The sequence below is a fragment of the Neovison vison genome, chromosome 11 (assembly GCF_020171115.1).
Source record: "Neovison vison isolate M4711 chromosome 11, ASM_NN_V1, whole genome shotgun sequence".
NCBI lineage: Eukaryota > Metazoa > Chordata > Mammalia > Carnivora > Mustelidae > Neogale > Neogale vison.
Window position 1 is genome coordinate 161,479,747 of NC_058101.1, and position 288,358 is coordinate 161,768,104.

The 288,358-nt window shown below is 42.5% G+C and overlaps 2 protein-coding genes across 2 annotated transcripts; one reads left to right on the plus strand and one right to left on the minus strand.

Moving 5' to 3' along the window:
• Positions 1–2,659: 2,659 nt before the first annotated feature.
• Positions 2,660–7,225, plus strand: GNRH1 (gonadotropin releasing hormone 1). The gene is made up of 3 exons (XM_044225123.1): positions 2,660–2,915; positions 5,551–5,646; positions 7,184–7,225. Exons 1-3 carry the CDS (start codon positions 2,763–2,765, stop codon positions 7,223–7,225), a joined length of 291 nt encoding a protein of 96 aa, XP_044081058.1. The 5' UTR covers positions 2,660–2,762.
• A 3,031-nt stretch (positions 7,226–10,256) lies between these two features.
• Positions 10,257–217,122, minus strand: DOCK5 (dedicator of cytokinesis 5). The gene is made up of 52 exons (XM_044225113.1): positions 216,912–217,122; positions 161,193–161,276; positions 141,709–141,749; positions 136,235–136,290; positions 134,297–134,393; positions 124,580–124,728; positions 121,832–121,967; positions 120,300–120,457; positions 119,040–119,121; positions 116,619–116,748; positions 113,661–113,733; positions 109,987–110,129; positions 106,705–106,830; positions 101,981–102,105; positions 99,660–99,758; positions 98,063–98,135; positions 95,844–95,947; positions 94,689–94,872; positions 88,245–88,342; positions 87,921–88,010; positions 86,100–86,200; positions 84,183–84,317; positions 79,124–79,235; positions 78,342–78,412; positions 77,690–77,796; positions 75,500–75,636; positions 70,804–70,899; positions 66,210–66,308; positions 63,092–63,186; positions 61,523–61,601; positions 59,693–59,793; positions 57,414–57,472; positions 56,947–57,101; positions 56,220–56,305; positions 53,678–53,837; positions 52,889–52,929; positions 52,161–52,251; positions 49,092–49,211; positions 44,521–44,610; positions 42,465–42,569; positions 37,303–37,444; positions 35,235–35,316; positions 33,747–33,831; positions 33,257–33,343; positions 31,000–31,176; positions 27,064–27,147; positions 26,307–26,444; positions 24,302–24,468; positions 16,900–17,068; positions 16,042–16,180; positions 14,920–15,023; positions 10,257–14,339 (listed from the first exon to the last, which is right to left on the minus strand). The coding sequence occupies exons 1-52, from the start codon at positions 216,952–216,954 to the stop codon at positions 14,235–14,237; spliced, it is 5,610 nt and encodes a 1,869-aa protein (XP_044081048.1). The 5' UTR covers positions 216,955–217,122; the 3' UTR covers positions 10,257–14,234.
• Positions 217,123–288,358: the final 71,236 nt, after the last annotated feature.

Below are 288,358 nucleotides of genomic sequence, written 5' to 3' on the forward strand. Positions count from 1 at the left end.
ACCGATAGAAATAAGCTACAAGAAATCCACTGATGCATAACCAAAGAGAAGTGCTTAACATGAAATAAGGGTCAGATGTCTTACTTCCTATTTCCCTTAGTCCTGACCAGTGACCACTTCGGCTTACACAACACTGTTAGAAGCATACCTCTTTCAGCAAATGGGAAATCTGTTGGAGAATTTGAACACTATGCAAACATAATGAACTCCTGTTGAAAAAGAGCCTCTCATTACCTTTGTATTACAGTGAGATAACTTTCATGTCAAAATGGCTCTTAAAATTATTCAGTGTCTAAGGAAATAAAATAATTTAAATGAAATTAATCACTTTATTTTTTTTCTTTAAATTCCCCTCTGTCTGCAATTATACTTGAAAGCTTATCCCCTTCTCTACCCTATCATGAGACTCTGACAGCCTCCACAGAAATGGCTGACGAAAGCACAGAGTTAAGTTGCCCTCCACTTTGCTCTTTATGCTGACATCTTGCAAATGTAGTTGATCCAGAAGACACTGGGCAATGACTGATTGGTTTAGATCTTACCGGAGAAGAAACTGCCAACCCTAGCTCTAAAATGAATATTCTAGTCATTTTTAACCATTTTACAACTTAGCTAATGTAACAGGCCTCACACACAATTGTACAGGAAGATTTAATTCTGTGTCTGATAAAACATATCTTTGATGCAGAAATAGAGGAAGCCTAATCTGGTTTAAAGGTCCTTACTTTTTATTCATTCATTCATTCATTCTAACTTAAACTTACTGAATGCTGACTAAATGCTAGGGATTTAACAGGCTTTTAAATAAGATGGGCTCCTTGAGTCTCCTGAGTCACAACCCAGGGGTAAATTAGGGGAAGACAATCATGTGTTCAAATAAATGTAACAAGGAGTAATGGCTCTCTCTCTCTTTTGTAAATGTTTATACTGTGTAAATGTTATACTGTATAAAATATCCCAAGGGTTCACCACTGGGTTGGCACATCTATCTCTGAAATTTGGATAACAATATCCACTTGGCAAGCCTGTTGTAATGAGTGAGGTTGGTCTTATTCAGAAGCCAGTTAACTACTATTTCTCACCTTGCTGTTCCCACCACCTTTAGCACAGTGATTTGCATATTTTAACTCAGTAAGTATTCTACTGAAATGAGCCAACTGTCCACCCACCAGGTGGTCTCGGGCTTGGTGTACTTGAACTACAATGTTTCTCCCTAACATTGTGATGCTACAGAAGGCTTTCCAGATAAGTCAAGGAAGGAACCTGGTGGGAGGAGATGGGGGAATTTTCAGACTCACATGATCTACTTTAGTGTCCTATATGGATGCAGGTATAGTGCCAATAATCACTTCTTAGTATTTATAAATCAACTCTGCTTACAAATGAAGAATTGAAGAGCTGAGACCAGTTCCCAGGCATCCTGACTCAACTTCTTTCTATAATTATTACATGGCCTCCTTTGTGAAAGCTTTACGGTTTGCATTTAACATCACTTAATTGAACGACAGCCATTTTCCCTCAACTCTGGATAGGTCTCTCAGTTTCCTCAAGAGAATCTAAACTAGCTAGATTTTAATCTCTGAATTGTGTTCTCAGCTATAAAAGTCTTAGCTGAGGTTTTAATGGCCAAGATTTAAGTAAATTTTATAGAGACACCAGTAGGTGTTCCAATTACATACACCATTAAAGGGCTTTATTTGAATAGGATTAAAAAAAATTACAATTAAAAAAACCCCCATAGTCCATGTGCAGTATAATTTACCAGCAGGAAAGATTTCAGTACTGAAAAAGTCTCATATAAAAAGGAAGCTAAGAAAATGAAAAATCACAGAACTCTACAAACTCAAAAAGCAGCTCGGGATTCTTTTGCCTTTTTGTCCGCAAACAGGTAAAACCGCTTTTCTATTTCTAGCACTGGTTTGAGACCACATGCTTTTGCCTGTCTGTAGGGCATTTTTCACCCGAAGGGCTAAATCCAAGAAACCTTGACCTTCATGGTCCTTGTCACGGCGGGGGGCCACAGAGATCCAGCCTTTCGGGAATAATTACCACAGCTCATCGACTAGTATTTGATTTTTGTCTTTAGCCTCTTTCCCATCAGATGAAATGTAACTTGAAGACTTTGTGAGAATTCCTCCTGTAAGCAGCTAATTCAAGGCTACCTTGGCCACAGAGACATCTGGTCTGGGGGTTGGTGCTTTGAGAGGTGTTGAGTTCTCTCTCATGCTCACAGATGGTCCGGCCAGCACTAATGACAGGAAAGACACTCAGCAAAATGTAATTAGTGCCACAGTGTATGCATTTAATGTCCTACAACTTTATATTAGCCAGAGATTCCTAGCAGGATCTACCTTTCCAAGCCAATGGTCCAATTCTCTTTAACTCAGGAAATGGTAAACAGTTGGAAACTAATCTGGGGTGTGGGGGAGTGCCGGGCGGGGGTGGATGTTAAGGCAAAAAGGTGAACTTGGTAAGTGAAGGAATCAGGGAGTTTGGAAAACCAAATAAATACTAAAAATAAAAGCAGACTCACTTGGTACGAAAACGTATTGAGCATGCAAGTTCCAAGTACTGCCTTTATCTCCTGTGGCTAGGACACCAGAGGCAAACGCATGGGGATGTGTGTTTCACATCTATGTGTGAAAGCAGGCAGCTGCCACTTCCACCTCCTATAGACTTAACATAGAAACATTGGGCTTATCACCAAAAAGGTCTTGACTTTTTGCTCAACCCAGTCCAGGTCTGTTCTCACTGTTGCACTGATGTTCCTTAGAATGGGACCGATTCCAAAACTTGTCGCTGGTCTTCTCCTGCTGACGTTATGTGTGGTGGGCTGCTCTGGCCAACACTGGTCCTATGGACTGCGTCCTGGGGGAAAGAGAAATGCTGAAAATTTGATTGATTCTTTCCAAGAGGTAAGGCTCTTTCATCATCAAAGTAAGATGTGGCTTATGTGGTTTAGTCTACAGTAACATTCTGTGTGTGCCCCAGAGCATGCTTTGCCGGGCTCCATGGACTCTTGGTATTCTGGGGGACATGAGACAAGTGCAAAGGCAAGTCCCATCCCTGCTTTCTATTCAGACAGGAACAGTTCCAAGAGAATATGGCAACAGGTGCGAAGGAGCAGGTTGTACTCTGAATATCTAGAATTGCCAAAGGAGTTCAAAACGGTGGGACAGACCCAAGGTCTCCAGAGGAAGATGATTCCTTGGGATTCAGAAAGAAAATCTTAGAACTTCAGCTTAGTGTTTTCTCCTTATTTTGTCTTTTAAAAGTACCTATGAGGGGCACCTGGGTGGCTCAGTGGGTTGAGCCGCTGCCTTCGGCTCGGGTCGTGATCTCGGGGTCCTGGGATCGAGTCCCGCATCGGGTTCTCTGCTCAGCAGGGAGCCTGCTTCCCTCTCTCTCTCTCTGCCTGCCTCTCCATCTACTTGTGATTTCTCTCTGTCAAATAAATAAATAAATAAATCTAAAAAAAAAAAAAAGTACCTATGATGCTAGGCTGGTTTACATTTCATAGCTCATAAATAAGTATTCTTATCAAGGATGCATCATGCCTTATCATTTCTTTTTACTGAAATGGGCATTTAGGCAAAGAACTTGGAGGCTGCTAGTGGGGAGGGGCTAGTAAGCTCGAGGACACAAAATATATACTGGGAAGTATCCTGAATTTGATTTCATATAAGTTTACCTCAGTACGTGTACCAGGACTAACATAGGGTACTTGGTTTTTTAATCTATAATATGAGACTTCTTGGGGTCATATAAGGATCGCATGAAAGAGGTCTTAGATATTAGCTGGCTAATCCCCAAAATGATAGTGGATTAATAAAGATACAGTTGTTATTGTTCTTAAATTAATGGGAAACAAACAGAACCTAAAGGATGAGTGATTTGGGGCTGGGACACTCAACATAGTGCTGACAAAAGGAAACTAGAGAAACTTAAAATCATTTCTCTTTCTTTTTGGAGACATAAGAAAGATAACTTAGTATGAAACAAAGATGGCCTGGAATCTGAAGTCTCCTCTCCACGGATTATATGTGAAGTAACTCTTATTTAACTATGACATATTTAGCAAAAATTGAAAATAAAAGTCATCCCTATTCGTAACTAGAAGCTCCTAGACTTTTTGTAGACCATCCCTTCATGAGGTTCAAAGTACTTCATTCTCATCATCTCTTTTTTTTTTTTTTCCAATTTATTTATTTTCAGAAAAACAGTATTCATTATTTTTTCACCACACCCAGTGCTCCATGCAAGCTGTGCCCTCTATAATACCCACCACCTGGTACCCCAACCTCCCACCCCCCCGCCACTTCAAACCCCTCAGACTGTTTTTCAGAGTCCATAGTCTCTCATGGTTCATCTCCCCTTCCAATTTACCCAAAAGCACATACCCTCCCCAATGTCCATAACCTTCCCCCCTTCTCCCAACCCCCCTCCCCCCAGCAACCCACAGTTTGTTTCGTGAGATTAAGAGTCACTTATGGTTTGTCTCCCTCCCTATCCCATCTTGTTTCATGGATTCTTCTCCTACCCACTTAAGCCCCCATGTTGCATCACCACTCCCTCATATCAGGGAGATCATATGATAGTTGTCTTTCTCCGCTTGACTTATTTCGCTAAGCATGATACGCTCTAGTTCCATCCATGTTGTCGCAAATGGCAAGATTTCATTTCTTTTGATGGCTGCATAGTATTCCATTGTGTATATATACCACATCTTCTTGATCCATTCATCTGTTGATGGACATCTAGGTTCTTTCCATAGTTTGGCTATTGTGGACATTGCTTCTATAAACATTCGGGTGCACGTGCCCCTTTGGATCACTACGTTTGTATCTTTAGGGTAAATTCCCAGTAGTGCAATTGCTGGGTCATAGGGCAGTTCTATTTTCAACATTTTGAGGAATCTCCATGCTGTTTTCCAGAGTGGTTGCACCAGCTTGCATTCCCACCAACAGTGTAGGAGGGTTCCCCTTTCTCCGCATCCTCGCCAGCATCTGTCATTTCCTGACTTGTTGATTTTAGCCATTCTGATGTCTATGCTACCTAAAGCAATCTACACATTTAATGCAATTCCTATCAAAGTACCATCCATCTTTTTCAAAGAAATGGAACAAATAATTTTTTTTTAAAGATTTTATTTATTTATTTGATAGAGAGAGATCACAAGTAGGCAGAGAGGCAGGCAGAGAGAGAGAGGAGGAAGCAGGCTCCCCGCTGAGCAGAGAGCCCCATGCGGGACTCGATCCCAGGACCCTGAGATCATGACCTGAGCCGAAGGCAGCGGCTTAACCCACTGAGCCACCCAGGCGCCCAGCCATTCTCATCATCTCTAGGGAGAAAATACACTCTCCTTACTACCAGTACCCCCAGAACACCCCACCCCTCTGTATAAATGCCTCAAGGGTGCATCTATGTTCATAAAGTCCCCGTCCCACAATTCCCTTGACCTCACTCTCCACGCATAGTTCTTGGTGGAAGTGGAAAATACCGTTCCATTCCATTATCTCCATCAGCAAGAATCATGTTCTTTTTTCTCAGCTAGTGGAAGAGCTTGATCAACCAGCAAAACCTCAGCGCTTGGAATGCACAGTCCACCAGCCCCGACGTCCCCTCAGGGACCTGAAAGGAGCTCTGGTGAGTCACAGCAGTAATGACATGGAGCTTTAGAGATGGAAAGGTCCTTGGTGCCACCTCTCAGGCTGTCCACGTGGGACAACCACCTCTCAGCCTCTGTGGGGCTTACCTTTCTGACTGCCCGAATTCCTCCTCACTATTCTGTGACACCCTCTCTCAGCGGGTAGACAGTACTAACAGTTAGAACATTTTTTCCGTTAGGTTGAAATCTCTCTGTAACCTTTATCCCCCTAATCTTGGTTCTAGCCTTTGGGATGACTGTTACATTTCTTCCCACTGTTACATGTCAGTTCTTCACATGTATTCATCTACCACGGTCTCCCCCGCCCTCCTTCCTCCGACTCATCTAATCTAGGCTAATCCTCACCTCTCCACGGGATTCCGTAACTCTTCACTAATGTTCTTGGTATGAAATGGCTTTTGTCTGGAAAATTGTAGAAATAAAAAATTGTGCTCTAGTTTATTTTTCCCTTTTGGAATAAAAAATTCCAAACTAGTAAATTCATAATTCAGAGCCACATATTTGATTTCCAGTTTTCTGACTGGATTCTAACCATCTCCAAATTCCCACCCAAAATGGGAATCTGCTAACCTCATGCGGGTTTTTGATAATAAGAAAGCAAGTATGCAGAGCACTGAATATAATTTGAATTGAGCTCACCGTTGTGTTCTTTGAGTTCCCGTGGTCCATTTGTTTGCAGCAGTTCAGGCCGCTATAGTTGATTAGCTGCTCTGCCAGGAGCAGGGAAAGCCTGAATAACTCATATACAAACACAAGCTATAGCTTTCATTTTGTCCACTGACCTTGACTTCCACACCTCCAGTGCAACGAAAAAAAGCAGACAGACATCTTTATTGGCTTTCTGTGTCTACTCCTACTTACCACATAATAAAAATAATAGCAAGCAGTGACATTTCCCAAACATACCTTAGAAGGTATTGAGGCAAAAGTGGTTAAAAACAAACTGAGATCAAGGGTTTCTGTGTCGCTTAGTCAGTTGAAGGTATCCACCTTTCCGTTTCAGCTCAGATCGTGATCTCGGTCGTGCAATCAAGCCCCACATTGGGCTCCACACTCTGCATGGAGTCCGCTTGTCCCTCTCCCTCTGCTCCTCCCCCTCCACCCCACTCACACGCGTGTTCTCTCTCTCCCTCTCAAATAAAATCTTAAAGACAAAACAAAACAAAACAAAAACTTAGATCAGACCTTTTTTTCACCCCCTTCACATCTTATCCTTAAACTATTAATGTGGATCTTATGTTTATTAAACAAGTTAGAAATACATGATCTGTTACATCTCTCTAGCCCTATCGCAGCTAAGGGGATGGGGTGGGTGGGCTTCCGGAGAGATAGGGGTGGAGGTGGGTGGCCTGGGGGGGGCACCCTCTGTGCTGGTTCTTAGCCCTATCTAGTGCACAAAAATAAACAGATTTATTCTTTCTGTATCAATATTTTGGAAACTAAAAGTTCAAAAGCATAGTGAAATTCAGCTAGTAAAATCAACCTTGACATATTTTTTGCTCATGTATTTCTTAGGAAAGTCTGATTGAAGAGGAAACTGGGCAGAAGAGGATTTAAATCCGCTGAACCAGAGGGACTGACAACACAAGTGTAATTCTGATATTGAAACTTGTGACTCATTTGACATCTTTAAATTGTGCGAATTCCAGATATGCTTATGTTAAACTCACATATTTATGACGAAGTACAGTGTTGTGAATAAAGTGGCACAAATGTTAATTTTTTCTCTAAGGCTGAACTCTGGTGAGGAAGGGGCCCTATCCCTGCCCCAAGTACAGTCACCTACTGGGCCGGGCCCCAAAATCTGATGCAGCAACAGTTTTCTATTGGGGTTGTAGCTTGATTTTTGACTATACTCCGTAGAAGTGAGATCACAGCCAAGACTTCCCCCAGTTTGGAGAGCAGTTCCCTTCCCAGACTGCTTTGCCTCTCTTTGGAAGTCAACTGGAACCTGAGAGGTTCTCTCCTCCGGAGAGAGTAGGCTGCGCTGGGCCCTTGGTCCAGTGTTCCTGCTGCTGCACATAGTGTCCCTGCATTCACCACATCCAGTGGTGCACACGGAGGCTTGGGACCCAGGCCTGAAGGTAACAGCGTTCATCTTGGGAAAGGCTCTGGAGTATAGAATCTGCTGAAGACAGGATTCAGGTATTCCCGTACACCCTGGTCAAATACTGTGGCCACCATTCCAACTCTCCACAGAGACCAGTGTCAGGCTTTGTGTGGGGACAGATGCATAAACATTTTCATTAACCCTCACAGTGACCTTGGAAATTAGCTATTCTTGTCTTCCCTTAAAAAGGAGACCGGGGTTTAAAGGACCTGTTCAGTTCCATCAGGGTACGTGGGCAGGGTTCCCATTTTGCACTAGAAGAGCAGCAGATAGTATTAGACTCGAAAGTCAGTATGTATTTTAACTGGTTCTAGTTTGTTAGCTGGAGCTGAAAGGGGATCCTGGGGGCTCATGTGTCGACTTCATTTACTGGTGACCATTTCGCTGTGGGGTCCCAGACACTATGAGACCAGTTCTCAAATATCCTCCCAACTTCCAAATGACTATGAGACCATTTGAAAAACACTGATTTCAGGTAAATTGTTTGATGTCACAGTAACAAACTGAGCCCATGTTCACATGGCAATGATCGAGTCCCTTTCCCTGTTTCACTCAGACAGACAGAACCTTCCTCCTCCTCTCCCTGCCCCTCCATCTCAAAAAAGGGCCCATGTAAAGGAATTAGAGCTGGGGTTGGAAACAGTCCACGGGAGAGAAAACCTTCCTTTTTAAATACAGATCATCATAGTGCAAATATCTCCATTTGAAGAATCACTAAAGCTCAAAGAACTCTCTTGCTCCCACTTCAATAAAATTAGGGAGATGTAGTTCACAACCTCCTCTGTGGAACAAAAAGCAAAACTGCATATTTTCCTTAATCAACACATACAAGGCGGGATGAGAGGCTTCCACCAGCCAATCGCTCAGTAACTTTTTTTGTTCCAAAAAAACCACCTTTTACAATCTTTACATCAGTTAATGCATTAAAAGAAGAGGACAACACACTTATTCTTTTTTGAGATTTCATTTATTTATTTGAGATACAGAGAAAGAGTGAGAGGGGAGCTCAACACGGGCCTTGATCCCAGGACCCAAAACTCATGACCCGAGCCTAAGGCAGATGCTTCATCGACTGCGCCACGCAGGTGCCCCCTCACAGTTACTTATATTTTACGTTCTGTTGGAGTCCCAGTTTTCCAGAAGCTGTGGGCTTCCCCGGATGGTCTACAAAGATGCTCACTCAGCTGCCTGATGCGGACAGCATCCGGTGGTTTGCAACTTACGTGAACACGTTTGGTACCTGATTCGCGAATGGCCTACTGCCTAAGGAGGAGAGTGAAAATGACCCCTTTCTTAACATTTTACACTTTTTCCTGAACTTGAACTCTCTACCTCATCAAGGCAGCTTCAACAAAAAGCCTGTATGTAGCCTTTTGAAAGAAAAGGGTGGGGAAACATACCAAGAGCTCCCTTTCATAAGTTCTCAAGTATATGTTCTCAAGTATATAAGTCTCAGGTATATGTTAAATGATCAAGAGTCAAAAGAGTGGCTTTGAAGACGGACCATTTTAGCAAAGGGTTTAGAAGCTGCATAATCCTGGAGAGGATTGGGAAAAAGCTGAGGATCGCTGTAAAAAATAACAGCACTTACACATTTGGACAGCGAACAGTGCTTTAAAGTAGCATTTCTCAGTAGGGACTGTGGATCCAAAAAGACTCCCCAGGCTTACTGATTCAGTCTTGGGGCCCCAAACCATTTGCATCTTTAACATGCCAGGGATTCTTAGGTACACAGTGGGGGCATTATTGCCCTAAAAAGCGATAGATGGCAAATGTTTAAAAGCACTGGGACAGTTTTCTTTAAAGAAAAAAAAAAAAAAAATCTTAGGCATAAGCCCAGGACTTCAAACAGTGTGGCTATTCTAACTGAAATGTGGCCGTCCCCACAGTATGACACACCACCAGCAGGGAGTTTAAGAAATGAACATCCATTTTGAACACCGATTTTCTCAAGGTATTATTTCCTCTATTTTCAGCCTTGGCCAAAGGTTGGAATAACACTGGAGAGGTGTAAAAAGAATATGGTGCCTGAGTCATGCTCCCCTCTCTTGGAAATTGATCTGATTGGTCTGGGGTGTGGCCTCTTTCCAGGTTATACTAATGTTCAGCCTCGTTTGAGAATCAGTTTCTATCCTTCCCAGGTAAGTTAGTAGCTACTCCTCTTTCATTTCCCTTTGCAGTGAACGAGTGAAGAAACAGCCCATTGTTTAAATGAACGGTTGTCAGAAGCCATCAGCTCTGATGCCCGATGGATGGATGGAGGTGGACGGAAGTGAGGGAAGAGCACCAGTTCTTCCTGCTCCCGGCAACAATGATTCCATGACCCCACAGCATGAGTCTACACTGACAGGACCTATAATGACAGGAGGCCAGAGGGACTGGGTGTGACGTGTTGCAAAGGAGGTGTCGATAAAGGGAAGTCCAGGAAGGACTTACTTTCGTTCACATAAGGGTAATAACAGACTAAACACGATAAACTTCAAAATACATTTTCATTTTTAATTTAAAAAATAAATAACAGCAGATCTGAACAAAATTTTTCTACCTCGATGCACATCTTCCTAAAGGTCCATGTTTGAAACCCAACTAGTTTACAAAATCCTGGCAACAGAGCCTTGACAAAGTCTGGATGAACAACTTACAAAATTTGACAAAAAGACGAGTTTTTGGGCAGCGTTTGTGGGAGACCAGCACTGGCTGGATTATAAGAATCAGCCTGATATCATCACCTTAAAAGGAAAACTACCTTTTTCCTTTTGTAGGTTAGAACTGGAGGCTCCACGCTCCACCCACCCGAAGAGGAACTTACCTTCGCCAACTAATTTTAAAATCCCAGTCGGCCAACAGCATGTGCACCTAAAATCCACTGTATGGAAGCTTCGTTGCCTTCAGACTCCCTTTCTCATTCACTTAGAATCAAAGAAAGCGAGGGCCGCAAGGATTCTAAAAATCACATAGCCTTGGATATAGATGTTTTACATGAGAAAAATGAGACCCAGGGACGGACTATAAATTGACTTGCCAAAAGGTCCATGGTCTTGACTGTCCCGTTTTGTGTTGATGGTGGGGTTTTCCCCCTTTTCTCATTATACCCCACCAGCAAGAGGAAGGAAATTACAGTTATGAATAACCTTCTAAATGCCTGTTGCAGAAGGACAGCATGGACATGAGGGATACTTCCGGGGCTCTGGAGGCAGTCTAGATTTGGATCTGAGGGTGTGACACGGTGTATGACTCGGTCAAGTTTCATCCATCTATACCCCCAGGATTTGTGCACTTGACCATATGTATGTTAAGACACGCCTCAATTTTAAAGGGAGAAATCACCCCCTGATCTGGGGGTCAGTAGAGGGGAAGGCCTCCCACAGCATGGAAAAAGTTAACAAAGGTGATTGTTATCAAATTCCTCTTTATTTCTCGTTAGCCTCAGGGATCTGCAGGGTGACTGCATTTTTCATGGGTCTCGCTGACTGCAATTCTGGAATCCAGATGGGAGGTGGAAAAGGGGAGGCCCCCATGGCCCAGCAGCCTTACTGAGGGTTTCGCTTTTCCTTAATCCCACTCTCTTGCTAACCACACAGCACAACACAGTGTCTGCATACCAGGCTGTTCCCACTGGACACAGTGAATTGCCATATCCTGAGGGTCTTGTATGGTGTCTGAATTTCAATAAAAGCTTAATAAATGTTGAATAAAGTGATTCTTAGGGGAAAAAAAAATCTCAAAGGAAGACAAGTCACCAGAACAGAGAGAGAGAGAAAATAAGGGACTCAAAAAAAAAAATTCCATAAACTAATAATAACCATGCAGTTGTGACAGTTTGAGGACTACTTTCAATGCCTTTCAATATACTCCAGAGTTCTTAACAAGGAAAATAAAGACCAGTTCTTTCCTCATTTATTCCCGGCCCCTTATCTCTCCCATATGTAAGGTAATCATAAGGCATTTCTTTGCAGTCTTCCTCTTTGACTTCAGGACATGATTTATCACCTTTTATCAAACATGCCTCTGACCCAGTGGCTTCCCCTATGTTCCCTGTAATGTGGAATCCACACCATTACCTAGAATCCTTTCTATTCGGGCAGGAGAGACCCAGTCTTTCCATTAAGGTGGAAGGGGAATCAGATGGAAAAATATGTTCTGTTAAAAAAGGGTAGGTATTCGGGCACTGGCACATCCGACTTCCCCAGCCCCTGATCAAAGCCCACACCGCAGAACTCACTTGCAGTGCTCTGAAGGGACATGCCTGTGGTTTGGCATTTTTGCGAACAGCTTACATCTTTCTATTTTCGAGGCTGGACTGAAAAATAGGGTCAGGGAGGCCTACAGATCCTCACTAGCCAGTGGGTGAGGCAACTTCTCAGAAGCTGCCCTGGGCTCCACAGAAGGCCCGTCTAACCTTTCCATTCCTTCTCATCGTTGCGTTCTCTCCACGAAAATCCTTTTTGGTTCTTATTAACATTTCTCCTTTAGTCATAAATAATTATGTAGGAGACTCCAAAAGATATCATCTTTTTAAAACGGACTGTATGTGCTCAGTTAACTTGCACTCACTTTCCAAATGACCTCGGGGTGGGGGAGAAGATCAATAATGCTCTTAAGAGAATTCCATATCTTACTCAGGCCGAGCAGAGGAAAGGAAAGACCATTTCGTACCTACTACTTCACACAGTCAACCTCATTGAACCTTATCTGTGCGGCAGGTCCTCGTCCCCATTTCGGAAGGCAAGGAGTTGAGGGAGTTTGCAAAGTTAACAGCTGACCCAGTTGGGATGGTTGGAGACCAAATGGTTTACTTCAAAACCCAGCTTCTCTCTATTTTACCCCCTTGAAGGTTGCCCTGAATGGAAGTGGGGAGCCGCCCTTCCCTCACCACTTCTAAATCCACACTCTAACTGCTTGCGGGACGCTGGCCACGCCTCTGAGGTCTGTTATGTCCCTGACTCTGTGAAGCATGAGTATGTCTCTTCTAAGAGGGGTGGTGTTGAAATACCTATACCAAGAAGCAGGCCAGCATATCCGGGTCTTTGGAGGTGAAATCTCTCTTTTCTCTACCTCAGGGCAGGGTGGGTGGGGAAGAGGACCGGGCCCAGTTACGGAAGGGACCCCAGTGAGCTTCCCCACATGCTGACCTAGGGGACCCACAAAAAGCTTTCTACTTTGCCATCTATGTCAAAGTAGTATAGAAACATCTGGGACATTTCCACCGTCGTCCCAACTAGGGGTAGGAATTCATCACGGAGTTCGTCAGGGTTGTCTTCTCGATCTAAGTGTTACCTGCGGATAGAGCCTCAATTAGCAAGCTGGGTTGTTAGTAAGAATCTGTAGGCAGATTTTCTGTGTTTAGCTTCAGTTTCCTTGTCTACAGAACGAGGGGGTTGTTTGTATGACCTTTAGTTAGGGCCCTTCTAGCTCAAAATATCTCTTTGTGTGGTTCATGTAGGTGTATGTAATATCCCATCATCTGAATCAGCCCATTTCTTCTTCCGAAAGGACTACGGACTTAGTACCATGAACATGTAATCAAATTAATTCCACAATCACGAGGAATAAATAATCAAAGGGAGATATTGCACTATATTCTCCAGGGAAAAATCAGGTGGCAGAGATGGGCCGCTGAGCCAACCAAATGGGATCTGGAAGAGAAGCTGTTGAACCCCGGCTTCGAAGTCCCTTCTGTCCAGTGATGTGAGCTCAGAAGAGGTAAAAGAAAGAGCTTCAAGGGAGTCTGTAGCAGGAAGGAGTGACATGGTGTGGTGAGGGCTGGTTAGTTGAGAGTGTGAGGGACTCCCGGGAGGGTTCCTGTGCCACATGTAGCCGGTCTGGGGTGGGGGCGGGGGGGGGTGGCAGGAGCTCAGACCCCACAATCGAGTCCATGGTTTTTCACCAATGATAGCTATTCATACGTGAAAGTTACCAATCTTCATTACAAAGATGTTCTTTTCCTTAAAGAAGACATAAGCAGACATCAGAAAGGTAGGATTATTTCAACTACTGAAGTACTTGAGGCACGTCTTTTCCAATGTTATTCGGGACATGGTGTGTCCACATGAGAAAATCAAGTCTCAAGCAGAGCTTTTCACAAGCAAAGCAAGAAATCCTTCCAAGGTACAGGTTCCTGGGGTTGCTCTATGACCTCCACAGAAGAACGTAGCCCGGAGTCTGTAGGCTGCAGCAGCTCTGGGCTGGAGGCTGAATTTAATAACGGTGAGGGAGATCTCTCCTTTGAGAAAGACAGAGGACATGCCCAATTCTGGAATTCATGCGGACTGGAGTGGGGGCAGTGCTTAGGCTTCCTTCACAGTAGCCTTTCAAAGAACCGCCAGTTTGGAGGCAGCACAGCTGACCCCAGATCAGGAAGGGGGTCAGCAAGGAGCCCCGGGGAGCGAGGACAGGGCCTCCTCTTAGGCGTCAGCTATTCAAGGTGTTCAGAGTTCCGGAGACCTGGCAAGACCCTTAGTGGGATCCGGGCTCAGAAGCAAGGAAGCCAGATTTGCGGGCTTTGGGAGGAGGTGGAGGTGGGCATTTGGCTTCTCTGCGGACCGGCAGCGGAGGGGCAATCTGAGGGAGTAGACACAATGAGAGTCAAATGAGTCCCATCTTTCCTCCTGACTTGGTTCTCCTCCACATTTCTGACACAGTGCTTTAGCTTCTAACTGATCTATCTATGCAGCCTTGGCCAGGAGAGAAGGGAAACAACACTCATTTAACTTCCCTTGTTCTCCTTGGGTTAATCCGAGATACCCCGAAATGTTATCTCCCCAACACCTGGGTTCTTGGCGTATCTACAGAAGGCACTGAGTATTTGTTGAAGAATGCAGGACGAGGCCATTCCAGAATGACTGTCACTCATCCAGAAGGAGTACAGTCTTCACATGTGAACCAGAACTCACTGATTTCACTCACCTGTACCGAGGGTGAGGTACAGAGAAGAGCTCTACCTTTGATCTGACAAAAAGGTCTGCTTGCATTTCGTTACTTCCCATTAGAAACTCCCTTATATGTTTTATGGTTTCAGGCATGAGTCAAGAAGTGATTTTAGCGACAAATCTATGGGAAATGTCCCTAGCAAAAAGCTTGGAAAACCAACACTGTGCTCCCGGGAGCGGGGCGCTCTGACCCCAGTGCGGTTGTTCCCTACCTCTGCGGAGTTCCTCTGGCCGCTGTCGTAGGGCTTGCTTTTGGGAGGAGGGGGAGGCGGGACAGTAGTAGTCATCAGCCCATCTGTCTGCAAAGACGGGGAGCCTAGAAACGATACAAAGTAGATGAAGGCAGAGAGAAGAATTCATCAAGGAATCTAATAGAAACTCTGCCTGGCATTTTAACACCTAAACCAACCTGGCCAATCAAATGGCTAAGGCGATATTCTATCGTTTCCACGGGCAGAATGGAAACAACCTCTCGGCCCTCAGGACAAATGCAGCACTGTTTACTCACCAGAAGGTTTCATAAAAAGTTCTGAGGTAAAAATCCCCTTTTTTTTTTTGCTTAGGATTTTTACTATTAAGCTGGAGATGAAGACACTTTCTAGAACTTAAGGTACGACTCTATCTTCTGATCTACCCCAAGTACTTTGAAAAAATGTCTGTCACAAAGTAAGCAGTCAATAAAGACTGGTTAAATTTAACTGAGCTGTCTCAGTTTGATCATTTAAAGAATGCGATATCCACTTCCTTCAGGAAAACTTACTTCATTATCTCTAGCTCTTGGTTGACTCCCATGGCCCATGGGCATGATGACTTACCCCTCTATTCTTTGTACCAAGGGTACCTTGGAATTCTTCTCAGGCCTTGTGTCTTGCTGATTCCTCAGGCCTGACTATAAGCAGTATGTGGAACAGGCCTATTTCTTGTCCTTTTTGGGGACCCTTTCCAATACCAAGTACAGGGCTACCTACCCAGTAGTTTTTAAGTTACTTGCTTCCTGTCTGGTCCCCATCTGGCTCTACTTCATTATACCTTCATAAATGGAAAAGGAGTTGTGAGACCCTCTGGGTCACTCTACAGAGAAGGGTAATGAGTCCTAGCAACTCAAAGACTCCTGGTCGGACTCTAATTTTGCTATACCCACCACCATGGAATGAGCCAGCTTTATAATAGCCTCATATACTGTGTGGCTGTTCCAGCTAAATATTGCCCAGATCCATATACATACTCTGTTCCCTACTAAAGCGAAAGAAAGTGTATGTCTGTATCTTTCTAAATCTCTCTCTCTCTTTGTGTATGTGTGTGTGTGTCTGTGTTTACATACATATAGAACTTACTGAGGGTCCTGGTAGCTTTAGGAGTGAGTGGAGGTGGGCTCAGGGGCGTCGACTGAGGAGGTGAAGAACCATGAAATGGCGTCAGCCGATTGTCCGACAACTGGAGACTCTTTGGTCTTTGTGCTTTTCGGGCTGGGCTCTGGTGGGGGGTGGGGCACAGCAAAACAGACTCACGTGAGAAAGGCTGAGCTCGTCAATGCTCCCAACACTTTGCCTGCTGAGCACCGACTTGTCAGAGAGACCCACTCCAGGGGCCACTGTTGAGTTTCCCGCCCTGCCAGGTGGTGAGCCCGCGAAGGCCCTGACAGGGTGTCACTGAAGCAGACAGAACTTTCCTGGCTGGCCATGAGCCTGAGTTTGACCACAGTCAGACTGTGTTGTCTGGGTTGGAAAGGAGCCACCCCTGATTCTCAGGGAAGGCTGGTCTTGCCGCACTTAACAACATGATGTGGCTCATGGAAGAAGAAAAAGCACTTTTCTTTTTAAGTTAAAAGAAGAGAAATGACAATGCACTGACTCATGGAACGTGGTGGTGAGAACCACAGCTCTGAGCATCAGCCCACGTGTTTACATTGTGAGTACAAGATCTTGCACCACTACTAGTTCAGAGACTCAAATTTGCCCTTTGTGCTTTTTTTTTTTTTTTTAGCACAGTGTAAGATCAAATGCTGTCACAGGCTGCCAGGTCCTGAGGAAGCACAGCCGGACTTCCACCTGGTGAGTCACGGCTCTGCGGCGAGTGGCAAGTGGCTGCAAGGACAACACTCGTGAACCTCTGGCCCTTGTTTGCTTGCCACACCCGCCCCCCTCAACCCTGACCCCTGTTGCTGGTTTTTTTTGTTTGTTTTTTGTTTTTACCATCAGATCAGGTTCTGGCGCTTTCTCTGCAATGACCTGGGACTTGCTGAGGCTCCAGTCCTTTCGCTTGAACTTGCTGATCCGGTTCTCACTGTCCTCTTTGAGGGGCAGATCTTCAACTCTGGCACCTGATGAAGCCCTGCGCTCCAGAAGTGGCTCCAGGATTGACCTACCAGCCAAGAACAAGGACAGGATCACAGAACACTGACCACTGGGCAGTCAGAATGTACTCCCACAAGACAGGGGTTAGGACTTCTCAACCCCATCTTGACCTGTGACTCCCCTCTCAGGTTCTAAATCTGAATTTCTAACTGCCAATTAGACATCCTGAGGTATCCATGAAACGAGACCATCCAAGTACGAAAGGAAAATCTCTGAATGTGTATCTCCTCGCAGGAAGAGAAAGGCTTACTACATCTACAGGCAAAGATAGAATTCATACAGTAAAAGATGAATAAGCAGCTTCAGACACTGGGGAACAGCACATGACCCAGAGACAGCCTGTGTTCAGATCCTACCTCTACTACTTCATGGGTGATCTCGGGCAGAAAATCTTTTCATACCTCAACTTTCTTATTGTGAAATGGGGACAATAAGTAAAATCTTTCTTTTTAAAAAGATTTTATTTATTTGACAGACAGAGATCACACGCAGGCAGACAGGCAGGCATAGAGAGAGAGAAGAGGAAGCAGGCTCTCCACAGAGCAGAGAGCCTGACGTGGGACTCGATCCCAGGACCCTGAGATCATGACCTGAGCCGAAGGCTCACCCACTGAGCCAGCCAGGCACCCAATAAAGAAATAAAATCTTAAAAAAAAAGAAAAAGACACAACATGACACAAAAGTCTATAACTTGACTCCTAAGCACAAGGACATGTAAGACAAACCCAAAGGGAAATTCTACAAACCAACTGCCTGTAATCTTCAAAAACGTCAATACAATGAAAGACAAACTAAGGAAAGACCAAACTACTTAGATTAGAGAATAAAGGGGTGTGGCCCAAAGCAGCACGTGACCCCAACAGGTTCTGTACGAGAAATTGCTCTGTAGGAGATACATAGTGGGACAACTGACGAAACTGGTATCCGGGGTAGAGTCTGCAGTGTTGCATCAACACCAAATCTCCGAACGGACAGGCTGCAGGCAGGATGCAGGGATGTAAGACAAGGCGTTTGCCCTTACAGCATGAAGCACACAGCCTCCTCTCAAATCGTGGAGCAGGGCTGCTGGAGGACAGGCAGAGAGGGAGTGACTGCAGCAAAATGTAACCTAGGAGGATTAAAAAAGATACGAGACCTTTACGGTGGGTATTGCTTAGAGCTTCTGAATGGGTCTTCAGTGAGCCCTGGTTTGATTAAAAATTTAGAGTTTTGCTCCATAAAAACAGAAAGGTTAGAGAGATGAATCGGCAGAGGACAGAGGATTATCAGGGCAGTGAGATTATTCTGGATGATACTGCAATGGTGAATACTTGTCACCATACATCTGTTCAAACCCACAGAACGTACATCAGCAAGAGGGGACTCTATCGTCAACTACGAGCTCCGGGCAACGGTCATGTGCTAACGTGAGTCCATCAGTGGTAATGAAGATACCGCTCTGCTGTACGTTCTTAATCTTGCTGTGAATTCAAAACTGCTCTAAAAAAGATAAAGTCCACACAGCAAACACATGCACGTACACACACAAAAGCTGTGGCATGAAGTAAGACAACATAAAAACACAGATGGGTTCTTAGTATTTTAAATAAATAAATAAATACATGCTTCTGGATGCCTGGGTGGCTCAGTCAGTTAAGCATCTGCCTTCGGTTCAGGTCATGATCCCAGGTCCTGGGACAGAGTACTGCATGGGGCTCCCTGCTTGGCGGGGAGCCTGCTTCTTACCTCTCCCACTCCCCCTGCTTGTGCTCTCTTTCTGATACTCTCTCACACTGTCTCTCCAATAAGTAAGTAAAATCTTAAAAAATAATAATAAAAAAGATAAAACAGAAGAGTCTATTTGGCAGAAAGCATCCTTAGTAAGCTAAAACTATCTGCTGGACATATGTTAGATGGCAAATATCTTTGATATATAAGAAACTTTTACAAATAAACAAAAGAATGAGTAGTTCAATTTTTTAAAATCGTCAAAGGATAAATAGGCATTTCATGAAATGGAAATCCAGGTAAGTTTAAAAAGTTCATGTCAAAAGTTATTAAATATTCAAATATTAAGATATTTGGAGGGGGCAAAGATTTTTTTACATTTTATTATGGAAAATTTCAAACGTGTAAAAAAGTGAAGAGAATGCCCATGTGTGTACCACTCAGTGTCAATAATGGTAACTCACGGCCAGTCTGCTTCCTTATGTACACCTAAGTCACATTCCTCGCCCCTCACTGGATCACTTGGCAGCCATCAGATGTTATATCATCTCATTCATGAATATTTCAGTGTTTACCTCAGTGAGGCAAGGACTCACTTCAAAACATAACTACGCTCCCATCATAAGTCCTATAAAAAGAAATAACTCCTTCATTTCACTGAACATCCAGTGCTTACATTTCCTGATGTCTTATAAATCGTTTGGAAGTGGCTTGTTTGAGTAAAGATCTGAACTGGATTCATTCACTGTTTGGTTGATATGCTTCTTAAACCATTTTGAGCTTTTAATGTGCATGGTCCCCCTTTCTGCAAAGCGTGGGTGCCTTGCTCCGTGAAGGTGAGGGGAAAAAGTCCCAGGGAAGTCTGACTGATGCTGAGCCCATGCAGTCACACTGGGAAATGCCTGTAGATAGTGTTTTTTTGTTTTTCATTTCAAATTATTCTCTCCTTTTCTATTGCTTTTTAAAAGACTGCATGTATGGGCTTTTAGTTTTTTTATATTTATCTTTCTTTCTTTTTGTTTAGAGAGAGAGAGCATGTGAAGGGCAGGGAGGGATAGAGGAGAGTGAGTGAAAGACACCTTTTTCCCTAATATTTTACTTATTTATTTGAGAGAGAGAGAGAGAGTGCAAGCGGGGCTAAGGGGGGGAGAGGGAGACACAGACTCCCTGCTGAGCAGGAGCCTGATTGGGTACTCAGTCCCAGGATGTGGGGATCATGACCTGAGCTGAAGGAAGATGCTTCACCGACTGAGCTACCCAGGCACCCAAGGGAGAGAGAGAATCTTAAGCAAGATTCCTTGCTTAGCATAGAGCCCAACACAGGGCTTGATCTCACGACACAGGGATCATGACCTGAGCCGAAATCAAGAAGATTGGATGCTTAACTCACTGAGCCACCCAGATGCCCCTCTGGTATTTTTCAATTATTAATATATTTATGGGGAAGGCACTCGCTATTATTTATCTTAAATCTGTACTGGTTAAAGAAACATCATAGAACCAAATTCCAAGAAAGACTAATTATTCTTAATTTTTTAAAAAAGATTTTATTTTTTGGGCGCCTGGGTGGCTCAGTGGGTTAAGCCGCTGCCTTCGGCTCAGGTCATGATCTCAGGGTCCTGGGATCGAGTCCCGCATCAGGCTCCCTGCTCAGCGGGGAGCCTGCTTCTTCCTCCTCTCTCTCTCTGCCTGCCTCTCTGCCTACTTGTGATCTGTCTCTGTCAAATAAATAAATAAATAAATCTTTAAAAAAAAAAAAAGATTTTATTTTTTAAAGTAATCTCTACACCCAACATGGGGCTCAAACTCACAGCCCTGAGATCAAGAATTGCACACTCCTCTGCCTGAGCCAGCCGGGTACCCCAAGACTCTAATTATTCTTAAAACCAAATAAGCCAAATCAGACAAACAAACAAGATCACCTCAAACAGTAATTGGTCAGGGAGAAAGAAAACAACCACCCCAGATTCTATGGAATCAATTATGACTTTGCCTCAGAGACTACAAATGAAGGCTGTGGGTCACCAGGTTGCCTGTCAAAGATGTGAGTTTCACTAGGGCCTAATTAGGAATCAAACTAAACTCTAGTGACTACAATGTGGTTCCCCCAGGGTCGTGTCATTTTTTTCTTATAATGATTACTTCAGTGATTTGTTTTTTTCTAAACAAAGATTAGTTTTTTTCTAAACAATTTTGTTCTGGGGCCCCAACTTTGCTGGTGTTCTACTTAGTTGGCCTTCTGGTTTCTCTTAACACAAAGAGCTGTGTTTCAAAAAGTAATTCTCTTTCTGTGCCTTGGTCTACCATTTGCCAGATAGGATGGATATGTTCCGCTTTCCTCTGATAAAGAACTGGCCCTTAACCGATGGCACCCCCAACAATCATCATGAAAGTATTCATGAATATTGTGACATGACACTGGGAATGGGAGGCTCGGGGTCATTAGTTGGTAATCAGTTTCAGATGCCTTAAAGAAACATCTGAAATAACGTTAGGAAATAGTATCAGTGGCTTCTTACTCACTGAGGAAATTTGGGCAAGGTCAATAAGCCACCTTGCCAGGGTCGCGGCATGAAGAGGGTCCCGCTCACCGGTTCTCTGCTTACTGCCCCGTCAGCAATCATGGTGCCCTAATGCTCAACAGCTGTGTCAAACCTTTTCTTTTTTTGAATGAGTCTTACTGAAGAGTCTTACTGAACAGAACTTTTATGTTTTCCATAGAGTAGGTAGGATCTCTTAATAAGAAATAAAAAATATAAAGAGAAAAATAAGTGAACTAAGGACTATCTAATATTTATTATGCTAAGGATTAAAAATAGTGCAAATACTCCTCTTGCCACGTGCCTCCTATTGCACGTGGCACTGCATATTGTGGACTGTTTGACATCAGAACTGTAATGAATTTTGTCCTCTGACTACGGAATGTATGCTTCTAGAAAATGTATCCTATACCTGGTCTTAACCAAAAGAGCTCAAGAAAGGATATGAGAATGTATCCCAAGTAACTGGAAAGCTATCTGTACACATACGCTCAGTACAATTCTTAACAATAAAACTGCATTTTATATTGAGAGAGGCTAAATGATTTCATATGAAATTCATAATGAACTTTGATGATTATCTGTCCAGAAATAATGACACAGCTTAAATATTCGATACTAAGAGAAGGCTTAATTATGGCACATTCGTAGGATGCGATGGTATAGATAGCCATCAAAAATGGTAATTAGGGCACCTGGGTGGCTCAGTCGGTTAAGTGTCAACATTTCAGCTCAGGTCATGATCGCAGGGGATGTGAGACAGAGACCCGCACAGGGCTCTGCACTTGGTGGGAAGTCTGCTTGAGGATTCTCTCTTTCCCTCTGTCCCTCCCCTGCTCACACACGCCCTCTCTCTAAAGAAAAAAAAATATTCATCGTGTATATTAAATTAAACAGCAGGTCATAAAATGGTACCTATGACGCTTTTCCAATTCTATAAAATGTATATATGCTTTTCTTATTCTATAACTAAACCTTAACAGTGGTTACTTCTGAGTGATAAGTATCTTTCTTTTAAGTTTCTAGTACTTTGAAAAATTTCTACGTGTACACAGATTAAGTATATATTAGCAAAATACTGTTTTCAAACAGTATTTTTAAACAGAAAGAACACAACTACAAATTCAGTCCTTCAAAATATCTTAAATTTGAACACATGAGAAGGCAGCCCATGTTTTTGGCAAAAAAGTTTCGACATAAAAAAGCCATCAGTCCTCCCAAAGTTAGTCCAGAAGTTTCACATGATCCCAGTAAAAATAGCAGTAAGATTCCAGACAAGTGAATCCACAAGTAAGCAATGAGTAAAAGTAGCCAGATAAATTCTGAAAAGGATAACTAAGAAAGAAAAGCCTTTCAAATCTACAGTAGTTAAAAACCACAGAGCACTAGTGCATGAACACCCAGGGAGATCAAAGAAATGGTGGGGCGCGGGGAGTCTGCAAATAGATTATATACATACAGGAACTTGATTTTGTAATGAGGCTGACATTTCAAATCAGTAGAGAAAAGATGGTTTGCTCACTAAATGTTACAGGGAAAACTGAGTAGTTATGTGGCTAAAAAAAAAAAAATTGACTTTATACCTCACATTTTATACTCATAAATTTCAAAGAATCAGATATAGTGGTGAAGAGTGAAACTCTAAAATTAGTTATTTGCAGCCTTAGAGTGGGGAAGGCCTTTAATCATAATATAAAATCCAGAAGTCATGAAATACAGCATTAATTTATTGGACTGTATTAAAAAAAATCAGCAGAACTAAATAAAAAATGAGAAGCAAAGTCAAAAGACAGAGGAGAAACTGGAGGATGTATTTCAACTAATATTACAGACAGAGCAAACGCAGCAGAAACATGTACCCAAAATACTTCACCATAGTTTGCAGAACATAAAATACAAACAGCTACTAAAGAATGCAAAGAAGCTCAGATTCACACAAGAGAAATAAAACCAAACCAAAATGAAACCCTATACCACAAAAATACTCTCCACCTATCAGATTGGCGAAAATTAAAAAGGCTGATAATGCACAATTTGGGGTGTGCGGGTGACGAGGAACCCTTCTATGTTGCTGACAGGACTCTAAATTGGTATAATGTCTACAGAAGTCAGTCTAGGAATAATTTCGAAAACTGCAACTATAAATGTTCGACAAAGCAATTTCACTTCTGGAATTTTCCTCATATGGATATACTTGTATATTTACAGAACACGTTGCTTTTAAGCTTCTGTCCCGCCACCCTGCTGTGACAGCCAAAGGCTGACGTCAACTAAACATCCACCAACTGGCACCCGTGGAACGTGTCAGGGTCAGGGCACGGCCATATCACAAGATGTCTGCGGCTCAAAGGAAAGAGGAGGCTCTTGACATTCTGAAGTAGAATGATTTTCAAGACATAGTAAGTAAAAAAAGCAAGCTAAAGAAATTATTACGTTTCCATTCATACAAAAAAGAAAGTGTGAGGAAGAATATATATTTAGGTATTGCTTGCATATGTATGAAGAGCTGTTGGAAAGGCACCAAGAACCTGAAGGCTAACATCGTTTGCCTCCATAGAGGGGTGCTGGTAAGGTAGGAGTCAAGGACCAATAATGGGTCATTTTTCATGAGTGATCTCTTTTGTATCTCGGAATTTTGTATCATGTAATTATATTACCTATTTATAGAATAAGTATAAATTTTAAAATTACTTTTGAAAATCAATTCAGATTAAAAAAATCAGATGTGAGAGGGTGGGTGACAGGATGTGACAGGAAGATGGGGGATTATGATCCCATCTGTCATAACTATTATTATTATGTAAATCATGATCTTCCTCATGAGGAAGACAATGAGAATGATCCAGAGAATAAGCACCACATATTCTGAATCACTGCCCTTATGAGGGTGATGCGTCCACATGAATCATGCTCCTTTGGTGACACAAGGCAAAGGGTAGTAAGGAGACAACCTGCCCTCCCCTCTTCCCAGCAATTAAAAATTGAACCCTTACCCATCAGATCCTGGTCTGGAAGGAGCATTATCGGATGAGTTAGAAGAGGTGGAAATGACCGAGGAAGTCACTGAGGTGATGGACAATCTCCGCAGCGTGGATGACATGATGTAGGGTAGTACGATAGACCCCGTGCGGCTCTGCTTCCTCTCAGTCAAGGTGGGCGGCTGAGGGACACACGGTATCTCACGGTGAGCTGGCCTGGGACTTGGCCCATACACTGGCTCACGCCCCCTCCGCTTGTGGCCGGTGCTGTTTGTACTGGCGGGTACCCACTGTTGCCTCACTTGTTAAATACTGCAACTCCTACTATTCTTAATTATGAACACAGCTAGATTAAGCCTACCTTGTTAAGACTAGAGAAAAATTCCCCCTCATTCGCAGCCAGTCACATAAGAGAGGAAAAGCAAGCTGTTCTTCACCCCCAGTAGAACCGCAAAACCCTCAGTCTGCTTCTTTACTTTAGCTTCTTTCAGCCACTAAAAAAACCAGAATGCTGGCTGAATAGAAAGCTTTAGATTCAAACTATAGACCTGATGCTTACGAAGTGAATGGTAAATCTTAAGAAGTAAAGGAACAGCGATCTACTTTCATTAGAAATGTCTCCACAAGACTGACTGCCCCAGTAGGCCACTGTACCAAGTCTACATGGAAACACTGGCCTGGATCTCATAAAAACCAGTCATTAGGTGAACGTCACAGTCTTTCCATCAGGAACTGTGTAGAGACAAATGTTCCTTGGAAAAAGCTCTTAACTGGCAGTAGGTCAGGAGGTTAGACATGCCTGAGGACCTGGTTAGAAGCAATGATCACAAAGATACTCCGGAGGAAAAGGGAATGAAGATGGAGGTGTGGGATGGGGGGGCAGGAGGACATGAAAGGAAATTCAGGGCTTTGGTCCAAAGAAAGAATTTGAAAATCAGGGGTTCAAGAGTGAGATAGCTAGAAAGCCAGGTGAACTCCTATTAAAAAGAGCAGAAATGGGGCACCTGCAGGGGTGCAGTCAGTTCAGCATCTGACCCTTGGTTTTGGCTCAGGTCACGCCCTTAGGGTCATGGACCCCAGCCCTGTCTCAGGCTTTGCACTCGGTAGGGAGTCTGCTTCTCTTGCTCTCTCCCTCTCCCTCTGCCTCTCCCCATGCGTGCACACATGTGTGTGTGCTCTCTCTCAAATAAATAAGTCTAAAAAAAAAAAAAAAGGAAAAATGAAAAATGAAGCTGGATCCAAACATTCAATCCACTGTTGGAAAGAAAGGGTTACTTTTTATTAACATGGGCATATTTTATGCCCAATGTGGCTTGAACTCACGACCCCAAAATCAAGAGTTGCATGCTCTTGCAACTGAGCCAGCCAGGCGCCCAGAGAGAAAAGGTCATGGAGTGCACGCACCAACCCATCCAACCTCTCAGGAAAGAGACAACCGTCCCTGGGAGAAATGTGTTGGAACTCTTAGAAAAAATGATGAAATCAGCTATGCGTGCATTGTGAAACACACATCACCGCCATTCTTTCTCCCCTTCAAAGGTGTCAATGGTGGAAACTTTTTATCAAAATGAAAAACAAAGACTAGGAAAAACACAGAACTGGGCCAGACAGGACAGGAATAAGCAGGTCTGGGAGCAGGAATGCCCCAGCTGCTAGTAGAGGAGCACGTAGGCACTGAGAGCCCAGAGCAGCGGCCTCAGCACATCCCCGCCCTGGCTCCCCGGAGCATGTAAGAAAGGCCAACCCTCAGGCCACCAGAGTTCCTATCAGCAACTCTGGAGCTGGGGCCCAGCAATCCGTGTTTTCACAAACCTTCCAGATGGTTTGGATAGTCACTCAAGTCCAAGATCCCCTGTGCAGCATGTCAGCGTCAGAAGGTCACCGAAAGCGCGCCACATCCTCTCCTCCCTGCCCCCAGCATTTCCATGCCCTGCCTCTGTTATTCTGACTCATGAAAAACTCCTCAATATAAAAAAAAGTCAAAGAGACCGAAAAAGCCAACCGGCCACTTAGAGCCTACCAGGGTTATAACACCATAGAGCTTTTCCACTTTCTCCTTGAGTTCCCGGAAACACGAAGACAAGCGGTCATGCAGCGGCTTTAGCTGCTCTGTGAGCTTCTCCCCGTGGATGCGGATCCCCTCCGTCAACAGAGGCATCTGGAGAAAAGGGTGTGGCAGGAAGGAAATACGGTTTAGGAAGAGGGATCCTTCAGATGTGGAGGCTGGGGAAGGATGGGTGGGGGAGACAGGTAAACTGGCAGACACAGCACATACCACGTGAGAATGCTACTTCTCCATGGGGGGCGGGGGCACTGGACGCCCTTGGGTCAAGGATGCAGAGAAATACACAGGAGGCAAGCAGGCCCTAAACTGGGGAAGCGCTGCCAGCCAAGACCTGAGCCCGGGGGCTTCTCTGTGGCTGAGCAGTTGCTAGTTTTAAAGCTGAGGCTGAATTGGACGGCTGCCTTTTGTCCCACTGTTCACTGAAGTAGCAAGAGAGAGAGAGAGAGAGACGGAGGCCAACATGTCTCGGCTGAATCTGATTTGGGGACTCAAGTCTCTTCTCTAGGAAGGTCCCTCTTGGCACGTAGAGTCTAACAGAATGCTATTCCCAGGGTCACTCGGCCAAACCATGAGACAGACTGTGATTCCAAAGGTCACAAAACAGAACAAAACAAAACACCCTAAAAGTGGACTTGCGGATTTAAGCCCTAGAGAATATGCTGGCGTTGGGCCGCGGAAGCCTGTCCGGCCGCACCCCTCCCAGGACGCCCACCTGCAGCGCTATCAGTCGCTTCAGCAGCTCAATCTTCTCCTGGTCTTCAGGATGCTCCTGCAAGTACTTTTCTGTAAAAAAAGCCTAAAAGGGGAGCACATGCGAGTGTTAATTAGAACACGTTCCTATCTGTGTATTGACCCTCGAGGGAGGAGTGGGGGCCTGAAAGGGTGAAAGGTGTATTCTGTTCCCTCTGCTAAACCTGGAACGACTAAGTGAATACTCACCCCTTTCCTGGACAGCCCTTAAGCCACTGTGAACAATTGTAAAGGTCTGTGCTATTTTGTGGTCTTTCTGGAACCGTGCAATGCCTAATCACAGTACCTTCTCCACAACCACCACACACACACACACACACACACACACACACACACCCCTCAAACCAATTAACTCATGACATTCAGTGAAGTAACTTTCTCAAAGGACTAAGGCCAATGACAGTATCTAAAGGTTATTTATTAGATTAAGTGTACAGATATTATAATAAGGAAAAAGCAAAAAATTAGCAAGCTGTATGTGGACAAGTTTTCCTGTTCTATCATCTGTTATAGGCTGTATCACATTTTTTTCCTGTATTAAGTAAAGATAGCTTTCTTATTACTCATTTATCCAAAAGGCTGTTTTGAGGACAACATGAGATATTGATGTGAAAATGTTTTATAATGTATTTTTTAAAGATTTATCTATTCATTTCAAAGCCAGGGAGTGAGCGTGAGTGGGGGGCGGGGCAGAGGGAGAGGGAGAAGCAGGCTCAGCAGGGAGCCCAACATAGGGCTCAGGGCTCAGTCCCAGGACCCTGGGATCACAACCTGAGCCAAAGGCAGATGTTTAACCTACTGAGCCACCCAGGTGTCCGATTCAGTGTATCTGAAGTCCTTATAGAAAGGGGAAGTTCAGACACAGGGAGAACACACTGTGAAGAGACACAAGGAGAACATGGTCTATAAGTCTAGGAATATGCGCCAAAGGTTGCAGCAACCCCTTGGAAATTGGGAGAGAGGCAGGACCAGATCCTTCCTCACAGCCCGCTGAGGAAATCGACCCTGCTGACACCTGGATTTTAGGCGCCTGGGCTCCGGGACTGTGAGGCAATCTATTTCCACTGTTTTCAGCTACCCTGTGTGTGTCTTTGTTCTGGAAGCCCCAGTGAACGAACAAAGGAGGGATACGAATACATGCGGGCCTGAGGGCTGAGTTTCATAAACAGGAAGCAGGACAGCACATCCGGACAGTACTTCCTCCGGCCAGATTGAGGGTTAGAGAGAAATGAGGGGAAAAGTCCTATGAGTAAATCTCCATCTGCCTGTACCTTCCAAATATAAGCAGTTTAAATCTTCAAAAGTTAAAAAATGTTTTTGATGTAAAATAAAATGCACTGAAATTCCCAAAACATTGGTTTAGTCAAGAAACAGAGGAGCCAATAGCTCTGAAATTCAATTTTTTTAGGAGGGTCCTGCCTTGTAATGGAAAGAGGCTGATGAATTACAGCAACCAGTTCTTGGGTTCCTGTCACTCGGGCCATGATTTTTAATTTTTTAATTTTTTTTAAAGATTTTACTTATTTATTTGACAGATAGAGATCACAAGTAGGCAGAGAGGCTGGCAGAGAGAGAGCGGGGGAAGCAGGCTCCCTGCTGAGCAGAGAGTCCGATGCAGGACTCCATTCTAACACCCTGGGATCATGACTTGAGCCCAAGGCAGAGGTTTTAACCAACTGAGCCACCCGGCTGGGCCATGATTTAAAGACAGGTCACCGATATAGGTAGGTGATGATGAATTCCCCAATTAATTGCACTGGGGAACATTGGTGATCAATGGGTTTACCTTTCTCTTATGTTTAGAAATACACAAACTCATACATGTTAATTAAAAGTAAAAACTGGGGCACCTGAGTGGCTCAGTGGCTAAAAGCCTCTGCCTTCGGCTCAAAAGTAAAAACTACTGGGGTACCTGGGTGGCTCAGTGGGTTAAAGCCTCTGACTTCGGCTTAGGCATGATCTCAGAGTCCTGGGATTGAGCCCCGCATGGCATCGGGCTCTCTGCTTAGCAGGGAGCCTGCTTCCTCCTCTCTCTGCCTGTCTCTCTGCCTACTTATGATCTCTGTCAAATAAATAAATAAAACCTTAAAAAAAAAAGTAAAAACTACAATTTTAAGCTAAAGGTCTTGAAATTTATTAGTTTACATACCTTACTTCCCCTTTTCAAAAAATTTCAGTTAGAAGAAAATGACATTGGGAAACCTTCATATGAAATTACATACTATTCACAGATATTGACATATCTGAGTTTGAGTTAAGGGGTATTCTGTAAAAAAAAAAAAAAAGAAAGAAAGAAAGAAAAAGAGAAAGAAAAAATACACTTGGAAAAACACACAAAAACTAGTAGATAGCTTAGCTTATATGAAAAAACACACACCAAAATTATTACAATGTAAAAAAGTATTATATTCTGGAGCCTAGTTTTGCACTGAATTTTGTAATGACACTGGAGATTATTACTGACACTTGGCATAGGCATACTAGATGTGGCCTCCAGTGGACTCCTTGCCCAGGCGCTGAAGGTCATAAGCCTGAAGAAGGTACAATGGTTGTTGGAAAAATGGTTACAGCAGCAGTCACAGAGCACTGGGTGCCCTGCTCAGTTGTGTTTGGCTCCAAGAGAACAGGAGGGAGAAGAAAACCCACCCTCAGCAAGGCTCAGCTAAATGGCAAGCTTTCCGTGATGGCCCCTCCACAAATAATGCCTTCCTCAGCTACCAGCCACCACTGTGTGCTAGGTACTTTCCTCACTTTTTTCAGGTATGAAGCCTGGCGCTCAGAGAGGTGAAGCATCTCACCCAAGGGCACACAGCGGCCAGTGGGAAGCCAGGAATGGGTCGCTGGCGTGGCTGATTCTAGAGCCCCTGGTCTTCTTGGGCCTTGGTGTACAAATGGAAATAAGATAATCGGCCCATTGAATGTCCACTCACCCTTCCTGCCCACCTCCTTCACTTTCACTCTCTCCAGGCTACCCTACAGGGGTGTGGTAGCCAAATGTTGATTTAGATTCAGCAAGAAGACTCCAACATTACTTAGCCACTGAAAACAGCTGAACAATTAAAACTCCTGCCTCAATTAACTGCACTTAACTGAATTTTACCTACTGTATACATTACTTCCATTTTATTTTTATTTTTTTAAAGGTTTTATTTTTCTAAAACCTTTAAATAAACCTTATTTATTTGAGAGAGAGAGAAAGAGAAGGAGGGAGATCACAGAGGAAGAGTGAATGAGAGGGAAAAGCTCACTCGCTGCTCAGCAGGGAACCCAATCGATCCCAGGGCACGGGGATCACGGCCTGAGCTGAAGGCAGACACTTAACTGGCTGAGCCACCCAGGTGCCCCCTGCCATTACCTCCATTTTAAATGATGCTACATCCAAACCCTAAGCAATGGATTCGTACCTGGTGAGCACTCTTTTCCTGTTTTTCCAGAAGAAAAGATACGACACTTCGTTGAACTAATGTCACTGTGCAGCCAGGGCCAGTGTTTGTCCAAACAACCTACAGCGCCCCAAGTAGGGGTGGGCGTTTCTAGAAGCTCATTTTAACTAGAGTGCAGCTCGGCCTCTCCCAGACGCTTCTTCACCTCTGGAGCACCCTCAGTTCTGGGCCCACCTGTACGCTCTCCACCTCTCAGGGGAGAGAGGGAGTGGGAGAGGGAACAGCGGGTAAACCAACCAGATGAGGTATACGAGACTGATCTCTCAGTGATTCCTTACCGGGCTGTGACCTGACCCTGTCTGGGCTGCTGAGGGTCTCTAGGAGGTGTGAGGTCAAGGACACGCTTTTCATTAACTTCATTTGCCCATTTGTAAAGGGGGAAGAGTGAAAAAATGTCTCAGAGAAGCTATAAGAAATGAATTCACTGGCGAGGCATGGAGACACACGGGATTCACCTTTTCATAGTTGGAGTAGCCCCCCATGACAGCCGGGTCTACGATGCCACTGAGCAGCATGGAGAGGGGATGCACAGAGAGGGCTCGGTCCCAGGCATGCTGCTGAACACAGTTGCTGATCTTCTCATTGGTGAGCTCCATGGTTTCTATGGCATTCTCCAGGGGACTGATTTCCTCCTGCGACAGAGGACAAGGAAGAGGAAGGGCATTTTGTGAGCTCACAGGAAAGACGGAAAGAAAATTATAAGCATTCTCTTTTAAAAGGTATAAAATTCTCACCAAGCTATAAAAGAGTGAAGTTTTGCTTGTCAAGGTTATATTTATTTGGATACCATACTTACTGAAAATTGTTTTGCTAAGTTGCAAAATAAGCGACTTGAAATCTCCTTTCGAAGTACAAGGGTGACCCCAAAATTACACTTCTCACGGTGATTCTTTCTTAGTACCAAGGGTCCATAGAAATTTTGGAAAAAAAAAAAAAATGGAGCTGTTGTAATGATGATTTTTAGGCAGAGCTTCCTCGGAGATTTTTTAGAAGCTCAATGACAAGAGAGTAACAGGTTATCTGATCCCAGATAGTTCTGCAGCACCCAGAATGTTTCTTGGCAAGAGGCCTGATGCTTCCTCCATGAGAAAAGGGAAATGGTTTTGGAAGACATACATTCAGACCATACATAAGTCACCTTAGTATGGGTTCTGTGGTTCAAAGAAGTCAGAAATAAGAGGATGTACTAGAATATTCAAGTTGAATTTTGGATGAAAATAAAAGAAGATTCAATACAGATTCAGAAAGAGGGACTCCTGGGGTGCCTGGGTGGCTCAGTGGGTTAGAGCTTCTGCCTTCGGCTCAGGTCATGATCCCAGGGTCCTGGGATCCAGCCCCGCATCGGGCTCTCTGCTGAGCGGGGAGCCTGCTTCCTCCCCTCTCTCTCTCTGCTTACCTGTGATCTCTATCTGTTAAAAAAAATGAAAAAAAAAAAAAGAAAGAAAGAAAGAGGGACTCCTGTGGAAACGTCTTCAAAGCCAGGTTTCAAGAAAAATCGCCTTCTTCATTTTACCCATTGCCAGCCAGCATGACTGCCTACTGCAGCCCTGATGCCAGAAGTCTCTGTCCAAGAAAATCAGACTCGTACTTGAAAAGTAACAACTTATTACTAGTGGTATGGAACACATCAGATTTCAGTTCAGATCTGTTCAAGACCTATTTCTTGAAAGTGTGTTACCTGCCAAGTACTGTGCTATGCTCCACAGTCACAAAAGTGACTAGGATATAATTCGTGGTTGGGAGGAGCCTACGGTTTTATAGTGGGGTCTCAAGACACATAAGCACGGGAGCAACTTGTTAGAAATAAGCCCAGGTTGCAGTGAGGCACAGGGCAAGGTCATCTAACTCTCCTTGGGAGCTTCAGACATGGCTTCCAGGTGAAGCTGTTACTAAAATGAATTTTGATGGGAGGTAGTTAGGTTGAGAAGTAGCATTTCGGGCAAAAAAAAAAAAAATGCCCCACTGTCACGGAGGGTTGAAATAACATGGAATGAGTTTAGTTCTAGAAGATTCCATAGGAAATGGGGTGGCAGAGCTGAGTCACAAGGATCTTGTATGAACCTGCTAAGGAACAAGGGCTTTATGCTCTGGGTACTGGGAAGCCACGGCAAGGTTCTAAGCATAAGAAGATGGTCATTTTTCCACTGTGAAACTTTCTGTGGAATGTGAGGAAAACAGGCTCGTGAAGGCCAAGGCAGGAGGCCAATGAAGGGACTTTTTCTGTGGCATCCACCAGAGATGAATGAGGTACTAAAATGGGGTGTAGTAATAAGAGATCTGGAAATAAAGAAAAAAAAGGTAAAAGGGGCAGCTTTGGGGAAGGACGGAGAAGGAATTATCTGGGATGACCGGTGATGTGATTAGCCACGAATGAAAGAAGAGGAAACATTCTGGGAGGGAATGTGACTGACAGCACACTCAAAGGAGACATTCCGAAAATGGTTTGGTGTACTGGCAGGATCATGAGAAGATGAGATTCATTTGCTCATAAAAGAGTCATTGACTGTGAGTAACCTTTAGGGCTGGTGTTGTAACATCAGTTACACAAAGGAGTTCTATTAGACAAGCATGGCTTTTATTTCTCTTTTGGAAAACAAAATTGGCCAGAGGAGGCTGGCCAAGCTAGTGAGAACTGGAGGAGGGCTTAACAAAGGCTCTTATTATATCTGGAGACACAAAGAATTTTCTGAGTTCCCATTTCAAATGACTCACCGTTGAAATTTGTTTGACTTCAAACCACTTGAGAATCCCAGGAAATGTGTACGCAGTTGTATACGTGGTTCTTTCGATCCACATGGTCTGGTGGAAGGAAGGAAAATTGGAAATGTCAGTTCCCAGGCAACACCGCAATGCTCCCTGGTTGAGATCAGGGAGATTCTATTTCCAAATGCTTCCTTGGTAAATGGACTATTATTTTGAGGATGCTGGAGGTTTAAAACTGCAAGGGATCATCTGGTTGGGCCTTCACCCCCTAGAGGGGACACGTGAAGCCCAGCAGCAACCCTGGAGCGAAGAGTAGAGCCCAGTCTTGGGGGGAGGGGCTCCAGTCTCGAGTTCTCCACTGAGACGGGCCGCTCTCCGGTGGGAAGTGCGTAGCACCTCTGTCCTGTGTCCCTATGGCTGCCATTGTTTCTGTGATCTGCACTGATTAGTTGGAAAGCTTACTTTACCTTGTTTTAGAGGGCAAAGGGGGTGGACTCACAGCAAATTCATTGTCTGGATCCTTCTCTCCTTTCCGGAATGGCCTGGAATATCTGAACTGCTGCACTTCATTGGCTCTGTAGTAGCTGGAGAAAGACATGGCCACCGTGCTGTAGCTGGTCTCTTAGAATGGGCAGTCCTCGGTCAGATTTCAATAGAACCCTGGGCCACCTCTTACACAGCCTGAGTCTTAGCCACTAAGCGGCCCCCGAACTGTCTCCACAGAGAAGGCTGGAGGCGGTGCACAATTTGATTTTATTGCTCATTTTTCTTATTTATAAATCCATTCCACAGCTCACCACCTAAAAAGGTCTATGTATTTATAATCCATGTTTGTGATTTCATTTGTGTTTTTTTAATCCCAATTGTAGCAATCCTACTAGCATTTTAGCTGCTCAGGAAAAAAGAAATGAGGCCTTCGATCACTGGGGACCCCACCCCACCAGGCAAGGTGAAGTCAGCCACTCCACAGGGAGTGCTTCTGAGCAGAAGGAAGATGGAGGAGCTCTCACAGTGAAATTCCTGATTTCCCTGTCTGCCTAAAAGACTCACAAAGCTCCCAAATTCCTTCTGAGTCACAAAGCTCTTACTTTACACTGAAAATACAATAAAGGGCTATTGTGGTCTGAATGCCAATGTGGAAATCCTGTCCCCCAGTGTGATGGGATCAGGAAGTCGTGTCTGTGGCAGGTGCAGAGGTCACAAAGGTGGGGCCCTCATGAATGGGATGAGTGCCTTTATAAAAGAGACTCGAGAGAGCTCTGTCACCCTTTCTGCGTGTGAGGACACAGTGAGAAGTGTCTGTGAATCAGGAGCCAGGTCCTCACCAGACACCAGACCTGCTGCCACCTGACCTTGGACTTCCCTGGCCTCCAGAACTGTGAGAAATGAATGTGTTGTTTCTAAGCCAACTAGTCTGTGGGATCCTGCTATAGCAACCCCAAAGGGCTGAAACAACAGAAGGTCTTCCACATGAGTTTAAGGCTTTGGTTTTAAAGATTTTATTCATTCATTCATTCATTCATTTATTCATTTAGAGTGCGGACATGAGCTGGGGAGTGAGGAAGGGGAATCAGGTGAATTCTGCTAGTGGGGCTCGATCTCATGACCCTGAGATCATGATCTGAGCTGAAATCCAGAGTTGGATGCTTCACTGACTGAGCCACCCTAGAGCACCAAAGCTTGGATTCTGATATACTTCTAGATAAAGTACGTTAGAGAGAAAATGTTTTTTAAAGATTTTTATTTATTTGTCTCAGAGAGAGAGAGAGAGAGAGAGACTGAGCGAGCATGTACAAGCAGGCAGAGTGGCAGGGAGAGGCAGAGAGAGAAGCAGGCTCCCTGCTGAGCAAGGAGCCTGACGCAGGACTCGATCCCAGGACCCCAGGATCATGACCTGAGCCGAAGGCAGCGGCTTAACCCACTAAGCCACCAAGGCGCCCCAAGAAAATGTTTTTTAAAAGAGGCAACTCCCCCCAACCCCACTTACTTTAAGATCTGCTCCGGAACTGGTTTGTCCTTGTAGCTGGGTGGCAGGCTCATCACTGGCTTCACAGTGAAACACTGCATGTCTGGGAAACTCGTTAAGGAAGGACAAGGGGCAGGGCCATGAAGGCGTCCCAGGCAGAAAGCACCACCCACTCCTCCTGCTTTGAGGATGGAAACGATACCTGCCTGAATCACTCCTTTTCTCCGAATGCCAGCACCGCACTGAAAACAGCATTCCCTGATGGATTATGAAAATGCCTGATTAAGTTACAATCCTAGGACATTTTTTGGTCAGATCCCTGGCAAGCAACCCTGCCACAAGGAAACTACCAGGGGAAGAGGGATTCGAAACAATTTTAAGTCCTTTCTTTCGGACAAGGACGCCTGTGAAACAGCTCGACTGCGGGGCCCGTGCAATAGGAAGGTCTGGTGTCTGTGGCCGTCGCTTGTCCATAGAGGGCCACGGCTGGGCACGGAATAAGGTTCTTAACGTGTTCCCACCAGTAATGAACACAACAACCAACAGGCGGATGTTACGACTCTCCTTCTACAGAAGAAGACTCTGAGGTTCTGAGAAAACCCAGAGCACACAACTGTCCATGGTGAAGTCAGGCTTCTAATCCAGCTCAGGGGAAGAACTGTCTCGATAATTTTAAGAATGACTTTTTTTTGTCCTTGCCAGTGCATATATACTGTTTCAAAATCTAGAGCATTTCAAGTTGAGGTGAAGGCCCTCGGTGAGGACAAAAGAGTGACTGCCAGCATCTCAGGGTGGTGCGCAGTCCCGGGCACCAGAACCACATGGACGCTCGCAGGACGCACGATAAGAACTCCCAACGGCTGAATGAGAATCTCTCCGTGGTGAGTCTCACCTGTAACAAAATCTGAGGATCACCGGGCTGTGTGTTACCTGGTCTAGCTGACAGAGCGTTTTCACAGAAATGACCTCCTTCCGCCTTTGAGCCTCCCAGAAGCGCTACTGGGGATTTGGGGAAAGGAGACTCACATCTCATGGATGAGAAACCAAGGGCCTGGAGGAGGGAAGCCATTTGGGAAAGGCCAAGAGGGCAGGCAGAAAGGACTGAGGGCCCAGCGACAGGAAATCCTAAATCTAGTTCTTGAAGACCTCATCATTCCCGCATCACGAAGGCACCTCCACTGTCTTCTGAACCCACATAACCCAAACAAGGATTTATCCTGGAAGACCATTCCTTCCCAAGCATCTGCTATGTATTAACAGGCTGCTCTTCTCTTAAAGGTGTGCCTGTCTATAGGTCTGTTATTATTATTGTCAATCTTTCTATAGTTACTTACCAACCTATACGTATAATGATGGCCAATACATATTGAATTTTTATTATGTACCAGGCACTGTTCCTAATATTTGACAAATGTTTATTCAATCTTTACCAGAACTTTGTGAGAAGGATGATCATCATCCCCATTTTACAGATGGGAAAACTGAGGCACAGAGAAATTAAGGAACTTGCTCAAAGGGACAAAGTAAGTGACAGAGCTGAGACTCGAACCCACGCACCTTGGCTCCAGAGCCTGCTCTCTTATCTACCCTGTCACACCAGCTCTGGCTTATCTACATCTCTTTAAATAGTGTTCAGTGTTGGAGTATCTTTATTTTAGCACAAAACACATGAAAAAAGCTTTAAAGATAATTTTGTTATAGAGCTCTTAGTGTTTGTTCTTTTTTTCTAAGAAAGCATGTAATTTTTCAGTTAAGTCATTCAATGTTATTCAGTAAGTCACTGAACGTTACAAAAGAAAAGCTATACATCTTTCTCCAGAATCCAGAATCCTGAACAGTCCTTCTCAAGCTCCCCATACGGCTATAAAACATATCCTTTCATATTCAAGATTTGCTTATCATCTCTCTCCTTTACTTCATAACCATAAGCTAAGGACATCAGTGTCCCAAAGCTTTTACACAGAATGGGAAACTGAGTCAGAAGGTTACGTGAGTGGTCAGAGGGCAGGGCATATCCGTTTGCAGAGACAGGACTGAACCCTGAGCTTCTGTGGCTGGGCTGGGCCACGTCTCTCCAAGGTGAGGATACACTGCTTTGGGGACGACTTGATGTCCTCTCCCGGGGGCGTGGTGCTGGTCATCTTCTCGGCATTGGGGAACTGGGTCAGCAACCTCAGGCTGAAGTCTTCTCGCCTCTCATACTCCTTCCCCCGGTAGATGAAGATTTTGTTCTGCAGGTCAGAGACAGCAAGGGGACTGATGACATATTAAGAGTGAAGGGGCAACTGGGGGTCCTGTAGTTGAGGAAGCTACAGCCCTCCCTGGCCAAAGGGCATTCTGCCAGAAATTCTCACTGAACACCTACTATGCGCCCAGCAGCAACCACTGTACCTGGCAAGAGCTCATGGTTTCTTGGGGGAGATAAGTCATTGGCATAAGGCTGCCACTGTAGTGCTTCTCAGAGCGTGGCCCCATGAGAACCACTGGTCTGTAATTGGTCTGCACCGACCCACAGGGAGATGAGCTTGTGCCCTAATGTAGACCCACGATGTCACCAAGCACAATGCTGAATTTAGTTGATTTTTTTCATAGCAAGACAAGACCTTGTCTTATCATGATCTGGTTGTGGACCAGCACTCGGACTGGGGCTGACTTGGAGAACAGGAAAGTTAGGAAGAGACTCCACACAACAACTCTCCATTAACAGGGAGCAGGAATAATTTAGAGCAGTTCCTCGGCAATCCTGAAAATCCCTGTAGACAGCAATGTTAAAGGCTCACAGAACACAACTGCTCCGAATTCTATTCTCTCCCTTCTAATCTACATTCCTTTTCTGTTTACTAAAATTAATGAAATTGGATTTTTTTTTTTTAGAAAGAAATTTCCTAGGCTCCAGGCATGGGAGTACTTTGACTCAGAGTGCTGCTGCCCCCGCAGATTCAAATGCAGCCATGCGTCAGAGGCTCCTGCCATCCGATGATCGCTCAGATGAGTACTCAGCATTGGCAGCCCATACAGGATCCACTTTTTAACCTTGGGTCCATATTGTCCTGGAAAATGCTTTTTTTTAAAATCACCTGTCCATTCCTCTAGCAAATACGTATTGGACAAACTGGAGATAATGCTAAGACACTAGGGATGTAACGATGAACCTACTCTCACAAAACTCACCTTCTGGTGGGCAGAAACAGAAAACAAGAAAGTACGATAGTTTATGTAAGTAACAGGAAGGCAATAGACCTTGTAGGATAAACACCGATGGCAGGAAAAACTGCCAGGTCTTCTGGAATAGATGATGAGATTTTTCCAAGGTGTGAAAGATGAATATCTTTATGCATTTCCATCATTAGGGCAAAGCTGTGGCCGGTAAGGAAGCAGAGGGTAAGGCAGCACTAATCGTAGGATGTGGACAACAATGGGAACGGAAGCAGACTAGCACAAGGTAAGCACAGGCTAGCACAGACTGAAAGAGGGACTTCCAGGAAAACGTGGCATTGACTGTGCCCAGGTGAATGGACACGGTAAGGAGAGGAAAAGAGAAGGGGAGGGCAACCAGCAGGAAGAGTGAAAGGAAGGACAGGGCCACAGGGCAGAAAGTATCTGACTGAAGTAGAAGATAAGCTAAGATGAGCCCGAACACTGAAAGGCAGGCACCAGTTCCCAAAGCCCGGGGAATCCACTGGAGGTTCTGGAAGGGGGGAGTGACATGACAGAACCACGAGTGTAGACAACCTCAGCGCAAAGTGGGGTATGTGTCCAACCATAGGAATCTCAAGCAGGATTGAACAGGAGGAGGAGAACCTTCTGGTGTCTGACCCTGGTGTCTGACGGAGGGCAAAGAAGATGGGGAGAATCACCAAGGATTCTGAGCTTGCTGGCCCAGAGCAGGAGGAGCAGCGGTGCCACTGATGGAAATGGGGAGGGAGGGAGGCCTGGCTGGGGCAGGGAAGGAAGAGGACGACACGAGTCTGGATATTCTGAGTCTGGGGAAATGGCCCATAACACAGAAGGGCACGGAGGTTACACCATGCAGAGGATTTTATATTTTCCTGCACACAGTGACAATACCTAACATCCACACACCACTTTACAGTTTACAGAGCGCTCCTCCATGCTATTTATTTAATTCCGAAGCAGCTCTGCGATGTGGGCGGTACTTCTCTAACTCACACATCAGACAACTTGGAGGCTACGTAATTCGGTCAAAATACTATAGCTGGGGGCGCCTGGGTGGCTGAGTGGGTTAAAGCCTCTGCCTTCGGCTCAGGTCATGATCCCAGGGTTCTGGGATCAAGCCCCATATTGGGCTTTCTGCTTAGCAGGGAGCCTGCTTCCCCCTCTCTCTCTCTGCCTGCCTCTCTGCCTACTTGTGATCTCTGTCAAATAAATAAAATCTTAAAAAAAAAAAAAATCCTATAGCTGATGATGGAGACCCCCCCCTTTTCAAGTTGAAAGTCTAACCTTTGCTCAAACCAGTGCCGTCTCCAGCTCACATCCCCTATTTCGCGGGACACCACAGTCACCCACACATGCCCAGCAGCCACCACTGCCCTATGAGGACTAGAGCACCGACACTGACCACCAGTCTCAGTCTAGAAGCTACTGCAAGGCTCCTTCCCAGACCCTCTCCCCCTGGTGCTCCACCCTCTCTCCCTGCGCTCTCTCCTCCGCACGCGAACAACCCACCAGTTTTACATCCAGTCTGGAACGTTCCTTTGAGTTCTGGGTCTGTGCGTCAAATTGCTGACTCCCATCTGCTGGATGTCCCACATTACCTCACGTGGAGTGTGGTCCCAACCAGACTTTCACGAAGAACATATAAAGATCTGAAAGGCCATCTGCGATCCGGGACCCCAAGCCACCTGCCCCCCCTTCTCGACTTGTCTTCTTCTTCACGCTCTTCCAGCCTCATCATGCTTTCGAACCTGCTGTCCTCACTGCCTAGACCCCATCTCATCTCTTGACTGCTACCTCACTTCTTTCAGGTTTTTGCTTAAATGGCATTTTCTCACTGATGTTTTTCCTATTCACTCCATCTAAATTTATAACTCCATCCCCATTACCTGCCTCTCTTCACCCGCCCCGACATTTTCTCCATGAAAATGGAGTGTCTACAAGGGGTGAGGCATTGTTCTAGGCCATCGGACACACTAAATGTTTCACTTACTTTTTGTATGTCTCTAAACTAGAATATAAGCTCCATAATTTCAAGGATTTGGCTTGATTTGGACTGTGCTCCCATGCCTATAATACAGCAAGACAGAAAGCAGGAGTTCAATAAATATTTATTCAATGAATGGATTGAATCTCTCTACCATGACTCTATTTTCCAGTATTGCTGTCTTACTGGATGGCTCCATGGTCCTTCCAGTTAGGCAGCCAGAAATCTAGAAACCATTCTTGCCACTTCCATTCTTCCTCGCCCACGTGTCCCAAGAAAAATCATCAAATACTGTTACCTTATTATCTGAAATCTTTCCATTTTTCTCTAAAGCCACTTGCCTCGGATGTCCGGCCCTCCCTTCCCTCAACATCTGTAATAGTCTCTAAGTGGCTTATCTGTACATGTCCAGCCTTGTCCGTACCAGCCAGATGATGACTTTGCTAACACACACAATCTGCAATGGCTCCGTGCTGCTCTTGGGTGCCAACAACACAGCCACAGCAACCTCGCAGCCTGTCTTGCATGTTGTCCCCACACTTCATGCCTCAGCTCCCTACTAGCCCCACGTCCTCTGCTCCCGCTGGACTGGACTTCCATTCCCAGGCATTGCCATGAGCTTGCCCACCACTTCCTCTGCCTGCAATGCCTTTTTCCTACCACCTTTATCTCTGAGACTCCAAGCTCGCCTTTCATATTGCAGCTGAAGCAGAAATTTCCTAGGAAGTCTTTCCCAACTCTTAAAAAAAAAACAACAACAAAACGTAATTTACATATAGTAAAATCTACTATCTTTAAATTTACTATCTTTAGGGTAAATTCTCTGAATTCTGACAAACATCACCATGATCACAATCAAGATACACAACAGTTTCACCACCAGCCGAAATTTCTCTGTGCCTCTGAAGCCCAACCCTCCCCCGCTGCTACGGGACGACCACTCATCCGCTTTCCACCCCTGCCGTTCAGTGTCGGCCTGGCCAGATCCATATAAATAAAACCAAAGAGGACGTGGACTTCCTGGTCTAAGATCCTTTACTTGGCACAGTGCATCCGAGACTCATCCACGTGTTTGTGTGGATTATGACCGAGTTGTACGCCATCGCACAGCTATCCCACAGGTTATTTATCTCTTCACCAGTGGAGGGACATGTGAGCTGAATCCGGTCTTTGGTGGTTATAAATACTAAACAATCATGTGCAATTTTTTTTCCCCGTGAACATAAGTTTTTATGTTAGTTGGTAACTACTCCCTGGTTAACCAACTCTTAGAGCACAGACTACCCGTCTTGGTCAGTTTCAACCTCCATTCGTTGGCATGGTTATTTAATTACCGTTACACCGGTGAGGCTGTGAATCCCGAGAGTAAGGACCTTATCTGACTGGAATCTGCCTCATGTGTGCCTGGCACACAGCAAGCACTTGCTACCTAGTTACTGAATGGATGAGTTACCTCCTCCTGGGGCACAATGAGGAATGTAAAGTACTTCTTTCCTCACTTTTTCTTAAATCAGGGGAAGGAAAATGGATAATATGTTTAAACACAGCCAGCTCTACGGAGACTTCCTTTTTTGTGTGTGTGGGGAAAAAAAATCAGATTTTATTTGTTTTGTATATTTTAAAATCGGTATCATGTTATAGAAAAATTTGAGAAGGAAGAATAACATGGTCCTTCTCAATATTACAACACCTGTTTTTATTTTTGTAAAACTTCTGTACTCTTTTCCTCGGGATATTTGCTTTCCAACCAGCTCAGGCTGGAAATAAAACAAACAACTAAACACATCAATCCACACTTTTCTCCAGCCTGACCCACAGCAGCAGACCCATGGAGGCGACGGTTCTCTTTCCCTTTTTCATTCCACCTGGGAAAAGCCATTTTACAAAGGAGTTGCCAGAATACCGGAGGCTGGGATGCGGGGTGAAGAGGCCTGCCACGCAGGAAGTGGCTCCCCTCCCCGACCTCCCACAGTGAGGACGCGGGCCTCCAGCTGCTAACACATGAGGCCCATCTGGAGAAGAAATGAAGACTGTCCCTCCTTCAGACTGCACGGCTTAATGGCTCGGAGGACCACCCTGAGGTTTCTTACCCGGAGGAAAGAAGGAAAGCCCTGTCCGTAGTATCCGACAGCAAAGTATTCAGGCTGAGGCCTCATTGCTTTAATGATGTTCTCATAAAACGAGGCTCTTTTTTTCTGGAAAACAAAACAAGACATTCCACAGGGAAGTTACAAGGGCACCATTGAAGGGTGGGGAAGACCAGACTATTTATTTGCTTTGTTGTTTCCCATGAGCCAACAGGCAAATGAATAGTCTTTGGAAAATATCCTGTGGGCCAAGAAGCTATCCCTTTCTTGGATGGAAGGGTTTGGACCTGGGTCTGTGAATGAGCCTTGGACGGTCTGGCAATCTCCGGAATTGCCTGCGGGAAGACACACGCGGTGTGCGTTCCTCTGCAAAGGGAGGCAGTGTTTAGCTCTCACCAGTTTTCTGAAGAGGGTTCAGGACCCCTAAAAGGTTAAAAAGCCCCTTCTGAGATTCGCGGAGATCTGAGATTCTGCACTTAAACAGAGATATAGGAGAAAAGAAGATAAAGAACTTTCGAGTTCACACAGGTGGTTTCGATTAAAGTCCTTGGTTCAGCTACGAGTGCCCAGAAGGTGGTGGTGATGTTCAGCTTTTCAGTGTCTGGTCTCAGCGCTATCATTAATCCTTCCCTTGGGAACAGGTCTCCTGGCCGGGGCTGAGAGTAAGCCTTAAAGAGAGCAAAACAGGTAGCCAGACCCTTCGGGGCACGTCCCTAGGCCCCTCCCTAGGCCCCTCTCACAATGGTCCTGTGACCACTTACTTACTTTAGTATTTACTTACTTTATTTAGGTGAAGGTTTCTAGCACGCTTTCTTAGCAGGGTTAACGCGGTGTATCACACTAATCGCTCCACTTAGTTAAGGAAATTAAGAAGCGATTTTCTGCGTGTGATGATAGCAGGAGCTGGTACAACATACGGGCAAGCTGTTTTCAAAGGGATCGTGACGACTATCCCCTCAAAGAAGCTACACTTGACCCTTGAACAACACGTGTTTAAAATGGATGAATCCACTTACATGCAGATATTTTTGGTAAATACAGTATAGTATGGGAATTCTCTTCCTTTAAATTTCTTAACATTTTTCTCCAGCTTGCTTTATTGTAAGAACAGTATATAATACATATACAAAATATGTGTTGATCAACTGTTTATGTTATCAGTAAGGCTTCTAGTCAGCAACAGTCAACAATAGGCTATTAGTAGTTAAGTTTTGGGGGAGTCAAAAGTTATATGCAGATTTTCAACTGTGTTGGGGGTTGGCTCCCCTAAACTCCCCTCCTTGCATTGTGCAAAGGTCAACTGTATTATATGTAACAACAGGTAACTTGACCTTTTGTGATTCCACTACTAAAAATGATCAAATGTAATGTGTGTTGGCCTACCACTGGACATTCAGAGTGTTATTTTTGTTTTGCTGTTTTGTTTTTAAATAGTTGGTCTGTGCCAGTGGCCAGGCATGGCACAGAAGTTCATGGAACTTAAGGTGTGTAAGCACCACAGTGACATTTTGGGAGAAGAAGGGAGGCAAAATTTGAGACTCAAGATCCAGCAGAAGCATTTAACAACATACCAAGATTTGTATAACAAAACACACACACACATACAAAAAACAAAAAACAAAAAGAAGGCTCGTAGATTGGCAGTTCATTCATTCGGCAGGACCCTGAGGATGGGGACCACAGAATGAGTGATTCTGACAGAAGATGTCAGAAGATATTTGAACTATGGACAGTGTTCACAGAAGGCAGAGTAACCAAGAGGGTGAAGAGGAGATGGGTCAGGAATACGGAGGGTCTCTGCTCTAGGGAAACAAAATGACAGGGAAGAGAGAGAGGTCTGGAGGCAAGGATCCTGGGCCCTTTATCAGGGATAATTTAGAGGAATAATGATAACACCTCTAGGACCTCGCCTTTTTTTCATTTTCCTTTCAAGCAAGGTTTGCTTTCCTACTATAAAGGACATGGTTTATCTGGACTATCTCAAAAGTAGAAAAACATTTTCACGAACACAAATTTGGCACCCCTGTAGGACCCTTGCCCTATGCTGACCCAGACTCACCAGCAGGTTGCCGAGGCCCTCGTAGTCAAATACTTTGCTCTCATAGGTCTCAGCCAGCTCTTTGCTCAGTTTGATGGCCTTCTCCCACATCTTGGAAAAAACAAAAGTAGGGTTACAAGCGGAGAACAAAGCAGTCACTGATCTGTCTGCAAAAGCCAGGGGAGTGGCTGACAATGACCAAAGAGTCAGGTGGTTGAGTTTCTGCAAATATTTCCACCACGCCTCACCTCTTGGACCAACTAAACCTTTTCTTCTAACATGATAATGCTACGCTATCTTGGCTGCTTTGCCAGGAGGCATGTTCTAGAATTCTGTCTGTGAGAACATGAAGAACACCATGTGTCCCAAAGAAAGCGATACTGCACTGAAAGGGCAAAGCACTAAGACCATTGAGAGCTGAGAGGGACCCGCTCCAAGGCCTGGGTTTTGAGAGCTTGTGAATCTCGTTGGAAGAGAAAGGAAGTTAGTGTGGGCCTTAGTTCTGGTTCTGGAGTGTGTGTGTGTGTGTGTGTGTGTGCGCGCGTGCACGCACGCTTTGAATTAGGTAGTTTGGGAGAAAGACTAACCACGCTGTTGTGTGGAATTTGGGAAACTGTTTCTCCAGTTTTGAGCACTGATTCCCTATCTCTGACCAGACCATCTGCTTAGTCAAAGAGTTTTAAGAAAAATGCCTTTTTGCTAGACACTTGATGCCCTAAGAAACATTGATGTTTCTTGTATTGATGACATTTTAAGTTCACTAATGACCATGTAAGACACAGCTTACTGGAGATATATAGTATCTAAGGCTAGCATCCCACTCTGAGCCCTCTGTTCCTTTTGATATTTCATAAAATGTTTCTTAGGTGGATGCTCGTAACACAGCATAAGGTAATTTCCTACTTGATTCTTATTAACAGGTACTATGCCCCACTGTTTCTGGCTGCTGAAGGAATGTGGGCGCAGTTCACGTAGTTGTAAAAAAGATTTAAAAATTAAGTCTTTAAAACTCATCATTTGCCAAATTTACCCCCTTTGAAATTTCAGGGCTGTGATCCCTGGAAAAGGCTCTGAAATGTGCCACATGGAAACCGTTCCAGATCAGCTGGGACCTGGAGCAGGAAGCCCATCAACAGTATCCAAGAAGTCAAGCTCGCTCCTCATTTACCAAATACTAAGTTATGTCAGAAATAAGGAGACAGCCTGGCACAGAGCTTCTCAAAGTGTGTGGTCCCTGGTCTCTGGGAGTCCCCAAGATCCTCTCACAGAGTCCCTATGGTCACAATTACCTTCTTAGTAATAATAATACTATTTGTCTTTCTCAGTCCTCATTCCCTCATGCAGGGGGTTTCCCACAACTACCAAATGGGTAATACCACAGGAGACGGAATGCAGAAAGCAGATAAGAGGATTCTGCTGCTTCCTACCAAGCCAGATGCTGGAGAAATTGTCAAACATGTCAAACAATGCCACTCATAGCACTAATTTTTTGGAAAATATAGTAATTTTCAATAAATGTGATTTATATTCATAGTAAAAAGTTCCTTCAGAGAACAAGTAAATAAATATTTTAAGATTTTCTGTTTTAATTTCTAAGGATACTTGTATCAGTAGATACAATCCATGTGGGAAAAAAAGCTCTTTGGGATCCTCAGTGATTTTTTGAGCAGGTCAAGGGGCACAGAGACCAAAGACCTTGAGCAATATATACTTGGTCTCTGGGCCTCAAGTTTTTCCATCTGTAAAAAAGATATAATACCTACCCAATAGGGTTTTAGGGAGAATTAAGTTAGAAAAAAAGCCTGGAAATCACTCAAAACAGTAACTAGCACTAAACAGATGGTAGCTACTTTATCATGATGAGTATCTGCGTGATTTTATTTTATATATATACACACACATATAAAATATGTGTGTGTATATATATATTTTAAAGATTTTATTTATTTGACAGAGAGAGAGAGACCACAAGTAGGCTGAGAGGCAGGCAGAGAGAGAGGAGGAAGCAGACTCCTTGCTGAGCAGAAAGCTGGATGTGGGGCCCCATCCCAGGACCCTGAGATCATGACCTGAGCTGAAGGCAGAGGCTTACCCCACTGAGCCACCCAGATGCCCCACTGCCTTATTTTTTCCTATATTATTTTTTTTGTTTCATCTTTAAAAAAAATTCCAGTTAGTTAACATATAGCGTAGTATTAGTTTCAGGAGTAGAATTCAGCAATTTGTTACTTACATAAAACACCCAGTGCTCATCAGAACAAGTGCCCTCCATAATGACCATCACCCTTCTAGCTCATCCCTCCCCCCATCACCCCTCCAGTAACCCTCAGTTTGTTCTCTATAGTAAAGAGTCTGTTTGATGATTTGTCTCTTTCTTTTTTTCTTCTCCCATGTTCCTCTATTTTGTTTCTTAAATTCCACATATGAGTGAAAGTATATAGTATTTATCTTTCTCTGACTTATTTCACTTGGCATCTACCCTCTAGCTCCACCCATGTCATTGCAAATGGCAAGATTTCATTCTTTTTGAAGGCTAAGTAATATTCCATGGTATACGTGCGTGTGTGTGTGTGTGTGTGTGTGTCTACACACACAAACCCACCCCATATCTTCTTTATCCATTCAACAGTGGTTGGACATTTGGGCTCTTCCCATAACTTGGCTATTGTTGATAATGCTGCTGTAAACATTATGGTGCATGTGTCCCTTCAAATCAGTACTTTTGTATTCTTTGGGTAAATACCTAGTAGGAAATTGCTGGGTCATAGTACAGTTCTATTTTTAACATTTTGAGGAACCTCCATACTGTTCTCCAGAGTGGCTACACCAGTTTGCATTCCCAGCAACAGGGCACGAGGGTTCCCCTTTCTCTGCATCCTCCCCAACATCTGTTGTTTCCTATGTTGTTAATCTTAGCCATTCTGACAGGTGTGAGGTGATACCTCACTGTGGTTTTGATTTTTATTTCCCTGACGATGAGTGACATTGAGCATCTTTTCATGTGCCTGTTAGCCATCTGGATGTCTTCTTTGGAAAAATATCTATTCATTTCTTCTGCTCATTTCTTAACTAGATTATTTGTTTTTTTGGGTGTTGAGCTTCACAAGTTCTTCACATATTTTGGATACTAACCCTGCATTGGCTATGTTGTTTGCAAACATTCTTTCCCATTCCAAAGGTTGTTTGGGCTTATTTACTTATTTCACAAACAGGTTCACTGCTAAATCAGGAATAGTGGCTGGAAGTGGCAGTCCATAAGAACTCTCCAGACTTTTGAAACGAGTCAAATCTAGGATCTGTTTTGTTTGGATAGTGCATGTTTTTTTTTTTTTCTTCTTCCCCTGACGCCTTCCATATTTTTTTCCTATTTTAAAAGCCTTTCAGTTAGCCATGCTGACCAGCTGACTAGAGACTCCACAACTTCCTGCCTAGTTCACATGTTTGCCTTTTTTCAGAGCCTCTGGGGCAATTAATTAGGCCCCCTATTACCTATGGTGTTAGGCAAGTGGTGGCCTGGGTGTGGGGTATGCACCAGGGGCTGGCCCACAGTCTCTAGAGAATGCACTGAAAATCATGGTGCTAGCTCCTGGCACTCAGCAGTATTCAAAAAGTAAAATTATGGTTATGGAGAATCGGGCTCTGGGCTGCCCATTACATCCTCCATTGGGTTAAGTGTCCTGAATAACTGATCTTTATTGACTTTGTTAGCCTAATTTATCTATTCATTTGCTCTCCCACTAAAAATACCAAAATTCAAAGAAACACATGGGAATAATAAAGAGTAAGTCATGAGTCATTGTTTTAAAATAAAGGATTTGTGTGGTCTTTGCCCTGAGTCCCTGTGAGGGAGCTTCTAAGTCCCTGGAATTTCTCCAGGGACGGGAGTGTCTTTGTTGTTTCTGGTGGGCCCCTCAGACCACACCTGAATTTATACTAGTGAAAACACAGTAGGCCTTGAGATGGTCTCAGAATGGGGCTGGCCTTGCCAGACTGCAGCCCACGGGATCAGAAGATCAGGGCCCTGATCTACATGGAATCAGCCAGACCTCCAGGGAGGAGAGGGCTGCTGGAGACAGAGTTCACTCACATGGCCAAAGGGTCAACCAATGAAGGCTTCAAATGAAACCCCAACAAAAATTACGCATAGAGGCCCAGGTGAAATTCTCAACATCTATTTGCTAGGAAGCCAATGTGCCCCGAATCCACTCACGGGAGAAGACACAGGAGCTCTGCATATGCAATGCTCCTAGACCTTGCCCTATGTTCTTCTTCAATTGGCAGGTCCTGATTTGCATCCTTTAAGACAAAACTGTAATTGTAAGCACAGGACTTTACCAAGTTTTGTTAGCTGCTCCAGCGTATTATCAGATCTGAGGGGTTCACAGGACACCCTCCCCGAATTTACTGTCAGTTGCTGATCCATGTGGGTAGCCCAGAAACCCCCGAACTGTGGCTGTTGTCTCAAGTGAGGGCTGTCTGACTGGGGGCTATTTCCTGAACCTGAGGGAACTGGGCTAACTGTGGGTAGTTAGCATCAGAACTGCCCTGCAACAGCCAATTTCTTCTTTTCCCTAATACAGCCCAATACTCACTTTGCCTTTGTCAAAGTATGATATGATTTCTTGATACAGCTTCTCTTTAAGTTCTTGCTGGGTATAGACATAGTAACTGTCCCTCTGAAGCAAATGGGGTACACAGGGCTTATCCGACCACTGAAAAACAAACAAAAGGAACAAAAGAGATGAACGTAACACATCAGTTAAGTAAATCAATTAACCAAAGGAGATCTATGTAACAAATATTCAGCCGACAAAAGTCACAGACATATTTGTATATATTTTTGATTCAGCCGTATGTTTAGATTATTTATTAAACACAAAAATTGCCCCACCCCCAAAATAAGACGTATGTCAGTTTCAAAACAAGTAACGCCAAATGAGCCACCACATGAGGCACTGCTGTGAACAGTAGTGAAGGGGGCGGAGGGCTGAACACACCTGCTGGGCACTGAACGAACCACACGGACAACGGGATGAAAGAAAAAAAATTAGAAGTATGAAAATGGGAAGGAAGGGGTAAAACTATGACCGTGTGCAAAGACTGTATTCTCCATAATCCATTTCTTCACATAGCATGCCAGCTGAACAACTATCACAGATAATGAGAGAATTAAGTAGCGGCATAAAAATTAACAAATTAAGCAATAATTTAGAGGTGGGTTCCCAGGAATAGATAACCATGTTGAAGAGGTAAGACCAGGACTAGAATAAACCCCAAATGAGAAGATATCTAGGTGGCACCTGGGTGGCTCAGTGGGTTAAAGCCTCTGCCTTCGGCTCAGATCATGATCTCAGGGTCCTGGGATCAAGCCCCGCATTGGGCTCTCTGCTCAGCAGGGAGCCTGCTTCCTCCTCTCTCTCTCTCTCTCTGCCTGCCTCTCTGCCTACTTGTGATCTCTATCAAATAAATAAATAACACTTAAAAAAAAAAAAGAAGATATCCAGGTACAACGGGAATGTACTTTAGGCTACTGAACTGTTCACTTAAAAAACGGTTCAAACAGTCAATGTTAAGTTCTGTGTATTTTACCATAATTACATTAAAAAAGAAAAGATACCTACGAATCAACATAACAAGGAATATGCAAGACTTCTACACAAGAAAGCTTAATACATCATCGAAGGGCAGGAAAGCAGACTTGAACAAATGGAAGTCCTAACATGTTTTTGGATAAGAAAATGCTACTCCATAAACATGGAAATTCTTCCTATATCAGTGTTTTAATTTCATGATTCCAAAGTCCACATGGAAAAATAAATACAAAGGAATAGGGCAGAAACCTCTGAAAAAAGAGCAGCAATGAAGAGTAACTACCAGGTAGTGAAACGTACCACAAACCAGTGTGGTCCTGGTGCGTGAACGTACAGAGTTCATTCAGACCATGCAAAAGTGTATGCAATCTGGTAAGAGACTTGCCTTGTGTACATGATAAAGATGGAATATTATCCCAATGAAGAAAATATGGACAATACTTAATAAAGAGCACCCCTAAATTCAGTAGCTAGCTGTGGGGGAAAGCTGCATCCATACCTCAAACTTTATGCCAAGCTAGAGTTTAACTCTCTGAGACAAAAGGACCTACAGTCACTGACATACCAGAGTCTCTCTGTGATCAGTCCCCGGTCAGCAAGCTCTCCTACCATCCCAAATGCAATAAGCTTATTAGTGCCCTGAACCTGAACATGAATTGTGAATGGCTGCCCTGGGAAGTGGTGAGGCAGGGGCCTCCTGTTCTTAATGACAAAGCTAAGAACAATGCACATGCCTTATTTTAGTAAAAAAAATTAAATTATACCAGAAAATTAATTGCTAGGGGCAAGAATGGCGACAGGGAGATGTAATAGGGGGCTACCGTCATGCTCCAAGGGAGAGACAATGAGGATCCCTAAAAGATGTCTGCACTCCCGTGTTCACTCAGCATTGTTCACAGCAGTCAAGACACGGAAACAGCCTAAGCGTCCAACAATGGATAAAGAAGGTGTGGGATATATATGCAACAGAATTCCAGTCAGTCATGAGAATGAAGGAAATCCTGCCATTCTGGGAAACGTGGACGGACTTTGGGGTGTTACAAGTGAAACAAGCCAGACAGAGAAAGACAAAGATTACCTGGTAGCTCTTACATGTGGGCTCTAGAAAAAGCCAAACACATGAAAACAGAGGGCACAGTGGTGGTTACGAGGAGCTTCAGGGTGGCAGGGGCACTGGGGACATGTTATTTGAAGGGGGCAAGTACAACCAGAGCATAAATAAATCCCAGACACCTAACACACAGTGATTACAGACAACAATACCGTACCACAAACTTCACATTTTCTGGGAGACTAGATCTTAATTGTTCCCATGCTGAAAAATAAAAAAGGCAAGCATGTGCCTTGTGAGAGGAGTTCACAATCGCTACTGGTCTGTGATTCTAGCTCGGCCTCGATGTGGGAGGGTGAATACAAGATCACAACAGGTATTTGCCTGAGCACCCGGGTGAAGGTGCTTTCCCTTTAGGAAAATGGGAAGAAAGAAGAGGGTAGGAAAGGTTCCGAGAGCACCATGGGGGAATGGCAGCTTCTGTCACTGCCGGGAGAAGTGTGAGCTATTAGCCGCTCGAAGACTATGATGTGGAAGGAACAGTTCATACACAAATGCAAAGTTAGTGGACTGGTCAGAGCTAGAAATCCTGACTCGGGATCCATGACACGTAGGTGTATTTATATCCCTGGCACACAAGTCGGACTCTGTAAGAGTAGAAGTAGGGGAGTGCTACTAAATTCATTCACAGCTCATCTCTTGGCAGTTCTACGGTGATTTTTCACATACATTAATCCATGTGTAATTTGTTTCTTCAATGAGACTGTCAGTTACTGGAGGCCTGTAAGCTGCGCTCTGCTTGCAAAGGATTTTTAAACAAATGATAACTGACATTTTCCCCACCCCGGCAGAAAATAAGCGGTGCCTCTTTAGAAGGCACACGAGTGCTCTTGGATAGAAGGATCTCCCTGGAAGATGGCTCCTTCCCATCCAAAGTCATGAAGCTGCAGGATTTGGTCCCAAAGGGCTTGGACAGGGGACTTCCACGCAGTGGAAGAAGACACGCCTGACCCACTTACCTGCAGAAGCTCGGCATGGAGGAGGAGGGTGTAGGCAGCTTCTGTGTAGTTTTCAGAGTCTCGGTGCAAATCTCGCAGCTTGTACAAGTACCTGGGCAGAAGGGGAAGAAGGGGGCACTCTGCCGTTCCAGTTCAGCTCATTCTGCAACCGCACTGCAGCCTGCTTCCCTTCCCTACTTTTTCACAGACTAAGCATCACCTCCTGTCTTCCCTTCCCTCTACCCCTCTTTGCTGCTCCTTGTCTGCGTGTCTTTCCCACTCCAATGGCTTCCATTTTGTACTCTTCCTTTAATGCAGTGGTGCTCAATTTTTTTTTTTTTTTAAATGTCATGGACTCCTTTGGGAAACCTCTCCCCGAGAAAATGCATTTGGTTAAAGTCCGAGTTTGTTCTACGCTCAGGGCTTTCAGCATCCCAGGCTGACGGTCCCTGACACAAGGTACCTGTCCATCCATGCCTCTGACCTATACAGCCTTTCCTGACTGCTCTGGCCAGTCTTCCATCCTTCCCCGGAATGCTAACAACATCCTCCCCATGCACTCCCTAAGGCTGGACTTACGCATCTGTCTAAAGAGTTTACCTTTTCCGGGGGGAGGGGGCAGCTCTCCTACTTTTTTAGTGTCTCTCAAAGCAGCAAGCATGGTGTTGGGACTTAGCATTTGTTTACTGAAGAAATAAATAATAAAGCCAGGACATAAATGGCAAAAGCAAAAATCTCCTCCAGCTTACCTTATGTATATGTCCTCTCTCTTCTTCTCTTTATAAAAATTCTACCAAAAAAGGGGGGGGCAGAAATACCAATATAAGTCAAATGTTATGGACAAGCTGGCCACAGAAATGACCAAACTACTATGTTTACAGTGTCACTTTTCCAGAGGCTATTGTTTTCCTTTAACTGCCACAAAAAAAGGTAGCCATCATTTATAAAGTTAAGTTGAAAAATTTTTTAGGACTCATGCCTCTAAAATACACGAGGGAAACCCTCTAAGTGAACAGATAGCCAACTGGTACTTCAGTTAATGGGTGGTCTTTTTTTTTTCTCTCTCAAGGGGTCAGTGGAGTCAGACTCTTCCTTTCTATTAAGCAGAGGAATGCAAAGCAGCCTAAACTTCTGACATCTGTGGACCCGGCTACACATATCTAGGGAAAGGCAAGACCACAGAGCTCTACCACCATAAGGACTCCACAGACTCTCTCTTCGTGATACAGTGTTTCTGATGCAACATTTCCAACAACAAAGCAACCACATATAAACAAGACAGAGGAAAAGGTGAAGGATGGTCTTCAAGCAAGAGTGGAGCCAAGGGCTTGGGTTTCACTTTCTATCCCCATGTCTGTGGGAGCTGACTTCTGAGTCCAAAGCTGAGTCAGCAGTTCCAGCTGAACTCGGTAGGATACAGACTCCATACAGGTGGCCCCTGGGTAGCTTTGGGCCTGGGAGATCTACTCAGAGCTGAGCTACGTCTGCAGGGGTGGCCCAGTGGTGCCCTCTCGCCAACCCGGGGGCCCAGCACCTACCAGCACGTTCACAGTACAGCTCATGCGGTTCTCCTTGCTCTCGTCATGCATGATAATGGTTCTGTAGTCCAGCAGGTGCTCTAACAGGCTGCTGACCAGGAATGCAAACACTTCTCCAGAGGTGGCGAGGTACTTATGTTTCCGGCAATGTTCTAGGAGGCTGGAAGGGTGGACACAGAAACAAATGCTGCATTTGCATACTATCTGTCCTTCCAGCAACATTAGTGAGCACTGTCCAAGGTTCCGGCAGCAGGTGGCGCCAGACCAGGAGACACACACCTGTGCTAGACTATCCCATCCAGGGCTCCACTTATGCTGTCCCTCCAGGTGATTCAAGTCCTAAATTGTCTTCAGGGCTTTGATTCAAGTCCCACTGTCATTTAAAATAGCAGCCCACAATGCCCATCTTTGAACTTCTATCTGTACTTGCTTTTTGCTTTTGTATCTGTCAATACCACAGAAACGAGAACCTCTGCCCAGAAGGTTTATGTATGCTATCTGATCAGTCTACTGAAACTGAAAGGGACCATCTTTTTATGTTTTCATTCTCCCTGAAGCCTACCACTTCCCCCCTAGCATCCTGTGGGCATTCTGGAAAGGCCTGGATCAGTGCCCAATCTAGAGGACACAAGGAATCTAGTGCACATCCACACACGTGCCTCTTCAGATGAAAGTGTTATCTAGCAACGGCAACAACAGAAATGCAAAGTTGTAAATAAATAAGCTGAGGATAAATTTTTGATCTAAACTTTCTCATGCTGGACCCAAATATAGCAAATCTACTCTACAGGGCTTCTTGGATTTGATAACTACAAAAAAACTCAGAGAACAAGATAAAAAAAGAGAAAGAAATAGACTCAAAGAATTAGCCCAGACTTTAGAATTATTCTTGAACACTGGAGATTTGTATAGTCATATTTTTATGAGTTAGTGATTCAGGAAGAATGGAGGAAAAAACAAGAATTTACAGTGAAAAATCAGCTTGGGACTAAAAAAAATAAAAAGGTAGTTTATCATTTGTAAATTGTGTGTGTATGTATATCTGTACAGGTATGTAATTTCTCCATTTAATTCTTTTTTTTTTTTTAAGATTTTATTTTATTTATTTGAGAGAGGGAGACAGTGAGAGAGAGCATGAGCGAGGAGAAGGTCAGAGGGAGAAGCAGACTCCCCATGGAGCTGGGAGCCTGATGTGGGACTCGATCCCGGGACTCCAGGATCACGCCCTGAGTCGGAGGCAGTCGTTTAACCAACTGCGCCACCCAGGCGTCCCTCTCCATTTAATTCTTGTATGAGATCCAAATTACAAGAGTGATAATGTGGGGTTTGAAACTCAAACAGGTAAACTTAATGGAAACAGGATAAAAAGATCAACGAACGGGTCTTGTCATCCACTAAAAGCAAACTAAGGAAGAGTTCTCGTTCTTGAAAACATAGCTGAGTCATCAATTCAGTTCCATTTCTGAGCACCCAGTGTGCTCTGGCTCCTTAAATCTTAAAAAACAAAAAAGAAAACAGAGTTGGGAGTCCCTGTGCCCAAGCACAGCCTAGTGTGCATCACTTCCACGAAAGAGATGGACAACAAAATGACAGAGACATACGCCCAATCAACAGGTGACCAGCTGGTCGGTATCCCAGAGGCTAGAGAATCCAAGAAATGGGTTGTCACAGGTAGTGGGCACCATGGACAATGGTGGACTGAAGATGGTGGCGCCCCGTCGGTTTGGGCTCAGTAACAGACGCCATGCTAAGGTGTCACCTCATTGAGTTCTCAATCAATAACAAAGCCTGTGGGCCATCCGTGTGGATGAAAAAATGAAAGCCATCAGAGAGGTCAGAATACTGGTCCAAGGTCACACTCCTGGGTTATGGCGAAAATGAGATTTGAGGGTTTCTCTAATTCCAACCTGCAAGTGTTTTCAACTGCCTTTTTATGTTATGATCCCATACATGCAAAGGAGAATTCAGAGGGCAGGAGGGGTGTGCGGGGTATGTGTGTGGGGGCAGGAAGTGGAGGTGACAGTGGGAACGTAGGCGGGAATGGAAACGTCAGATGCGAGGGAGGTGAGTAGGGCGGTGCAAAGACCAGCCTGGCTAGAGATATGACAGGTGTTCTTAGAGCCCGTCTAGAGGACAGAAGGTACTTTTAAAGGTAAAGCAGACTTTGAAATGTTTTTATTTTCCCTTCCTCCTTTAAAAAGGGGCTTTGGAGCCATAATTAGAGGTACTAGCACTTGTGGTGAAGTTCAGCGATTCAAACACTGGGCAAAATGCCATTGCTTGGTACATCTCCCCTTCTCCTCCATCTGCTCTGTTCTCGAGGGGCCGGGCTGGCCAGGAAAACACGGACATTTGACTCACTCAGACAAACAAATGTCAGCAGTGGATGGTGGAAACTCCATTAACCCCACTGAGGACCATTTGTGGTGGTGACCCCTGTGCTTCTGGGACTTCTCGACTCATCTGGAAGGGCAGCAGAAGCCTGCTTCTCTCCACCACTAAATGATGTATCAGTTTGAGACTTTGTTTCTGAAATACTCACAGTTTCTCCAGAAGGACCTTGTATTGTTCGTCTCCTCTGCCCCCTTCCACCTCTTGGTCCAGCTTAGTGATCAACTCGTTCTCAAACTGAAATCAGGGTCAGAATGTCACAGGAGAATACCAGGTATTCTTAGAAGAGGGCACATAAGCCACACAGCCAACATTTCTAGATTCGACCCAACCCTTTTACTGAACTGCGAACACTTGCCAACATATTATAGGGAAAGATCATACTTCATGTCTTCCATTAATCAAGTGCCAGGGCCCGATTGAAACGCTCTATACTAAACTCATGTTACTTTGTCCTTTGCTTTACATTCTAGGAAATACAACAGCCTTTCTTCCTTTGAAGGAGACGTCAAAACATGAGACCACTTTCTTTGAGGGAGACCTCAAAATAAGAGACCACCGCATGAGTTTCTCAATCCCCAGCACTATTTTCCCAGCTATACTGCAGCAGGTAGAACTAAGATGCGTGATGTCAAATTTTAATTACCAAGAGATGCAATGCTGTTTGAGGAAATACATGGAGCAAAAAATCCGTTTCTAGGACATGGGATAGAACATCCATTCTGTCTCTAAGTGTTTTACAAAATGTAAAATGTAAACAGTTTTTAGACCAACTTGGATTTGTATTACTCAGGCTACGGCTCCCCTCTAGAGAAAGAAAGTAAGCAAGAGCTGACTATATATCTACGCATTTGGAAGACTCCAGTTCTGCCACTTACCATATGGAAATTACCGTTCCCGCTGAAGTTGAACTCACACTGCATCATGTCAAAGAAAATGGGGATGGTGGCTTTCCGGAGCTCAACCTCAGGGGTCAGCGTGACCTCAAGAATGGGACCCACCATGGAAGGGATAAATTTAATTTTGTGGGGACCTGAAATGAAAGTAAGTGAGGATATTAAAAAGTGATTTCACTGGAAGTCAAGCATCACAATGTTCCTCCAAAGGGCCAGAAGAAAAGAAAAAGGTCATGGGGTAAAATCAACTCAGTTCAGAGGTGAATGACTAAATGTTACATTCTGATAACATGTGGATGTCACAATGCAAGACCTACAAGTCAACTTTCACTTGTAGACACACAGACCAAGAAATCTCAGGGTTACTGGGAATTAGATCAGAAGAACCCATCACAGGGAGCTTATTACATAGGACTTGTGCATGGGCCAGTTCAAGGTCATACACTCACCCAGGTTATACCACATGTCCCGGATTCTGAAGCCGATCTCCTTTCTCATGTCCCCATACCTAGGAAGATCATCAACAAGAAAAAGATCTGCAGTGGAAATCAGTCCATATATTAAAATGATGAGGTGAGTAGGAATGGCCTGTTGCCCGTCTCGGTCATGTTTATGACAGGTCTGAGGCAAGGTCACTTTATGAGATACAGTCAACACTGAAAAGAACTCCCAAAAAGAACTGGGCTACATGGAGAGGGGGGCTTTACTAGCAGGAGGGGGCCACATGTGAACACTGAAAAATAACTTAGAAATGAAATTGTCAAACTTACTGAAGGGAGAAGAGGGGGGACTACTCTGGCCACTGTTAAGCAAAGAGACAAAACAAAACATACCAAGCGCTAATGAAAAGGCAGATGAATGAGGTATGATGTAAATAGTCAAGTGACTGATGTCGGACAAACATGCTGACTTTACGTATTTTTTATTTGAGTAACCTATCCACACTTCAGTACGTTCTTCAAAGTACTCACACTGAGAGAAGCTCTAGATACACCTTCTCAGCACTCAGGGGTGCTGTCCCCAGAGGGGTGAAAGTTGGTCCTTAGGGCACAGCAGGCTTACTGTTCTTATGTGTGAAGTACAAATCACATAGTACTCTATATGACATGCAGCAGATCCGTGGTATTAGTATTTTGGGGGAATGTGATTAGGAAACCAATTTCTGAAAAGGTTCTTTATAGGAGTCAATAATGAAAAAAGAGAGAGAAAGAGAAGCAGTCATCTAGACAGTCGTTCATGGCTGGAGAGTAATCAAAATCACCCGGATAGCTCTTGAAGAACACACCGGCCTGAGGCTACTAGAAACAGCGTGGGTCAAAAGTAGATATGGCCAACGTTCCCTGGGAACTCGAATGAGCACCTATGGCCCATCCTACAACCGCATTTCAACATTTTCTGCTCACTGCACCAAACACCGTTTTCAAATTCCTCTTTTGTAAATGCCTTCAGAAACCAGTGTAAAATTCTTATTTGAAGACTTCTCGTACAAAAACAAACTTCTCTTACTATTCCTTTTTAACAAAACATCTAATTTTATTATTTATATTAGGTAAGCATATGTACTCAATGTCAGGCACGTAATAAACAATACATGGTAACTACTTCTATTCATTAATACTGTTGTTGGTGCAACTTCTACTAAAAATAAATCTTGAAAAAAACTGATTTGTGTTTCTGTAACATTAATAAAAATGCTTTCCCAAGGTGCACCTTTGCCCATATGCATATATATTTTATATAGCCTGTCCAGAGTTGAACCTATCAAAACCAGAATCATTAAGCCTAAGGAGCCACTCTGTTCACCAGACTTGGGGTCAACTAACTTTTCCTCGTTTAACCAAATTAAATCCATCCTTAAGAGAAGTTATGTCATTTACGATAGTCTAAACAATAAGCTTAAGACGTCCATCTTAAAAATCAGTTTTGTCTCCATACCCACCCCATAGGGAAATCCCTAAAACCGGTTTTACTTTTATCTTTGAGATTTAAATCTCAATCTCTAAACCACCAATCTCAGTGTTTTAGGGAGAAAACAGGGGTAAACAAATACTGAGTAATTTGCCTAGAATCCCAGACATCCCGGCAAGGGAACAGAGCTCAAACTTCACAGCCTTTAAGTGACACATTTCTCATGTTCTATTGAACTACACAGCCTTGAGTTTCCAGGCTTTCCGTGAACTCGGAAACAGACCGGAAAGGAAAGCGATGAAAAGCTTCCCTAAATCTCTCATCGCTCTTGGTCCTACGTCCACATTGAATTCCGAGCCAGGAATCTGGAGGGATTTCTAGGGGATGTGTGAGTCCTGGCTCCTTTGCTGATGCGATGGAGAGGTGGAGCAGCACGGCAGGAGGGGGAGGTGCTGTGCCTGCCACGTGGGCGTGACACCGGCAGACAGGCCACTGTCTGGGGGAACGGGAGTACTAGCCAGCCCAGGTGCCTCCCCAAGTACGGATTCCAGTTAAAGAAAATTGCGACGGTTGGGGTGCCTGGGTGACACAGTCGGTGAAGAGTCTGCCTTCAGCTGGGGTCATGATCCCAGAGTCCTGGGATCGAGCCCCGCATCAGGCTCCCTGCTTAGCCAGAAGCCTGCTTCTCCTTCTCCCTCTGCCTGTTGCTCCGCCTGCTTATGCTCTCTCTCTCAAATAAATAAAATCTTAAAAAAAACCAAAAAAATAGGAATGGAAGAATCACCTTGTCAATCTTAAGCAAATTTAAGGGGACACTTACTTTTTGACAATTTTGTTGCGCTTGGCTTGAGAGAAGGTTTCAAGCTGAAGGGATTCGTGGGTGAGAAATGCTACTGCCAAGTGGAAGTAATTGTTCCAGAGCTGCTCAAAATTGATTGTGTGGGAGAAAAGGAATGGAAAATAACATTAATGTGGGTCAGAGTAAAACAGTACCACATGGTAGACATTTACTCACAGGGAGTAAGGAAAAAAACAAAATAAAATCCACCAGGCCCCATTTTCTATCTCATGTTTCAATTATTCAGCCCTGAAAGTTTTAACACTTACTATTAAGGCTTTTTTTTTTTTTTTAAATCCAGACTACTCTATTTGTCTTTCCTCCTGAGATAAGGGAAAACTGCTGCCAAGAAGAACACCTATTTATAGTAAGTAGTTTGGCAATATGTATCAAAAGCCCCCAAATTCTGCCAAGCTGCTGAAACGGTAAATACTTTAGGACTTTATCCTGGCAAAATAATCATGGGTATTTAAAACTATTTAAAGCAAGGAAGGCCTTCACGGTGTTATTTAAATCACAGAAGATGGAAACCATCTAAACGTTCACAAGAAGAACTCGGTTAAATAAATCATGACTGTACTCAGCCACTAAAAGTCCTGTGAAAACATTTAGTGTCATTGAAAAGATGATCGAAAAAATCATATTAATGTTGCCAAAGAACTGCACAGCTTGACTGCATTTTGGCATATATATGTAATGTCTAACCAGCAAATACAGTCACCCCACTGTAGCTCACACAGACACACACACACGTATGTATATGTAAATGCATATCTCATCTCCTCTTCTGACGACTCTCTACAGTTCACAGATACAAACAAAGCCACAGGACAGAGCAAAAGCACATCACCAACGAACTGTGTGCCCCATGGAGGCGGGGACCTTGTCTGTCTTCCCCAGGGCCTAGAAGGGTGCCCTGTGCCCATAAATACTCTAGTATTTGTCGGACGAATGCAGGAGGAGCGAGGGGCCACCTGTTTTACACAAGTGTGTCTAGGAGCCTCCCCTGAGAAACGAAACCACGTGCAGGCAGAGAACTAACTGTCTGCAGGCACACGTGTGTATGTGTATTTGTGTTTATGGCAACAGCAGAAGGTAGGGCTTTTTGTCTTTCTTCTTTTTTTTTCTTTTTCCTCAGCCATATTTTCTACTAGTCCTTTTTAAAAACAAATGAACAAACAAAAACCTGTACTACACGGCACCTGGGTGGCTCAGTGGGTTAAAGTCTCTGCCTTTGGCTCAGGTCATGATCTCAGGGTTCTGGGATCGAGCCCCACATCAGGCTCTCTGTTCAGCAGGGAGCCTTCCTCCACCCACCCCCCCGCCTACTTGTGATCTCTGTCTGTCAAATAAATAAATAAAATCTTTAAAAAAAAAACAAAAAACAAAAAAACCTATACTAGTTGGGGCGCCTGAGTGGCTCAGTCAAGCATCTGGCTTTGGCTCAGGTCATGATCCCGAGGTCCTGGGACTGAGACCCAAATCAGGCTCCTTGCTCAGCAGGAAGCCTGCTTCTCCCTTTCCCACTCCCCCTGCTTGTGTTCCCTCTCGCTCTCTCTCTCTCTGTCAAATAAATAAATAAGATCTTAACAAAACAAAACAAACTGTATTAGTTATACACACAGAAAAAAAACTCTACTTGATTGTGTCTGGAGGACGGAGCGACAGGACTGTGTGCTTTATGGAAAGGAAAAAAAATAAGAAAACTGTGCTTGAAAATGATAAAATTTGAAGTGACATTTTCCAAAATGCCACAGTTGTTTCACTGTGGCTGAGAATTCAAGGAGCCTCCTAGGTGAGCAGCACGCTTACCTGAAGTTCGAAGCTCGCCTGATCCATGAAGAACTTCGTGAGAACCTCGGTAAACTGATTTATCGCACGGAGGAAAACTCTGTGGGAGGAAAATACCAGATAAAGAAGGCAACTTTCTGCTCTTCCAAACATCTCCCACCTACGGGAAAATCCAAAGCAATCTAAACCTGGACTCGGCAACATGAGACCATCAGCTCCACCAACGTCATCAAAGACCAACACCAGCGCAGATGGCCCAGGACACTCAAGTGCAGTTTCTAGAACGGACTACAAGAGCCACTCAAGGCTGCATCACAATTTAGCCACTTGAGGGTAGAGCTGGGATGACCAACCAGGTCCCCGGAGCTTCAGGGCTCCTCAACCCTATTGCGATGCTTGTCTTTGCAAGTCTAGAGATACTAATGAGAGTTTTTCCTTAACCTGTATGTAGTTGAGAAGGGTTTTTCTAATCAGGTATGTGGAGTTAACAATTGTTAGAATGATTTACTTTATTTACTTCTTCCAAAAAATTCTGAAATCTTAATATTATATACATCATATAATAACTATGATATAATGATACATTATATATGATATGATCATATATATATTATATGTACAATTCTGAAATCATATATTTTTATATATTTATAATTTATATATATTTATAATTTATATTTATAATTTATATATATTTATAAATGTGTGTGTATGTATATACACACATACACATAAAATTCTCAAACTCTGAAAAGATATATGTATTCAGCTCATTTTACTCCCATTCACTGAGTATTTTTATACTCAGTGAGTATACAGAGTATAACAGTATACTGAGTATAACTGCAAGCACTGGCTTTTAGATTTTGCCTTGAAAGAGAGGGTTCCTGGTCTTAAGATGTTTACAACTTGGTGAGGGTTACTTGCAACCTATAAATCTAACCATGACCCAACAAAGAAGACGGAAAATTCGGCGGAGGGGCTGTCAAAGGGGTACAGGACATCAAAGGAAGAGAACGCCATGTCCAGGTCAGAAAGGCTTCCTCTGGAGATGGCATTTGAGAAGGACGCTCAATGGTGGCATGCTGACAGCCAGGGCCTGGTTACATTGGAAGGCACTGTGAGTGGAAGCAGCAGCCCAAAAGGAAGCACAGAACATGTCCAGGGAGCAGGAAGAGGCCAATTTGGTTGGAATGCAGGCTGTCTATCGAGGGAAATAGTGGAAGGTAAGGGTAGAAAAGCAGGGTGGCCCAGGCCACAGACACCTGTCCTGTCATGATGATGAAGGCCACACGGAGCCACGGAAAGGCGCTATAGGAGAGCCAGGGAGGAGGTGGACAGGAGGGCAATGAGGAGATTATACCCGAGCGAAAAGCCTGGGACAGGACAGCTGCAACAGCCCGGGGGAAGGCAAGACCGTGATCCCAGAACCAGCATCCCAGGAACAGGAGGCTCCTTACTACTCTACAGAGCATGGCATCCCACCAAGAGATTTAGCAGCACTCCCTGAAGGTCAGATAACTGGTCACCTGGTCACAAGAACCAAGTACTCAGGGTCAAAGGCCTCACACCTGGCCCAGGGTGTCATACCGGCTCTGAGTCATATTCATGACCATCCAGTCTTTGGCATAGACATTCTTTCCAATCAGATCCTTAAACATGATGAAAGTCTCCATGAGGAAGTCCTGCAGAGAACAACAGAGGAACATCTGGGGGAAAACTAGGTGACAAGAGGGAGTGCAGCTTCAGAACAAGATGTCCCTTGCCCTCGATTACAGCCTATCTTTTTAATGAGGGTTTTTAGGGATCCAACAAGAACAGAAAAGTTGTCCACATTTTATAAATGATAAAACTGAGGCTGTGAAAAGGTAAAAGAGTTGCTTAAGGCCATAGAAACTGGGCAGTTGGAGAGCGGGTAAGAGAACTTGGGGTTCTGGACCCCAAATTTAGAGCCATGGTATTTTTAGGCCTCTGCTGCCGAGTTTGTCCAAACAGATCAACTGCACTGAAACTGAATTTATCAGCAATTGTGATATTTCTTGTAACTCTGAGCCCAATTCTCCTTTATTATTATTAGAACAGAAGAAACCTGCTATAAATAAAAAGCAAAGTCATGATTCTTCCTATTCCAGGAACGTTCCCATGGTAGCCTGGGGGAAGGGGCCTGAGGGGTCCTTCCAAAGTGTCAGCAGCAGTGGGTCACAACAACAGTAATAACTAATAACAAAGGAACACGCAGCTCAGTATCTGCAGAACAGCTCTTCGACTCAGAAGGGGACTGTGAGCAAAAAGCAACTTAGAACAATTTGGACTGAAATTCAAAGCTAAAAAGTTTTAAAAGCTTTTTATTTATTAGTTAGTTAAATTTAGACATTTTCCACTTGGATTCCTGAGTTGAAAACCCAGGCCAAATCCTCTGGCACTAAATCGTACGGTTCTATCTCATGAGTTACATCATGAAGCAGAAGGAATGCAGGAGTTGGGAAGCAGGAGGCCTGGGTTCTATTTCTAAGGATGCTCCTCTGAGACAGTGGGCAAGATGGCCGACTTCCGTCACTTGGGACATCACACAGCACCGGGAATGGGAACAAACCTCGCTGTGACGTCTGTGTGACCACTGACTCTTCCTACAGTTCAATGGAGCGTCAAACTTTTCGATCCTCAAGATGGCCATATTTCATGAGTTCATGAGAAATGCACCAATTTCTCAACTATTCTATTAACTCTCTCAAGTCAGTAAGAATTTGTGGTTTGTGAAGCAAGAATTAAATTTAGAGGCTGGTAATTCACTCCTGATGCTGATTCTACATTCAACTCTTGGTAAACTAACTTAATCGCAAAGAGTGATGGTATAATAAAGGTAATTCAGAGATTGTCCCAGGCCTTACTTTATCTCCCACTTTCCAAATTCTTTCGAATGATTTACTCAGAAGGCAGCAGGAGGGAGGGAAAGGACGGTCAGTAGCTATACCCCTCAAGCTTGCCCCTGGTGACCATAGTTCCCTCAGGTGGATACTAATCCTTTTTAAATTAGATAATACAGGGGAAAGAGCTTACCATTGTCCTGGAAGACAGGAGTTAAACCTGTTTATTTTTGCTTACTCAATGGAGCCAAATTGTCAAGAGCTTGAATTTAGTATGACTTTCCTTCTTCTACGCTTTCCGAAGGAAGTTTTTAAAGAGTCGCTAGACTATTTTGGGGTTAACTTTATTTTACACGACAAGAGTAAAATTACTCCTGTAAATAGCTAGCTGCCTAGGCATTAACCTCAGGCCAAGCACAAAGCTTGGTGATTACCAGGTGTTCACCAAATTGATACCCTTTTACATTAACCTTCCAAATAGGTGGCGTCTTATAGACAAGGAACCTGAGCTTTAGAGAAGTTAAATAGCTGGCCCAAAATTTCACAGAAGGAAGCAGAATGGCCAGAATTCAAACCCAGATCCGGATGTTCGAGCCTGTGTTCTTAAACCGACTCCTCCTCCTGCCTGTGGAGGAGAAACGCTGCTACCTCAGCTTCTACCTCCCCCCTCCCCTCCTCTGTTCCTAATTCTCTTGCCCCTGGTCTCTGCAGGCACAGAGACATATCACCTCACTGCAGGTCCCGGCACCAGGCTGCCTGCTAGAGGAAGCTTAACTGCAGGCTCATGCAGGCTCATGGAGGCTCAAGGAGGCCTCCAGATTAGGCCGCCTGGTTCACTGAGTAGGAGTAGATCACTAGATCACTACTGGTAGTAGATCACTACTACCACCATTACATAGTCCTACTATGACTCCCACTACTGTTCAACAGCACTTTCTTCCTCTGCCGTGCCTTGTGTGTTTTTCCATCATGTGGACCTCACAGAAAGGAAAGTGACTGGCAGAGAAGGAGCTGGATACCCTTGGGTGCACAGGCCACATACTACCGGTACCCTATAGCTACAAAGTAGAAAATCTAGAGCATAAAGAAGACTGGAACATGCATGGATGGTGGGAGACTGTCCACAGCAAGGACTAGTGCAATAGGACATTGGACTGCTGATCCAGCTGAGTCTGGCCCACTGCTTTATAATGTAAGAGGGTATTTTCAGGGACTTGTTAACAGCCACTAACAATTCCCTAAGGGGAAGGGTCCTGGGGAAGCAACCAGAGGCCTAACTTTGTGTCTTGGGCAACCTTTGGTTGTATGTCGACTACTTATCATGAGAACAATTTTTTTGTTGAAAACCAAAGAGATCAGAATATTGTCAGCTGAAGGTGACTGATATTTGCCCTGGCAAATACCACCTTACAGATGTTACAAGGGGCAAGTATGACCTCTTCTTGTTTCCCCTTCCAGGGACAACTGAAAAGGATGACACCAACCGCATCTCCGAAGCAGTACTGTGCACAGAATCCTTGCCATGATGTAACTACTCTCCCTGAAAATGAGGCACTACTTTTCTGAGAGCAAAAAAAATCTCCCACATGGTCCCAAAGGAGGGTTCTCTCTAAATCCAAGAGACTCAGAGGATGAGTGAGGGCCTCCTGCTGCATGTTTTATAGTCTTCAAATGCTATCACAGTGAGAAAGCACGAATCAACCCTTTCCTTTTTGTCATCACTGTGGACAGCCATGCCGCTCTGGAGGTGGGTGGGAAGGGAATTCTGGAGTCAGGATGCTCACTTCTGTTTTTGTTTTGGCCAGATATAAGAGGTCTCAAAGTTACCAGAGGAGACAACTTACAATGATGTCGTGTCTGGTTTTGAAAGTGCTGATATAGTGGCTGTAGTGGCTGTCGTCCATCTGCCGCAGGATGGCAATCATGCACGCAACAAAGCTCCCCTGGAAGGACAGAAGAGACACAAAGCCAACAGCCCTGAGGCCCCCAGATGCCAAAACAAGATCTGTGCACGGGGACTTTGGCTGTCGCCACCCAATTACCAAAACGGGGACCCTGCCAACCTGGAAACACTGTGCATTCCAAAGGCTAAAAGGTACACACTTTGCTGTTTCTGCTTAAAATAACTTCCTTCCAGGTTTGAGTCAAGGAATGTGGTGAGCTTTGCTCAGCCCTTTAACAGTATGACCTGCAGAATCCTGTAGGTCAGTGGACATGGGCTCTGAGATCTCAGCTAGATCACTGGTTAGAGGACAACAACGACTTGGGGACGTGGAGTTTCTTGTTCAGAGTTGTAGTCCGTGGAGAAATGTCTGAAATAGCACAGATTTAATTTCGGAGGAATGCAAGGAGAAAAAAAGAGATCGTAAAACTGAGCACAAAGAGCAGAGAGACAGGGAAATGAGTACTCCCACCTAGAGCACTTCAACTCCATTCTTCCAATTCCAGAATCCTTCAGTCAGTTCCTGCCAGCATGTTATGCGTGTGTGATTACAGACGGGTTTTGAAGAAAGGGACTGAAGGGCTTGATGATTAGCATCGATTTCTATTTTTGAAGTCAGGCATTACATATTCAATGTGCTTTCCCCTCGTCCAATCACATTTGAACCACACATTTAATTTTCTGGCCAAAGGGCAAATATCTAGGGGGAACGCCCTCTTTATTTATATAGTTATTTAAATGAATTGGCATTGAGAAGATGAATATACAGCTATTTGGGGGATGGAAGGAATGACTTCCTAAACACAAAAACAATGAACAAATACTCTCTGGGGGCTCCTGTATGGCTCAGTCGGCTGAGCATCTGCCTTTGGCTCAGGTCATGATCTCAGGGTCCTGGGATCGAGTCCCACATCAGGCAGATGTGGGACTTCTCCCTCTCTGTCCCCCCCACCCTCTGCTTTCTCTCTCTTTCTCTCAAATAAATAAAATATTAAAATCTATGTGGCTATTCATTTATGTGTATCTTGTATTTATTTTTTTTTAAGTTTTAACTTATTTATTCATTTAACATGGGGCTGAAACTCAAGATCCTGAGATCAAGAGTCACACACTCTCCTGACTTAGCCAGGCACCCCATCTTGTATTTATTTTTACTCTCATATTTTTGTGGCTAAGTTAAATGGGTTTTTTCTTTTACGATCCCTAAACAGCTACTGTTGTTATATAGACAGACCACTGAATATTGTTTGTTTATCCTGAAACTGGACAGTTTAACAAACTGTTCATTACTTTTGTTAAAATTTTGTTAGGCCTCTTGGGCTTCTTAGAAATGGCAGTCATTTCACTAAAAATGACAATTATGAAAATTATCTTCTCCTTTCTCAATATATATAAAACATACATGTGTGCATGTGTTATCATATTGGCAGCAATTTATAGAAAAGTGCTCAACAGTGTTGGGACTTAACACCTTGATTCTCCTTTTCATGACCCATCAAGTTGCCTAGTGACTGCATGTGAACATCTCCTTCCATTAATTTAGAAAAGATGTTATATCCATCACATATATTTTGGCATCTGTGGAGACAGACATAAAGTGTTTTTCCTTTTGTTCAAATGATGTATTTCATTCACAGATCCTACTGAAAAAAATTCCTTTCTCTCTCCCTCTCTTTTTTTTAAGTAGGCTCCACGCCCAGTGCAGGGCTTGAACTCACACCCTGACTGACATCCAGACCTGAGTTTAGATCAAGAGTCAGATGCTTGGGGCGCCTGGGTGGCTCAGTGGGTTAAGCCTCTGCCTTGGGCTCAGGTCATGATCTCAGGGCCCTGGGATCAAACCCTACATTGGGCTCTCTGCTGGGCAGGGAGCCTGCTTCCCCCTCTCTCTCCGCCTGCCTTTCTGCCTACTTGTGATCTCTCTCTGTCAAATAAATAAATAAAATCTTAAAAAAAAAAAAGTGAAATGCTTAACCTACTGAGCTACCCAGACGCCTCTAACAGATCCTCTAATTCTTAACTATTCTTATGTATAAGGAGAAGCTATATTAAGACATATATCTATACTCAATCACTTACTTGCCTGTTTCTCTGTGACTGTATCTTTGTCTCGTCGGTCCTTCCCTTCTCAGGTTTATCTTACTCCTGAGTTCTTCTTCGCTTCTCTCCACCCCTCCACCCCTCCCTGTTATCTCAGGCATTAACCGCTCCCATCATCTTATTTTAACAGAAACACAAGAGGGATCCAGCTCCTTCCACATTCAACTCCCCACCCTTCTCTTCAGAAACACAGCCAACATTCTTGAGTTGGCTGAAGCTTGTAAGATAATGAACAATTTCACTACCAGAAGAAGCTTAACAGGTATATTTAAATTAAGATATGTTAAGTACTACCTGAAAACCAATCTCTCATTTCCTAAATACATTTCTCAACCTGCCCTCATGTTCTTTAAACACAGGGCAGCAATGGGTTGGCAGTAACAACGAAGGGTACATCTAGTGTCTACACCTTTAGTATGAGATCTGAATCCTTTCATGTTTTGGATCACCTTGAGTCTTAACCCAGGGGGTGATTCTCTACATTCCTGTTTGGATCAGCTCAGTCACCAGATGTGAATCTGACAAGGCACATCTTGACATTTCTGCCCTGGCCATTGCCTCTGCCAGAAAGGCCTCTCCCTATACCTCCACACTAATCCCTCTTTCTTCTCCAAGTCTTTGTCCAAATTTTCCCTTCTCATGAAAATCATTCTTAATAACCTCATTTAAATTTGTAGTTCTCCCACCCTGTCTGCCCTTTTCTGGTATCTTCTTATTTTTCATTATTGTTATTGCTAGTATATAAATTTTGCTAAGGTAGTGATTTCTGTTTTGTTCACTAATCTACCTCCAGTGTCTGGAATAGTGCCTGGCTTACAGTAGTTTCTTAACAACTCTTTGTTGAATAAATGAATGGCTTTCAATCACTGTCGCCATTTGAGGTGGTTCTTTTCCTTCTGTCCTCTAAGAGCACATCATAGCTTTTAACTATCATAAGTAATGATGCAACATGATTTCCAACAGTTACCTCTGGTTGCAAACATACTTTTTCATCTAATTTGACATCCAGGAGGTGGAGAGATAGAGGCCAGGGCAAACTGAAAAACATGCTAATCATAAGTTCTTTCAAACATTTGTGGGTTTTTTGAGCCAAAAGGGCTGGACAGTACCATAGGGCACCCATCTACAAGCACAGAAGTGGAAATCCAATGTGGGGGGAGATGGAACTGATCAGAATTCCTCTCTTGATGACTGGAGTGCATAGTTGGAAAGTATTACCTGGTAAGCTGCCTGGGGTGGGGGTGGCTGCCATGCACGGCCTAGGCAGAAAGCCGGCTGCCAGGGACCCCAACCTCAATTCACCCCCTGGTGGTCTTGCAACCTCACACAGGTTTCCTAACCTCTCTCTGCAAGTTTCCTGAGTTAAAAAATGCAGCCAAAGAAAGAACTGCCTCCTGGGATCTGTGTGAGGCTTCCATGATGTGTAAAGCCCTGGGGCCGCCTAGGTGGCTCAGCTGGTTAAGTGTCTGCCTTCGGCTCAGGTCATGATCCCAGGGTCCTGGGATCCCTGCTCAGCAGGGATCCTGCTTCTCCCCTCTCCCCTACTTGTGCTTCCACACGTGGTCTCTCTCTCTCTCTCTCTAGCACACACAGGCACTCTTTCTCAAATAAATAAAATCTATTTTTTAAAAAAGGAGGAAATATAAGTGCTTAAAATAATTTCTGGCAGATTAGAAAAAAAAAAAAAAACAACAAAACCCAAACCCAAACCAGCTACTGACTACTACTATCATCATCACTACAGCTAGGAGCTCGAATAATTTTCCCATTATCATTCTAACTGGGGTAGATCCAGACTGAGCATGCACACCACATAGTGAGAATTAGAACACAATTACTTGAGATAACAGAGGAAGGACTAAATGCAGCCATCACAACCCATCATCTTCTGCTCACAAAGACTCGTGTTGTTCTTAAATGAAATAGTCAACAAATATTAAAAGAGCATGTGGTCGAATGGGTACCAACTTAGCCTACCTGGGGGGCCCACACGTCTCAGGCTCTGCTGGAACATATTACAACAGGCTTGTCTAATCTTCAGTAGGAGAAAGGTTCCTCAAGAATGGATCTGCATATTTTGTGTATACAGGGCCCCCAATAACTCTCCTCCCTTAACCTCTCCCACCACCCTGTGGGAGCACTTCCCCTCAAGAGAAAAATCAGCGTTAGAATTAAGATCTGCAGGCGATCAGAGCCAAGGTCACTCTTCGGGGAGGGCTGGAAAGTTCTAGAGCCCGCTCAAGGCCCCTGGCAGCTATGATGCACAGAGCACAGACACCGACGGTGAACTGGGATGAGGGAGCCTGTGGGAATGGTCTAGAGGACTCCCAATGGAGTGGACAGTTGGGACACTGAGAAGCCGTGGTGGCCGCGGGGTCCCCTGTCGCAATACTCACAATGTGGGGAGACTGTCGGCTCATCCCAATCACGGTGCGGTTGATCCTTCTCAGCAGCCGCTCCATTATCAGCTGGATGTGTATCGCAGTGGGGCCCTGTGGGGGAAACATGGGAACTGACCCACTTCTTCTGATTCAGCTTCACTTTTCCTCAAAAACCCTTGGACAGGTGAATTTTCTCCTTAAGCCTCATTCAGGCTCTTCCCTGAAAAGCAATCTCTTGTCCAAAAAGGGAAAAAGAAGTTCACAGATGAACACATGCTGTTACTTGGGAATCAGTAAAAATGATTAGGGTTAGCATATAAAAACAGTGTGGGCATGTCGGGGAGAACGCCTCCCTAGTAACCCAGACCATCCGTGTTCACTGCAAGTTCACTGTGGCCACCAATTCAACAGAGTTCTGGGAGGACGCCCCTGGCATGAGAAGTCAGTCCTGACGCTGAGCACATGGGATGGCCCAGGAGAAACAGGCATGTGCACAGGAAGGAAAAGGCAAAAATTCAACGTTCTTGCCACCTTCTGTGTAGGACAAAAAAATACAAGAAATTCAAGTCAAGGAGACTGCTATTGATTGAATGTTTGTGTTCAAAGTCATAGGCTGGGGGTACCTGACTGGCTCAGTCAGCCCCACAGGGCCCCACAGCTGATGTGACTCTTGATCTCGGGGTTCTGAGTTTAAGCCCCGCATGGGGCACAGAGATTAATTTCTCAAAACCCACAAAAGTCATATGCTGGTCCTTTAACTTCTTGTGTGATGATATTTAGAGATGGATTTTGGGGAGCCAATTAGGTCATGAAGGCGGGACCCTGGTCTTATAGGGTTAGCGTCCTTATAATATAAGGAGAGACACCAGAGAGCTGGCTTTTTCCTTCTCCACACACAGACTGAGGAAAATCCATGTGAGGACAGAGAGCCAGCAACCATCTTCGGGCCAGGAAGGGGGCCCTCCCCAGGAACCCGACCACACAGGCACCCTGACTTTGGACTTGCAGCTGCCAGAACCATGGGAAGTAAATATCTGTTGTTTAAGCTGCCCAGTCTGGGGTGTTTTGTTTTGGCAGCCCAAGAAGACTAACACAGGATTTAGTATTTTGACTGTCATGTGTCACTCTGAGCAATTATTTAACTTTGTTGAGGCTCCGTTTCCATAGCTGGAAAAAAAAAAAGGTTCCATTACAGGAATTAGCTGGGTTGGTGTACACAATAAATAGGGCCTCACAAATACGTATTCTTCTTCTTTTTTTTTTTTTTTTTTAAGATTTTATTTATTTATTTGAGAGAAAGAGAGAGAGAGAACACAGAGGAGGATGGAGAGGCAGAAGCATGCTCCCCGCCAAACAGGGAGCCTGAATTGGGGCTTGGTCCCGGGACCCCGGGATCATGACCTGAGCTGAAGGCAGAGGCTTAACTGACTGAGCCAGCCAGGCACCCCACAAATACAAATTCTTTATTTCTCCTTCTCTCCTTCTTGTGATTCGATGTTATACTCATTTGGCTCCAAGCTAGCAATAGTTAACCTTGTCTTTCAAAGCTTTTATCCATTCTGGTTTCATGACAGATATTTTGAAACTCCTGGTTAATGCTTCAAATAACTAAATCACTGCTATATATAGTTTCATTATAATATCAAGTATTGTTAGCTTCCCTGTCATGCCTCCCTTCTTTCCTTCTTCGTTTTTGTTATACATTCACTTGCTTTCCATTTCTTTGAGGGAACGTGATCCATAGACCTTGCCTCTCTGTTGAGGCACTTTACCCTCATTCCATACCGAGACCACACCCCAGACCTGGCTAGGTGAGTGAGTCCCGCCCGCCGGGGTGGAGGGAGGAAACGGAATCAGATGCTCTCAGAGCCCTTCAAAGATTCACCTCAGCTGGAGAGCTGGGGCTTGAAGGTCAATGAGCAGAACCCAGGATCCTCCTAGAAGGGCAGCTCCACGACGGCAGGTGCTTCCCTCTCTTGGTCAGTGCTGCACTCAGACCTATCTCAGCGCCCGGAGCGTGGGCACTGTTCAAGACGTGTCTGTGAACTGAACCACAACTCAGGATACCGAACGAGAAGGACCTTGAGCAGGATATAAGGAGAGCACAAACGGAAGTGGCAGAGTGGGGGACTCGGGGCAGGACTGGACCAGCAGCGACCTCAGGCAGGGATTTACAGCAGCTGGACTTTGAAGAATGTGGGCAGTGTGGAGACACAGCTTTGGGAAAAGAGGAATCCTGGACTATTGAAAAAAGGCATAGGAATCCATGTCAGTAATCAGAGCCTGGAATTTTAACTGAGGAAATGGGGGGATAGGGGAAGACATACAGGGTTGGTTTATACATTTAAGAATGCTTTGGTGGGGGATAAAGCCGTATCATTACCATCACCAAAAATTTATCAAATTTACTAATTTTACAGAAGCTCCAAGATCAATAATCTTGAATGCTTCTGCTCATTACAGGGAACGTTATTAGGAAGACCAAAAAAAAAAAAAAGCTTCCTCAAGCCAATTAAATCTTTCAGCATAAAATGTAAATACGTTCAAGTCATTTCCAAAGGGTCCTTCTGCATGTATGAAGGCAGGCAAAGATATTATATTAAAATTTTTGTATTAAATATAAATCCTTAAATTTAATTAATTTAATTTTATATTTATAATATAGATTTATTTTTAATATAAATGTAAATCTATTAAAGTAAATCTATTTATATTATATAATATATAAATATATTTATGTTAAATATAAATGTTATGCTAAATTTATATTAAACAGATTTAAATATATAAATTTATATAAATGTATAACCATATACTTTATATATAATTTACATAAATTGTATATAAATTATATAAATTTATATATTTTACTTATATGTAAATATATATTTAATAACATACAATTATATATTTATAAATATAACAAACTATTGTGATTATACATTAAATTTATATAAATATAAATATATTTATAACTTAAACATATGTTATACTATATAAATTATATTATTTTAATATCAGATATAGCAATATATATCATTTAAATATAAATTGAATATTAAAAATTTATATTAAAATACATTATATTAAAAACAAAACATGGGGCACCTGGGTGGCTTGGTCAGGTAAGTGACTGCTTTTTCCTTTTCATCTGTCCCTACACCCCACTTGTGCTCTCTCTCTCAGATAAATAAATAAAGTCTTTAAAAAACAAAACAAGGTAGCATCAGAGTGGAAGAGACCTAAGAGGCCATCCAGAACAATTCCTCCATGCTATGTAAGGGGAACTAAGGCGTATACACATTTGCCTAGGGATAAAAGCTACACATGCTAATACTGGCACCAGAAAATGGCCCAATTCCCATGTTTTAGATTAACCCTGGATCATATACACACATTGGAGCCTTGACTAAACCGAAGACCCTGGTACACTGTTGCCAGCTAGAGCTTGGAGTTTCATTTTAGTACTTTGATTACGGAGTCATAGGAGTTACTTTTTAAAAATATTCTTATCATCATGAGATGACTGGTTACATTTATTTATCTGTTGTAAAATCCTTGGTTAGGAATCAAATCCCCAGTCATAAAGTTCCTTGGGGAAACTTATTATATTTTATTTGGTTTCTAGAAACACACTTAAGAAAAAAAAGAGGAAGGGGAACATGACCTTTAATTAATAAATACCCAATAAATAACACAAATTCTAAGGTGGGCTACAGGGGCTCAGGGAAAGGGTGGGGGTAGGTGGAAAAGGCAATGGCATTCTCCGGTACCTCCACAGCTGAGGTGTGAATTGGCAGAAATGCAGACGTGCCTGTGTGAAGAGGAGGCAGGCTGTGGCCAAACTGGGGTGGGCCTTGAAAGGTGAGCTAAGAATTTAGCTATTTTGGGAAAAGGGACAGAGTGTTCTTCAACTCCTTTAGCAGAACTGAGCCTAAACATATTGGTAAGAGAATGGCTTAGGCAAAGCCAAGAGTGTTTTCCTTGCTCTGTGGGAACACTGGTGGCAGGCAACCATTGTTGGGGGGGGGCAGTAGGTATGGTTTGTGCACAACTAAACACATTCTGCCAACTTTTCCAGCCTCCTGAGAGCGGCCCTGCCTAGAATATGGGCTGTAAAATCTCTAGAACAAGGTAAATCCAGGCAGATGAAGCCCCAGGGTTTTGGAGAGGATGGGAGGTAAGGGAGAAGATGCGAGATGAGAAAAGGCATCATTTCCACCAGGCTGCAAAAGGAAGGACTGGTGTCAGAAAGAGTATAAAAATGAAAGCATCTCAGAAGCTCAGGCACATCTACAACAGTCCTCTCAGCACCAGTGGTAAGAGGGCCAAGGTTTCTGCATAAAAAATCTAAACAGGCCTCTGATTCTTCAAAGCCCCCTCAGGGATCTCCACCGTGGATGAGCCAGGAAAAGCAGCCCACCGCAGGTGCTAGCAGGCCGCGGACCTCTCCTGGACCTAGATTTGCAGAGCAGGCTCTGGCAAGCAGAATCCTCTCTGATCAGCTCGAAACCAGCCCCCCCAGGACCCAGGTTCTAAACCGCTGGGGCCAAGCCCTGAGACAAGGAAGGCCCTGAAGTCATTCTTGCCCGAGGCAGAGGGACCTGTGTGCAGACCTGTGGAGAGAATGGGAGGTAAGGAAGAAGATGCGAGATGAGAAAACACATCATTTGCAGACCTGTGGTCTGCATGGGGTGACGATTCAACTCACCACATCCTTCCTGTCCAGCACTTCCAGGATGTTGCTCAGAAGCTGCGAGCTGGCCTCATGGTCGGGCTTGCTGGAGTTGTCATCTAACTGGCCACTGAGCTGGTCTATCAGCAGCGGCAGCAGCACATCTCTGCACTCTGCGGGAGAAAGTGCACCCAGCTCACCAGCTGCAGCACCCAGTCCCCCACTGGCCCCCAGGTGCCCCGCTTCTGCCTGCAACTCTCCCTCTGCCTGATACCACAGCTGACCTCTGAGCTCCACCCAGTGGGAGCACAGCAGCCTAGACATGGAACTTCAGCCCTGTTACTTGATTTTAAAAGCTCAGAAAATTACACCCATCACAGGCACATAAACAAAAATGTTTCAAGTATTCAACAATGTCTTTAACTTAAAAAAAAAAAAAAAAAAAAAAAAAAGCCAACCTGACGGCCAGAGGCAAAGTCCTACAAAAGGAATAAATTAAGCAAGTCACAGTTGTAAAAAATATTTGAAAACTTCCACCGAATGGAGAGAATGGACTCTAAAATTTGTATGAATACCGAGTGAGCCTTCCTAGGACATTGTGATGTGTTTCAAGGACATTCTGATGTTCTGGCAGGCATATGAGCTTCACAAAATAAGGGCTTATCTTTCTATGATGTCCTCCTTCTGGGATCCTCTATATTAGAAGACATTATTACGATGAGGCCAGATGTTCTGGACGCTAACGGAAATGACTGTTAACAGTGAGAATACTTCCTCTAATTGGAACACACAGTGTCTGCGAGCTTTTGTGCTCAAACAGCCCATTTTTATCATCTCCCGTATCCTTTCTGCATGCTTAGAGGCAGATATATCATAGCGTATAAAGATGTCTAGTAATAGGGGCGCCTGGGTGGCTCAGTGGGTTAAGCCGCTGCCTTCGGCTCAGGTCATGATCTCAGCGTCCTGGGATCGAGTCCCGCATCGGGCTCTCTGCTCAGCAGGGAGCCTGCTTCCCTCTCTCTCTCTGCCTGCCTCTCCATCTACTTGTGATTTCTCACTGTCAAATAAATACATAAAATCTTTAAAAAAAAAAAAGATGTCTAGTAATATTAAGTTTTCTACTTAAGACCATTCACTAGCTTTGTACATACCTCCAACAGTGTCCTTGTAACAGTTGGAATTTCTAAGCAAAAATTCAAAGGGTCAGAAAATTTCAGAGCCAAAAGAGGCGACTGATGTGATCCAGTTCAAATCTTCCCTTCCGTGGAAATGGAGGCTAAGACTTAGAAAAGGTTCCTGGTGTGTCCAAAGTTACATTACCAGTCCGGGGCAAGGCCAGGAGGCCTAGCACCAACAACCCGCTCACCTTTCCCTATTTCTGAGGAGTCTTGTTGGTGCCTGGTGACCTTCCAGGCAAGACATGCAACATGGGGTCACCCTCTGGAAGCCCCTCACCCTCTGGTAGATCCAAAACAACTTCCCAGAGCAGCCCCTCTCTGGCAAGTCTTGGGTTTATTGGGGAAAGACCAGACTATCAGACCTCTTTCCCATATCAGCTTGGGGACAAGAGCACAGTGATTTAGACATGGCTTGTCCCTAGTCACAAAACGAAGAGCACTTCATCCATGTTAGAGTTTTCTCTCCTCCACGCCCTCCGCTCCCCCATAAAGCCCCAAGGCCCCTCCAAAACCTGTGACTTAGAGCATTTGCCAATTTCTGTGGTGTAAATACGACCACTGTGGCCCATTTTCAGTGCTTCATGTGATATGACCGAGCATGGAAGTTAAGAAAAGATACACACATCTGCTATCCTGAGCGGGGGCGGGGGAGGGGCAGGGAGGACGGGAGGATAGCACAGCCCTGCACAGCTCTTCCCTGGCTTTTCAGGTTATGCAACAAATACAGGTCGAAGAAGACATATTTGTTGAAAAGAACCATCTTTCCTGTTTGCCTGCTGAGGTGTGCCATTTGGAGGACAAAGTTCTCTAATTACTGAAAGACTGGATTGTCCTCATTTAAAAAAAAAAAAAAAGTCTTGGATCCTCTTGGAAATACTAAACTGACTCTGTCTGCTCCTTAAAACCCGTTTCTCGGGAGATCCCTAAGTCCCAACCAGCTACCGGCAAGGTCATTATTGACATTTTTTTAAAAAAGCAAGCAAGTTCTGGCTGGAGAAGCCGCCAAGACTGGAATTTCGGCAAGTGGTAGTTTTTGGTGAGGACGTACCCGACTGCTGGAAAAGATTGCTCTCCACTATCTTGGTCATGCAGTTCAGTTTCTGGCGAACTAACTGGTTGTCAGGGATGCTCTGAATGAACTTGCAGAAGAGCACGCTGCAAGAGATCCCAGAGGTTAGTTATTTTCTTTCTGTCCCACTGAAGGGACCATTACGCAGCTCCCCTCGACTCCGAGATCCGGGCATGGAGAGTTTTCCCTGGAAATCTCCCCCAGGCAGCCTGAGAGTCTGCCCCTCGAGGTGAAGACTGTGCTCCATGCGTGCTGTTAGCTCTCAGCCTCAGAGCTGCCTCTGTTTGAACTCGGGCGAAGCACAGTCATGTCCATCCCCGCTCTGCGGACCCGCCTGAACGCTCCTCCCCTGCAGGAGGACCCTTTCCTGGCTAACTCCACCCTCTGTCGCTCACTGCCTCTTTGCCCGGCCCGGGGGCTTGCGTAGAGGGCTGGAAGCAGATCATTATGTATGTTCTTCTGGAGTTAATTTCCTGTCTGTGCATCCATTCTCCAGCGAAAAGGGCAAACCTAGCTCAGGGGCAGGCTTTGTGTCTCTTGGGGTTGGAAGACTAACAGAATGTGCAGCAGCCCAGGCCCCAGGCAGGGGCAGCTTCTTTGTAAAAGTCCACGAACTCGCTTTGCTGTTTACCTGAGCTCCACGGGATCAAACACAAGTTTGACGTCGTTAATGATGCTAGGAAGGTATTTCAGAGCTGCTCCCTGTCAGAAAAGCACAGAAAGGCAAATTCAGTTGCCAAGCAGGACAAACACAGAATGTGTTACTTAATCCCAGGAAAAGGCTTGCATCCATGTAGGGAACTGGACACAGACGCTCTCGCACTAGAGAGGAGAGCTCATCAGTGTTGCTAAAGGTGATGCCTAAACTGTTTTCCTGAAAGGTCAGATGGCACGGCTTTTCTTTTTCTTCATTACCAACAGGTTCTGTTTGTTTGGAATTCGTCTATCTAAGGAGGTCGTTAAGATCTTGACATCTCCCTCACCAGGTGGCCATCAAGAACAAAGAATAAGTAATGAAGTACAGATCTGAATCCCCAGAGATGGCATATTTTCCATGAAAAAATCGGTAATGATGAACATGAGGGCGACTCTGGGCTTCTGGGAAGAATGGGGGAACTTAGGATAAAAACCTGTTGCCTGTGACACTGGGATCAACTGGCTGAATTCACAGACATCACAGGATGTCTAAAAGGACAGTTTGTCTGGGGCAAATTGCCATTTGAGAATACAAAAGGACATAAAAGTTAAGACACGGGTTTCTCCCTTTGCTTTCGGTAAGTCATACTAAAATTCAGAGGCCTTCCACGAATCTGATTCACTTTGCTTCTCTCCCACCGCGTCCAGTTCTATGTTGTCACAGAACACGCTCAGAGACAGCAAGAAAAGGGACGCCCACGCTGATACCCTGCTGACCTTTATCTTGACGGCTTCCTCCAAGGGCCTGTCCATGAGCATATTGAAAGCAAGAAAGAGCTGGCGGATTGAATTATTAAACTCATCTCCGTCTTCACTTTGGCCGTAAAATCTTAACAGGAGAAAGAGAAAAAGTGGTCAGGTTTTCCACCTTAAAAAAGAAATTTCCGAAAAGATCCATCACCTGAGCAATGCTGGAGGCCCGTGCCTCCCTGGTCACCACTTGAGACCGCGTGAAGGGAAGGTCAGAGGGTGCGCCCAGGAGACGCCCAGTAGTAGGCTGGGAAGATATTACCACCTGGACAAGAGCACACAGGAACCTGTGCTACTGTCCCACCACAGGGCTCTCCACTTGGTCCGCTATGGTCAGCCAGTTGGGAAGAACTCCCTGAAAGCTGAACGAGGTTGTCCCTCCTAGCGGTGTATGGGCATTTCTGGCAAAGGGGAGCAGCAGGAAGCTGCTCTGCCTGAAGGATCAGATGTGAGCACCGTGCACATGCCCAGCCTCCTCAGCTCATTAGCAGAACACCTGATACGCAGGGGCTCCCCCAGCGCATGTTCCCAACCCACACTCTTGCCGCAGCCTATCCTCCAGTGTCATTCCTGCCCTCCTCCCCCGTTCTCCTCTTCTCTTCTTACTGGACCCACATTGTTCTGAACCCAACATGGTCTGCAAGTTCCGGAATGCCATTCTCTCCACTGAAGCGGCCCGCTGGGTGCTGACCTGCTCTACGACAGGGCCTCGCACGGCGCCTCACAGCACATGAGAACACCTTGCCTTCGCGGATTCCCGCTGGTTTTGATTAAGGTACTCTGTTTGTCTTCGGGATCTGTCCAGCCACTGAAATTTGGTTCTTTCTCATAAGTAGAAATCAGAGGTCTTGGGCACGTTTCTCAGAAACACGGAAGTCCCAAATTGTAGTCCAAGTGCATTTACACTGGGTGGCAATGGTACCACCAACTGGTCAAGAATAGGGATCTTCCGGCATCAGGATTTTTACTTGGGTAAAATCCAGACTCCTTAGGATGACCTGCCAGGTCCTACTCTCCTGTCACTCTGCTGCTGCTCCCCACTCCGCACTCCCTCACTATCATTCCCCATGCTCCCAAAGCACTGGCTTCTCCTAATTCCTCACACAGGCTCTACAGAGCCTCCACACACCCTCACTCCTCCTCCCTGACACCTACACAGGTGGCCTCCTCCTGTCTGGTCTCATTTCAGATGCCAACTCCTGGAGACGCCTCCTTCCTCCCTGACCATTATCCTCTACTCTCCCCGCTCCCTAAGGCCTTCCTGGCCAGCCCTTACTAATCTGAAATTATCTTCCCTTTCTTCCTTTGCTACTTGCCTTCCTGGCTTCAACACAACCCAGAAGCACCATCAGAGCTGGAGCCTTGTTTCCTCTGCTACTAGGTCCCCAGCACCCAGAACAGTACCAGGCACCCTCTGAGCTGGGCTTTTAAAAAGAGGGCACCAGGGGTTCCTGGGTGGCATAGTCAGTGAAGTATCCAACTTTTGATTTTGGTTCAGGTCATGCTTTCAGGATCCTGGGGTTAAGCTACACTCCTGGGGTGTCTGCTGCTTTCCCTCTAGCTCTCCCTCTGTCCCTCCCCCCACTTATGCACGCTCTCGCTCTAAAATGAATGAATGAATGAATAAATAAATATTTAAGGGAAAGGGCTGGGGGTCGGGAAGAGGGGGTAAGGTGGGGCTAATTCAAGACTGAAGCCAAGTCCTTAATGACCTACCATAGGCAGTTTACAACTTGAATTCTCCCTAGGTGTCTCCAGAATGGGGGTAAATTCCAGCCAGGAAATGAGCTCAGAAGAGGAATTTAAGCTCTGAGGAGGGCAAAGTGGTGGGGGTAGGGAGGTTGTGGGGGGAAGCTGTGTAGGGTGACATTTCATTTGCAGCTCCTGGACAGGGCCAATAAACTGACGTCCATCTGATCTAAGCAATCAGAGAATGTAGATTTCCAGGCTGGCTTTCTCAAATCAAGCTCTTGTTTAACGAGAAACGATTGGAGGGGTGGTGATAACCAGCTCAGGGACTGAGTTTGACACAGCAACTCCCTTAGTTAATTTCAGGGGCTACTTAACCACCCTAATCTTGGCTTTTCTGTTGTTCTCCTCCTATACAATACTGAAAACGATGGTTCAGATACACTGCAACATGGTGAAGGCTGACATGCTAGTGAGTCAACAACAGAATATATTTTTCAATTTCATAAATGAAGATTTCCTTTCTATGGTTTTACAAGGATCTTTATTCCTAGACATCAGGGTTCACTATGCAAACATCTAGGTAAGGGGATGTTCCCTCAGTGGGACACTACAAGCCCTAAATGAATTTGTGGAAATTCAACATAAGTGTAGAACGAGGAGCTAGCTATTCAAGAAGCCTGTCTGAAAAGAGAACAAGACTACAGAGATCGCATATAAACCCTGGACTTGGGGCGCCTGGATGGCTCACAAGGTTAAGTGCCTGCCTTTGGCTTGGGTCACGGTCCTGGGATCAGGTCCCACATCGGGCTCCCTGCCGAGCAGGGAGCCCGCATCTCCCTCTCCCTCGACTGCTCCCCCTGCTTGTGCTCCTTCTCTCTCTCTCTCTCTCTCTCTCTCTCATAAATAAATAAAATCTTTTTAAAAATTAAAAATAAAAAAATAAACCCTGCATGGTGAACACTGCTCTTGCTTCGGTAGGCAACGAGGAACAGTCACTCACCCAGCTGAACTTTTAAGTCATTAAACATTTTTAAAAACCATAAAAATGTAAAAAATCACTGTGGAAACTTCAAAAATGCTGAAAGAATAAAAACCTGCTTAAAACGCTCTTATCTACAGTTTTATTCCTAACTAAAATTTTAGTTCCCAAACCAGTATTTTCAAAATGGGGTCAGATGGCACTTATGTCTCATGCTTTAGTTTTATTAAGAACCTATCACAGTTGTCTTTCCTCATTTACATACCCTTTTCCCATTCAACTTTGTTCACACCTGCTGGATTATTTTCCAGCAGATAAATTTTTAGATGGGGTATTACCAGACAAAGATGGTATTTTCTTTTGCTTTTGGTGGATTTTGTTTTGTTTTTGCTTTTTATTCAAGGTGCCAAATTTATGCCCTTAAAAAATTTATATTCCTATCAGCATTAAAATGCAGGACCTGGGGCACCTGGGTGGCTCAGTGGGTTAAAGCCTCTGCCTTCGGCTCAGGTCATGATCCCGGAGTCCTGGGATCGAGTTCCACGTCGGGCTTTCTGCTCAGCAGAGAACCTGCTTCCTCCTTTCTCTCTGCCGGCCTCTCTGCCTACTTGTGATTTCTGTTCAAATAAATAAATAAAATCTTAAAAAAAAATGCAGGACCTATTTCTGTCCAATTTCATCAAAGGATAAAGATTTTTAATCTTTATCAAATGTATAGAAAAAAGATACTACACGTGTACAGTGTTTTGATAGTATGAATTTTTTTTAAGATTTTCATTCATTCCTTCATTCATTCATTTATTTTAAAGAGAGTGGGAGCAGGCACAGACAGAGAGGGAGAAATAGAATCCCAAGCAGGCTCCCTACTGAGCACAGAGCCCCATGCAAGGCTTGATCCCAGGACCCCAAGATTATGACCTAAGCCAAAATCAAGAGTCTGACACTCAACCATCGAGCCACCCAGGCACCCCTGAATATTTCTTAAGAAATTTAATTTACCATTTGAATTTTTCTCTTATACATTATCTGTTTTTGTTTTCTATTATTTAAGGATGTTTATTATTCTTTTGTTGATTGGGAAGAGCCTTTCATTAATAAAGCTAATTAAATGGATGTCTGGATGGCTCAGTTGGTTAAGTGACTGCCTTCAGCTCAGGTCATGATCCTGGAGTACCGGGATCGAGCCCCACATCAGGCTCCCTGCTTGGCAGGGAGTCTGCTTCTCCCTCTGACCCTCCCCTTTCTCATGCTCTCTCTCTCTCTCTCTCTCATTCTCAATCTCTCAAATAAATAAATAAAATCTTTTAAAAAAATAAAGCTAATTAAAGATCTTGATCTATATTGTACATTGCAAGCTTTTTAATGTTAACTGTTTGCCTTTAATTTTGTTTATGATTGTTGAAACCAATACAAATGCTCAGGTCTAGACTTGAAATCCTCTTACCTATGGTTTTACTCCTAGTAACATTTTAGCATGCTCTCTGTCCTATTTCCAAACCTGCCTTAGCAATATATTTTCCGTTTGGAAATCCAACTCTTACTGAAAGGTAGAGATAACACTGGGGTTGTGAGCATTCCCAGGACAGTTACATCCTCATTCTTTGTCTCTGCTCTTTCTTTTTAAAGATTTATTTATTTTAGAGAGAGAGCAGCAAGCGAGGTGGGGGTACAGGGAGCAGATGGAGAGGGAGACAGAGAATCTCAAGCAGGCTTCACATTCAGCCTAGAGCCCAGTGAGGGCTGATCTCATGACCCTGAGATCACAACCTGAGCCGAAACCAAGAGTCAGACGCTTAACTATCCCAAGTGCCCCATCTCTATTTTTGATGGAGCTGTTATTTTAGAAATTCAAGCTGGGAATTATTATATTTGGCTTAGTTTCATCAAGTAGCTGAGCATGACGTCAGCAAAGAAACACACACTTGAGGAAACATCTCCCCAGTGACAATGGCCACCATTCTCCATCCACCACCAAGAGCTCACGATCCTAGAATTGTACACCTGACATCATCATGAAGTCCCTTGCTGCACTAAATGCAGTCTTGCCATAGGAACCTTGACTCCTAGAGCTGTCATCACCAAATAAGGCTTTCATCAAGCTGCGTACAGTAGCCACCTATGTCCTTAAGTTCTCCTGTCATTACTGCCTTAGAAATTCTGCTGCCTTGAAAGGACTCTGGACCAGACTTCTCCAGGGGCTTCAGAATCTAACACCACGTTCACCCTTGGAGTTCTGAAATTTGGCAATTCCGTGATCCAACTGTGATCAGAGCGCTGAACACAGAGCACGCGGATTAAGGGAAAATCCGTGAAAGAGAAGAGACAGCATAAACGTCTTACTGCAGCTACCATTACCTCAAGTAGAGTACTCTGGATTGGATGATGAATCGAAACAAGTACTTTAGGGCTTTCAAAGCAGCAAAAAGCAATTCTGTCTTGCTGGAGTCATCTGCATTCGCCACATAAAAGTTCAGTACCTTGGAGAGTTTCCTTAAAAGGGTGAGAAAGAAAAATGTCAGTGGGGCAAAATGGTACTCTGAGGTTTGAGGTATGTTATATGAGAAGGGAACTTGGCATACCGGGGAAGCAGAAATCACAACTATAATGATCTCTTCTAGAATATGCCCTGAGTAGGGAAACTGACTCCTTTGCAGTTTGGTTTCCTCACCGCAGTCTAAGTTTGGGGCATCCCTAAAGCTTAGAAATAATGGGTGGTTTCTTTCCTTAGCAGGATTTTTAAAAAGAATCAAAAATGAAAGTTGAAGGGATTCAATCCATGAAGACATTTTAATCTTCAATATGTTATACACACATTCTCAGACGTTCCTGGAAGGAAGGGACTGTATGACTAACGTAGTCACCTTAAAAGAGGTCTAATTCCCTTCAGTCTGCCTGAAGTCTTTGGGAGTCACAGAATAGTCAGGATGAGAAGAGAAGCTCCATCTGACTCTGATGACAACCATGGTTTCTGGGCATCCCAACAGATAACACTGGGCTGGGATGTCAGATTGCTGTGTCTTTCCAGAGTCTAGGCATTTTCTTAATTGTCTGCTAACTTACACTTTGAGGGACACTCATAAATTGACCTTTCTTTCTGTGAATCTCTGAGTTTTCCTAGTATTAAGAAAAATCCACAGCACACATGCCGAACTGATACAGTCTTGTAAAGAAACCCAGATTGCTACTTCCTGGAGTGCTGTACTCGACTCTGTGGAATGAAGATCCAGGGAAGTGATCCACCTGGATCCACAATGAAGATCGACGTGCAGCTACCGCCTGTTTGGGAAGTGAGGCTACTGCATGCAAAGAAACCTGTCATGAGCGTATCTGCTGCTTCTCCCAGCCCAGCGGGCATCACGTCCACCGTGTTCGTGGGAGATTATGCTACGTTACACCTCTTTTCTGTCACTTACACTTGTAACATTGCTGGACCTCTCTTGCAAATCAAACCAAGAACTTCCTTGTTTAGTTCAGAAAGAAGATACGGGATTCTATGACCTGACCTGAAAAGTCAGGTCATTTACTAAAAAACTTTTAAAAATTATATATTAAAATAACCCAAAGATCTCTGCCGATCTCTGCTATATTCTTGCCACTCTTCATCACCTTGCTCTGCACAGTGGGTGGGACACCAGGGGTGGGGAAAACAGGCCACATACAATGCCATGGTGAGGTGGGCTGCATGCTAGCTGCTTCCTGAGTCAAAAGCTCGTAAACCAGACAGAAAGGAGGCTTCCATGACCTGATCATGGAAAAGGCAGAGACCACTCTCCTTTATATAAAAGAAAGAAAAACGACATCATCTCATATCCTGTAGGTAATAAATGCTACAAATCACCTGTGATGTACAGCTGAGGACATGACCCTCATTTCTACTTAACTTAGTCTTGCTTAACCCACTGTTTGATCCCTTTGGGGTTTCCTGCAAATCCCCGACACCCAGCTCTCCTAAGATCCCGAGTATGATCTTCTGTCCTTGACTGTGCTCTCAATGCCTTCAACGCTTCGTCTCTCTGTGTTCTGGACTCTTAAAGACAGAGAGCCTTAACTCTTCGGGAGCAACCCAGAAGGCAGGGATTGACTTACTTGAATGCCCTTCCCAGTGGTGGACCACTTAGCTGGTGTTCTTTCTCCCCCCAAGAGCTTACAACAAACTTCTGCACTTAGGGGCACCCTTACTCAGCTTATGTCCCTTGCATTTCTTAACAACCCATCCCCGAGAGTATAAACCCAATAGCCCAGCAGCAGGCAGTCCCCTTGAATCACACTTACACGTAAGCCAGAGTGGCACTGAAGTGCTTGTAGATGTAGGTTTCAAGGACAGGATTAAAATGCTGGAACTTGATGTCTCCAATCAGTGAGATAATAAACACCTGCCAAAGGTGAAAAACATCGATAGCAGCACTGTATGACCCCAGGCTTTGATTCTGTTAACAGGCCGGATGTTGGTATCTTGGTACCCGCTTTTCTTCCTCGACCACTTCTGCAGCATTCCCACTTTACTATTCCAGAGCTGAAGTAAAGTCACAGAGTTTCTTTTTATTTAACATTCAACAGAGAAACTATGATGTGTCAGGCACTGGGCTAAATGCTATGGAGAATCTAAGAGCCGGCCCCTGGCCTCAGGGAGCTCACTGTCTCCAAGAGAGGCCAGTGCACAAGCAAGATGAGTCAGGGACGAAGATGGGAGAGGCAGAAGAAAGACAAAAGAAAACTCGAACCCAAGGATGCAGCTGATGAATTATTTCGTGACCACACTCTTCCGATTGCAGCAGGAGTGCCCCCAGTAACTCAACTTGATCAGACTTTTGTCTCTCAATTTCCCCTTTTTCTGGGAATGGTATCCCTATGAGGCACATAATAAAAAACCACCACGTGGCACCTACCGATGACAAAGAATGCAGAAGGAGGACCCCTGGAGTGACTGCATATACCCACTGCCAGCTGCTTTATCCCAGGAGAATCTGCAGACCCCATCCCACAGAACCCAGAACCATTCTTTTCCATTACTCTGGCCAGGTGAATCTCAGCGGGAGCATTTCCTCTCTTTATTTTGTACCCTTAATGCCTAGACCACTTCTTGAATGTATTAATTTCTCTAAACTGGTGAAAGAGCCGACATTCCTTTGCTGCAACATCCAGGTAAATTCTGCACAGAATTTTAACCCCAACAACGAGAAAACGTGCTTGGTTTGGATGTGTCTGCTTTCTCCACTCACTCCACCACAATTTGCAGCCTTCCAAGATTCTTTTTGTTTTTTAAGAATTTATTTGTTTATTTGACCTAGAGTGAGAGAGCACAAGCAGAGGGAGCGGCAGAGGAGGGGGAGAAAAAGGTTCCCCGCTGAGCAAGGAACCTGACATGGGGCTAGATTGCAGGACCCTGGGATCATGACCTGAGCTGAAGGCAGAAACCAACTGAGCCACCCAGGCGACCCGCATTCCAAGACTCGAATATCATCTCTCCCCGTCTGGATTTCAGTTTTTGGAAGGGGCTATATGTTGTACAGAATGAGACCGATACTTGTTTCCACTGTGTGAATTCAGTGTCCCTTGTATGAACATACAAGTGCACACAACAGAGCCACAATCACCCTCATTAACGGTATCTCCTGGTTTATAACTAGGCAATTTTAAAGTTAAAGTGATTCCTGATTTCTAATGTAACATAATACCTCATTTACCCTAATGAGAAAGAAAGCATATCACGTAACAGAACAATAAAGTCTTTAAACATAAGTCAGTTGTTTCTTTTTTTTTTTTAAGAATTTTTCTTTACTTATTTGACAGACAGATCACAAGTAGGCAGAGAGGCAGGCAGAGAGGGGGAGGGAAGCACGTTCCCTGCTGAGCAGAGAGCCCAGTGTGGGGCTCCTCCCAGGACCCTGAGATCATGATCTGAGCCAAAGTCAGAGGCTTATCCCACTGAGCCACCCAGGCACCCCATAAGTCAGTTGTTTCTTTTAACTTCCAGAAACAGAGAGATGTATCCAAGTATTTGTGCAGAAAGGATAATCACCACAGTCATTTACAACAGCGAAATACTGAACACTACACAGTTGTGAGAATAAATTAATGTGTTTAAATGCTTACCAGTGCATCAAACACGAGGAAGTCATAGGTTTCATTATCTGACATCTCCATCATTATGTTAAAAAGTGCATCTAGTGTATCTTGCAAAAACTGAACATAAAAAAGAGAGAGGTTATTTCATGCTTTCAGTTCAGCTCCACACTGCAAAAATTCAGAGAAATTAGGTTGCAATAGAATGAGTTTAAAAATAGCGTTTCTTAAAAACTGGCACTTCTGCTTTCCAATGTAGATAACAAATTTTGTATTTCTGACCACTGATTTAATTTGTAATATAGAACTAATGATACCGTGACTGCGTTTCTAACCACGAATACATAAACATACCTTAACAATCTCGCCTCCATCTACCTCCATTAACTTCTTTAAGTTGTGTTTAATGTTCTGGGAGTTGGAACGCCAATTTAACAAGCCCAACAGGTCAACTAGGAAGAATGACCACAAACCATAAAATCAGACATTGATTAGAAGAAGTAATGCACACTATTTCAGGATATAACTACAGAACTCTCTAGAAAAGATAACTGTTTTTAATAATGGATAATTCCTTGTGTTTTTTTTAAATTTATGTCTCCTATCTAGACGAGAAAAAACCTTGCAGTCCTTCAGTCTTCAGAGAAAAAAATTAACCACTAATACATGAGAACATAAAATTGAATTCCTGAATGGAAGTCATATTTCTGAAATGATTACATCATAGCCATATAGAGGAAAAGTTGGAAACATTTTTTTAAAAAAAGATTTTATTTATTTATTTAAGAGACAGCAAGTGAGAATGAGCTGGAGTGGGGAGGGGCAGAGGGAGAAGCAGACTCCACAGTGAGTACAGAGCTTGACTTGGAACTCGATCCCCCAACCCGAGATCATGACCTGAGCCAAAACCAAGGATCAGATGCTTAACTGACTGAGCCACACAGGCATCCTAAAAACACTCTTAAGGAAACTTCATATCTTCAGTTTGCTGCACTGCTTAATTCACCCCTTGTCACTATGTGTATCTCAGTGGATAAAAAGGGAAGGGAACTTCTATACATACACTGATACATTTATTTCTTAAAAGATCTTTTCACTTATTTTAGAGAGAGAGAGTGAGAGAGACAGAAAGGGAGAGAGAGACAGTATGAGCAGAGGGAAAGGAAGACAGAATCTCAAGCAGACTCCACACTGAACACAGAGTCTGCCACGGGGCTCCATCTCGACCCTGAGCCGAAACCAAGAGCTGGATGCTTAACAACTGAGCAACCCAACTGCCCCACACTAATCCATTTAAACACTGCATCCACAGTGTAGAGATGGCATTTCTTGCATTTTTCAGTTGATGAAACTGAGGCCTTTATAAAATTAAATAACTTGCCTTAGGTCACATAATGGCCAGAGAGTGCTATGAATGGGATTTAATTATAGATTTATCGGATTCCCAAAAAACCATGTCCTTGCTACTCTATCACACCGCCTTCCGAGAGTTCTTCAAAGAAACAGACAAGCAAATCCGACAGACTGCTATTTCAAAGGAAGGAGGAACAGATTCACGGTCCTTGGGGTAAGACTGTGACAGAAATCTTGAGGTGTATTTGGATTTAAAGTGTAGAATTATGGATCTTTAAGCCACTTATACTTTTAATCAATGTTGAAAGTGTCACAGTGAAATGTAACAGGCATCTGGGCTGTTACCATTTTGCCATTTTGTGTGGTACATTAAGCTACTATTCCAATTTACAGAGCATCATCTAGTCTAAGTAGCACACGTGCTTCTTAATCAATGGACTTGTATAATATACAGAAGTCATTAAAAACATACACTGTTCATTAGAATAGCCCATTTGCTTCATGAGTGTTTGCTTTATTGGCTTGTTTTATTAGCTTTAGTCCCCGGGAAACCTCCAAAATCCAGTGCCTAGAGACTCCTTTCTGTCAACAGAATAAAGTCACGACACCACTCATAGAAGGGGGTGAGGCCCCACCCATGGCCTTCCTGACAGGCCATCGCCCACCATTTTGTTACCCCTCAGCAACCAGACAGATCAGATCACTACTCCCCAGACTGTGGTACGCTCTGACAGATCCAGGTCTTTCCATATGGTCTTCCCTTTGTCTGAAATGACCAGATATTATTCAACACTATGTATCTGATAAGCTCGTACTTATGTTTAAGACCCACCTCAAAACATTCTGCGGTATTTGTACTCTTTCCTACATATACATATGCATATACATAGACAAACATAGCGAATAATAAAGACACACTTGGTATTTCTTTGGCTCTTCCCACAGACTTGAGCCACTTGAGGGCAGGAGCCATGCTGCACTCATTGTGATACGCCACGGCGCCAGATGCCATGTTTGCTGCAGAATAAATATTTGGGTGGAAAGGGAACCGGCAGCCCTGAGGGAACAGGCAGTGTGCCCGACACAGTTCTTGGATTTACTCATTTGTTCAGTTAGCACTTAGTAATAGACCGTGTACTGGGCTTGTCCACTTCCCATCTCCTACTTCCACAGAGGCAAGTCAATGGTACAGCTCCATTTGTTACTTCCCTCCACTAGTTGCTGCCTGAGGAAAAGGATTTAGATACTTCACCAGAGTGAAGAGTCGCTTGGCAGCTTTAAACAACCCTTCTATCAGCCCAGAGGTTTACGCCCTAGAAATATTTGCATGCCACATCACCGGCCGTGTCAAGAACAGAGCTGGCATCTGGTGAATCATAAGGTCCTGGGGCTAGAAAAGCGGAGGCCCCATTAGAGCAAAGTCCCCAGACTTCCTGTGCTCCTGAGACCCATGCAGGTCAAGGCAAGTGGCTCTAGTTAATTCCTGTCAGTTTCTACCCAGTATCTCTCCTCTTGGGTGGATGCACCACACTGTGTTTGTCCATTCCACGGCTGATAAACACTGGAGTTGTTCGCAGTTTTTTCTATTTATCACAAACAACTCTGCCATGAACATTCCCAGGCATCCCCTGGTTTCCAGGTACAGCAGTTTCTCTGGGCAATAAATCTAGAATGGAATTTCATACAAATGTTATCCAAAGTCCTCTCAATTGACGTCCTTCCCCAAAGTATTTAAGAATTCGGGATAGTCTGATATGACAATACCCAAATTTAGGCTAGTGACCACTTTGGGCAAAAGATTAGAGACCACAACACTTAAAAAAGAAAAATAACGAAAAACCGTTAAGTTTTGGGGTTACAAAATATCTATTTTCAGATCCATGCCCACTACTTATGAACTTAAGACAAAATATTCTGGAACTTTAATTCAACTTTCGATCGAAACAGGAGAATAATGGCAATGCCCGCATCTTCGTGTGTTAGGGTTTGAAGGGTAAAATAAGAGGACTCTGGGAATCGTGTGGCACCAGGCCCCACAACTGCAAGGACCTGAACTCCCTTCTCCCTTTGTTGGAGCCTCAAATCTATTCTCAATCTCCACACGGGCCCAGTCACAAATGGTCCCATGTAAATCGGGCCTGATCTAGTTTTGAAAAAAATTTATAAATGAAGAGTCTTCAAGTTCTGTTTGCAACAATGGCCTGTGGCTTTTAACCTTTAGAATCTGAATAGTCCTTTGTAAGGCTAAGGAGAAATGTCCTTGGTCATGGTCTCTGTGAAAGAACCACCACCCTCCTCATCAGGAAGTGCCCTCTCAGAGTGGAGGGTTTCTTACTGTTCTTCAGCTTCCTCTTTCTCAGAACACATTAAAGTGGTTCCTTATAACTTCCATCCAATTAGAAGAAATCAAATACATGAACCACCCACAATCCTTATTATCATTATTTGTCCCTCAGAATGCCCTGTGCCCTCTGATGCTCAGGATGTCCTGCTGTTTCCTCCACTTTTTGCACATCTGTCCTCCCTTCCACCCCACCCTGGCCTGAGGATATCACATCTCTTCTCCCTGGTTCCCATGAATTTGCCTCTTTCAACCTTCTTTGGGGTAGGTTATTGTATGACTTTGGTTTGGTTTGGTCTGGTTTTTATGTTGAGGTTTTTTTTTTTTTTTTTTTTTTTGAGACCTAACCACTAGGAATGGGGTGGACAACAAAGGAGAGAGCAGTTCCACCTAATGGAACTTTCTGGGATGACGGCAACGCTGTTTGTCTAACCAACACGAAAGCCACCAGCAGCAGGAAACCATGGAACCCCCTGAAACGAAGACTAGAGCAACCATACTCCCCTCCGACACTAAATTTCACAAGCTCCACATGCCCTCCACCACAGGGGACAGCACGGATTTAGAACATCTAAAAGATGAGCAATGCAGATATCGGCAAATCAAGTGTCTGACTACTGCCACCTGCCCATACACTTCCTGTATGTCTGACTGGAGATAAGAAACAATTTAACCATATGGTTATGTGTCATGGACATTCCTTCTGCTTTTCATTTTAAGTTAATTTTAGCTACTTTGGTCATTTGCTTTAAGTCTAATCTCTGGAAAGGATAATCTATTGGATAAATGCCATCTTTCTTCACTATCCCTTAAAAGTCCCCAAAGCACATTAAGTCTTTGTATTGCCTGCTGCCATATTTACAAAAACACCATTTTAACATTTCAGAGTTAGAGGATTAGAAAGTAACAGAAAGAGCACAGAAAATAAACGCTGTCCCAACTTCCAGCATCTTTCCCTTTAGTGTTTTCCTGTGTAAATATGACAACGTTGATGGTGATGATGATGGTGGTGGTCGTGGAGGCTAATATTCACACAGTTTACAATGGGCGAGACACACGTTTTGCTTCTACTTAATTTACTTCATTCTTTAAGTATACTCTAGTATCAGTCCCATTTTAAAGATGAGGAGGACACTGAGTCACAAAGAAGACATGTGGCTTGCCTGAGATGCAACAGCTAGGGGCAGGGCTGGGATCTGAACCCAGGAAATTGGCTCCAAATTGTCAACATGTACCTAGACAAATTAGGATTACACCCCGCTAGGGCTCAAGTTTTCACGTCTTTGATTACATCTTGACAGATATTTGGCAGCTGCACATATGTCATTTAATTACATGATCATGTCCCCAATTATTGGACATTTGGATTATTTCTGCTATTCCCCTATTATGAGTAATACGGAGACATCTTCATACATGAATCTCTGTGCTCGTCTTTCATTGTTTACTTATGTTTCATTTCTAGGGGTGAGGTAAGTGGCTCAAAGGGTCTGAAAATATTCAAAACCTTTGATACACCTTCTAAGTCATCTTCTGTCACTACTGTGTCATTTAACCCGGTACCCGCAGTTTCTTCTTACATTGGCTTTTTCCCTAAGAAGGATTAGGTCACTGATAGAGTTCGTCATGTTGTCTATGAAGCTCAGAATGTTTTCTGGCTATATTTTTGTTTTTCTCTTAATAGACTTTATTTTTCTGGGAGCAGTTTTAGGTTTACTGAAAAATGAAGCACGAAGTACAGAGAGTTCACCCATACGCTCCCCGTGCACCCAGCTCCCCTACTATTAACATCTTGTATTAGTGTCGTACATCTTGGAACTGGCGACCTAATATTAATAGCATTTGTGAACTGAAGTCCACAGTTTATGTTAGGGTTTATTCTGTGTAGCTCATTCTGTAGCTTTTGACAAATGCGTAATGACGTGTATCCACGGATCCATCGTGGTTCCGGGTAGTGTAGCTTTGCTGCCCTAGAAATCCCCTGTGCTCTGTCTACTCATCCGTCCTCCTCCCTCTCAGGCCTTTGCAACCATGAAACTTTTCACTGTCTCCACAGCTTGGCCTTGTTTCTGGCTTAATTCTTAGTGAGTGTGTTTGTACTTTTCGCCTATGTATCAGCTCTGTACTTCACTCTGTTGAGTCTGGCCCCCTGTCCAAGTTGAAATACTATCCGTGTTCTCTAGCCAACCATGATTCATCAAAACAAACAATACTGACCCCTTTTAAAGATCAACCAACATCTGATCCCTGAGTGTACCTCTTCTGTCTAAACTGTTTTGTCTATCCCTTAGCACTTCCGTAAGGCACAGTCCCAGCCGTGTTCCTCACCCAAATCTCCTAAAAGGCCAAAGTGACTAATTCTCTATCCATCATAGGGGCTATAGGATTTCTAAGGCAAGTTCCCAGAGTTCCTTATTCTTGGCTCACTATGTTCAGCAGGACCCCTTACCCGTAAGTTAACTGAATGAAAAGCCATTATTGGATATCAAATGCCATTATATATACAGAAGAGAAGTTAAAATTGATACCAGAGATTTTAATAAGGAACAAAGCGAGGCCCATCTGAACTATTCAGCTGACTTTTTGAAAAGCCCTCAACTGCTTGAGAAAAAAGGGGAAAGAGGAGGCTCGGGGTGGAGGGGGCAGATGGAATTCTAACAGGAAACCCTTCCTGCTCTTGACCACACCTGTTTGGGCAAGAGACAAGTTCTTTTTCTCTATCAGTACCCTCCCCCTAATTACCAACATCTGTTGTTTCATATTTTATTACAGAGCACATTATCAGAACTCTTTGCTGCCGTGAAGGAAGGAAACATAAGACACAAAAAATTTTTCAGCCTCTGTTCATGAATTACATTTACAGGTTGTATGATCTTAAGCAAGACAAACTACTTTTCATCCTATTTGGAAGATAGGCAAGATAATCTCAGACTGAGCGTGAGCTTGGCGAACAGTGGCACCCAAAATATCACATGAAGGGCAGGGAGTAGAATCCAAAGTGCTCAGCATCTGGCCTCGAAAGACACCCATGTGGCCCAGCCCCACTGGGTCCAACAAAAGAGCCCAGGTGCGCCAAAGAGAAAATCCAGTGTGGGGTCACCTACCATTCTGGGTGAGTTTTGTGGAGCAAATGAGGGTGGCGATCTGAAAGCTGTCTTTTGTGCTGTCCTTGCTCGGGGTAAAGTTGGCCAGGGTTTTGGATGCTTGGAGCTCTTTTTCTTCCATCTCGACCTTGGTTCCCGGTAAGGTCAGATAGAATTTAGCGTCTTCCATTTTCTTGTTGTCACCCTGAAAAGGAAGTGGGTGAGGGACACCAAATGATGGGCAAATAACAGTAGATTCTATCATGAACGCATGATCCAGGGAGTGAAATACGGTTTTATCAAATTACACTTATGTTCCTTCCAACTCTAAGACACTGTGATACTTCTCCAGGGCTGGAGCCCAGAATAATTTCAACACCGAATAAAAATGGAAAAAGTTGTGAACTACTAACTGAGAACATCCTAGATCTCTGAAATAAATAAATAAGTAAATATGAAGGACCGAGGTTCGATTTCATTTTCTTGAACCTATAAATGGTCAGAATGATGCAGCTATTGGGTTGAGGGGATGACTGGATTCATTGGGAGGGAACAGCTTGCCACACCTTCCAAAACATCAGGAGCTGTTAAACGGAAGACCCACACCAAGTAGATGCAGCTCAAAAAAGCTGCCGGTTCTGTGATATCGTTAGATAAACGAGACCTTCCTGGGTCTTACTTTGCACTCAAAAAATCTCAGAAGATAATTTCATAGCAGTTAAAGAGTGAGGACCGAACAGCTGGGGAAGGAAGCAAGGGCCTCTAAGCAGAGAAATGGTGCCCGGCTCTGGGCGATATGAAAACCACATCCTACCACACCCACCACACCCCCCACCAGGCCCAACAGTGCAACTGTCTCTGTCCCATGCAGGACGATGCAGAGGAGAGGCAAGGGGGCAGCCCTCGACCACCCACTGCCACAGAACTCCGCTGCAGGCGACGGAGATGTTCTTCAGAGGCCCCGACATTTATACCACTCACTCCTCATACAAAGGGGATGGGATACCCTGCAGCTGGAGCCCTCTGGCTTTCTAGACTTAAGGGGCCAACACTCATGGCTCCAAAGAAGTGTCTGATGTTTATCCACGTAATTCTGACTGGAGCCTCAAGAACCCATTTCGGAAGGAGTAAATATTTCCCAAGTCATTTTTGGAGCCTCGTTCTGTTGAGTAGCACCTTATAAACCACCAGATCATGCCTCCCATCCTGCAGAGTGGTACCGTCCGGGTTCATCAGTTTCACGAAGGCCACACCAAAGGCCCGCTCCGATTTGTCTCTGGCTGAAAAGACAGAAATATGGGTCTCAGCGGTGCGGAAGGGCAGCAGGAAGCTCTGGCTGTAACAGATAATTTCTCATTTTGCTCCAGGCTGTGCGACTGGGTCACCCTCTCATCAACACCATTCAGCAAGCTACAACAAGCCACGTGCACTGTGCTCGCCACAGGCCCCTCAAAGGAAATATTCCCCATGCTGAAATCTTCTAGTACCTTCGTGTTATGTTCTTCTTCGTACATTTGCAAATAAGTGAGACCAGCAACTACTCCCTCACCCAAATCAGAAATGTGGACGTTGACACTGCCTTCCCCCCACCGTGTCAACTCCAGGTACTGAAGACCTTCGAAACCTCTGCCTTTCCTCTCCCTCCGTTCTGTTCCTAACCTAGTTCCATTCAAGTCTCCTCTGTGTTTCTAGAGGATCTTTCCAAGCAGTCTGTCTCCACACTGCAGAGAGAGATTTCCAAAAGCACATGTAATCAGTCAACCAAACACCTTCAGGAGATACATTTCTGCTGCTTTAAGGCAGACTCAGCGAAGTATTCATTATATTCCCAGGTTTATTATGCCGCCTCTTCCTTCCAACAGAGTACCCTAGGTGCCAGGAGGGTCCGGCCTCCCCCAGGAAGCAGAGCACCTTCCTCTGGATCTTTAGGTGTTGGCTTTTGAGCTCACTGTCCCCCAACTGGGTGTCGATAACGGGGGCAACCTATGGCCTGCTCTCATCACACGCACAGCTCTGAGGTCAGCTGTGCCTCACGTGCCCCTAGATCAGCTGAGGAGTAAACCACTACAGGATTACATTACAATTTATTTATCCACTGTCCTGTTGGTGGCCATTAGGCTATATTCCATGTGGGGATATTATGACTAAAGCTGTTATATACATACACCAAACCACAACCACCACCACGAGCACCCATAACATCTTTTAAGAGCTCCTCCATAACCTCATTCAAATTAACCTTCATCATTCACGATGTGGCTCTAGTCTGCCTGGATTCAGACCGCTGAAGTGTCCATCTGGGCTCTGTCACTCCCCAGCTCCATGACCCCAGGCAAGGCTCTCATTTCTCTGGGCTCAGTTTCCTTTTCGTATAAATGTGGATAAAAGCATTATGTATCTTATCAGGAGACTATGGACAGTACACAGTGTATAAGTAGAGATTCATTTAGTGTCTCATCCAAACTAAGGGCCTGATAAATGCTATTTCTGTAGAACCAGAGGAAACTGCTGATATTTGCCTATTTGATGCTGACCTCCCCAAATGGCAATTTCGTGGGGTTCAACCTCACATTATGACTGCTCCCACTGCTCCCACTTCAGCCCTACTGCATTCACCTTGTGGGTTTCGAACACATTTCACCACCACCCCTCCTCCCTGGGCTGCCCTCGGTTCCTTCTACACCAGCAAGTCTCAGTTAGGATGTCGAGATCACGCATGGATGACAGGGTTGGACGCTGTGCTACATGGTCCCTTACAGCTCTTTGCTGCCGTGCACCGACCACACTGCTCTGACCTTAGTTGCCTTTTCCCCTGCTCATCTTCTTAGACTTCAGAGCACTACCCGTGTCCTAGCCTGTGAAACCCTTACAGGGCACTGTTTAACATCATATAGAACCTTAACATTCACGGAACCCATTTTGGGGAAATCCTTGTTAAAAAAGTTTTGTGTTTTTTTTTATTGAAATTCAAGTTAGTTAACATAAATTTATTATTAATTTCAGGCACAGAGTTTAGTGATTCACTGGTCGCATATAACCCCCAGTGCTCATCACATCACATGCCTCCTTAATGCCCATCACCCAGGTAGCCCATTCCCCCACACTCCTCCGGCAACCCTCAATTTGTTCCCTAGAGTTAGGAGTCTCTTATGGTCTGCCTTCCTCTCTGTTTTTATCTTATTTTATTTATCCTTCCCTTCCCCTATGTTCACCGGTTTTGTTCCTTAAATTCCACATATGAGTGACAGCATATGGTCTTTGTCTTTCTGATTTTCCTTAGCACCACATGAATCCTGAAGTAATGATGTGAAGGACCTAGTTTCCAAGTATTTTGCTTTCCAGACCCATGAAAGTACTGACAAGCAAGAGTACGTTGCCGACCTTCTAGTACTTACATTCCTGAGATGACCTGTGCCGGAAGGTAAATCGTATATGGCAGCGAGTAACCTCCTCTATAGCAATGGAAACCTGCACAGTGATAAGAAACTTAGTTTGTTATTTCCACAGCACGTTGCACTTAGCTCATCTGACAGAGCTGGTTCATGTTCAGTATCTTATTAAAGCACTTATTTCTACACAGTGAGATTGAGAGTAAAGTTCCTTTCAAAACAGAGTTATTTCCAAAACCTAAAGAATCTCAAGAGAAATTATCTTTGCCATTTGTCAGGGATTCTGAGGATGGAGATATTACAAGTTTTTAGTACTTTCTCAAGCATGAAAGAGGAAAGATTTCAGAGGAGAAAGACCAGGACCGTGGGGTCTATCTACGCAGGAGCTTCCAGACTGCAAGGTGTATTGTATGTTTATTGATATGGTAATAACGGAGGTCCATACCCAGAAAGAAAAGACAGAATATTGGGGACAAGGAAGCTTTCTGTTTATTATATAGAGGGGACAAGAAAAACAGAAGTTCATGGCAATGAAAAGGGCAGAGAATTTGTGGCAAATAGTTAAATAAATTATAGCACGATCATATAATGGAATATTACCCAAGTACCTAGAAACCCATTTCCAAAGAACCCTTAATGCCTTGAGATAAGTAGTTTTAAAAAGCACAATATACATCTGTTAAAAACACCACATTCCAAAACATATGAAGCATACAAAGTTGTGGAAAATAATCACTTCTGCATTGAGATATTAGCACTTTTTTTTTTTTTTTGAGTTTTCTAGGGAGAGCTCATAAGACTCTGACAATCCAATTTGACTATGACAATCTGGGATTCAGAAGTGGGCTCCAATTTAGGTTTGGACACTAAGCTGTTACAGGATCTTGGAAAAGTCACCAGACATTTTTGAGCCTTCATTACCTAATCAGAAAGGGCATTACAACACTGTTTCAGCCACAGGGTACTGAGCGATTCACAGGGCATGGCTTATCTAAAAAGCATCTGGGGGGGCGCCTGGGTGGCTCAGTGGGTTAAGCCGCTGCCTTCGGCTCAGGTCATGATCTCAGAGTCCTGGGATCCAGTCCCGCGTCGGGCTCTCTGCTCAGCAGGGAGCCTGCTTTCCCCCTCTCTCTCTGCCTGCCTCTCTGCCTACTTGTGATTTCTCTCTGTCAAATAAATAAATAAATAAAAATCTTTAAAAAAAAAAATAAAAAGCACCTGGGAATTTGTGATACACATATTTAAATTGAAAAGAGGCCCAGAAAACTTGGTCAGAGACCAGGAAGGAAAAAACGTTAGGCAACTGCTCGCCGAGTGTGAAAATTTCCATTTGGTTTTGGATGGTCACAGCAGCCTATTACATCATTACGACTATCAGCGTCTCTAGTCAAATTTGTACACATTTATCAATGAGAATGTTATTTAAGAACTGAGTTAAAGATAAATACTCTCATGCAGAATTGCATCAGTTCATTTCTTATAGGACACCGCACCAACCCACTGTAACGACAGGATAAAGAAGGAATGATTTGTGGGTAGAAAAGAAGAAAGGAATCCACATGAGGTTTGACGTATGAAGGAGATCACAAATGGCGCCGCTCACCTTGACAGTCTCATACCAACAGGGCTGCTTGACTTGGTAATAGACTACTGATTTGTACTCTGAGATGCCTTCGTATCCAGCACCAGGATGAATTGCTTTCTTTGGACGGAAAGAAAAATTAAGAGATGATTTTTTGACTGCTTTTTATTTTAATTCCAGTAGAGTGGACATATAGTGTTGTATTAGTTTCCAGTGCTTAATACAGAGATTTGACCGTTCTATACATTACTCAGCTCTCATCGTGGCTGTGCTCTGCAGCCATCCCCTATTGCACCCATCCCCCCATCCACCTTGTCTGGTGGCCATCTGCTTTCTGTGATTAAGAATCGGTTTCTTGGTTTGTCTCTGTTTTCTTCCCCTTTGTTCGTTTGTTTCTTAAATTCCACACATGTGTGAACTCATATAATATTTGTCTTTGTCTGAGTAACTTATTTCGCTTAGCATAATACTCTTTAGCTCTGCCCAGATTGTTGCAAATGGCAAGATTTCATTCTTTTGATGGCTGGGTAATAACCCATTGCATGTATATACCCATCTTCTTTAACCACTCATCAGCTGATGGACACTGGGCTGTTGTAGATAACACTGCTGTAAACACAGGGGTGCATGTATCCCTCGGAGTTAGGGTTTTTGTCTTTTGGGAGTAAATACTAAAAGGGAATAACTTCATCAAGAAAAATAAGAGCACCCCACACACCACGCGTGAGCCCTCCACCCTCCACACGGCCTGCGTGTGCCCCACACTGGCACACAGCAGCCAGTCACACTTGGAGGCTAAGAGCAGGGGGAAGAATGAGTTTCTGCCCCTTTGTTTGAGGGAGTAAGTACAGAACTGCGTAGTCACTAAGGGACCCAGCATCACCCTAACACCCCCATGCCGTAAATTTCATCCCCTTTTCCATTTGCAGACAGACATTCTCCTCCCTTCCTCTTCCTTTCTCTCTCAGGGAGCAGCAGGCCGGTGCAGGTGACCGGGAGCCGTGGCACACGTGCAGACGCACCGCTGTAGGAGGTCCCGTCTGTGCCCTGCTTTAAGGATCTGGTGTACAGGTCTAGCGTATTCACTAAAACTCAGGGATGTGTTTTCTCCTGGTAATGAGCCACTTACTTCAGTAAAACCAGGCCTCAAAGGGGGGCACTTCCAAGCTAGTTAGCAAAGCTGTGATGGGAGCCATCAGGAGAAGACGCACCCCTGAATTCACGGGGCTCAAGGGCTCTATCAGTAGCAGGGAGAAGTCACCCACCTACCAGGGCCCACCACATCGTTTGCCCCCCCCAACACGGCCTATGACTTCACTCAGTCCCCTGTTGCCTTCAAAGGTGATCATGCCAATGGGGAAGGAAGGGGGTGCGCCCTCTGCCATGCCCTCACAGACTCTGGTGAGCAGGTACTCAGAGAGCTTGGGTCTTCAGTGCCACAGAAGGTATCTAGTGGTAACTACGGCTCATACGGGGGGAGCTAGATCTCAGCTGAGACAACAAGACCCTCCGTGATTTCAGAATCAACAACCACTACTTCTCTGTCTGGACGAAGGCTGCCACGGGTGGAGGAACTCCTGACTGAACACCAGGATACCTGGATCTAGTCTTATCTCCTCCAAGACCTTCTGTATTTCTGTGAGAAAAGAGCTTACCCCTTTTGGGTTGCAGTTTCCTGATTACTAAAACAAAACCTAAAGACCGGGGGGAGTTGATGTGACCCAAGAGCTCTACCAGTTTAACAGCTCTCTACAGGCTGTGTCTCCTCTGGTTCTCTGGCTCGGTACGCGCAGTGCCTTCTGGGCACCCAGGCTACCCACTCCACCCCAGCCCCACAAGCCCTACCAGGCTTGAAACTGGCCAAAAAACTTGCAAATGATACAGAACTTCTGGATCAGAAGCATAGACATGAAATCACTAGCGGCTGGAAATACTTCTTAGAACAGGGAAAATAATGAAAATAAGAGTCTATAGTCGGTTAAGCGGCTGCCTTTGGCTCTGGTCATGATCCAGGGTTCCTGGGATTGAACCCCACATCAGGCTCCCTGCTAATCAGGAAGCCTGCTTCTCCCTCTCCCTCTGCTACTCTCCCTGCTTGTGCTCTCTCTGTCAAATAAATAAATAAAATCTTTTAAAAAATTTTTAAATTTTGAAAATAAGAGTCTAAAGGGGTTCCTTAGTAAACTCAGTAATTGCTGATCACAAGTTTAATAGGTTTCATCCCTTTTCCTTACGAAGAAAGCAAACGCACCCTAACATGGAGAGCAAGTCACCTCAGACCAAAGTCCCCTGTTGGAAAGAAGTGTGTGATGGCAGCAGGACTTCTGGGTGATCCCACCTACCTCCAAGAGCTTGCCCTCCTCATCGTACACAGACATGGTCACCTCCACGTTCTTCGGCGTCTTCTTTTTCCCTTTGTCAAACTCCCCGTGGATTAGGGTGACGTAAATATCATTCCGCACGTCGCCTGCAAAAAAACAACCCGTCCCGTGAGCAGTACTCAGAGAGTCATTTTGAATTTTCAGGATGTAATAAGATATAACATGTACAAAAAATATGAAATGCTCTGACTTGGGACGCCTGGGTGGCTAAGTCAGTTAGGCGTCTGCCTTGGGTTCAGGTCATGATCTCGGGGTCCTGGGATCGAGGCCCACATCAGGCTCCCTGCTCCGTGGGGAGCCTGCTTCTTCCTCTGGCCCTCCCCCTACCAACTGAACTCTCTCTTTCACTCACTCTCTCTCTCTCTCTCAGATAAATAAATAAAATCTTAACAACAACAAAAGGTGACTTTACAGGGAGCTATTCACAGAGCAGATGTATGTACTGTATGTAATGTCGTCTTCAGCTTCCCTCACCCTATCTTTCCATATACACCAAAGTAGCCCTAAAATGTAGTGTTTAAAACAAACTCTTTTCAACAGTAACACTTTGTTCTATTTATTAATAACTGTTTTCTAATAATAAGTACACAATGTATTTTATTAGGTTACAGCGGCAGATTTTTTTTTTTTTAGTATGCCTTGGAGGGTGGTATTCTTTTTTTTTTTTTTTTTTAAAGATTTTATTTATTTATTTGACAGAGAGAGATCACAAGTAGACGGAGAGGCAGGCAGAGAGAGAGAGGGTAGCAGGCCCCCTGCTGAGCACAGAGCCCGATGTGGGACTCGATCCCAGGACCCTGAGATCATGACCTGAGCCGAAGGCAGCGGCTTAACCCACTGAGCCACCCAGGCGCCCCGGAGGGTGGTATTCTAACACATCTGAAAATAACAGAAGCTAACATTTATTGGGTATTTCCTCTGTGCTAGGCACTGTTCAACATGTCTTATAGGTAAACTTTACGTTTATTTAAATCAGCTTAATTGTTTTTACCAGTAACAGAATCATTTCTGCTTGTCATATTCCTAGTTGTCTAGCAAAAAATTTTCATAACTAATTAGCAAATGAATAGCCCCCACAGGGAAGAAAAAAAAAATGAATGTTAGTAAGACGCTTAAACAAAACGAACGAAACAGAACGAATGAAAGGCATCCCAAGTTCCTGGCCAGGAAGGCTCGGTATTATAAAAAGGACTCCAAAATCTGTACTGTATTAAACTGCCCCCCAATGTAAAAAAAAAAAAAATTCCAGCACAATAAGAAAACAGGGGCGCACATTTAGAGCACTTTTCATTCTCATCACTCATCTACTTAGGAAAAAATTAAGGTCTTGCCCGCAGTTGGCTAAGGTGAAGCAAAAGGGGATTATTCATACAACATAGTTCAAAATCTTCATGGACATACACTTTGTCAATAGAGAAACTGATAATTTGTGTTAAAAGCCTTATCGGACAAAGCAACTTCACTGGTAATATTTGTCCCACAGTGTTAAGAATGCAAGCAAAGATTTATCTATGAGGATATTTACTGTGGTATTGTTTACTAAAGTGAAAACTTGGAAAATCCTCCATTTCCAACAAAAGGCAGCAGTCTGAATAAATTACAGAATAATCAGATGAGATAATTTCATTTACTCATTTAAAAAACTCACTAAGCACCTGCTGTGTACCAAGCACTGTGCCAGTGTTTGGGAAACAATGGTGAGCCATGCACCAGGTTCACTCTCACACAGCCTATGGTCTAGTGGAGGAGAGAGCCATTAGCAGAAAATCACAGACAAAATGCATCATTACCAATGAAGGAAAAGGTCAGGCTCTGTGAAGGCATAACACTAAGTCCCAACTGTGTCTGGAGGCTGTGAGAATCTTCCCTCTGAACTGATATTGGAGACAGGAGAGTAAAAAAGTGCAAATGCAGTATGTGCAAAGGTCCAGAGGCAGTAGACAGGATTGTGGTCTAAACATATGTTTCGTCCAGGGAACTGATGGCAGCAGCTACCAGTAATGTAGCTACTGCAATGGAGAAGGGGAGTTGGGAATGGACTCGAAGCCTTCCAAAGGTAAAACTGACAAGACTTAGTCTCTAGCTTTATGTAAGGTGTAAAGGAAAGGGAGGTACAAGGCTGACCGTCAGGCTTCTTGTTGGTGCAACTGGATGGACAAGGGTGCCATTCTCTTAGATAAAATACAACAGAAGAGCTAGTCTAGATGCAAAGACCACAAGTTCCAGATGGGGATTCTGAGTAAGAATTAACCAGTAAGAGGAGAAGAGAGATCCAGTCAGAAAGGAACAGTAGCTACTGAAGTCCTGAGGCAGGCAGTAGTTGGATCTACGGTACCGGAGTTCAAAGGAGCAGTCTTGGGGCTAAGGAAATGGATTTAGAGACAACTAGTTCACAGAGGCAAAATGAGTGTATGAGATCATACAGGAAGAGGATATAGGTATGAGAAGGGAAAGAGGCCTGCTGAGGACTGAACTGTTCCCCCTAAATTCGTATGTCTGGACCCTCACCCCTAATACCTCCAAATGTGACTGTATTTGGAGATGGGCCCTTTAAACAGATGATAAAGGTAAAATGAGGTCATAAGGTGGGCGCTAATCCAATATAACTGGTGTCCTTATAACAACAGATTAGACCATGTGAGGACACAGTGAGAAGAAGGCCATCTCCAAGCCAAGGAAGGACGTTTAGAAGAACCAACCCCAATGACATCTCAGACTTCTGGCTTCCAGAAGTATGAGAAGATAAATGTCTATTGTTGAAGCTGCCCAGCCCTGTGGGTACTTTAATAGGGCAGCCCAAGCAAACTGACAGAGGACATAAGGACCAGATGCTGAGGAACTCCCAACATTTAAAGGCAGGGTAGGTGACATGGTGGCAAAGGGAAATGGAGACAAAGAGACGAACGTGGGTCCCTGATGATGAAGGGACACTGTTTCCCCAAGAGGGTGGTCAACAGTGTCACATGCTGCTGAGGGAACCCGAGATAATCTTTAGGCTAAAAAATATCCACTGAACCTAGTGACATCCACTCTCGGGTAACTCAAGTGACATCATTCTGGTCAGAACAGAGGGTGACTGGCAGATGCAGAAGAAGAGATAGAGCACGTTATGTGATGGCTTCTGAGATTCTGGTTCTGCAGATGACAAAGACAACAGGACCGCCTGGGCTAGAGGGGAAAGTCGGGCTGAGGGAATGACTTCGGGCATCTCTGTAGCCTGTTCAAATGGGGATGAGGAGCAACAAGGTAAAGAACATTGGTCTGGACTTATTTCTCAAAACTGCCTGATCACCAGAATCATCAGGGGGGCCCTGGTCTGAAACTGAAATCAAAATTTTGATTTTGAAATTTTGAAATCAAAAACAAACTGAAGTCTCTTGATCACTATGGGAACCTGTATTATAATGTTGATCCAAAGACCAGCATTTGGGCGCCATTGTCCTAGGTGATTACCTGAGCCTATGACGGCCCTGGTGGTCCAGGAACCAAGCCTATTGACTAGAAAGATTAGAAAGAATCTTGCCAGCCAGATTTCAAAGACAAATTCACTTTGTTCCCCAAAATAAACTTCTCCGTGTTCTTGTTTCAGATTTTCACTCTTGCTGTTGTAATAACACTGCCTTCGGTTATAGGGGTATCGCCAGTGCTTATTTCTTTTTAAATAAGAAAACAAAACACTTTCACAGAATGAAGATGAAGACACACTGGGCTGAGTGAGTCTGCAAGGGATGACATTAGCAGATAAAGAACCACCTTCTTTCACAAGAAAAGAAAAAGACGGTCTACTGTTTTACAGACAGCTTTTTCCTACTCATCCTTTTTAAGGCCAACTACGTGCAGAGCATGTGTGTGGCAACACATCATCACTGCCCCTTCTTCTCCAGAAGGAGGAATACAGGTTTTATACAGAAGACAACAACATGGTTTTCTAAAATTTTCCTAACATGCCAAAGGTTACTTACTTATATATTCTATTTACTTATCTGCAAAAATATATATATTTTAATATTTATAACACATATGCTTCATGTAATACACATACATATCTTATAGAAAGTCACTTGAAAGGATTTCTTTTATTACTATAAAGATTAAGAAATCAATGGGTTAAGTGTGCAAACTTAAGAGAACACCTGTGCAGATCACCAACATATAGTGACAGAAAAGACAAAATAAAAGTAAGAAAACCGCGGAATGTTTACATTCTTATGACCACACGTATGGGGACAGCCAAGAGCACAGTCAGAGATTAAGCAAATAGAGCAAAGGGTCTGACAGACACTGAGCTGAGCAGACCCCTCAATGGAACTTCTCGGCCAGCAGCCCCGATGCTGGTGATGTCATCCCGAGAAAGGGACACGTGATGAGGCACATCACTCTTGGGGCCTAAAACCTGTGCTATGATTAGCGATCCTTAATGGATAATGTAGGGAAGAATTTCAGAGGAGCCTGAACCGAGCAGAAAGGAAAAGCACGAAGAGGAACTTTTGAGTTACCACATAAAAGCATCACCCTGGGCTCCTCTAATTTCCCACTGTCTTGATACCACAGATGCAGGTCACTAAAGACCACAGAGGTTCTTATCTTGACTCAACCGTCCCATAGAAGTAACTGCTGCATGGAAGGAGAAACTACAGGTTTGTCATATTCCTAGGTGAATAGGTGAACCACGCAAAAGCTTTTACCTGGAAGTATTATTTCAGGAAATCCCATTTTTCGGGCAATGGCAGTTGATCTATCCACCAAGTGCGAAAAATTCTTCTGAACCTGTGTAAGGTCACCTGGCAAAAGCTTCAAAGATACCCAAAGTCCTTTAAAGAAACAAAGAATGAACTTTTAGCTCTTTTTATGATCGATACCAAAAATACCCATAGAAAACTGAAAAATAAAATATACAGATATTTTATTATAAAAATGTAAATGCTCCCCCAGTTAGCTTATCATTTTCATGACATTCCTATCAAAATCACAACAAGACTTCCTTGAGAATTTGACAGAGGTATGAATGAACACATGTTTACTTGGGGGAAAAGAAACACAAATAAAGATAGCCCCTATCAGAGACCAAAATATTGTAGAGCTATAATGAAGTATTTTACTAGTGGTAGAAAAGATATATATAAATCAATGGAAACAATTAGATTAAGTACTATAATATATAGCAATTTAATATATAGTAAAGATGCATAACAAATCCTGAAAAAAGAAACAACATCACAAATGTGCTGGAATAATTTTCTTGCTACTTAAAAAGAGAATCAACTAATTTCTCACCTCACTTTTTCATTAAAATAAATTCCTAATAAAATAAAAAAATAAAATGAACCTTTTTTCTAAGTATAGACAAATGAAGAAATCACATACAGAAAGAATTATCTAGGGGCACCTGGGTGGCTCAGTTGGTTAAGCGTCTGACTCTTGATTTCGGCTCAGGTCATGATCTCAGGGTCAAGGGACTGAATCCCATATGGGGCTCTACACTCACTGGGGAGTCTGCGTGAGGATTCTCTCCCTCTGCCGCTCCCCACACTTGTGTCCATGTGCACATGTGTACTCTTTCTAAAGTAAATAAATTAATCTCAAAGAAAAAAGAATTATCTACACACAAATGGAAAGTTTTGATATTTATAAAGAAGTGAAAGGCACGCTATAAATGGGTGAAATACCTATTATGAAATTACAAGAAAAACAACAAATAAATAGAACCTGTATAGACAATTCACAAAGAAATGCATGAAGCTGGCAAATATTTAACAAATCAAAAATTGAAAAATACATGTTCTATATAAAACATTGTTATCTTCATGAAAACTGAGAAGGAAAACTTTAGAAAAACTCACATAGGAATGCATAGGAAGTCTAGGTAATTCCCCATCAAGTAGGTTTTTTTCTAACTGCAAGAGAACTACGGAAGTCTACTTTTCACATTTCAAATAGGTAAATTTTTTTTTTTTAGTTTTTTTTTTTTTTTTTTGAGAGAGAGAGAGCACATGAATAGCAGGGGAAGGGGAGAAAATCCTAAGCACGCTCCATGCTCAGCACAGAGCCTGACACATGGCAGGATCTCATGACCCTGAGATCATGACCTGAGCCAAAATCAAGAGCTGAGCACTTAATCAACAGAGCCATGCAGGCGCCCAACAAATAGATTTTTAACTATCAGGTCACCAAGCAGGCACCATGGTAATTAGCACCACTGGCAGAAGTTGATGGAAAGCAATCTGGTAATATGGGTATCTTTGAGTTGGAGCCTGTTCCCATCATTTGCCCCAGCTGTCCTACTTCTGGGAATTTTCTTGGGGAGATAACCCTAAATATGGAAAAAGCTTCACATATAAAAGTAGTCACAGCAGAGTTATTTAAATTTATAATGGGGACAAAATAGAAAACACTTAAATGCTTCCCTAGGGGGATCCAAGCAATGCAATATCATGCAGCCAGCCACAGAAACAATATTTGTTATGAGCATAAAAACATTTGAAAAGCACTTGCTTTGTTAAGCAGCAAGAGAGCAAATACTTTTTTTCACTTTTCTGACAGGAATTACTCATGCACAGCAATTTACTTAGTATAAGGATTTTCCACTCTAATAAATCATATCCTAGGTTAGGGGTTCTAAAATAACAGATATGTATTTCATTATTTATTTCCAGATTCTTTTTTATTTTTAAAGATTTTATTTATTTTACAGAGAGAGAGAGAGATCACAAGTTGGCAGAGAGGCAGGCAGAGGGAGAAGGAGAAGCAGGCTCCCCACCAACTAGAGAGCCCGATGCGGGGCTCGATCCCAGGACCCTGAGACCCCAACCAAGCTGAGAGCAGAGGCCTGAGCCAATGAGCCACCCAGGTGCCCCCAGATTCTTTTTTTTTTTTTTTTTTAAGATTTTATTTATTTGACAGAGAGAGAGATCGTAAGTAGGCAGAGGGACAGGCAGAGAGAGGGAGGGAAGCAGGGTCCCCGCTGAGCAGAGAGTCCGATGGAGGGCTCCATCCCAAGACCCTGGGATCATGACCTGAGCCAAAGGCAGAGGCTTTAATCCACTGAGCCACCCAGGAGCCCTTATTTTCGGATTCTTTAATGCTTCCTCACATGTCTTTTCTCCCCAGATCAACTGTGAACACATGGAAAATGAAATGTGCTGATAATAATGTGTTTCCTGATTGCTTCTGCTTCAGTAGAAGATAGTTCCAGGATGGTAAAAAAACAAAAAGTGACCCATCTTCAAAATTGTCCCCAAATCATCACCATCGTGGTATTTGAATTATAAAATTTTAACTGGTTTTTTAAAAATACTATTCGAATTTAAAATGCAGTTTCAATGAGTAGAATTTCTTAGTTAAAACTGTGTCAACAGGACGATATATGGAAACACTAAAAACAACTCAAAGTGTTTTGATAGCTAGCCCATTATTTCATATTATTATCTGTTCAGGGGTGCCTGGGTGGCTCGGGTCATGATCCAGCCACTGGGCTCCCGGCTCTGTGGGGAGTCTGCTTCTCCCTACCCCAACTTTTGTGTGCACTCTCTCGCAAATAAATAAATCAAATCTTTAAAAAAAATGAATATCCATTCATTTGGTCTCTTTACTCTTAATATTAGGTAATGTAATGGGACAAGCATTCCGAGGGTGGTACATAATTATCCCCAAACTTGACCCTCCTTGTGCATTTACCTAGCTAGAATCAGCATTGGGATTGTAGGGGAGACAAAACTGAGAAAGGGCTCCTGGGATAAAAATTTGTTCCACAGAATTTACAAAACAGAGCTGTGATCCAAACCCGTGCTGAGTGCAGCCTCTAAGCTCTTCAGTGTTAAATGCATTCAGCAGGAAGCTGCAGGGAGCCGTCCCCAGCAGGGTCTGCTCTGCATCAGAGAAAGGTAGAGAAAAGCTTCTGCAGTCCAAGGACACAGCTCCAGTGCTGCCCCCACAAGTCCCCTCCCAGCTTAGGGCGCAGGGGTGTGTACCTTGTCCTTTGTGATTCACTTCCTTTGCTGCTATCACCTTATTCAAGACTGAAGTGAGTGGCTCATTCTCCCCAATCACATGGGATGTTATCAGGGGTGACATGATTAGCTGTCTCTGCCGGATGTACGTTTCCATTGCAATTCTGGGAAAGTTAGAAATGAGAGGTTTAAAAAAAAAAAAAAAAGAGGAAGTTTCTATAGCATAGCTTCAGATAGGATGGGTCCTATGGAAGTAATTTGGAAATCTAAACACTACACATACCTCACTAGAGGACTCTCCCTTTCCTTTATTTTTCCATTGGGGACCTGTCTTGGTCATTTCCAAGATGAATTTGGTGTCCAAGGTAGGCACCCAATGGAAAAAGGAAAAAAACAACCTCCCAAGAACAAATAAAACTGATGGCAAATGTTAAAATCAGAGGCAAGGCCTGATGCTCTTTGTGAGGTGGGGGAGGCTGAAGTCATGGAACTGTAGCAGCAGTGGGGATGGGAGAGGTGACCTGGCCTCCGGTCCTGGTTCTACCTGACATAAGCTCTGGGGCCTCAGTTTTCTCATCTGTAAAATGGGCCGAGATCACCCACCTGCAGAGGCCTCCATCTGGCACCAGCACTCACGCACGCAACAGCTTTCGGAGGGTGCTCTCAGACCCTCACAGTGAGAGTGAGATGGCACAGCCACCGGCAAACCGGCTTCACTCTCATGATCGACCGGGCTGAGATCCAAGACCCAAACACAGCCCCTCCTGACAGCGCAAGCGCTCAGGAAGCACAGATCAGCCTGCTGTGGGTCAGCGGGCTCCCTCTCTGCTGTGGTCTTGTTCTCTCGCCCACCACGACAGAGGCCAACCTCCTCTGCAGGCGTCTGATCTGTGCCAGGACAGCAGCGAGGAAACCTACTGCGGTGTCTCACTGAAGAGCGAGGTGGCTGCGGACTGAGTGGCTGCCTTCAAAGGACGCTCCCTTAGACGGACTAGCAGAATCTATCCAGGAGGCTCTCCTCATAGAATACGCTGTAAAGCTTATTGATGAGGTAAGTTATGAAAGCATCTGCCATAAATCTTGGGAGTTAAAAGCCAGAGACTGTGATCTGCATCACGAATGCTTTACGGTGCCTGTTGGCTGCAGGTGCCTGTTGGCTGCAGTGACGGGTAATCAAATTAGGGCTGGGTTCCTCAGAAACTCAGAGTGCATTATCACACAGTGAAGGCGACCTCAGGGCTGTTTCAACACAGCTTCGGGATGGGAGCTGGTTCAGAGATGAGGCAGGCAGGCACACAACCAAAGGAAGAAACCCCCCTCAGAAGTGAAACAAGCATATAGAATAACGTCCACATCCATGCGTGCTGCTCCTATCACGTACATACACATCTCATATGCATATCTAGGTAATGATCTAGGTAACCTATAATATCTAGGTAATGATAGGTAACGTGTAACAGTGATACACAGTTAACATTATACATGTATATGTAACAGGAACACTCATGGACGTGAAGGTTCTTTATGTCTGTATTTATCGTAAGTATAATATATACATTTTAATATATCTATATACTCATATTTATTCAATATATTATTTTATATTTATTCATTAATGTTTAAGATAGTCATATTTAATATATTGATACATTTAACTTAATGTATTAATGTAAGATTATAGTTAGTAAATTATATTTGTTACACTTAACATATCTATTTAATATATTTGAATGTATATATATATATATATATATATATATATTTATATTGGGATCAGCATCCATGAACTTGAAAGTCACCTCATTAATTCATACTAGCACTAAGCAGCATAAAATATTTACCTCACCACATTCTTAGAGGGTTAATACATAGGTAGTAGGGTATTACATAAGCCCTTTTAAAAAATTATTTATAGCAGCCTCTGGGTGAAGGAAGGAACTGCTACTTAGCAAGAGCTGTCTGTACTATTACATTTAGAAACTGGTTTAAAGCTGCTGGGCTTTAAACTGAATGAGAAGATATTTATACTTTAAATAAAATTATATATCATGCATAGTTTTTGTAGAAAAAATAGAAATACAGAGTAAACAAAATTGGCAAAATTTTGTTAAATTTTAAAAAAAAAGGCAAAATCACCTTTTGCCACATCAACAGAAAGAAGCACTGTTCATTATGGAGTATATTCTCTGAAATATCCAAATTTTGAGGCTTTTAAAGCACTGTAATAGTTTATATTCCTATAACTACTGTATAGTTCCTTCTACCTAGCCATACTCTGGATATTATATTTTTAAAATTCAGTCAAACCAAATACCAAAACTCCTTGTTTAAACCAAATTGCACTGATTCTCAATGAATTTATGGGCCATTTCTTTCTGTGTATGTGTGCACGTTTGTGTGTATATATATACACATACATTATTTTATGTTCATATCCTTATGAAGTTCTACTAATTATATAGTAACAATATTCATTCTCTTTTAATACACATTGCAAACATTTTACTAAATTTTATTCTGTACCTAAGTTATTTAAAATTTTCGTGTGGTTTACCTGCCAATTTTTCTTTTTCAGTCAGATCTTTGAGTCTGACTCAGCAAGGCCTCCCACTCACCACTATTATATAAAACTCAGATTTTCCTATAGTATTTTAAGATTTTAGTTCTTATACTTACACATTTAATGGTCTGAAATTTCCCGTGGCACACGATGTGAGACAGGTTCTAACCTGGGTTTCGTAAATGGGTGCTAATTGTGTCAAACAGTTCATTTCTGCATAGTTCCTGTTTCTCCACTGATTTGTGCTATGATTTTTTAAAAATCGTATGTTAATTTCAGTATCCTTGGGCTGGTTTCCAGAGTCCTCAGCGGTTCTACTGATCTACTGTGGCAGCTGCAGGCCGGCTGAGACAGTCACCTTCCTCACTGATAGGACCGCTCCATTAGGGCTCCATTCCAGCATGGTCTGCCATCTCCTCGAGGCCGCCACCACCCACGTCCAGGATAAGGCGACCGCAACTGCTAGAGCCTTGATGTTCACACATACACTTCTTCAGAGGACTGTGGGTTCACACCTGCTGGCCCATGACCCACAGGCGCCTACACAGGGTTCCAGCTCCTGAAGCTCAGCCCAGAGACCTTAGCGAACTCTTCAAGCAAACCTTTGGTGTCCTTCCCCAAGAGGCACCAAGGCATTACTAGTCAGCCCCTCACTCTCCAACCTCCTTAACATCTTCTACCCGAGTGTGCTCTCCAGCTGGAAGCTTGTTAGTGGCAGCCTCCTGACCCACCAGACCACATTTTGCACTCTAACAAGATCTCCAGGGAACCCTGAGCTGTCCTACAGGATGCTCTGTCCTCGGTAATACCTGTTTCTGACAACAGAGTGCAAATATACTCTGGCCTTTGTGACACCTACGAGCCACCATTTTCTGGTTTCTGGTGCAGATACAGATTTGCCCCTTCTATTCCATCGGTCCTTTCTATCGAACCAGAAAAGTTGGGCTTACTCTCCTACATGTGATCTCACTATAAAGGACCCTGAATAAAGTCTTCTGTTGGCTTCTATCTCACAATCTTCCAGTTACAAGGCTTTCCATCTGGAACTGAGCAAATGGTTCCTAGCACCTGGTTCTGTGTTAACAGATCATTCAAAGAATTCATCCAGGTCCGGGATCAATGCCAAAGTACTTACTGCTGAAAGGGAATAAAATGCTGCTTTTCTTCATCATCCACCTTCCCATGTATGATATCAGTGATATCCATCACTAGGAAAAAGATAAAACTTAATTAAAGAACTTAACTGTGTCAGGCTTCAGTAAGTTACTATGGAAAACTATAGTATCTGCAAACACAGGACACTTGGGAAGTGAGATACCACATGGGGACACTTAGGTCTTTGCCAGTGATGACTCCCGGTGCCCAGCCTGCAGAACAATTCATCAGGAGCTCAAACACAGAGCTCAGGGTTTGGATTTTTCTCAGATCAATCCCGCAGACTACCCACTTCTTAAAATTCTACACAACCAAATGCTAAATTCTTGAGAAATCGGAAACCAGATTGGTTTTGTTTTGTTTTGTTTTTTAGCAAGCCTGCATTCAAAGACACAGAGCACACATATTTTATATCAGGAGTGCCAACAGAATGAGGACTTGAGAGAGAAACTCAAGACTCGAAGGGGTCAACCAACTCTTGGACTTGACGTGGTCGCACCTGGCTTCCACATTCACTAGGGAAGGCAGGGCAGGGCACCAGCACCACAGAACAGAAGATCGCACAGTGATTTGCTTCTCTACACACAAGAAGAGCAACAAATACAGCACATCCTGTGCCTACAGCATCTGTTATCTTACTTATACTGACACTATTATTTGCCCTACTTTACAAGGCCAGGAAACACCGGTGCCTGGGTGGCTCAGTCGGTTAAGCTCAGGTCATGATCCCAGGGTCTGGGATCGAGTCCCGCATTGGGCTCCCTGCTCGGCGGGGAGTCTGCTTCTCCCTCTGCCCTTCACCCTGCTCATGGTCTTTCTCTCTCTCAAATAAAATAAAATCGTAAGGAAAAAAAGAGAGAGAGAGAGAAATGAGGACACCGAGCACAGGAAAGGTTGCCCCAGACCAGAACTTTTAAGCAGTGACGCTGGGGTATGAACCCATCAGCAATTATGGGACCAAATCACTTACGCCAACAATGCCCCGCTGCCCAGAAACTAATAAGTGGGCCACCCTACAGCTGTTCAGACCAGGCAGGGCCCACAGCCAAGAGGCTAGCCCTGGGTTAATGAATTACAATCGGGCCATAAAACACACACTCACCATGCACTACCCAGATAACCTGTTTGGAGATAGGAGACATTTCTCAGATGAAAAACTAAAGGACAAGAAGGAAATGCCTTCTCAAAAGAACCCAAACCACAGTGGGTAAGGCTGGGGAAATAATAATGTTGGTGAAAGGATGCAAAAGCTTGCTGTCAGACAAGACCCCTGCAAACACTGTACCAAAAAAAAAAAATAACCAACAACCAAAAACCTGAAAAATCTGTCTGGCACCACCCCCCTTCCAAGGGGCGGCTCATCTGTCGATGCCATCATGCAGTTACTCCAGATCTCTGCTGATCGATGCTTTGCATCGAGCCTCAGAGTAAATGACAGTTCTCTGAGTACACACACACACACCACTCCACCCCACCCCCCCTTAAACAGAAAAGCAACCAAAAGCTGCAATCCTGATGTTCAAATCTCTTCAGCCCATTTTGAATGACAGTGACTTTAAACATGCCCTAAATTCTTAGCTTTGTGGGTTGTCATATAAATGGCTAAGTCCCTTCCCTTTTCTGAGATTTCATTTTAATGCTCTGTCAGGAGGAATGCCGTGCCTCCTCAGAGACTGGCAGGCCTTGAGCAGCCAGTGAGAGGGCAAGGTTGGTCAGGGAATGACCATGCACACGGCCTCATGGAGAGGAAGCCTTGTTACCCACACAACCCACAAGGTCAGTCCTGCCAACATTCTCTGGCCATTTGTTCCAGGAGAATTACGGCCTTTCATCGACCGCTTTCAAAACTTCTCAGTGACTGAAACATCAATGTACAACCAGGAATGTATTTCCTTAATCGAACAAACTACAGAAGAAAATGCACGGCCTCTTGGGAGGTTGTGGGGCTTGATGTAAGCCAAGGACCCTCTTTGAGAGGGGCTACAAATCCAATGTTGCCTTTGAAGAGTGAATCGTCCAGGCAGGCAAACCACTTTCCAGGAAGAGTTTTACTGGACTGAAATCAGCCCACGGGTGGGGAGAACAAGTCCCAACAAGGGTTTACTGAGATCCTACCGTGCACAAGGCACTGTGTGGGGTGCCACCGAGGGAGAAACAAAGGAGGCGGGGTCTAGGTGAGGACTCGGAACCCCCCAGAAAAGATAACTGGAAGCCCCAGGCAGTAAACGCTGTGTGTCCAATACTCACATTGACAACCAAATTCATCTTGCACCGTCTCTGGCTTTTCCCTCCCTCCTATAGTCAATTGTGTGTGTGGTGGGGTAAAATCTGCTATTTTAGCCATTCTTAAATGTACAGTTCAGCAGCATTAGGCACATTCACCATTTGTGCGGCCATCAGCGCCCTCCCTCTCCAGAACTCTTCCATCTTCCCAAAATGAAACTCTATCCCCCTTAAACACTAACCCTCCCCTTTCCCCCTCCGCACAACCCCCAGCAAGCACCACTCTACCTCCCGTTGCTCATAATGAATCTGACCACTCTGGGCACCTCACACAGGTGGGAGTGGGACCATGCCATGTTTATCTTTTTGTGACTGGCCTATTTCACTTTGCACAGCAGCCCCAAGGTTCAGTCATGTTGTGGAATTTCCTTTTCCTTCTCAGTCTGAATGATAGGTCACTGTCTGGACGGACCACATTTTCCTTATCTATTTATCCACCCACGGACACTTGGGTTGCTTTTACTTCTTGGCTAGTGTGAATAAGGCTGCTCTAAACCCAGATGTACAAGTATCCTGAGGCCTTCTGCTTCCAGTTCTTCTGGGCGGACACCCAGAAGTGGGATTCCTGGGTCATAAGTTCAATCGCTGGAGGCCCTGCCATGCTGTCCTTTACAGTGGCTGCGGCGTTTACAGTTGTCTCTGGGTCTTTCTGTACCTGCTACTCCAAAAGGTCTTCGGAGCCCACATGTGTGCTTTTTGCCCTCCTTCAGCTCCATGTGGCCCACCCGGACAATCTGGCACACGAGGCTGATGCGGGGCCGGATGAGGTCTGTGCTACTGAGGTCCTACAGGGACAGAGAGCACGCAAAAAGGAGATCGAGCTGCATCACCCTGTCACCTTTGTTTCTCTTCCCACTCGACAACAGAACACCATTCAGAGAGTTCTTTCTCGTGCTGAAATAGCAGAACCACTCCCTCCCTCCCCCGTTCCCATCCAAGAATGACCATGGCATCAGTGGAAAATGACTGTATTCAAAAAAGGAAGGAATTTGTTTGATTTCCCAGTTCCTACTTCAAATCGAGAAATCTGATCATTTTCAATCTAAAGTCTCTAACTTATCAGTTTAAGCAGGGTACTTAAAAGTCGGGACACCTGTCATTGCTGCTTTATATTCCGCCAGGATATGGCGGAGCCCCTGAAGCATGCCAGTGTCAAAGGGAATCAAAACTTGCAAGATGCTGATCTTTACTGGGGGTCTACACAGGTTGGTGATATTTCACTTCATCTTCCAAATAATCCTGTGAGACAACTATAACAGAGAAATTTACATGTGCTGGTTTCTGTAATTATTCATCTGTTTTACGAGAGGTATTCACTGAGAGCTTCTGGGTGTATGAGGATTAACAAAAGATGTGTAGATGAGATGTCTCTGTTTTTTTGCGGTTCATATTCTACACTTGTTTGTATTCTTAAGGATGGGTGAGTAAACCCATGAATGAGCTCACATATCTCATTCTCTTTAACGTGAGGAATAATTTAATTGCATCTCAAATTCCTTTCATGAAACAGCTGTCCAAGGCCTCCTTACTGAATCAAGAATTACTTTCTCAATAGTCATTCCATATCCATCCTCTATAATTTAGGGAACACAGGTCTCCAAGATAGGAATACAGAACAACAATAACAACGACCCTGAATTTCTGCTCTAGGTTTTGTGAGGCTTCTCTTAATAACAGAAAGATAAAGACTCAGGGTGACTAGTTACATAAATTGTGACACACGGTTACTGTTCATCAAGGTACAATCATCTGTAAAAGAAGTTTTTGTAGAATGTTGAGTGATCAAGGAAGTAGTCACATTTTATTTAACTGAAACGGATGGACATGAAATCTGCACCCCAAGAAGATCCCGATCAGCGGGGGGAGGTTTTGGAGGGGAAAGGGGATGAAATGCAGCTTTTCTAAAATGCTTTCAGGCAGAAGATGGACCAGAAAGTCAATAATTCCTTTTTTATTGTTTTTTTCAAGGTACACATTGACTGATAAATGTCTTTTAGGGAAAAATCCACATGTCTGTGAACTGAGGAAGGGAGGTTTTAAGAAGAGTTCCAGCTCTTTCTCTTTGTTTACCAGATGGTAGAGAGACAGGTGGGTCAATGCACGAGTAGTAATCACACCCGACTTGTCCCAGAAACGGGATGTTAACAGAGGGAATGGATAAGAAGGAGAAATGAATGAAGGAGAGATGTGATAAGCCTATACTGGGTCCACTACTCTGTATCATGTTTTTAGGCGTTTTCTCTAAGACTCTATTTTCCTTGCATATGAGTGGCAAGAGAATAAGGAGATAAAATATGTGCGTGGGCTTAAGGGAAGAAGGCAGAGAAGGAAGAGAGCGTCTCCTGCAGGCCTCATAGAGAGCAGGTGGCAGCACTCTAAGGCACTTCAAGCTCTGATGTCCTAAAAAAGGGAGAGAACCCCAAGAAAATTCCAGTCCCAGAGAAAGAGAGTCATCATGCCCAGGCTATAGCCCAATAAATTTCCTTCCTCCTGGCCCATGTAGAGCGAGCAGCACCCCTCCTTCCTTGGAGAAGAGGAGGAATACAAGGTAAAGTCCATTAAAATATGAGGAGACAAAAAAGTCAAGATCCCCAGCTTTGCCTGAGCTGTCTCCTGGGTCTGGAATGCTCTTCTCTTTATCAGCATTGCTCACTCTCTTGTCAACTTCAGCTCTTGATCAAATGGCCCCTTCTCACGAAAGTCAGAAACTCCCTTCCCCAGCCCAGAAACTCCCACCATCCCCCCAAGTACTTATGACTTCTAACATTCTATATAACATACTCGTTTATTGGATCATTGTTTCTTACTGTCTCCCTGTTTTGGAGAAAAGCTCCTTGACCAGGGATGTTTTTTCTGATATGTTCACTACTGTGTCTCAAGAGCCTAGGTCAGTGGCTGGCATCTAGTGGGCGCCCGATAAATATTTGCTCAATAAATGAGCGGTTATTCCTGCTAGGGGGGTCACGATGATTCTCCTTTTCAGCTTTTCATTTCGGAGGTTTTGCCATATACTCACCATGAACATCTGCTAATATCATAAGCACAAAGAAATGATTAGATGTAAGGTATGACTTACAGTAAAAACCGCTTGGAGGTTATTAAGCTTCTCTATTTCCTTGGGCATCCCGTTACTGCCCCAACGAATTAGGTAATTCTCACTGGTGAAGGAAAAAAAAAAATTATCCTTAAGGGCTAACTGGCACTGCAGCTATCTGCGGCACAGACTTCACAGGGTCCAAGGAAGACCCCAAAGAGCCCCGCTGAATTTATCAGGCAAGTGTCAACGTAACACCCAAGTGGGCCCCTCCCTGGTCCCCCGGCTTTGGAGAAGTGAGCGTGCCATAGCCAGGCTCCGTGACACACGCCCAGCGTGGATTTGGGACAGGCACACACGCAGCAGCTCCTGCCCGGTTCCGCCTGGCATCTTTCTTCCACCTCCGGATCTTTGCGTTAAGATCTTCAGCTTTGCCGAACCAGGAATATAACTTTAGAATAATCATTCCAAATCCATGCCCTGGAATCCAGTCCACCACATCCAGATAAAATTTCGATTATAGAAATAATTTGTCAGTAACTACTTTTAACCATCTGCTCAAAAACCGATCCGTTTTCTTAGTTGCTCAGCTAAGTGACAGCGTGACCATAGGGTTGAATGAAACCTACTACCATTCACTACAGTTTAAAAAAAAAATTTGTTTTTTTAACAGACTTTATTTTTTAGAGCAGTTTTAGGTTGACAACAAAGCTGAGTGGAGGGGAGAGAGTTCCCAGAGCCCCCTGCCTCCTGGCCCCCCACACAGCCTCGCCCACTATCAGCACCCCCCAGCACGGTGGTATATTCGCTACAGTGAAGAACCCACACGGATACCTCAACACCTCCCCCGATCCCACCCCCTGGCCCCGAGTCCACAGTTCACCTCAGGGTCCACTCTTGGTGCTTGCATCCTACTGATCTGCACTAATGTAGGATGACACACAACCACCATTACAGAATCGCACGAAACAGTTTCACTGCCCTAAAATCCTCTGCGCTCTGCTGACGCATTCCTCCCTTACCCCATCCCCCATGGTCTTTTAAACACTTTGTCCTGATCTCCTTGTTCTGATAGCTTTATAGGATTCTAAGACCCAGGGAGCACACAATCTGTCACTGTAGTGTTCCCACAGCCACAAAGAAAGGCTTAGTAGCCTGAAGGATTTTATTTTCTACCACTTAACGATCCTATCCCTTTTCTATCTCCCGCTCTCAAACGAGCAAAGGGCTCCTCAGGTAGGTGGCAGGTAAAGGCTGGGTGTTTCTGCAAGGTCAACAGTGGATGGCCTGGGACCCCACTACCTGATGAAGGTGGACTGGTCTGGATCATAGAGGGCCATGAACAACTCAGCGTCTTCCCCAATGTTGCAGACAAAGTTCTTGAAGTTCACGTAGAGGCCATAGGTGTGGACGGCACTGAAGACAGACTGGGCCCGCAAGTCCAGGTTCTGAAGAACTGACTTAACACACAGGAAAAGACAGAAAAGCCTCATGGTTGCAGCAAACAGGGAATAATGGCAAAGACATGGGCCATCAAATGGGGACAAATATAATCGCCAGTTGAGGGGAGAAGCACTGACTGAGAAGAAAGTGTGTGTACGTGGCCAGATGATTAAGTGAGCAAAATACAATCATTATGATTTGGATATCAAGACTGTCCTACTCATGGGGTGCCTGGATGGCTCAGTCATTTGAAGGTCTGACTCCTATGATTTCAGCTTAGGTCAAGATCTCGGGGTCGAGAGATCGAGCCTCACATCAGCCTCAGTGCTCGACAGGGAGTCTGCTTGAGAGTCTCTCCCTCTCCCTCTGCCCCTCCCCCACCCTATACATGTCTCCCCTCTCTCTCTCTCTCTCTCTCTCTCTCTCTCTCAAATAAACAAATAAATCTTAAAAACAAAAACAAAAACAAAACCCACAGAACCCAAACTGTCCTGTTCAGGCCCTCGAGCCCAGCGAATTCAGTAAGTGCTATCTCAAGATGACAACTCATGGCTTAGTAGCTTCAAGAACTTCTCATCTCCCACAAGGCTTCTGAATGAACCTCAGAGGCATAAAAATCATGATCCATTATCTCTCTTTTTTGGGAACACTTCTCATTGCACAAAAGACATTCCACTAGAAAGGCTTCATTCTCAAGTGTGGTTAGACATTAGATCCAGAAACACAATTAAATATTATCACAATTGTGCTAAAAAAACAAAACTACAAACTAAATAAACAGAAGCCTTTAGTCATTAGAACAGAAAGACTGGAAGAATATTTACCAAAATATCAATATAGCTTGGTCTGTGCCATCATACTCTGGGGCATTTTTCTTGTTCTCTTTCTCTGTATTCTCCTCATTTTTATTTAATGTCTAATTGTTGCTTTCAAAACCTTTCAAATGCTTTATATTTAAATATTATTTTATTGAGTTTGGAAACTGTATTGTGTATATCAAATACAGCAGGTTACACAGAACAAAGGCTCCCTCCCACCCAGTTCTCCTTCCTAGAGGCAAGGATTAATTGTCAATTTCTTGTCTATCTTTTTGGAGTTAGTCTATGCATATGCAAACACAGAGGTCTGTATATGCCTTTTTGAGACACAAAGACTAGTGCTTTGTACACTGTTCTGAATCTTGTTCTTTCTATTAATGCAGGTCTTTGTAATCTTTCCGTATCAGAAGGTATACTGTTGCCTCATTTTTTTGTTGTTTTGCTTTTCAATGAGGCACCAAATGACTTTCTAAACATTTCTGCCTCTTGTGGTCAATGACTCCCTTTCTCTCATTAAAAACCAAAGTAAAAATGGAATGTCAGTGACCCAAATCTGCACACTGGAGGAAGTACCTTTTCTTCTTGGATCTTTTCCTCAATCCTTTTTGAGGCCATTTCATGGGCCTTGAAGAGGGCAATGGTGCTGGTTTCATCTGGGTCCAGGATGTTCCCATTGTCATCTCTCACCACCAGATCTAACCCAAGCATTCTAGAAAGAAAACAGTGACCAGTGAGTCTCCTCATTAAGAACAGACTCTTTCCTGACGATTCCCCAAGAAAGAACCCAGATGATCCATGGTTAGAAAGTTGGGGGCTAGACCAGTCAAGTTAAGAAAGTTCCTTGGCTCCTCTCTTTTTGATGTCTGCCTCCTTTCCCCAAAACTTGTGGTCAATAAGTTATGAAAACTTATGGTAGTGTTAACCAAATTCATATGATATGCAAAATATATTTATTCTACAGAATCTCCACAGGAAAGGCAAAACCATCACTGCTTCTGACCAGATTCCTCTGACCAACACTTCTTCCCAATTTTCTATTGCTTGACATAAGAACCATGATAGACCAAATATCTGGGGGCTTTGCCTGATTTCCTTTAAGTTCAACGTTGGAGGACAGCCCTTAACTCAAGACTGTCTTAAAGGCGATCAGCATGAGCTCTGCTGTCGCTTAGATCAGGATTTCCATCTTGGCTTGAATACATGCTAGCAAGAGGACTCAGGGTGATTTATTTGATTTTGCAAAGCCCTGACTTCCTCATCTGTAAATACTCCCTACCATTCAGGGTTGTTGTGAGAATTTAATGAGATAATATGTAAAGCAAGTAACACAGCATCTAGTATCTAGTTCACTCTCCATACACGGCAGGTCTTACCACAGCAACTGGCACCAGAACACGCCTGGCTGTGTGCAGTTGTAGCTCTGAGTGTTACACAAGAAAAGAGCCATATGGTCTATGCAGGGCACAATCCCTACTCAGGCTCTTATGCCCAATGTGCACCAAGAAGTTGAAAAAAAAATGTGCTTCATTCCAAGACTTGGGGACATGGTAGAAAGCGGATACTGCTATCTGAATGCCCAGCGTTCATTCCAGGAACCAGCAATTTGGGAACAGGGATGTCCAAACGGCAAGAAAGCTGAGGGATAATAGTGAAATGTGCCAAGTCTTTGGGAAGAAAGCAAAAATGTCTAATGACTGAGTCTCCCCTCCCTGTTTTATAGTATCTCCATCAACTGATTTAATCTGGCAGGTTCCTTTCCACAGCAGCCAGACCCACAGGCCACCCAGACACAGGAGTTGTGGACTTGCTGGCGGCTCAGAGACTAAGCACCGACACACAGACGAAGCAGCTTTTACAAGCTGGAGTGGGATGGCAGGCGTGTCTGGCTATTTATGGGACATTAACATCCTCTGCTGAAGATCAGAGTCCTCTAGGCCCATGTCACACTGTGATAAGACCCAAAAATACAAGACAGCATAGACACCAGGAGGGACCGGACTGAGCCCACCATCGCTGTTTCTGAAGAAATGCCTCAGCACCCAGCTAGAAATATAACCCCTGCGGATACAGTCCTATGAATGAACAAGTGACAAGGGAGGGAACAGTCCATTCTTAACCCTAAGAAGGGAGCATTACACATAGAATTTTAAGTTTAGGGTTCAAATTTCAAATTCCCCACTTACAATCTCTGTTACTTAGAAATAAATCTCCTAAGCTCACTTGGTCTGTGCTCTTTAATCACAAAATGGATTATAATCAAGAAATGCACGTGAAGGGTACACAGGAGATTTCATATAACGATTGAATCTGAATCTCGTATGCTGTAGTCACCCCAGCTTTCTTCTGAATACAGCTGTCAGCGTCTGTAACATTTAATTGAGTAGGATAATGGGCCTTACTTTAACAGGTGTCAGAAGTATATCCAAGGGTCCTGAGGCAAAGGGGCAAGGGGAAAAAAATCACCTATGCACAACTTGAGTAAATTTAGAAAACCAAACGAGATGTCAAACAGATCATCAACAAAACTGAGGAACCAACCCAGTCTTTTCAAAGCAACGAGTCAGGAGAGAAGCATCCCAGGCCATTAACTGATGAACTGACTGATTTCTCACTTTCTAAAGGGCAGTAACGTCTAGAACCTATGTATGTACTTGAGCTAATCAGATTAGCGAAGTGATTAACTCCTTAGAGGTGACTGGAGGCATAATCAACAGGCTAAAAATGTGTTTTACTCTTCTTGTAAATTTGGTTTTCATACACTACACACCATGGTCCCAGTTAGGGAACATGGGAGAGACAGACAGAGAATGTGTCTGATGCTGATTTAAAATTCAACTCTCAGAATAAAAACCGAGATTGATTCAGGCCTCGGAAAATGCCAGCGTCCTGGGATCGAGTCCCACATCGGGCTCCTTGCTCGGCAGGGAGCCTGCCTCTCCCTCTGACTCTGTCTGCCACTCTGCCTGTGCTCGCTCTGGCTCTCTCTCTCTCTGACAAATAAATAAATAAAATCTTTAAAAAAAAAAAAAAAAAGGAAAATGCGACTTCAGATGCACTGTCCCTTTCAGTCTTGTTTGGCAGCAAATTCCCATCTTCCTGATCATCTGTCATCTCCTTGACGCAGAGATCCCACACAAGGTCTGGCCTATGTGAGGCGCTGCCATATTTTTCCAACAGAAGGAAATGTTACCCAATGCAAAAAGAAAACAGTACGCATGATTCTTTTACAATTCCAAGATCAAAAGCTGAGGGCGAGGCATGTCCTTAGCATGAATGTGCCCATCTCTTTCCAAGTTCTTGGTGAAACCACCCGCGGTTTACCTGTTCCCGTGATCGATTTTGGCTGTGACCTTTTTCTTGAGCTCTGCCAGTTCGTCCTTGGGGAGGGTTCCAGACAGGATCTGGGACCGCCACTCGATCAGGCTGTATGTCATCTGCTGCAGCTGGCGGAAGAGTGTGACCTTGTTGTTCTAGGATGGGAAAATGAGGTGGAGGAAAGAACAAAAAATAAAGGTATGATGGAGGAAGGTGGAGGCGTTTGACTTGACCCTGACTTTATAAGGTGTTACTTAAGCAATTAATTTTGCCATAGAGTAAGCTGTGCACTTCAAAGGGATTTTTTTTCTTTTTTTTTTTGAAATAGGGATGGCCTTGCTCTAGGCCATTCCCACTCTGTCTCCTATTCCAAGTTTAGAATCAGATAAGCCATTGTAAATTGGATGGGATCGTCCACATAACCTAAGTTCAACCATGTCCCTCCTCTGTTCTAAACCCTCCAGGGATTTCCTCTGTCCTCCAGACACAGTAAATCACATTGTGAAACCCTTCCCATCTTGGGTTCTGCCTACATTCCCCGCTGCATTTTACACCAATCTCTCCCTCAAAAATCTGTGTTCCCTCCATGCAAAAGTTATGTCCCCTGCTCCTGAGTGCTCCAGACCCTCTCAAAATGTACTTCCTCTCCCTGGAACTGCTTTTCTCCTCTTCCCCCAAACTCACCCCCATGCCATGTCTCCTCACAGACTACAACCTCCACCAACTGCTTGCTAACCCTTACTTCTTTGTTCTCAACTGAGAAGTCTCTTGCTCAAAACCTTAACTGTGGGCTTGCTATCCCTCCCACTGCTCCTAGAATTTACTCCCATCCCAGCAATCAGAACCCAGACCACCATGGCCTGTCTGACTCTCGTCTGAGACCTAAGCTCCTACAGGACAGGACGAGGAGCTCATTCATTTTTGTAACCCTAGGACCTGGCGTAGAGTAGATGCTCTATAAAATGCACACATGCGTGAATTATGGATGGAGAAATAACTATAATTTCAGAGATAAAGGATAGTGGAAAATGAAATGGAGAATACTGTTTTAAAGGCCTCATAAAACTGTTAGACCATCCTGGAAATCGTTAGACCTACAATGATTAAATCATTATTCTGGGCTTCCTTAAGAACTTCCATACCTGGACCAAACCAACTTGTGACCAGCTCGGTATATGGACTTGTATCATTTTAAGAGTCAAATATCTGATGTCCAAGCTATTATGACCTTGGTTTTCTCTAAATGATTAATATACAGTTATATATATGATAGATCATATCACTAACATATACAATATTGTTTAACAATATTTATCTAATCCTTTTATAAACACAAGATAATTTTTAAAATATATGTGGGTATGGGGCGCCTGGGCGGCTCAGTGGGTTAAGCCTCTGCCTTCGGCTCAGGTCATGATCTCAGGGTCCTGGGATGGAGCCCCGCATCGGGCTCTCTGCTCAGCAGGGAGCCTGTTTCCCTGTTTCCCTTCCTCTCTTTCTCTGCCTGCCTCTCTGCCTACTTGTGATCTCTGTCTGTCAAATAAATAAATAAAATCTAAAAATAAATAAATAAAAAAAAATAAAATAAAATGAAATATATGTGGGTAATATGATCCGGTGTACACGGAAAGGAAGACCCTTGAGATAAAGTCTTCAAGAAAATCTGGTTTGTGTACCACTTCTAAAACATGCTTTTTTTAAAAATTTGTCTGCACCATTTATTAGTTCTACAAGGAATCATTAATGAAAGCTATGCCTTATACTGACATCTTTTTGGAAATGAGATGGTGAGTTACTTTAAAAAAAAAATAAGTGGTCTTTTTCTGGCTTTTTGGGTTGGGTTTGTGTGTGTGTGTGTGTGTGTGTGTGTAAGTTTAGGGATAAAAACTGAAATATTTGCATAAATGTAATTGAAAATTACACAACAAAGCTGCCTCAGTTTGGACCTCTGATTCAGTATTTGAAACATACTGAAACATGTTTTTTTTTTAAATAAAAATCTACACAATTCCACTCACCCCTTAAATACTACAAAATCACTACTTTTTAATTTACAGGTGAAAAGTCATGATATTTTTATATAACTATATGCTTTAAGATTATAGGAAATACTATTACCTGCTATAAAAATAATGCAACCTTACCCCCCAACACACACGTACACACCCAAAGAAACTGTGAATGGCTGGAGAGCAAGTCCTTCTGTGATCTTCTACAACAATCCCTGGGGCAGATTCCTGTGCAAGTTATCAAATACAATCAAGATACTGAAAATACCCAAGATACTCCTGAACAAAGAGTAAACTGGAGCCAAGATCCCTCAGCCCAGAAGTGGGGATGGGGGAGAAAGAGCAAAGATTAGCCCAGTGTGATCAAAGCTCTAAAAGAAGGTCAATGTTCTGTGAGAACACAAAGGAGAGGGTCGAAGAACTCCCTTACATGCGCCATTAACACTACTGATCTGAAAAATACAGACCGTGAAACCTGCTTAAAATTTTGTAAATACCTATATTCTAAGTGTTTAGCCTTTTCTGAATTGACTCTTTCTCATCAGCCAGTCTTTCAAAAGCATAAAAACACGACTTGAAAAGTTCCATTTTTAACAAGCAAAGGTAAACCCTGTTTGGTTTTTTCCCTTGGAATTCTGTATAAAATATTGCCATTCCATTTTCTTTCGAACTAAAAGAGGGAGTGAGAAATTAAGTCCATAAAATTTGCTAGTCATAAAGAGAATCCTTTTTCTCTTTCTTGCAACTAATTTGTCTGCTCTCACTTAGGTGGTTTTTTTTTTTTTTCCAAGTGTTTTCTAATTTCAATGAAGATATTAGGCTTTATATTATAGAAAGAAAAGGGGGACCTCAGACTCAGGGGATCCTCTGAGAGACAGGGCTTTGTTTGCGGCACATGTCCACAAGTTCTTGGTCTCAATTATATTAGACACTATCCAAGGCAATTTAATTACTGCCTGTTCATATCAGTCTTGTTCGCCAAGATCCCCCAGCAAAGAAGGATGAAGACAGCCATTCTTCGGAGTCACTGCCCCAAATGAATTCTGAATGGACAAGCTGGAACACACCAAAGGAGGCAATTTCCCCACTACTTAAAGGAAATGGATTTCATCGCCACATTTCCAAAACTGTTCTAAGTAGGATGTTCTGTGCACAGCTGGAGCCAGATACTTTATGGGTTTCCGGGGAAGCACATGAGGACAGGTGAGGAGAAAATCGTGCACTCCTCACGAGACCCTGAGCCAAGGACCTGAGTGTCTCCATCTGTTCTCCCAACACGCCCCCCTTCCTGTCTTCCTTCCTGAATCCTACACTGCCCAAGCCTGCCTGTTGCAGAGAACCTTCTCTGTTACCATTAATCCCAAACTTTTTTGTACTAGCAGCCACTGTCACATAATTAAGAGGGCAGGGAATTTATTTAATAATCTCTTTGACTGTCTCTGCAAAAGTCAGCACAATCCAGGGACTCGAAAACAAATTTTGACAGTTCCAATGTAAAACACACTCTCGTTTCAGTTTCAGTTACAGCAGCATGTACCAGAGAAATCTAAATGTTCTCCCACCAGAGAGTAACGGCATTTCTGCACTTGCTTAGAATTTCTCCCTCTTTCCACTTGGAGATCTCAAAGGTCTCACTTTTTACATTTCTATTCTGAATGGCATGCTCTTTCTCTAAGGATTTCTAAAGATAATAACAAACTCATAAGGAAGGGAAAAAAAAAAAAAAGCTTCTTTACCTCCAGCAATGGCAAAGAGGGATAAAGGGGCCTCCACTGTGTATTTCAGAAATTCTAGAGACCACTGGGACAACGGCACCACCTCCCTCGTGTCAGAAAACCTGGATTCTATCCCTCACTTTCCCAAAGAATGCAGAAGACAGTCAAAACACATTCCTCTGGTCCTCCCCATCTCCTCTGTCTGCCAACCCTTCCTCTTGCCTGCAGATTTTGATGTAGAGGCAAAGGGCTTGACAGCAAGTATGGGACTTGGTCTCTTATCTCTATCATTAACTGGCTAAACGACTTTGGGCAATTCACTCCTCCTGAGATACACCCAGCAGTGAAACAAAGGGACTGTGTCAGGGACCCATTCCCCAGGCTGAGCATCTGCGAGTCTATGGTGGAGACCTTACACTTAATTACTCTTTCGAGCACCTTCCTCATTAACTGGCTCTGACTCTAACCATCTCCCTCTGATGCGCTCACCGGCTCAAAGGCTCCCATCCAATTTCACCCGGCAGAGCTCTCTGCAGTGACTCCCATCTCTCTCAAACTCCTGGGGTCCGGAGCAGTGTCCCGCTTCCCGTGTGTGACCTCGGGCCACACTGCACTCTGGGAGAAAGGGAATCTGCATGGCCTGACACTCCTCCTCTCTACCCTAGTGCCTCTTTTCTTTGCCACAAAAATTCTTTGCCTGACTAGCAAATGCTTCATTTTAGAAGCAAAGATTCCACTAAGACCATTTTTGCCTCAGGATGTAGCACAAGAAATCCTGGCAGGCAGGCAAGCAAGAAGGAAACTGGAAAAGGACCCAGAGCACACCCCCTGCCCTACCCTGGGTCATGGCCACCTCTCCTCTTGTCTCTCAAGAGACAGCCAGGCCCAAGCAGGGTTTGCCATTCACAGACGGAATGCCCGGACAAGACCGAGTTTTCTATGGGAATTTTCTGTCCCTGGTAATAAGCAATCAGATGCTGGTTTCCAACCATGAGACCAGCTTAATTACACTTCAGAGCATATGCTCCAGCAGCCCATAATAACCACCCCTTCAGAAAGATTAGACTCGAGTAGCTTTAATCGGCGTGGATATGCAATGAGAGGAAGAAGGGCAATTCATTGTGTCTGTCAAGTTCCCCACCCCCACCCTCAGTTATGGGCACTTTCTCCCCTCTAGATTTTTACACAACTACAGACTAGCTCAAGTTTTATTGTACTGGTGAATTTTAAATGAGAGGAGATCAGGGGCGCCGGAGTGGCTCAGTCATTTGAACGTCCCTTGGCTTCAGCTCAGGTCATGATCTCAGGGTCGTGGGACTGAGCCCTGCATGGGGCTCCCTATTCAGAGGGGAGTCTGCTTGGGATTCTGTCTCTCCCTCTGCCCCTCCCTACTCAAGGGCATGTGCTCTCTAATAAATACATCTTTTTCAAAAAATAAATAAATGAGAGGAGATCAGTCCATTCTATGAACTACATTTTAGCAATTATGTTCACTTGATTCAACAATACATATAAACCACCTTCCACACCAGGCCTGTCTCATACCTCTTTTCTGTCAGGAAAAAGGATTAGATTCATTCTCCAAAAATTATATGAACAACACAGCCTCACTGGCCAAAACTCATTGAGCCATTTCTCCAACTGGAAGGTGGGGGAACGGCACTGAGTTAAATCTTGGGGTGAGAAGTTACAGAGTATGTTTAACATCACCACTTATCTCAGAATCCCCAGAAGAGTCCCTCTTTCAGAAATGTTCCTCCTTCTGTCCCCACAAACACACTCTAACTTGTCATTTTTCAAGTCCTGATTATTGTTGAGAAAACATAATGTGGGATGTAGACTCGTGCATATTCAAAAAGTATAGTCGGGTTGTTAGTGAGAAGGGAAGTCTGGGTATTACACCAGCCCAAACATGTCTAAATCAATGCAGACTCCTTCACCCTTCTGGCTGGCAGAACTCGCATGGAACAAGGGAGACGTGCTGCTAGAAGGGAAAGAAGGCCAGAGTTCAGGTCAATGGGTCTACTTTCCCAGGCTGGGGACAACGAATGATCCCGAGAGGCTGCAGAGAATAACAGGCAGAGCGCTTACAACCACTGACCTACGGCGGTTACATTCACACTGGGCTGGAAGCAAACCCACCCATCAGCCCCAAGCTGAAGGGTGCACCATCAAACGACTTCAGGGTAGAACTCCACCGTGCAGTCTTGTTCTTCCAACACCTCCCATCCTCAGTGAACTCTTACACGAAGGCAGTGCTGGGGACAGCCAGGGGCTGTCACAGTTTGATGACAAAGCGCCAGGCACTGTCCTGGAAGTTTTATCCATATTATCCAACTGAGTCCTTACAGCAAGTGTGCAGGACGTATATATCATTACTGTTCCAGGTGAGGGAAGTGCAAGGTAGGGGTCAAAGGACTCATCTCAGGCGGCAGACTCAGCTAGTGGCCTACTCTGGACCCAAATCCCTTCCTTCGGGATCTGAGTTCTTCCTGTTTTAGTGTGTTTGTCTGCAGTAATTATTACTGGGTATACTATATTCTTTTGAATATATGAGTATGTTCCAAGCAGAGGAGCAAGTCAGACTTTAAGAACCAGCTGCCTGTCTAACCCCAGTGTCCACAGTCTTGTCATTTCAAGAGGCGACCACATTTCATTCATATTTTTTTCCCCTTTCCGGATCACCCCTGAAAACACACTCACTAAACAGGCTCCAAATGAGGACGAGCAGTATAGGCGAAGCCAGAAGTTGCTGTGAACTTGCACTCTGCATTAGCAGGCTTCCCCCTTTCCTTGCTGGAATGATCCATGCCTCCCGAACTTGAGCCTAAACGAAGGAGTCTCGCTATCCATTGTGAGAAACACTTAGCCTGCTTACTGAGCGCTCAAGGCCACTCCGCCTAAGATGATAACAAAAGACAAGCGAAGTGGCCTTGGATTGGGGGGGAGGGCAGGGAGCACACACAAGGGAGCTTTAGTGTCCTCAAGCTGAGTCAGAGGGATGCCAAGTCAAGGCTGCCCAGAGGGAGGATGTCCAGAGCGGCTACTGTTTCAAGCTAAGACGGCAGCAAGAATGCCATGTGCAGAGTCCTGGATGCCCCGTCTGCGCAATGATCTCACGACCCACACCTTTCTTCATGCTCACACAACCCCATGGAGTCAACAAGGTGGATTTTCCATCGCTTTCACACGGGGGGCAGAATCCAGACAATACCTGGAAATATCAAGTGACTTGCCCAAGACCACAGGGCTTGCTGGACAGGGCCTGGATGAGACACCAAGCTTCTGAATTTCTAGTCCAGGGTTTGTCTCCTACAGTCTGGCATAAAGCCAATAACACCAGGAAAGACAATTAAATGGGACAAAATAATACTAATATAACAAAGAGGAAAAGAAGGCACATGGCAGTGGTCAGCATTTCTTTTTCTGCTTTGGAGGAGTGGGTTCTTCTCTCTTTAGCATGAAGAACTCCTCCCCCTTTTAAAACATATTTATGGTTATTTCACAAGGTTACGGTGCAGCTGCTAAAATTAAGTCACAGCCATCCAAATGTCTTTCCTGTCTGGAATAATTACCTGTGTCTACACAGCTGGACTTATCCTGGTTAGTGGATGGTATTTTTCTCTCACATAAGGCTCTGGATCTGCTACAGAGATTTCTCATGAGCACAGACTGAAAAGGAGAGAACTAGGAAATGTGTTAGAGAGAACTGTGGAGGTTCTAAGATTCTACGGGTGTCCTGAAATATCAAACAGGGGGTGCCTGGGTGGCTCAGTCGGTTAAACATCTGACTCTTGATTTCAGCTCAGGTCATGCTCTCAGGGTCCTGAGATTGAGCCTGCTTGAGACTTGATCTCTGTCTCCCCCTCTGCCCCTACCACGCACCTCCTGCCCTCCCTCACACTATTATGTATGTGTGCGCTCTCTCTCTCACCCTCTCAATAAATAAATATATAAACAAATAATACAACAGAACACCTGGTCTCATAATATGAGGGAGAAAAGGCATGAGAGAAACACAAGTACTGATGTGGTTCAGTAAAATCGGCCTTTATCTTTATGTGAACTGAACGAACTTACAGAATTAGAAAACAAAAAACTAATGAAATCGTGGGGGGAGGTGAAAACCACAGATTTGGGGTCCTTTCACCTTTTACCCAGTGAAGGATAATATTCTGAGGTTTGCTACTTTGATGCCAAATTTTGAGAAAGTTCAGAAATTCTGCCTGAAGTAAACTGTCAGTATGTTAGGAACAGGAACCCAACAAAGTCATGATTAATAATGACCCCATTTTAAGTGGATAATTTTTTTTTAAGATTTTGCCTATTTATTTGGGAGTGCGAGAGAGAAAAAAAGCATACACAAGCGGGGGGTGGGGGTGCAGAGAGAGAGGGAGAAGTAGGCTCCCAGCTCAGCAAGGAGCCCGATGCAGGACTCAATCCAGGACCCTGAGATCACGACCTGAGCTGAAGGCAGATGCTTATTGGACTGAGACACACAGATGCCCCAACATTACCACTTTAAAAATCTCATTGCCCAGTCCTTACTATCAAGTATGTATCCAGAGAGAATGCATTAAGGAAGCTCTCCTGTATGTGCATTCCTCATTTATCAGACTTGTTGCATCTGCCACTAACCAATCAATTAACCAGAGAGTGCTCTCAAAAGAGGTACCAGATGATCGATGCAGGCCAAAGGGCTTAAAACAGCACGTCTGTCCCTGAGATTTAAGAACTTACAGGTAGCTCTCTCCTCAATTACACACAAAGAGATCAAAAGATCACTTGCAGTACGAGGCAGGATGTCCCAAGGGCCAGATGATGGGCCCAGCAGTAAATGCTCCTAAGGTCCAGAAGGAAACATCATGGATTGCTGTTTTAGAAGCTACATTACAAGGAAGACCTTGAAATAGGCCTTGAAAGATGGGTAGGCAGAGAAAAATCCTGTGCTTTCCCACCAAAGGGGCTGGTGATTTCTGCTGCTGTGATCCATCATGGGTAACAACAGCCCAGGATGGAAATGAAATCATACATTAACTCTTAGAAGTCATGCTAGACTGAGCTTCTGATGACTGTTTTTGGTACTAAAGGTCTAGAAGAAGGTGTTCTTCACAAGTTATTGAGATTGGTTTTCGAGAGTCCAAATGAAGAATTAACACATGACTGAACAAAAACCTAGATAAACAAAGTCACATAAAGGAAAGAAACTGGCTTCCAGGCCATCGGGTCTAGTCTACTCCCTCGCTGCACTCATTCACTCATTGAACGAGAAAATATACCTTCCCTGGTCGGCCCCGAGAAGATGCTTACAGAGGCAGGACCTAGTGACTTCTAGGTCCCCAGGAAAGAGGGAACTTTAGAAAAAGATATTTGTGCATCCCACTGTCAAGGAAAGAGCTGCTTCCAGGGGACTTGGAGCATTCTTGGCCTTTTGCAAGACAGCTGCCCACGTATTTTCACTCTGATAACATGAAAAGCCAGATCTACCTTTTCCTAATTGCAAACCTACATGGGACTTGTGATTACGGTTTATCATGGAGAAAATGTGCTGCTTCCTGTGTCATTTCCCACTGAGCTGGTGTATCTTATTTGCATTCTGAGGTGTGTAAGACTACGTTACTGTAAGACACGATACCCTGAGTTGGCCTTGAAAAGAAAGACTCCTCAGACCACGGCTTAATACCACTCAAGTTGCAGAGTCTGTAAGAAAGCCTGGCTAGAGTAAAGAATGCCGTCCTCCTGGGAGTCCTCGTGCGGCTGAGCAGTGAAACACTGACAAATTCCTATTCCCCAGGATACACATTGAGGCTAAGAGCCTGTCCCACTGTTTCTTCTGCCATCCCATGTCATCAGTGACTCTACTCCAGGACAGTGAGAATCCGCTGGTTATCAGCCACGTACGGTCCAGCTAACATGCACCCTGTTCCATGCAGAGAGCTCATGTGTTGCTGAGGCCCGCCAGTGGAACAGACAGCTCCAAGACCCGCGGGAAAGCTCACCACATAGAGCTTGCGCCAGATGACCGCCCATTCTCGCAGCGTCGACGTGAGCTCCTGGACCAGCGGAAGCTCCCCAGGAATCACGGTCTCGTGCTGCCTACGGAGAACCAGAGAGATGCTTGTGTTACTCTGGGCTGACCATCCCTGCTTTTCTTGACAGGGGTCATAGTCCCCACAGGGCAAAGACGGGCATGGGGTGGTCCAGCTGGAAAGACAACGAATCTGTTGTGGGGAAATTTGTTGAGTGGACTTTATTACACCTAAGTCTCTGAGAAAAGAAGGGGCTTACTGATCCAGCTCTCAAAATAAACCACTTCTGGGAGGGAACAAAGGCATCAGCCCAGCCGGGACCATCCCAGTTGGTATCTCGACAAGAGCAATTGCTGAGCCTGGCTGGCTTCCATGACTCCCGGGATGGAGACCCAAACCCAGTCTTTTCGCTGGTTCTGCCAAGTGGCCCTTTCGTTAGGGAGGGTGGGTGGAAGAGTGTACAATGCACGAGGGTCCTGGGGCTGGACATCACACACAGGACCTGCTGGTGGGGACCGAGGCTCTGCCCTCTGACGGAATGGGGCTCGATTTTCTTCTCACCTGCTGCCTCACTGCACTGAAAACGTGTCTCTACCATACTCCTCATGGGCTCACAGGAGACTCAGAACAAGGCAGGGCCGACATTTATTCCCATCAGTCCTCTGGTATTTTCGTGATGAGCAAAAGGAGAGTGACGGCAAGCAAACAAATGGGAAAGAGAGGTAGGACTGCCAGACTTAAATAAGACTACCACATGCCCAGTTAAGTCTGCATTTCAGATGGCTTGAAATAACTTGTTTGTTTGTTTTGAAATAACTTCTCAGTGGAAGTATGACTCATGAAATACCTGGGACATACTAACCATAAACAATTACTTGTTGTTATCTGGATTTCAAATGTAGCTGAGCACCCTGCCTTCTTCTCTGACAACCCTTGTTAGTGGGCATATGCCTCCCTACATGCCCTTCTGCCAACATGGCTGCAGCTAGTGACGGCGGAGGCTGCCAGGGAAATGGCCCGCTGGAAAGAAGCTTCTCCAGGTGGCCAGGCCACCTGGTTTCCGGTCTTGGTTCTGCCACTGAAGAGCTGGGGGAATCTGGGCCTGTCTCCACCCCTCATCTATAAAATGCAGGTGTAGAACTTACAGCTGAAAATGTTCTTTTGCCGCTGTGAGTCTGCGTGACTCTGATCCATTCTCCTCTCTAGCAACCCTGGCATTCTAGTCCTGCTCTGGGCTCTCCTTCCCTCCTCTGTCCCTGGGGCTCCCCAACCCAGCGGCCTCTCTTTCCCACCTCAGGTTGAGTGCCTTTCTCCTCCTCAGGTTCCACAGAGGCAGTCACTGTCCGGGACAGCTGGTAAGGTGGATGAGAAATTAGAATATCCAAAACATAGTGGATTTCATCTGCAGAGCACGTTCACACACATCATTTCATCATTCCACATTAAGCTCTCGACCAGCATACGGCCAGATTTATGTCCTCCAGTTTGTATGGGCAAAAAGCCCAAGGGGCAATAAGGCTAACGGACTTGTCTAAGCTCCAGAGCTGATCACTGCCGGAGGCAGCTTGCTCCTCTCTCTCCCATGGTTGCCAAACTGGGGGCCCTTGGAAATCCTAGCAGCAAAAGGGTGCCCAAAGTTTGTGTGTGTGCGCACACTCAGTGAGCACAGTGCAGGAGGGAGGCAGGGGGCCTCCGTTCGTTCACTGCCTGGCTTTACTATCCTGGGGAAGGATGCCAGAGAGGAACCATTATGAAAGAAGGTATCATCTCGGGAATAAAGCTCGTATTCACTCTCTCCTTGTGAGAAGGGCACTGACGAGATGAGAGCAGAAACGCACACGAGAAACTCTTTAATGATCATTTCACACATCCACCACTTTTAGGGGTCTTCCCGGGACGGGAACTTACCCTCGGTCTTCCACGGTTGCCTCCTTCAAATGGATGTACGTTTCAGGGAAGATCCCCTACAGAGAGAAGAACGTCGGTTACATGGCCGCAAAAACCTCAGGGTAAGGAGCACACATGGCACCAGGAACGAGTGAGGAGACAGGATACTTGGGCCGTCACCAGAGTGTGCGGTCAGGCTCGAGGGCCCGACCACACAGACTGCGCCTCCCTGAAAGCATGGCTGGAAAGACAGAAATTAAGATCGGGGTTCACAGAGCACGGAAGAAGTGCTTCGGAAGGGGGCGAACATGTCCTGACCAACTCAGGGCTGCAGTAACGCTAAGGGGCTTGGCAGCAACTAGAACCGTCCAGATCCTAATGCCATGAACTGCTGCCCTAAAAGGCTTTCTCATAATTAGTGACCCGAAGGGCTGTGCACTTAGTGGCCCATGAAATTATAGTGATTTTCCAAAACAATCCCTTCTCACCGCTTTCACTTAAGCCAAATGCACCCCAAATCAATTAGTACTAGTTATCTGGTTATTTTTAGCACTTCCCAGTCTCAAATTGCTTCTCAGTCTATGTTCTTAAGTGGCCATTCTACATCACTGTTGCGATGTTGCTTTGGAGAAACTAAGGCCCATAAGGGCCTAAGAGAAAGCCTGGAAACTGGTCGGTAGACACTGAAGAAGTGAAGATCAGATCACAGAAAGCAAGTCATGGATCTGAGTTTTCCTGATGCCAACGGCTTCTGTTGTTTACCTGTGTGATACTCTCATGGATAAACGGAGGCAACGCCATGGGGAAAAGGCACTGCTGTTCTTTGTTTTAGGGTACTCTGCAGGCCAGACCAGCAGAGGGAGGAGAAGAGCCTATTTACTGGGTACCACTGGTTTGACTCCTCCTAGCCCTGTACCTGCGGAGGTCAGTGCAACCCTGTGCGCATTCTCTGCTGGGGGACTGACCACAAAGGTGGGAAAGGAAGATCTTCCTACATGGGGGCTCAGTCAAAGATGTGTGTGTACGCAGTGATCCTTAATCCGTCCAGAGACAGAAAACTAGTTCACTTCTACTGGCGTCAGTCTTGTGTCCAGCTTCATGTGCTCTATTTATCTAAAACTCTTCTTTCTCCATCTTAGCCCTTTGCCAATAAAACAGGAAACAGAAAGAAAACCTGAGACTGAGCTGCTCCCAGCCTTGGTGATGACAGGGTAGATCTTGTCACTGCCTGAGTCGAAAGCAAAATGACTGTCCTTTCCAGCCAGGCAGAAAGAAACCCCCCCCCCAAAAAGTACATTACCTTCCCCTCTTCACTTTGAGAAAGGGGTATGCATGTGGTGTGTAAGTCAGAAAGTACTATGCTGATTTGTTACTGATAAGACCCAGAACACACAGAGAGACAAGATGACACTGACCTTTTTCATTATAGGGGCAGGATTCAAAGTGATTTTGGAAAACTGATCAAACAGTTAAACAAAAATTCAAATGTAGGTATAATTCCTGTGGGGCCTAATTTCTGATGTTCTGAAGCTCCAGATCTGTGCTTAGGGTGTCTAAGGAACTTTGGGTGTTTCTTCTGTCCATCTGGAGGTAAATGTCTTGTTGACTGCCATCTTGGTAGAGAACCAGACTTGATCGTCCAGAACTCACCTTGAGGATATGATGCTAAGTGAAGTAATCCAGACACAAAAGGACAAATACTGTTATGATTCCACTTGTAGGACGGATCTAGAGTGGTTAAATCCATAGAGACAGAAAGTAGAATGGGCGTGGCCAGGGATGGGCTTGGGAAGGAATGGGGAGTGGACACTTGGTAAATAATGAGCCACTTAAAGCAGTAGCTCTAAGAAGCCACACTTGGAGGTTAAAATAAGAGGTAACACTGCTTATCCCAGGGAATATCCTTGCAGAAAACTTTTCTCATCAAGAAGGTAAAGGACGGGCGCCTGGGTGGCTCAGTGGGTTGGGCCGCTGCCTTCGGCTCGGGTCATGATCTCAGGGTCCTGGGATCGAGTCCCACATCGGGCTCTCTGCTCAGCGGGGGCCTGCTTCCCTTCCCTCTCTCTGCCTGCCTCTCTGCCTACTGTGATCTCTTTCTGTCAAATAAATAAATAAACTCTTAAAAAAAAAAAAAAAAGAATGTAAAGGACGAATTAAAATCTTTGTGCATTTGTAATCTGATTACTAGTCTCTTAATAATTGGGAGAAATCCAAGATAGAAGCATTTGAAATATAAAGGTCTTATGTTGTAACACCCAAGCAGATAATTTATACTGAATGTACAGACATGAGGACTTTCATCTTAAGAGAGTATTTATTTTGTTCCATTACCTCCCTGTTACTTGCAGGCCCCATCCTTCCATGACAACATATGTCCACTTACATCCATTTAACTGCTCTAGTAAATCTGAGCCTTGGAGAAGTTTTCTTTCCTTCTTTCCATCTGATACACAGAAAGGCAGGAAAAACCTGGGGGATAGATTACTAATTTATGGCTTATCTCAATTTTGATTCTCCTTTCTCAATGCAACCTACTCACTTGAGGAAAAAAAATATCTAACCACTTTCTAGATATTGCCGTTATCCATACTTCCACAATCCTGCCAGAATCAATAATCAGTTTCTGCAAAGCTCTGGGCTTCTTCAATTTGTAAAACCACTAGCCCGTTTTATCACCACTCTAAATGGCTAGGTCTGCTGATAACTGACACCAAAAATTTCCATTAAAATAATAGGCCTTTCAAACAGCTCCTCCCCCAAAGACTGGCAAATGCAGGAAAAAACAGCATTAGGAGAGGATTTCAAACAGGCTGGATCTCTTAATGAAAGGGTGTCAAAGCTGAACATAATTCATGATGACTGAATCTAAATTCCCTTGATGCTTCCTGCTACTCTCCACCAGGAAGATATTTCAACTTAAAAATCAACAAGTAAAAGCAACATCCTTGTTAGTACTATCATTTCATTGAATTACAAAGTTGAATTATCAAGAACTAAAAAAAGTTCTTCCTGAAATAATTCTTCTTAAGGGTGAGATTTCAAGTTTAAGTAAGGGTTTTAGGGACGCCTGGGTGGCTCAGTTGGTTAAGCAGCTGCCTTCGGCTCAGGTCATGATCCCAGTGTCCTGGGATCAAGTCCCACATCGGGCTCCTTGCTCGGCAGGGAGCCTGCTTCTCCCTCTGCCTCAGCCTGCCTCTCTGTCTGCCTGTGCTCACTCGCTCTCTCTCCCTCTATCCCTGACAAATAAATAAATAAAATCTTAAAAAAAAAATTTTTTTTTAAGTAAGGGTTTTAAAGAAATGAAAACAAACAAAACTAAAACACACTCAGGGAGCATGCTATTTCCTTTTCAAAGCCAACAACAAGGGTGTGAGCTAGATAGATTCTGATCTATTAGGACATCACAGGATGCCTTAGAAACCGAGGTCTATGTGCAAAAAGAATCCCTACATACCGTAGCTCTCTGAAAGGGAAAAGTGTGGCCGGGGACCTTGTTTCAACATGATTCACAATCACCAGTTAAAAATCAAAGAATTGTGTTTGTTCTTTAAGTTCATGTGATCTTACCTGAGAATGGGGTTTTGTTCATTTTTTTTAAGTTGACTTTTTTTTTTTTTTTAAGCAGACTGGGAAATGGAATAAGTCTTCTTGCTCTTTAATAAATTCAGAACTTCTGGGGCGCCTGGGTGGCTCAGTGGGTTGAGCCTCTGCCTTCGGCTCAGGTCATGATCCCAGGGTCCTGGGATGGAGCCCCGGTGGGGCTCTCTGCTCAGCAGGGAGCCTGCTTCCACCTCCCTCTCTCTGCCTGCCTCTCTGCCTACTTGTGATCTCTGTCTGTCAACTAAATAAATAAAATATTAAAAAAAAAATTCAGAACTTCTAAATGGTTAGCTCCAACCATGCTTCGAAATAACTTATCATTTCTATAATTATGAGTAAATAAACAAAGATAGGGCTAACCAGGAGTATCTATAAACCACAGGACAAGGATCCTAAAATAAAGAAAGGCTTTTATCTCACTACGCTCTTATTCATGCCAGGATGTCCCTGTCCTCGGTCACTATTTGAAGGCCTGGAGAAATTGAAGTCAGCAAGAAATTAAATCAGAGTAGTTAAATTGGAAATGAAAACAGGTGGGAAAATGCAGGAATTGAACCGTGGGTAGAAAAATTCAGCATTAGGATTTGGGGAGGGATAAAAGACCAAACTATGGGAGTTGATACTCACATGACAAACACACACTCCTTTATTTTGGTAGATTTTCCAATTGTCAATGTTAACACACTGCATGTGTGGACATGTAAATGTACAAAATAGTGACTCCAGATCCAAATAGAAAACTTGATCCAAACAATGCTGATTTCTAATGACTACAACCTTGTAGAAAGGGGTTTCTCTGGGCCCTGAGCTCTTTCAAGAGTTGTGTGCTTAGATTACTTGTATCTCATGCCATGCTTGAAAAGTAAGAACTGTGGGTTTTGATTGTGTGTGTGTGTATGTGTGTTTCTCTCACTTCTTGATAAATTCTAAAATGTTTCTCTTACCCCTCTCTTAATTAGCTATTCTGCATGTGAACGAACTGTGAAAAGTGATGGTCCTATCAACCCCGTTTCTCTTTCAAAAAAAAGTGCTGACAGGCCTTGCTGCCCCAGAATGCAGCGTCAAAGGAAAAGGCCTGACCTGACCTAAAATTAACTGAGGGGGTATTAACGTAACTAACAGATTTTCTTTAACTTGATGATGAGTAGTTTTGGCATGGGGTAGAGGAACCTGCTAGGGTCAGTTAGTTTTCAAACTCTCTGCCCATGACAAGATACATTTTCATGGCAACTGAGTTCTTAACTATGCATAAAATGTAATTTAAAATACATTAATAAATACGCACCTCACACAAAAGTTTCATGGACAGTATTTTTCATGGCATTCCATTTTCTTTTCTACTTTGCAGAGTTTCAGTTTTTGGAAGATGGTGATTAATAACCCCTGATGTTGATTTCATGATGTATTACTGGGACTGGCTGTGAGGTTCAGTTTCAAAACTACTACTCTGGCTTATCATTTTATAACAAAGGATGGACTCAAGTAGAAATGGGGAGATGCTTTAGTTCTGGGATGTTGGCACTGGGGAGCTAAAGAACCAAGCAGCAGCATGGGTTCCCCTGAAGGAGAGAGCCAACAAGAACACTCTCATCCCACCCTGCGGAGCTCCAGGGGCTGGGAGCAGCAAGCCTGCAAGTGCTGGGAGGGCCTGACCAGGGGAGTGAATTCGACTCTGGCCTTCCCCCTTAAGTTGGCTGGTGGGAAAAGGGGTCCACGGGACTTGTGTGATTTTACACACATTGAGGTCAGAGAATTTGTTGTCAGATCTAAACAACAGCCATCCCACAGAACACAAACTAAGTCTAGAGGCAGCAAAGAGCAGAAAATGGGCCCCGGTAGCATAACACAAAGCTGGCAGGCAGATTCAAATTCAAAAAGTAAATGAGAAACCATACCTTTTTAGATTTATTCTGGAGGGTATATCCTCTGTACCAACCTGCCGGGGAATAAGAAAACACAATCTTTTATGTTATCTGAGATAATATAAAGATAGGAGCAAAATGCATCCTCTTACTCTACGGGAATGCTGGGATGGAATCCAAGAGGCAATTAGCAGACTAATTAGAATACGTATATTTTGGTTGAGTACACAATTGAAATCTAGATCTATTTTGGGGCTTAATTCTCCTCATAGGTAAAGGATTTAAAATTCACATAGAACCACGTTTCATCTCTGCTCCTCTAGAGAAAGGACAGAACAAACCAACTAACAAACTAGACAGAAGGCAGCTCAATCTCTTAATATTTTAATACCTTAGATATTTAGTAAACGTTTTTGCATGAATGAAGGTCTTTCATCCATATATATACATTCTACAAATCACCCTATACTATGAAAATAAATACTTTAAAATAATTTATAGTCTCTCTCTTATCTAAATTCTCAGGTAAGGAACCACTCTTCTGGAAGAATTTTAAACTGGAATGGCAAATCTTACATACATAAATATTTGCACCTAAAAGAGTTGAAATAAACAAATAATAAAAGAATATTTAGAACAATTCTTGGCAATGCTATTCACATCCCTGACAATAAAAAAAATTTTGTTGGCTTGATGAGGCTTTAAAAAAAGCCTTCAACTTCCACAGGCACCTGGGTGGCTCAGACGGTTGAGCAATTGCCTTTGGCCCAGGTCATGGTCCCAGGGTATGGTCCCAGGGTCTTGGGATTGAGTCCCACATCAGGCTCCCTGCTCAAGCAGGGGGCCTGCTTCTACCTCTGCCTCCCTTTCTATCTCTCATGAATAAATGAATAAAATTTAAAAAAAAAAAAAAAAGCCTTCAATTTCTTTTTTTTTTTAAAGACTTCAATTTCTTTATAAAAATTTCAATAAATACACATACACCTATGGATGCTTTTCCACCCTTTATCTGGTAAAGGGAGTATACAATTTAATCAATCCATAAACAGATAACTTATATTAAGCATTTATTGATCACCTACTAGAAACTTAAGGCATCTGCCAATAAGGTTCTAGAACCGTCTTGTAATTTGTTCTACATGAAATCATCCAGAAAAGAGACACATAACCTATTCTGGATATGTTACAAGAAGAAAGTTGAATGTACCTTGAACAGAAATTTGAGAATACTTTCACAAATTTTTAAACTGTCAGTATTCAAAATTTAAAGAATTTTGCTATTTCCTTTTTCTTTTTTTAAATATCAGGAAAGAATAGGATGCTATGCTGTAAAATCACTGCAGGTTTTTATCAAGGCCCACGGTTGAGAAAAAGGTATTTGAACAGGAAACATTGCTCCCAATTTCGGATGCCAAAGTGCAGGAGAGAGTCAGGTGTAAGAAGAACACCAAGCCAGACATGGCTGGCAAGTTCAGCTGGCCCGGGAAGTGTCTTTGCAGGAATGACTGGCTTCAGGCTCCTCCTGGGGTGGAGGAGGGGCAGGCAAGCTGAGAAACAATGGTCTTTTCCAAGCAGTTTCCAACTCCCTGTGTCCTACAAAACCAAGATGTAACAGTTTGGACTTTGCTCCACTGTCAGAGAAAAATGTCTCTGTACTTGCATAAACAGTATTTTTGCGCAGCCATTCATCACAGAATTATGCTTCCGAAACCTGTCATTTTTGAAAAAAAACATTTTTTTTCTTTACCTCTTAAGTCTCCTCTAGAATTGTGGTTTGTGTAAAACCCATATCTAAAGGCATAAAATTACCACACTGAATCTCTAAAACGTTCATCTTGTTTGGCATTAGGTACTAGCAGAAGAGTATCTATCTCTGGAGTTTCAGTCATATACTCTTGGGACCCCATAAATTCGATTGCTAATAACTGCAAGGGATTCGAGAAAGAACACGGTGTTCCAACTGATCCCAATATTTAAAACAGGATCATTATAGTTAAATATGGTATGCTTTTAAGGCTTCCAAATGCATCACGATACAAAGAGACAGCGAAGGCTCTGTATCAAACAAGCAACTACAATCAGTAAGTAGTGTGAGCTGGGGGGAATCTCGGCTGCTTTTTAAAATTAGTACATTATTGAAATAAAGAGAACAGTGGGGGATGGTGAGTGCAGAGGGCCAGTCTTGCCTAGATTTAGGTGAAACGTCAGTCTCAAGGATTGAGTTTTAAGACCACAGGTTCACAGAACAGACTGGTGGTTGCCAGACGCAGAGGGTGGAGGTGAGGGCAAAATGGGGGAAAGGGAGTCAAAAGGTACAACCTTCTAGTTATAAAATAGTGATGTCACGGGGATATCATGTACATCATGGCAACCACAGATAATAATACTGTTGCATATATTTGAAAGTTGCTAAGAGAGTAATTCTTAAAACTGCTCATTACAAGGAAAAAGAATTTTGTAACTCTGTAAGCTAATGTATGTTAACTAGCCTTATTGTAATGAACATTTTGGAATAAACACAAATATACAATCACTGGGGCACCTGGGTGGCCCAATCCATTGGTTAAGCATCTGTTTTCAACTCAGGTCAAGATCTCAGGACCCTGAGATCCAGCCCTCTCACCCCCACGCCAAATGCAAATATTCAAGGGCATTCAGATCTCGGGTTTAAGCAAATGGATGGCCAGAATTAACTCTTCGGGATAGGAAGACTGAAAAAAGGAAAGCACTGGGGGATGGAAGACAGAATTGGGGGATGGAAGACAGAATCAAGAGCTGTGCCTTGGCCCATCTCCTCCCCTTCCTGAACAACTGAGCCCTGATCTGTTAGGTGGGACATGGCAACTAAGGCATTTGCAACGGTGGTGGGGAGGGCATCCACACAGGGGGCCAGAGTGGCATGGTGTGTCAGAGCCAGGCAGAACAAGGTGGGCATCCATGGGATGGATGAAGGAAAAGGGTGAAGAGAAGGGCATCCACAACCACGACCTGGGGGTGGGGGACGGTGGGATGACCCGAGCTATCAGAGAGAGAAGAGGCTGAGGAGGGTGTCCATGTGGGAGGAGGTGTGGTCATGAAGACAGAGACTGGTTACATGCTGAGGACCTGATGAAATACGTAAATATATTAATCCCGGAAGCCAGGTTTCTTACTGTCACAGGACAGAGTTTTAAGGAACGGAAAGATGCTGGACTGGACTTGAAGGTCCCTAAGTGCACACATGACTCCTAAAACAGGCAGACTGGTCAAAATGAATCATGTGTGAACCCATACTTACACACACGTGCATATTATCCTTGGCTCTGCTGATACCTACTGGTTTTTATTGTTTTTGACCCTGAGACAGATAATGATGGAGAGAGCTGAAAAAAGTAGCTATGCACGTGTCCGGAGAGTGGCCAGTCCCGGATGGAACAGGAGGGCGGAGGACTCCACGAAGAAGAAATCCAAGAAAGCAATGGAACTGTGAAATTACCTCCTTTGTCTGAACATATGAGAAGGAGGTAAACACTTCTGTCAGAAAATCTGGACATGAAAAAGAAGTAAGTCCACAGAGAATGAAGAAAAGAAGAATTAACACCTCTAGAAAAACATTATTCAAGGCAGAAAATAGAATGAAGGTACGTTCCACAGCATCTGCTGCTTCTACTACATAGACTCAGTAATCTAAATAATAACTTCTAAAAAATAATGATGTATTTATAGTAGAAGGTCTCTACCAGATACAGCCAGGTGTGTCTGTGGCTGGTCAGAATTATAAGAGCGCTAAATCCTTACCTTCCCTAATAAGCAGTTAATAAATGAAAACGGAAATATCAAGTAATAGAAGCACGATTTTTTTAAAAAAAGATTTTATTTATAGAGAGAATGCATGAGAGGGGCGAGGGGCAGAGGGAGAAGCCGACTCCCTGCTGAGCAGAGGGCCCGATGTGGGACTTGATCCTGGGACTCCAGGATCATGACCTGAGCCGAAAGCAGTTGCTTAACCAACTGAGTCACCCAGGTGCCCTAGAAATGAAAAAGCATGTACCACAACCAAGGGCTGAAAGAGTTCAAAGTAGAATCAGAAACCAAGAGGAGGTGGGAAGAGACTGTTATTTATCATTATCAACTTGATAGAAATGACTTGACCTTTAAGGTTATATGCAATGATATGCATATAATGATAACTCTGAAAATTAAGACAAAAAATACAGCTAATTAGTCCTGGTAAGCCAGGACCATAAAAGCCAAAATTATAGGGAAAGAAAACAGATCAAGGCTGAGGTTGGTGTGAGGCTGATACAGGGGACAGGGGAGAATCTGGGGCTTTTGACAAAATCATTCTCTACCTTGTGGTGGTATTTCATGATTGTGTGCATTAGTCAAAATCTGTATGCTAAATAGGGTGAATTCATCTCAATGTAAGTAATATTTGTTTCTGGATGAGATATACTCTACAACCACTTGAATGGATAAAGGTAAAATGACGGACTCTGCCAAGAGGTGGTACGGACACGGGCAATTAGAATTCTCTCACGTTGCTGGTAGTTTCACATAAGATCAAACATACATGCACCATATGTTAACTAGCAAAATTTAAATTAAAAAGCAAAACAAAACCACCACAAGAATATATATATGACCTATGACCTAGCAATACCCCATTTCTAAGTATGCACCCAAGATCTATAAAAACTGGGCACCTCGGTGGACCAGTTGGTTAAGCATCTGCCTTTGGCTCAAGTCATGATCCTGGAACTGAGCCCCATATCAGGCTCTCTGCTCAGCAGGAAGTTTGCTTCTCCCCCTCTCTCTGATCCTCCCCTATGCTCGGTTTTTCTCTCTTGCTCTAATAAAAAAATAAAAATAAAGATCCGGGGCAACTGCGTGGCTCAGTCGTTAAGCATCTGCCTTCAGCTCAAGTCATAATCCCAGAACCCACAGCTTGAGCCCGCATCATAGGGCTCTCTGCTGAGCGGGGACCCTGCTTCTCCCTCACTTGCTGTTGAACTCTGTTGCTATCTCTGTCTCTCTCTAATAAATAAATAAATAATGGGGGGGTGGGGAAGATCAGTAAAAACATACATCCGTAAAAATACGTTACAAGATTGTGTATCGAAGCTTTCTTATTAATAGCCAAAAACTGGAACCCATCAAAATGTCCATCAACGGGAGTATCAACAAACGGTGGTATATTTACCTACTAGGGTATTACTCAGTGATGAAAAGGAATGAACTACAGTCATAAGCAACATCATTGATGAGCCTAAAAAACATCACGTGAATGAAACAATCCAAACACAACAGACGCGCATAATTCCATTTATATATAGTTGAAGAGCAGGAAAACCAATGCATGGTGACCTTCCTTGGAGCAGTAGTTATTTTTGGGGGTGAGAACTGTGTAGAAGAATGCAGTGGGGAGCTTCTTGGGGCAAGGGAAATGTTCTGTATCTCGACTGGAGTATTAGGCACATGGGGGGCATTCATTTGTCAAAATTCAGTGAACTGAATACCTAAGATGAGAGTATTTTTCCACAACTCTGAAAAGCCATATGAAATTTCACACGATCATATAAGCATTACCAAGTAAGCCCTTCAAGGTGATACAGAATTCCATGATCATGACATTGCTCAAATATTACTAAATATTTTTGTCTGAAACTGCCTCTGAAACCAGCGTGAGCCGTGTGTGAAAAATCACAGGACCATTTCTCCTTCATTTTTACTTTTTACTGTGCCTCCTTAAGACATTATCCCTCCTCCTGCCTCACTTTATGTGCCAAAGCTAATCTGAAGGAGTTTTGCTATTTCCAAAAGATCAATCACAGTTTGGAGATTCATTGACTCATTCAACAGAGAGATGCCAAGCAAGCAAGAAGTACAGTGTCTCCATCCTTCCAAGTCTTGCTTTATCGCGGGAAGAAAAAAACCACGTACCTGTAAACACCCAGCAAATAAACAGAGTAACTGCCAGTGGGGTTAAAAGGTATTAAGGAAGGAGAGGACGGCGGGACAGGGGTGGGTGGGGGTGGGCTCCTTCAGAGCGTGTGGTTAGAGACTGTCTTGGAGGAGCTACTGGAGCCAGGGATTTACATCACTAATGTGGTCATTCATTTATTATAGATAAAAACACTCACCGCACACCAGCGGGCCAGACCCTGTCTTCAAGAAGGAAGGAAACAGAGCCATAAACAAATAATTGAATACAAAGAGCTTCTAAGAGGCAGACTTGAAGACACTGGCGCACAAAGGGAGAATTATGAATGTGCTAAAGACTCCGAAGGCAATTACTGAGGGGGACTCAAGATTTTCTGAACCATGAAAGCATTATTTAGACGTGTAAGTCACAGAGAGTTTTGTAAAAGCTCTCCTCGTTTCACAGTCCCACAAGAAATCAGTGCTACCCCCAGAACAATAAATCGTTCCTGTGTTGAAAAATATACATAAAATATACTATTTTTAAAAGACTTTATTTATTTATTTCACAGACAGAGATCACAAGCAGGCAGAAAGGCAGGCAGAGAGAGGAAGGGAAGCAGGCTCCCCGCTGAGCAGAGAGCCTGATGCGGGGCTTGATCCCAGGACTCTGGGATCATGATCTGAGCCCAAGGCAGAGGCTTTAACCCCCTCAGCCACCTAGGCGCCCCTATTTTAACCATTGTTAAGTGTTCAGTTCAGTGGCACTAAGTACATTCACAACATTGTGATACTGTTGACTTGCCCGGAGTTAAAGGCAAGAAACAGAGAGGGAGCCACGGGGTGAGGGAGGGGAAGGGCTGAGAAGAGCCATAGAGGAAGAGCAGGTGCTAGATCCTGTTGTTTTCCTGTAAGTGTCAGTGGTCTGATAGTAAATTAGGCCAAGGTCAAAGGTCCATCCCCTGTGGGTCAGGTAACCCTGTCAGGTTCCTCTGGCTGGTTTCCGTGGCCAAAGCCTACCCTCCCATCCCCAAGTGAATGTCCCTCAAAAAGATGGCTCAGGGCCCACCAGGGAAGCTGGTGAGCAGAAACAGCTGGGTGCAAACTCCTCGGAGGACAGACAAACAGCTCAGGTGTTGGAACCTTGTCCTCCAACTACAGGATGCTCACAGTCCAAATGCACTGGGCAGCTCGCTGGTGTTTTTAATTTTTTAATCTGAATTCAGTTAATTAATATATCAGTCAGTGATTCATCAGTTGTATATAACACCCAGTGCTCATTACAACACATTCCCTCCTGAGTGTCTGGTCACCCAGTTACACGATCCCTCCACCCCCACTCCTCCAGCAACCCTCAGTTTGTTTCCGATGACTAAGAGTCTTATGGTTTTTCTCCCTCTCTGGTTTCATCTTGTTTAATTTTTCTCTCCTTTCCCCTATGCTCCTCTGTTGTTTCTTAAATTTCGCATACTAGTGAAATCATATAATTGTCTTTGATCGACTTATTTCGCTGAGTCTAATACCCTCTAGTTCCATCCATGTTGCTGCAAATGACAAGATTTCTTTTTTGATGGCTGAGTAATATTCCATTATTCCATTATGATTATATGCCCCATCTTCTTCATCCATTCATCTGCTGATGGACATCTGGGCTCTTTCCACAGTTTGGCTATTGTGGACATTGCTGCTGTAACACTGGGGTGCAGGTGCCTCTTCAGATCACTACATTTGTACCTTTGGGGTAAACACCTAGTAGTATAATCGCTGGGGCATAGGTGGCTCTATTTTTAACTTTTTGAGGAGCCTCCTGACTGTTTTCCAGAGTGGCTGTGCCAGCCTGCGTTCCCACCAGCCTCATCAGTGCTTCTGAAAGTAAGTTCAAAGGCAGAAAGGAAAAAGATGCAAAGATAGTAAAAGATGATTCTATTCTTTCATACCTTTTTGGGACACAAACCAGTCTTCCCAGTTAAACATCTTAGCTCAGTTTTGTGCCTTTATGATACAAAGATGGATGTCACAAGTGTGAGCTCCAAAGGAACGCAGAAATCTAACACCCCCAAATCTAACACCCTTACTTAAGAAAGAGGAAACACAGCCAGGGAATTGGAAAGGTTGTGCAAAGTCAACCAGTGACTTACTATTGACGCTCGGAAGGCAAACACAGGGTTCTAGCACTGGTTCATCACAATTTGCCCTCCACCACCTGCCTCCACAGCCATGCAGTGAATGGAATATTTGCCCAGCGCAAAGGCCCTGCCTCTCATGGGAAGGAAGCTTGGCCATGGAATCCAACCAATAGGAAACACCCATGCCAAGTACGGGGAAACAAAAGAGATGAGGTTTCCATCTTTCATTTTATTTCTTGAGGGAATATGAAAGGGGCCTGACTTTGTGGTGCCTTGATTACAGGAGGCAAGCCATAAAGTTTAAATGAGTTCATCAATGTGAAAGAGAACATCCTGCGAGCTGGTGGTCACAGGCAGAACAGATCGTGTAAAGGCTGTATGATAAAACCCGCACCTCCAAAGCACGATCTGACAGCAGGGTCCCAGAGACCCCTCTCTCCCCCTGGACTCTGTGCCCAGTGGGCAGAGCTGGGTGGGACCTGAGCACCGGCCCAGAGGCCAGAATGTCCAGAGAAGAGGAGGGATCACTCCTTATGAAGAAGATTCATCTGAAAGACAGGGGTCTGGCTCTGGGCTCTCCCGCTCCGTGGGACTCCCATCTCTTCAACTGTTCAAGTTATTAAGGTGTTTGTGGCTTCAATTTCCTTCCACAAAAACATTCAACTTTTCCCCTACGTCTTGTTACCTCATCACTCCATAGCTAAAAATGCTGAAGCTCTCCTGGTTGCCTATGAGAGACGGTAAGTTAGGACACTTCTCCTTTCAAGCAGCAAACACCTCCCGAGAGAGGCAGGAGGACCTGGTCCAGGGTGGGGGTAGGGGCAGTACAGTTGGCAGGACAGAGAGAGGACACATCCAAATGGCCACTGAGAAAGGAGGAAACATCTCTTGGCTTCACAGACACCCTGCAGCTCAGTGACACGGGGGAAATAAAATTTCCTCTAGTTTAATCAACATCATCACTCAGGTGTGCCAACTCCCACTGTATTTCCTGGAGGTGGCTTTTTTCTTCATCTTTTTTAAAGCAAGGTAATCCTGCCAGCAGTCAGGTGTCTTGCTATTGGCTCTAACTGCCCCCCTCTGTGACACATGTCTCTAGCTTATCCAACTAGTTCCAGAGAGCTGAAACGCCAGGACACAGCGTATAGTTTCACTGCAATTCACCATTAAGACTGGTTTTATCATCAGCACCAATTTGCAAGATGGACAAGAGAGGGATACAGGTTTGTGAGTGAGGAATGAGTTCATCAGGCGAGAAATATTTCAGGGCCCATTTTTATAAAGATCTATGCTAGGCTCTATGGAGCCTCCAGCAATTTGAGAGTTTAAATCCCAACTCCTGATCCCAGAGAATTTCTAATCTGATCCCTGGTGGAACAGAGACACCGGTGAGGGAAGATAAACCTGCACAGCCAGTTACCCAGGATTTCTAGAACCGCAGGGCAGGCTGCTTTTCTCTGGCGACCGTCTAAGCCTCCTGAGGAGGACATGATGGTAAAGGGCATGCACACGGCAGCCTTACTTTCTGAAGGGAGAATGGAGGCCCTAGCAAGATACGAAACAGCCCATGCAGAGGCACTGGAAGCACGCATGCCTTAGCCTGGAGCGCACGTGACACGGATGGCGCTGGCCCCAGACTCCGTCAGTCTGGGCCACTTAGAAACCTGCTTTGTGTTCCTCTGTGGAATGCATCCTCAAAATGAAAGGGCAAAGCTGTACTTATGGACCCTGGTACTGAACCACTGGGTGCCACTCTGAGAACCCAGACAGAGGCAAGGAGATGCTGTCAGGGGTGTGACAACATCAACAGTGGCAGAAACAGAGGTGGGGACCCAGTGGTGGTAACGACTGCACAAGGCCAAGTAGCAAAGGATCAGCAGCAAGGGCATGAACGTGAATCATGTGGGACCTCACGAGACTGTGGGAGCCACAGATCGCTGGGTTCAATGCCAATGCGTTCTGGACTAACACGGGCAGGAAGGCACCATCGGGGACACCAGCTGGGCACTTGCTGCCACAAACATATGGGGGAAGGAGACTGCTTCAGGTTGTGACAATCAGAGACCCCGCCAGAGACCTCTCTGCTCACTTTTCCCTCTTTGACCTGCCTGTCACACCTAAGGGAGCTGGACACACTGTGGGTACTGGACACACAGTAGCCCAGCACCTCAGTAATTTTGATCTGGAGTGTGAGGGCTCAGGGGAGGGGGCCCATATATCCGGGTGGGGGATATTCCTGTCCAGGGTGCTCTGCTCCCCTGGAACAGATGTGCCTACCTGCTCAGAGGACGCCAAGAACACAGTGGGCTTAGAAAGCAGCAAGAAGACCCCCCCGGCCAGAGTAGCCAGCCAGTGTGGATGAGCCAGGGGTGGGAGGGAAGGAAGTTCAGAAAGAGCTCACCCCGGGGCGCCTGGGTGGTTCAGTGGGTTAAGCCTCTGCCTTTGGCTCAGGTCATGATCTCAGGGTCCTGGGATCGAGCCCCACCTGGGGCTCTCTGCTCAGCAGGGAGCCTGCTTCCCCCTCTCTCTCTGCCTGTCTCTCTGCCTACTTGTGATCTCTGTCAAATAAATAAATAAAATTCTAAAAAAAAAAAAAAAGAAAGAGCTCACCCCAACACAGACACATTCGGGGTGGTGGGAAGCTTGTCTGACAGCTACTTCAAAAGCAAAGGAACCTCACCCTCTTTGGAACACTATAGGTTAGGTCCAAAATAGAGAAGCGTCATTTCTTCAAAGGCCCTGCAATGTGGAAAGCAGATTCTACTTTGATTCCAAAGGACCATGGTGAGAATCAGAGCTCTACCATTTAATGGCTGGGTGAATTTTTCAGGTTTCTGAACCTGATTTTCACATTTACTAAAAGAGCATCGGGAACTCCGCTCTCCCATGATTGTAAGAGCTAAGATTCGGTACAAGAAAGCCCTCAGCTCAATGCCTGGCACACAGAGGAGAGTAAAATGCCAGACGGATTTGGAACTGAGGGTACCAGTGACATAATCCAGGGACTCTCTCCCAATTCGAGGGCCATCATCTGGTTCCTGGACTAATGATGGCAGACGGAAGTTCTCTTTTCTTTGTTTTGTGAGGAATGGGTCTGTGCTTCCTGGAAGAAGGAGAAAAACCTCCCTAAAATTATTCTCAAGTTACTGATGAACAAAGCCAAAGTGTACACAAGGCGGCTGGGATACCAGGCAAAGAAGGGGAAGCTTTACTCCAGACCCCTAGCACCTGATAAGACATATTCCATCTTCCGAGGTAAGTTCCCTGCCCCTAAGAAAACCATAGACAAGATGACTTTAAGGGAACCATACCAAGTAAAAGTAGAAGAAAAGAGCTTGGGGGACAGAAAAAGTATATGACAATGGCTAGAATAACTGAGAAAATAGTGCTGAGTAACTCAGGTCCTGAGCAGATTTTTGGCTGAATGCAGCCAAAAAAAAAAAAAAAAAAAAAAACCTCAAAAGTTACCCAAAGACTTGACATTCAGTGGGCAATGAATATGGCAGGAAGAACTAATTCAAACACCCACCCCCTCCCATTCCTTCAGTTCCAACTACAGGGACAGACTCTTCTGTCTACACTGGTGAGTGCTAAGCAAGCGTTGGAGGTTAGGGATTTAGTGTCGATTACTCAGTGCCGTCGTTGAAAAGCTCATACAGCTGTTGTCAAAGTTATGTGCACACGAATTTAATATTGCTCAGATGACAAATGCTGGGCACAGACACAGAGAACGTAAGAGTGTGAAGAATAATCCATCTATGACAAGCATCCTTCCCTCTTGTCCCCGCCACAGCTCTGTGTAGCTGGTCACACAGGGAGGTGAGGCCAGAGAAAGAACCAAAGTTCTCTGCGCTTCTAAGACGCACTGGCAACATTTAGGTTTTTAGGCAGCATGCTCAGGCTTTCTACGATGCTTTCTATTGAATGATTTGCTTCCGCGGGCTGAATAAAATGCCCAAGTCCCCTTATATGCTTTTTGAGATCATAATTTGCTCTCACATTATGACGAGCAAAGTAAAGGCATACATTAATCTTCTCTCTCCAGATATAAACAAGAGGAGAAAAACCCTATTCCTGTTTGCCCGCAATCGATCTTGAACTTCTCTCTAAAACTTTCTCCTTACACTAGTCCCTCACTGGGTCGTTCCTAGTCCCATGATGGTTTGTTGCACCACGTTTCCCACTGGAGATAAGACACCTAAGGCATTTTTGATCAAAGTTATACACCAAATAATGTGAATGGCCCCCACATTCAGAGGTCTGAAGGGAGCCATGAGTGGTTACCTATGCATGGGATAGAAGGAGCCAGCTTATAGCTTTGCCACCTCCTTGGCCCCTTGATCCCCCCAGGATCCTTTGGAGACCAAAATTTATGGGACACCAAAAGCTCATGAGAACATTCCTCCAGAGCATCCCCCAAAATGTCTTTACTCTCAGGCTGAGCTTGCCTCCTTAGATGTGTGGGCAGCTGTTCACATGGGCCAACTCCAAGTGCCAGTTCATGACAAAGTAACTGAACAAAGGCACCAATCAGAAAAAAGGTTCTGACCCCAACCCTGAAAGATCCCATGTCTGCCTCATATACAAAGAACAGACATTTTAAGATGGCATTTTAGAAGCATATCCAAACATATCTCAAAAGGAAGAATAAGAAAAGGCGTTCTCCTTTCCATAAGCTTAAATCTGAGAGAAGACTTCTTACCGGCTCTACTTTTTAATTAGTTTTTCTGTAAACACACTCCTGCTGCCACACTCCTCTTTTGAAAAACACATCTCGGGAACATATGTCTCCAGTAGCAGGGAGCTGACAAGCAATACTTAAGGTAAAGGTCAAACAGATGTGGGAAGTGACCGGCACACTCAACAAAATGCCACACGGCCTCATTTGCTTTCCAGGCTGGTGCCAGAATGTTCGCACGCAGTCCTTATCATAAAATCCAAGCTGTTGGGCTTGCTGCCATTGATGTTTGCGAAAGGCAGTTGTTTTTATAACTAGAAAATGGTGAGGCTATGGATTCTGAATTACAATAAACTTTCAACAATCCTGACTAATGGGGTAACAAAAGTAAATGAAAGTTACAAACACATCAAAAGCCGTATCTCGGCTTATACCCAGTAAAACTTTATACATGCTGTTTAGAAATGATTTTTTAAAACATTAGCTCTGATTTCTTTGTCGTCTATGACCATTGGGTATGGCTGACCAAAGAGAGAAGGCAAAGAAAAGCAATACGATCAAGGAATGTCAAGGCTACCAGGTAGGGTAGCTGTTCTACCGGACCATAGGATGTTACAACCTATCTTGTTGACTCAGACATTCTCAAAGAGTTCAGTAAGACCCTACTGTGTCAGATGGTCCAATACAGGTCCAATGAGCACATCTCAGAGAGATGATTAAGCCTCTGCATGAAACAAGTTCAAAAGCACTCTCTTCTTTTCCATGCTTCTGTTAAAGTTTTGTCAACCACGGACAAAATCCAGGGCCAGGTAACTCTACCTATCTGCCATAAGACCACCCACTATACTTGCTCACCAAAAAAAAAAAAAGGCCTGCTTTATAAAGATTCGAGATAAGTACAGCTCAAGTCATAATCCTTATTAATTTCCTTTATTATCAGGGACTGGATTTCTTGATTAAGGTACATTTTAAAACCAGACTCGTTCTATATAGAAGAAATCACATGAGTATACTAGGGACCTCCTGTATATACACAAATGCTTCTTTTTATTTCAACTTTTCAAGATTACCTGTTTCATCTGGTTCTAACATAATCATTTGTGCTATCCTTTGGGTCCTTACATATTACACTAAAACTGTACAAAGCTTTATGCTGTGCCTGCTTCTGTAGAGCTTGGAACGCCTTTGAGACATTATCTCATTTTGTTATGGCCAACTGTGTTATGCTTACCCCCAGAAATCACTGTTAATACCAGCCACCCTCTCTCTTGAGCTTGTGAGTAGTTTATGGAGCTGAAAACGAGTTAACCAATGGATGGGAATCAAACGCTAGAAACCAGTACCCATTGGTGGAACAGCAGACCCTGGGCATTAAATTACTTATGACTGGAATCTGGTTAATCACAGGAGAGGTGAGCTTAATCAAAGAAGGAATGCTGTAGCCTTATTTTTCAGAGCACTTTCATTTAATCACTTTCAGTTCAAAAAGCAACCCAATTTTAGAAGCAATGACCATTGCACAAAACAAGTTAAGTGTCCTGCCCAGGACAGTTACCCTTGACAGGGCCAAAACCATCTGAGCTGAAGTAGTCCTTCTGCCTTATCCTCCACTCCCTGTGCAATCACTCGCGCCTTCTTCTGGGCCTGGTAATACCAGCCTTTTTGCCTCCTGGCACTTTTAAGCATCTGAATTGCTTTGTTTACTTACTTTGTTCACTTGTTTTTGTCTAGCCCTCGCTTGAATAAAAACCTTATAAGAACAGGAACCTTGCTGTTTTATCACTCAGGTGATCTCAGTGCCTAGAACATCTCTTGGGCTCAATAAATGTACCTGGCACATATTAAGAGCATAATACTTGCTCAGCAAGTGCTTTTGAATGAATAAATGACCACAACTGGAATCTCCAGATAGCAGTGATTTTTCAGCCATGCCCATGGGTCTGGGGTAGGAAAGAACATTCTAGATGGAGAACACCTGTCTCATGACCAAATCCCTTGTCTGGTTAAAGAAGCAAAGACATGGATAGAAAAAAAAAAAAAAAAGAACGAACGAACAAACAAGCGAGCGAGCAGCAAAAACATGGCAAAGACCACAGGCTGGCTAGGGCCAAAGATGGAGAAAGGAGAGGACACTTGCTTCAGTCCTTGCGGACTTTTGTTCCCCGAAAAAGTCTCTGAAGGAAAATAATTCTCAAGCGCCTACAAAAGATGAGCAGCATCTAGCTTCTCCGTCAATTCTATCTCCCTACCCCTCTTTTTAGTAACAAATGAAGCTCGGGGGCAAGGCAACAAAAGACATGTGTGGTAAGTGACAGCAGCTCACTCATTTGGCCTATTTTGGAGGCAAAACTCAAGCAATTGGTAGTTCTGCAGTTCCCCAAGAGGTTAACCATAAAAGCTACTATATGACCCAGCAATTCCACTCCTAGGAACATACCCAAGAGAACTGAAAACACATGTCTACACAGAAACTTACACATCAATGTTTATGAGTATTCTTATTACTCAGAATAGGTTAAAAGTGTAAACAATCCAAATGTCCATCAACCGATGAATGGATAAATAAAATGTGATATAAGCAAACAACAGATTTTATTCAGCTGCAAAAAGATAGGAAGTACTGAAACATGCTATAAGGATGATGAACCCTGAAAACACTACAGTAAGTAGAAGAAGCTAGTCACAAAGGACCACATATTATATGATCCCATTTACATGAAATGTCTAGACTCGGCAAATCTATAGAGACAGAAAAATAGATTGGTGGTTGCTCCACGCTGGGGGATAATGACCACCAAATGGGTACAGGGTTTCTTTCTGGGATAATGAAAATGTTCTGAAAGTAGAAAGTGATGATGATTGCCCAACTCTGTGAATGGAGTACTTTGTAAATAACCATTGAATTGTACACTTTAAATGGGTAAATTGCATGGTATTTGAAATAGATCTCAATGAAGCTGTTATTAAAAACAAAAGCAAAAAACCTCATGCAATAACCAAATCCTTCTGCAGTCTGCAAAGGACAAGGAAATGTTGGCGCCTCCTGTATTTCCCTCATGGAAGGAGAACAGCTCTGCCTATAATATCTGGGGCTTTATGGAGATGACCCCCTACCCCTCTTACTCTTCACACTAGCTTGCCTTGCTACAATGGGTTTGCCTTGGTCTCGTATTTGATCTTCAATGATCTAGCAGACTTCTGCAGAACACCCCCTCTACGCCAGGTGCTATGCTAGACACTGACCCTGAAATGAAAGGGGAGCATGCTTTGCCTTCAAGGGGCTACCACTTTCGTAATTATTCATTAGACCACAGGGCAGGAAACAGCAAAAGGAAGAGTTCTAAGTGGTATTCTGTGGTGGGTTGTGGGCAGAAGAGAATTTTCCATATCTGGGCTCCAGAAAGGTAGACTCCTGTCCACACCGGAAAAAGCACACATGGGTCTGGTATGAGAATATCGCAAAGGTGGGGCAGAGCAGAGTGTGCGGTGGGAAGCCCAGGAGCCAAATCCGACAGGAAGCTGGAAGACCCCAAATCCCTGAGGCCATGAAATAGTGCCAGCATTAGCCTTAAATTCCATCTGGCAGTACTTTGGGTGTTTCCATTCTGTTTATTTTTATTTTTTTTAAAGGAAAGAGGAGATGGGGGAAGAGGAGAGAACTCAAGTTATTACTCAGCATTTCCACCGCGTTTAATGTTTGCAAAGGACTCCTGCCCTCACTCAGTCCTGCACTGCCTGAAATAATAAAGGAATCTGAGAACTCAGCCAAGAACTCAAAGTACTTAGGAGACAGAAGAACCTATCGCTGCATCTGGCAAGGCAGGCACTGTTAAAAAAAATTAACCCCGTAAAATAAGCACTATTTAAAAACTTAATCCAACATAATAATCTCTGTAAAACTGACGGGCCACTTGGTGGTGGTAGATTAACTCTGGAAGCTCATGTTCTAAGTCTGCCCATTCATACCTTGACACATGGCAGTTTTGCTGAATGGGCACGGAAATCCTTTTTTTGACATGAAAGGGTCCTGTGGCACACCCAGTATTTTATGGTAGCAATTAATAGGCACACCAGCTTCCTGCTGTCAGGAGTAAGAGCACCAGGATTCAAGATACAACAGGATTCAAGATACAACATCTATCACCTGGCAGGTTTCTGTGTGACTGTCTATCAGCGGCACCAGCACCGGCAAGCCTACTGTGGTATGAGCTGCGAAACACTAGGAGCACTGTGGCTTCTGGACTCAAGCTTGAAATGGATGTGTTCGTGCATCTCTGATTACATTTATCTTCAACCAAGCTCTGTGACCCCATCAGCTTGCTCCAGAGGAATGCCACCTTTCAGAATGTTCATTGGTCAACTGGGAGACTACTCAGTTAAGTACAGAGAGGATGCAAATATGAAATAGTTATTGATATGAATCCTATGAGGACAAAGTGCTTCAGTTAGCTATTTCAAAAAATACGTTGGGGTCACAGAGAGACAAAAAAAGAATTTTGAAAATGTATTCAAAAGACATCACCTACTTTATTTCCAGTCAATTCTCCACTCTTCCCTCCCACACTCCACAGTACACCTAGAAAAATATAATGACCCAACACACACATACACACACATATACGTACACACATACTAAAAATCTAACATGGTAAAGTGGGATTTACGAGGTCAAGATCTGAAAAAGACCAAAACCCAGAAAGATGAGACCAGCATGTGAGGCAGCTCTCTTGTTGGGGCACCTGCCAAATTAAAAAAAAAGTGTCCTGAATGGCTGAGCAGCATTTCTGATGGCCTCATGGATCCAGGAGAATCATTGGATTGCCATTGAGTTGGCTGTAATTTCAGACAAAGTAGACTAAGGAAAAATCATTACTACAGAAAAAGATAATGGTAGGAGATTTAGTAAACAGGAATTAAAAGTTCAAACTGCTTAATATAACAATTCTAAAGTTAAACTTGTACGTACCTAAAAACAGGTCTGAGAATATATAAAGCAAAAAACTGACATCAGTGTAAATCATTGCTGATGTAAACTGCAAGCACGGTGGAAGAGTTAATGGTTCTCTCAGGGACGGAAAATGCAGAAAAACGTGTTTTGGGGGGAAAAAAAAAGACGGAGAAATCAGAACCTGATTGTCATCTATAGAACTCTCACCCCATGATCTTAATACACATTCTTTTCAAGCCCATATAGAAAAGGTACAGAAACCAAACGTGCACCTTTCACCTGTACAACGCAAAAATGTGGGCCCACAGATAGGCTAAATAGAATGGAATAATTTTTTTAAGACTTTATTTATTTGACACAGAGAGAGAGAGATCACAAGTAGGAAGAGAAGCAGGCTCCCCGCTGAGCAGAGAGCCCGATGCGGGGCTCGATCCCAAGACCCTGAGATCATGACCTGAGCCAAAGGCAAAGGCTTAACCCCCTGAGCCACCCAGGTGCCCCTAGAAGGGATTAGTTTGGCTCCTGACAAAGAGGTATGACCAGTGAGTTTTGAGGGGACTATGGCTTCAATAAGCAAAGGAGTCCTGAGATGAGACGACAGTGGATTGTCCCTTGTGCCTCAGAGACTTAGGGACTGTATGGAATTGCTGTTGGGCTGGACCTGAGATGGTGAGGATGAAAACAGAAAGACCGTAGAGTGGGAAGAGTCCACACAGCACCCCCTTGCTTCTCCCTTCCCCTGGAGCTGCAGGATTGTACTTTGATTTGTGTGGAAGGGAGAAGCAAACCCCTGTCCTCTGCCTAAAAATAAAGGGAGGCAGCAGGAGTAACAGACTCTTCTGTGCCATTGGGCAGAATGACTTAGCTTTTCTATGGCCAAACGCTGCTTCCTGTGCCCCCCCCCGCACCCCACAGCTTCACATCCCTTCTTCCCCATCCTAGGAATCCACATTAGGTTCTTGGTGACCACCTCTGCCATTCCACCGTCACCAGCACTTACTGGGATGAAGGGGAGTGCAGATCCTGAAAATCTAGAGACCCTGATTCTGACAAGCCTCACTCTATGAGGAAAGTCTGCCTAGCGTCCCACCTCATTCCTGCCTCAATCTTCAGAGAGAATAAATGGGCCCTCAAAATTGGTCTTTGCTTTGACCTTCAACTTAAGTGGCCTGGGTCCATGTCTGTTGAACTCAGGGATTTGACATGGGGATGCATGGAGGAGTCCAGCTAGGAATCCGAGAGCTTGAGTTGGAGCTAAAACTTGGGGTGGGGTGGGATGTGGAAGGGGGAGTGGGGGACACAACGCATGCCTCTCAGACAATTGGGAATCCTGTGTACTACCCTGCAGTCCACTAATAGGTTAACCAGAACGACCTCCCTGGCCCGAGCTCGTTGCAAGAATACACTTAGTGGGCTTTCTGGATCCGCTGTAGCCCTGACCTAATTCTGTGAAAGAATCTCAGACCTATAAGTCTCTCCCTCATTTCTCCCCCAATCTGGCAACATTTAGTGCTGAGTAGAAAAAGCCACTTAATCAGCATTGCTCCTTGGCACAGGAGCCAATCTGGTGTCCCACGTGGCTCGTCCCAAGCCAGCCCTGCGGCAGACCCTTCAGCATCCCATGCTTGGGCTTCAACGACTTGTGTACTTTGAGTTTCAGGCGTCTGGGCACCTCTGCATTCCTGCATTCAACAGGCTGTTCTGAAATCGCTCTCGGTACGAAACTGTATAACCTAAAGTCCTTCCTGGATTTTTACTAGCCCCACCTCAGGAAGTAAAGCATGTTGATGCTAAATGCCTCATTAATAAGTAACTCCCACTGTTTTTCCCCTTCCCCGACTGGCAGAAGGCCATCCAGACTTACCCTCATACATCTCCAGGATGTGAACTGTGTCTCCAATCTGCAAGGAGAGCTCCACATCTTGAGAGGCGTTGTAGTTATAGATCGCTGGAAAGGAGAATACACGGGGGAAATGGTGTCAGTGGTGGGTAAAATACGAGACACTGAGCAGCACATGCGGCGGCTCATGAATTACTTATTTAACAGACAACCGTCTGTCTCGTACTTCCGTGTGAATCACCCACTGCAAAGCAGAGAACATCCTCCTCAACCCCCACGACTGGCATGTCCCAGTCACTCTTCCACCCGACAAAAACTGGCTGGTTGCCTACGGCATATTGTGTTAGAGACCAGTGGTGGCGACAAAACACCGATGTGGTCCTTGTCCCAGGGGTTCTTAATCATCTAGGAGGAGGAGGAGGATAGTCAACGTAAAATATTACAGAGACAACTAAATTTAAATTGTGGCAAGAGTTATGAAAGAAAAAAAAAAAAAACAGGCAAGGGGCGCCTGGGTGGCTCAGTCGTTAAGTGTCTGCCTTTGGCTCGGCTCATGATCTCAGGGTCCTGGGATCGAGCCCCACATTGGGCTCCACACTCAGTGGGGAGTCTGCTCCAGGGTTCTCTCTCTCACTCTGCCCCTCCCCCTGCTCAAGCTCTTGCTTGCACTCACCCTCTCTAACATAAAGAAATAAATCTTTAAAAAAGAGAAAGAAAGAAAGAAAGAAAAACAGACTACAATGAGAATATGCTATGGGGTTCTTTAGGTTGGTACCCTTGTTCATCAGACAACAGCCAGCCTACAACACCACTGAGGTTATGATCTCTTTAAAGATTTTATTTATTTTATTTGACAGACAGAGATCACAAGTAGGCAGAGAGGCAGGCAGAGAGAGAGGGAGGAGGAAGCAGGCTCCCTGCTGAGCAGAGAGCCCGATGCGGGGCTTGATCCCACGACCCCGGGATCATGACCCGAGCCGAAGGCAGAGGCCTTAACCCACTGAGCCACCCAGGCGCCCCTGAGGTTATGATCTCTAAGACACAGAATAAGCCATCTCCTCACTTCCCTGACACAGTAACTGGGAGTCAAAAGGCACTGTGGGTCCCATCTACCTGGGAGGAACAGAATGACATGGTGCCCTGCAGACATGGCTGCCTTGTCCCAGTTCTAGGCATCCCGGGGACCTGGATGGCCCCAGCACCTCCTCGTCAAGGTCACCTCAATCACCACATTCTTAAGACTGGCAGAGACTGGGACAGATTATGAAAAACAAGCTTAGTCTTATAATTCAAAAGGACAACCTAATTTTTTTTATCTAGTTATTTATTTATTTTTAAAGATTTTACTTATTAATTTGACAGAGAGACAGAGAGAGAGAACACACAAGCAGGGGTAGTGGGAGAGGGAGAAGCAGGCTTCCTACTGAGCAGGGAGCCCAATACCGGGTTCGATCCCAGGACCCTGGAATCATGACCTGATCTGAAGGCAGACACTTAACGACTTAAGCCACCCAGGTGCCCCAACAACCCAATTTTAAAATGGGTAAGAGCTCTGAAGGGACATTTTACCAAGAATCATAAGCTGGCTAATACACATGAAAAGATACTCATCATCATTAGTCATCAGGGAAATGCAAATTAAAACCACAATGAGGTAACACTTCACACCCGCTAGAAGGGCTATAGTTTCAAAAAGGCAGACAACCAGTAAGAATGTGGAGACTGGAACCCTCAGACATCATGAGCAGAAATGTAAAATGGCCCGGTCTCTTCAGAAAACAGGTGGATGATTACTTAGAAAGCTATACCTAAGTTCCCACTGTGGCCCAACAATGACATTCCCAGTTACCTACAAAGAGAAATGAAAACTCGTCTACGCAGCAAGTTTATGTGAATGCTCACAACTGCTGAGGTAGGCAGAAACACAGTGCCCCAGAAGACAGCCACATCAAATTTCTAGAACCTGCGAATGCTACCGTGTGTGGCCGAACATTTGAGTATGTGAAGGATCTTAAGAGGAAGACCTTTTTCTGGCTTACCAGAGTGGGCCCTGAAGGCAAGCCCATGTATCTTGGTGAGAGAGGGTCAGTGGGAGTTTGGGGAGATGCACAGAAGAGAAGGCAACGTGGAGATGCAGGAAAGGGCTGCATCAGAGACTGGCATTACCACCAGAGGAGGCAGCAAGGAATGGGATCTCCCCAGAGCCTCTAGAAGGAATACGGACCAGCAACAACTTCCCCTTAGACTTCTGGTCTTCAGACCGTGAAAGTATACATTTCTATTGTTTTTAAGCCACCAACTTCACAGGAATTTGTCACAACAGTCAAAGGAAACAAATATAGCCAACACTTGTATTTGCAATAGCCAAAAAGTGGAAACAATTCATCAACTGACGAACGAATAGATATGTGAACTAGGGTGTATCGGTATGATGGAACACAACTCAACAACGGAAAGGAATGAAATATGGACCCGTGCTACAACACAGGGGAACATCAAAGGCATTATGCTAAATGACAGCCCTATGCGAAATGCCTATTTTAGGCTCCCATTTATTTGCAATGTCCAGAACAGGCAAATCTATCAGACCTGGTCCCACCAATTACTGGTTGCCTGGGCAGGGAAGAGGAGGGAAGAGCAACAGAACACAGCAGGCACGAGTGAGGTTTTCAGGAAGGTGGAAAGATCCTCAAACTGGATGGAGGGGATGGTTACACAACTCTGTGAATTTACTAACATCCACTGAACTATATATTTGAAAGGGTGAATTTTATAGTACATAAATAGTGTTCAATAAAGCTGTTTTTTTAAAAAAGTAGGTCTAGTTGTTACCCTCACTTTTAATTAGGGATTTGCATCCTTTTGGGAAGAAAGAACCACCTCAGAGATTCACTTCTGGCCATTCTCCTGAGAATTCAAGGAACCGAGACATTCCCCATCTCTGCAGCTCTAAGGAGCACGTGAGGTTCGTCATTCAATCCATCCGCCAGATCCCACAAGGGTCACTAAAAAATGGAGAAAAGGTATGCTCGCACTGTGAACTGTGGGTACTCACTGCTCTTTCTGAAACCTGCAATGCACCCTCTCTCTGCCACCTGACCACAGGCTTTTCCTTACCTCACAGTCTATCTGTGAATGGAAGGAGCACACCTCTAGCACATCTTTTATCAAGTGGCCTCTCTTTCTGGAGAGACTCACCCGAAGAGTGTTCTTCTGTAGTCCTGGCACAGAAGCCTGGACAAATTATGCTGAAATTAATTTACTACTGAACTTTTAGACTAGACTGAATTCAGAACAAGGTTGGGCTAATGAAGTGGGTTCAGAGAAACTACCTCTTCATGGGCCACGGGCCACGGCTGCTAGTCCACGGAAGTTCTCCTTCATCTGAGAGTCAGGTCACTCAATGGTTTTGCCCACGGAAGTGTATGTCTGGTTTTCCATAGAAAACGTACATCTCATAGCCTTGACTCTCCCTAGTCCCCATTCAGACTCCCACGGAACCTGTCTGTTCCTTCCAAAGGCCCTGCTCACAGATGGAAACAGGAAGTAATGAGGTTGCTGTGTCACAATGTGTTGTGTAATGACCAAGGTCTATCTCTTCCTCATTCTTGTCATCAGGAAAGTCGGCAGACACTCTCACAGGCAGCACCTAGCACAAACACCTACAAAGGACTGTTGTAAACACACACACACACACACACACCATAAACCATAACTCCTAGATTTGTAAATCCTCCTGGCCTTAATTATCCCCCTTAGCCTCCATCATTGGCCAAATTCTGCCCTCTGCTCCAGTCAAGACTCTAACAGTGTCCCCTAAATTCCGTGCTCAAACCATGGTTTATCCCTACTTGGAACAACAGCTCATCTTCTGCTACATAACCACCCGAAGCTCACATTCACAATTCCATTTGACAAGCAACCACTGACTCCCTATCACCCTGCATGAATCTGTTTCTTCTGACATCTGACGTCTTCTCCTTCCAACACAGTTTGGGTTGTTAATCTCAGATAATCTTGGTTCTCATCTGCCCCCAATCAGAAGGCAAACTCCTCACGCATGTGGCTCTGGCCGCACACTATTTATGTGTCTTCCACATGCCAGGCATTGGATTAGACTCAAAGAACATGCTCAAGACACAACGATGACTTTTAGAGACTCGACCAATCGATTCAGTCCTTCAGCGCTTCTTCCCCAAACCTTAAGATGCTTCTGTCTTCCTGAGAAGCAACAGCTGTGGTCCCCTAGCCCTCATGAAAGAGATATCAAAATCACTTCTCCCATCACTCTTTGTTTATTACACAAGAGAGAATCTGCTTTTTCAACCCAAGATTTCAGAGGGATTCCCATGGGAGGCACAACCCTTAAAAGGCTTTCACTGGTGTAAAGTCACCAGGTAGAGGACATTCATGTCTTCAGGCAGAAGTACCAACAAGATTTCCAGTTTTCCAACAGTTTCATGATTTCCATGAAATCATGATTTACAAGAGTTGGAAACAGATTTCAAGATTTCCAACAGTTTCACGTCTTCAGGCAGAAGTACCAACAAGATTTCCAATCACTTAGAGTTGTCATTTTTTCGTTCCAACGGTGCACTTTGAACCTTGCCTTCCCTCTCCCACTCCCAGTACCCCTCATTTCCATTGTATTTTATGTTTTCCCTTCCATATGTAATACAGTAACTCTAAGAAGTGTGTGCCACACACCATAGTATTTATTTATTTATTTTAAAAAGATTATTTATTTATTTATTTGACAGAGAGAGATGACAAGCAGGCAGAGAGGAAGGCAGAGAGAGGAGGAAGCAGGCTCCCTGCTCAGCAGAGAGCCCGACGTGGGGCTCGATCCCAGGACCCTTGAGACCATGACCTGAGCCGAAGGCAGCGGCTTAACCCACTGAGCCACCCAGGCGCCCCACCACAGTATTTAATAAGCAAACAGATTCAGAAGGGGTAAACACCTTGCCCCAAGTAATTCAGCTTTATAAGCAGCAAGGCTGTTCCTAATGCTGGTGATGATGCCTTCGTCGTATTTTATAAGGCTGCTCCCAAATGGTGAAGGAACAGCCTGGAAACAAAGAGAGGAGCCTCAGAGATTCTCAGTATGATGTCTGCCTTAGATTTCTCTCATAAAACGGAAATCCGACTTCCAAACACAAGCTTTATTATACGAAGCAGTGACTGGTAATCACGTTGTCCACTAGTCTGGAGCTATCTGGAGAACAGGCATACAACTAGCTCTCAGTGGACGGTTCTTTCTTCCTGGAATGTGAGTAATTATTGCAAAGAAAGACAGATAAAGGGAAAATAAGGGAAACACTGAGGGTTAAACAAAACACTATTGAAGACTCAACTATACCACTTACAAACACATGACCTTGAACGAGTTCTCAGTCTGAGCCTCGGTTCCCCATCTGTAAACTAGGCATCAGATCAGATGACTCTAAGGGTCCCTGTGGCTCCAACAGCCTCTGATTCATGAGGTGATGATAAGAAGCAGGAGAAACAAGTTGTGCTGTTTTGAACTAGCAGGCCCACCACAATCTCTTGTTTTGTCTGAGGAAATTAAACAAGAACAGGGAGTTGCTGAATATAAATTGCCTTGTTGGCTGCTATGTGTAAGGTTGGGAAAGACGAATTGCTGGAATTTTTCCCCAAGCAGCTTACTGTTTATATCATGAAAGTGTAATTTTGCAGAGCTAAGTAGACAAGACAGTATGTCTGCAAATCTAAAACAGTTTGCATCTTATCAAATCTTTGATTTGGTCTTTTCTTTTAAACCAGGCTTCTATGAGAGAGGTAAAAAGAAGGTTAGGGCTTAAGATCATGCAGTAAGAAAACAAAAGAATACACTAACAGGCCTCAAAACAAGGATCAGTTTCTAGAGTGAAAAGTCTATGCATTACTAGCATTTAATCTTCCTAATAAATTAGGTTCTTTCATGAATCCTCAAATTACACCCCCCTGAAGAATAAGTCAGACACGACTTTTCCTATTAGTCATTTGGTAGACTCCACAAAAGAAAGATCCAGCAAACACAAACCAATGTTCCAATTTGAATTGTTTACTATACAGAATATTAAAAAATGGCCAAACTTCATCTTTTTCAGTATTATCTTGATCTACCTACTTTCGACCATTAGAACTACAAAAACAAAAAAGATTCCACCTTTGATCTTTGCCCCAGACTTATGCAGTATGTCCCCAAGGGCCAAATGGACTTTTCTTTCTTTTGCTCTTTAATTCCAGTCTACTCTAAGGATCAGAGAATGAGACTCAACAGCAGGTCTGACCCCAAGAAGTGTAAATCTATGGCTTTACACTGATCATTCTTTTTTTTTTTAAGGATTTTATTTTATGTATTTATTTGACAGATCACATGTAGGCAGAGAGGCCAGCGGGGAGGGAAGAGGAAGCAGGCCGAGCAGAGAGCCTGATGTGGGGCTCAATCCCAGGACCATGAGATCATGACCTGAGCTGAAGGCAGAGGCTTTAACCCACTGAGCTACCCAGGCACCCCTACACTGATCATTCTATTTAGGTTCCAAACTCATCTTTTTAGGATAAGATGACCATGCTGGCACTTCTCTACTCAGAAACATCCCAGCCAGGGACCACCAAGTAAGGACAGCAGCTTACATTTCTCCCCCATCGTACTCCAAGGACAAGGCTCTTACAGGATCCTTAACTTCATTCTCCAGACTACTTACTGAGGAGACGAGTGAATTTATCAACCAATTTTTTGGTGATGCTTTAAGAAATCTCTGTTTTAAGGATTATATCTCTTTGTAGATGAAACTAGTAAATACCCTTAACAGGAGAGATATTTCACAGATATTTCAACTATAGTTTACAGACTGTCTCATTGTTACCACGTGATTACTAGACACCTCATTTAAACTCATTTAAACTCATATGAAATTAAGTTTACCTGGAATGTCTAAAGAGGAAAAGCTGAAAAAAGGCAAGTCACAATTATAGGGAAACTTTATATTCTACAAACATGTGGAGCTTTCTCCCACAGCTTCCCCACCTAAAAAGTGGAGGCCACAGTACATTCTTCATAAGGTTTTGTGAAGCCCGAAGAGGAGAAGGTATGCAGAATCCCTAGGACCATGACCAACACTTGGTAGATGCTAAAAAAATGGAAGTCACCTTCCCTTTCTTGCCCAGTCCAGCTCCCCTACTTTGAGAATGGTGGCACCCATGTCCTCGAAGACGGACATTTGCCCCCTTACCAATAAGCCAGGGAAAGTCATGCAGTGAAGTCTGGAAATCAGGAAGGCGTGCAGAGAAGCAGAACAAGCTAGCCCCACAGTCCTTCCAGGGTAAAGGTTGCCGGGCAATTCAGTACAGGTGTCCCTAAGGACAGCAAAACCACTATACCACAGGCAGTGGAGAACAGAGCTCCCCTAAGAAGGAGCATGAGAGTGAGGGAATATTTTAATATTTTACCATTTTCTTGCCATCCCTTCTAGTATTTCTATAGTGGATCAACTGAGGAACCAGGGTTTATATTCAGAATACCAAAGATGCTTCAATCACGTACTCACTATAGTACTCTCTATCTGAGTACAACATTAAAACACATTCCAATATTACTCATACCTTCAGTTTTGGGTTTTTTTTTTTTTTTAAAGATTTATTTATTTAACAGACAGAGATCACAGGTAGATGGAGAGGCAGGCAGAGAGAGAGGAAGGGAAGCAGGCTCCCCACTGAGCAGAGAGCCCAATGCGAGGCTCGATCCCAGGACCCTGAGATCATGACCTGAGCCGAAGGCAGAGGCTTTAACCCACTGAGCCACCCAGGTGCCCCCCACCCCCATGCCTTCAGTTCTATTAGCTTCTATTTGTTTCCACTGATCTCTTTATTATTAAGAAAAAGTAAAAGAGAAAAAAATCTGAGGGCAATTAAGGCAGGGTTTTAATGATGAAGTAAAAACAAAACAAAACAAAACACAAACCTGGCCTACTACTAAGCCTAGAACACCTTCCCCCAACAAAATAAGGTATGAATCAGGTTCTTCTTGGTATGCATTCTTACTAAATACAAACTAAACAGAACTGAGATTAAAAATGTTCAGATCTAAGATTGCGTCCAGTTTACTGCATCTAATTTATGGACAGAAATCACAGCTGAGAAATAGAGAATCTGAAGATAAAAGCCACGGCTTACTGCAGAATCTAGAACTGCCCTGAAACGATAGGCAAAAATGTCAGTGAGTATTTTCTCCACACAAACATGGATTAGAGACCAAACACAGTTCACTGAGAAGAAATGGTCCCAACCAGGCTGTGAAACTCATCACTTTGAAAACATCAGTCTGAAAACGAGAATACAAGAGCAGCGGGTTGGGACCTGGGCTTACATCTCAACAGGGTGTGTCCCAGGACAAGCTTCGCTGGTCACCTTCCCCCCACAGACCACATCCAGGAGGGTCTGAGAACTGAACCCCGGCGCCTTCCATCTTATATCCATCACAGTCACATCTTGCTGCCAGCACAGCGAGAAGACAGAATGTGTGTCTATGTGGCCAGGAGGAGAGGGGAATGAGAAGAGCAAACAGCTGGGAAGAAGCTGAAGAAATCTGGGAAACCACTTGGTCCAATCTCCTTGTTTCATACATGAGAAATTGTAAGCCGTGCACGTGTGTGTGTGTGTGTGTGTGTATAGCTAAAAAGTGACATGAAGGTGAAACCTACTTACAGTCAGGCCGCTGAAGATCTTTCCCACAGCTTGGCCAGGAAAACTACCATCCCAGACTCTCACACAGTCATTTAATCATCAGGCTTCAATGTCCTTATCAATAAAATGACATTTGTGAACGGGTATTTTACCTGCCTCTTAGGGTTGTTATAAGAATAAAATGAGGGGCGTCTGGGTGGTTTAGCCCAGTAAGCCTCCAATTCTAGATTTCAGCTCAAGTTCTGATCTCAGGGTCGTAAGATCGAGCCCTACACTGGGCTCCACGTTTAGCATGGAGTCTGCTTAAGCTTCTCTCTTTCCAGGGTGCCTAGGTGGCATTTGCCTTTGAGAGGGTCCTGGCATTGAGTCCTGCATCTGGCTCCCTCTCCTCCTCACTTGTGCTCTCTTTCACTATCTCTGTCACTATCTGTCTTTCTCTTTCTCAAATAAATACTTTTTTTAAAAAAAGATTCTTTCCCTCTCTCTGTGCCCTGCCCTTGCTTGTGCACACACTCTCTAAAATAAACAGAAGAATAAAAAAAAAATAAACTGAAAAGAAATATAAAAGTGAGTACTTTTTAGTGATATCTTTAGAACCAAAGTATTTCCGCATAGAAGACACAAATAAAAAAAAAATCTGGGCTAAGGTATGTGAATTGGAAATATTATTATAAATTTGGAATTATTTTCCTAAAAATATATATATTTTATGTATATTTTTCACTTCCACTGTGACTATACTGGACTAGAGAACATATCAGGGATTAAATGAACTCTCTCGTCTTGAAAAATAGGCAAAATGGGACTAATGATTTTCAGGCACCAAACAGCATGCAGTGCAGGAGAGGGATGCCCGAGAGGATGGAAACAGATGAGGTAAGTCTACAACTGCCTCTTGTTACTTCTTGAAAAGTCAGATCTCCAGTCAAAAGTAGAGGGAGGAGAAACACAAACAGCACCTGGTAGTCACCCTAAGATGAGGAAACAGAGTTGAGAATTCCAGGAGGTCCAGGTGGCCAACATACACAGGACAAAGAATCAGAGAGGAGTTTCCCCCCGACTCTACAGCTGCGTACTGCTCAGTCCATGCATGCAAAGAAAATACCCAAGGTCAAAGAAAAGAACCACTAGAAAGGAACAGAAAGAGCAATTTCCACACCTCACACAGGGCTGGGAACAGTTCACGTTTTCCACAACCAGCATGGAGAAGCCTTGCGCGATGTGGCCACTACTCTGAGAACGGGAAGAGCAGAGCCTCGGTTGTGCAGCCCAGCTGGCCCACAGGTACAGGCTGTGCTGGTCCAGCCTGACCAAGATCAAATGCAAACATGGAGAGAATAGGTGTCCTCATAACTTATCTGCATCCCAGAACAAGATCCAAACTCCCAACAAAATAAGATTTACAATGTCCAACCTCCAGTTCAAGATTTAGCAGTCATGCAAAGAAGGATGAAAATATCATCCAAGGTCAGGAAAAAAATGAAACAGTAGAAAAAAACCTAGAAATGACAAAGATCAAGCTATAAAACTCAACTCAGGTAACTAAAGGAGTCAAATCATACAAAGTGCATTCTTTGACTACAATGGAATTGAACTAAAAAATCAGTAATAGACATTTTGAAAATCCCAAAGTATTTGAAACTGAGCAACATACTGCTTACCAGCCCAAGGACCATTCAAAAATCAATGTAACCGGGGCACCTGGGTGGCTCAGTGGGTTAAGCCTCTGTCTTCGGCCCGGGTCATAATCTCAGGGTCCTGGGATCGAGCCCCGCATCGGGCACTCGGCTGGATGGGGAGCCTGCTTCCCCCTTTCCCTCTGCCTGCTGCTCTGCCTACTTGTGATCTCTCTCCCTCTGTCAAATAAATAAATAAAATATTTTTTTAAAAAATCAATGTAGCCTACCACATTAAGAAGAAAAAAATATGATCATCTGTATAGATGCAGAAAGGCATTTGATAAAATTTGATATCCCTGCACGGTTTAAAAAGAAAAAACTGTCAGCAAATTAGAAATATCTTCATCTGATAAAAAGCATACATGATACACCGACAGCTAACATCATATCAAACAGTCAAATATTAAGCATGCTTCCCTAATACCGGAACAAGGTGAAGACATTGGACATCTGCTCTCATCATTTCTATTCCACACTTTAATTGTGGTTCTAGCTAGTATAATAAGGCAAGAAAAAGAAATAAAAAGTTTACTAATTGGAAAGGATGACATAGAAAATAACATGATCATCTACACAGAAAATCTTAAGACATTTACAGAAGAGTTACCAGAACAACAAATGAGTTTAGGTGGTGTCAGGACCCAATCTTTGACAATATACAGAAATCCTTTGTATTGTTGTATACTATAACCAGGAAACTAAAACTGGGTTATGATGTAATGTGCATTTCTTCCCACAGATTCTCAGGGAAATAGCTTGAAAACCAGTGCTCCAGAGAAACTCTTACACAAATGCACAAAGAAATAGGTACAAGAATGTTCACAGAAGCAGCGGCTGTAGCAGCAAAAACTGGAACCATTCAATGTCCACTGAAAGAAAAATGGAGAAATTAATTATGGTATATTCAAACAGACAGTACAGCAAAGAAAATGAATGCATGCAAATCTGCACACATACCATGAATAAAATGTTGAGCAAATAAAAAAGAATCACTGGAGAAATATACACAAGATGACGCTTTTCAGAAAATTCAGAACCTTGCAAAACTAAATGATTTAGGCTTTTAAAATATGCACGTGTATATGGTAAAACATAGGGGCAAAACTGGAAATAAAACACACAAATTTCAGAATATTTTTATATCCAAGCTAGGACTGGAGTGGGGGACTCCTGAGGGGGAAGCACAGATATGTGGCTAATATTCAGAGAACCTTTTTTTGCAACTCATTGGATGGTGAAATACAGGAGAGTTTATTACTGTTTCTCTTTATACTCTTCACAAGTGATGCAACTATTCTTTTATGTATTCAGTATTTAATTCAAACAAAGAACATCAATTAGACAGATAGATCTACACCTACATATATATAGGGGGCGTATTCATAATGACAAAAAAAACACTTTTTTAAAAAAAAAAGATTTTATTTATTTATTTGACACAGAGAGAGAGAGTCAAGCAGAGAGAAAGAGGGGGGAAGCAGGCTCCCCTCTGAGCAGAGAGCCTGAAGCGGAGCTCTATCCTAGGACCCTGGGATCATGACTGAGCCACCCAGGCGCCCCCCAAAAAATAAAAAATACCTCTTTTACATAACTCATTACAGGGTAACATATACCTTCATAAATATCATTCCAGTGGTTCACAAATGTTAGCTTGCAGCAAAGTCACCTGGAGGGATTGTTAAAACACAGATTGCTGGGCCTTACATCTATAGAGTTTCTGATTCAGCAGGTCAGGCTTGAGAATTTGCATTTGCACCTGTTCCCTAGGTCGCACTGAGGCTGCTGGTTCAAGCCAACACTTCAGGACCTCCCCCCTCTCTTTTTCTCACTCCCTAAAATAAATTTTAAAAATCCTTTTTTAAAAAGACCCAATTATTTGGAGTCAATTCAATGCAAAGATACAGAAAATCTTTCCATCTCGTTTCTTCCTGCAGTATGGAAAGAGGTGATTACATTATTTCTCTGATTTAATTTTAGAACAAAAGAAAAATATAAATTTTGGGCTGTATTTCACTATAATCATTTTACATTTTAAAAAATTCACCCAACTTCCACTTTCTTTTCACGTACATTTGAGCATAATCAGAAGTAGAGTAGATAAGTTTTACCAACTCAACATGCCTTTCAAGTTATTGCCAGAGCATTAAAATTTTAGGCATGCATATTCATAAAAAAAATTGTTCATAAAATATAACAACCTAAGCTACCTTACAATGCAATCTAAATGTTAATAGCAAAATAACATTTTTCCAACCAGAAATCTAGGCTTCTTAGGTTTTTGGCATTTAAAAACAGAAATCACTCTAAAGGTAGTTGGAAAAATGTATTTCCTGGTCTTCCACATTAGCAAGTTATAACTTATTTCAAAATAATCAATTAGGCTAGTACTTGCATCTGCTCCAACGTAAAGTGTTACAGTTCTAACTTCTGCTTCTATGCTGTGAACTACAGAGGACAAAAATCACGTAGCATCAAAAGGCAACACATTTTATGAGGAGCTGCACATATGACATAATCACACCCACTTCACTCCCCACTCACAACCCCAACCTACTGCCCTGCCTCATTTGAAATTTTTTATTATATCACAGCATACTATAGGTAAGAAGAAAACACAAAGATCAGTCTATTTCAGTTAGATGACTAGAGACTTCATTCTCTGAGTCATGCAGGTTTGACACCTGCAGAGCATCTTGGACCTGATGCTCCCCATCTCCACTCCTCCTGTGTTTGTCTTTGTTCATCATCTGGAACTCAGGTTACTACCCTCGGGTCTTTGCTGATTGCCCAGCTCTCAGTCGCTCCTCAGGTATGAAACAGGACAATCAATGACAACTACATCCCAGGACTGTTGTGGAGATTAAATAGTATTCCTACAATACACGCATAGGAAGAACTAGCTATTACTGGCCCTACAACACTATGCTGCATAATCATGCCACTCTAACGCTTTTCTAACAAGACACTCAAAAATCTTCCCATAGTTCTCTATTTTTTACTGATGCATATGATTTAAGAATTTTCAAAGCTCATCCCTTCCTGAGTCTTCTTTGGTAACCCTCTTTGCTTGAACAGCCCTCTCTACTTTCTTCCATTCCACCACATCCTAGCCATAAAGTAAATTTACAAAAGCTCAACTACAAACTCCCTGGGATTATCCCCACCTTTGATAGTGTTACCACCTGAGGGATTGCAATGCTCCAACTACTCCACAGTTTAGAGTTTGCTGTGTGGTCTGACCCGCCCAGGTCCCTCCTGGGGCTCTGTAAAAAGAGGAGACTCGCATCAGGCATGGCCCCATGTGCCCATGGGTTTCTTGACACCTGTCTTCTTGAAGAGGTGACAAAAGAGGCCCCAGGTAGCTGTGTCTCTACTTATCTAAATTACAACAGCTTCTTCCCCTCATTGAATCTCCTCAAAAGAGATCTAAGAGTATTCAGGATAGCATCCTTTAGTCAAGCCCTGTCTGTACACCACTGTACAGTCTTTGTTTTTTTTTTTCTCCTTACCCACACTAGGCTGTGATACTGTCAAAAAGTTCCTCTGGGGCTGGGGGTTGGGTTGGGAATGTAAGTGTGGAGTGACGTGTGTGTGATTATGTGGTATGTGAAATGTGCCAAGTATAGGGGATATGGATGGCATCGCTCCCTTAACAAATAAGGCTGATTCCAGGTTTTCTCGATCTTGGTAGTTCTTTGGATCTTTCAAGAAATTTCAGAAAGAATAGAGTTGGTCACCTAAGCTTACAGCTATTTTTCCCCTTTCAATTCTCTGTCATTTAATGGAAAGTTTAACAATATCTTTTGTTATAAACATTTGAATCTATTTGTCATCTTATGCTTTCTATTTCCTGTAAAATATTCTTGTTTGGTTTGTTTTGTTTTGTTTATCTCTTGCTCTGTGGATTCTGGTTTCCTTTTTTCCCCTTCTGGTTATAAGAGAGGCTTTATTTGTAGTTGGCAAAAACTGGAAACAACCCAAATGTCCTTCAATAAGAGAATAAGTAAACAAGGTGTGGTACATCTATCTATACACTGGAATTCTACTCAGCAATCAAAAGGAATAACCACTGACACAATATGAATGAACCCCAAATGCATTATATGAAGTGAAAGAAACTATACTCAACAGAAGACATTTACACTGTCTGATTCCATTTACACAGTATTCTGGGAAAGACTACACTATAGAGGAGTCAGACAGGCCAGTCAGTACTGGCTAAAGGGATGGAAGGGAGCTGACCAGAAAGGAGCACAGGAAAAAGTTGGTGGGTAATAGAAGTATTTCACATTTTTATTGGGGTGGTAGTTGCACAAATGAATTAATTTGTCAAACTTCACAGACCTATGTGGTTAAAAAAAAAAAAAAGTGAGTTTTACTGTATGCAAACTATACCTTGCTTTTTAAAAATTTTAATTGAAAAGCACAGAAAGTTTGACTGATTCTTTTGCCACTTCAAAAAACTCTTGAATTTATCTTAATTATCAGTATCTTTAATTAGACATTAATCAATTGATGTAAGAAAAACACTTCTATATCCTCAGATCTACACTATTTCTTAGTTTTTCTTCTCATAAATTGGCAGCTTCATTATGTAATATTATAGTTAACTGATTATTTTTTATCTGTTTTTAGAAAAAGTACTGTTCCATGCTCTTTTGCACCTATATTTAAACTAATTATTTGCTTGTGTATAATCTTGTCTAATTGGTTTCTGGTTCACTACTGATTTCCTACTAACCTTTTTATAGCATTACTTCATGATTTTTGCATTGTTCAGGTTTATCTTTAGGTTGCCTAGAATAAATCTCTACCATTGTCTGAATGCTTGTATCTATCCCTCACCCCCCAAATTCATATGTTGAAATCCTGACCCTCAAGGGTGATGGTATTAGCAGGCAGTGCCTTTGAAAGTGATTAAGTCTTGAGGGTGAAGCCCTCATGAAGAGGATTACTATCTTGTAAATGAGATCCCACAGAGCTCCCTATGGAGCTCTACTATGGGAGAACAGGAGAAGTCTATGTCCAGGAAGAAGGACCTCATTTGACCATGTTGGTGCCCTATCTTAAACTTCCAGCCTCCAGAACTGTGAGCAGTAAATTTCTGCTATTTATAAGCAGTGTGTGGTATTTCATTACAGCTGCCCAAATGGACTAAGACAATCAGTCCCCTAATAATTCATTTAATCTGAGCATACATGTACAACTCTTTCTTGGCTCTTCTATCTGTGAATTACTGTTGCCTTCAAGTTCAACTGACTTTAGAATTCTTGAGTCAAACAACCTTTGTTCAAAAGATTCAAGTACACAAAGAAGACCCAAGTAAACAGAAACATAGCAAGTTCCTGTAAGAAAGGTAGTAATATTAGGTCTCAACAAAGATCTCAATGCTCTAAATACAAGGTATACTAAATTAAATTCCAATTAAAGCTGCAATGGAATCTTAAGGATTTTGATACAGAAATGATAATGAAATGCATCTAGAAGAATGTATGAAAAAAATTAAAGATATTTTGGAAAATGAAGAATTAACAAAAAGGAAACTTGCCCCCAATACTTTTTTTTAAAAAAAGCTACAATGATGAAACTAAGGTGGTTACTTAGAATAGACAGATCAGTCAGCAAAATTTTTGAAATCCAGAAATAGGCACAAATATGGGAAAGTGATAAATGATAAAATTGGCAATTTAAGCTATAGATAGGGTAGAAATTATTTAATAAATGTTGCCAAAATAAGCACCTTCCCGGGTAGAGAAAAGGTAAGTTTGATGTGCACTCATAACATATATGAAAACAAATTTTAAATGGATTAGAGACTTAATAAAATAAAAATCATAAAAGTACTAAAAGAAAAATACAGAGCAATGTATTTGTAACTCTGGAAAAAGGAAAGCCTTTCTTAGTTGATGGCCAGGTCAGATAGCAAAAAAGACTGCAGATTTGGTCAGAAAAAAAGGCAAGCTCCCATAGAACAAAAGACCATAATGACATGAAAAATGAATCACAAACAGGGAAAAAATTACAATATGCTGGTATGATCATATCAATAAAAGCAGGAAAAGCTTTTGATAAAATCCAGTAACCATTTGATTTATAGTAAGAAAGGTACTTTGATTTATAGTAAGAAATATGTATATTTGGTCTTCATTCTGTTTGAAACAAAGAGCACCTAAAACTTTGGAACTTCTTGGGTGATAAGAGTATTAAAAGCATCTTTCATTCAATTACTGGCCTTTTTAAAAAGATTTTATATATTTATTTGACAGAGAGGGAGAGATCACAAGCAGGCAGAGGGCAAACAGGCTCCCTGCTAAGCAGAGAGCCCGATGCAGGGCTCGATCTCAGGACCCTGAGATCATGACCTGAGCTGAAGGCAGAGGCTTAACCCACTGAGTCACCCAGGCACCCCTCAATTACTTGTTTGACCTTCACTTCTAACAAAGGGCTCCTGAAACCCTCACAATTTCTGGGTGATACAAGTGCCATTTGTTCCAGTGAGGTAACTCTGGATGGGCCCCTGGATAAGGGCTGGTCACTGGAAAGACATGTCATGATTAGAAGCTTGGCATTTTCAGTCCCAACTCCCCCATTGTCTTGAGAAGCGAGAAGGGCTAAAAGTGAAATTAATCACAGATCAAGGCCTCTGGGTAAGTCCTCCATAAAACTCCCAAAGAACTGAGTATAGAGAGCTTCCAGGTTGGTGAACATGTGAACACAACCCTCCCTACATACCTTGCTTTATGCATCTCTTCCACCTGACTGTACCTGAGTTATATCACTTTAAAATAAATAGGTAATGCAATAAGTAACATATTTCACTGAGTTCCATGAGCCACTCTAACAAGTTAAACCCAAAGAAGAGGTCACAAGAACTTCTGATTTATATCCAGTCAGTCAGAAGGACAGGTAACAGCCTGGACTTGCAACAAGCATTCTAAGTTGGAGGGGGTCACTGGAATCTCAGATTTGTAGCAGGACCATAAGAAACACAAGTAATAGCTTGAAACTGGTGCCTGAAGGTTTGGGGGGGGGGGAGTTTTATAGGACTGAACCCTTAACCTGTAGAATCTGACTCCATCTCCAGAAAGACAGTATCAGACTGAGTTGAATTGTAGGGCACCCAACTGGTACCCAAAGCACTGGTTGTTGGTCCCCTACATACAGACACATACACATTCACATTGGAATTGGCACCAGAATCAACTGATCATTCATGACAATACTCTCAGTCATCTAAGAATAGAGGGGATTTCCTCAATGTGTTAAGAAATTGCTACAGGGGCGCCTGGGTGGTTCAGTGGTTGGAGCCTCTGTCTTCGGCTCGGGTCATGATCCCAGGGTCCTGGGATCGAGCCCCGCATCGGGCTCTCTGCTCATCGTGGAGCCTGCTTCCCCTCCTCTCTCTGCCTACCTATGATCTCTGTCTGCCAAATAAATAAATTTAAAAAAAAAAAAAAAAGAAAGAAATAGCTACAAAAACCCTAAGTTAGCATCATACTTAATGGTAGGAAACGAGAAGCTTCCCCATTAAGATCAAGAACAAGTCAAGGATGCTCCTTCTCACCACTTCTTTTCAACATTAGACTGGAAGTCCTACATACTGTAGTAAGATAAGGACATTAAATGGTATATAAATTGGGAAGAAAGAAATAAAACTGTCCTTGTAAATGATATTTGCAGACATGCTCATCTCCACAGAAAATATTAAAGAATCTTTAAAAAAAAAAAAAGAGGAGATTAATATAAAAAATTCAATCACTTTCCTATATACCAGGAACCAACAATGGAACTTGAAATTTAAAACAATATTATTTACATTAGCACCCCCAAAATGAAATATTAAGTATAAATCTAATAAATTATGGACAAGATTTATATAAGGAAAACCATAAAGCTCTGACAAATGGAATAGAAGAACTAAATAAATGGAAAGATATTCCATGTTCATGGAAACTCAGTATTATCCCCCTCTCCCTCTGCCTGCCTCTCTGCCTACTTGTGATTTCTCTCTCTCCATCAAATAAACAAATAAAATCTTTAAAAAAAGAAAGAAAGAAAGAAAGAAATGAACCTGTTTACATAACACCATCTAGGTGAAGAAATGGAACATTAGGAGTGAGTACTCCAGAAGGTCCCTTCATGACCCTTCCCAATTTCCTTCTCAAATATAACCACTCTCCTGAAACTATAGGTTCCCCTGGTCTGAGGTTAAAGAGTACACAGAATCTGAATCATATACTTTATATATGCAATTCATTCATGTACTTGCTTTTACTAGTAGTTTGCTCTCTTTAATGCTATTCGATGCTACATAGTATTCCATTTTGTGAATCTATGATTTATTCATCCATGCTGGATGGACATGTGGGTTGTTGCCAATCTGGGACCCTTCAGCTACATGCTTCCATAAAATAAACACCCTCACAATGTCTTTCAGTATGCATATGTACTCAGTTCTACAGGATATTTACACAGGACTGAAAATGCTGAATCACATGGTATATGTATATTCAATTTTAGTAAATATCACCAAACAGCTTTAATAGTCGTTGTATCAAATTACACACCCAACCGAACAGTGAGTAAGAATTCCATGAAGCTCCACATCCTAACCAACATTTGGTTTTAGAAAAAATCAATGATCAAATCATCTTCAACATATGGATCAAATCATCCATATGTTGAAGCTTAAAAAAAAAAGCAAATTAAATCCAAAGGAAGAAGGAATAATAGAAAGAAGAGCAGAAATTAAATAAAACCAAAAATATGCATTCAATTCAAAGGACCAACAAAATCAGAAGTTGTTAGATATTAAAAACTAGTGTCAACAAATTTGAAAACCTAGATGAAATGCAGAAATTCTTTTGAAAAACAGAACTTAACAAAACTGACAGAAGAGTTAGAAAATCTGAGCAGTGCTATTAAAGAAACTGAATCATTAATACTTTTCCCCAAACAAAACTCAAAGCACACATGGCTTCCCTGGTAAGTTCTATGTAACCAATAAGGAAAAATATCACAATTGTAGAGAGAGAAAAAGAATTCACAACTCTTTTTATGCATGAACATGAGAAATGTACATAAATTCTGACACAGCACTTATAGGAGTTTATGATATATTTAAGTGCATGAAGAAAAATGTATAGGAGTAATCACTATGGGACTGTTCATTGTTAATGACTAAATTCTGTCCCCTCCCCAAATTTATATGTTTAAGTCCTAATTCCCAGAACCTCGGAATTTGACCATATTTGGAGATATGCCTTTACAGAAGTGGTCAAGTTAAAATGAGGTCCTTAGAGTGAGCCCTAACCCATAATGACTAAGATCCTTACAAGAAGAGAAAATATGGACAAACACGCATAGAGGGGAGATAAAGTAAAGACACAGAGAAGAGAAGCCTGGGTGGATCAGCCAACTGGGCGGCTGCCTTCGGCTCAGGTCATGATCCCTGGGTCCTGGAATCAGCCTCCCATCAGGCTTCCTACTCATCAGGGAGCCTGCTTCTCCATCTGCCCGCTGCTCCCCCTGCTTATGCTTGCTCGCTCTAACAAATGAATCAGTAAATCTCTAAAAAAGAAAAGACGAGATACAGGGAGAAGCAGGCCATGTACAAGCTAAGGCCTGAAACACAGCCTTCCCTCAGTCCTCCAAAGGAACCAATGTTGCTGACACCTTGATCTCAAACTTCTAGGCTCCAGAACTGTGAGACAATACATTTCTGTTGTTTAAACCACCCAGTCTTTGGTACTTTGCTGTGACCACCCTAGTAAATTAATACATTCATAAAAGTGAAAGGGCAAGAAGTAATACATCATTTGAGGTTTTTTTTTAAATTTATTTTTAAGTAATCTCTATATATAACATGGGACTCAAACTCACAACCCTGATCAAGAGTCATACAGTGTACCAACTGAGCCAACCAGGCACCCCAATCAATGTATCTACCAGAAAAAAATTGTTTCAATAAATTAGAGTACATCCATACTGTGCAATACCACAGAGTATATGAAAAGTGAAGTATGAATATGCATGGGTATTGAACTAGAGATTTTTTTTTATTAAGGTTTTATTTATTTATTTGAGAGAGAAAGAAAGAGCGAGCGCGCACATGTGCTTGAGCAGGGAGAAGGACAGAGAGAGGGAGAAGCAGATTACCTGCTGAGCAGGGAGCAGGACTCAGGCCTCGATCCCAGGACCCAGGTGCCCCGTACTAGAGTTGTTAATAAAATGCCCATAATTTTTCCTTACAAGATTATACTGTTATACCTACCTATCTGTGATGTCCCATTTTTGTTAAATAAGTCTATGTGTGTTTCAAAAGCAAAGAAAATGTCTGCAAGTTCACGCAATAAACTGTTACCGTGTTCAAGAGATAAGAGACGGCATTTATCTAGTGCTTTATGGTTTGGTTGAAAATGATGAGCACTGGGGGTGCCTGGGTGGCTCAGTGGGTTAAAGCCTCTGCCTTCGGCTCAGGTCATGATCTCAGGGTCCTGGGATGGAGCCCCACATCAGGCGCTCTGCTCCACAGGGAACCTGCTTCCTCCTCTCTCTCTGCCTGCCTCTCTGCCTGCTTGTGATCTCTGTCAAATGAATAAAAAAAAGAAAGAAAATGATGAGCATATATAGTTTTCTTAATCATAAAGAACAACTGGATGTCTATAAGCACATACAACCTATACCAGATTATATGTAATAAACAGATCAGAATCACAATGGACTTTAAGAAAACTGAATAAATGGTTTAAAAGTTTATAAGAATGAAAAGGTATCTGAGAACTGATAACTTTTTGAAAAGGGATTTTTCTTTCGACCCATTAAAACTATCTATAAAGTTTCTATATACTCAAAGCAGTTCAGCACTGACATAAAAATGAAAAATAAATCCATGGTATCAAATAGTCTACAAAAATATGCAAATACATATGATAACATCATCTTAATTTAGTGAGGAAAAAATGATCTAATAAATGGTTCTGGCTATTCACCTGAAGGAAAACAAAATTTGACTCCCTATCCTATCCCATATACAAATAGAGGTAAGGAGCTGGTACACTTAGAAAACATATTCAACTTCACATCTACAAGTCTGAAAAATAATAGCAAACTTATCCAGCAGGAGACTACAGAATCTGGTACTAAGAGAGGGGTCATCATGTTCACATCTCATAAAGTACTGGTATGAACATGAACCACTATAAATTTTTTGGAAAATAACCCGACAATATTCTTGACCTAGCAATTAGTTTTGGAAACCAGCAGAAATAAAAGCATTAGCATGTAAGGAAATACAAATAGAGGTGTTTATTGCAGCACTGTTTGTAGTGGTAACCAAACTGGAAATAACCAGAAGGTTCAGGAAAAGGAAACATTAAATAAATCATCAGACACATACCCTATGAATAATGAGTCATTTTTGAAAGACATGTGAATCACATCTATATTCAATGACCTGGACATTTGCCCATCATATGCTGTTAATGGATTTAAAAGGAAGAAAAAAAAGCAAGCTGTTGAGTAATATTTGCAATATGATCCCCCTATTTTTTTTAATAAACAGGAAGCAAAAATTAGCCTATATACACATCTGGCTTATATGAACACTGAGATGGGTGTTGATGACACAGCTAACTTCTTATTTTACTTTTCAAAAAAATGTTTAACTATGGTAAAACACACATAACATTAAATTTACCACTTTAATTATTTTCAGTGTACAGTTTAGTAGCATTAAATACCTTCACACTGCTATGCAAACCAACCCCCAGAATTTTTTCATCTTGCAAAACCGAAACTCTTTACTCATTAAACAGTAACTCCCCATTTCCCCTTACCTGCTAGCACCTGGTAACTACCACTGTACTTTCTGTTTCTATGATTTTTTAAAAAGATTTATTTATTTATTTGAGAGAGAGAGAGGGAGGAAGGGAGTGATTCCATGAGTGGAAGGGGTGGAATGGAGGGAGAAAGAATCCCAAGCAGACTGTGCTGAGCGTGGAGCCCCATGTAGGGCTCGATCCCATAAACCTGAGATTACGACCACAGCCAAAACCAAGAGTAAGGTGCTCAACTGACTGCACCACCCAGGTGCCTCTCTGTTTCTATGAATTTAACTACTCTAGGGACCTCATACAGAAAAGGAACCCCACAACATTTGTCTTTTTGACCAGCTTACTTTGTTCAGTATAATGTCCTTAAGTTTATCTATGTTGTAGTATATGTCAGAATTTCAGTCTTTTTTAAATGCTGAATAATATTCATCGTATGTATATACCACAATTTTATCCACTAATCCATCAATGGAAACCTGGGTTCCTTTCACCTTTTGGCTACTGTGCACAATGCTGATATGAACACAAACATACCCTTTTCTCCTAGAAACCCTGATTTTTTAAAAGATTTATTTGAGAGAGAGACAGAAAAAGTACATGGGGGCAGGGGAACAGAGGGAGAGAGAAAATTTCAAGCAGACTTGTGCTGAGCAGGGAGCCTCAAGTAGGGTTTGATCTCATAACCCTGAGATCATGACCAAGCTGACATCAAGAACTGGATGTTTAACTGACTGAACCACCCAGGTGCCCCTAGAGACACTGCTTTTAGTTCTCTGTGGTCTTACCCAAAAGTGGAATTGCTGGATCATATGGGTAATTCTCTTTTTAATTTTAGAGGAACAACGATACTGTTTTTCATACTGGCTGCACCATTTTACTTTCCCACAACAAGGTATAAGGGTTCTAATTGTTCCATATGCCTGCCAATATTATTATTTTGGTTTTTTTAATAGTAGCAATCTTAATGGGTAGAAGGTGATACATCAGTTTGTTTTGATTTGCATCTCTCTAATGATCAGTGATGTTGAACATCTTTTCGTGGGCTTATTGGCCATTTGTATACATTTCTGGAGAAATATCTATTCAAATCCTTTGTGTATTTTTAAATTGAATTATTTGGGTTTTTTTTCACTGTTAAGTTGTAGGACTATCTGAGAAGGGTCCCAGGGGGGCCTAGTGTAGGGGTGGAGACAATGAAGTCAGTAACTTTTTCTTTATTCGTCTCTGTATTATTTAGTTTGTTATGAAACACACAGATGCCTTTCAGATTATTTTTATATTTAATGAATTATAGGAAAGAAAGATGAATCTGTGTCCCATTGCCAAAACGGGCCTCATGCCAACCCCTGAAAGTTCTTGCCCATCTAACTGTTTTAAACTAGTTTCCCTCTCCTAGTGAAGAAAGATTTATTCTCATTTCATTTCTACCTTTTCCAGCTGCAAGGGAATGAGATTCACAGTGATTCACTTGTTCTTTTACTTATGGATATAAAAAATGCCAATAATATTTATCATGCGGTAAAAAAGATACATTTGTTAATATAGAGATATCATTAAAAAAAGAATTCGAGAATATGATATAAATGGAGAAAGCTTTAAAATGCTTAAGATAAAATTGCCTCATTCATTCATACAACATATCAAGTACAACTTGGTCTTGTTCTAGTTGCTGCAGACAGAGCAGGAAACAAAACAGAAAAAGTCAGAAAGCGATAAGTGCTATAAAAAGTAATGCTGGGTAAGCAAGGGTGGGGTAATACTCAGGATAATCAGAGAAACTAAACTTTCTCTTATGATGAGTCTCAGCTGTAACAGGCCACAAATGTCCACGCATCACCCATGAGGTTTAGCATTTCCCTACTTAACAGAAATTGGATTCTGTTTAAAGATTATGAAAAATCTAAATAATCACCTACCAAAACAGCCCCAAATCCATCTTAATATATATGTGTGTATTTATAAGATTTTCTAAAAAGACAACCCTTATCATGGAAGGAAGATTGGTGCCTCTCCCCAAATTCATATACTGAAGCCCTGATCCTCAACGTGATGGTATTCAGAGATGGGGTTCTGAGAGGCAATCAGGTTTAGATGAGGTCATGGTGATGGGGCTGCCATTTCACTTTTTATGTTTCATTAAGTCTTTCACGTAGTCACTTTTTTTTTTTTTTGGATCATAAGACCTTTCAGCACATATACCGTGTTTAGAGCATGACCCAGCTTGCATATTTCCCAAATCTCGACCCATGGGTAAACCACCAGACCCCCACAAGGATGGAAGAATCAGCTGCTCAGTTCCAGAGCTTTCAACAGAAATGCTCAGAAATGACCACAGCAAAGGGCCCAGAGCAGGAGTCTGGGTGGGCTACACTTCAGATGGTGAGAGGAAATCAGGGGACGAGGTCACACAGCATATTGTTTGCTACGCAGGTAGCTATCACTGACACCAAGGCTGGAAGACATTTTTTGGCAAATTTCCTCAAACACTCCAACCCTCCTGCAGATGGGAAGTCTGCTTATAGTAAAGAAATACTGATGTCCCAAGGCCTTTATGAAAATTCTTTAGCTGACTGTGCACTGTGCTTTCTAGTAAGAAGTGAGAGCATTCTGGGTTTCACCAGGAGCCTCTGCTGAAAGATAGGAACAGGTGGAACAACAAGAGATGAGATAGAAAGGCATGAATTCTCATGATCCCTACCTCAGTGTGGTAATGCACCAATAATTAAGATTCCTGGTCTTCATCCTATCTGATTAGTGGGGGGAAAAAAACAAATTTACAGAGATCTTCTTACTTACTCTCGAGGAAGTTCTGTGAAACAGCTAGGGTTTGGGCATATCATTCTTTTAATTGTATTTGAGAAAATAAAGGAGCGTCTGAGTCGGGAGATTCAGGCCCCCTGTCTCCTAAGAGCTATCATTTCCATCCATCCAGAAGTGAACATGATATGACCCACCGAATTGTATTTCCCTTTGTTTTAAAGATGGTGCCTGGGAACTATTCATAAGTGATCAGGCAGAGATCCTCAGGGGTATGGTCTGCCTTTCCGATCCCCTTTGAAATAATATCAGGATTATTAAAAGAAAGAAAAATCTACAACCACCCTAGAAACCAAACTAAAGCACTATCCCCATGCCGGGGCTTTTGAGAGTCGTCCTACACTGCAATGTGGACTCGAGTAGCATGAAGAAGACACGAACTCCCACTCATAATTGCTCCCTGAAAGGAAACCGTGGCCCCGCAAACAGCAAAGATCTTAACAAAAGCCAGCACTCCTTGCTAACATGGAGGGATGAGGGCATTTCTTCACTCCCAAATGGCCTGGAGATAAGTTCAGAGAAACAGGAGCACAGGGTAGCCCTGGGGATGGCAAGCTGATAGCATCCCCATATCTCTGCAGCCGGTGGGTCTGGACAGGAATCCCAGCTCCACCAACTACTAGTTACCAAACTTCCCTAAACCTCCATTTTGTCCTCTACCGAAATGCCTAGTAATTGCGACTTTTGCACAGGATTGCTGTGAGGATTAAATGAAATGGGAATGTAAAATGCTTAGAACAGTCCCAGCAAGTGTTCACCTAGAGATGACGATGGTGATGGTGACGGTGATGGATATGATAATGATGGTGATGGATACCAATGATGATGATAACGGTGGTGATATGATGGTGACGGTGAATGATGGCAATGACGAGGGTGACGGTGATCATGGTGATGATGACAACGATTAGTGGTGGAACTGGGATTTAAGATTTGGCAAAATACAGCTAAAGCTTTTGAAAAGCTTCACTTACTTTATTGTCTTCTTCCCATTTGATCCAGTAATTTCACTTATTAGAAATACAGAGAAATAGACAAGAGAATTTAAACAGAACATTTAGTTGTATTTGGAAAAATAGCAAACTAAATACCTAAATACAGTGTAGATTTTGAAAAATAATGTGTAGAAATAATGCAATATAGATAGATTGACCATGATTATAGAGAGACTGGAGAAGCAGGTTGTCCAGTGGGGAAGTGTGAGAAGCTGGATAAATGAATGACATCCCAGCCCCCATATGCTTCAGGATGGCAGCCCTTCTCTACCCAACAGGAGACAGGAAGTTTATCCTCTGTAAAAATTGAATGAGAGGGACATCAGGCAAGGGAGAGGGGCTGGAGTGAGGCAGACAAAGAGGGTTACCTATAAAGTTGTGCTGATGACCGCAGACCTCTTCTCCTAATGATGTCCAAAAACAAAATCTTTTCAGGGAAAATATGAACTGCCCTGCCCAAAGAAATATCTGTAGATGAAGGCACGTGAAGCTCTTAAAGGAAAGGAAAGGACAAGAGGAGGGAGGGAGAGAAAGAAAGAAAAAAAAAAAGAAAGAGAAAAAGAAAAAGGAAAGGAAAAAGAAGAAGAAAGGAGAGAAAGAAAAGGAAAGAGCCAGTTCAGAGTTTCTCATCTGTATATACAGATAATCAGTCAAGAATCAGCAAACATTTAGGGAAGCATCTCCAAAATGACAAGTCCTGCACTGAAAAGAAAAGAGACAAAAATAAGAGAGAGCAGAAGAAAAGAAAAAGAATCTAACAGAAAGAAACAAAGTGCAAGTATCAGAAGTACAGCCTTATGACACAAAGAAATGGAAAGACATTCCAAGTTCATGGATTGGAAGAACAAATAATTGTTAAAATGTCTATACTACATGGGGTGCCTGGTGGCTCAGTGGGTTAAGTGTCTGCCTCCGGCTCAGGTCATGACCCCATATACTCCCAGGACTGAGTCCCACTTGGAATTCCCTACTCAGTGCAGAGTCTGCTTCTCTCTCTACTCCTCAATCTACTCTTGTGCTACTTCTCTAACAAATAAGTAAAATCTTTTCAAAAAAGGTCTATAATACCCAAAGCAATCTACAGATTTAATGCAATCCCTATCAAAATACCAACACCATTTTTTACAAAACTAGAATAAACAATCTTAAAATTTATATGGAGCCACAAACATCCTAGCTACCCAAAGCAATTTTAAAAAAGAAAAGCAAAACTGGAGGGATCACAATTTCTGATTTCAAGCCATATTACAAAACTGTAGCAATCTAAGGCAGCATGGTACTGGGACAAAAACAGACACACAGATCAGTGGAACAGAGTAGAAAACCCGAAAATAAACCCACAATTATTTGGTCAATTAGTTCTTGACAAGGCAGGAAAAAATATCCAATGGGAAAAAGTCTCTTCAACAAATGATACTGCGGAAACTGGACAGCAACACGCAGAAAAATGAAACTGGACCAGTTTCTTACACCATACACAAATAAAAACTCAAAATGAATTAAAGACCTAAATGTGAGACCTGAAACCATAAAAATCATATAACAGAGCACAATCATAACTCTGACATTGGTCACAACATTTTTCTAGATATGTCTCCTGAGGCAAGAGAAATAAAAGCAAAAATAATTTACTGAGACTAAGTCACAATAAAAAGCTTCTACACAGGGTGCCTGGGTGGCTCAGTGGGTTAAAGCCTCTGCCCTTGGCTCGGGTCATGATCTTGAGGTCCTGGGATTGAGTCAGGCATCGGGCTCTCTGCTCAGCGGGGAGCCTGCTTCCCCCTCTCTCTCTGCCTACTTGCGCTCTCTGTCAAATAAATAAAGTAAAATCTTTAAAGAAAAAAAAAGCTTCTACACAGTGAAGGAAACAATTAAAACTAAAAGTCAACCTATAGAAGCGGAGAAGATACTTGCAAATGACACATCCACTTAATAATCAGTATCTAAAATACTTATGTAAAAACTTATGTAACTCAATACCCAAAACTTACATAAAAACCTATATAACTCAACACCCAAAAAACAAATAATCCAATTAAAAATGGGCAGAAGACATAAACAGACATTTCTCTAAAAGAGACAACCAGATGGCCAAGAGACACAAGAAAAGATGCTCAACAGCACTCATCATCAGGGGAATGCAAATTAAAACCACAATGAGATACCACCTCACACCTGTCAGAATGGCTAAAATCAAAAACACAAAAAACAAGTGTTGGTGAGGATGTGGAGAAAGGGGAACCCTCTTGCACACTTGATGGGAATGCAAACTGGTGCAGCCACTCTGGAAAACAGTATGGAGTTTTCTCAAAAAGTTAAGAATAAAACTACACTATAATCCAGTAAGCCCGATCTCCTGGGAATTTAGCCCTGAAATACAAAAAACACTAATTCAAAGGGATACATGCACCCTATGTTTATAGCAGCATTATTTACAACAGCCAAATTATGGAAGCAGTCCATGTGTTCACTGATAGATGAATGGATAAAGAAAATGTGGTATATACATAAATGTGGTGTGTTATATAATTTTTCAGCCATAAAAAAAATGAAATTCTGCCATTTGCAATGACATGCCTGGAACTAGAGTATAATGCTAAGCAAAATAAGAGAAAGACAATTACCATGATTTCACTCATAAATTGAATTTTTTTTTTTTTAAGAGAAAGAGAGTATGAGCAGAGGAAAGTGACAGGCAGGAGAGGTAGAGAGAGAATTCCAAGCAAGCAGGACACCCAGTGTGTAGTCTGATGCGGGGCTTGATCCACAATCCTGAGATCACAACCTGAGCTGAAATCAAGAGCTGGACAACTAATCGACTGAGCCACCCAGGTGCCCCACTCATTCGTGGAATTTAAGAAACAAACAAACAAACAAAAAAAGCAAAAGAGAGAGGGAGAAACAAAGAAACAGACTCTTAACTACAGAAAAAAGATTGACAGTTACCAGAGGGGAGGTGAGTGGGGTGATAGGTGAAATAGGAAATGGGATTAAGGAGGGCACTTGTGATGGGCACCAGGTATTGTATGGAAGTGTTGAATGACCATACTGCACACCTGAAGCTAATATAACACTGTATGTTAACTATATTGGAATTAAAACAAATTTTAAGTAAAATTTTGTATTTCAAAAAAAAGTAAAGTCTCAGGAACTACAGTGGCCTGTAAGATTGAAATTCCAGTTTGAGAGGTATTACTAACACACTACACCAAAATTTCCTATTTGGTGAAACGAGAGGTATTGAAAGGGATTTCAAAAGAAATCACTTACTCACCATATGATTCAATGTTAAATTAATGCCATGTACTGGACCATCTAAAATTACCTTATTGCTCTTTGTAATCACAGACATGGCTCCCTTCTCACAAGTAATGGCCTGGGCAGTAACATTCCCTCATAGCCAACCTTGAGCCATTGTTGTCCACCAACATGTCCCACCCAAGAGCTCAAGCTTGATTTCTGCATTCAGGGTAACTGGGATAAAAGTACTAGATTGACATGCCTGACATCTGCCATAGTCAACGTTCCTATCAGTTGACACTGAAAGAAGAACCCAAAACTCTCAAACAAGCTAATTCCACTGATCAGGACAAGTCCCACAAGTTTTCAGAAGGCAGTTGGTGATTCAAACACCCCATTTCAATTGCTTCTTTCTAAAAAGATGCCCGTTATTTAGGTGACCAAAGATAATCAATATAATTACTCATTTAAACACAAAATAGTTCTTTTTTTTTTTTTAAAGATTTTATTTATTTATTTGACAGAGAGAGATGACAAGCAGGCAAAGAGGCAGGCAGAGAGAGAGGAGGAAGCAGGCTCCCTGCTGAGCAGAAAGCCCCGATGTGGGGCTCGATCCCAGGACCCTGAGATCATGACCTGAGCCGAAGGCAGCGGCTTAACCCACTGAGCCACCCAGGTGCCCCTAAACACAAAATAGTTCTTAAATCCCCTCTGAATTATCACATGAATACTGTGTGTGTGTGTGTGTGTGTGTGTGTTTAGTATAGTGTTTCCAGAGTTTGAAAAGATTAAGAAATCCTAAGATTTGTTATTTCTAATTATTTAATATAGAGATCACATAAACTTTTACTCTATCCAAGTTGGGGGAAGCGCTACCAAAGTTAATAGTGGTCACTTTCTATTAGTAAATTCTTCAATAATAAAATGACACTGCTTTGATAGATGGTCTTTTTTAAGGTCTTGGGGGCCCAGAAGCACGGAGAAACAATTCCTGCCCTCTGATAAGAAAGTTCCGTACCTCTCTCTCGGGTGTCTGTGAATCCAAGACACACACAGAAAAACCTCCCCACCCCCACCCCTGCCTCACACAAATTGACTGTTTTGTTCAAAGGTGCTCTATTCCCACAGAATATGCTGACTACCATGTCACTCTAGCTGGTGCATGGTTTAAAGCTGAAATCAAACTGGTCACCCAATTCCCCCTATGCTTTTGAAACAGACAAAAAGAGCCAGCTGAACCATTGTTAGGGCACTCCCAGGTCTGAAGAACCATATCCCAGAGGTGGAGAGAATGACTCCATCAGAGACACAGAGCCCAGGATGTCCTGCTGAATGGCCTGCACATTTTCCCATAACCCCGCTCACAGATCATGTCACTTCCGTCTGCTGATGCTTGGCAGAAATATGTCCAGCCAGAGTTATAGTATGCCTTTTACTCTAGTCACCAGCTTGCTGTTGGTAAGAGCAAATTTGAAGCTGGCCAGTGGGGGAGTAAAAACAAGGTTGGGTAGGAACACTGATGTAAGGCGTCCCATTCTGGTCCTCTGTGCTGTGTCCTTAACCTCAGCCCACAGGCCTAAGACAGATGGGGCCTCTCCCATATGTCATAACCCAATGTCCCATTCATCTCTGTCCCCCTCACATTTACAAAGGGCACAGCTTTGGAAGGATAACCCTCACCCAGTGTGCACTGAACCCATCCAACCTACTTCCACGCAAGAAAAGAGAAACAAGGAAGAGGCATTTGAAGTGGGCTGTCAGACCACAGCGAACCATCTCAGCCAAGGAGCCTTGAGACAGGGCAGGTGAAGTCAGTGGCAGGAGCCAGAGGTGGGGGCATCGACAGTGGCGGGGGCTGGAGGCGGGGGCATGAGGGCTTTCCTTGGGACCCCTGAAGCCAGAATCACTGTGCAAAATGAGACGTACCAGCCGTGACTGTCATACCTGAGACTGAAGAGACAAACACGGGACTGAAGTCCAGAATTACCCGAGCTGATGTAACCTACGTTCAGGTGTGAAAGGCCACTTCTCCTTTATCTGAGGTGCTCAGAAACGGTCTGTCCCACTCGCACCCCCGGATTACTTAACCCTAAACCACTTCCCACTCACAGGCCAGATATGCTGTCCCAGCTCATCCTGCTACGCTCCCTGCTCCCCACCCCCACCGTCCATCAAACTTGCGGGGAGCATGAGCAGACTAGCCAAGGTTAAAATCAAAAGAGGAACAAGCCATGTGAAGGGAAGAATTAGTTCTCTAAAAGCAGAGAGGCAGGTGGGGGAGCAAAAAGAACCCTGCTGGCAGGTTTGCTATGGATGCATCAAGCCGCCCCCTCCTCCGAATGTCCTAAAAGGGGGCTCCTTCACTGGGCCGTGGTAAGAAGCGGGACACTTCCCAGGCCCACTGCAGTTACCTTCACAAACACATGTGTTTATGATGTCAGGATCAGAATGAGTACAATGCTGGATATGCATCTGATTTGCGTTATTACTTCTCCTTGTGGGGAGCGGGGAGGTATTTGCAAAGAAAGCTGATTCCTCCCAGAAGGCTACTGAGCCTCCAGTTCTCATTAGGCCCTGATGTAGCCTGAGGACAGCACAGAAGAGGGTAAAAACAGAGCTCTGCCGCCCAGGTCTCCAGCACCTCACACCGTGAAAGCCTTCAGAAGAGAGGTGCTACCCATGGGCCCCACCAAGTAAAAGGCTCCGGCGGCTTTCCCAGCCAGAAGCAGGAGAAACCTGGCATCATCAGCTCTGTTTGCCGCCGTCGCGCACTTCTCGGGGGGCCCCAGACAGGTGTGTGAAACAAACAAGTACGTAGAGGTGAGCAGAGCTCTCTAAAGGGGCCAGCTGCCCCAGGGAAGTTGCCGTAACACACCCGGGCTTCCCATACTGCCGTTTCATTTCAGGCAGGAAACAGAGAGGCCCCCTCCACCTCTTGGGTCTGGACCCAATCCACAGGAAACCTCTCTCTTGATTAGACTCCCACTGAGCCCAGGGTTCAGCTTTCCATCCCTCATTCCAACCCACACACTCTGCCACTCCACCAAGAACAGAGTCAGGAGGCCTTTTAAAACGGACTCGCCCACCCACAAGCACTGTGGGCAAGCTACAAAGCTCATGCTAAGAATTAACCGTGCCTTTTTCTTGGAACTGAGAAACTGGCCTTTGAACCGCAAGGGAATATTCTCTAAAAAGCAGATTAATCCTCACTGAGTTTTGGCAGTCAAGATTCAGGGGTCAATTAAACAGGGCCAAGAACTAATGCCTTAATCTGTTTCCTGAGCGTTCACACGCAAGGCCTGAAGAAGTAGGATTCTGTCGGCCCCAGAATTCTGGGTACTGCTGGAAATCACACCAGCCTTCTACAGCCTTCCTTTTCCAAAGTTATCCTGCAGTCCAGCAGAAAGGGGGTTCCAACCCTATCACTTACAAGCACCAACCTAAGCAAAACCATTCAGACGCTCTCTAACTACTATGAATGAATTGGTCACAGTCACATGACACATCTGGATGTTTCCTTTTAAAACAGACTCTCCAGCTGAAATGGGATCCAGATGTTGTAAGCAGATGTGTATTTAGTTCCCTTCCTAGGGGGTACCTCTGTAATGAAAACTCAACTTACTGGGACTTTTATGTGTACTTCTTACTTCTGCTACACAGAATACATGCTTCTCCAGGCCGTGGCAATGTCATCCTTGTCCACTGCACAGAGCACAATGCTTGGACCACAGGAGGTCCTTAACAGCTGGTCCAATCAACGAAGCAATACATGTATAGGATGAAAGTTTCAATGAATCGGATTAAGCACCAATCAAAGTCAGTAACAAAGTGTTTCCTGTGTCAGGTTATACAGATGGATTTGGATTTGGAAAATCCTGATCCCCTTGTTAACTATGACTATTCATCAAGCTAACAGCCAGATTCTTTATTTTTCATAAGAGCTGGTGATTTCCATTTGAATGGTTCTTTACATGGAAGCTTAATGAGAAAATTTTTCTTAGATGATCAACTGTAGAAAACATTAGCCATTCTTTACAACCCAATTCAAGTGGTCCTATTTCCTGAGCACCTACCATGTGCCAGACCCTGTCTGGAAAGCTCTCAGGCACTTACCACTTTGTTCTTAGGACCCTCTGTAGTAGGTTCTGCTATCGTCCCCACTGCAGAGGTGAGGAAACTGGCTTAGTTGTTTCCTGGACCTCCCTGACCTCTCCAATGCAAAGGATGCACTTCTGCTTCTGGAACCCCATTAGCACATTTTGTGCTTCTCCTACGAGACATACTGCCCACTCCCCTATACAGGCAGTAACTCAAGCATCGTCCCATCCCCTCTGGTCCACTGGCAACTTCCTGGAGATGGGGCTACCTTATTCCCATGGTACTGCCAAGGCAGACGCAGCAACTGCTTATCAGGGTCCCCTGGGCAGTTTTTCAGACAAAACACAGCAGAGACCTGGGCCTTACACCCTGGAGGTTCTGGGTGTTGGCTGGTGCTCTAGAACCTTTAGCCTCAGAAGGCTGTCAGGTGCTGTTGACACACACTAGGTTTGAGGACAACCACTGTCTTACTTGACCAGCTCACTGCTTTGCATATTGTGTATAATGAACAAAACTTTGCAGTGAATGACTGGTCTGATGAGTAACCATTATTATGAGATGTCAATTAAGATACATACAACTGTTTTTCAAGTGGACCCAGAACTACCCCCATCCACACTTTGCCAACCCCTCTACCTACCTCCCACTCTTCCCTCCCTGCTCCTTTCCCTCATTCAACTCCCAGCTTTGCTGGCCTTCCTTACTGCTCAACTGTGCCAAGCCTTCTACCCGGAATACTCCTACCTTAGATTTGCATGCCTTGCTCCTTTTCTTCAGATCTCTCCCAAACGTCACCTCCTCGGAGAAGTGATCTCTGATGGCTAAGTCAACCACAGCACCCTCCCCTATCACTCACCACGGTGTTACAATCCTTTACCAACATTCTCAGTGCTTAGCATTAACTGCCAGTATATTATATATACTTCGAATTTGCTGTCTGTTTCTTCCCACTTAGAACACACACTCCAGGAGGTAATGGATTCTTGGAATGAAACCGACAGGCCTCCTGGCTGTTTAAGCCTTCTGTTTGCCGAGTTTCAGAGGAGTCTTATCTCTCATTTGACAGAAAGAAGGGCCTAGCTGACTTTCCAAGTTCCTTCCAGGATCCCAAGTCTTGGAAAAATGAAATTTTACAAACAGAAAAGGCTCGGACATCATGTAATGCAGGGGTTCTTCTTAATCTGGGGTCTGTGAGTCCCTGAAGATTTCTAAACTTCCTGAAACTGTATGTGAAATTTCGTCTGTATGCAATATGCACAATTTTCTGTGGCAAGAATCCATGGCTCTCATTAGGGTCTGAAGGAGTTTTATTTCTCAAACAAAAAGTTAAAATTCTCTTGGCAAAATCCTTTATTATGGATGAGGAGCTGGAGGCCCCCAAAGAGGCAGCTTTAAAAGGGCCAAACAGCTGGTTAGTAACGGAGCTGTGAGTAGAGTACACATCTGTTGATCCCCAAGCAGTCCCTTTAGCCCCTCCCCCCATGTCTCCTAGAAAGAGAGGACCCTCCCTTCAAGACAATGCCAGATTGCCACCCTAGACCCTGGGCTCTGGGATTAGCTACTTCATTGTGTGTATGACTAAGGCCTGGGCAAAAATAGGGCACCACGCTCACCCTCTTGCTCTCAATTGAATTATTCACCAATTTGCGAGTAGAGAGAACATCAGAGGGGTGAAGGCTCAAATTTGCCCTAAGCCTCTTTCAAATGGCATTGCATACCAATGCAGGACAAGGCATCTTCACGTACCCTCGCTCACCAGATGCCCCCCGCAAATAAAGAACTTCTTTTTCTCCCGACTGCCAATGGCTCCGATTTTCTCATGATTTCCTACGGTGGTAAGTGCCAACAAAATATCGCCCCCAACACATGTCCTACTGGCTATTCTTCCAACGTCCCGGATTCCAAACCAGCCCTGCTGGAATGAAAACCAATATTCACAAGCCATCGGGAGGCGTGCAGAGAAATCAAGGACGGGGCATACTTGACCTTCAATCAAAAGCACATGATCCATCCTCTCCTCCGACTGTGCTCACAGAAAGCTCTGCAAGGAACGCTGAGGTCCCAAATCAACTTTTTCAGTCAGGCCGTCTCATTGTAAGGAACAGAGACCCACCCAAGCTGCATCAGGAAACGGGATGTTCTGGACCTGGAAATGGAAATTGCTGAGCACAAGGAGGGCTCCAGGACCTGGGTGCACCCCCACTACCCCTGACCCCAGAGGCTGTAGGGCTGCTCTCCACAGCTGCTGCCTTCTGTTAGCTTCCTCCATTTCCATCTGGTTTTCCTGTTTCTCTTTTTCCTTTAAGTGCAGTTGACACACAGTGTTAACATTAGTTTCAGGTGTCCAACATCGAGACGGCACAAATCTCTACACCACGCTGTGTTCGCCCCAGGTGCAGCTACCATCTGTCCCATTACATCGTTATCATAATATCGTTGGCTATATTCCCTATGCTGTGCCTTTAATTCCCCTGACTTACTCATTCCATCGCTGGAGGCCTGCATCTCCTACTCCCCTTTACCCATTTTGTCCCTCCCCCGGCCCCTCCCTTCTTGCAACCACCAGTTTCTTCCCTGTATTTATAGGTCTGATTCTGCTGTTTGTTTACTCGTTTGTTTTCTGCAATGCCATGTGACTGAAATCATATCATATTTGTCCTTCTCTGTCTGACTTATTTCACTTAGCGTAACACCCTTTACCTCCATCCTCCATACGGTCTTTCCATTTGTATTTGGCCTCCGTGTGACTTCAGTTCGCCAAGGACACAGCTCTCTCAAATTGCATCCTTTCTAGCTTTTGCCTCTTGGGATTCTCTCATTCAAACTCCCAAGATAGGGACTATGACTGACTCTACTTCTCTGAGCCAAACCATGTCATTGTCCAGACTATGGAACAGCTTCCTGCAGTGGGGTACCCACCCACACACCAATCGGCAACGGCCGAGGGAGTCAGATGCAGTGTAAGACAGGGCTGGTTACCTAGGCCTTCCCGAAGTCTGCTGCAGTGGCCCTGGCCAGACAGGTACAGCAACTGTTCCAGGTACTACATGAGGCTGTTGGACCGGTGCAGGAGCAGGCTTCTCCTGGCGTCTGAGAGCCAACTGCTAAATTTTCAGGGATTTTCGTGAGCCATTTGTTAATCCGCTGTTAGTTTGAAATTGGCCACAGTGGGAGTACTTACACCCTAGACATTGGCAAATGCTACAAATTAGAGGCTTGCTTTCTTTTTTCTGGAGAGTTAGTGTGCCAGCACACCATCCTAGCATTAATGGTTAAAGAACAAGAAAAGCAATGAAGGTAAATAGGGCTCCCGGACAATCTGACATTTGGTAATCTCTGTCATTTCCCCCTTCTCTTCACCCAGCCTTCGCTGCAGCCAAAACAGAAGGCTTCCTCATTCTGCACTTCCCACAGATACCTGCTCCGCAGGCTGGAGCCAGGGCTCATGCTGAGCCATATCCCCAGCCTTCCCAAACCTCGATGCCCAGCTCCATAAAGGTCAAGAACTTCTTCCTTGAAGACTACCTAATTCCCTCAATTTAAATAATCTCTGCTTCTCTAAACACCTAGAATCCAAAGTGTACAGCTCTGTGCCCCCTTTTCATGTTTAGCCTTCCATTCAGTTATTTCTGACTTCATAACATGGGGTCCTTTCTTTCATTACAAACTTCCCATGAACAAGATTTATGTCCATTTCTCTTCCGGACCCTTCCAAGCGCTGAGCACATTATGCTCCTCAGACACTTGTTTGCACGTGGTGAATGAATAGAGAACAATGACATAATAACGCCTGGTCAATAACACACCTCTGCCTCACCTTCATGCACCTACCATTCCAGACCTGCTAACTCGTGAGCTCCCCAATAGAGATGAGCCCTGACAACCAAATCAGACACAACAAGATCCATGAAGGCATCAACAGATGCCATCTAAAGGCATGTATCTGGTCTGCGTGTGTTACTTACACTAGATCTAAATGCCCATAGGAGAAGGACAAAAAATCAAGGAGATAACATAGGGATTAAGCTTTGACCTAGCAACAGCAGATTCATACTTCAAACCACATACTGAACTTGATCAACCCCTTATTAAAGCTGATCTCTCTTTAAGTCTTTGAGAAAGATGACTCTCAGAGTGTTAGGGGTAATCTCAGAACTAGAAACCGGATGAATGAGATCACAAGTTCACTGTCAAGAGAAAATTAGTTCTTTAAGTGATGAATCCCTTAACCAGCCTGAAGAGTCTATAAAAGTCACCAAGTAATTGGAAGGAAAATTATCTGATTACAATCGGCATGTGAAGAGAAGAGTCCTGAAGAAATGGGCTTCTTTGCCCCAAAGTTTTTCCTAGACAACAATTTCTGAGTAAGGCCTCAGGCAGAAATTTCAACGGCCTATCAACTTTAGATCTTAAAACTCTTGGTCAATGTCTGTGGCCTTTCCAGCACTTGCTCAATTCATTGTAGAAATTTTCAAAATTTGAAAATTTTTCACACTCTGAGAATATGGAATGTGGCAGAAAATATTGTCTCTATTTTATGGATGGAAAACAGAGCGAAAGAGAGTCAAGCCACTTGACTGTGTCTGTAACAGAGACTGAAATATAAGCCTGCCTTCCTAATCCTGGTTTCAATCCTTCTCTGTGGGTTTCATTCTACTCATCATCCCTCCAAACCCTAAGTGCTCCAGAATATAAAAAACAAGTGACCTTTACGAGCCAGATCACTCCAGAAGCTTAATCCAAACACATAGTGCTAAAAACTGGTAAACAAACAAACAAACAACAAGAAAACAAAAAAATCTCAGAACTAAGGCAGACAAAAGAACATGGCAGAGTGCCTATTTCAGCAAGAAAACAAGCCCTCTAATCTTCCAAAAGTCTAAAACCCTGTCACCCAAAGCTGCTGATAAATGCAAGAAGAAAAAGACATATTACAGGGAATGCACACTTCACTGTAGATAACGTGTATATTTCCTTCATCCGTCATTTCTTGATAGGAGCAGTTTTAGGAAGTTAGGACCACAGAAAGGCTGTACTTTCCCTAAGGTTTTATAACCATTAGCTAAAGCCTCCTCAACCTGGAACTTAGCCCCCCTGGGATCCAAGAGAAATCAAAAGTAAAGAAGGGGAAAAAAGAAAGCAAATAAAAGCAAGATTCCACATGTGCATGGGTCCTCCCTAACACCCTCGGACTCGGATCTGATCCTTACAAATGGAGGTCTTTGGACAACAAATGAGGGGTTGTTTCCCATACCCAAAATCCATCCTCATGTCACTGCCTTAAATCAGAATCAAAATGCCATGAAGGACAGTGGATGGGATTACGGTCTGCTTCATGGAATGAGCCGTTTGCTTCTGAAATAATTCCACTGTCAAATCTGAATGGAGCAGGCAGGCTCATATCTAATTCAGGAAAGAAAATATAAGAGATGGATTTAAAATTTCCAAGGCTCTTGGCTTAGGTCGGAGCTCAAACATGAAAGGAATTCTTCCACGAGTCCTACTATTTCAGAATCTGTGAGCTTCCAAAAGACCTCCCTGAAGCTACCGAGCGATTAGGAAAAAAGCTGGAGCCTCAGTCCTCATGTTGCCCAAGGTGAACTGGGTACTAGCCTCCCCCGAGGTATCTAAGGTTCTTCTGAAATACTCCGCAGTGTTCTATAAGCAGTCAACTCTCTTGGACTCAAGTAGGCATCGGTCTTCTTTAAGAAAGGCCCACAAGCCCACAAGCCCGTCATTCAGGATTCTGTCCTCCGTGGATTTCTATTTTCAGATTCTATGATAGTCTATGTGATGGGGCCAGAAATGGCCGGCTACTGGTCACAAATGTCTGTGAATCCATGACTGCAGATGAGGCTGGAGAAGATGTACTTCGTGGCATTCTATCAAGCCAAAGGGAAGGAAGCCAGCCTTCGTAAAGCATCTACTCTTCCTATGGATTTTCCACACATTCCATATCTTACATAATCCTCACAGCCCAGGAGCCACTGGAACGTAGTAAGTACGCCGAGAACGTGTACTTCCTCAGAGTGGTAAGTTAGTCACGGTGAGTAGAGATTTCAATTCCAGTTGGCCTGACTCAAAACACCCATGTTAGTCCACCAGTTATGTGTGAATTTATTATTTATGTATACCTCTTCAGATGCCAGGCTGATCTGGGCCAGCGAGTGGGCGCTACTCTAAAAACACAGAAACAGAGAATAGAAGTCCCTCCCCCAGAGACCTCTGGGAATTCAAGTTTTTTCTTTTCTTAAGATTGTGTTTATGTATTTGAAGAGAGAGATAGAGCGAGAGAGGGAACACAAGCAGGGGGGAGTGGAGAGGGAGAAATAGGCTTCCCGCTGAGCAGAGAGCCCGACGCGGGGCTCGATCCCAGGATGCTGGGACAATGACCTGAGCCGAAGGCAGAGACTCAACCCACTGAGCCACCCAGACGCCCCGGGAATTCAAGTATTTTCTATGACAATTTTTGCAAGACTGGCTGTTTCTATCCCTAAGAGCTTTGACACTGGAAATATATGAGAGTCTAGTCTGGACCTTTGAAGATGGGTTCAGAGCTAATCAACATTAACTACTTAATAATCAACCCTGCTCTGCAAACAGAAGCACCTGATTGCCAGGTCAGTGTACTCTCAGGCCGGCTGGCTCCTGCCTAGCAGAATTTCAGATAATGATTGCCATACTGCCTGCAGTACCAGGAACTTATGCTAACCATAATCCTACCTTCTCACTTGGCTTAGAGCCTTATATGACTTCATAAAGCAAAGATTCATGAAAGTCAGTAGACCGGAACTTCAAAATTCTGAGCCACAAGAAGCTACCCTCCAGAACTTCATTCTGCAGCAAATGGCTCTTGCATCTGCCTGGACAATTCTGATTTCTACCATGGCACTGGCCGTAACTACAGTCTGCAGGACGGGAAGTAGTAACCATGTGAGCTTACCATGTGGCACTGAGCAAGTCAACATCGTCATCTTGCTCTGCTTCACTTACTCAGAACATGACTTTTTATTTTTTTATTTTATTTTTAAATTTTATTTATTTGAGAGAAAGAGAGAGTGATTAGAGAGCATGAGCAGGAGGGGGCAGAGAGACAGACTCCCCACTGGGCAGGGAGCCCAATGCAGGGCTCAATCCCAGGACCCTGAGATCGTAGGGCAGATGCTTAACCCACTGAGCTACCCAAGTGCCCCAGAACATGACCTTTTTTTTTAAAGGCATACCCTATTAGTGAAGTTGTTAGACTACAAAATTAATCTGTACAGAATAAATATTCTCTTCTGTTAGCGAAACATTTTAAGTAATGCAAGACCAAGTCTTGTGTAGGCCATGGGACTATCCATTACCTTATCAAAAAAAAGACCATGACCTCATACTTTGAACAGAGGAATCAAAGCCAGAGATTAATGATTTATCAGCCACAAAATAGTCATCCAGTTCCACAGAACAGCCGACAGATTAAAACTAGTGAGATGTGATTCTACAAGTTTTTAGTTTTAAGATTATAAACAGATGAGACTAGTGTAAACATGAAAATTCCGTTTTGCCCTTACTGAAGAGCAATCTTGGAACTGGCTTCTGATTGTGAACAAAGAGACAAAGTGTGTCACAAGTAATACACCCAGCCATAGAAAGCAAAGTATGCTAAATTACAGATGGTCCTTGAGAATACAGTGACACATAAAGTTAGATTTATGCTAGAATATGCAAGAGTCAGCATAGTTTGAGAGATGGGGTTGAAGACCTAATTGCCGAACCCAACTAAGACATCCTGTATGATTTGGGGCAAACCGCCAAAATACTCTGTTTCATTTGCTAGACCTCCAAAACAGGGGTTACAACAGCTACTGCCTTTAGGTCACACATTACATTAATAATCACAGGATACCTAAGTCCAATTTACTCATTTGTTCATATTGGCAAATCCACACTGGTTCAATGTGGATTGTACAGTCCACACAGCACAAACTTCAAAAGGTACCAAAACACTCAATAAAAGCTCTCTACTTCTGACATCCAATCCACCATCCTATTCCAAGAAACAACTGATGGACAATTGGTTACGTACAGTTCCAGAAATGGTCTAGCATTTACAAATACATGCAAACACACACTTTTCTCTGCCTACTACTGCATTCAGTGCCTTCAACTATGCCTGACATACCGTGGGGATGGCACAAATATTTGTCTAACAAAATTAATATTATCTTGAAAACAGCCCATATCAAGGTATAGAGAGCTGCCTCACTCTTTTCCTACCAGTGTAATATACATTCAGGAAATGCACATGTCATATACATACAGTGCACTAAGCTTTCATAAACCAAATCACCTAGCTATACAGCACCCTGATCAAGAAAGGACAAATATTACCAATAACCTATACGTTCTGCTCATCCTCACAGCCTGCACACCTTTCATTCACCCTGCGGGGACGCTTAGAGTAACCACTACCCTGACTTCTAAAAACCAGTTACTATGGCCAATATTGGTATTTATAGAAATTCAGTAACACGATAGGTACTCTTTCGTGTTCACCTTCTTTCCCACAGCCTTCTGTGAGATTTAGTTGTATTTTTGTGAGGACATATAAATCCTTCATTCCCACTGACCTATAGGATTTCATTGGGTGGGAACACCATAATTTATAGATACATTCAATTGCCAATGGGCATGTATGTGGGTCTCTAATTTGGAGCTATTTTAAGTAGTGTACTTGAACATTCTGCACAAGGCTTTTGGTAGAAATTTGTCATTCCCCTAACATTGAAGCTGCTGAAGCACAGAAGAGGTCCACACCTAACTTCCTAAGATCTACTAAACTGCTTTCCAAAATGGTTGTACTGATCTGTGCTTCCACAACATGGGAGTCTTACAGCCACATGTCCTCATCAATAGCTGGAATGATTCCATGTTTTGTTTTTGTTTTAAAGATTTTGTTTGTCAGAGAGAGAGAGAAATTGAGCACAAGCAGGGGGGTAGAGGTGGGGTAAAAGGGAGAAGGAGAAGCAGACTCCCCGCTGAGTGGGAGCCAGATGTGGGACTTGATCCCATCACGACCTGAGCCACAGGAGACGCTTAACCTACTGAGGCGCCCAGGTGCCCTCCATGGTTTTGTGTTTTACTTAGCTCTTCTGGTGGGACTGCCATTGTGTTTACAACTCCATGATGACAAATACAAAGCAGCTACCTTCCAAATGTTTACTGGACATCTGGATTATCATCTTTTATGAAGTGTCTATTCAAATCTTTTGCCCATTTTTCTACTGGGTTATTCTTTTCTCTTACCGATTTCTAGTTCTTTACAACTTTGCAATATGATCTGTTGGTCAGACATGTGCACTGGGAATGTCTTCTTCCTTCTGTGGGTTGTTCACTTCCTGTGAACAGAAGTTCTTAATTTTAATAGCCTCGGTATAATTTTTAAGTTGGTGGTTTTTTGTGTCCCTTTTTAGAATCTCTGTTGACTCCAAGGTCTAAGTGTTCTCTTATGCTCTCTGCTTTTTTTTTTTTTTAAAGATGCATTTATTTATTCTTAAAGAAAGAGTGGGGGAGGGCAGAGGGAGAGAAAGATCTCAAGCAGACTCCCCTCTTAGCACAGAGCCAGACACAGGGTCTCACAACCCTGAGATGAAGACCTGAGCCAAAACCAAGAGTCAGATGCTTAACTGAGCCACTAAGATGACCCTGCTACACTCTCTTCTGAAAGCCTCTACCTTCCAGACATTTGGATCGCTTTTTTATGGCAGGAAGTAGGGGTCCAGTGATCAATTTTTTTGGCCTTAGGTAGGAGTCCAGTACATTTTTTCAATATACACAGCCAACTGACCCAGCCCCATTTTCTGAAAAGCTCATCCTTAAACTGCCAAATGCCAGTATCATCTTTAGAAGATTCTTTGTCTATCCCCGAGCTCCATTTTAATGGTGTAGCATTCCACTGTATGTGCCATAAATTACTAAACCCATTCATGACTGAGTCACATACATTTTCACATTTTTCTTACGAGTAATGCCCTAATGAATAATCTTGTCCATATATCATTCCCCACATGTATTACTATATTTGCAGGATAAACTCACAGAAATGGAACTCGTAAGTCAAAAGGTATATAAACTTTTCTATTTTAATCAATATTTGATAGAGATTATACCAATTTTAATTGGATTTGTTCAGACCACAATGATACGGCATACACAGTATTATTATAAGACCCGGCACATTAGAATTTCACTTATACCAAATTTCCCCATTTTTTCTGAGCCTTAGGATCCCTTTTTCAAAGACAATAAATGTGTTACTACGCTTCAAGTATCCACTGATTGAGAAAAGATATACAAGCATGTAAGTTCATGGAAACTGTGCCTCACAATCCTGTGAGATGGAAAATCAAATATGAATCATGCTGGAGCACCTGGGTGGCTCAGTTATTAAGCATCTGCCTTCGGTTCAGGTCATGATCCTAGGGTCCTGGGATCGAGCCCCGCATTAGGCTCTCTGCTCCATGGGAAGCCTGCTTCTCCCTCTCCCACTCTCCCTGCTTGTGTTCCCTCTCTCCCTGTGTCTCTGTCAAATAAATAAATAAAATCTTTAAAAAAAGAATAGAAAACGAATCATGCTGTCATGATGTTGGGGCAGGCCTTCTCTTGTTTACTTGCTTCTGTTCACAAGGGAGCTCAAAGCCTGGTTGGAGGGCCTCAAACCCAGGCAGAAAATGCCAGTCCTGTTCTAGGAGGAGCTGGTTCCCATATGAAGTCCAAAGTGGCTCTCTGCCTGAGATGAGACTGCATTGCCGCCCTCCTATCAAGCTGTCCCTTCCCATGGGAACAGCGCAGGGGACTTGCACTCACCACAACAGCAAGGACCCTCACTCAAACTTCTCCAAGCTTAAGTGTTCCAAAGAAAGCATCATCATTTTGTTCAAAATACAGGTCTAAAAAAAGACCAATTTTCTCTCATTCCCAGGTCAATACTAAAATCCTTTATGATCAATACATGACCTCACCTTCACCCATCAACACTCAGTAAACCACAGTAACATTCATTCTCAAACACACCTATAATGTTGTAAGAATGTCATGCTGCTTATTAATTTTGCAACTGACATCATGTCAATACCATGGTGCTGGGGACCAAAGACCATTGGGCCCACAGCAGGACTGAAACATGACCAGCATGGAACCCACAGCTCGACTTCTACTTAGCAGGCTCAAACCTCCAAACACACTTCCTTCCCAAAACTCTTAAAAAAGGGAAGGTGAAGAGCAAAGAAAACCATCAACAAAATGAAAAGGCAGTCTACCAAATGGGAGAAGATATCTGCAAATCACCTAACTGATAAGGAATTATCCAATATATAAAGAAATCATAAATTCAGTAGCTAAAAAAAAATCCAAATTAAAAATGGGGAAAAGATCTGAATAGACATTTTTGCAAAGAAGACATAGATGCCCCAGAGACACATGAAAAGATGCCCAACATCACTAGTCATGAGGGAAATGCAAATCAAAACCACAATGAGATCTCACTTCACATCCTTTAGAACATTTTTATTAAAAAGACAAGAAGCAAGTATTGGTGAGGATGTGAAGAAAAGGGAAGTCTTGTGTCCTGTCAATGGGAATATAAACATTTCCACTGTGGAAAACAGTATGGAGGTTCCTCAAAAATTAAAAACAGAACTACCATATAATCCATCAACCCCACTTCTGGGTATTTATTCAAAGGAACACTAACTTGAAAATATATCTGCACCTCTATGTTTAATGCATCATTATTTATAACAGCCAAGATTTGGAATCAAGCTAAGTGTCCACTGATGGATGAACAGATAAAGAAAATGTGTCACAGACACACCGGGAATATTATTGAGCCATCAAAAAGAAGAAAATCCTGCCATTTGGACTCTGAGGGCATGATGCTAAGTGAAAGAAGTCAGACAGACAAAGACAAATACTGCATGGTATCACTTACATGTGGAATCTTAAAAAAAAAAAAAAAAACGGAACTCATAAAACAGACTGGTGACTGCCAGAAGTGGGGGATGGGTGGCAATCAAAGGGTACACAGTTCCAACTCTAAAATCAGTAAGTCTTGGGGATGTAATGTACAGCATAATGACTACAGTTCGTAATACTGTACTGTATATTTGAAAGTTGAGGGTACCTTTTAAAAGTCCTCATCACGGGGTGCCAGGGTGGTGCAGCTAATCAGCACCCGTCCAACTCTTGGTTTCAGCTCAGGTCGTGATGTGAGGGTCATGGGATTGAGCCCCAACTGGCTCCGTGTTTGGCGTGGAGTCTGCTTGAGATTCTCTCTCTCTATCCCTCCTACTCATGCTCCCCCTCTCTCTAAAGCAAATAAGTCAGTCTTAAAAAAAGGGGGGGGGTGCCTGGGTGGCTCAGTGGGTTAAGCCGCTGCCTTCGGCTCAGGTCATGATCTCAGGGTCCTGGGATCGAGTCCTGCATTGGGCTCTCTGCTCTGCAGGGAGCCTGCTTCCCTCTCTCTCTCTGCCTGCCTCTCCATCTACTTGTGATTTCTCTCTGACAAATAAATAAATAAAATCTTTAAAAAAAAAAAAAAGAAGTCTTCATCATGAGGAAACCTTTGTAACAATGTGTGGTGATGTATATTAACTAGACTCACCATGCTGATCATTTCACATGCCAGACACTTTACACTGTACAAGTGAAACTACCATCATGTTATGTCCGTGGCATTTCAATAAAAGGTGGGGGGGGGAGATGATTTAATAGCTGGATCTTATTTACACCAAAACCTCCACCTAGGAAAAAAACAGGGAAGATGGGCATTTTCCCTTTAGGACTTCATGGGGGGCAATCACTTGTCAGACCCCCTAAGCAGACATCTAAAGAAACTTGCTCTGCCGGTTGTAAAGGGAGAAGCAGCACCTAGAAGAGGACAGGCTGAAACACAAATGTGTGAGCAGCCCTGTGACTCTGCGTGATTACTTCCTGCCTCTGGGGCATGTTTTCCCAATATATTTCCCAATATGTTAGCTATGAGGGGAGGTGTACAGATGCAACTAGTCCTTAATATTTCAAGATTCTATACACAAAAGGGCAAAGCTGTCAGATTTTTATAACAGAGGTTTATGACTTATAACCGGTCTCCAGAAGGACAGGCTGGGGAGGGAGAGCGCTATCATTCCAGGCTCGCAGAAAGTACAAACCAAGTACGGCGCATCCTGTCCAGGTACACGTGTAATGAACAAGTCAGCAGGACGTAGTCTTACTCACCTCAGCTGAGTCAGCAAAGAGCTATTTTCAAGAGAGAATTAATCTCTGCTGTGATTTCTTTTCCCCAAGCTAAGTTATTTGACAAGATAAAGAACGAGTGCCTAGGATTCTGAGTGAGGGCATCCATGGGGTCCACCTCCGGCATCTGACATGGACAGTGCCAGAGTTTAATGGGGTGTGGAAAAGTAGCGAAAATGGCACAATCTGGAAACGTGGATCCATGAATCTAAAGCCACTGGAACAATAGCAGCTTTGCGATGGCACAGAGCTTTGTGAAAGACAAAGACCACTTTTGTCTCTTGCTTGGCAACTGGTTGGTTGCCTGCGATTCAAACAATCCTTTGAGTTCCCGACTGCCAGGCCAGGCTCCCAGAGGACATGGCCTGAGCATCACTTGCAAAAATAAAATTAACACAACCATCCTCCGCTTTCCCTTGCTCACCCAAACCTCTCCCTCAAAGTCATTTCTTAGCCCCATCTCAAAAGCTCTTTCTTAAACTTAAAAATTGAAGCCCGTGATTCCTAAGGAATGCCAGAGGCTACTTACAAACCAATGTCAAAGGTCTCCCAAAGGATTTGTTAACGCCTTTAACACCCACAAACAGTAGACTTCTCCCAGAGGATTTTATCTTTGATGAGGGAGAAAACTATTTTTCCCTCCTTTCAAACATTTTGTGAAGAACAAACTATGTGACCTTAATCGATCTCTGGGGCCAAAGATAGAGGTCAAATTCTAGTACAATTCTATTATAATTCTCAATTTAAATGAGTGGTAATACACTGACCCGGGTTCCTTTCTTGATTCTTCTGACAGTATTAAAATATTTCCTACGTATAGAGTTGTAATTGTTGTCACACTGAATATTGCTGGGAAGAAATTAGAAGTTGGAAAGTTCCCCTTTATGGAAAAATTCATTACAGTGAGATTTGATTCCTCATCCCCCAAACTCCACTGGTTCGTCTCTTAATACTTAGATGAGGAGAAACTACAAGTTATGTTGAAAGCTAACACATTGAAAGGTAGGACCACCACAAAAAGTCTTCAGAGAATGTGGACACACAGAAGCTTGAGCAAGTACTCCCTTTTGCTGCAAAGCCCCTTGCCAATACTCTAAATTACTTTTCTTCTCCACGTGACTTGTAATCTCCTACTTTTTAAATTACCCTGTGCACAGTATATGCTGTGCTTATTCTAAGGGATCTCTACTCCTTTTTTTTTGTAATACGAAGGGAGAAATGCATTTAAAAGCCTTGTTTCAGGGCACCCTGGGTGTCTGCTGCAGCTCAGGTCATGATCCCTGAGTCCTGGAATCCAGCCCCAGGTCAGGCTCCCTGCTCAGCAAGGAGTCGGCTTCTCCCTCTGACCCTCCCCTTTTTCCTGCCCACAATCCCTCCCTCTCTTTCTCTCTCAAATAAATAAATAAAATTTTAAAAATAAAATCCTGTTTCTTTCATTAGACTTCATCTTCTTTTCTCTCCAAGTCATGTGCTCAACACAGCACTAATGCAATGACTCAGAACCTCCTAAACCCTATTTACCACTGTGGTCAAGCACCTTCCTCCAGAAAGCCTCCACAAATAATGCTGGAGGAGGGGGAGGGAGGAGGGGGAAGGGGAAGAAGAGGACTATTCCCACTTTCCCTTCCTATCTAATAGGGCACCATGTAGGATCTCAGTTCCTCTCCCACCCCAAAATGTTCATACAATCCTCTGCTCAAGCAATGTATTAAATCTATTTTATCTATTATTTAAATGTTCTTTTCCCCACTACTTTTGATTGCCCCACTGGAAGGACACACGGGGCAGTATAGTCCATAGCCTGGAGAAAATGGCCTCTTACGATAGACAAGACAAATTTAGGTAGATGATGGGTTCAGTGTTCATTTATTACTGTCATTTATTTACTGAGTGCTGACCACCTGCCGGGTGCTTTTCGCAGGGCTGGAGTTCCCTAATGAAAAAAACGAAGTTCCTGTCCTCATAGCACACGAGACAAGCAGTAAACACAATCAAATAAGCAAGACAGTCACAGACCACGTAAAGAGAAGAAAGGGGAAAAAGAGAGACACTGAGAGGTGTGGGCGGGCAAGGTATGGGCAAAGACAGTAGTAGTACCCTTAGCTAGGGTTCTGAGGAGAACCTAAGGAGGGATTATTCTAACGATGATTCCATTTTTAATTCTTTTTATCTCAACTACACCTGGTGCTTATCATTTGTAGAGTCTGTATTTGTGAATTCTCCTACCTGCTAGAATCTACCGGCAGCCTCAAATGAATATTCCTGGTCCTTCCACAGCCTCTCTCAGATGTGTGTAGAGGGGCAGAATGTGATGTGCAAGTTCCCACCTGAGATCCAACCAGGCCATACCCTCTTTTTCCTTCAGTTCTCATACGGCAAACAAGCATCCTCTCTGCGGTTTTAAAGGCAGTGCCATGTTCTTCTCATATTACGCTGTTAATGATTTCACCTTTGGAAACGGCCCCAAGCATCGCGCTGAAGTGCTGGGTAGTACCCTGGGCCCCAAAAGGCTGGCATTTGTCTCATGGAAAAAATACATGTGTTAGATGAGCTTGGTTCAGGCTTGAGTCCTCGTGCTTTGCTCAGGCTGTGAGTTCACTGCTGGTGAATCAATGATATTATATTAACTTATATTTCTAAAATATAGTATGTAATATATGTTATATAACACATATAACATATATATGGTATATAACATATATTAAATTACATAACACATATAACATATCTATAAACATATAACATATATAACACATATAACATGTGTGTTATGACACATATAACATACATGTTATATGTGTTATATAACATATATTAAATTATATATCAAAGCAGGTCTTTAAACCTGACACAGAAACACACATAAAGTAAGGCTGACCAGTTGATGAAAACACAACCAGAGGCTCCCAAGAACCTGACCCTGAATTTCCCCTAGGAGCCATGGCTCACTCAGTATTCCCTAAGTCAGGGTTCCCAGCTACTTCACAGAATATTAACTACCACCAATCACAGGGATCTACATTACAACAAAAAGAATGCCTCAGTCTGGCATCATGTTTGCTCTTTAATAGAGAAATGGCTTGACAGGGACCAGATTCTAGCCAGACTCCAGGACACTGCTGTTTTATTTTTGTTGATGTTATTTTTATAGTTGCTTTTTCCAATGGCATGTGATACTGGCTCTCCTTTAATGGTAGGAACGTAAGATTTTCTTTTGCAATAATTGTTTTCAGTAAAAATGGAAAGAAAAAAAAAAGGTGGCAACACAGAAGATAAAGTGGGAAACAGACCAGGCATGGTCTCAGACCAGGTATGGACTCAGACACGAAGCTGTTTCACAAGATGAAATCTTGTGACACGTCAGAGATCAAGATGACAATGAACAAGTGAAGTCTGGGAAAACATATGGAGTAGAGTTTTGGCTTGAGCGAGATTATACAGCCACAGATGAAAAACGTATCCTCCATGAGCCTCAGTTTTCTCATCTGGAAAAAGGGGCAATATAGGAGAATTACAGCATTATCTCAGTTTAATGAAATAACAGGTAAAGAAGCAGGTTGAAACTTTTTGGTCTTAGAACCCCTTTTTACTCTTCAAAGTTACTCAAGATCTCAAAGAGTTTTTGTTTATGTGGGTTATGTCTATCACTATTTATCATATTAGAAAGCAAAACCGAGATATTTTACACTTTTTGATTTTAACTAATTTAAAATAATCATAATAGAAGCACCTAGGTGGCTCAGTCAGTTAAGCAGCTGACTTCAGCTCAGGTCATGATCTTGGGGTCCTGTGATGGAGCCTCATAGTGGGCTCCATGCTCAGTGGGGAATCTGCTTGTCCCTCTCCCTCTGCCCTTTCCCACCCTTCCCCTCCGCTCGTTCTCTAATAAATAAATAAAATCGTAAAAATAAAATAATCATGGGGCACCTGGGAGGCTCAGTGGGTCGAGCAACCAACTCTTGACTTCAGCTCAGGTTATGATCGAAGGGAGCCCAGATCAAGCCCAACTTCAGGCTCTGCACACAAGGTGGAGTCTGCCCATTCCTCTCCCTTCTCCTCCCCCTGCATGCACACTCTCTCTCAAATAACAAGATCTTTTTGTTTTAATTAAATAAATAATAAAATAATCATAATAAACCCAATGCATGTTTTTTTGGAATATGTATTTCTCCAAATAAAAACACTTTTCCAAACAAAAACACTTAGGAGATGCACTGCTTTGCATCTGTGTAAAGCTCTTTAACCTCTGCCTTCATGAAAGGCAACTGGATTCCTCCATCCACTTCGGTGTTCAGACTGCTGCAGTATTACACTTCAGGCAGTCTCTGGGAAACTGTACTGTATACTTATGGGAGGGTGAAGTGAAACAGACCAATAATATCTTAGTATTACTGCCAAGGAAGTTTCTAATTCCCCTGAAAAACATCTCCATAACCCCCACATGTACCTGGAACATACTGAATTACAGGGTTTAAAACACTCACAAAGTAAATTCATAGTAAATATTAATTCTCTATTCCCCTTATCCTTAGCCTCCATGTTATTAGAACATGAACACATTGGGGCAAAGACTTCTCCAGCTGTAGAGTATCTACAGCAGCATCATGCCTCCTGTAGACAGATGACCAACAAGTGTTACTGTTGTTCCTTATTCTGGTTCCATAACTAATTAGCTGTGTGATTTTCAGCTAAGGATTTTTATTCTGTGTTCAAATTCAGAGACCCATGGATGTGAAAAGGGGAAGAAAATGCATCTCTATTTCCTAACACTCAGCATTTACTTTAATTATGACTGGAGGCAATATACCCCACTTGCAGCAAACCCAAATCATAGGTATTTTCGTATCATATCACAGTTACTGCAGATATCTTACGAAAATCACATACGCTCATCACTAATTCAAAAGTAGGATAGTTATTAGATCTGCCACTAAATCTTGTTATCTAGCGCCTTAATAAGCACATATCTTACCATACACACAAATTCTGAAAAATATCTTGACAGCTGTATTTCAAAACAACTGGGTTTCATTTCTAACCCTTCATAGTTGACTTTGTGCACTTAAAATCATTATTTGAAGGAAATGATCCACAAGCTTAACCAGATGACTAAGGGAGTTCATGCAGTCAAAAGGTTACCTTGCGTTAAACAATTCACTTTACGACTTTAGTCTCTAAGTTCCCCTCTTTAAAGGGAACCCAGACCAGTTATCCTGAGACCCTCCCTTCAAGAGCTGAAAGGGAACCCACAGCACACCTGACTGCATTACCAAAAAGCTACAAGAGTCTGCTCTCAATTTTTACACAGCAATTGAGAGTCTACTGAGCTAAGTGCTTTCAGATTAATGCGGTTTAGCAGAACCAGATGAAGAGCTAATGGTGAAAGCAAAGGTCTTCCCACACTACCTTTTATCACATTATAACAATACAGATCACAAATAAGCAATAATTAATTATTCTGCAAAAAAAAAATCAACCATCTACATAATCTGGGGCTATTATTGATAAGAACTGCTTGTTTGGATGCAGACTTATACACAAATGTTTCAAAGCATCAGAAGAGTAACCTGGATATGTATCACTAACGTTCTTTAAATCTAAATAAAAGTGATTACACCCTCATATTCTCAAACAAAAATTTCAAGAAAGAGAGAAAATAAAGAAAAATAAGACAGCTTTCCATGGCAATGGGAAGTGCCCTTGTATCCAAGCACTGGCACGGAGAACTTCACACCGGGATACTAATGGACTAGAACTTTCAAGAAGCGAATCTATTGGTCCTCTCCCTTGATAACACAGATAACACGTGTGGGTCATTCAGGCCCTTCTAAATGCTAGAGACTGAGCCAACAGAGCTACGTTTAAGAACTAAGAAAGCCCAGACAGATTGCATTTCAGTCCCCATAGAAAAATCTAGGCTATGTCAGGAGCAGCCAATAGTGAGTGGCACCAAGATAATATAAAAGTAGAGACTGCTAGCTTCCCTTAGCAAAATTCAAATGGAGATCAAAGTGCCAACCTCACACAGAGTAGCTGTGAGTCATTAAAATGCTTCCAAATGTCTATCATATGGTTTCCTTCACCCAGAAACGCAATCCGACCACCAGACGCTCACAAGTGATAACTATCCCCCCCAAACATCCAACAGGCCAATTTTCCTAATTATATTTAAATGAGTCTGTCTACTCTATGCTTATTTTCTCAACAGCACATCTCTCTCTCTCTTTTTTTTTTTTTTTTTTGACTTGCAAAGGAAAAGACAGACTGAAGGGCCTAATTTCACACATTTAACCAAACAAAATAAAACTAATATTGTGGTGAATGGGGGGGGGGAGAGGAACTGCATTAAATCATCATAGAAATTAGGTTAGGGAGTTACAATGTCACCTCAACGCCAAGAATAAGCAGTTACTGAATATATGCTCTATACCTGGTATTGTGACAGGGATACAGAACCATAACCTTCTGATTCAGTGAACCCAAGGATAAAAGGGTAAGTAACGAAGGATGGCACAATGTAGTGACTGTAGTGTGAGGACAGGCATAAGGGTTTGGTAAGGTCTGGTTCATACCCGATCTGGGGAAGCAATGGAAATGGATTTGAGCCCTGAGGAAAAGGCCGGATTCAGGAAGATGCAGGCATCGGAGGGTACTCCGGGCAGGGGATAGGCACAAGGGAGCAAAGTCCCAAAGGAGAGCCTCTCCATTGAATATTGCACAAGAGCAAAGAAGGGCAGTGTCTGCACTAGTGAGTTCACGAAAGAAGCCAGGAGAGATAAGGCTGGTGGAGACAGGTTGAACCAGATTATCCTAACCTTGAAAGCTGGGCTCAATTTAGACTTTACCCTGTAGACCAAGGAAGGCTTCCAAGGAGGGAGGTGTTAGGAACAACAGTGAGTTTTAGGAATAAACAATGGTGATTTATCTCTGAGGCCAATCTGTCCTAACAGTGGGTCCTTTTGTCAAGCCAAGATTAATCAGAATCCATTGTGTCTAGTAAAATAAGTGTGCCAAATTATATCACCCGGCAATTTTGCTACCACCTATGCCCTGGAAATGCAACTCAAATACTTTTCTTGGCTGATGATAAATAACCAGGTAATCTGATCCCAGAACGGGGGGGGGGGGGGGGGGGGAGTGTATTAAAAAGAAAACATGTCATACTTGCTCCTGTGACAATGGCATTAATACCATGGGGGGGGGGGGGAGGGCGCCTGGGTGGCTCAGTAGGTTAAAGCCTCTGCCTTCGGCTCAGGTCATGATCCCAGAGTCCTGGGACAGAGCCCTGCATCAGGCTCTCTGTCCAGCGGAGAGTCTGCTTCCTCCTCAATCTTTGCCTCTTTGCCTACTTGTGATCTCTGTCAAATAAATAATTAAAATATTTAAAGCAAACAAAAAACCCCATATGGGGGGGCCTACATGAAAGTCATAATTGTTTTGGATCCTGTTAAAATTAAAATTGATAACTTTGTAAGTAGTAATTAATGATTAGGCATCGCTAAATATGCCTTAATTTAGTAGTACTCTGTAACGCTCAAATATAAAGAAACTAATTCCCTCTATCTTATGAGACCATTTCACCTCCATAACTACTGGCTACTTACTGGCATCTGCCATGTGGAAGCCTCAAGACCAAATTAGGACAAGGTGGTCTGGAGCAGAAGAAAGACCTACTCATTTCTGAGTTGGAACCACAGGAAAGTGCAAAGATTCTAAGTAAAATGTAAGAGGAAAGAAGTTGTGTTTTTTTTTTAAATAGAGGGAAAACACTTACATACATATATAGAGGATCACAATTAAGAATACTACAGTAAATATGAAAGGGTTTGGTTGTTGGTTTCTTTAAACTGACTCCTGGTTACAGAGTTGAAAAGCACTAGAGGACGTTTAAGAGTATCTCTGCAAAGGACTTCATGGTCAGAAAACGCAGAAGCACATAAGAGGTCCAGGGACCACTCCCTACTAACTGAAGCAGTGAGGGGGAAATGGGGGCGGGGAAGGGACGAAAGTAAAAGATTAAATTACAAATGGGCCAAATGAATGAACCTGACAGGAAGTGATAAAATTCTCAACACACACAACTGTGTTTATTCTAGGGAACCGCTCGGAAATCTACTTGCCCTGTAATCTACCGACTAATGGCAGTCTTCCCACGAGACCTCAGCAACCTCACTCCTGGATAAAAGGTGCAAGGACCACGGTTTTTCCCCTGGGTCAAAAGCAGGCACAGCCAGTGTTTTGGGTCCAAAACAACACAAAAGCAATCCCTCCGCGGGTGGTGGGGGCTCCTCCAGGACCGCTGTTAGGAATGCCAAGTGCCTGGGCAGGACCTGTAACGGCTTTCTTAACAAAACATCCTCATATTATCCCACGATGAAACTCCGGGCTCGGAAGGCAGTCTTACACCGTCTGTCTTCATGCACGGTCCGTTAGGGACGAGCGTGTCTGCACAACCAGTACTCCCCCCCGCCCCCGGGGGGCAACCACCCCCCGCTGCCTGGTCACACACTTCCTGTTTCTTCCACCACCCCTACCCCACTACTTCAGTTTCCCATTCAGTTTACAACTATTAGCAGGGTCCCAGTCCCTGGGAGGAAAGGGGGGCGGGCGGCATTCCACCCCCAAACCCTCACTTTGGGACCTCAGAGAGAACCCAAGAAGGAAGGCAGAAAGCCCTGGGTCCCCGAGCGGCACCCGCATTCGGCCGACGGCGGCCGAATTACAAACTACTCAATGAAACCACAAAGATGCGGAGGAGAAAGGCGAGCACCCGGGCGCGGTGCCCCAAATGAATAGCAGGCGAGCGCTCATCTTTTGACGTTTCCATCGTGCAGAGCGCCTGAGCTTTGGGTTCGGGAGCCGGATGACCAGTCCCGGAGCCCGAGTGCACTTTTAGCCCTCGGATTCCCCAAACCGGGAGGGACGTCCCCAACCGGGAACTGTCGCCGGGGTAGCTGAGCCCCGACTGCGCCTGCGAGGGCAGCGGGAGCCGAACCCGGTACCGAGCAGCGCGGGTACCCAGTGGCCCGGCGTCCAGCGCCCAACTTTGCGCAAGCCAGGGCCGCTCCCGCGAACTTCGCGGCAGCCGGGCGCGGGGGGGGTGGGGCGAGCACTCACCAACCCCGTACTTCTGCCTCTTGGTCGGGATCCAGCGGGCCATGGCGGCGACCTCGCCCCGCGGCGGCAGCGGCTGCGGCTGCGGCGGCTACAGCTCCTGGGGCCCCGGCCGCCGCCGCGCCGCGCTGCCGCGCGTCCCGGGCTCCTCCGCCATGTTCCGGCAAACTTCGCCGACCCCGAGAGCCGTCTCCCAGTCGCGCCGCCCGCACGGGACTCACTCCGGCTCGGCCCCGGCCCGCGGTCACCTGCTGGGCCGGGCGGCCGCGCCGCCGTGCGCGCCCCTCCCGGCGCCGCCCCGGCCCCTCCCGCCGGCCGCGCCCTCCGCCCGCCGGGGCCGCCTCCGCGCCCCGACCCGCGGGCGCCCGGCGTCTCCCGCCCGCCCCGGGGCTCTGCGCTCTGCCGGCTCCGCCTCGCGCACTTCCCGGGAGCCGCTTCGGCTCAGGTTTTTTCCATTTAGTGTTTGGCGTTCCCCCCTCCCCCGCACTGTCTTCCTCACCCGGATTAAACCCTCGAGGTTGGATCCCGGGGGGCGTCGGGAGGGCAGCGCTGGAGGCGCGGGGCACACCCAGGCGGGCTGCGGGCCGCGGGTGGGCAAGGAGTGCGGGGTCGCGCCCACTGCGCGCCGCGCCTCTGGGGGAACGAGTATAAATTCATAAGTTGCTTCTCGGCCCCGGACACCCCCAGTGTCTGGCACTCAGCGGCGCTCAATAAATATTTGTTGAATGAATGAGCAGTTGACTACGGCGTTCACCCCCTAGAGCTTTAACTGACACCGAGAGAGCCGGAAGCCGGACTCCGGGGCAGACATGATCTCCCCGGGCCACCGTTTATAGCTTTCAAAGCGGGCTCATCCGTCTCCGGGTAAATAGAGACCCGATGCGAGGGAGCCGTGCTCTGCAGAAGCGTCAGTTTCCTAGGGTAGCTCAGTTGGGAAAAATTATTTAGAAAGCCTTAACTTGGAAATTCTGTACCCCCCCCCAGCATCGGCACTCCTCCCCAGCTGGAGAAATGCAGACCCTTATGCTCGAGGGAAAACTTTTCCCTAGGACCCCCCCCCCATTTCCAAGAGACCTGCAACGTGAGACCATCCCTGCGGAGTGGGGGACGGGGCACACCCGAGTCCTCTCTCCTTCGCTGCCTGTGTAGTTTTGACCAACAGCCAAACGCAGGGACTGCTGCTTTGAACTGAAGAAGGCTTCTCCTGGAGCCCCCTGAAAACCCTCCCGGATCTCACTTCCTCCTGGAGAGACCTCGGGAATGACGGTGGGATTAGAGACACCTGAGTTGGGGGGAGGGAAAGGGGGAGGGACGTTTTGCTACCTAACTACCCACAGAAGTAAAATCTCAGAGTAAATGGCCAGCCCATTTATGTTGAGGGTTTTAGAAAACACCTCTTGAACCAACTTTTTTGTCCTTGCAGCCTATGACATTTTCCTTGCCTATTTGGAACATGAAAGAAAGACAAAATATACACGTAGTAAAAGAGAATGAAACTTGGTTGGAGAATTAGTGCATTGTAAGTTTGGTAACTTTTGCAAAACCAGATCTGAAATTTAAAACAAAACAAAAAAGTCCTGTTCTAGGTGGGTAACCCCTTACTTTCTTCTTCATCAAAAATAGGCATTTATTCACAGAGTGTAGTGATCGTTTAAGAATCTGTCACTTTAGGGGTGCCTGGGTGGCTCAGTGGGTTAAAGCCTCTGCCTTCAGCTCAGGTCATGATCTCAGGGTCCTCGGATCGAGCCCCGCATCTGGCTCTCTGCTCAGCCGGGAGCCTGCTTCCTCCTCTCTCTCTGCCTGCCTCTCTGCCTACTTGTGATTTCTCTCTCTGTGTCAAATAAATAAATAAATCTTTAAAAAAAAAAAAAAAAGAATCTGTCACTTTAGACTTAACATCACGAAGGCATGAAGGCATTCCACCATCTCCCTGAAAATAATTTTTCTTTCTCTGCCAATGATATCATGATTAACCTAGTTTCCAGGCTAGATAATCTCTTCTTCCCACAAACACTAGCTATGTGCCTATTGGGTTTCAGGCACTGTCCTAAGAATGGTTCACAGCAATGAATATAGAAAAACCCCTACCCTCATAGAGCCTACAGTCCGGAAGAGGAGAGTAAAACAAAACAAAGATACTGCCACATGAGGCTAAGCATGTAGAGAAAAATCCCAAGCAGGGAGGATAGGATTGGGGGTGGGGGGTAGATTCTGCTGTTTTATATTGAGCAAAGGTGACATTGAAGTATAGACTAAAAGGAAGTATGGATTCCAGGGGAAAGTATTCTGGACATCAGGAACAACAACAAATGCAGAGACCTGGAGGCATGTTTAACATGTTCTTAAAACAACAAGAAATCCTGGTTGGTAAGAGGTCAGTAAGGACCAAGTTTGGCCCAAGAGGCATAGGGTGGCCAGATAGAGCAGACCCTGAAAGGAGTAATAAGGACTTATATGTTACAACAAAAGGTTGAAGGGTTTTGAGCCAACCTAGGACACAATCTAATTTGCTTGCCTGTGGGAAGAAGAGATTATAAAGGCCCAAGGGAAGACACAGGAATATTTTAGTAGTTCGAGCAAGAAATGAAAATAGTTGGGTCCAGGATGGTAGGGGAGAGATTGAAAAGAGGTTGGATTCTTAGCATACACTGAAGGCAGAACCAACAGGAGTGCTGTGCACAGAGGGAATTTACTGTGAGGCTTCTGGACATTTTCATTAGCTTATGTTTCTGGAAAATTTGCAAAGAAAAAAATGTGTTGTGTTTGTGTGTGTGTTTTCTTAAGATCTTTACCTTATATGCTTCAGGCCCCAGAGAACTTGGATCTTGTCCCTGGGTGTGATAGCTGGGTCAGGGATGACTCTAAGACTGAGGGCTTGAGCAACTGGTAAACACATCCAAATTGTCCCGTACTGAAGTTTTGCCCTCTTACTTCTTTATGGCTTACCTTGTCATACCTTCCTCAGTCAGTGATGCCTACAGGTGGACCATTAGGAGCTAAAGCATTTGCATTATAGAATGGGACCTTCACAAAGTTATTTTAATCACCTCTGTTCAAGGAAATTGTTTCACCGATGTTCTCTAACCACTGTTATATTCTGAATTTAATACACCAGAGTGTTCGTGCTCATTAAGTGGATCTGGATTTCTACCAAAATCATTTCAGCTGCCTTTTCTGGAATGTTTTCAGCTGCCACCCCCTACCACATTTTGCAACACTTGAGGTTTGAATTTGGGCATTGGATATCTCAGGTTTGACAATGGTTGCATTAAGAGGGTTGGAGGCAAACGGAAAATTTTAATTACGGCTTTCAGTATGTTTATTCTTTTTCCTCTGAAGCCTGAAGCCCACCCACTTTGTTATATCAGATGGTTAAATCCAAATTTGAAAGTCCATTTAAATCATAAAAGCAGAGCTATTCAATGTCTTTTATTAAAATTAGGCTTTAAAATTAGAGAGTCAGCCAGATGGGTAGGTGTAATAAGAGTGTGATTCCCAGAAATATCATTTCACTTCCATCTGATTTCTTTTCAGAAGAAACAGTAAGCATATTCCACAACCAGAGATATTCAGACTTCAAAACCTACACAAATACAAACACATGCACCCGCCGGCATTAGCATACTCTGCTTGAGAGTATGCCTTGGAGAAAGTGTGCTTTGGAGAAAGAAATGAGGATAAATTAATTTGGAGGCCAGTTTGACATGAAAATTGTGACTATCCCTTACAATGCCTAAGAGAAAGACAAATGTGGGGATAACTGGCAAGAGCCTTCACTTCCTCCATTGATTACCAGGTTTATTTTGCCAAATCTGGCTGACTAGATTGCTTCTCTGAAAGAAGCTATGGATTCTGCTTTAAAAAGTGTCTCTTTTTTGTCTTCCTAGATAGAAGAGGCTCATTCTTTGAGCCTATGTATGAATGAGTGTATTTGCTAGAATTCCCACCCCGCCAAAAAAAAAGGAAAAGCATAATCGGCTCTAACCACCACTTTACGGTCTTCTAAGGGCAAATGCTTTAGGACAAGGTGGTTGTATGTAGGTGGAGCACAGGGCGATGCATTGTCATTTGGGACCCGTGAGCTAAAGGGGACAAGGAAACTGACCTCCACACCCCTAGAAGCACTTTTTTTTAATGTACCCTACAAACTCGCATCACTATCCACTCTCTGCCCCACCCCCCAAATGATTTGTCTGGTGAGCATTTTTGGGTCTGTTTGTGCTTCTGCCATGTGATATTGTAGGTTCTGCTTCTCTGATGAGTGGGAGATGATGGTCGGTGCTCTAATGCAAGTCATAGCCTCATCCCCATTGTTGCATGATTTAAGCTTGGGAAGCACTTTCATTCTATTCACGAACACAGCAGAAAGCTTGTAGTTTTGTTTCTAGAATGCTCGTTGCTGTAAAGATTGAAATGTGCTTCAAGTTCACCTTTGGGAGAAGCTGATGACATGAGCAATTCAAAGTCATTAGTTTGATGAAAATTGGATATTCATGTGAGAAACAATGAAAACCATTGGAGTTTTCAAAACTTTGCTCATACGTGTATCTTGAAAAGTTCCTATATGTGTTGAAAATTTGTCTTCCTTAAATTCTTTAAAACAAGAGGAGATAGGAATTAAGAAGCAATGTGGAAAAATTATGGTGTAAGCATAAGTCAAAATAATTAATTTGTATATGTCAAAATAATTAATTTGTACATGCCAATATATAAAATTATATTTTACATGGAAAAATGACATCAAACATTAAAAAAGGGAAAGTTTTGGGATACCTGGGTGACTCAGTCAGTTAAGCATATGCCTTTGGCTCAGGTCTTGATCCCAGGGTCCTGGATAGGAATCCCATAGTAGGTGCCTTGTGCCTGCCACTCCCCCTGCTTGTGCTGTCTCTGTGTCTCTCTCTGACAAATTAAAAAAAAAAAAAATTTTTTTAAATGAAAAGTTTTATTCAACCTTCTTCAAAATAAAATAAACAAAAGAAAACTTCTTGGTCGCTGAGATTTCTGGATGATAGAGGTAAACAAGAAGTTAAATGCACAAATGTAACCTTTACTTGTGACAAGAGTGAAGCTTCATTCTACAATCTTTGGTAACAGTGACACTGTAACTATATTGTTTAGGTGACTGTCATAGTCAGCACATTTGTCTTCCCATTACTTCATGGTCAGTTAAGAAACACATATTGGATCCAGAATTTTTATTTAACACCAGATAGATTTTCCGTGGTCGCCAGCTGTAGTGTAGCAATAATAATATTCATGGCCTGTGCCTGGCACTATTCTAAATCAACTTGTTTAATCCCCACACAACCTAATGAGGTAAATCAAACTATTGCCCCCCACCCTTACAAATGTGGAAAGCATGGCCCAGAACAATCTAAGATATTGCCCACATGATGAGTTAGCGGCAGAACTAAATTCAAACCCTGAGCAGACTGTCTCCAGGGTCCATGTTCTAAACCAGGGGTCAGTGAACTGTTGCTGTAGGGGCCCATACATATATTTTAGATTTTGCAGGCCATCTGGTCTCTGTTGCATCTGCTCCACTCTGTAACTGTAGCAGGAAAATAGCCATAGACAATATGTGAACAAATAAGTGTGACTATGTTCTAATAAAATTTAATTGTAGATGCAAAATTTGAATCTTATAATTTTCATATGTTGTGAAATATTCTATTTTTGACTTTTTCAATCATTTAAAAATGTAGAAAATATTCTCAACGTGAAGCCTGTACAAAAACAGGTTGTGGGTTGTTGTTGGCCCGAGGGCCATAGTTGGCCAATCCCTGCTCAAAACTATGACCGCCACCTTTTGAAGTGAGTGGAAAGGCTAGGGGTGCCGCCAGGAGAAGAGTCAGGGTGACAAGGGAGACATCAGTGTAGGACCTTTCCACCAGAAGTCTGCTACATTAAGAGTTTGAGAGAAGCTCCTGGAAAACAAGTTGTTGGAAGAGAATGACTCCAGGTAAAAAAAGTTGCTTTAGAGATTACAGTATCTGTTTGGGGGAATTGTCTCTTGGCCTAGCTCCTCTGAACTCTATTCTGAATGATAGGAGCTATAAATAAAAAACATAACTAAGCCTTTGTAAGACAGCAGACGAGCAAGTGGAACAAGTAGACTTCCTCAGGTGGATGGGGGAGGCACATTTCTCAGACTGTCATTCATAACAGCCAAGATATGGAAACAACGAAGTGTCCATCCAAGATGAATGGATAAAGAAGATGTGGTGTGACCATACAATAGACCATTGTTCCACCATGAGAAAGACAGACATTTGTGATAGCATATGGATGACCTTGAGGGCATTATGCTAAGTGAAGTAAGTCTGAGAAAAATACTGTATAATCTCACTTGAAGGTGGAATCTTAAAAAAGGCCAGATTCATAGAAAGTATCGTGGTTGGCAGGGTCTGGGGGTTGGGAGAAGTGAGGAGATGTTGGTCAAAGGGTGCAAACTCCCCCAGTTAGAAGACGAATAAGTTGTGAGGATATTTCTTTTTTTTTTTTTAAGATTTTATTTATTTATTTGACAGAGAGAGAAATCACAAGTAGACACAGAAGCAGGCAGACAGAGAGGGGGAAGCAGACCCCATGCCAAGCAGAGAGCCTGATGTGGGGCTCCATCCCAGGACCCTAAGATCATGACCTGAGCCGAAGGCTCAATCCACTGAGCCACCCAGGTGCCCCAGTTGTGAGGATCTTGCATGGTGATTATAGCTGACAATACTGTATTATATCCTTGAAAGCTGCTAAGGGAGTAGATCTTCAATTTTCTCACCTGAACTATATAGGAAAGCATATGGTAATTACGTGATGTGATCAAGGTGTTAGCTATAGCTGTGGGATTAATTATTTTGCAATAGATGAATGTATCAAATCAACATGTTGTACACCTTAGACTTACACAGTGTTATATGTTAATTATATCTCAGTAAAGCTGAGCGGGAAAAGAATGGAGGGAGGCACTCTCATGAGTATCCTAGTGGAAATGACGATGGGTTTTCTCAGATCATGGTGCCAAGAGAGGTGACATCCTCCATGAAAAAGTTTGCTCAGCCAGGTAGATACTGATGAGACCATCTGGCAAAGGTCAGAGCAGAAGAAAGAAAAAGTGGGCAGATTGCTGTGAATTCTGAGTTACACCCTTTGGGCTTTTCCAGAAAAACTGGAAGGGGGACTTGGCAGGGAAATAAATGAGGGTGTTGAAGCTGTAGAACCAGTGACTGATAGGAACTTTTTAAAAAAAATTTTGCTGAAATATAATGACATATCAAATTGCATGCGTTTTTTAAAAAGATTTTATTTATTTATTTGACAGACAGAGATCACATGTAGGCAGAGAGGTGGGTGGCGGGGTGGGGGGGTGCAGGAAGCAGGCCCCTCACTGAGCAGAGAGCCTGATGCGGGGCTCAATCCCAGGACCCTGAGATCATGACCTGAGCCAAAGGCAAAGGCTTTACACACTGGGCCACCCAGGTGCCCCAAATTGCATGCGGTTAAAGTGTGCAGTGTGATGATGATTTGATACACTTCTATACTGTGAGGTAAGGACCACAAATAAGGACCACCTCTGTCACTTATACCACCTTGTGTGTGTAGTAAAAACATTTAAGATTTACTCTTAGGAAGTTTTCAAATACATAATACAGTATTGTTAACTATAATCACATGTGTGTTAGACTTCCAGAACCTATCCACCTTATAACTGGAAGTTTGTGCCCTTTGACCAACATATTCCCCTCCCCTTAGGCCCTGGTAACCACCAATCTCCTCTGTATTTTGATAAGTTTGACTTTTTTTTTAGATTCCACATATACATGAGACCATACAGTATTGGTCTTTCTCTGCTTATTTCACTTAGCATAATGCCCTCAGGATCCATCCATGTTCTTGCAAATGGCAGGATCCCCTTCTATTTCCATGATGAATAATATTCCACTGTGCATAAATAAATCCAGCACATTTTCTTTTTTTTATTTCATTTTTTTCCAATTTATTTATTTTCAGAAAAACAGTATTCATTATTTTTTCACCACACCCAGTGCTCCATGCAAGCCGTGCCCTCTATAATACCCACCACCTGGTACCCCAACCTCCCACCCCCCCCCCGCCACTTCAAACCCCTCAGATTGTTTTTCAGAGTCCATAGTCTCTCATGGTTCACCTCCCCTTCCAATTTACCCAAATTCCCTTCTCCTCTCTAACGCCCCTTGTCCTCCATGCTATTTGTTATGCTCCACAAATAAGTGAAACCATATGATAATTGACTCTCTCTCCAGTACATTTTCTTTTCCCATTCATCCATTGATAGGTTATTTCCGTATCTCGGCTATTGTGAATAATGCTGCAGTGAACATGGGGGTGCGGATACCTTTTCAATATCCTGTTCTCATCACCTTTGGATATATAGATGAGTAATATTCTGAAATGCTTTCACACTCATTAGCGCACTAAGATTGAGACCACCATTTGCTGTCTTTAACTGTTCTTGGCCTCAGAATTCATGTTTTTGAATATCAGTCTTTTTATTCTCTTGATCAGTCTTTTTATTCTCTTGAGAGAACCTACAGTTAGTGTCCCAGGACAAGTAACTCCAAGTTTTAGAGATTGTTCATTGGGATGGCAAGATCTTAAATTGGGATCCTTTGAAAGCTGTTCTTTGAATCAAGTGAATCTGTGATTGCCGAGCCCTTTATTTATTTAATTATTTGAGATTTTATTTATTTATTTGGCAGACAGAGATCACAAGTAGGCAGAGAGGCTGGCAGAGAGAGAAGAGGAGGAAGCAGGCTCCCTGCTGAGCAGAGAGACTGACATGGGGCTTGATCCCAGGACCCTGCGAACATGACCTGAGCCGAAGGCAGAGGCTTTAACCACTGAGCCACCCAGGCGCCCCTATAGACAACATTCTAAAGTCTACAATCTCGGGCATGGCATTCTAAAGTCTACAGGGTCTGGCGTCCCCCCAAGATTGTTTTGCCTCCTATTTGGGCAATATTCCTGAGCTCACTTCTTTCAAGATAACAAGGTATGTCTACATACTTTGCCGAGATCACCTGGATCAACCACTTCAGGGGAGGGTGCCCTGGGGCTTTCTACTTTCCTAGTTTCTGAGTCACGTTACTGTGGCATAATGCTCTTATTTAAACAAGCCCTTCCCTTCCATAAAATCATGCCTCAGGCTTCATTTCTCAGAACCACTCATACCACAGAGGGAAAAGTTCTTCTAGGAGAAGTAAACTCACTTATGTTCTTTGTGGAGGCAAACTCCACTTAGAAATGATCAGACTGCTAATGTCCGTCCTTGTTAACGGGGCTTGGCCCACGCTTCAAGTGCTAAGCCGGCCCTGGCTCTGGGACTTCTGTTTTGATTTCTCCTGTAATTTGCCAAAAGGGCCTCTCTTGACTTCAGTCTTCCTATTTGTGAACCTGTTGTAATTCATTGCCTGGGTTCAAATGTTAGAATTCTTCAGATTAAGTAGTTCTTTGAAGACAGGAAACTACTATTCATCTAAAATGTGAACAACAGGAAAATTCCAGCGGCCATGTATTTTACTTAATGTTCTGTGAGCCATTTTAAGTAGAAGCGTACCAATAAAATAAATCGACCTGTAGTGAATCCAGCCTAGTATATAAGAGAAAAACAGGAGTGCCTGGGTGGCTCAGTCCAGTTAAGTGTGTGATTCTTGATTTCAGATCAGGTTTTGATCTCAGGGTCCTGAGATCAAGTCCTGTGTTGGGCTCCACGCTTGGCCTGGAGCCTACTTAAAAAAACAAAACAAAACAAAACAAAACATAAATAGGCAAACTAAGAATACAAAAGGACATAGGACTACAGAGTTAGAGGAGCAAATTTATGTAAGATTATGCGTATAGTTCTTACTTAGTACATAGTAGAAAATCACAAACAGAATTCACTGGGAGAATGTAAATGAACAAAATTGAGCCAAGAAACACACAACCTCAGGCAGCCAAACAGCATAGAAGACATAGAAAATGTGGTCAAAATATTATATCTAAAAAATGTGGCAGGCCTAGCCATAAAGACAAATACTTTTGTATATTCCAAGAAAAGATCAGTTGAGGATGTAGTATGAACTTTTCCATAGGAAAAGATGGAATGAATGCTTCCTGATTTACCATATGAAACAACATCACCCTGACAGAAAAAGCTGTTAAAATGTGGGAGGGAAAAAAAAATACAGATTGATATTTGTGCAAATATAATACAAATACAGCGATTAATAGAGATTCAGATTTGTGCAAATATAATACAAATACAGCGATTAATAGAGATTCAGAATGAATTAATAGAGATTCAGAATTAATAGAGATTCAGAGATTAGTGCATCGCATCAAGCATTCAGTGTGGATAGCAATCATGTGGGTAGATATACAAAAGGCATTTGATTATAACTAACATTTGTGGGGCACCTGAGTGGCTCAGCAGGTTAAAGCCTCTGCTTTCGGCTCAAGTCATGATCTCAGGGTCCTGGGATTGAGCCCCACATGGGGCTCTCTGCTCAGCAGGGAGCCTGCTTCCCCCCCCTCTCTCTGCCTGCCTCTCTGCCTACTTGTGATCTCTGTCTGTTAAATAAATAAATAAAATTTTAAAACAAAACAAAAAAAACTAACATTTGCTTGCAATCCAAACTCTTAGTAAACCAAGAATAAGACATGCATCCTCAACTTCATGAAGAACGTATGTTGGAAACAAGTACTTAAGAAACAACACTTAAGTGCTGACTGTCATGCATTCCCATTCACCAGAAATTAGAAGTGAGGTCCTGCAACACAGTGGTTAGAGCAGAATTCAGGATTGCTCTCTGTATCCAATGCAAGGAAATGCGAAACATGGAGACCAAATTGTTATTTTCTTTTTTTTAAAGATTTTATTTATTTGACAGACAGAGATCACAGGTAGGCAGAGAGGCAGGCAGAGAGAGGGGGAAGCAGGCTCCCCGCTGAGCAGAAAGTCCGATGTGGGGCTCGATCCCAGGACCCTGAGATCATGACCTGAGCCGAAGGCAGAGGCTTTAACCCACTGAGCCACCCAGGCGCCCCCCAAATTGTTATTTTCTGACAATTATATAACTGGCTAACAGAATCAGCAATGAATATTTTCAAATAAATCAGAATTTTATCATATACTATATTAAACTCTTTTCTCCTGTTTTGCTGTACATGTAAGGGGACTTCAACAGACCAAAAAACAAAAACAAAAACAAAAGCAAAAAACCCAAAAAAACAAAAACCAAAGCAAAAAAAAAGACCCAACAAAAACAAAAAAAACAAACAATGGGATTCTTTCCCCAAATTTACTACTGTATGGTAATGTGTGATATTTCAGTTTCTACAAAGTTCAGATTCCCCCAAAACTTAACCCATCTTTAAACACAGAAGAGAATTTAGCTTCAAAATTGTTTCACTTGTCACAGAGTTTAACTGGGTCAGCCCGATTGCTATTATTTTGTCAGTAGTGTACTCTCTTAGGTAGAATGGGCCTTTCAGTGGCTGGTAGGATGTCATTCTGAATTCTGCAAGGCTGGTGCTCCTGTTCCCCTAAGAAGCATTGGCAGGACCTTCAGAGTTCACCTCCCACCCCAGGGTGAACTGACAGCCCTGTCCCTGTTGTTGATCTCTGCTAACACCACCCTTTGTGCTCAGACCACAGAATTACAGCTGCAAACAAGACTTTGGGGTGTGGTTGCACAAATACATTTTGCACTGAGCCTGTGTTTGCCTACAGTTGGCTCAGAGGGAGCCTCCTACCCTTAGGGACTGAGTTAACTCTAAAATCTCTAAACTCTGTGATGCAAAGGAGCCCTGGGCCACGTTACAGTTCAAGCCCGATGCATCCAAATAAGGCCCAACCTGTAGCTACAGGCTGGGCTGAATTTAGTTGCAGTGGCAACAGCATAGGAAATAAAATTCACGAAGGTGTTTATGAGAGCAACACAAACTGAACTGGAAAATATAATTGTAGGGGCGCCTGGGTGGCTCAGTCAGTTAAGTGTCCCACGCTTGATATGGGCTCAGGTCATGATCTTGTGGGATGGAACCCTGAGTCAGCTCATGCTCAGTGGGGAGTCCGTTTGAGATTCTTTTCCTCTGCACCGCCCCACCACTAAAATAAGTAAATAAATCTTTACAACAATTCAAAAAAATTAAAAATTAAACAGAAAAAAACACACACAATTATAATCACTGCTAAATTAACCAACAAACGATTGAGGGATGATTTCAGAACCATTGGTAGTTTTCTTGCCATGCTCAAAATCTTTTCTTCAAACACTCCTTCTAAATAAACACATCATATGGTATCCTAGGAAAAGGGGCTTGAAACTTTCTTGGGATTAATGATGTCCACAGAGGTGAAATGTTTGTTTCAATGCCTGTAGTATAACAAAACAGTCAAGTTTAGGGAATGAATTAGAAATAGCGCAAGACTTCAAAATAAATTTTAAGATTTCATGAAATCAGCTCATGGTAATTTTTGTCTGCGTTTTAAAATAGAAATAATTTACTATGCTACTGCAAATAGCCTATGAAACTCTAAGGGGATAACAAAAATTAACAGATCACGGTGGGGTGGTGATGGGGTGTGTGTGTGTGTGTGTGTGTGTGTGTGTGTGGTAGGGGAATGCTGCTATTCCTGGAAATGAAAGCTAAGAAGGAATGCAGTTTAAAAAACAAAACAAAAAAAAGAAAAAAAAAAAAAATCCGGAACAATGTCATGCTCCATAGATATGATACTACTGCCACCCACTGTTGTAAATGTAAATTGCAGCTATGCAATAGCTCGTTCTGATTTTTCAAAATTCTTTTTAAAAAACCTGCCCTCTCAAAACAACAACAACAACAACAACAAACCCCTGCCCTTTCAAGGCAGGGGCAGGTGTTTTGTGTTGCTTTCACTATTTCCACTTCCTTAAATCTTATGAAGAATTACTGTGCTAAGAGCATTACATAGATCGGAGCTTGCGAGTCACTAAACTGCTTAGCCCAGGTCCCATAGGCGGGGATGGATAGAGCCAGGGGTAGAACTTTCTAATCAGAAATCAACCTCCAGGCTGCTCTTCTGCCTTTGTCTGGTTTTTGGCTATGTCTTGGGATCCTCCTTGGGGGAGATCTTCCAGAATATAGGCTTCCTTCCCTTCAGCCTCAGCTTATCACCTTCAGAAGAACTCGCACAGGGGAGTGAATTATTATAAAACACTATTAGGGCAAAAAAAAAAAGAGGTTCTGCGGGTTATTTTGGGTGGTCCTTCCAATTTTAATAAAACAAACAAACAAACAAAAAACACCCCAGGTATCAAGTTTCAAGCCTTCATATGCCTTTGTGCTAATTTGTGTGTCTGACAGTGATAACTTGTTTTTGGATATTTTCAGATTACCGTTAGTGATAGGAAGATGGGCCAGATTTTCCCTGAAAGGCTCCTCCTCTGAGACTAAGGCTTCCACCACCATTGTTTTTCTATCGGGGGGTAAGAATGACTTATTTTGTATAGAAGCCTAGTTATCAAAACTTTTTTTTTTTTTTTTTAATTTGACAGAGATCACACGCAGGCAGAGAGAGAGGAGGAAACAGACTCCCTGCTGAGCAGAGAGCCCCATGTGGGGCTCGATCCTAGGACCCTGGGATCATGACCTGAGCCTAAGGCAGAGGCTTTAACCCACTGAGCCACCCAGGTGCCCCTAAGTCATCCAAACTTTTTACTGGCCATTGTATGGAGATGCTAAAAACTGGTAGTACTATGTTCCCGTGAATCCCTGGATTTGTGCTAAATATAATGAGTTTTTGTGTCCAAGGTTTGAAAACACCAAACAAAGAGAGGATAAAGTAAATGGAAAAGTATAGAATAGACGAGTTTAGGAGGGCAGAGGGGAAAGGGAGAGGGAGACACCGGCAGGGTAGCAAATCCAATTGGAGGAGAGAAGCAAAATCAGGAATATGTACCCAGGAGGCACTTCCTAGGAAAAGCAGAAGTTGGAGATGCAGTATCAGCACGCACCCATGGGGAGTGGTGTGGAGTTGAGACCAGCGGGAAGCCCACGGCTGGGAACTCCATGCCAGCGTGTGTTGTTTCTTAAGAGGACACCTTTCAAATAAAGAGAGTCAACACCAGATACTATTAGGGTCCAATCAATTCAACTATATAAATATTTATCCAGTGCCTTTGGTATAAAGAGCACTGTGGTATTTGTACACTGTGAGTAGTCAAAAATCTGTCTCAACAGACCTCCTTTCCCTGTCCTAGCTGCACATTTGCATTGGCAGTATTTAATGCCATCTAGCTGTAAAGGCTGGAAAAGCTCAGTGGCTCAGTTCCAATCTGATTAAGCATGGTGTGCCCAAAAGATATGGCTTAGTTACCCAGTTACAGACTCGATTGGCATCTCTAAGCAGTGTAATGATTGCCAGGCCAGGATCTTGCTTCTGGCCTGCGGAACCCTACCTCTTACATGCGTGTGTACTAGTTGTAAATTGTTTTCTCTTTTTTTAAAATTGTGGTTAAAAAAAAAAAAATAACCCACATGACATTAAATGTATTATCTGAATCATTTTTAAGTGTAAAGCTCAGTTGTGTTAAGTATATTTTACCTTGTTGCGCAACAGATCTCTAGAACTTTCTCATCTTGCAAAACTGAAACTCTATACCCATTAAAACTAATTCCTCCTCCCTCCTCTCTCCAGCGCTTGGTCACTGCCTTCCTATTTCCTGTTTCTATGATTTTGATTACTTGAGCTACTTCCTATGAGTTGAATCACACAGTATTATTTCCATTTGTGACTGGCTTAGCATAGGGTTCTTGAGGTTCCGCCATGTCTTAGCATGTGACAGATTTTTTTAAAAAGATTTATTTATTTATTTATTTGGCAGACAGAGATCACCAGTAGGCAGAGAGGCAGGCAGAGAGAGAGAGAGAGAAGAGGAAGCAGGCTCCCTGCTGAGCAGAGAGCCCTATTCAGGGTTCCATCCCAGGTTCCTGAGATCATGACCTAAGCCGAAGGCAGAGGCTTTAACCCACTAAGTCACCCCGGCTCCCCTTTTATTTTCTTTTTTAAAGCCTGCATAATATATTAGTGTACGTATGTGCCACATTTTCTTTATCCGTTCATACATCAATCACACCTCTTGGCTGTTGTGAATGCTCCAGTAAACATGGGTATGGTTTTCCTTTTTTTTTTTTTTTTTAAATTTTGGCTTTTTAAAAACCCAATCTACCCAACCTACAAGTCTAGCAGTCTTAGGAGTGTATTGGAAACTGAGGCAGAATGATGAGCAGTAGCGGCTAAGTGTTTCAGGAAGTAGAGCATGTGGACAGAATTCTTGGCCGCCATGCTTCACTGCCTGTGCATTTCACTTAGAACAAAATGTAGCTTTTGGCATGACCCCCTTGGGTTTACAGAAAGAGAACTTTGCAACAAAGGGCTGGAACTTTTCTTCAGTGACTCATGCAGGTCACATAGCTCAGATCTCTAGTGTCCTTGTATGTCATCCAGAGATTTTATGGGAGTCATCGTCATCTGCTTCCAACATGCAGACGTGTGCTCTGTCAAATTCCACAAAAGGAAGCATGCTGGAGGGAAGGAAGAAGACAGATCCTGAACTCTGGACTGGGAGGACATTAATTTTAGCCCATTGTTTTTAAACCTAGGAAAATCATTTAAATTCTTTAAATTTCAACCTCCTCATTTATCAAATGAGGATGATAAAGCAGACTACAAATTTTGGGTGAGGATTTAATGAGAGTAATTGTAAATTCTAAAAAAAAAGTGTGATATAAACATTGACTACATGAATTTTAGTGAGTATCAGTATAATAGTATTTGTAGCAAATTTCTGTTTCAACTTGTTGTCATTTAGCTGCTTTCTTTCTTTTTATAACTCAGAGGATAGCAAGCTTTTTTAATCACATGTCTTTCAGGGTTCTGAAAAGTTAAGTTCTTTCCTCTCAAATTCAAAATGAAAAATAGCTGTCTTCCCTAGGGTTTATAGCTCCTATGAATACAGAAATAGTTACTCAAAATTTACCAATTAATGAAAACATTTGTGGGAAGTGCCAGAAATTGCTGATTTTTCCTAGATGTCTAGTCCCTCTATTCCTTCTTTAATAACTGAACTCCTGTTTTGTTTTTTGTTTTTAGCTGGACACATAGCTGCTTAGAATAAAGATTAGTGTTTCTTTGCTTCTTTTGTGGCTAGCTGTGGTTAGGTATGGAGTTTTGGCCAATTGAAATTGGGTCTGTCTATATGTTTTTTAAGCCAAAAAAGAAAAAAAAGAAGTTAATATAGGCAATTAGCCCCTTTCAAAATAATTGGAAGATGGGGTGGCAGGAGGCTGCCATCTGAACTACTAAGTTCCAGAACATTCCAACATTGCTGCATTCTATTTTGGAGCATGAAGTAGGATCATCCTGGGTCCCCAATAAATCCAGAGTTACCAAATCAGACCTTTGGGTCTCTTATTTCTAGGCATGGTTTATGTGCAAGAAAAAGTTCTTTCTTGTTTACGCCACTGTCGGCTGGGATTTTCTGTCACTCAGAATGGAACCAAACTATAACCGATAGAGTTTGATCACAATCATGATTATTACTCACATGGTATTTTTAGATATACTACTTAAAAAAAAATCCCCACCACACATTGTTCTCTGTGCCCAGGACATCCTCAAGTGCAGAAAGCTTTCAAATGTGGATGTGGCAGACACTGTTGGCCTAACTAAGAAGTGGGAAACTACTTGAATATTTACAGAGAGGTACCAGTGGAGGGGATTGGGGACCCAAGGGGTGGAAGAGACCAAGGCAGGACAGTAAGGTAATGTAGGGATTAGCAACAGCTGCTACTACTGCTGGTCCGAAAGGACAGAAGGAAATGGTATCGATCGCATCATCCTTCCCGTTTATTCACTACGCTTCCAGGTTTAGACACCCTGCCTCGTGGATATGGGGCTTGCTTGGCTAAGAAAGAATGAGCAGAAGTGATAGAGGCATACGAACAGCTAGCATCACAAAGTCTTTCTGACAGCCGTGTAGTTTGTTAAGTAGGCAGCCCTGGGCTTGGAGTCAGGACATCTGCTTTCAATTCCTGGCTCGGCCACTTACCACCTAATAGATCTTGGGCCAATCACCGAGCTTCACCTGAAGGCAATTTCTTCACTGGGGGAATGGGCTCCATGATGGGTTTACACTGATCTGTCAGTGTCCTTTTATCCTGCTACAATGTATGTTGGTTCAGCCATACAATAGCTGTCCCTGAAAGGAGAAATTCTTATCCCTAGATTGAGTACTTTATTTTCCCTGTTCTGTGACTAAACATTGTCTTTGTCCTGGTACTTATTCACCAAGTGGGTTTTTGTTTTTTTTTCTTTTCTTTTCTGCCAAGAATGACTATTTCTTCCATAAACCAAAGCACTGCAAAGTCAACTCATTCCCGTTTTTAACAGAATGATTCCATTGGCTGGGAGAAAGAGTGTAAGTTTCAGGACTGACTTGGCAGGTGCAGGAGAAACATCAACACTCCAGAGCCTCAGATAAATGAAGACCCTTTCAAGTGGCGTTGAGTGCTGTGATAAAGAAATTTTCAAAAAGGAGCTATAATGCAATTTTTTAGTCCCCCTCCTCCCCCCAACTACAGTTCCAAACTCCCAGCTGCGCTTGTCACCTGTGCTGTCACCACCTACTTTTCCTTCTTTTCAGTGGGAGAAAGATTGTATTTCACTTGAGTTATACCAACCAGACTTCTTGGACTGACTACCAAGGACTCTCTGGTGGTTTTAAATCCTGCACACAGTTGTGCTAAAAATGAGGGGATAGGGTGAAGTGTGTCTTCTCAGTTTGTCACCAGTTAGCCTGAGAGTTGTGGTCTATCATCCTGCTAGGTGCTTCTTAAGTGTAGGGTCCCAGCACTGGGGATGAAAGTCACCCTGAGGAACGGTCGAGGGGAGATGGGATGAAGAAGGGAGGTCTCTTGCCTACCTGGCTGAAACCGAGCTATGCCCATCTCTCGTAGGCACTAGTCCTGGGATCTCGCACCAATCCTTCTAAAGGATGGCCGCACTGATTTCTAAATAAAAGGCCATGAGTGGGGCCATCCCACTCTCAAAGGGCCAAGATTCTTCAGAGATATCCCTAGGCATAGACATCAGCTTGGTCCCTGGGCCACCCTCCCTGGGCAGCCATGGTGGATAGGGCGGCAGAAAGTTCTTCGGTTGGAAGCCATTCAAAACAGAACCGTGTCTGATAATCCAGTGTTTGTGTTTTCATGACGTGGATCTTCCTGCAGTTTTTCCAGCCTGACTGAAACTCTGGGTGGCTCAGTTGGTTAAGCAGCTGCCTTCGGCTCAGGTCATGATCCCAGCGTCCTGGGATCGAGTCCCACATCGGGCTCCTTACTCGGCGGAGAACCTGCTCCTCCCTCTGACTCTGCCTGCCATTCTGTCTGCCTGTGCTTGCTCTCTCCCCCTCTTTCTCTCTGATAAATAAATAAATAAATAAAATCTTTAAAAAAAAAAAAAAAAACGAGTACATGAAAAATCAGACCATGGCCTTCCCTGCCTTCACCAAGGAAAGAGGGTGGGATTTCATCCCATTTCCCACCTTTCCTCCACCAACAGGCTTACATCTGTTTATTTCTTTTAATTTTTTTTAACAAGTAGCATAAGTAATACACACAGAGTGTGTTAGTTTCCTGTTAAACTGCTGTACAAATGACCATAAACTGAGCGGCTTAAGACAACACAAACTTACTATCTTCCAGTTCTACAGGTCAGAAGTGCAAAATGAATCTTAGGGGTTAAATCAAGGTGTCAGCAAACCTGTATTTCTTTTGGGACAATCTTTTTTGCTACGTTTTCCGGCTTCTAGAAGCCTCCTTGGCTCCCGGCCCCTTCCGCCACCTTCAGAGTGTGTCACTCTAGTGTCTGCTGCCTCTGTCACATCTCCTCTTTGAGTCTTGCCCTCGGCCTCCTCTTATAAGGACCTTTGAGGTTGCATGGAGCTTACCCAAATTATCAAGTATGATCTCCCCATCTCAAGATCTGTCGCTAATCACATCTTCAAAGTCCCTTTTGCCATGTATGGTATCATAGCCCCAGGTTCCAAGGATGAGGAAATAGACATCCTTGGGGCTCACTGTTCTGTCTACCACGCTTAATAAAAGGATAATAAATAGCATAGAGGGCATAAAATAAAAAATCAAATCACCCCCCAAATAATTTTTAATTGTGTCAATCTTAAGTTCTGCTAGTTTGCTACCAAACTCTAAATAGCATGCTTATATATTTCTAGTTGTTGATTGATAAACTTTAAAAGTATCTGTTAATACTTTTACTTGTTGATAAGTAATGATTTAACACACACACCCTCCCTTCTCTTGCCCCTCAACATTTCCTTACTCCTCTAATTAACTGACTTGACACTGACTTTTGACACTGTTTATTGATGGCCTATAAGTAGGATGCAAGAGTGGCTGTATTTATACTTTTTCCCCAGGTTTCCTCCTACTCCTCTATGTTTGACTTGTCGGTGATATCATTAGCTTCTTATTGTCAAGGATTAATTTTCTATAATTAGGCTTTCCATGTGCTTTGTCTGTATGTCTATAGATTAGTTCTCAAATTAAACATAGTGATTCTGATATGATAATTCTGAAGGTATTAATCACTGAAGGAAAAACAGGATGAGCAGACCTATAGAAAAGAAAATGCAATCCTACGTCCCTAAAACTGTGCCCCTTGGAAGAAAAAAATTCCAAGTATCAAGGTCAATGGAATTTCCCTGCCCAGCATCTACTAAAAATTGGTTCACATTTTAATTTGCCCTGTGCAGACCTGTGATCTTCTTGGACAGCTTTTGTTTTACTGGGGACTGTATTGTTTTTATTATTTTCATGTTCATAGGAAAGAAGAGCAAAATTTTACTTTCATAGTCAACATATATATTGAATGAACTCAAAGGTTTTTTTGTTTGTTTCAAAGAGCCTTCTAACTTCCTGATTAAATTTGAACTACCTTTTTTTTTTTTAAAGATTTTATGGGATGCCTGGGTGGCTCAGTTGGTTAGGCAGCTGCCTTCGGCTCAGGTCATGATCCCAGCGTCCTGGGATCGATTCCCACATCGAGGTCCTTGCTCAGCAGGGAGTCTGCTTCTCCCTCTGCCTCTGCCTGCCATTCTGTCTGCCTGTGCTCGCTCTCTCCCCCCCCCTCTGATAAATAAATTAAAAAAATCTTAAAAAAAATTTTATTTATTTGGCAGACAAAGATCAGAAGTAGACAGAGAGGTGGGCAGAGAGAGAGGAGGAAACAGGCTCCCTGCTGAGCAGAGGGCCCGATGTAGGGCCCTGATCCCAGGACTCTGGGATCATGACCTGAGCCAAAGGCAGAGGTTTTAACAGAGAGAATCTTAAGCAGGTTCCAGGCGGAGGCAGGGCTCCATCTCACGACCTGAGATCATGCTGATGCTCCTTTTAAACTGGAAGACCCACATCTCTTCACTTTTTCCCAACTCAGGGCATTTTTCTTCTCTTATTTCTTTGATGATGTCCTCCATTCATTTTCTGTTCTCTGTTCTGGAATATCTACCATGTGGTAATAGGACCATCTGGATTCATCTTATATGTCTCTTATCTTTCTTAGAACTTTTGCTTTAATTGCTGTAAGTTTTTTTTTTTTTTAAGATTTTATTTATTTATTTGACAGAGAGAACGAGAGAACATAAGCTGGGGGAGCAGCAGAGGGGGAGGGACAAGGAGGCAAAGACAATCTTAAAAACAAAACAAAACAAAACAACGGTTACAAGCATTAAGTAGTGATAACTGTGCCAGCAATGATTATAAATGCTCGATCTATTCACTCATTTAATTCTCACGACAATCCTAGGAGGGAGAAAGTGCTATCAAACAGTATGGCTTGGTAGGGCTGTGGTAGCAAGCAAACCCAAGTTTCAGTGGTTTCAGCAACAAAGTTTCATTTCTTACTTGTATTTCAGGGTGGCTGTGGGTCAGCCGTAGCTCAGCAGCTCTCCCTCACTTTGGTGTCAAGGTCAAGGTCAGCCCCTATTTTGGTCTCATGGCAGAGGGAAAAGAGGTGGCTGAACTTGGTAATAGTTCTGAATACTTCTGCTCAGACCCGTTGCCCATCACTTCCTCTTTCATTCTATTGGCCAGCTGGCATGGCCACACCTGATGTGAAGTGAGCAGGTGTGCTCACCCATAGGAAGAGGACAAAAAAGGAGATTGGAGGGGATCTTTACTTTGTAGTTGAGGAAACTGAGACACAGAGATGGCAAGCAACTTGCCCAAGGTGACACAGCTTGTAAGTGGTACGACTGAAGCCCCGGGATCTCATAAACAGTACAAACAAACAATATTTCTCTCTTGTAGACCCTGTTCCCCCTTCCAAATCCTTTCACACTATTTCCAGAAGTTTTTAGGGAGTATCTCGTGTGTGTTCACAAACAGATCCTCTCAGCCTGACCAGCTGGTGAGGTCTCTGCCATGTCAAGAGCCACATAAACGTACCTCCCAGGGGTCGTCTCTTCTTGATATTGAATCGCTACCTACTTCAGACTCTCTTGTTACAGATTCACCAGTACCAAAGCTGCTGGGGCCCATCAGAACTGGGGGGCTTTCAGTGTGGGGTTCAGGGTGTGGCTGCTGGTGTCTATTCTGTGGGCCTGCTTTGGCCCCATGCCTCTGAGGTGTGTGCTTGGGCCTGACAGTTGACATCCCTGAAGTCGTGCTCTGCCGTCCTCTTTGACTCTGGACCCAAAGTACTGTTGGCTTTAGCTCTCCGTATATCATAGTGATTTTTTTTTTTTTTTAAAGATCTAGTGGTTTATTTTAGAGAGAGAGGGTGAGAGCATGTCTTCAGGGGGATGTGGATGGCGGGGAGCAGAGGGAGAGAGAGAATCTCAAGCGGACTCCCTGCTGTGAGCGGAACCCGATTCAGGGCTCGATCTCATGATCCCAAGCTTATGACCCGAACTGAAATCAAGAGCTGGACATTCAACCAACTAAGACACCTAGGCACCCCCACAGTGATTTTTTTGAATTACGTTTTTATTTTTTGGAGAGGTAAAATGTTCATGTTAAAACAAAAAACATATAATAATGATATAAGAAAACATACAATCTGGCTTCCATTCTCACCTGCATGTGCACTATTCTCCCTTTAGAGGATACAGATTTATATTAGTTTCTGATATTATTATTATTATATTATATATAATTTAAATTCTTCTAGAATTTCTGAATAAATGCTAGCAATGTATTTTTATCTCCTTTTCTTATGCAAAAGGCAGCATACTGTGTATTATTCTGGACAATTATAGGTAAAACTGGGTCCCTCCAAAACGTATTTTTAAAATCCTTAGCTCCAGTGCCCATGAATATAGCCTTATTTGGAAATAAGGTGTCTGTGGATGTAATCAAGTTAAGATGAGGTCTTTAGGGTGGACCCTAATCTAATATGATTGGTGACCTTCTATGAAGGGGGAAATTGGGCCACAGACAGGGAGAATTCTGCTGGTGACAGAGGCAGAGACTGGGGTAGTGCACCTGCCAGCCAAGGAAGGCCAGGCACGGCCAGCCAAGAATAGAAGCTGAAAGAGGCAAGAAAGGACCCTTTTTTGAGGCTTTAGAGAGAGGGTGACCCTGCCAACCCCTTGATTTTGGACTTCCAGCCTTCAGAAACATAAGACAATACATTTCTGTTGTTCTAAACCATCTAGTTTGTGGCAACTTGAAAGCATAGACCTACTGAACTAGAACTTGCACTTTGCTTTTCTTTCACTTAACCTAGCAGAGATTTTCTGAAAGTACAAAAAAGCTTTCCTGTGCTGAAAAATGCAACGCAATATTCTTTTTGGATTACCATAATTTATTTACCTTGCTCTACTGATGAATACTTGAATTATTTTTGGGTTTTTACTGCTACAAACCATCTTGCAATGAACACTTTTTTTTTTTTTTAAGAGAGAGAGAAAGAGAGTGTGTGCTCATGTGTGAGTGGGGTGGGGTGGCGGGGGGGGGTGAGAGTGTGGATGGGGAAGCGCAGAGGGAGAATAAATTCCCACATATATTTTGATTCATGTCTGGACTTTTTAAAAAAAAAGATTTTATTTATTTATTTGACAGAGAGAGAGAGAGAGAAATCACAAATAGGCAAAGAGGCAGGCAGAAAGAGAGGGGGAAGCAGGCTCCCCGCTGAGCAGAGAGCCCCATGTGGGGTTCGATTGCAGAACCCTGGGATCATGACCTGAGCCAAAGGCAGAGGCTTAACCCACTGAGTCACTGAGGCGCCCCTAATGTCTGGACTTTTTATTCTGTTCTATTTATCTGTTTATTCATGTCTTAATACCAAAATATTTAAAATTTTGTATTTTAAAACATATAATGTTTAGTAGGGCAATTCTTCATTCACTACTTTGTTGATTTTTTTCCCCCCAAAAGTGTTCTGGCTTTTGCTTTCTTATTTACGTATATAAGTTGTAGAATCAGCTTCTCCCAGTAGTCTACTATATAAACAGAGTTTCCATTTTCACTCACTACATTCTCTTTCTTTAGGGTTTACACAGTTTCATGTGCTCTTTCCCTCCAATGTTTGGGTTTGTATCATCACAAACCCCAACTTTATAGGCTTCTCATCTTCCCTACAATGAGTACATCCTGACAGCCTCTTGGACTATAATGTGCCCTACTTCTGCCAGGACCCTGCGTCCAACATTCTGAATCCCACCACGGTCAGTGTTTGGGCTGGAGCAGGACCTTGATAAAGACATACTCATTCATGCTGCCAGTATCTATTAGCACCTTCTTAAATATCCAGGAATAGCACAAATCTAATAAGAAATGAATAGCCCTATAAGAAGAAAATTCTCAAAAAAAATATTTTTTTTTTAAGATTTATTTGAGAGAGAAAGAGAATGTGAGTAGCCGGAGGGGCCGAGGGAATGGGAGAGAGTCTTCAAACAGATTTTTTACTGAGTGGGGAGCCACTCAGGTGGGACTGTATCCCAGGACCCCAAGATCATGACCTGAACCAAAACTATAAGTTGGATGCTTAATTGACAGAGCCATCCAGGCGCCCCATGAGCCACCCAGACACTCTGAAAATTATGAAACTTTTCTGAAGGAAATATACAAATATACAAAGACATATAAATAAAAAGACACATTCTGTTCCTGGAAGGGACCATTTAATGATATTTTTCTCTAGATCAATTAATTATTTGATGCATCCTAATAAATATATAAGTGTGATTCTTTTTTTTTAAGATTTTTATTATTTATTTGATAAACAGAGATCACAAGTAGGCAGAGAGAGAGTGGGAGAAGCAGGCTCCCCGCTGAGCAGAGAGTCTGATATGGGGCTTGATCTCAGGACCTCTAGACCATGACCTGAACCGAAGGCAGAGGCCTTAACCCACTGAGCCACCCAGGTGCCCCTACAAGTATGATTCTTTTCTAACTTGAAATGGTACTTAAGAGTTCTCTCCATTATTTTTTGAGAGAACAATGGGAGAGAGAGCTTTATAAAAATTTGTAATGAAGAGTACCGAGTAAAATATTTTTTAAAGTTATAGTAATTTTTAAAAAGTGGTAGTAGTGAAGATTGATGGAATAAAATATAGTACCTAGAAAAGGGCTAATTGTATGAGAACTTGGTTTATGATGAAATGACACTTCAAATTGGATGAGGAAATATAGTGTGTTCAAAAAATGGTAATAATGGGATATAGATAAGCCACTTCAAGAAAACACCAGAAATACAAACTCAGGGTGTTGCTGCTCCATGTGTGGTCCACATACTATGTGTTTGTGCTCTATGAAGATGTAGGTCCTAAAACTGAGTGTGAGCGTTTAGAAACTCTTATGGCCATTTGACCTTGCTGTGACCTTCAAGTGCATGATCTTCTGTCCGGAAATGGTATATCGCATTCTGGAGGCTGAGAACGCACGGTGGGTGGTGGAGGTCATGGGCGGTAGGACTTGATTATAACATGTGATATTTAAAGTTCAGTATGAGAAAATGTGATGATTTAAAACATTTTTGAAATTTTAGTAATTAATAATTAATACTTATTATACTATTAAGTATTAATAATTGTTTTGTTTCTTAACCAAGCCTTCTTAAATTCATTGTTGAACATGATTAGCTTAATGGAATACATTTTTATTATTTATTTTCTAGTTTTAAAACAACAGTAACTTCAGAAAAGGTAGAAGACTAATAATGCAAAGTACTCCCATATTCCCATAGATTTCCCAGTCGTTAACATTCTACCACATTCGTCTTACCATTCTCTCTTTCCCTCTCTCACTATAGAGACATGGCAGGTAATACTTTCTGAAATAGCTCCAGCTATTTCAGAAAGTATTATACTGAGCATTACATAGCTCATATACACTGAGCTATGGAACGGTGTATGTCACTGTTCCATACACTCTTCTAGAACCTTGCTACTCCTCAGCAAGAAGTGTGATCTGTGTCCTCTGTTCTTGCCCTGCATGGGTATGTAACTGCTGTAGAGAATGGAGTTCAGCATAAGTGAGGTTATGGGACTTCTCGGATTACATCATAGAAAAGATACACCTCCGGCCTGGTTATCTCTACCTTTGGCCTGGTTATATCTACCCTAGGACCTACTGTCATTTTTTGAGAAAGCCCAGAACATATGGTTAGACCACGTAGAGATTTTCCAGTCAACAGCATCAGCGTCAGCTTGGCTGTCAGCCAACATCAACCACCAGACAAGGGAGTGATGATTTAGCCCCCAGGCCTCAAATCTTCCAGCTGAGGTCACAGACATCATGGGGCAGAGACAAGCCTCCTAATGCTCTGTGCTGTCTGAATTCCTGACTCACAGAATCCATGAGCATAATAACTGGTTGTTCTATGCCATTAAGTTTTGGGATAATTACTCAGCTATCATAAGTAGAACAATACATTAACAATCTTTTTTTTCTGAGTCATTAGGGAACAAATTACAGGTATGAAGCCATTACTTGTTAATGTTTCCTAAAAGCAAGGACAGCCTTCTGTATAACCACAGAGCAGCCATCAAAGTCAGGAAATTAATGCTGAGACACTAGTCCCTTCTAACCCCCAGATTCCATTCGCATTTCACTGGCTGTCCCCAAAATGTCTCATACAGATTTAGGATCTAATCCACAATCACATGTTGCATTTGGTTGTTTTACTTAATCTGGAACTATTCTTCAATCTTCGTTTGGCTTTTCTGACCTTGGCAATTTTGGAAAAGTGCAGACAACTTACTTTTTTTTTTTTTTAAAGCTCACAAGTAGGCAGAGAGGCAGGCAGAGAGAGAGGAAGGGAAGCAGGCTCCCTGCTGAGCAGAGAGCCCGATGCAGGACTCGATCCCAGGACCCTGAGATCATGACCTGAGCCGAAGGCAGCGGCTTAACCCACTGAGCCACCCAGGCACCCTAGGCAACTTACTTTGTAGACTGTTCCTTAGTTTGGGTTTGTCTGATATTTCCTCATGATTATGTTCAGACTGTATAATATTTTCAAGAATGTCACAGAAGTGATTCTGTGTTCTTAGTGCATTATATTAGGAGACACACAACTTTTTAACATTTTTCACTTGGTTAAAATTTTGTCTGCCATATTCCTCTATTGCAGAATAAATAAATATTTTGTACTCAGTATTTTGTGTAAATTTCCTGTTCTTCAGCAAAATTTACTCCCCTAGTTTTGATGTCTGTTGGTGATTCTTTGCTATAATTAGTTACTACTATCATGGCTGCTAAATGTTGATTTCCTAATTACATTATTTCTTCTACATGTATTAACTGACTTTCTATTAAAATGAGAGTTTTCCTTTCTTGTGGATCTACATACGACACATGATTCTTACTTTATTCAAAGCGCTAATCTGTTAATCATTATTTTATGCTCAGATTATCCCAGGCTGGGTCATCGAGATATGCCTTCTTCATTCTTTAGGCAATCCCTTTCTCTCTGGCACAAGAAGATGTTGTAGACCATGGCAGAAAACCAGAGCCCATGGGCCAACTCCAGCTTACCAGCTGCTTTTGTAAACACAGGGTTTTTTTTTTTTTTTTTTTTTTTTTTAGGATTTTATGTATTTATTTGACGGACAGAGATCACATGTAGGCAGAGAGGCAGGCAGAGAGAGAGAGGGAAGCGGGCTCCCTGCTGAGCAGAGAGCCCAACTCCGGGCTCGATCCCCAGACCCTGGGATCATGACCTGAGCCGAAGGCAGAGGCTTTAACCCACTGAGCCACCCAGGCTCCCTTGTAAACATAGTTTGAGCATTGTCTACAGCTACCTTCACACTTCTGCAACTGAGTTGTATGGGAGGTGTGTATTTGCCAAAGTTGTTGTACCATTTCACATTCTCACCAGCAGTGTGCTACAGTTCCAGTTGCTACACATCATTGCCATCACTTGGCATTGTTCATTTTTCTAAATTTTAACCATTCTAATGAGCCAATAGATGTATTCATTGTGGTTTCAGTTCGTATTTCTCTGATGACTGGTTACGTTGAGTGTGTTTCATGTATTTATTAGCCATTTGGATATCTATTCCAGCCTTTTTTTGAAAAATAAGTTTATTTGTCTTTTTTAAATTAAAGATTGTATTTATTTATTTGAGAGAGAGAGAAAGCACAAGCAGGGGGAGTGGAAGAGGGAGAAGAACACTTCTCACTGAGCAGGGAGCCTGATGCAGGACTCCATCCCAGGACCCTGAGATCATGACCTGAGCTGAAGGCAGAGGCTTAACCCACTGAGCCACCTAGGTGCCCCTCATCTTTCTATTACTGCGTTGTAGGAATTCTTTCTTTTTATTGTACTTGACATTGAATGTTATATTAGTATTAGTTTTAGGTGTACAACCTTAATTCGACAATTCTATATATTGTGCTATCCTCATTAAAATAAGTGTAATTACCATCTATCACCATATAAAATTATTACAATATTATTGACTCTCCTATGCAATATTTTTCATCCCCATGATTTATTTATTTTGTAACTGGAAGTTTGTACATTTAAGAGTCCTTTATATATTCTGATACAAGTTTTTTGTCAGGTGTGTATTGTAAATGTTTTCTCCCATTCTGCAGCTCGTTTTCCTATTGTCTTAATGATGCCTGTTGTAAAGAAAACCATTTTTTATTTAATTTTTTTGGTCTACATTTTTATGTCCTATCTAAGATTTTCACCTCTGCCCCTCTTCTACAAGCATGGTAATTTTTGCTTTTTTATTTATGTTTATGATACACTTCTAATTTTTATAATAGTGTGAAGTGTGATTAATGGTCAGCTTTTAAAAATACAGATATCCAGTAGTTCTAGCAGCATTTATAGAAAAGACTTTCCTTTTACCCACTGAATTGCTTTGACATGTTTGGGGAAAATGAATTTACCAAATATTAGTGGATCTAAATTTGGAGTCACCATACTATTTCAGTGATCTTTACGTCTATTCTTTTACCAAAAGCTTAATTTTTGAATTTTTGTCCTAATTATTATAGCTCTGTTGTAGTAAACTATGAAATCAGATGGCTTTATCCAACTTTCTACTTTTTAAAAATGGCTTTTGCTCTTCTAGGTCTGTAGAAATTTTCATTATACATTTTAGAATTAACCTGTCAATAGCAACCAAATGGCCTGCAGGAACAGAGATCAGGATTACACTGACTGTATAAATCAGTCTGGGGAGAATTAAGAATACTGAGTTTTCCATTCAATTTTTCCCAAAAATAAGTCTTGCATGTCTTTTATCAACTTTAATGTGCCAAATTTTTATAATTTTTCTATGTCGTTATTACTATAGTTTTTGAAATAAAATTTTATTATTATGGAATCTAACAATAAAATATTTGAGGCCTGTCGGGGTGCCTGGGTGGCTCAGTGGGTTGAGGCCTCTGCCTTCAGCTCGGGTCATGATCCTAAGATTGAGCCCCGCATCGGGCTTTCTGTTCAGCGGAGAGCCTGTTTCCTTTTCTCTCTCTCTCTGCCTGCCTCTCTGCCTACTTGTGATCTCTGTCTGTCAAATAAATAAATAAAATCTTTGAAAAAAAATATTTGAGGCCTGTCTTTTTTTTTATTCATTTCATGTTTCCTAGAGATTTAATTTTAGAAAATTTTTCCAAAGAACCAGTCTATGAAAGATTGTCCTTCACCACAGATAGTGAGAAGAGTACTTGTCTAGAGATAAAAAGCTGAGATTTGGTCAGTGCTTTCACTTTTCATCATCTTCTAAGCATTTCTGGATAGGGGGCATAAAGAACCAGGGCAGTGCATGCCCAACTGTTTTGGAAAAATGCTGCAGAAGTGACACAAATCAACCTGCTCCTACCCCATGACCATACCTTGCTGCAAGGGAGGCTGGGCAATGCAGCTTTAGCTGGCTTACATGAGCTAGTTATAGCTACTACTACAGAATAAGGGGAACATGGCTATGGATATAGTGGGGGAACAATTGGCATTCTGTCACTATTGATGCTTCTGGATACCTTAATGCACTCCTGTCTTTCAATGTTGTGGACATTCTCACACCTCCCCAGATGAGACATCTCAAAAGGCTTTTCTGGGTGAATGGCTAGGATCTCAAGCTGCTATGCATTCTCGTCCATCAAGTTTGGATGTGGCTTCTTATGATCTGATGACCTCCTGTGGAGCAGAGTACCATGTACCAGTTACCAGTCCCCAAAGGACTCTGAGTATGTGGAGGATAGCAAAGATCATCACCATGTCAAACACCAGGAATAGAAGATCCAAACCCTTCTGCCCATTGCATCTTGGTATCCAAATGGCCAAAGAAGACAGTACTAGATGAGACAATGTTTTACTTAATTTGAAGAGGACAGAGCAAGATTAGCTTCAGTAGTGTACCAGAGGGTCTCTCCCAGCAGGGACACAGGCCAGTTGGCCTCTGCTGACCCTCTCATCAGCAGAACTCTGTTCCCTTCTCATGGAGGACGGATATTCCAACGGGCTTGGCCACGTGCCATTTGACACACGTGCTTTAAGCTGAGACAAGAAAAGATACTCTCACACAGGGCGATAAGCCTGCACAGATCATGTGGGCTCTTTATCTCTTGGTAGGAAGTGTTCCAGGCCCAAGGCCAATTCCTATGCAACAGAATGGAGGGTAGGGGATGGGAGGTCGGGGATGGTGAAAAGACGGTGAAAAGACAGAATGCATGAGGCGACCTTCTCCAACACTCACAAAACAAAGAACACAGGTGTGTATCCCTCCTAAAGATGCACATTAAAATGATAGACTAGGTCAAGGACAACTGCAATAAAGTCCTTATTTGGAAAAGGAAAAGAATTGTGAACACTAGCCGACGACGCTCCATAGCACTGATTAATTCTCGCAGAACCAGTTGAAGTTTCCTTGCTTTAGCAGTAGAGTGACTTTTAGGGCAGACTCCGGTTCTGTTCTCTGGGCAGAACTCTGATCTATTGTTCTCTCTCTCCCCCTCGTTCTGTGATGAAGCAGACACCTAAAGAGTCTGGCCCACTTAAAGTCTGTGTCACTTGGACAACTTGTTTTTGCTGGTGCAGGACTTACTGGGCCTCTCCTCAAGGGAAACAGCCCAAAGTCTAACTGATCTGTTCCAACTGGGTCAAAGCCCAGGGTCTTGGGTGAATACACAGGTTTCCCATGGTGTGTTGGAGGCTTTATCATCTGGCTAGGACATAGCGCCCACCATTCCTCTCTCATCTCACAGGTTAGAACTTTTCACATGGACACAATTGGCTGCAAGAGAATAGGAAATGTAGTCCTGAGCTGAGTAGCTCTGTCCTGATCTGAAACTTAGGAGTCCTGTTATTAAAGATGCAGAGGGGGTGCCTGGGTGGCTCAGTGGTTAAGCCGCTGCCTTCGGCTCAGGTCATGATCTCAGGGTCCTGGGATCGAGGCCCACATCCGGCTCTCTGCTCAGCAGGGAGCCTGCTTCCTCCTCTCTCTCTCTGCCTGCCTCTCTGCCTGCCTCTCTGCCTGCTTGTGATCTCGCTCTGTCAAATAAATAAATAAAATCTTTAAAAAAAAAAAAAAAGATGCAGAGGAAGGATACTTGTGAGCAATTAGTCAGTCCTGGCTACGCTCAGGCATGATGTCTCTCTTCTACACCACACTGGTCCAGTCATGGAACTTCGTTCTCGTGACTCACAGACACACATAAACACATGCATATTTACCCAAATCTTTTGTAGGTGATAATAGATTACTTATTCAGTTTGGGAAACACAGATGCTATTTATATCATAAATGATGGAAATTACACTACCACACTTTCTTGTTCTTTAAAGTCCCTCATCCCTTTCACTATGATTCTCAGCCTTGCTTCTGCTTTTCCCTTTTCTTTCTCTGCTCTGTATTTCAAATTTACTATTCAGTCCTATTGCTGAGTGCTTTAGCTTCCTTTCTGTGTCCTTGACAATTCTAAAGCCCTGACTGTCTCACTTTCCACCCAAGTGATACTACTAAGGGATTTTGCTAATGGAAGATAGTTTTCCTTTAAAAGGAATTTAAGGGTCCAGTGTTAAAATTATGATTTTTGCATGGAACACTGGGTGTGGTACATAAACAATGAATTCTGGTACACTGAAAAGAAATAAAAAAAATCTTTAAAAAAATTATGATTTTCTTGTACTCTGCTCAAGTTTTATATGGTAAAGAAGGGAGTAGAATGAAAAAGATATATATGTATATAATATATGTACAATACCTATAATTGCATAGTGAGATTATGGAAATTTCATTTTTTCAATTATTTTGCAAATGTATTATTATAGAAATGGATTTCCTTTATAATCTGAAACATAGTTTATGTTAAATAGATTGTATTAAAGAATCAATTATAATTTTCTCCTGAAAATTTTGGCATAAACTATATTCAGCCCAGCTTCCTTGCTGCATTCCTATAAGTAAGAGAAGAGAAAATATCACATAATCATAACTAACATTCATTGAAGATTTACTATGTTGTAGACAATTTACTACATATTGTAGATGAATTAACAAACTGAATACTTTCTACAATCCTAAAATTGAGTATTATTTTTATTATTTTCATTTTATAGATAAGGAAGAGAGGTCACAAGAGAGGCAAGTTTCTTGTTCAAGCTCACACAGCTAATAATAATAATCAAAGCATTTGGAGTGCTTATTAAATGCTTTGTTTTATGAGATATATGCATATTTAAAAAAATTTTTTTTTAAATTTCTTTATTTGACAGGGAGAGAGACACAAGCAGGGGGAGTACGAGAGGGAGAAACAGGCTTCACACTGAGTGGAGAGCCCAATGTGAAGCTCCATTCCAGGACCCCGGGACCACAACCTGTGCTGAAGGCAGACACCTAACGACGGAGCCAACCAGACGCCCCAAGAGAGATGCATATTAATACTATTTAATTCTCATCTGAACGCTATGTGACAGATATCATGCTGCGCATTCATAAATGAGTAAACAGAGGGCCAGAAAGTTTTAGTAACTTGCCCAAGTTTATGCAGTTAGTATGTGGCAAGGGGTTTGAATCTGGACAATCTGGGTCCAGGTGCACGCTCCTAAACTTCGCACTCTTAAACATTAATATTCACTCCATGAGCTTATACTGTGAAACAAACGAGTTTACTCTCTCAAACAAAGGGGTCCTTGTAGAGATTGCTTTTGAATACCAACATCAGGGACATAAAGCCTGGTGAAGAGTCTGACTGCTGGGTCGTTGTGTGTGTTAGTGAGGTCTATGCAATTGAGTTCCATGATGGAATCTAGTTGGGTGCATCCATTCACAGCAGGGAGGGAAGACTCCTAGGAGGGCAAGGTTTGAATTACAGCAACCTGAAGACGAAGTCAGACCCTTGCCTGGAAAGTAAACATCGGAATGCTTATTCAAAAAGCAAAGCCTGGATTTGGTAGGCTCTCTTGAGAGATGCCATCATTATTAAAGGCCTTATACCAGCTGGCTTCCCGTGCACGGGAAAGCTTAATGATGCTGACAGGTCACATAAGCTTGCACTAATGGGCTCGTGTTTTATTTATTCAGGTGCCGATTTGACATTTCCCAGCCCCGATGAATCTATGGATTTGGAAATAACTGGGTCCTCTCTATATATACCGTGATGTTATCTCCCCAAATGAAGGAAATGGGAAACAGGAAAGGTCTCGATTCCCTGCAGATAGCTCTCATGGTTTACAATAAGAATTCAAATACTACAAAAAGCATTAGGCAAAATTTAAAACACAAATCATTGGTGTTTAACATGATATATTGCAGAGAAATTTCTGGCACTAAAAGTCTCTCTTTAAGCAACACTTCCACACAGCGCCAACTAAATAATGTAACAGCATCTGGACGCCTTCTAAATCGAGTATGAAATTATGTATTTCTCCCATGACACAGATGAGACCAAAAGGCAACATTTCCTAAAATAAAAAATGAAGGGTAAATTAAGTAGTGGCTAAGGAAGACTCTTGTGCTTTCTTCCTTTTATTTTTTAAAATAACTTCTATTATTGAAGTAAAACATACATCTAGAAGAGTGAACAAATCATGGATGCTTATTTTGGCATATTTTTACACTCACCCATGTAACTACTGCTTGGATCCAAAAGAGAGTGCCACCATGTTCTCGGAATCTTCATGCCCTCTCTAAACCCTGCCTTCAAAATTAATCACTGTCCTGACTTGTTTTTTTTAAATTTTTATTTTAAAATATGGCACAGGTACATAAGCCTCATAAAATATATATAAAATAAAAAAATAATTTTAAAGCAAACACTTGTAACTACCACACAGGTCAAGGGATAAAAGTTGACCAGCCACCCCCCACCCTACCACATGCCCCGTCCCTCTGGCAGGAAGACAGAGATTTATTCAAGTAATATAAAAATGAGGTCCTTGCTTCACTTTACAGTTTTCCCACCCCATGTGTATCCTTAAACAAAAAAAGTTTAGTTCTGTCTTTTTTTTTTTTTTTAATATGTTACTGAGCCTGATGGTAGAGCATATGAATCTTGATCTTGGGGTTGTAAGTTCAAGCTCCACATTAGGTGTAGAGATTACTTAAAAGTAAAATCATTAAAAAAATGTTATTGAAGCCTCTTTTAATCTAAAGATCCCCCTCTATCATCATCTTTTACTTGTGCATTGTATTTGTTGAAGAAATTGGATCTTTGTTCTGATAGTGTTCCCCAATATCAGATAATATGACCCAAAATTTCAAACCTGACCATTTCAAATATGACCAAGCTCATAGATCTTAATCTCAATTCATAGGCAACACAAAGGACAGAGTGAATTCTTAAAATACTTATGTAGATGCACTTGGCAATAACCAGTATATCATCTATTATAGGAAAGTCAGGAGAAATGCTTGATTTTTTTCTTTCTTTTTTTTTTTTTAAAAAAAGATTTTATTTATTTATTTGACAGAAAGAGATTACAAGTAGGCAGAGAGGCAGGCAGAGAGAGAGAGGAGGAAGCAGGTTCCCTGCTGAGCAGAGAGCCTCATGCGGGACTCGATCCCAGTACCCTGAGATCATGACCTGAGCTGAAGGCAGCGGCTTAACCCACTGAGCCACCCAGGTGCCCGCTTGATTTTTTTCTTTAAGGAAAAAAAAAAAAACAGTTTAAAAAATAATGAGTTAATTCCCTATCATCCTTCAAAGGTAACCAAATTCTTAAAGCATTATTAGGAACTCACATATTTAACTTGCACTTTATTTTTTATTTATTTGTTCTTTTTGTTTTTTTTAAGTAGGGTTTCACACTGGGTGTGAAGTCAGGGCTTGAGTTCACGACCCTGAGATCAAGACCTGAGCTGAGACCAAGAGTCAGACACTTACCTGGCTGAGTCACCCAAGCACCTTAACTTTCACTTTAGATTAGTTTAAAATAATTACTTTAGAATCCCTGAAACCATGTCAACCTATTTAAGGTTATATTTATATATATTTATATATATTATATAAATATATATATTATATTTTATATATATTTAAGAATATAAAATATGGTTTTCATCATTCTTCCTAAGTTAGTGTATTTTTTTCTGGAGAGATAAATTTTCTTATTCTTGGACCATTAAAATATTTTACTCTTTTTATCCTTACTAATGTTTGTCCTGTCCACCTGTGTTTGGTGGAAGTTTCTTCAAGTTGCTCTTGTGTCTTTTTGATAATACTCCTATACTCTTTGATAGCTTACTTGCTATGACAAGATACACTAGGCTTGTTTTGTATATTTCTTGCCCAAGTCCTGGAATTAATAATTTCTTCAAGACGTTTTGACTTCTTTTAAGAGAAAATGATATTTTAAGATCACATGTTGGGGGCTAAGTGTGCTCATTGCTACTGGATAGATCACTGGGTAGAAAAAATATAAAATAGAGGAGAAAACATTGCCAATTACACATATCAGATAAGGGATTAAAATCCAAAATATAGAACAAACTCTACAATTAAAATACAACAAGAGAGCTGCCTGGGTGGCTCAGTGGGTTAAGCCTCTGCCTTCAGCTCAGGTCATGATCTCAGGGTCCTGGGATCGAGTTCCGCATGGGGCTCTCTGCTAGGCAGGGAGCCTGCTGCCTCCTCCTTCTCTCTCTCTCTCTCTCTCTCTCTCTCTGCTTGCCTCTCTGCCTACTTGTGATCTCTGTCAAATAAATAAAATCTTTTTTTAAAATTTTTTTTATTTTTTATAAACATATAATATATTTTTATCCCCAGGGGTACAGGTCTGTGAATCACCAGGTTTATACACTTCACAGCACTCACCATAGCACATACCCTCCCCAATGTCCATAACCCCAACCCCCTCCCCCAAACCCCCTTCCCCCAGCAACCCTCAGTTTGTTTTGTGAGATTAAGAGTCAATTATGGTTTGTCTCCTTCCCAATCCCATCTTGTAACATGGGGGGTTAAGGAGGTAGGAGAAGAATAAATAAATAAAATCTTAAAAAAAAAATACAACAACAAAAACAAATAGCTACATTAAAAATGGACAAAGAACTTGAATAGACATTTCTCCAAAGAAGACATACAAATGGTCAATAATCACATGAAAAGATGCTCAATGTCATTAATCGTTAGAAAAATGCAATTCAAGATCACATTGAGATATCACCTCATATCCATCAGGTTGGCCACTATTACAATAATGGAAACAAAAAATGTTGGTAAGGCTGTGAAGAAATTAGAAACCTGTGCACTGTTGATAGGAATATAACGTTGCCACAGTATGGGAAATCCTCAGAAAATTAAAAATAGAATTACCGTAACATTTAGTCATCCAACTTTTAAATATATAGGCAAAAGAATTTAAAGTAGACTTTCAGCAAGCTATTTGCATACTAATGCTCATTGCAGCATTATTCACAATAGTCAAGAGGTAGAAACAACCATCAGTGGATGAATGGGTAAAGAAAATGTGGCCTAAACAATGGAATATTAGGCAGCTTTAAAAAAGATGGAAATCCTGTCGTATGCTATAATACACATGAAACTTGAGAATATTAAGCTAAGTGAAATGATCCAGTTGCAAAAGGACAGATACTGTGTGATTCCACTCATCTGAAGTATCTAAAATAGTCAAAATCACAGAAATAGAAAGTATAAAGGTGATTACCAAGGCCTGGGGAATGGTATTTATTAGTGTTTAGCGGGTACCTGTTTTTAATACTGTAAGATGTGAAAGTCCAGAGAACTGTCGCACAACATTTTAAATATACTTAACATTACTGAACTGTAGACTTAAAGATGGTTAAAGGGTAAATTTAAGGTGTTTTTTTAATCACAGTAAAAGTTTTTTTTAAAGATTAATTATTTATTTGAGAGAGAGAGAATGAGACAGAGTATGAAAGGGGGAAGGGTCAAAGGGAGAAGCAGACTCTCCACTGAGCAAGGATCTCGATGCCAGCTCCATCCCAGAACTCCAGGATCATGACATGACCTGAAGGCAGTCGCTTAATCAACTGAGCCAGGCACCGCATTTTTTGAAAAAAGATTTATTTATTTATTTGAGAGAGAGAAAGAAAGAATGAGAGAGAGAGAGAGAGTGAGTTATGGGAGAAGGGTCAAAGGGACCCTCTTAAAAGTTTTTTTTAAAAGATTTTAAATCAATAAGCTAATGTTCTATTTTAAGAAACATGAAAATAAGAGCAAACTAAATTCAAAGTAGGCACATAGAAGGAAATAATAAAAATGAGTAAAAATAAATGAAATAGAGAATAGAAACACAATGAAGAAAGTGAAAGAAAAGCTGTTTTTGCTTTTTAAAAGAACGATAAAATTAAAAATCTTTTAGGTACTGAATAAGAAAAAAGAGTAAAGACTCAAATATTAAATTCAGAAATCAAAGAAACATTATTGCTATTGATTTTATAGGGATAAAAAGGAGCATAGGGAATTCTATGAACAGTATGACATTAATTAGGTCGCCTACATGGAGAATTCTTAGAAAGACATATACTACTAAAACTGACCGAAGAGACAATACAAAATCTGAACAGATCAAATAAATCGATTGAATTAGGTCAAGATGGTTTCACTAGTAAAACCTAACAGACATAGAAAGAATAACTAACACCAATGTTTTCACCAATTTTCTCCCAGAAAAGAAAAGGAGACTCAACTCCTTCTGTGACTTCTGTAGGACTTGATGCCGGAAGACATGATAAGGAAACTCCACGGGGTCCTGAGATGGGGCCCAGTGTTGAGCTCCCTGCTCAGCTGGGAGCCTACTTCTCCTTCTCCCTCTGCCCTTTCCGCTCATTCTCGCTCTCTAAATAAATAAATATAATCTCTGAAAAATTTTTAGGATGGCAATACTGCTCAAACTTATCTGCAGAATCAATGCAGTGACTATTCAAATGCCAATTGCTATGCATGCAGAAATTAAAAAATTGATCCTAAAATTCATATAGAATTACAACAGACCCAGCAGAGTCAAAACAATCTTGAAAAAGAAGAAAAAGTTGGAAGACTTCTATTTCCTGGTTTGAAAACTTATTACAAAGCTACAGTAAACAAGACAGTGTGATCCTGGCATAAGGATAGACTTAGGATAGTTCAGTGGGACAGAATTAAGAGTCCAGAAATAAACCCTAACAATTATGGTCCATGGATTTTCAGTAAGAGTGTCAAGACATGGGGCAGTTGGGTGGCTCAGCTGGTGAAGTGTCTGACTCCGTCTCAGCTCAGGTCTTGATCTCAAGATCATGACTTCAATCCTCGCATTGGGCTCTGCCCTGGGAGTGGAATCTGCATAAAAAAAAAAAAAAAAAAAAAAAAAAGTGCCAGGGCACTACAATGGGGGAAAGAATAGTCTTTACAACAAATGGCACTGGGGCAGTCAGAAAGCCACATGAAAAAGAATGATGTTAGACTCCTACCACATGCCATACATAAAATTAATTCAAAACGGATCATAAACCCAAATGTGAAAGCTAAAATATAAAACTCTTAAGAGAAAACATAGGAGTAAATACTCGTGACTTCATGTTAAACAATGTTTTCTTAGAAATGACTCCAAAACCACAAGTGATAACATCAAAATTAGATAAATTGGACTTTTTCAAAATTTAAAATTTTGTGCTTCGCAGGACACTACCAACAAAGTGGAAAGGCAACTCAGTGCTTTGAGGTGATCTCTAATGCTTAGAAGCTCAAAAGATACTTAGAACTTAGGGGACAATGCCTGAGAAGCCCCCTTGCTACCCTTTCCTGTTACACAAATGTAGCCTCAACAGTTTCCATTCTGTGCACTTTCTCTGCAACTTGGGACATGACAAACAGGACATGTCCTTTCTGGCACCGAGGGACAAAAATCTCTAATGTGAAAAACCCAACTCTTGATCAGAGAAACTTTTAAAAACAGATCGTGGTCAAAAGGGGGAAATGTGAAAATAAGTAAAGGAAATTTCATCTATTATGAAACTGGTAAACCCCAAAGGGGCAGCTCTCACACATACACACTTTCTGCAGCCTACATAACCAGCAGGAAGAAGGAAGATCCCTCCTTGACTCAGCAACAATGCACTAACCCCCCTCACAGTCAATGGGAAGTCGCCAGGACCTCAAACTCAGGTTCTTCTCAATGAACTTTCGTTCAAAACAACTCTCCTCAATTTCCTCCTAAAAGCCCATGTAAGTTGACTTTCCCTTTGTCTCTTCAGACTATGTTTTTTCCATAGTGTGCTGGTCTCAAATGGCAGTTCCTCATCTATTTCCAAATAAACTCATTTTGCTAATAAAATAACTGGCTAATTTGTTTTTCTAGGTTGACATTTCAATTTCTTGAGTCTGTAGGTTAATTTTTTCCCCCAAATCTGGTAATTTTCACCTCATTTCTCTGAATGCCTTTCTACGTTTGTCTTCTTTCTCCTCTCATTCAGGAGTCTAATGACATAAACGTTCAATTTTTGTTTTATTTCCACAGGTCCCTTAAGCTCTGTTCTTTTCCATTCTGTTTCTCTCTGCTGTTATAGAGTGGTTAATTTCTATTGCTCTAAGCTCTAGTGCACTATTTCCTCTGTCTCCTCCATTCTGCTATTGAGTCCTTCCAGTGAATTCTTTGTTTTGGTTGTTCTGAAATTTCCATTTAGTTCTTTATTTCTTTACCATGACTTTCCATTTTCTTCAGTTGTTTTGAGTCTGTTCATAATTGCTCATTAAAGTTTTTAATCGTACGTACTTTAAAATCTTCACCAGATAATTCTATTACTTTTGTCATCTCAGTATTGGCCTTTGTTGATTGTGTTTTTTCATTTAGTTTGAGATCTTTCTGGCCCTAGATATGAAAATGGTTTTTCAGTTAAAACAAAGATATTTTAGGTATTACGTTATGAGACATAGAGACCTTCTGCTCTAATTGGCTTCTTCTGGCACTGGTCTGACTAGAGAAGGAGGGAGAAGTCATCTTGTTACTACCAGATGGTAGAAGCCGAGATTCCTTACTCAGCCTCTGTAGGCACGTAGTGGGAGGCTCCTAATTTCTGCTGGGTGGGAATGGCAGTCTGGCTCTTTCTCTTCCCTTATTGCACTGACTATATCTTTCAGACATTGAATAGTGGACATCCTCGCCTTGTTCCTCATCTTAGCAGGAAAGGATTTAATCTTTATCATTAAGTAAATGTTAGCTATAGGTTTTCGTAGATATCTTTTATATGAGTCTTTTCTCAAGGACCAATACATGTTGTTGTTGTTTTAAAATAATTCATTGAACCCTGGGGAAATGTTCTTTTTAATAATTTCAGGACATTTTTTCCTCAGCCTGGGGTAGTTTTCTCCCATGTTTATACTGATTTTCACTCTGCTAGGGGTCCTCAGTGACTGCTCCCTCATCTCTCGTACTCTGTCTGTGAATTGAGCAACTGTGCCCTCCGCTCTATATTCCAACTCTGGGAGTCTTCCATGCCCCAATTCAGATTTCCCACCCTGGGCTGCAGCCTGGAAATTCTTCTACGGGCATAAACTAGTCCATTGCTGTGTCTATTTTCTTTTCTGTCTCTCAGGGGTACTGTTTTTGTTGCCTGTTGTCCAAAGTGTTCAAAGCTTTGTTTATATTTTCCCAACAATTAACAGTTGTTTTGGTTAAGAGGTAAATCGAAAAGCTATGTAGATATATTTTAAAGTGGGGCACCTGGGTGGGGCACCTGGGTGGCTCAGTCGGTTAAGTGTCTGCGTGTGGCTCAGGGCATGATCTCAGGGTCCCGGAATGGAGCCCCGCATTGGGGTCCCTGCTCAGCAGAGAGTCTGCTTCTCGTTCTGCCCCTCTCCCTGCTTGTGCTTGTGCGCTCTTTCTTAAAACCTTAAAAAAAAAAACTCTGAAAGAAATATGTATTTTCTCAGAAAAATATAACTTACCAAATTCAACTTAGCAACTAGAAAACATGAAAAAATATATAGCTGCTAAATAAATTAAAACATAAATCTGTGCATAAAGTAACATCAGGATCAGATAGCTTTATAGGCAATGTTTATAAATTATTCAAGGAGCAGATAATTCTAGTCTTATACAAAATGTTCCTGAGGATAAAAAATGAAGGAATGTTCTCTACCTCATTAAATTATGCTAATATAACTTACATCAAAACCATTCAAGGACAAAATGAGAAAAGAAAGTTTGAGGCCAATCTTGTTATTGTTATGAACTCAGATGCACAAATTCTAAATCTAAGAAGGTATATATTTTAAAAATATTAAATCATTTAATTTTCCTGCTTCAGATTCTTAAATGATTTGTCATTACATTTTGAATAAAATCTAAACTTCTTATCTCAGCAGACTTCCGCTCCTGCTGTTCTGTCCCTCTACCCTCTTTTCTGGTTTTATCTTCTTCACGGTACTTACTACTTTGTGATCACTATGATCATCTATCTGTCTATCTATCTCTTACTAGTATATAGATCTAAGAGGAAAGGGACTTTATTTTGTTTATCACTATATTCCTAGCATCTAGAACTATGGCTGATTCATAATATGGGTTCAATAAACATACATTGAATTAATGGATATCAGACCTTTCAAATATTTGATTTAAGATTAGATCGTTTCCTGCTATATTTTCCCTTTAATTATACGAATAAATATTTTAGGATATTATGGTAGCATAATTCAGTTAAGTGGAAGATTTAATTGTGACAATTGTGATTCACTATAAACACTCATTCATTAGAATTAAATAAGATAACTCATTCTTTTTATTTTTTATTAAGTTTTCCAAACATATGCAAAATGGAGAGAATAATAAAATAAACCACATACATTCATTATGTATATTCAATCATTATAGTGATTTTGTCCTATTGGATTAATCTATTTTCCTCTTTTCCTGAAGTCATTTAAATGTAATTAAATATGTGTCATTCTTCCATATTTTAATATGAGTCTAAAAATATGGATATATTCTTACCTAAATACAATTCTATGTTCACATCCAGCAACATCAGTAATAATATCGACATTAATTAATTATTATTGATATTAATAATTAATGTTGATTAATAATGATAATTATTATTCTTTGGTGACTTCTGTTAACCAGGCAATAATCAGATTTTTTCCATTGTCTCAAAAATATTTTATTTTAAGATTTACTTATTTATTTGAGAGGGAGAGAGAGAGAGCAGGGGAGAGGCACAGAGGGACAAAGAGAGAGAGAGAGAGCCTCCAGCAGACTGAGTGGGGAACCCAATGAAGGGCTTGATCCCACGGGCTTGAGATCACCACTGGAGCCAAAATCAAGAGTTGGACACCTATCTGATTGAGCCAGCCAGGTGCCTATCGAAAGTATTTTTGTTTTTGGCTCATCTGAATTAGGATCCCGAAAGTAGTCTACACATTATATTTTGTTGACTAATGTTATTAAGTTAAAAAAAAGGCAGAACAATCTCCCATCATATTTTTGCATGCTATTTACTTGTTTCAGAAGCCAAGTCAGTTGTCTTGTAGAATGTTTCACCTTCTGGGTTTGTCTGATTTTCCTGGTGGTATCATCTTACATGTCCCTGTTTCTCTATTTCTCATCTTCCCTGTAACCGGAAGTTAGCCCTAGAGCTTCATTAGATTCAGGTTCTGCTTTCTTGGCCAGACTACTTCATAGGTGGTGCTGTGTGTTTTGTATTGCATTACAATAGGAAGCACAAAAACGTCTCTTCTACCTTTAGTGATGCTATGATTGACTCTTCATTTGGATGGGTGTTAAGCATGATGTGTGCTTTAAGGTTCCCATCAATTTCTTCTGTTACTCTCACTGACATTCCTTGATTGAATCAGATATTTCACTATGATGCATTGTATAAATTATTGTGTTTCTTCATTCGTTAGCTGAATGTTTTCTGAAAAGGGAGATGTTTCCTTAACAACTAAAGCAACTTGGTTGTCCCCAAATTAGGATAAGTGACAAATCTTTCTATTTTAATTGCCAATCTCCACAATAAAAAGTTGGTGCCCTGGTTTTCCTGCTTGTGTCCCAAAGGGAAGGTTTTTGTTTTTGATGTCACCCTTGTTTGATTTTTTTCTTTCTATCATTAAGAACTGTGGGTATTTTATTTTTTTTAAAGATTTTTATTTATTTGAGAGAGAGAAAGCACAGGTAGGGGGACAGGCAGAGGGAGAAGCAGACTTCCTGCTGAGCACAGAGCCTGATGCAGGGCTCCATCCCAGGACCCCAAGATCATGACCTGAGTTGAAATCAGACACTTAAACGACTGAGCCACCTAGGCATCCCAGAACTGTGAGTATTTTAAAAAGTTAGATGTGTTTAAATCAATTGTTTTCACTAGCATTTTTGAGGCACAAATCATCTCATTCTTGACCCAAAGAAGTAACAAAGCTAGTTATAGTGTCCTTTGATGATGACTAGTTAGTCTCATAATTTTTATTTTTGAAAGCTTCCTTGTTTTTTTCTCATGAAAATCATTCTAAATTTGAGAAACGTTTGGATTGTAGATTTGTCATGAGGTTTCTTCCTTCCAAGTACACATGGAAATTTGGACTAACTGTGAATTAAATGTTGCCAAGAAGATGTCCTTCTGTATTTCTTGTAATGACTCATTTGCACATTAACAGTAAATTGATTAATATTTCTCAAACTTTTTTCTTCTTTGTGTTAAATGTTTCATTCAGCAAATATTTATTGAATGCTTAATATTTTCTATGTGTTATTCTACTTGCTGAATAAACAATAATAACTGAGAAAATCAATGTTCCTGCTAAAATAAAATTTACATTATAGTAGGGGAGCCAGGAAATAAATGAGATAAGTAAATGAGTATTATAGGTTTTATAGTGACAAGTGCTAAGGAAAAAAAATAAAGTGGAGGAGTGATATAGAAAGTATGTGTATGTGTATGTGTATGGGGGTTAGTGGAGGGGTGTTAAAATTCTGCATAGGGTGACCAGAGCAGGCTTCAATGGGAAAGTGATATTTGATAATCTGAAGTGAGCGAAGGAAAAAACCATGTGGATATCTGAGAGAAGAGCGTTTAGGAATGGTAACATGGGCAAAGGCTCCACAGTGGGAATACGCTTAGTGCTCTCAGGGAATAGCAAGGCCAGTGTGGCTGGGACGCATGATGCAAGGGGTCAAGCGGTGAGTCAAGAGGCCATTGTGGGAGCAGATTGAGGTCTTTGAGGTGTCAGTGAGAATATGTCTCACTGACCTCCAGTTACAAAGAGTGTCATTGACCAAGGGCCCAGCTGCTGCATTCTCAAACCCACTGACACTTTCTAGGGAAGTCCCTGTCATTGAACCAATAGTTCAATGACATTAAACAGACCAATTTCTGGGAGAAAATGGAGACTCCTCTGATGGGTGACTGTGGCTCATGGACTTGCCAGAACTTTCTTAGATTGAATGGAGGTCTAGGGTGCTTCCACTCAGTCTTCCTTTCCTATCTCCTTTCCTGGGAATCAGACTTGCTTCATGGTCTAATAGTTATCTCAATGTCTTCCAGTTCCCTCCTCTTTCCCCTCAAAGACATTTTCCTAAAAAAATCTTTGCATTTTGTTTTTCCAAGATAATTTTTTATTGTGAAAAAGGATACAAAACATAAAATTTACCATTTTAGCCAGTTTTAAGAATACAGTCCAGTGGTACTAAGTATATTCACATAGTTGTACAACTATCACCACTACCTCTCATGAGAACTTTTTTCATCTTCCCAAAATGAAATTTTATACATGTTAAATAATAATGCCTTATTCTTCCCTCACCACCCCAGCCATGGACAATCACCATTCTACCTGCTGTCTCCATACATTTGACTACTCTAGGTACCTCATATATGTGAAATTATAAAGTATTTGTCCTTTTGTGACTGGCTGATTTCACTTAATGTAATGTCTTCAAGGTTCATCCATGTTGTAGCCTGTGTAAGAATTCCATTATTTTTTAAGGGTTGAATAATACTCCATTGTATCTAAAGGCCACATTTCATTTATCCACTTACCCATTGATAGATTCCTGGATTGCTTCCATTTTTTGGCTGTTGTGAAAACTGTTGCTATGAATGGGTGAACAATCTGTATGAGTGAATCTCTGTGCAAATTCCTGCTGTCAGTTCTTTTGAGTATATACCCATAAATAGAATTGTTGGATCACAAGGTAAATCTATTTTATATTTTGAGAAACAACCAAGTTGTTTTCCACAGGAACTGAACTACCAGCAATTCATAAGAGTTCTAATTTCTCAACATACTCACCAACACGTGCTATTTTCTAATTAATTAATTAATTAAAGATCTTATTTTTAAGCAATCTCAACACTCAATGTGGGGTTTGAACATCAAAAGTCACATACTCTACCAACTGAGCCAGCCAAGCACTCCCTGTTTAATTTTTTGATAATAGTCTTCTTAATTGCTGTAATTAAAGTCATTTTGATTTTGATTTCTATTTCCCTAATGATTAGAGGTGCTGAGAAACTCATTTGGTGCTTTTTGGTAGTCTGCATTTTTTTTTTTTTTTTTGAGAAATGCTTATTTAAGTCCTTTCCCATCTTTCAATATGTTGAATAGAAGTGGTGAGAGAGTGGGCATCCTTGACTTGTTCATGATCTTAGGAGAAAAAACTTTTAGTCTTTCACCACTGCATATGAGTTCTGTGGGGTTTTCCATATATAGCCTTTGTTATGTTGAGATAATTTCCCTTTATTCTTAGTTTGGAAAAGTGTTTTTATAATGGAAAGATGTTAAATTTTTGGTATCAATTGAGATAATCAGGTGATTTTCCCCTTCATTCTATTGATGTGGTATGTTATATTGATTTCTGTATGTTGAACCATCCTTGCATTCCAGGAATAGATCTCACTTGATCACATTAAGCCCTTGGGTGATTTTCACTTTTCTTTTCTTTTCTTTTATTTTCTTTAATTATTTTTTAAAATCTTTTTTTTTAAAAAGATTTTATTTATCCATTTGCTAGACAGAGATCACAAGCAGGCAGAGAGGTAGGCAGAGAGAGAGAGAGGAGGAAGCAGGCTCCCCGCTGAGCACAGAGCCTGTTGTGGGGCTCGATCCCAGGACGCTGGGACCATGACCTGAGCTGAAAGCAGAGGCTTTAACCCACTGAGCACCCCTTCTTTAATTATTTTTTTAAGATTTTATTTAATTGACAGACAGAGATCACAAATAGACAGAGAGGCAGGCAGGGTATGGGGAAGCAGGTTCTCTGCTGAGCAGAGAGCCTGATGTGGGGCTCGATCCCAGGATCCTGGGATCATGTCCTGAGCTGAAGGCAGAGGCTTTAACCCACTGAGCCACCCAGGCACCCCTCTTTCTTTTTTCTTTTAGTTCCTCAGACTCAATAATTTCAAGTGACTTATGTTCAAATTCATGGATTCTTTCTCCTGCCTGTTTGAGTCTGTTATTGAACTCCTCTAGCAAGTTTTTCAATTCAGCTATTGTATTTTTCAGCTACAGAATGTCTGTTTAGTTCTTTTCTCATTCATATTTTGTTTTCTGATTTCCTGTAGGTTTTGTTTGTGCTTTCCTTGAGTCCTTTAAGCATATTTAAGATAGTTTTTTAAAAGTCTTTTCTAAGTAAGTCTGATGCCTGTTTCTTCAGTGACAGATTCTGGAGATTTGTTTTGTTCTTTTTCATGGGCAATATTTTCTTGTTTCTTTATATGCCTTGTGATCTTTTGTTGAAAATTGGGTTCAGGGGCACCAGAGTAGCTCAGCTGGTTAAGCTTCTGACTCTTGATTTCAGCTCAGAACATGATCTCAGGATTGTGAGATAGAGCCCCACATCAGGCTCTGCACTGATTCTCTTTTTCTCCCTCCACCTCTCGCTGCCCACTGGCATGCTCTCTGTTATAAATAAGTAAATAAAAAGGAAGAATAAGAAGGAAGGAAGGTTGGGATTTTGAAGAAGGAACAGCTACCTCTCCCAGACCGGCTATTAGGGGAGGACCTTCACTCATTAACCCAGTGTGAAGGTTTATGGTTGTCAGAAACATAAACTGGTCATGCGTTTTCCTTGAGGTGGGCCTCCCCTCACTTCCATTCTTCTGTATATACACTTGTACTTAAACATTTGCTTCTTCTCAGGGTCTCAGTGTTTTAGCTGCTCTATTGTATTCCTCAATCAGTGATCTGTGTTCGAGGGTACTTGTAGGTCCTGCTGCACTCTTGTAATTTTCACAAACTATGTCTGCTGTTTCCTGAAGGTTATTCTAGCCTAAGGTCTAAGCCACTTTTTGCTGTATGGACCCTGAGTTAGACAATACTGAGATCAATCCCACAGGCAGCCCACATACGTGTTAAAATGTTGTAAATTCATTTCATGGACAGGGGCTGGGGACTAAGCCACTCCTTCCCCCAAAGCTGCACTACACGAGGAAGAGGAAGGTACATACATCATGAGATTTCCTGACATTTTGAATTTGGCTTTTTCTTGATTTGGCATTTGCTTGGTTCCTGTGAATTGTTTGACTGATTTCTGTTATTCTGATAAAGCTATTTCCCTCAGTTTCTAGTTGTTTATTTAATGTTTCCATGGTCTGGGAATAATGGGAATAATGGTCTGGGACTTCCTCATCTGCCATCTTGCTGATATCACTCAGGGTTATCCTTGCACTTTTAATTCCATCTTGAGATCTGCTTCTCAGTGACCACAGACTAATACAGATTTGTAAGTATTGGAAAGAATTTTACTCTTTCCCTGAATGTGATTAAAGGCACTAATGGTCTGAAGCAGAGGAATGACATGATCTAATTTACATTTAGACAGTATTTTCCTAACTGTTCTCTTGAGAGTGGTCTGAACGGTGAAAGGGGAAAAAATAAGTAGGAAGCTGTTGCAATAGTCTAAACAAAAGATTACGATAGCTCGGACTAGGGTCACAACTGCAGATGTTCTAAGCTTCTGAATATGTTTTGTGGGTAGAGTTGATGGTGTTTATTTATAGATAGGATACCAAGGAAAAAGAAGTAACTGGGAGACTGGAATTGCCAGTGACTGAGAAAGTGGAAAGACAGTGTGCAAATAACAGAAGCTCAGTGCTGACTCAATCTTTATAATTTTGAGATGTCCATGAGACTTATAATCAGGAATGGATATGTGCTTAAAGTCCAAGGAAATGTCTGGGTTCATGAAATACATTCTGAAGAGCAAAATGTGGTAATTTATATTGGATATAATCACCCAGGGGTTGAGAATAGATAGAAAAAATAAAGAAAAAATAATTGGTCCAAGGACAGAGCATGGGAGACTCTAACATTTAGAATTCAGAGAGGTGAAGAAGAACAAGCAAAGGATATGAATAAAGATAATCACATTGAAGACATTCACAAAAATCTTATTTATATAACTGATTTCTTTGAGAAAACTAATCTACAATAGGTCCAATAATTATAGACAAAATTGTGACTTTTTAGTATATTTGCATAGCTAATTTACAATCATTTTAGCAGTTATAGGGTTAAAACATGTCAAATGAATAAATTATAAAACCACCTCTTTCCTGGAAAGATCCAGAAACCAGTATTTAAGTCATCATAATGATTTGAAATTTTATATTGATATAAATTCAATATATACTATCAATTGTAATTGACATTATATATATGTATATACATATATATATAATTGACATTATATATGTATATACATATATATATATTTTACAATATATACATATATACGTATATATACATATATTATATCATATTATATATTTATTTATATATAAATAAATATAAATAATATATACAATACATAAATATATAAATATAAAATATATTTTATATTTATATATACATATATTATATATTATATCATATTATATATTTATATATAAAAATATATATACATATATATATATTTTACTATATATATTTAGGCACCTGGGTGGTTCAGTCATTTAAGTGTCCTACTCTTGATTTCTGCTCAGGTCATGGTCTCAGGGTCATGACACTGAGCCCCATGTTAGGCACTGTGTTCAGTGCAGAGTCTGCTTGTCCCTCTCCCTCTGCTCCTCCCCCTACTTGTGCGCCCCCCCCAAGAAGTAAATAAATAAAATCTTTAAAAACATGTATAATAAATGATCTTGTGGTAGGCTGTGGTAGGCAGGACACTAAAATCTTTAACCACAAAGAAAAAGGATTAGTAAATTGGCCTTATTAAAGTTAAAAACTTCTGTTCATTAGAAAGTATCATTTCACAAAAGGAGATGCCCAAAGAGCCAGTAAACATATGAAAGATGGTCAAGATCTTTACTCTCAGATGCCTTTATTATTATATAGAATCAGATCACGTGATTACGGAGTGCCAAGATCTGTGGTTGGTGTGCTGGAGACGGAAGGGAGATAAAGTTATAGTCCTAATTTGAAGTCCAAAGGCCTAGAACCAGGAGGGTTGATGGTATAGTTCTAGTTCAAAAGCTGGCAGGCTTGAGACCTGGAATAAGTCAATTTTCAGTTTGAGTCTGAAGGCAGAAAAAAAATTCATGTCCTAGTTCAAAGGCGGAGACACAGAGGATTACCTGGGTGACTCGGTTACGTTTCCGACTCTTGATCTCAGTCAGGTCTTGATCTCAGGGTTGTGAATTCAAGTCCTGTGAGTTCATACTCCACATTGGGCTCTTTGCTCAATGTGGAAGCTTACGTTAAAAAAAAAAAAAAAAAAGGCAGTCAGGTAGAAGGAGTTTCCTATTATTGAGGTTTTTATTCTACTTGGGCCTTCAACTGTTTGGATGCGGACCACACTCATGAGGAAAGCAATCTAATTTACTTCATCTACTGATCTAAAGTTAATCTCATCCGGAAACAACATTATAGACACACCCCGAATAATGTGTGACCAGATATCTGGCCTCCTGTGACCCAGTCAAAGTTAAGCATCACAGTGTGTGTGTGTGTGTGTGTGTGTGTGTGTGTATTTTATAACTAATGTAAGTGTTATCTGGAATAAATTTATAGAACACAGGATTTTCTCTGAAATAAAGGGTTTGCAATTTGAAGCAGATTCACATAGCTGAATGCTTCTATGTGTTCGGACAAAGAAAAACAATGATGAACACACAGCAAGATCTCACCTCCAGAGTTAACGTCTCACTTACTTGTTCTGAATCGACTGATCAGATCAATCACAGATTGTGGATTTTTAAATAATCTAAATTCCATACACGTGTTCCCATAATGACTTCTCTGTGGTGTGACTTGTAAAGGAGTCTAAGCATGAAAGAAGCGATAGTCATTTGGAGCTCTGGTCGCATGCCCCACTGTGGACCTTTTGAAGTAGGAGGAGAACAATTTAGGTCAGTGATAGCCAAATGGAAAACTGCAGCAGACCTCTCATCAAGAGATTATTTTCCCCACTTAATAGATGAGAAATCAAATCATGTGAATTTATCTAAGGTTGCTCAGCAAGTTAATGACAGAGGCAAATATGACTTAACAGGCTGGGCAAACATTCCACTATAATTTATATACTTTCCTGGCTCTGATTTAATGACTTTGACCTAACGTTCGATGAAAAATCCTGGCTTGGCAAATAATCCCTGCAGAGACTATTTCATGATGCCAATTAAAAAGTTTTTTCTGGATGACTCTTTGTCCTTCCTCTCTTACTATAACTTCTACATCAACTGCCTTGAAGAGATTCATTCAGGTTCTATGCAACTGCTCCAGGTGTTACACAGCTGTCAAAACTAATAAGCTGCAAATTCTCAAGCTGCGTACTGAGGTTGTCCCTCGGCTGAGAAACAGCTAGAACCAACATGCCTGCACTAAGCGTTTTGTTAATAACACTTCTTCCTGATTATAAAAGGAATATATGCTCATTGTAGAAAATTATAAAAACACAGAGAAGATAATAAAAATTACTTGTAATCCCCCAAACGGAAACCACTTCTACAATTTTCCAGTCTTTTTTCCTATGTTTATTTTAAACATATATTGACACAAGTGTATACACATACATGGACACACACTTTAATAATATAGTCTATCTATGTAGTCATTTGTTTTGTTTTGTTTGCTTGTAGACTTATTCACTGATTAAATAAATTTGAATAGATATGCAGTGAGCATGCCAGATACTTGAATGATTATTATAACTTACCAAAATGTTTACTATTTCTTGGTAATGTAGCCAATATTTTGCATAACTTTTTGGTTATGATAGAAACATTATTTTGCAGATAATTTTTATTATCTGCAAAAGAATAGACAGTATACAGTGACAGTCACGCCTTCACTCACTCCTTCAAAAAATCTTTACTGATGAGGTGTGTGCAAGGGAAGGTCAGGGTAGAGTAGACTGAAATTTTCTTTAGCAATCAAGTAACTTCTCTGATACTCAGTACCAAGGACCTTTTTCCCTCTGGTTTTATTAAATAACACATTTTAACTTAAAGTAATGTGTTATGCAAGCTGGGGCTTTTAATTCAGATCAAATTGACATATTAATTTGAGGTGTAAAACATAATGGTAAGATACATGTCTAAATTGCAAAATGATCACCACAGTAAGTCTAGTTAATATCCATCACCACACATAGTTACAATTTTGTGTGTATGGGATGAGAGCTTTTAAGATCTACTCTTTCAGCATCCTTCAAATATGCAACACAACATCGTTAAGTCTAGTCACCATGCTGTACCTTGCATCCCCAGATCTTGTTAATCTTATGACTGGAAGTTTGTACCCTTTGACACCTTCACCCACTTCACCCACCCCCCACCTCTGGCTACCTCCAATCTATTCTCTGTATCTATGAGTTCAATTTTTTTTTTTTTTAAGATTCCACACATAAGTGAAATCATGTATGTACTCTTTGTTTAACAAACTTCACACTAGAAAGTAAACTGCTTGGGTATAGAGACATTTTCCGTTTTATTCACTGTCATTCTCTGTGTCCTAAGACAATGTCTGACATTTAGTAGGTGCCCAATAAATATTTGTTGAATGGACAAATTAATGAATAAAACCCGTTTTTACTTAGTATAATGTTAACATTCCCCCATACTGTTAAATATTCTTTTACAATGTCTCTTAAAAAGATTTTAAGGTATAGTTTACATACATAAATTGTATGTATTTTAAATGTTCATCTCAATAAATGTCTACTTATGTATCATCTGTTAGCCCCACCCCATCAGTATATAGAACATTCCATCAACTCACAGGCATCCCTGAGCTCCTTCCTATTCAAGATCTCCCCATAGATAGACCTCTAATACCATAGATTATTTTTGCCTATTCTTGAACTTTGCATAAATGAGATAGGTTTGGGGTGCCTGGGTGGCCCAATCAGTTAAGCACCTGACTTCAGCTTGGGTCATGATCCCCGGGGCCTGGGATCCCAGGGTCACTGGGATCTCTGCTCAGCAGGGAGTCTCCTTCTCCCTCTACCCTTTCTCTGCTCATGCTCTCTCTCTAATAAATAATTCACAAATTTTTAAAAAGTGAAGTAAGTTTTTAAAAAATACTCCTTTGGATCTGCCTTTTCTCATTCAACATAATTTTATCAAAGGTTCATTCATCTTGTTGCATGTATTAATAGCTCCTTCTTTTTCATCATTGTTATATAGTATTCTACTATAAAATATAGTAGAATCTATATATATTCAATATATATAATAAAATACTATTACATTATAATATAATATAAATTATATATCAATAATTAATATAATAAAATATACAGTATAATATATATTTAATTTATTAATATTTATATTATATATAAATAATATAATAAAATTATTACTATATTAGATTATATATATTTATATATATATATATATAATTTGTTTATGCATTCTCCTGTTGACAAACATTGGGTTATTTCCATTTTGTAACTATTGTGAATAAAGTTGCCATGAACATTCTTCTGTAAGTCTTTTCATGTTCATTTTGTCACATAACTCTTTTATTTTTTAGGATTTTATGTATTTATTTGACAGATCACAAGTAGGCAGAGAGGCAGGCAGAGAGAAAGGAGGAAGCAAGCTCCCTGCTGAACAGAGAGCCTGATGCGGGGCTCAATCCCAGGACCCTGAGATCATGACCTGAGCCGGGCAGAGACTTTAACCCACTGAGCCACCCAGGTGCCCCCATATAAGTCTTTTTGAAGACTACAGTTTCATTTCTCTTGGATGCCTAGGAACACATCATATGGTAGGTATACATCTAGTTTTAGTAGCCAGATCGACTTTTCAAAGTGGTCAAAGCAATTCATACTCCCTTCAGGGATATGTGAGAGCTCCAGTTCTGCCATATCCTTGTTAACATTTGGCATTTGGGACATTAATTGTAGTCATTATGGTAGGTATTTGCTACAGTCATTGTGGTTTTAGTGTGTACATATCTGATGAATAGTAATGTTGAGTATCTTTTGTAGTTTACCACGGGTGTGGCATCCTCTTCTGTAAAACATCATTTTTGTGAAGTGATGCTTATTAATGAGCAGAAGTTTTTACATTAATAAAACCCAACTTATCAATTCTTTTTCTTTTTTGATTAAATCTTTTAGTCTCCTGCTTACCAGGACAGTATCCTCTTTTGCCTACCACAATATCATGAAGCCATTCATCTATTTATTCCTAGAAGCTTGCCTTTTTTTTTTTTTACCATTCATATTTATTCTATGATCCACTACAAACTAATTTTTGTCTGCAGTATAAGCTAAAGATTAAAGTTCATTTTTTCATACAAATATTCAATTGTTCTTATACCATTCATTGAAAAGTTCATCCTTTCTCCCGCTGAATTTCACTGATACCTTTGCTGTTTTACTCAGGAGGCTGTGTATGTATGAGTCTTTTTATGGACATTATTTTCTCTTCTGTTGAACTGTTTGTTTACATCTTTGTGACATTACAGCACCATTTTTAATGGTTGCAACGCTTTGTTTTTCCCATCGTTGGATATTTAGTTTGCTATCAAACTTTCTGTATTATAAGGATGAATACCACCAGAAATAAGGCTTTATGCAAACCCATGACTTTTCTCATAGGGTAATAAATTTCAGGACTAGAATTGCTGACTCTGAGGAATGCACATATTTTAAGTGTTTCCTATATATTTTTGAATTGCTATTCGGAAATATATCTTACTAAGTTCCTGCCAGCACTAGATGAGAGTGTCCCTTTATACCAAGGCTTAGATGTGTGTTATATTATCTGTTAACTTATGGTTGTGCTGGTAGCAAAATGTTTCTCAGGTATTTTTGCTGCTGTTGTTCAGGGTTGTTTGGTTACCAGTGAGCCAAGGATGAATCAGAAAAAAAATCCAAGGGCCATTTGTTTTCTACTCCTCTGAATTATATATTCAAATCTTTTCCATTTTCCATGGGATGTTTAAACATGGGATGTTTACCTATTATCTATTAGAAATAATTCTTGGGGGACGCCTGGGTGGCTCAGTTGGTTAAGCAGCTGCCTTCGGCTCAGGTCATGATCCCAGCGTCCTGGGATCGAGTCCCACATCGGGCTCCTTGCTTGGCAGGGAGCCTGCTTCTCCCTCTGCCTTTGCCTGCCATTCTGTCTGCCTGTGCTTGCTCTCTCTCCCGCTCTCTCTAATAAATAAATAAAATCTTTAAAAAAAAAAAGAATTATTTCTTAGAACATTTAATATAGTAACATTTATCTGACATACTTGTCAAAACATTTTCTAGTTTTCTAAAAATTTAAAACATTTTAAAATTATTATTTTAACTGACAGGATAAGTTTTAGTTTATATTTTTCAGTTTGGTTAATCTCTTTCATTATAAACTTGTTTCTAGTATCATAATGATAAAATCCTTTCTCATATATGTGCACATACTCAGAAGAAGAAAGGATTTTTCTGGCATAACAATTTCATATTTTTTTTGTATTTTGGAAAAATGTCTATTTTACCTACACTCCTGCCCTTTCATTTCTGATTGTTTATTTTACCATCTCAACTTCTTCTAAGTCAGGCTTTATGATTTTTTTCAACTTAGTCCTTCCAAAGAACCAGGTTTTCTTTTATATATTTTGTAGCCTCTTTATTTTTTGTCTTACCTTTATGATTATTTTTCCTTCTATTTCCTTAGGATTTGCACTGATACTCTTTTCAAAATTGGATACTTCACTCGTAATTTCAATGACTTTTCTTTCCTCAAATATGCATTTAAATGTTTTTGCCTCTGATACTTTGTAAGCTTCATCCCACAAGTTTTATATGTATTGTTATTTTCCAATTTCCATTATTTTTTCAATTGCCCATGGATTATTTGGAAAAGTTTTTTTTGACTTGCCAATATAAGCATTTTGGGGTCATCTTTTATCTGTTTCTTCTTCATGGTATTGTGGTCAAAGAATGTTGTTGATAGAATATTGGCATCACGCATTATCAAATTTATAAATACTGTACATATCTTTGGAAAGACTTTTTAGCCTCAAGAATTCACTCATATGACTTAGAGAAAATGTGTCCATTGTATTGTCCAACCTTCATTTTTAGTAATCATTTTTCTGGTTGATACAGCAATTACTGAGAACATTGTACGAAACATCTTACCACAGCAGTGTGTGTATTATTTTTTTATAATTCTGAAAAGTTTTATTTCATATACTTGGAACATATATTATGAAGTACATATATGTTTAAAATTGATAAATCTTCATTGTTCTTTTTATTACTGAGTGGTGATTAACTTTACTACTAGTAATGAATTTTTTTTCCATCAAAGCCTATTTTATTCGTAATTATAAGAGCGACGTCAATTTTCTTTTGGTTGTACTTGTCTGCTGTGTGCAGTGTTGTGCATGTGTGCATAACATATGTGTGAAAACATAGTGTGTTTTCAGTCTATTTTCTTTTAACTATTATATGCCATTATGTATTAATTATGTCTCTTATAAATAGTGTATATCTAGTGTGGATGGAAACATTTACGTTATATTCATTTCACAAACATTTCTTCTGTTTTTTTTTTATATTTTATTTGAAATTTTAAACTTCTTGGGCCTGTTCTATTCTCCCATGCTTACTGATGGAGTCAAGCATTTAGCTTTGAAATTATAAATACTTCAAACATTTGTTAAAGGAAATCCCAGATTCTGACAATAAATTATCTGTTAACCTTATATTTGGGTGATTTTTTGTTTCTAGTATCTTCCAAGTTATTTCAGAATGAATATTGCATTAGGTGATACTAATCAGATGGTGTTTGAAACAGAACTCATTTTCCAGACTCTTAAAGAGTGTGTATAGAGGGGTGCCTGAGTGGTTCAGTCGGTCAGGTGTCTGACTCTTGGTTTCAGCTCAGGTCATGATCTCAGGGTCCTGAGATCAACCCCCCCACTCCATCAGGCTTCATGCTCAGGGTGCATCTGCCTGAGATTCTCTTCCTCTCTCTTCTCCTCCCCATACTCATACATACTCTCTCTCTAAAATAAATAAATCTTGGGGAAAAAAAGAGTGTGTGTAGAAAGTTAAGTGACCTCTTCAGCTCCTCAAAATCTGAGATTTTATTATTTTTATTGAAGTATAGTTGACACACAATGTTACATTAGTTTCAGGTGTACAACACAGTAATTCAAGAACTATATAGATTATACCATGCTCATCGTAAGTGTAGCTACCACCTGTTAATCATACAACACAATTATGATACTGTTGACTATATTCCCTATGCTGTAGCTTTCATTCCTATGACATTCATTTCATAACTGGAAACCTGTACCTTCTATTCCTTTTCCCCCATTTTGCCTATTCTTCCCTACTTTGGCAACCACCGGTTTGTTCCCTGTATTTATGGGTCTGTTTCCGTGTTTGTTCATTTGTTTTGTTTTTTAGATTCTATATATCAGTGAAATGATAGTATTTGTCTTTCTCTGTCTGACTAATTTCACTTAGCATAATTTCCTCTAGGTCTAGCCATGTTGTTGTAAATGACAAGATCTCATGCAACTTAATGTTGCATGAATAATATTCCATTGTATATATATTGTTCATCTATCAATAGACAGTTGGGTTGCTTCCATACCTTAGCTATTGTAAATCATGCTGTAATAAACAGGGGTTCATACGTCTTTTTGAATTAATGTTTTTGTTTTCTTTGGGTAAATTACCCAGTGCTGGAATTATTGGATTGTATGGGTATTGCTATTTTTAATGTTTTGAGGACTCTCCATGTTGTTTTCCACAGTGGTTACACCAATGTTCACTCTCAACAACTGTGCTCCAGAGTTCCTTTTTCTCCACATCCTTGCCAACACTTGTTATTTCTTTTTGATTCTAACCATTCTGACAGGTGTGAGGTGATATCTCATTGGGGTTTTGATTTACATATCCCTGATGATTAGTGATGTTGAGCCTCTTTTCATGTGTCTGTTGGTCTTCTGTATGTTTTCTTTGGAAAAATGTCTATTCTGATCTTCTGCCCGTTTTCTAATTCGATCGTTTGTTTTTCTGGTGTTGAGTTGTATATGTTCTTTATATATTTTGGAAAATAACCCCTTATCAGATACACCATTTGCAAATATCTTCTTCTCCATTCAGTAGGTTACCTTTTCATTTAATTGATGTTTTCTTTCACTGTACAAAAGGTTTTTATTTTGGTATAGTCCTAATAGTTTATTTTTGCTTTTGTTTCCTTGCCCAAGGAGACATATCTAGAAAAATGTTGCTACGTTTGATATTAAAGATTGCTACCTATAATTTCTTCTAGAATTTTTATTGAGTCAGACATCACATATAGGTCCTTAACTCATTTGAGTTTATTTTTGTGTATGGTGTACGAAAGTGATCTAGTTTCATTCTTTTGCATGTAGCTGTCCGGTTTTTTCAGCATCAAAAAAATGTCCTTTTGCCATTGTATGTTCTTGCCTCTTTTGTTGTAGATTAATTGACCATAGAAACATGAATTTTTTTTTCTCAGCTCTGTAATTCTGTTCCATTGATCTATGTGTTACTAAAATTTTGGAATTTGTATATAGCTATAATTCTAAGTTGATCAAGCAATAATATAAGTCAAATATTATTCTACTTAGGCTATTTTGCTGATATTTATCAATAATTATTATCTATTTTTATATTTGTTAAATATTATTATATATTATTAAATATATCTATTTTAGATATTAGAGATTTATTAAATATCTAAATCTAATAATGTCTAATATTATTATCTATATCTAATAATATCTAAATATTAGATATTGGATATTTGTTAAATATTATTATTAGATGTATTAGATATATTATTAAATGTATCTATTTATTAAAGCACCTTTGCTACATGTGTTAGTTTCCTAGGGCTGCTGTAACAAATTACATGACTAAGTGGCTTCAAATAACACATTTATTCTTTCAGTTTTCAAGAGGTTAGAAGTCTGAAATGGAGGTGTGGAGAGGGCTGTGCTGTCTCTGAAGGCTCTAAAGGGAATCTTTTCCTTTGTTTCTTCTTCAAAGCAGCCTTGGTGTCTAGTGAGGACTCACTTCCTGGTTCATAAGCAATCTTTTTCTTGCTGAGTCTTCACATGGTGGAAGGGGCAAGGGAGCTCCTTGGAGTCTGTTTTATAGGGACACTAATCCCATTCATGGGAGCTCTACCTTCATGACCTAATCATCTACCGGCGGCCCCAACATCCTGAAATTATCACACTGGGAGTTAAGATTTCAACATAAGAATTTGAGGGTGGATACAAATATTCAGTTCAGAGTCGTATGTATGTCTCAAGACTCCCCCTGCCTCTTTCTTACGAACACACATGTGACTGCATTTAGGGCCCACCCAAAGAACCAGGATAAGCTTCTTTTCTCAATATTCTTCATTTAACCACATCTTCTGTCCAATACAGTAATATTCACTCTTTTCCCTTCTAAAGTAATAATCACAGGCTTTTGAGATGAGGATGTGGACATATCTTTTGGGAGCCACCATTTAGCTCACTACACACCTGACACGTTACTAGAATGGTTTGAGTTCTGTACACCAAGATCACTAAAATCAATTTTAAAAAATTTCAAATTAAAGATTAAAATATCAAAGCTACCTACTCTCTTCAGATTATTATTATTCTTTAGAGATAATTTAGTGAGATTTAGATAGTTCCTATTCTACACACTCCCCACCTGAAGCTACTCCTGCTCCTCTCAACTGTTGCTCATGGCAATGAATTATTATCTTTAATGTTTGTCCTAATCCTCAACTTAAAGTAAAAGCACCTGAGGTGCACAATGAGCGCGTCTTAATATGTCTCAGCACCATTAATGTAGAAAATGTTTAGTGCTTCTTTATTGTGCAAAATAATTGCATATAATTTGCAGGCACTGCTAGGGGTGATTTATTTGCTTTGTTTTGCTGTATTCTCATTTCTCACAGGCCAGCCATGCATGGCCATCACAGAGAAAAGAGGTATTTGCCTATAGAGTATAGACAGTTTGGGGCAGAATGTTAGTGATTGAAGGGATCTTAGCTTTCCTCATTTCTAATCTTTTCAACTTGGACATAAAACACTACAGTAAGGAGAAGGCAAGTGACCTGGCCCAGGTCTTCGAGCTAGTGGTGGAGATGAACTGTGGGTCCACTCTTCTCATCCACAGCACAGAGATTCCTGCTGCTCTTTCCTCCACTCACGTTATTATCATATCTCAGCAGGAGGCCATATAGGACAATATGATTTCAGGGGCCTTAAAACTATTTCAGGGGGAGCAAAGTCAAAATGTTTGCCTTTAAAATTTTGCCTCAAGATAGTGCTTTTGATGAGTCAGTCCCTGTGATATTGTGATTTGTAATAAAAAATATATATGTGGTCTTTTTCCTTTTTAGAAGCACAGAGCTTCTAAAACCCTTGAAATTTCCTAAGTGATGAGGGCAATCAATTCTCTTTTGTTTTGTTAATAAGGTGACGTTTGGAAAGCATCTGAAGATGGGGGCTGGTTGCCAGGAGACCCAACTGTGTGATTAGAGGGTTACAACTTTCAGTCTCCCTACTTCCCACCCCTATCTCTGGGGAGGGAGGAAGGGCTGGAGACAAGTAAAAATACAAAAGGATGGGGTTTGGAGAACTTCCTTGTTGCCAAAAACATGGAGATTTGGGAAGAGTGGCATGCTTGGGGAGGGCATGAAGCTCTGTGCCCCTTCCCCATACCTTGCCCTATTCCTTTCTTCCATCTGGCTGTTCCTGAGGTATATCCTCTTATAAGTAACTGGTAATACAGTAAAGAAAATGTTCCTCTGAATCTTGTGAGCTGCTCTAAAAAATTAACCCAAAATGGGGTTTGTGGGAACCTCTGACTTATGGCCAGTCAGTCAGAAGCATAGAAGATAACCTAGATTTGTGATTAGCTTTGAAATGGGGGGCACTCTTGTAGAACTGCACCCTTATAGTGCAAAATCTGATGCTATCTCCAGGTAGATAGTATCAGAATTGAGTTGAATTGTAAGATACCCAGCTGGTGTCTGAGAATTGCTTGGTGTGGGAAAAGAAAAAAAAAAAACAAAAAAACAAAAAACCAAAAAACCCATTATACCTTGGAATTGGTGATATAGGGGTTCAGAATGGCTTCCCTTCAAATATGCCACTTTGGTTTATTGGTTATTTTGAATTAAAGGTACTTGAGAAACAACTGGTACAGTAAGGACACTCTGAAAGCAGGAGATAAATTTCCCATGTGAAAGTTAATCTCCCTGTAGCGGTAGTGCTGAAGGCCTCCTTATCACTAGACACAGGGAATTTAAGGCCAAGGAAGGCTTTATAAACAAATCTTATTACTTCTTAGTCACTTTACTATCTCTAGCTCAAGCCCTCTTACCCTGTTAATTCTTCAGAAATTCATCATTTATTTGTTCAAAAAGTATGAAAGCTTCCTCCTCTGGTCACTTCTTTGAGACTCATATCTTTGTGGGGCTCCTGTAATACGTATATAATTAAATTTGGTTTTCTCCTGTTAATCTGTCTTTTTACAACAGGGTTGTTTCTGTTAGGAACCTATAAGGGTAGAGGGAAAATTATTTTTCCTCACCCGCAGTGATCAGAATTTGTAGTTTCCAAATGGAAAATGCATCTGGAATCATCTGGTGGTTACCCTACCTCTTTAGACTGGTAATGACCTGTGTGGCCATGCCTTTGAAGCACGAGGTGCATGGGGCTCACTGGCATGACTTGTTTGCGGTACGAAGAAAAAGAAGGGCTGGAACCTAAGTCTGCTGCTATCTGCTCCTCTCATTGGTGATTTGAAATTCTCTGCTCTTGCCACGAGGGCAACTGTGTCTTTCTGCAAAAAAAGAAGTTAGAGTAAGTCTGGAGAAAACCTGGCAATAAAAATAAATTAATGTGTTCTTGTTCTTTCTCTTTTTGGAGTGGGGAGTGGGGATAAGGATCTTTGCATGTGAAGAGATCTTGATGGCTTCACTCACATATCGTGTTCTCAGAGTTCTGAAAGTGACATCAGCCTTGGCTATAAGTAAGAAGTGTGACCTGCTTTGTGCCAACACCATCCCTCCTGTTTTCTTCATCTGTTGGCTAATAGCTGAAAGTGAGCCTGCTACTACCCCGAGTAGTTACCTAACTCAGATATAAATGTGTGCTATAGAATAAATAATAGGTATTGTCTCCTTTGCTAGAAGCATGCTGTGATATAAAGGATACCAGGAAGAATTGACAGTCCCAGTGAGGAACTGAGTTTAGAGTAAACAAACATACATTTTCTTGGGTTCTCATTTGGCTTAGCACTAACACTGGGAAGAAGGGGAAGATTTCCAAGAGCAAAGGAAGAGAAACTGGGCCCATGCCAATCTTTTAGGCCAAATGGAATTCAGAGAGCATGATGTGTTTTTGAAAATGCTTGGCAAGGTAGTTATTTAAGATCCCCTGGGCATTCTCAGCTCAGAAGCCTGTTTAGATCTGACTAGTCAAGTCAACGAAGATGTTTAATGACTATTTGCACTTCCACAAGTGACTGTCTGAAAAGTGTTACTAGTCCCTGACAGATTTGTGAGGTCTTTTCTGCTGATGCTGTAGGACCTGAATAAACTTAGATTGTTGATGCCAGGCCAAGACTGCACACATAGACAAATCTTAAAAAGTATCTTCCTGCCTATAAGAAAAATGATTTTTGATATGTTTCCCAGAAACTAAAGTTTGTTTGTTTGCTTTTCTAGGACTTAAAATTCAAGTTTTTTTTCCCCCCAGTGCAGTTAATTAATGGCACTAATGAAGTTGAATCATAGATTAACATAGTTCAGCTAAGTCAAGAGAAATATGACTTCCTGTCCTCAGAAAGGTCAGCACGAGGGACTATTGGGGATCTCAGTGGCAGAAAGAATCCAACTCTCCTTTTTGGGTGAATAGTGGAAAAGCCTATTATCTCAGTTTCCATATGGATGTCACCTATTCAGGATATATTATGTAGGAGGAGTTGTGGAGACTCTGAACCCACCTCTTGATCACTGTGATATCAGCACCACCAAAAATAGGGAAGGGGTAATTCCCTAAGGGAAGAAGAGATGCTAAGTGGATTTAAATAGCCCATGGCTCCTCAAAAAAATAAGGAAGGAAAACCCTTTTCTGGACCCCTTGGAGGAGAGAGCATGCTTTACTTGAAACAAAGGAGGCATGCGGGGATCAGCAGCAAAGTATGACTTAGTGGGTCCAGAGCCCCTATTATATACTCTCCGAGACAGCCTGTGCCTGTAGTCTCAGTTCCTATCACTTTCTATCTTCTGCTTACCTGCCGAGATGCCCTGAGATTCAGAGGAAAGAATGGATGGGCTGGTGTTTTGCACACTGCAAGACACTTTTGGATGTTGTGAACCAGGCGGCTTCTTAAATCCCAGAGTGGCACTGGCCCCAGAGCAGCAGAGACAGCAACATCTAAAGCCTGTCTCACGGGAGGCAGACTCCCAAGTCCAGGTTCACAGTGAAGGGTTTCATTGCAGCCAGGGTGGATGAAGAAGACTGCTACATAAAATTCCTTTAGAGATTTTTGTCTGCTCTGGCCGGGGTCAACTATCTCCCTGTTGGGTTCACTTCATGTTTTTTCCTTTTCAGGAATCTAACCCCCTTGCTCAGCTCGAGGACTCCCAGAATGGAGCACTGCTGCATTTTAGGGTTGACATCCTGTTTGATTTTTGATGGAAAGAACATGATTTGTCCTAATGCAATTCTTCTGCTATCTATCTGCCTTCGGATGGTGTTGAGCTTTGAGATGACTTCTCAACATTTTATTGGACAAAAAAATGTTTCTCAAACATACTTGAGTGATTTGAACAGTGTTATAAAGTGCGTTATTAGGATTTTTAGAGGACCTCACAGTTGAAGGTATTTAGCCACAGGGCAGCCAAGGCTGTGCCTTGGCTGTAAATAAGGAGCCGTACCAGGGAAACCAGGGCTTCACTGCAGAGCCGCTGATGCGGCTACTTACTCTTCCCTCCCACTTCTTGTCAGATTTATGGCAATTATTGTAAAAGAGCACTCAAGAGACAGTTTTTTCAAAGTAATATTTTAACTTACTTATTGAAAATTCAGACACGCTCTAGGGGGATGATTGGTTGGGAAACCTATTATTAAAAGTCAGCAAAAATGTCACTTCAGTGGTACAGTACAGCTAGCTTAACACAGTCCTATGGCGCTAGAAGGTTTGGCACAAATCATATAGATCACAGCTCCTTCCACAGGGATTCAATTATGTAGAGGGTCTTATCATCATGTGACTTTGAGACCTCTGACCCTCAGATACAGCAGGATGTTTATCACTGAGGACCACATACGTACAGTTCAGAAGGGATGTCAGAATCATTTACTGTGGCAGGACCATCGGAACCACACTAAAGGCCAGACTCGGAGAAGAATAAATATCCTGAACCACCAGGAAAGCCAGCCATGGCCAGATTTCAGAGGTCAGGGACTGTTGGCAGATGACAACAAGGAGGACATGGACACTGAGAAGCCCCAGGAGGCATTCAGCCCGGAGGGGTGGCCATGAAACCATAGACATGAGGCAGAGTGAGAGGTGAGAGGCACAGCACAGTCACCCATCAACCAGGTCTAGCTCATTCCAGCTTGTTTATGTCTGCTCTGCTTGCTGTCACAGAACAGCTTGGACTGGGTGGTTTAAATGACAGACATTTATTTCCCTCAGTTCTGGACGCCTGGGAAGCCCAAGATCACGTGCTGGCAGTTTTGGTGTCTAGTTAGGTCTCCTCTTCTGACTTATACACAGCTTCCTTCTTGCTGTGTCCTCACATGGCAGAGAGGCAGAGAGGCAGAGAGAGAGAGATCAACTCTTGTATCTCTTCTTATAAGGACACTAAACCCGTCACAATGGCACCACCCTCATGATCTAATCACCACCCAAAGGTCTCACCTCCTAATACCCTTACATTACGGGGTTAGGGCTTCCACACATGAATTTGGGATGGTGTGGGGGACACAAACACGAAGTCCATAGCATACTGTTTTAGAGTACCAGAGGACGGTAATCGCTTCTGTCATTCTCTTTGTTTGCCCGTCTCTTGAGTCCCATGCCAATGTCTTCAGTGTGAAGACTTCTCTGCTGTATGAGTCACTGTTGGAGTCAAATATCACCCACCATTATGGAAGCTAGAACTTGCCTTTCGTGCCGTGAAGCCATGACTGCAAGACCTGGTCTTTGCCAACCTCACACACCACCCTTGGGTTTGAAGGGACCCAGAAGCAAGGACTATAAATTCCCTGCAGTAGGACTGTGTTCCCCCCAAAAAAGATATTTTCAATATACAAGAGCCACTGTTACAAACTGACATGTCTTTTTTCCTGCTGTTCTAAGCTGTAAGGCAACTTTCTGTGTAAGGCTGTCGTATTTCAGATCCTCCTTTCCCTCCCAGAGCAAATGCTGTTGAGACCAGACCATCAGTAAGCCCCATAGGGTGGGGTAACCTAATTGGTGAGTCTTCCCAAGGTCCTGGGCTGTTCTGACTCAAAAGTGGAGTCCGGAGGCACCTGGGTGGCTCAGTCAGTTAAACATCGGACTCTTAATTTCAGCACAGGTTGTAATCTCAGGGTCCTGAGATCAAGTCCTGTGTTGGGCTCTGCTCTCAGCATGGAGTCTGCTTGAGATCCTCTTCCTCTGCCCCTCCCCCTGCTCGCACTGTCTCTTTCCCTCTAAAATAAATTAAAAAAAAAAAAAAGAAAAGAATGGAACCCTACCTTGTGCTGCCCAAGGGTAGCAGCTAACACTCTTCTTGGTCTCTTCTAGAGTCACTTCCAGGACTAGACTTTGCTTCTTTACTCCTGACTTGCAAGAATTCTTACAAGGACCTGCACTCTGCCTGATGTTCTCCCAATTTCTGCTTTTGACTTCCAAAGCAGAGACCTTCCTCCTGACCCTCCCAACTCCACTGGGGTGGCCAGGAACCAGGGCCTGCTCATTGCTTTTCTATCCCTTCTGCTTCCACCCCTGTTCCCCTCCCCTCATTAGTGTCCCCTGAGAACTCTCCTCCCTGGAGTCCCTGTGATGCCATACCTACCAGTCGGCCCTAACTTCCAGCAAGGGTGTGGGGGGGGTATTTTAACAGGCACCAAGGAGACCTTGCATCTGAGGCATAGTCCTGTCCTGGCCAGAATCCCTTTGTGACATATGCTAACCTCAGAGTCAGAAAAGAGAACAAGGTCAAAACCCACAGAGGCTGACAACTATAGTTTCCTCAGAATTCCTAGAAGGAGCATGAATGAGAAATTCCATTTCAGGCATTAGAAAAAAAGGATGAGAGAAATAGAGCCTTAAGGCAGAGAGAGAGGGAAAAGAAAAACATCCAACGAAACAAAATCTGATGGCTCCGATACTGAATGTTAGGTACCAAGATCAAATATCCACAAAGTTATTGGCATCCAGAAATCCCTGTGAAAAGCTTGGTAATTTTTAATTATTATACAAAATAAATGAAAAGGAAAACCTTAGCTGGAAACAGAACTCTGATGTAATCACTTAATGCTTGTAATCAAAGTAGTCAGCCTCAATGTATCCACTGTGATCAACTCATTACTGGCATTGCAATTCTTTTTATATTTATCTTTGGGTCTAAGTCCTTAATTTAATCAGTGGTCAAATTGGGTAGGAGACACAGATCTTTGCTAGACCCAGGGAGGCCCATCTAGAAGCTGGAAATCACACTAGCCTCACAGCCTGTATTATTGTAATCCTGTTGGCTGTAGGAGTCTCTGCATGTTTAGCTCCAGTGAAATCGGTCTAATGAGGCAAGGCTCAAGTAATTTTAATTAGTTTGTGTGAAAATGTAGACATTTCATGCTGTTTTTGTGTGGGCTCATCTCTGAGAAAAAGGGCAATCCATCTTTTCTCCCCCGTATTTCCCAATCATCCAGCTCTCAGTAAAACATCATCTTATACCTACTTACCAGCTCAGTAAGAGAAAGTTGGATGGCTTTACCAGCAGGTGTTGTAAAAACCCTAAAATTAGGATCACTGAAATTCAATATTGCAGCAAATTAGACCCTGAAGTGCCAGAAAGTTTTGAATGTTCCCTGAAATTGTACCCCAAATGTCTTTGTGTTCTGGAATGCACCGAAGCCCATTTGTTCCTGACACACTGGATGTGAAAGAGGCCCCTGGGCTTCTACGTGATGGAGCACATCAGGTTATGAATAAATTACTCCTGCAAATGTGGCTAAGTTTTGTGCTCCAGAAGCAATCTGTAATAGTTTTACTGTTGCTCGGCCTTCGTGAGACACTGCAGAGAGCTGGCTTCAGGAACTATCCAAGCAAATAAAAAAGGTACACCTTTCCTAACTGCAAATCAGAATCAGGGTGTTTTAAGCCTGCCGCCCAAAAACTGTTGAAAAGTCTGCATGACCTTCACAAAGCCTCAGGAACAAAAGAAAAAAAAAATGCTTGAGGATTATTTTGTACTTATATTTTTTAAAATTTTATTTATTTATTTGACAGAGAGAGAGAGAGAGAGATCACAAGTAGGCAGAGAAGCAGGCAGAGAGAGAGGAGGGAAGCAGGCACCTTGCTGAGCAGAGAGCCCAATGCGGGACTTGATCCCAGGACCCTGAGATCTTGACCTGAGCTGAAGGCAGAGGCTTAACCCTCTGAGCCACTCAGGCACCCCATACTTATGTTTTAGTTGGTTCCCCCATCAAGTTCATGTCCCGCTTTCTTATTCGATGTTATGTGAGATTTTTAATGATTCTTCTGGCTTAGAAATCCATTTCCATTCCAATGATCAGAACCCGTTTTAGTGCACTATGTAAGCTTCTTAGTTGCAAAGAGAGTCCACCTCTGGTTAGTTTAAGTAGAATTGAAATTTATTAAATGGATATCAGAGAGCTCACAGAAGGGACAGGGAGGCTGGAGAAATGTAGAAACAAGGCGATAGGAAAAGGAGAACAGGGGTGTCGGAGTCCCAGAGCATGCCCCCTGGGGAGGCTGACAGGGCCCCTCTACCACACTGCTATAGCCAGGGGAAGTGGAACGCCCTTTGCAGGCCACTGCTGACACCACCATCAGAGAGACTCCTTTGGGGGTCCCCTGATTCCTTGTGTCACTTCCTCCAGGGTAAAGTTCTGGGGGATCATCTAGTCAGCTGAGGTCTTGTCCCATACCCAAGCTACAGCTGCCAGGGTCTGGGGAAAACAACGGTCCACATTTGAATCTGAAGCTTCCACGGTGAGATGGAATTTTACCAATGACTAAGAGTAACATAATGGTAATTTCTGAACCAGAGGATCATGGGAAGGGGGTTCTGATGATGAGAAGCAAAAAAAAAAGGAAAAGGAAAGCAAGAAACAAGCAGAGCAAATGTCTTTATGGCCAGTGGGGAAGGTGGAATGACACAAGGTTTAATCCAGATCTTTCATTGGAGCTGGGTGGTGCAGAATATTTCATTTTAAATTATTTCCAAATAATTAAATTATTTCCCAAATGGGCTTGTGTTTTGAGATATAACAGAAAGAGCACCAGAGAGCCATGAAGTTGGGACTAGGTTGGGGTGAGGGGTGTGGACGCCCAGTCTGGCGGCCAAGGGGACGGCAGCCAAAGGTGGAGGCACGGGACTCTACAGTTGTGGCCAGGACCTGCCAGGCCTGCCAGGGAGCAGTGGCGGTCGGTGGCAGTGGACATTCCAGCGTTAGTCCTCACTGCCACGGGTTTTTTTCTTTCTCATTATCCGTTTTCAAACGGGTGAGAGGCTTGAACTTCCGTACTCCCTAATTTCTTCTGCTCGACGTCTGTGTGCTTCTCCCAGTTGTTTTTTAGATTCTAATTTTTGTTCAGACCTTCCTTTGCTAACTTGGATCTCACTTTTAGAAGATCCTGTCGCGTAACGCTTCGGCCTCACTATTTAACGTATGCCAGAACCTCAGCAAAAATGACTTTAGTGTTCAGAAAGAAAGTGTTTAGGACCCTCCAATTCATATGTTGAAGCCTTAACCCCACCATGACCGTATTTGGAGATGGGGCTTGTGAGGTTAGATGATAAAGGTTAAATGAGGTCGTAAAGATGGAGCTCTAACCTGATGGGGCCGGCGTCCTTGTACGAGGAGAAAGAGACCCCTGGGCTCACTCTGTCCACATGCACATAGGAGAAAGGCCATGTGAGGACAAAATGGAGCTGGGCAAGCCAGGAAGAGAGCTCTCACCAGAAACCAAAGCCTGCCAGAATCCCAATATTAGGACTTCACAGCCTGTAGAACTGTGAAAAAGTGAATTTCTGGTATTTAAGTCACAAAGTCGGTGGCTTTCTATTATGATCACCCAAACAGACTACTAATATAGAAGAAAAGAACACATGTCATCACCACCAAATATTTACTTTTAGGAAGTTACCCTCTGCTGGCCGGTTGGTTTCTTTGTGGTCACTTGACTTGTTGAGAAAGTACTCTACCGCCATCTTTGATTGCTTTCCAGGATTCATTTAATAATAATAAGACACTTTCTAAGTTTGCAAACATTTACTCATTTATGAATCTTCTGGAGTGTAACTGGATGTGATATCATCATTGAGAAACTCATCTTAGAGTGAAACATCTCATTTAAATGAATTATTAAGTACGTGATAAAAACAAAAAGCTGAGGAACATTGTTGAAATTTTTCCCACCCTTAAAGGCACAGCTAAAGTACATGGTCTATAAAACACTGTGACCAATTCTTTAACAAAATACCAGAATCTGAGCATTCCAGTGACTTTTTTCTTTCAGGATAGGAACATTGGAAACCAACCCTTAGATAATAGCCAAGATGCAAAATACTTTGGGACTTTGGTTTTGGAATTGTTTTAGGAAAAAAGCCCATTTTTAGGAGCATTCTCAATAGATATATAATGCTGTCTCTTAAGATAGCTGTTAAAAATGAGAACCCCAATCTGGTAACACACTGAGCTATGTAAGTGCTCTTTGGTCACAAAAAAACAGGGCCTGGGAAGAAAGTGATTAAATTGACTTCTTCTAGGTCTCTTAAAATGGCTCAGAAAGATTCAAAATGGTCATCCAAACACTTGCAAATGACAGTGTCACTGAAAGATGCACATTCTCTCCCATTGTGAGCATTTTGAAGGACAGCATACATTTGCAATGTCATTTTGCTGTCACTCCTTTTGAGCTGTCTCCAGGCATTCTGCAGTTTTCTTCCTTTTATATACTCTTTTCCCTGAGTGAGTAACAGCAGTCAAGAAGGCTTTTAAAATGCATAGTCAGGATGACTGTTAATACTGGTTTCCAAAAAAAGATGCCATGATTTATATAAGGCCTTTCTGCTGAGCAAAATGTATGAGTGCTTCTTTATACGATGACCTCTCAGTGCGTAGGAACTAACTGCGAATTTTTGAACTACTGCATTTAAACACATCACACACAGCTCTGTAGAAGTAAAGTACAAAGAACAGCTGGATGAACTTGGGCCCAGAGACATCTCATTTCTCATCAAATCCAAGGAATCCTGGAGCCTTAAGATTTGAAATTTTAAGAATGAATTACTTTTCTTTTCTCATGGAACTGAGGCATGGATAACAGTTTTGAGAGGCACCATTTGGTGAATCAAAACAAAAAGAGCTGGGCTTAGGGCTCTAGGACCCAGGCTCTTTCTTTTTTTTTTTTTTTTCTAACCCTGGCAAATATTTACCATCTGCTTTTCATTTTTTAGTCATAGAAATGAGCTCTTTTGGAAGAATCAATGTGGATTTATTATGGGCTTTTATGTGCTTGAAATCTTTGCATCAGAGTGGTCTTTGAAACAAAGAGTTGCTATAGAAAGGGTCACATGTTTACAAAACAAAGGTTGGACCAGAAACAGCATAATGTCTGATACCATAATGTAATAACTGAAATTACATGTTTTCCCTGAATATATTCAGTGTTGCAAAAACTGCATATTTATTTTCATAGCCTGAAATAATTTTACATTATCACCATTAATAAGGGCATAAGAAATGTGAGTTCAAACATAGACTTAGATCCAAATTGGCTTCCACTGTAGGCTAGAAAAATCATAATAATAAAACTGAAAACAAAGGCTGGGAGACCTACATGTGGATATTAACAAGTGTGTTGGCCATTCTCCATTGCGATGGATACTCTCCAGCAGTAATGACTTGGCTCTTCAAATCCATCACCTTGAGTTGAGCCTCCATATACATAGTGGGTATTCCTGTGGCATGAAGCGTTTGTGCTGACTATTCACTGATCGTCTTTTGGCTCCAAGCCTATGGTGCTTGGCTCTTTGATGTTAGGACTGTGTAAACCAGATGCCTGCCCTCTGGTCCGTTCTGGCCTCCTGTTGCAAGGTGACATGTCACCAAGTAGAACACCAGTGGGAGACAGAACAGAGGAAGGAGTGGGGATTTCCCTCCTGTTTCTAGCCCCTGTTAGCACAAGTCAACCCGCCAGCTTCTTTCAGTACTTCCAGAACCTTCTGTGTCATACTAACCCTTCAGAGATCTGCACCAGCTGTGCAGTATCCTGTCCAGAAATCAGAGCACCACCAATCTAACAAGAAGTCTAGCCAACTGTTCCCGGAGCTCCTCGGCTTTGGTATCATTCTTCTTCACTTTTGTACTAGAGGTGGGAGCTGTTTCCTATCATTATGAATGGCCCAATCTTTTAATGCCCATGTAACCAGTTCCCTGTATTAAATCCCCTCTATGTGAAAAGTCTAGTGTGGTTTCTGGTTTTCTGACTGGACTCTGATGAATATAGTCCTATTATAGCCAAGCATAGGTTTTCTTAAAATTATTACAATTATGATGAAATCACATTTATAAACAATAAAGGAGAGAAATTTTTCCTGCACTAATTGATAAGTTAGGAGAATACGGGGTGAGTAGAGCAAAGTCCACAGACTTTCCACCAATAACTGGAAATTAGGCTTCTGGAATCCTCTGGCCCTATTGGCTGTGAAGCCTAGATTTAAAAACTATCTTAGAACCCTATTCAAATGAACTTATCAAATTTCTTGGAGTTTAAATGATCACACAAGAATATTAATTATAAAGGTAAGAACACAACATGTTTATAGTTC

Excerpts from the sequence above, each read along its gene's own strand:
- DOCK5 (XM_044225113.1), bottom strand. The coding sequence starts at position 216,954 with ATGGCCCGCTGGATCCCGACCAAGAGGCAGAAGTACGGGGTTG. Across the intron at positions 102,106-106,704 it reads TCCTGAAATAATACTTCCAG|GCGACGTGCGGAATGATATT; the intron begins GTAAAAGCTTTT and ends GTTTTTTTGCAG. Across the intron at positions 53,838-56,219 it reads AAGGTCCTTCTGGAGAAACT|CCTCCTAGAACATTGCCGGA; the intron begins GTGAGTATTTCA and ends CCACCCTTCCAG.
- GNRH1 (XM_044225123.1), top strand. The coding sequence starts at position 2,763 with ATGTTCCTTAGAATGGGACCGATTCCAAAACTTGTCGCTGGTCTTCTC. Across the intron at positions 2,916-5,550 it reads TGATTGATTCTTTCCAAGAG|CTAGTGGAAGAGCTTGATCA; the intron begins GTAAGGCTCTTT and ends CTTTTTTCTCAG. Across the intron at positions 5,647-7,183 it reads GGGACCTGAAAGGAGCTCTG|GAAAGTCTGATTGAAGAGGA; the intron begins GTGAGTCACAGC and ends TGTATTTCTTAG.